Source organism: Elgaria multicarinata, chromosome 8 (genome assembly GCF_023053635.1).
Source record: "Elgaria multicarinata webbii isolate HBS135686 ecotype San Diego chromosome 8, rElgMul1.1.pri, whole genome shotgun sequence".
NCBI lineage: Eukaryota > Metazoa > Chordata > Lepidosauria > Squamata > Anguidae > Elgaria > Elgaria multicarinata.
Window position 1 is genome coordinate 101,630,103 of NC_086178.1, and position 259,162 is coordinate 101,889,264.

Below are 259,162 nucleotides of genomic sequence, written 5' to 3' on the forward strand. Positions count from 1 at the left end.
GGGACGTAGAAGGCTTATGGAGGAAAATCCCCATTGGATTGTGCAGAGTTCCAGAAAAGAGAGAGAGTGAGAAATTGGACAAGTCTTTTCAAGAAGTTTAAAATGGGAGAAACTGTGCTGATTATTTAAAGAGTTCACTGCAGAGGATTTTTATTTTGGTAGCATTTCCTGGGGATTTTTATTTTTTTATTTTACTCTTATCCATATGAATACACATTCCTTCCAAAGAGGCATCTCATGCCCACCCACGGACTTCAACTGCAGTAAAATTGTAGATGTCCTAAATGACTCAGACGCAAATGCCTACAAGCTGGTGGACCTGGCTCCCTTAGCCCCAAGAACAGTAAGTGTGGCAAAGAAATTGCTTGTCTGTGATTTGAGCTTCTAGCAAATGCTTTAACTGGCAAATTGAATGGACCTGTACAGGAGCAGTAAGATGAGTGTGTGGCATGTGTGTGAGCAACCTTTTACCCATGTAAAGCTAGCAATTCACAAATAAGCATCTTTCAGAGAGCCGGGGGGGGGGGGGAGGGGGATGTACTTTGTTTAAAGACAGCTGGAGGAAGAGTACAGAAATCTCTTTAATCAGAATGTGCGTGACTTGTGTGAAATTTCATAGCAACCCTCCACATAGATGAAGAATACAAATGGTCACTTTTCAGGTCTTGCAGGCAAAGAAAATGGGGAGGAGGTTAGAATATGGTCAAGGTCACATGGAGAGAAATAGAATAACAGACAGCAAAATTCAAATCTTCTTCAGAGGACTTTAATTAGCTTTCAGTTGAAAGAAAACATTTATGACCTTCCAAAAGAGCAACTACATTACTAACTTGCAGCAAAAGTGACAGCCTTGTGGCATCTTAAAGACTACCAGCTTGGTTGAGCTTTCATAGACAGTAAGTAATAATTTAGTAATAATTTATTAATGCTTAGGCCATAGGCCATTTGCATACAGAATAGACAGTAGCAATCTATAAAGAGTTTATTTCGGATTAACTTTCGTTGTTAAAAAAAAAGCCTACTTTAAACGAAAGTATTATAGGACTCATTTTTATGTTTAACTTTATTTTTACTGTTATCTTGTGGTGATTTCTCTTGAGTTTTAGAAAATGAATGGAATGAATTTGCCTCAGAAGTTCTGAAAAATAAAATGCCTGATCATTCTCTTCCTCTTCGTTCATCCTTGGACAGAGGATCAAAATAACATTTGTTCACAGTTTTAATAATGGAAACACACAATGAGTAAAGTATGTTGAGACTGATGGGGAAACAAAAAAATACTTTGTGTGGTGTTGGAGGGGGCAGGGACTTTGGGGAGAGTTGGGCCATTGACCTCACTATGGTTAGACATACCTTACCCTACAAAGGCTTGGCCTGTTATATGTTACACCACACAAGTGAAGGATGTACATCTTTTTCTTTTCTGCAAAGAATTTCATTCCATATTTGAAGCCACCTGTGGATTTGTTCAGATTTAAATTTTGTGAGTGGATTTTTGGCATGATCGTCTATTAAATTGGTGTCTATTTCAAATGTAGCTACTACCCAGGGGTAAGAAAGGATCTTCTATATCCTATCTTTCAGTCCTATATCCTATCTTTCAGTCCTTTCTACAGAGTCCCTCATAATCATTCTTCTTCAAGTACCAACAAACTAATCACTGTGCAGGTGGTCAGATTTTTGAACTTGGCCATTGTGGTGTTACACCCCACAAGTCAATTCCAAATGTATGTCTGCAGTTTGTAAGTCTGTGGTTTGTAGAATGTTGGCCTGAGTGGGCGGAGTTAGAATGTCTTGGGATGGGGAGGAGTGATATATATAAGGGAATGACTGAGGGGATTGGGAGTTCTTGTTCTTGTTCTTTTCAGGAAAAGCTTTTCAGGGAGACTTGTTAGATACTCTTAGAGTCTAGTGCTCTCTGTATTTATGGTACTTAAATTCTGGGAAATTTGAGGGTCAGTGTAGTGCGTGGTGTCTTTAGAGTGTGGTGTGCACGTAGTGGAAGTATATTAATCAATACTGATAATAAAGAAAGTTCAAGAGTGATTGTGTGAGAAAAAGGAAAGCGCGAATGTGAGAGTGACAGGATTGTATGGAAGGTTTCAAAAAGGTTTTTAAATGTTGCTATTTGAAACAAAGCTTATGAACTTTTAAAAATAAATTTTGATTGTTTTGTTTTTAAACTACCACAAAAAGCCCACGTGTCTGTTTGGCATTTATCATCTTAAGTTTACACATATAACACCCATTCTGACAATCATTCACCTAAGCAGATATAACTCACAGCGCATTATTATATATATTAAAATCCATTCTCCATTTTAAACCCCTTTCTCCACATAGTTTGGAGGAAGGTGGGCTTTGTCCCTTGCCTCAGGCGTATCAAGTGGTGGTGCTTGGCTTGAGCAGGGAGTAGCCTCGGCCGGGTCTGGTGTTCAGAGCCTGTGTCGCCCCATAAGAAGTGGTGGCAGACGTGAGGTCTGGTGTTCAGAGCCTGTGTCATGGCAGCCATCTCTACCAGATCACGTATGATGGCCTGTTCAACTTAAAACGGTATTTTACAGACCTTGTCTTATCCCTCAGCTGTATCTATGTTTTCTCTCATACTTGTTTTTAAAATGATGTTTTAAAGGTCTGTTGACTGCAAATAAAGAATATGAAATTAGTGTTCAGAGATTAATTTCATAGGTTACCTCAGGCATCTCTGTTGCTCAGGCAGCTGGCCTGTTCACATGACCATCAGAGGTAGGAATGCAGAAAATTTCACATCAGCCTCTGTGCTTCAAGTTGTGATATTCTGCCAATTTTCTCCTCTTCTGATAGGCTGTTGTGCAATATGCCCATCTGCAGAAGTACAGCACCATGCAAGAGAGCCATAACTTGTGCATAGGACTGCAGCCTAATTTAGGCATGTATATGGGAGTAAGCCCACTTGAAAACAATGGGATTTACTTCTAAGTAGACACACATGGGATTAGTCTTCTATGTTTAAATAACTTGGACAGGTGCAAGGTGATGTCCTCCAGATGTTTTACCACAACTTCCATAATCCCTGGCCATTGACCATACTTATGGGGTGGGTGGGTTCTGGGAGTCATAATCTAAAACACTCGAAAGCACCAGGTTGCCTATCCCTGGATTTGTGAGATATATTTATTCAATGACTAAAAAAAAACCACCTGCCTGTTTAAGACCAGGCTATCTCATGTTGGCTCAAGCTTCACACAAAGTCAGGAAATTGGATGTGAAGGATGATGCTTTAACAGACCATGTCCCATGATCAGTAATGATTTAGTACAATGTCACAAGTGATGCTTGCGTGGGTCGACTCACAGCATTCCTTTAGCAATACAGTAAGGCTCAGATGTTTCATAAGGCAATGACCAGGACAGTGTGAGGCAACTTTGCTTGCGCCAGCTATTCCATCCCCCCAATCTGGATTTGGGCCTGAAAGACTCATGAAAAGTGTGGGTATATGGTGAGTTATTTATTAATAGCAGAAGTTCTCTAAGTTTGTATGTAAACTAGGGTGACCATATGAAATGGAGGCCAGGGCTCTTGTATCTTTAACAGTTGTGTAGAAAGGGCGATTTCAGCACGTGTCATTTGTACGCATGAAGCACCTGGTGAAATTCTCTCTTCATCACCACAGTTAAAGCTGCAGGAACCCTGCCCTATTGACCAGATACAAAAGAGGGCAGGACTCCTGTTGCTTTAACTGTTGTGATGAAGAGGGGATTTCACCAGGTGCTGCCTGCATACAAATGACACCTGCTTAAATTCCCTTTTCTGTGTAACTGTTAAAGATACAAGAGCCCTGTCCTCTTTTTCATATGGTCACCCTAATGTAAACACAATTTGTGGCATTGCACAACATCTTTATTAGGGCATGTCTATTAGCCTTCGCTCCCAATTTCCTTGCTTTGTGGACCTTGAGCCAATATGAGATAGCCTCAAGTCTAGCTTTAAACCACCAAAGTTTTGGGATTTTTTAATCATTGAATTTCCTTGATTTTTAAAAAGGAAATTTATTATTACAATGTTCTGGTTAAAACCTAAAACTAAAAAACAAACCACACACAAGCCATTAACTGAGTAGATGTGTACAAATGAATAGTTATATCCTGAATGTTTAGAAGAGTTTGCTTCTGAGTAAGCAAAGGATCCCTGCATAGCTTCTTTTCCCCCCATCCCTCTCTTGACCAGTGATTTGTCAGGCAGAATGACTCCCTCAGTCCTCAAAATTACCTCATTCTTATCTCTTTTGACTGTTTCCTGCAAGCCCACCCCCACTGTCAGAATCCTGACAGGAGCAATGGAATTCCTCTCAAAATACTGGAGTGTTGGCAACATTTTAGCTTCAGAATGAAACTTGAGCATGCCTGACTTAACTTTGCCAGCATTTGCTGCCCAGGCTTTCATGCGACAGAAAAACTTTAATAACTTCCACCAGACCAATGAAAGTCACATCTCCTTGACAAACTTGATTAAAGTACATCAGTAGAGTTTTCATCAAAATGTGAAAGGAAGATATGATATGCCAAGCTGTAGGTTTTAGTAAAAAGTACAGATGTGTCACTTTTCAGCACTTCTAAACTTGTACCTGTGGCAATTTTTATTGGAACACTTTGAAAATTTGTACAGATGTAGACTTCATCAGGTAGATCATGGATGGCAGATTTCATATTATTAGCTCAACAAGTGTCATTTTTATAAGCAGTAGAATTTTGAGGCGTCTAATGTTTATTTGTTCAGTCGCTTCCGACTCTTTGTGACTTCATGGACCAGCCCACGCCAGAGCTTTCTGTTGGCCATTGCCACCCTTAGCTCCCCCAAGGTCAAGCCTGTCACCTCCAGAATATCATCCATCCATCTTGCCCTTGGTCAGCCCCTCTTCCTTTTGCCTTCCACTTTCCCTAGCATCAGCCTCTTCTCCAGGGTGTCCTGTCTTCTCATTATGTGGCCAAACTACTTCAGTTTTGCCTTTAATACCATTCCCTCAAGTGAGCAGTCTGGCTTTATTTCCTGGAGTATGGACTGGTTTGATCTTCTTGCAGTCCAAGGCACTCTCAGAATTTTCCTCCAACACCACAGTTCAAAAGCATCTATCTTCCTTCGCTCAGCTTTCCTTCTGGTCCAGCTCTCGCAGCCATAGGTTACTACGGGGAATACCATTGCTTTAACTATGCAGACCTTTGTTGTTTAATAATAGAATATATGTGTGTGTTTGGCGACACACTATAAAGTAAAAATGATGCCAAGGGTGGGATTGGACTCTGAAGATTTATTAATACAGAAGCATAGATGCACACAGTACTTTCAGTAATGCAAGCCAAAAAAACCAGATTAAATTCCAATCTAAATTTCAAGAGAGTGGAAGACAACAAAGGAAGTGGAAGGGAGGCAAAGGAGAAGGAAAGGAAACAGGGAAATAACAAGTAAAATGCATTTACACATACTTCGGCTTTGTTTCAGTAGATAACTTACTTTTAAAATATACAATAATTTACAGCCTGCCCCCAGGATTGTGCAACCTAACTAGATGGATACAATTATGAAAATGGATAGCAGACTTGTGCGAGAAGAGGGGGGGGGCACATGCAGAGATTAAGGATAAGTGAAAGTGGTCCAATGAGAACGTCATTCACAATTGGACAAAAGGTCAAAGCTTTGGGAGTACATCTGTCGCTGTTGACATCTTTTCTACGTTAACTGCTTGTATATCACATATTTTAACTTTACATTTCCTAGCAAGGCTTTTTTGTATTGCAAAAGGATTGCATTGAATGGTGGCTGACCACACGTGGTTAATGTAGAGTTTAGAGTAAAATCCGAGAAAAGGCGGTGATGCTATTGCTGTTGCTCAGCTGGGCACCCTTTGTGGGGCAGAAAGCCTCCCACAGCTACGAAAAACAGGGGCTTATCATTGGCGTCATCACGCTGAAACCATAAGTGCAATAGCTGCTGGGATTAGTCTTTTCATTCCTGTCTCTAGACACAGGAAGAATGTCTACCAATGTGACGTGAGTCAGAAGATTGTGAAGCAAGAGGAATAGTGTAAGAGTTTTACAGTGCAATCTACTCAATGCATATCTACTCAAAAGAAGCAAGCCCTATTGAATTCAATGTGGCTTACTCCCAAGTAATTGGGTATAGGTAGGCCCAACTTTAACTGTTGTATTGAAAAGGGAATCTCAGCAGGTGTCATGTGTATATATGGAGAACCTGGTGAAATTTCCTCCTCATCACAACAGTTAAAGCTGCAGGTGCCCTGCCCTCTTTTAAATCTGGCCACTCTGGTATAGCTCCTGCAGCTTTAATTGTTGTGATGAAGAGGAAATTTCACCAGGTTCCCCATATATACAAATGACACCTGCTGAAATTCCCTTTTCTATGCAACTGTTAAAGATACAGGAGCCCTGTCCTCCTTTTCATATAGTCACCCTAGGTATAGGGCTGCAGCCTTTTTACATGAGGCTTTATTATGCACTTGTGACTCTTCAATTACTGTAGTTTGTGGGTCCTTTACATGATGTTGTCAACCTCCAGGGCCTCTCCTGTGCTTTACAATCATTTTAGCACTTTTTTAAATGAGAAAAATCTGGTAATAGTGCTTGTGTAATAGAACAGAAGGAAAGGAAGAGAAAGAAAACCCCGGGGGAAACAAATGTATAGAGTCGATCTTAATCCTACAAAGAATCCAGAAACAGAAGACTTGGTAAAGTGGCGGGTTAAGTCTGTAGTATAGATATGCCCATCATCTATCCTCTGTGGTCAGCTAGTTAGGTGGCCTTAGGCAGGCCTGCTTCTCTCTCTCTTTGTCTGTCCGTCTGTCTCTCTCTCTCCCCCTCTCTTTCCACCCTCATACTAATACAACTTACAGGATTGTTGAGAGGCAGGAGTGGGTAAATGTTGGCTCTCCAGACCTTGTTGTACTACAACTCCCATCATCCCTAACCATTGACTATGCTAGCTAAGACTGATGGGAGTTGCAGTCCAACAACAGCTGGAGTTGCCCACCCCTGTTGCAAGGCTAGATAATGCTTGTGAAGTGCTTTGAATACTTGGAATGATGAAAGCTGTAGCTGAACACATCCAGAGGGCACCAGGTCAGGGAAGGCTGGCTTAATATGTATGTTGCTTTTCCACAGTGGACTGTGCCCAAAGTGGCTCCCAATAAACGTCCTTGTCTTCCCAAAATATAGTGTATTTTGTGGGGTGAGGGAGACCCAATTGGTTCCAAACCATTAACTGTCTTCAGACGTTCTTTGGCTTGTGTTGAATGAACACCTGAAGAGTGGAGCAGTCCAGCCTCTCATGTGTATCCATTGCCCTGTACATGTGGAGGGTGACAGTCTGAACAGGAGAGCCTCCTGTATCGTGTGTAGGGCCTCCAGGGATATGGGAGTCTCTCCTATTCAGACTGTCAGGTGACAGAAACATGCAAGGAGGGGGCGAGGCTGGAGCACTCCTCTTCTCAAACATTCGTTCAAGATGGGATGAAGAGCGCCTGAAGAGAGCTGCTATTAATGGGCAAAAACAAAATCAACAATGTAATAAAATATCTCCCCAGATACACGCACCATCCATCACAATGGCAAATATTTTGTTAGTTAGTTGTATGGGGTGCATTCCTAAACACTGTTCATAGGGAGCAAGTCCCAATGAACACAGTGCAATTTAGTTTTGAGTAAGCATGTATAGGATTGTTGTGCTGTCAGTACCAGGTGAAACTAGAAATAAAGTCTGCAAGATAAGGTTCTTGGCGGTAAAAGTTCTCCTTCATACACCTCAGAAACTGTGGGCATTTGTTGTGGCCACAGCATCCCAGCAAAGGCCGTCACTGATACATGCCTCCCACTCTTTAAAAGTCTTTGCATCTGGGTGCCACCATTTTAATTTCTAGAATGCCCCAGAGAGATCCTACACTGGAGCATTGTGGGAACTTAAAATGGTGGCTCCTAGCTCATTCAGTGCTGTTTTGGGCTGCTGCTCCTGCCTACTGCCAGTTAAACCCACTAGGTCCCAGCAAAGAAGGAGGGGCACCCTGAGGTAGGAGGGGGGCACCAGAGGGCCCTTATCTTAGGCCCCCTCAAACTTGGAACTAGCCCTGCTCTTTCCTCATGATTTTGCAGATCCTGCAATATTCGTAAGTGTGGATAATTCTGTGTCTCTTGTATTAAGAAACATTAGAGCAAGGCCAGATCTACACCAAGCAAGATATGACACTTTGAAAACGTTTTGAAAACTGTATATGCAGTGTGTCCTGGGCCCCAACAGTTGTCACTACTGTTATAAACCGTTTTAAAGCAGTAGTGTAGATCCTGCCTAGGTCTACTTCTTACAATTTCACATGAATGATTGACAAGGCACTATATTTGTTTTTATAGAGAAATGTTGAATCTTTGGGAAACAATCTCTCCCCGTCCCAGTTTAATTGATTTTGCGCAAATGGTGTATTATTTTTAGAACCTGGTAAACCTTTAACAACAGAATGATGGTTTGTGAAAAATGACCTTGTTTGCTCCATAATATTTTGAGTGGATTATAAAGAGATATTGGAAAACTGGAGAATGTTCAGTGATGTAAACATAGAAGGGTCAGGATATTTTGGCAAGCATTTCCCTTCTAGGCAATGGATGAATCTGACATTTCATTTTGTGTGCGTCAAAAAGAAATGGAGAAAAAAGGAAATATATGCCCAGAAGAGATAAAGATTTCCTTACCCATCTGATTTAAGCTGCTTTAAAGTGTGGAGTTCATTAGTTCAGCAAAGAGGTTCTAAAAAAACATTGTTGGGGGTGGTCAGCCGGCTCTACTGTTAGGTAGGTTGAGGAGGCCACCTCAGGCAGTGAATACTGCCAGAGGAAAGGGCGGTGGCAGCAGTGAGGTGTTGAAGCCTAGAGCTATTGTCTACCATGCAGCCAGCCTTGCACCTCCTACTGCCAGTTTGAGCAGCTTCCGGATTTATTCAAATACTTCTAACTGCTTAATATTAAACAAACAAAAAATCTCTAAGTAATTCACATTAAATTATATAGCTACAACAAGATAAAAACAATATAGAACAATTAAAGTTTACCGCAAGAATGACAATATGCAGTGACCCAACCCAATACATTTTGGGGAAAGCCTGTGTGAACAAGTACATTTTCAAGAGGTGTTGGAAACTTACCATGCTTTCTGTCTCCTGAATACTTTATCAATCAATTTATTGAAGGCAACCAAATATGGGTTTTAGCCATTTACATAGACAAAAGTTATACACAGAGTATAAATGTGTGTCATTTAAAAAATAACAGAGAAAATGTTATAAAATGTTAAAACATACATGCACATACAACTAAATGGATTGAATACCACTACTGAGAAGGTTGTTACGGATCCAGGTTTTGGGCGGCATTGAGAAAGATACCCTTACTGGGTCCCTTGCTTGAATGAGTCTTTTTTCCCCACCTCTGTTTTAACCAACTTACTTGCTGTGACATTTTGGTCCTCCAATCTCCTCAAGGGTTGGATGGGTGTGTATATATGGCAAGACAGTCTGCCAGGTACCTTGCTTTGAATTGTGGGTAGGGGGTGTAAAGACTGATTTAACTATTGTTTATGAAAATGGCCTCAGATTTTAGAAATCCTCAGTGATGATGGGAAGGTCAAAAACTCCTTGTTAAGTGTGTGTGTGTGTGTGTTGGAGGTGTTAATTAATGTTTTGCTGCTGTGTGATGTTTGTAGTTTTACAGAACCATTCTAATCATGTGGACTCTAAAAGTAAGTCCCATTGAAAACAGTGGCTCTTACTTCCAGGTATGGGATTGCAGCTTCAATGTTTTGCCCGGAGCTCATTTTAACAGGTACTCTTTACACCAAGCTCCAGATGTGTTGGGCCAGATATACACCAAGCAGGATGTGACACTTTGAAAATGTTTTGAAAACTGTACATGCAGTGTGTCTTGGACCCCAACAGTAGTCACTACTGTTATAAACAGTTTTAAAGCAGTAGTGTAGATTCTGCCCTGGACTAAGACCCCTATCTTCCCCATGGCTGGGGAGAATGGGGGTTATAGTTCAAACACATCTGGAGAGCCCCAGGTTGGGGAAGGCTGTTCTAGGCCGTAGCTTTGTGGTGGCTTTTAGACTTCTGGAAGTACTGGGCTCAAGGCAGGCTGCCGCCCGCCCGCCTCCCTGCCTGCCTGCCTGTTTGTGACTTGGGCAAACAGCCTTTTCTCTTACAATGAAAAAACTGTTCACACCAAAGGACCCCAGGAACCTGCTTGGATAAAGCCTATTTAAGGAAAAGAAAGGAAGAACTGTTCCCTGCTTTTTCATTCTTCGTTGTCCTGAGACCGATTTGAAATGTCGATGTTTAAGAACAGGAATCTATCCCCGTTTGTTTTCCATAATACTGTAAGGTAAGTTTGGATTCTTAGACCGATGGGGCTGTAGCTCGAATGCTGCCTTAACCTCCTATCAATACAGTGAAGGTATACTGGCACCAAGTGGCCTGAAGCCTCAGATGCAGGAATTTCTCTCCCCCAACCCCACACCTCTCTCTTTTTTCTTGGCTTGAGGAACAAGGTGGCCTAATGACCTTGATCCAGAAGTGCAACCAACTCTTCCAGCTGACCTTTGTTTTATTTCGTATAGCCTCTCTGGACTAGATGCATTTGATGGTGTTCAAATGAGAGGTGAGGCATAAAAAAAATGGAATGGCTGGGCTTTGCCCGCCACAACCTGCCGCCATCCAGATGTGTTGGACTACAACTCCCATCTCTACCATGGGGTGGTGGGGAGGGTATCAGGTTGGGGAAGGGTGTAGAACATCGTAATGTACATTGGGATGGATCAAGGTTGTGCCTTCTACAAAGGCAAAGTCTTTCCACCTGATTGATGGGTCTTCCTCCCCCACCTCCCCACAGCTCACCCCATTCAGCAGGAGTGGCAGGAAGTGCAGCATTATCAGAGGGCTGCAGTGGGAAGGAGAGGGCAGAGAAGTCGATCCAGCTTAAACCTGCATCCAACCCTTAAAAAAGAAGAAGTCTACTGTGAGAGAGGATGCTTTGAAGAAGTGTGACAGGTGCAGCATAATAGCATCGCCAATATAGCAAACTGCCTACTTCTTCAGCTTTAATATGCTATTGCTGTAAAAAAAAAATATCATCAGGTGTTGAGCAAAGGGCTTCCAATCAGCCAAATGGCAGGCAAAGGAAGGGCACAGTTGGGAACTGGCCGAGAAGTGAATTAGCTCTGTTGGGGCAAAGCTAGATGTATGTGGGGCAACCATGTATGCACTGAATGTGTTTTCTCTTTCTGGCTGCTAATCAATGGTTTCCCATTCTGTTCCTATTACTCCCTCCAGTTTATTAGCATGTCATCTGGACTCAGTCCCATCTGCATAGAAAACTGGAGTGGGGGGGAGGTTTGGGGGATCTCTTCATCTCTTTAATAAAGTGAATGGTTGTGAAGAGGTGCTTGAAAAACATGAACGTCTGATGTTGATATGTGTATATATGGAAGGGGGGTCGGGGTCCTTTTAGCTTTTCTCTTACATAAATCCCAGACTCTCATCAAATGAAAATGCAGACACAAATAACTCTTTGACTCAAGCGTTTCAACCATAGCTACAGTGTTGGTGTTCAAAAGCTGAGCTAAAAAGAAATATCATTTTTGAAAGGAATTAGTTTCTCTGAAAGATTTGTTCGGTCCAGATTTTGACACTATTCTCTCTTTCTCTCTTTGAGAAATGTTGGAGTACCTGCCCTCCAGTAATAGACATTCAGTGTGCCTATGTGAATTTCTGTCATTGTCTTTTTCCCTGTAGGAGCTGACAATGCTGAACCTCCCACACCCTTTCCCAACTGTGGACGTACCGGCCCACGCTCACTATGCCATTGGGGCTGTCATTCTTGCAGTCGGGATCACAGGAACACTTGGTAACCTCCTGGTCATCTATGCTTTCTGCAGGTATCCAGCTCAGTTACTTTCTGCTGTCTGTTATTCCTAGGGTGGTCATGTGTCCTCCTTTACAGAGGACAGCCCTCTATTTGAAAGGCTGTCTGGTCCGTGTCCATTTTAAAGAAAAAGAACATGAGGAAAGGAGAGCAGGGGCCTTGAAACTGCCCATCAGGGCCCTTGAAGTTATTCAAGTAAACATCTGGACAGCAGACTGAACAGTCACAGAGGTGGCCATGTCTTGACGACAACGCCTTTGCTGCTTGTTCCTTTGAAACCCAGTGGCTTTGCAGCTGCAAGGTGGGAACTTTAATTTGCATTGCAGGAGGGGAGCATGGGCTTTCCTGGCTAAAAAAACACAGCGCTGGCAGACGTTTGACTCATCGAGCCTACCCTCTGACCTGCCTTCCTGGCTTACTGTGTCCTATCCTGGGCCTCCATCCACCTCTGGGAATGCCCCCAGCTTTTAGGCCACCACCGATAGATGGCAGAAAGAAGGTGGTGACCTTGCAGCAAAGGGAAAAGCCACGGTAAGTTGGCTACTTTTAAAGCACGCTCTTGCATCCAAAAAGCCTGTGGTGGCTGCAAGTTGGTGGCAGCATTGTATAAACAATGCACCACCAGTGCGCAGCCACCATGGGGTATGCAGGGCATATAGACAGTCCCCTGGTCAAAGTCTTCTCTGCTATGGGGAGACGGACTATATTTCTATTTAAATTATAGTCATTTTCCCTCCATTTCTTTATTATTTGCTTATTGAATGTATAGCCTGCCTTTCCACTAAAATAGTGGTAAATTTGCATCTATACTTATAAATTAGCATATGCAAGTGTTATGCACATACATGCCTCCCACTCTTTTGACCTCTTTTGGGGGGGGGTATTGCATTTCCTCTTTGGCGATGTGTAAGTGGCCGCCTTAGATAATCCTCAAGGTAGATTTTCATGCCAGCAGTACCAGAGATCATCAGACCGTTTCTGGAGCCATTGTCTGTAAGGCATTCCTATTTGGGAGGAATCCAAGTGAAGTTGACATTGGCTTATTCCTTATTTCAGTTGGGCGCTTTGCTTGTATTGTGTTTTGTAAAAGGGTAATACATCCTGAGTTCTTCGGAAGCCCTTGAAATAGCTAACTATATAAACAGTGTGCATTTGTTTAAAGGAAAGCAGTTAAGAAAGCAATGGAAGAATCAGTGTTTCCATTCCAGAAGAATCTTGCAGCCTTTGAAATGAAATACTCGCAACAGAAAATGGGCCATCTGATTATAACTGAAGAATGTTATGTTATACTCAAAAAGTTTGGATTGTGTGATAAATATCCTGCAACTTCCATCATCCCCAGCCACCCTGTATCTGGCTGTATCCTTTCAGACTACAGATAGGGACTTATGTGACTGAATACTCCTCCATATGAAAAAAACAAAAACAAAAACCCACTAGTGCTGAGAAAATTGCTTTTTGGGGTAAGTGTTTGAAAGCCTTTTTCTGGACATGCTAGTTTTCTATAAGTATGGAGAAACATTCTATCATGTGAGGCTCCACCTGCAGTTTGGAGTCGTACAGCCCAGCCTAAGGTTGACCACCTCTGGGACAGAACTAGGCAGGAGGAGTCATGGGTTGTAGGGGATATTAGGCAATGGAGCCAGGAGCAGCCGAGAAGGCGCACTCTACATGCAATAGATCTGGAGTCAAGACTAGTGATGCTGCTGAATTTCTTAATTAGCCATCTCACTGGTTGAACTTCACTCATTCGTAATGCTCACCTTTTGAATGAGCCTGGGCCAGCATTTTTACAAATTCGCTATTAAGTTCAGAATTGATCACGAGCTTCTGAACATGTGCAGTTTCCATCTAAACAATGCCATTTCTGTGCATGCATCAAGTTGATTGGTTTAACCCTTGAATGATCCTGTCTGCCCATCTCTACTTCCTTCATCGTGGTTGTCATTACAGCTCTAGCTCCGTATATCACCATCAGTGAAGATGAGTAGATATCACATCACATCGGCAGGCCACATGAACACCCATTCAGGAAAGGGGGTACATAACCTGGTGAAACATGATGCTATGATGCACTATGCGTTTCCAAGCTACAGCTCCCAAGATGCACTTTAATATTGCACTTTTGCAAAAGCTCAGTTACATGGAACAAGAGTTTGAAGCCCATCAGATTAAAGGGAAATTGCATTTCCTTACCGTCGCTCTGCTTTCTGCTACTCTTCCACATTTGAAACGAGCTGAATTACATAGGAGGAGAGCAGTGGCCATGTGGCTTGTAATTTAAAACCTCCCAGCTCACATAGTTCAATGGGACAGCACCATCAAGTGGGTGTTTTGTAGCGCAACTTCGACTGCACACGACAGGAAATCCAGACATATTTCAGAAGTATCGGGTTTGCCAAGATTTATTTTTAAACAAAATAACCAAGGGAAGGAGCAGGAGACACACGTCATCATCAAAATGACCTGCTAACTTCCATGAATGGCCAGTCACAAGCATGCTATAAATCACTCATTTAAAGAAGCCCATAGTGTCAAGGGAAAATTTGTCATCCAAGCTTACGTGGCTGAGTTTGTTATTATCTGAGGAAGTAACGCATTCACCCAGGATAAATTGCTTTTCCCCAATAGTGTAGGTTGGCAGAGGAATAGCGTAAAGGATGAGACATTCTGTAGCTTGCTTCATGGCTTGGGCAACAAATGCAAACAAAAATGTTTCAGGCAATATAGAAATCATTCAGCTTAATCCCCTATATTTGGAAGCTGCTGCTATTCTCACCAGCAGTGGAAAATGCCCTCCCAGTTCGACATGACCCAGATGCAGAAAATCCATAGTCCATCTTCTTAATTTCCTGTTGATCGCCAGCATCAGGGAGTAGTAGAGCAGAGCAACAGCATAAAGAGGCACACATTCTATCTGTGTCACTGGGGTAGTGATCAAAGCTTGTCCATGTACTCCACTACGTTGCATGAGCATATTATTTATTTATTTAAAGCATTTTTGTACCACTGTTCAGTCAAAAAAAAAAGGGGGGGAAAGGCTCCGGGAATGACTTATAAAGATCAGTAATAAGACAGACCCTGCCCTCAGTGGGCCTGCGCAGACAACACACTAAGCCATGGTTATGTCACTAACTCTTTTGCAGCAAATGGTTAGTGAGTGTGTTCAAATCATGGTTATGTAGCCACCATGGCTAGGAATGGTTTACATGAAAATGTTTAACTCAAAACACTTAACCATCATGATTTATCATGTTGTCTGAATAGGGTCAGGAACTTTTGCAATCTAAAGGACATGACACAAAATGAAAAGGGATTGGGAGGGAGGAGAAAAAAAGAAACCCAGGCACTAGTTCTTAGTTACAAATTTTAGCGGATAGCAATTCTGCAGGTCATAGAACTGAATCTTAGATTGACCTAAGATTTCTCTCCCTCAGCTGGAGAAAGGGAGGCTCCTGGCTGTAGCTAGATCTAGGCATGGTTGAAGGTATGAGAACAGATGGTAATTTTATCCCTCCCCCAGTAGGCCTACCAAATTTTAATCAACATATTGTAAAATGTTTGCCCACCATTTCACTTGCAAGGAAAAGGAAAGAAAACATTTTCAAGTTGTAAGAAAGTGAAATTCTACACTTTAATGTTACAGCATTTTTGTTTGTTTTTTTATCTTATATGTAACCTGTCAATGTGCATATTTGTGGGCAATGCAACACCTGAATGCATTACTCCACAAGTGGGCAGCCTGTCCTGTTAGCTGGCAGCCTCTTTCTTGAGAAGTCTGATCGCTCATGATGCCCTCAGTTTGTAGGGTCAAACAATGTACTTCTGGCCCTCATATCATTGTTTTCGGAATAGAGAGGCTTCCCACAATACAGAAGTTGGTCATCTCTGCCGTAATGATGGGGCTGAAGTTCAACTTTGGGGAGCCCAAATCAGGAAACCAAAAACAAACATGAGGGACAGGTCTTCCTGACACAACACGGGCCTTTATCAAGGGAACTAGACATCAGAAAATCTCACCCCAATCTGTGGTGAGCCCAGACCCTTCAAAGCAGTATGCATTTCATACATATCCATGTATGTATATTTAAAAAGGGGGGAACTAAAAAAATGGATGCCCATGGGCACCATTTTGGGGGCCTATTCATGGCGCCATTGGTGGTGCTCACAGGTGCTACATTGGGGGGTCCTGCTCTAAGGCATCTCTCTGGACACATCAGCAGATCAGATTGGCAGGATCATGGTGTTAGGGCCCTGCTTAGGAGAAAACCAGAATCAATACAGCTTGTCAGTTCATGGCTTCATTTTGATCCAAGTGAAGCCACTGGGGCTTTGAGGCAAAGAAAAATAACAGCCACACTCCTTAAGCATCGCTAGCATTCCTTCTCTTCTCTTTGCTCACAGGAGCAGGGGCCTCCGCACTCCTGCCAACATGTTCATTATCAACCTGGCCGTTAGTGATTTCCTAATGTCCATCACCCAGTGTCCGGTTTTCTTCACCAACAGCCTCAACAAACGATGGATATTTGGGGAGAAAGGTGTGTATCAATAAACTCTACAAGATTGAACAGATGGGCTTGAAGTCTATCCCACCTGATGGGGGCTGGGATTTTTTAATCCTCTATTATAGAGGATTTTGCAACTTGTAAAAATTATTTATGGAGGATTTATTGGCAGTTTTTCAAAACAAATAAATACAAACTGTTTTCAGTCTGCTTCTCCCCTTACCTGTTCCCCATCTTTTCTGCCAGCCAAAGTCCTAAACATATATCCACTTTGCCCTGTAGCACCTACCCCAAATTGGCACTCTCCATATGTGTTGGACTACAACTCCCATTCTCCCCAACCAGCCTTGCCTTTGGAGAAAACTGCCCTGTAATATAGTGGAAACAGCAAGGCCCACTTCCCCCCCCCCCCACACACACACACTCCATCTACCTAGCCCAGAGTCAAGGAAGAACAAAAGAAGGGTGGAGAAGAAAAAGAGGGAATGAAAAGAACGGGTAGGAGATTGTAAAAGAAGAGGCCAAGCAGTAGACCTGTGCTCTCTGCACTGTGGCGATGCAATAGCGCCCCATTGGCTAATTTCTCGCTTAAATTGATTTCCAAATAGTTCCAAAGAGACATGTCCAATCTCTTCAAATTTCTCGGGGCTCCCTCTCCTGGTGTAGATCAGAAGAAGGCATGCAAAATCTCCTTTGTCAGGTCCTTTGTGGGGACTGTGTTGCTTTCCCATGCTTTGCTTCTCTCCTTGTGTCATAGCATCCAAACGAAATAAGCCTCTGAAGATGGAGCTTGCTTATTTTAGCTCCTTCACTGAATCTCTTATGTTTAAAATGTAGGGCCAGTTCACGCATGACCATAGTCCCCATGCACACTTTTCAATGTCTCCATGTGGGAGAGACAAATGTGGATTCTGTAGGTCCACTCCAAAGGGAGCTGTCATTGGCTTCAGCTCCTTTGTTGTGTGTCCCTGATGACAAACCAAGCTTTGTCTCTGCACAATGTGTGCAACAGCCATTACGAAGCTCACTAAAGACCATTTCACACATTTACGCAGAGACAAACCTTGGTTTGCCCATTTTATTTATTAAAATACCTCTACACTGCTTCATGTATTAAAATCCCTCAGTGGTTCACAAAATGGCTGCCACAGGAGACATGGCTGGTCCCCAAACAAAACCATTCCCAGAAGACAACTGGTGAGACTAAAAGAAATGTAACATGCCTGAGAACCTAAGTACAAGGCAGGGATGGAGTCTGAGCTCCAAAACATAAAACCACAGTTATAAACCCAAATAAAAATGGTGCTGGAGGATAGCGCTTTGCTTTGCAGCATGCCAGCCTCCCAGCTAAATAAAATAAATATTAAGGAATAAAATAAAATTCAGGAGAGGCAGGGAGCCTGGCGAGCACCAAGAGAGGCATCCATGGACACATTGGTGTCCGGGGCCCACGTACTGGAGGTCTGTCTGTCTGTCTTCCCTCCCTCCCTTTAGTCAGCTGCATAGAGCCTCAGAATGAGAGCCAACTACCACATTGGCTTCTCCTTCCTATCCAGCTCCACTCACTGACTAAACCCAAAGCAAACTTACATGATGGGTCAGCTCATCTTATGGATGAGACACATGAAGCTCCTGTAGGTCAGCTGACCACCTGACTATGTCACATGATACCCCCAGTCACCAACGCATGACTGTACCACAATTCCTTTTATGCTTCAGTATCATTGAGGTTTTGATTTCAGAGCTGTTAATGTTACATATCATTTAAGCTGACTGTGTTATATAACCTTCCTTGAGTGCCTATTGGTTGAAAGATGAAGGGCCGCCTTCTCCACCATGAGCTTTCCCACCCATTAAGGTCACTGGGGGATGCTTTTCATCTGTATCCCATTGCTGATGCAAGTTTAGTTAGTGGGTGTGCAGGAAAGGGCTTTTTTCATAGTGATGGCCAAACTTTGCCCAACCCAGAGAGATCCCTTTTGCCCTACTCTGATGGCATTCCATCAATGGGCTAAATCTGGTTTATTTCTGTGAGCCTTTGGCTCAGCTGAATTATGTGACTGAGATGTGATGATCACCCAAATCTATGTTTTTATGCTGTTCTCATGTTTGAACCATGTTAGCTGTTTGTTGTCTTGGGCTTCACTCTGTAGTGGGAAGAAGGGGAAGAAGTATTATTTATAAATGCAGTGACTAAATAAAAAGAAAATAAATTCAATGAAGTAAAATAACATTTGCTTCTTTTTTAATCTGTCTACTAACTCCGCTGTGCTCTTTCTAAAAAGCTTGTGAGCTGTACGCTTTCTCTGGCGCCCTCTTCGGCATTGCTTCCATGATCACACTAACGGTGATCGCCCTGGACAGGTATTTTGTGATTACGCGACCCCTGGCCTCCATTGGAGTGATGTCTAAGAAGAAGGCTTGGCTAATCCTATTAGGAGTCTGGCTGTATTCCTTAGCTTGGAGTCTCCCGCCCTTCTTTGGATGGAGTAAGTGAGATGGAATTAAAAAATCTGGTTACTTGATATTGGGGAGAGGAAATGCGAGACTTTATATAATGGCCTTTGAGAGTTGGGGGCAGATAAAAAGGATTTACATATTTAAGACAAGGAAGTTCTCTGCAAAGGAGACGGGCTCACAGCTAACGAATCTCTTAAGTCGCTTTAACCAAGGAGGAGAAAGCTCTGAAGCACTTATATCACATTAAATTGCCTTGCAGTGACGCTTTAACTGGAAAACTCATTAGTGCATTACACAGAAAAGAGGAGATAAAAATCAGGGATAAAAAAATAATGTGGAAAAACATCTTTCATAACATTTGCATAACCTTCTATAGTCAGGCTGAGCTGAATGATATAAATAACAAGCATGAATAAGCACAAGGATGCTCTGTGTGTGTGTGTGTGTGTGTGTGTGTGTGTGTGTGTGCGCGCGCGCATAATATATTGAGTGATTGTTTTGTGTTCACAAAAGGGCCATACTGAAAGCCTTGATCACATGGAATCATCTGTTCATACTTAACTAAATTTAACCAGTTCTTAATATTCTACCCCTTCCCTGTGCTCGAAGCCAGAGGTAAGCAGCCTGGTGCCATCCAGATGTTTTGGACTACAACCCCCAGAATCCCTGGACAGGCTAGCTGGGGTGTATGGGATTTGTAGTCCAAAACACCTGTAAAGTACCAGATTGCCTACCTCTGGCTCTAATCTGTTACAGTGTGTCAAAAAGATAGTGTTAGGATCAAGCCCATTCACCCTGGGGTGGGGGACTGGGTTTCAGGAGCTGAGTTGGACTTGGAAATTGAAGAAGTAGAAGTATACCAGCCAAGACAGGAAGTGAGGGAGGAGATTCTCCAAGACTCTTCAGGAGTCAAGAACGAATCTTTCCAAGAGCTTATCTGACAGTACGCCCAGGCTCAGAGATCATTCTCTGTGGGAACTCAGTCTCTGTCAGAGAGGGAGGGAACAGCGGAGTTGAAGGTCCTAGAGTCCTCCGCAGGGTCAAGTAGGCAGAGTTGAGAGGAGATGGGAGGGAGTCTGCTAGGGCAGCCACTTACCAGAGGCTTCAACTCAAAGAACCTTCCTGGAAGAGGGTTTCAGTAAAAGCCTGTTGGCACTGCAGGGAAACTGTCAATTTAGTTGATAGGCAACTGCCTTGCTTTGTTAGGCTAATTAAGCTTAGAGCCTAGCTCACAGCATTCACACTCCCTTCAGGTGTGAAGAGGCATCTATTTACTGAATAAAGCTTTGTGGATTGTACAGCTGACCTCTTTATTGCCTCACATCTCAGTGGGAGGGCCTAGATCCATAACGGATAGGACACTGGATCCCAGTTTATGGAAGGGGTGGTAATATGTTGAATATATACATTGCCTTCCCCATCTATGTCCTGACATTGGGAGTCCCCACCCTTCAGCCCAGATGCTGGCTCTGAAGCAATAAAACGGGCAGGATCAACAAACAGGATGCCTTAAATTAAGAGCACAGGAGCCCTTAACAGCCTCAGTAGCACTTGTATATCCATCCACACTGGTCAAGTTGGGGCTGCATTTGAATTTTATTCTATATCAAAAAAGACACAAAATGCCACATTTTCCACCTATGTCACTTTTGCATGGGTTCAAGCATAAATCCATTATGTCCCATTTCTGCATTTTTTTTAAAAAAAGCACAAAAATGGTATTTAAATATGCATTTTCTCCCAACATTTAAATATGTATTTTGATGTGGGGGAGGGGGATGAGCAGAAGGGCCAACCATTAAGCAGAGTGAGGCGGCCAGGAAGCAGTTGCTGGTGGATGGTGAGAAGCAGTGAAGTGTTGGAAGACTACCCCCAGAGAGAGCCTTGCTATGGCCCCTAGACAGTGTCGGAGCCAGTAAGCGGCACTCCCCCTCCCCCTCCTAGAAGGTGCAGAAAGAACTGTGCTGGTGGCTACATCTCCACACTGATAGCTTTATCACACCAGCATTATACCATGCAATCACTGCGAATTGCATGCAAAGGACTCTGGAGTTTTCCAGTTTATAATCTGCTTTGACTATGAAGGACTCCCATGTATCCTGCTTTAATTGTACTATAAAGCCAAAAGACCCGACCTATTTTGCTACTAGTTTTGGAGCGAATCATTTGTTGTTTTCCAAGTGGCCACTGGGGGCGCAGGAGCAGGATTTGATACTTTTAAGTTTCAAATTAAACAAATGCTTACATCTGCGTAAGTTTTAAAGATCAAGACATCAAAATTGGCACAGTAATAGATATTAAGGATTGCTTTAAGCATACCAAATTTGAATTGGATTTGGTCATCCGTTGATTTTTTAATGATTTTTTTTACATTTACCCCCTTAAACCCTTTTCCTGGTATGCAAAGGATCTTGGGAGCGCTGCCGCCTGGGGTGTGATTTAGCTAGCAACAAGAACGACAGCTTAGTGCTGTAGGGGATAATTCGAGGGAAACAGGTACGTGGGATGAAGCTAATAGAAACCTCAGTGTGGAGATGGAGAAAAGGGGCGGTCTTGGGGGTGGGGAAAACTTTTTTGTGGCCCAGGCAGAGATGCCAGGACTTGGTTCTGTTTGGAGACAAAGAGGTACTCAGCACCCAAATGTGCATTCAGCTAACTCTGTGCATCTCTCTCTCTTTCTCTCCTTACTGAGGAAGCTTTTGCTGTGCAATCGCCCTGCCTAAGGTGATCATATGAAAAGGAGGACAGGGCCCCTGTATCTTTAACAGTTGCATAGAAAAGGGAATTTCAGCAAGTGTCATTTGAATGCATGTAGCAGCTGGTGAAATTTTGTCTTCATCATAAGAGTTAAAGCTGCAGGAGTCCTGCCCTCTTGACCAGATACAAAAGAGAGGAGGGCACCTGCACCTTTAACTATTGCTATGAAAAGGGCATTTCACCAGATGCTGTCTGCATACAAATGACACCTGCTGAAAATCCTTTTTCTCTACAACTGTTAAAGCTACAGGAGCCCTGTCCACCTTTTCATATGGTCACCCTAGCCCTGCCTCCTTCATAGATTTCATTGCCATTTACTTATATCCCTGTGTTTTTCTACTGCTTCTCCACCTTTTCATCTTTCTACAAGCAAACAACAACAACAAAACTGGTTAAGGAAGAAAACACAGAATAACTGCACAACAGAACCCCGCACAACCAAACTGCTTCTATTGTCCTAAATAGGCAATACTCCTAAATAACCCTCTCCCCTCAGTTGGGGAGGGTGTGTGTGTCACCTTTTCAAAGCTGAAGGTTTTCACATGAGAGATCCCCAAATAATCTCCCCAACATTAGTTCCAAATGAGAAAACATTAAGCACCCATCCTGGGCCATTAGCCAGTAATCTGCTTAGCAAATGAAGATTGCTCAGTCACCATGACAATACACACAAACACATGGGGGACAGAGAAAAGAGCTTTGTAGATAGTAGTAGGGCCAAATGGCCATGAAAAGTGCAAAGAGTAGCTGCAGTAGTTCTGTGACATTTCTACTCAGATCCCAAATGAATAAAACAACAGATTCACCCCTTCACAAAGCCAGTTAAAGGCCATAATTAGGGTGACCATATGAAAAGGAGGACAGGGCTCCTGTATCTTTAACAGTAAAGTGGAAAAAGGAATTTCAGCAGATGTCAATTAGAGTGGAATTCCCTCTTCATCACAGCAGTTAAAGCTACACTAGCTATAGTATAGTGGCCAGATACAAAAGAGGGCAGGGCTTCTGCAGCTTTAACTGTTGTGATGAAGAGGGAATTTCACCCTCTTCAATTGACACCTGCTGAAATTCCCTTTTCTATATTACTGTTAAAGATACAGGAGCCCTGTCCTCCTTTTCATATGGTCACCCTAAATACTATCCTTCTTACTATTTTAACTGACCCTTGAAAGGGCAATAACTACATAAACTAAGCATTATTTTTACATGGGAATATAACTCTGGCCTTACATGGTGAGGCCTTTGTTTATTTATTTATTTATTAAATTTATATACCGCCCCATAGCTGAAGCTCTCTGGGCAGTTTACCAAAGTTTAAAACAATGAAAGCCAGCACATGTAAGACCTTTCATGGGTAGGACGAATAAGTTTTTTTTAAAAAAAGAGGGAATGTGTCACCAAAACAAAGGACAAAAAGAGGACAGTGATTTGCATAAAAATTGTTTATGCTAATTTATATGTAAAGAGGCAAATTTAGAAATAATTATTATAATTTAAATGGAAAGTCAGTATATCTCATCATAGTGTAGGAGACTGTGACCCCATGACCCATATGCGTACCTGTTCAGTCTGCTTAACTATCGATGAGCAGCAGTTCATAGGGTTTGTTATCTTTAAACTAGAATTGGAGAAGACAGCCCTTCAAATAGAGGACAGTCCTCTGTAAAAGAAAGAGGACACATGGCCACCCTAGCAAAAACTAGCTCGATGGAAAGGATATATGTTCTCCATGGATGTGTAGCAAGTAAATTTTAGATGCTTTAGCAAGAGACCTTTTTGTTTAATGAGGGGCTTAAGCAATATGAGAAAACACACATCAGAGAGAGAAGCATAATCTGATGAGACAGAATAATCACTTACAGAGTATTAAATCACTGGTTTATAATTAGATTCTCATTGTATCCATATTATGCATGTTACAGGGCCAATAGGAAAGGCTGGGCTCAGCATCTGTTGTAATATTTTTTGAGGCAGACGTTATCACTAGAAATGCTGGAAATTACTGAGGTTTAAAACAGTTTAATGTCCCCACATTTAGCTTCATTCTTACACCGCATCCATCAAGAGCATATTTCTTATTTTGTGTGTGCGGCGTTCTTTAAGGTAAATATATATTTAACCACAAAACTAATTATATGTCTCTAATTAACTTCTATTCTGTTGGTGGTTGTCCTGAGTGCTTTAATAATCTGTGTAATTTCAAGTTTGCTCACAAGAAGTATGCTTTTAGGGAACAAATGGAGATGAATTAGTTAGCCATCATCAAAGCACATCAAAACCATTAGCTCTCACCAGAATTAGGGAATAGTAAGGTGAAGAGATAAAAGAGATTAAAAGCTGTTTAGAGCAGGAGTTCAGGTAGTACATTAAACACATTCACACTCTGTGGTATAGTGGTAAATTTTGAGTTGTGGGTGCTCATCATGACAGTCCTCATAGCAGCACAACTAAAAAAATGTAGACAGGTGTGCTTATCCATATCAACAAACCAATGTTAGCAGTTTTCCTCTCCACAAGGATCAGGTCTTTTGAAAGCAAATGGGTCTTAGAGAAAGCTCACAAGTATATATTGGCCCAGTTCAGAAGAAACCTTAAACTATGGCTTTAACCGCAGTGTTTAAGCCAGAACGCCAGGTTGGGTTCAGAAAACACCTTAAACCCTGGCTTTAACCATAGTGACAAAGGCAAAAGGCGTTACTCACTGTGGTAAAAGCCATGGTTTAAGGTGTCTTCTGAACACAACCCGGCTTTCTGGCTTAACAACTGTGGTTAAAGCCATGGTTTAAGGTGTCTTCTGAATGGGGCCAGTGTTCAGAGGGAACAGGGAATCACGAGGGGGCTGGCAGATTACATGATTGTCCCTGTTAATCCAAAAATCCTGGCACTTTGACCCTGCAAGACCTGCCTCCACTACACCCAGGCCCGGTGCTGCCATAGAGGCAACTCAGGCGGCCGCCTAGAGGGCCAAGCAAATGAGGGCGCCGAACAGCGTAGTTGGAAGCTGCTCTCCTAGAGCGGCTTCCGGGTGTGCTGTTCCAAAGCCGCCGCCCCAGCCTCTGCCCAACCCCAGCGTCCTGGCTCCTTCGAAGCCAGGATGCTGGGGTTGGAGGTGGAGGGAGCAGCAGCAGCAGGGGCAGCCGAGCAGGGGGCGGCCTTGGCGGCCCCTCAGCAACGGCGGCGGCAGCTCCTCATGTCCCAGCGGCGGCGGCTGTGAGGGGGTCGGTGGGCCAGTCCGCGGCGGTCCCACCCTGCGGCGGTGACGTCCTCGCCTCGCCCCGGCTCTCGCCCGCGACGGGCTCCGGCTCCGTGACCCAGGCGCGCCTCTTCAAAGCCTCTGCCCCGCCCACCAATCCCAGCGTCCTGGCTTCAAAGCTGGGAGTGGGTGGGGGAGCGGGCAGGGGGGGAGCGAGCGGGGGGGCTTCAGAACGTGCCTGCCTAGTCTGGCGCCAGCCCTGACTACACCATTGTTCATACTGTAACACACATTCACCTTTCATGTCTTCATTCAATTATAGAAAAGTTATTAATATTGTGCGGTCGTTACTGTGGCTTGGATCCTAACTTGCTCTTCCAAACACAAAAATCACTTCCGCTTGTGTAGAGAGGGGTTTCACTGATCCCCTTTCCTGCTGCAGCCCCAACACCACATGCCATTGTGTTTCGGAGGATCCCCCAAAGATGAGGTGATGATTGTGTGGTGTAGTGGCTAAGGTGTTGGACTGGAAGTTGGGAGATCCGAGTTCTAGTTCCCACTCAGCCATGGAAACCGACTGGGTGACTTGGGCCAATCACAGCCCAACCCACTTCACAGGGCTGTTGTTGTGAGGATAACATGGAGAGGAGGAGGATTATGTTCGCCACCTTGGCTTCCTTGGAGGAAAAAAGGTGTGATATAAATGTAATAAATAAATAAATAAAATAATCAGATGCCTGCAGAGAGAGGGGGGCGTGGTGTGATGGAAATGCTCACTTCCAGTACAGAACTCCACTCTGTGAATGGAACAGAAGTTCAGATCAGAGCCAATGTCTCTCCAAGCACTCTTGAATTCATATGAAGATATTCTGCGGCAAAGAATTCTGTGAGTTGACAATGCACTTTGTGGCAGCAGGGAAAATACTTCCAGAGGCTGTCTTCCCTTGGGTTTGGGGCCTTAGCCTAACGCCAAGCAATTTCATTGGATGCCCCCATGTTTTTGAGAGAGAAGAGTATTTTCTCTCCGTTCATTCTCTCCACAAAGCTCAGAATTTTATCAATTTTTATCAACCTTTTTTTAAACAGCTTCCCAAGAACATATAACTTAATAACATCTAATTACTCAAAATCCCATGATGACTGTTACAGTGTTATTATGAGTTTGGCAAGCTTGACATCCGTTTTATAATATCATTTTAATTGTTAAGTGGAAAAAAACCTTTTTGTTTCTTTTTACAAAAGCAAACATTTTCTGCTTTTCCACGAAGGTGCTTATGTTCCGGAGGGCCTCCTGACTTCCTGTTCCTGGGATTATATTACCTTCACCCCATCGGTCCGTGCCTACACGATGCTCCTCTTCTGCTTTGTGTTCTTCATTCCCCTAATTGCCATCATATACAGTTACGTGTTCATTTTCAGAGCCATCAAGGATACAAACAGGTGAGTCACCCACAAGCCAGCTTCCTATTTACTTTTAGCTTCCTATTGTTTGCTTTTAGCGGAAGATTACATTAAAAAAATATATGTTGTGACCTCTAGCCACCAGGAAACAGAACAGGAATGTGTAGTAAAGGCAGAATGCCTGTAGATTCTGAGCTAAAGTCCACATCATTTTGTTGCACACCTGATTCATTTACAAAAGGGTAGATAGTTATTACAGTGGCTGATTAGAAAGTAACTCTACTATTTATCTTACTCAGGATTAGAAGAGACAGAGGAACTGGTGTTAACCAGACTAATTTTTTTAAGATGAATGAGAAGCACGGTTGAAACTAAGAACTGACATGATGCATTAGACCAATAGTCCATCTTTTTAAGGTGTTTTTTCCCCCCACCAAGAAAAGCAGAATTTTGTAACTGGTCTAAAGTATGTGACTTATTATTTCCCTCCTGACTGGGGTCAGACCTACATCAAGCAGGATAAAATACTTTGAAAATGGTTTGAAAACTGTATAGAGTGTTTTTCCTGGGCCCCAACAGTTGTCAATATCGTTATAAACCATTTTTTAAGCGGTAGTGTAGATCTGCTACTGCCAGTCAGAGCAAGCAATACCAGGCTCAATGAACAAATAGCCAGACCTGGTGTGAAACACCTCCTTATGTTCCTTACAGACCAGGTGTGCAGAACCTCATCCCCCACAAGCCAAATCTAGCCACCTGGGGTCCCCAGATGGCCACTCCCCCTTTCCTGAACCTTCTCCCAGTAAAGGCTGGTGGCTCCATTTTCAGTGGAGCTGTGAATCTGCTCTGGGTTTCAGCACCTTGGACAGCTCCTTCAGAGTTCTGGCTGGTTCTGATTGAAACCTAGAGTGGATTCACAGCCCTCCTGACATTGGAGCCACCAGCCTTTCCCCTGAGTACCTATTGTTTGGTGGTTTCTCAGCTATGGTGCAGTTTTTCCCCCATTCTAAAAGGCTGAAATGCCTCTCCTAAGGCCTGGTTACTTAGCTTTAAAATATGCTGGTATGATTGTCCTTGTTTTTGTTGGTTTCTTTGTTTTTCGGCCCTGACCCTTTTTGCCTTTGGTCCCATCCAGCACTGGAATATGGCACGTAAGAGCTTCTCTGAAATTGAATTCAGCCCTCAGAGTGAATGATGTTCAACATCCTTAGAGGGTCCTTGCCCCTCCAAGGTGGCTTTTGCGGGACACAAGAAGCTGCAGGAGGGAAACAGGAATTGGCAAACACATCCATGCGTCAGTGAAAGTGCTTCTTTTCATTAAAGTGGATCTTTGGATCCAAGCCATTACCTGTATTTAACGACATGCTGCGTTAGCTCATCCCACATTTTTTTCTACGAGGTCATTTCTTGATATGCTTGCTTTTTCCAGGGCTGTTCAAAAAATCACTCCGGACAGCAGTAAAGAATCCCAACGACTGTTCCAAAGAATGAAGAATGAGTGGAAAATGGCCAAACTGGCCTTGATGGTCATCCTGCTTTATGTAATCTCCTGGTCTCCATATTCCGTGATAGCTCTCATGGCTTTTGCAGGGTAATTATCAATATTATGTCTATAAGGGAACAGCTATGTGACAAAATGGCCAAGCAATGATGGATCCCAAGTTTCTGATTCAGGAAGAGCCCCATGTCCTGCAGCAATAACTGGAGTTGGGCAAATAATAAATGGTGTATGTGTTAGTCATTGCCTGCTTGAGACCACAATACCTGACAACATGAACCTACCCGTACACTGCACTCAACATCTAAGGTCCTCCTCTGAGTGCCTACTCTGAGGGAAGCTCGGAGGATGGCAACAAGGGAGAGGGCCTTTTCAGTGGTGGCCCCCCAATTATGGAATGATCTCCCCGATGAGGCTCGCCTGGCGCCAACATTGTTATCTTTTTGGCGCCAGGTCAAGACTTTTCTCTTCTCCCAGGCATGTAACAGCATTTAACAACATATGCTAAGTTTGTTTGTTTTTTAATAGACCCCAGAACTGTTGTTGCTTAAAATGTTTTATACTATTGTTTTAATATTTTTTGATGGTTTAAAATTTTTGTATACTTGTTTTAATGTTCACTGTTTTGTTTTGTTTTGTAAACCACCCAGAGAGCTTCAGCTATAGGGTGGTATATAAAGTAAATAAATAAATAAATAAATAAATGTGACCTCACAGATACAGGTTTTTAGCTTTATCTGGGATCAAGCCTATGCAGACATGCAAAGAACAAAACACCATGTGATGCAGCCCTAGGGATGCTTTGACATGGTGAGTGTTCACACATACCCACCCAACCACCCTGACGATTAAAAAAATAAATAAATGCTGATTTGCTGCTGCTATTTTGTGGCAAACCACTATGGAATGGTAGAATTGCCCAATTTAGATTGAATACAATCTAACTTTGGCAATTGTAGCATTCTGTAATGGTTTGCTGCTGATTTTCAGTGGCAAATTGTTGTTTGTTTGTTTTTGCCACACATTTTGACAGCACAGCGACAGGAGTCGGTGGAGGCTGCTGCTTCTCCCTATTCTTAGGGTACTTCTAGAAGGAAGACTCCTAGCCAGGGCTGGTGCCAGACTATTTTGCACCCTAGGCAAGGCAAGCTACTTGCACCCTGCCCCAAATTGCCAACTTCGATTCAGCTGTTCAAGAAGAGTTTCTGAACTATTATATTTTCCTTTTATTATGTTTTTTCTTAAAACAGCTAATTTGTATAAAACTGTGACCCTTAAAGGGCAGTACTGCGCCCCTCTGAGGTCTGCGCCCTAGGCAGCTGCCTAGTTGGCCTAATGGTAGCACTGGCCCTGCCTGTTAGCTCTAGCATTCAGAAGCCATTGAGCAGCTATTCTCCTAAATGGCTTTTCTGTGGTAAGGAAAAAGATGGAAGAAGCAGTGAGAAAACACTGCAGGGCTACAACTAGAAGGCAGTGGCTCAGTTCAGGCAACACGTGTCTCTATACAGTGGGAAAACTCCACTCAACGATTTAGTTTTTAGGAGGTACTCACCACACATGTTCTAACTCCACCATTGTGTGACTGTGGGCTCCCATGGAGTTGAGTAAAATCCATCGTGACATTTGATTGACGATTCCTCTGCTCTCTCTCCTACCCCAGTCCTCCCGATGGTATCCCATCAGCCATTGATGCAGAAAACAAACAATAGCAGGGGCTCTCCTAGAGTGGCATTCCCTCCTTTCACCACTCTTGCCCGAGAACTCTATAGCTAGTGGGAAAAGTCCACTCAATGCAATGGAAAACTCCATTGAGCCCTCCACACAGCAGACAACACAACAGTTGTGCAGGAACTCTCCTCTGCACAGCTTAGATATTCAGTGTGGAGTGTTTTCTAAAAAAAAAACTCCACCAAGGGGTGGAGTTTTCCCTCCAGACAACGCATTTCTCAATGGTGGCATAAAAACTCCACCGTGGAGTTCTAAAACCAATGTAGAGAAACGTGTTGTCTGAACTGAGCCAATGACATCTGGATCCCCTGTAAAATTCCATGAATGAGGCATGATGTTGGCATAATAAAAAGCCCCAAAGATGCTGCTAGGACTGCAGAAATTGCCTCCAGAAAGCTCAGTCATATCTGTAGAAAGCTCTTGAAGTAGTGATTCAATAAAAATTCAGAAATTCAGTAGTGCAGAGGTCTGCCCCCCATCTCCTGATTTTGGGGCAGAGGGGTGGAAGTCCAAAATATCTAGAGATCTACGTTCTGTCCATCCTTGCTCTAAACAGCCTGACTCTTCCCCTGAGATCAGAGCGAGAGTCTCTGCTCTGCATTCCATCACTTGCCCACTGTGGAGTTCCTGCCTATTCCCCCGTGAGAATACCTTTTCCATGAGGCCTTTCCCACAACAGGCAACACCTTCTACCACACACATTCAGTACCGCAGCCACCAGGACTTTTACCTCAGACCCAACACACTTAATTCTCGAGCTGTGAGGACACACTGGCCTTTTACTCTGACCTTTGTAATTCCCCTTAGTACAGTTATCCCTATGTAACCACAAGCCATAGGCATAGGATATTATAAAACAAGTATTTATTATTATTTACATATTTATGAAGTTGAACGGTAAATATCAGCTTTAATCTCATTCACACAAATCCTAATCACTCTCTGTCTCATCACAATCTCTTTCATCACAAATTCTCTCTCTCTTCACCCTCTCCACAGACTCTGTCCCTGTCTCTGACCCTCTCTTTTTACAAGCCCTATTTACATCCCTCTCTGCCCTACACAAGCAGAGCCCCCTGTTTATATACCACACCTCATTTCCCACACCCGTACTCGCTCACTCAGCCAATCATCTTACATATGCAAATATACCATTGCACATGTCACTCTAGAACTACTTACCATAAACACATGGAGTCCTAACATTAATACACATGTATAACTACAGGTTCATAATATACATACATGAGAGCCAGTGTGGTGTAGTGGCTAAAGTGTCAGACTGGGAGTCGGGAGATCCTGGTTCTAGTCCCCACATGGCCATGGAAACCCACTGGGTGACTTTGGGCCAGTCACAGACTCTCAGCCCAACCTACCTCACAGGGTTGTTGATGTGAGGATAAAATGGAGAGGAGATGGATTGGGTTCCTTGAAGGAAAAAGGCGGGATAAATAAATAATAAATGTATCATCACACCCACGTTGGCCAAATTTAGGACCAAAGTCTATCTCCACTGTGGCACTCACACTGCAGAACTCCTTCCCAATGGGAACTCCCCACCCCATGTGATTATTTCTCTGTCAGCATCTGGCCAGTGGGTGAAGCCATTCTTGTTTCTATAGGGCTTTATCAGAGGTTATCAATGCAGACATCCATTTTACTTTACCAGTAGTTACTAATGTAGATGTTGATGTTACTTGCCGCTGGGCATTTTTTCTGCTCTTACTCCTTTAATTACCAGCTCCTTTTTGTCTTGTTTTTATGGCTTTTTTTTAAAAAAAAATGCTGGTGCTGCAGTTTAGCGACTTAAAAGAAAAAGCGTATGTACATTGTTTTACCCAGTTCATTGTTTGTGCATCATTTTGCTTTGACAGACTGTTGCTTTTCATTAGAGGCTTTTGCTTTTAGTATTCGTCTTGTGCTGTTAACTCAGCTGTTACTTTTAGACTGAACATTTCCCATATATGGTGCCGTTGGGCAGAGAGATGACCGGTCAATTGGTTCTCCATGTAAATGCACCCCCAAATTCACTTGAGGTGTGTGGAAGAGATTTTGCATGTCTGAACTCGGCCTGTGCGACTAGCACTTGGGAAATGTTTGTGGAGGAGCATTCAGATGTGGCATATATTATGTAAGAAGGAAAAAATGCTTAAACATGCCTCTGGCAGAACTGAGTCTGAAAGTGTGTTTGCTTTTAGGTACTCCCATATCCTCACACCCTTCATGAACTCCATCCCTGCAGTGATTGCCAAGGCTTCTGCCATCCACAACCCAATCATTTATGCCATCGCCCATCCCAAATACAGGTAAGCTTCACCTTTGGTCAAGAAGTGGAGCTTGCCTTAAAAGACATGTCTCCTTTAGGATGACCAGAAATAATAGAGGAGGACACAACTTTTGTACTTTTCATACAGCCTTGTATTTAACAACTTGCCTGGTAGCCAGAGGCAATGAGAAATTCCACGCAGGAGGGATGGAACTCTCCTTCCTTCTTCCACCAGTCTGGATGGTTTCCATGCTGGCTAGACAGGAAGGGAAACCCATCCCTCAGATCCATCCTTTCTTTGCCAGCACACTTGGCAGAAGGCAGACGATGTTTTGTTTTTACTAGTCTGCTAGTTTCCATGAAGGATGCAAAATTTTGCTTGTCTCCTGCATCTCCCTGCTGAATGTGACGGAGGGGACTTCCTCACCTCCATGGCCAGCATGGAAACGTAGGCTGCTAGCAATAGGCTAGTAAAATAATTCCAGGATAGTAACATTTTTGGTCTTATTTACAAGGCCATTTGAATAGCTGTGCACAAACAGGGAGTTTCAGTAGGTACAGCTTCTCTCCTACCTCATGCCCCCTCATATGCCCAACTATTAAAGGTATGGTGTAGGTAGAAGGTATGTGGCTAGTCGAGTCTTCTCCAATTGAAATGCCAAGTCAGAAAACACTGCTGGCCTTAAGTGATAATTTACTGATTTGTTGAAATCTCTTTGCTTGCTTGTGGCTGGATTCTTATTAATTTACAGTGGGACACACCAGCCCTGGATTAACCTTTAAGCAATATAAGCACGTGCTTCGCGCACCAAGGGATGGGGGCACCACAGAGTACCGGTACCATATCTGTAGCCATCTAATTTTAAGGCATTCCAGATTAAAAATCATTTTCAATAATTTTTTGCATTTTTCCTCTTATAACAGTTTTATTAAAAAAAATGCATAAAACAGTGATGAAAATTTGTATTTTTTTCTGTTGTCCTAGTTATAAGTAAGTAATTGGCTTATATTGCTTGCTGCTATTTAGTGTTAAATAAATATAATAAAAACAGTCTATATTTAATATAGTTGTGTGTTCTGGCGTGGGGGAAAGTGGCCTTGAAGAAAACTGAGTTTTTAATGTCTTATTTCACCTTCAGCACTTACTGAGTCTTAATGTCTTGCCAGCTAAGCAATGGAAGGGCCAAGGGGGCACCATTGTTGCGCTGTGTTTAGGGCATCAACTGACCTTAATCCGGCCCTGGTACAGACCAATACACTGAGTAGCACAATAAGTCTGCAGGAGAGAGAGAGAGAGGGAGAGAGAGAGAGAGATTCCCCCTCCCCATTTAGAAGCCCTTCTTCTGGAAGCACCCTCCATTTCAGTGACGCTTTTATGTGCAAGTTTGTATGAAAGATCAGATTGTTTTATTGATAGCAAGGGGGGGGGGCAAGGCAACAGAAGCAGATGCACTGGTTGTCCAGATGCTGCACATGATCTGCTCATCACACGGAAATGCTGCCAAGCGAAATTTGTTTATTTTTATTTAAAACATTTCTTGGCCACCTTTCAGCGTAAAAGCCCTCCCAAGGCAGGGCACAACAATAAACCACATCATAAAAACAGCTGTGATCTTAAAAATGATTAAAACCAACAACAATGAAAACAGTAAGAACGGAATAAAAGCAGCAAGGAAATTAAGTTACAACCATTCTCCTCCATCATGGGATTGCTTTTCCAGGTAGCCCCTCTGGCCAGTAGGCCTGATAACTAGGCAGCTCCCTTCTCCTCCCCCCATCTGGGAAGAGAGGCTTAAGTTGATGCCAAGCTACGCAAGGGTGCTGCTGTTCTTTCAATAACAAAATCACAGTGTGGAAGGAGTCATTGCTTAGGGTGAAGCTCATGTGAAACAGAACTGGCCCTTTGCATCATTCTTTTCCGGATGTTCTGGATTCCAACTCCCATCATCCCCAGCCAGCATGGTCCATAGCCATGCTGACTGGGCATGATGGGCATTGTAGTCCAACCATCTGGGGTGTACCTGGTTGGGGAAGGCTGCTTTACACTATGCCGTGAAGGCTACCCACTTTTTGCAGTTGGGCTTATAGGGGTTTTTCTACTGTTGCATTTACCACACTCTAATCCAGCAAGGGAGATACCTACGTGGACCCAGTTTATTTGCATTGCTCAGGGATTGGGAACCACATGTGCGAAGGCTAGAAGTGTGCCCTTTCAGATGTAAGGTTTCTGTTGCAGCCTCCCAACATGACTCTCAGTGCAGATGGGAAAACATATCTCATTGTATTGTGTAATGATGAAAGTATACACTGTCAGCCATATGCCTCTGACTCTACAGATGTGTGTAGGTTTTACAGTGTGGCTTAGAGTGGTAAGCGGCTGTTACTGCAGCTGAAACTCTCCCCACGGCCTGAGTTCGATCCCAGCGGAGGCTGGTTCTCAGGCAGCTGGCTCAGGTTGACTCAGCCTTCCATCCTTCCGAGGTCAGTAAAATGAGTACCCAGCTAGCTGGGGGAAAGGTAACTGCGACTGGGGAAGGCAATGGCAAACCACCCCACTACAAAGTCTGCCAAGAAAACGTCAGCGAAAGCAGGCGTCCCTCTTGGAGTCAGCAATGACTCAAGTGCTTGCACGAGAGGTTCTTTTCCTTTCCTTTACAGTATAGTGGTATCTGCCTGCCATTTCCTTTTATAATGTTAGAAGTCTCTCTCCCTTAATGAATATACATTTTTAGCTAGTGCAGAATAGAATTAGGATATTTTTGTATGTGTAGGGCATGTTCGTGTATGTTTCGGTTCTATTTTGGTAGGGAAGAAAAATTGATTGATTGAATTTGTTATCTGTTAGAATGGCGATTGCAAAGTTCCTCCCATGCTTGGGACCTCTGCTAAGAGTTTCCCACAGAGACTCCAGATCTTCCAGCTACCCTTCCACCAGACGCCTCACTGTAACCAGCCAGTCCTCTGATATAAACGGGCTGCCAAGAGGAAAACGAAGGCTGTCCTCAGTCTCAGACAGTGAATCGGTAAGGAAATCCTTCATCTACCTTGTCTTAGTATATAACAACAAGGAAGGGGCATACAATAAGCCAGCATAGAGCTTAGTTGTGGCAATGCCTCCAGTGTTAGATACACAGGATCTTGAGCAAATGACCCTTGGTGATTTTAAAAGAAAGAAAGAAAGAAAGAAAGATTTGGCCATAGGAGCCATTTTCAATTAACCATAGTAAATCATTATATCTGAACCCAAAAGTGTGGTTAATCTTAATTATGGTTGGAAGTTGGCTTGTTTCAGTAAACCATAGTTAACCCTAATCATAGTTTGTCAGGGTCTGGGTGCATTGCTAAACTGTGGTTTGTTAAAAGGTGAATGTGTCTGACCGCCTCCTTGCAACCATGCTGGTGGAGGAAAGGGCACAAGAGCCCAAGGCTTGTTCACGTAATGATAAGCCATCATTTATTGTTATGTTCAAATGTAATTGATTGGTAAGTGTAGTCCGTTTTGGTGTTTTGGAGAACTTAGATTTAGAAGTTGATATGTGTTACATATCTGAATGTCAGCTGCTAGTGACAAACAGGGACTATGGCACTTTGGTGCTGCATGTGAGCTTCTGACAAGACTTGGGTGTCTGCTTTTTGAAACAGAATTCAATTATATTAATACTAGTAGCACTTTAAAATTCATTCTAAATTTTGTCAGACTCCAACTCCCGTCAGCACCACTCAGCATGGCCAATGGTCAGGGATGATGGAAGTTAGTGGGTGGGACCAGCAGCATATGCAATGACGGGGACAGAGCCAGCAGGTGCAATCTCCCTCCAGACATTTAATCTACATGTGTTACCAAATGTGGCCGAAGGGCGTGCATCTTGGTCAGTAGCCACCATGGTTAGAAACGGTTCACATGACATGCGAAGCCATAATGTTTAGCTCAAAATGCTTAACCACCGTGGCTTAACAGGTCGTCTGAGCAGGGTCACAGAGACACACATATATCTTAAACTATTTTAAACAATTAACAAAAAGAAAAACCCAGGACTTGATTAAAACCACATTGTATGAGTGAAGAGGAAGATCTTAACCTGGCACTGAAAAGATAGTGCCAGACAGCCTTCATTGGGGAGATAATTCTATAATTGGGGCGGGGGCACCACCGAGAAAGCCCTCTCCCTTATTGCCACCTTCCAAACTTCCTTCAGAGGAATCACCTGGAATAAGGCCTTAGATGATGAATGTAGTATATGGGGTAGGTTCATGCCAGGAGAGAGGTATTACTCAAGGAAGGCATCTCATCACTGCAACAATAACAAGACCTGCAGCCCTCACAAGGGTATAGGGTGTACTTTAATGAATTGAACGCTAATGCTTTTGTAGGTAAAGCAGACTGTATTTAGAAGATTTCCTGGCAGATTTAGACCAATTGACAAATCCATCAAATGACACCCCGCCCCACCTCTCACACAAGCTCTGGACAGCTTGCTGCTTCACTGCTAAGTACCACCACATGTTCTTCCTTGTGCAGAAGCCGGATGTAGTTCTGCACTGGGGAGTCAGAGACTCTTCTCCTGTGCTATTAAAGGCACATTATTGTGGTATTTTGTGTGTGTGTGTGTGTTTAAGACAAGACCTAAAAACACAAAAATGCTATTATGTCCTCTAAGCTGTTACATTTCTCAGCTAATGTGTTTTTTAGGGCAAGCTGGCATGCTCTGAATTCTTACAGGGGCTTTCCGCTGTGATGGTTCTGAACTCCATATATTTTATATCGCGATTTAAAAACCAACAAACCAGATCTTGTTAAAAGAAATCAACTTGGAGAGTCTATTTTCATTTTACATATACATGTATAAAGGACACCATAATGGGCCTTTTCTTTTCAGAAAGGTCAACATCTCTCAGTCCTCTCCTTATACCTAAGGATAAGTACTCTGATGGGATGGAAGCATGTAAATAAAAACCAATTCCTGAATTATGTTTCTTTGTCACATTTCAATGGGACCATGTAGATAGGAATGGGCTTCATGGGTCTCTTTGAATTCTATGGGACAAAGTAAGTGGGCTGCAATCAGCAAGGGTTATGGAAGAGAAGCAAAATTGGGAGTCTCTGAATATACTACCAATGTGCCATTAAACAGTATAGTCCCATATGGCTGCCATTCACTCCTATAGAAAAAGGCAAGAATGTTCATCATTTTGGGAATGTTGTTTACAAATGGAAAAGTCAGCTAAGAGATATTACAAACATAGAAAGAAAATGCTGTACTTAGGAAAACTATCCTGGTGACCTCCTTGGAAGAAGGGTCCTTTGACCCTTGGCTTTTCAGTATGAGTCTTTTAACCTGCACCTTTACTGAAGTTTCTACTCCGGATTCTTTGCAGGATTAAGATAGTCTCCTTTACACAGGGTTTTCCTAGCTCCCCCACTCCCCGCCTTTCTTTCTCTGCCTTTCTTTATGTTTCATTATACAGCCACTAGATGGCGCTGTGGTATAGCAGAATTAGGTAAATACACAAGAGTCTCATTCGGCCATTTCTAAATTATACCACTCTTTCCTCAGTCTAAAAAACCTGAGGAAATGTTGCAAAGAGTGGGAGAGGCCCTGGATGATGACAATGTTGTGTACAGGACCCTCAAACTACTGTGAGTTAGGAAACATGAGTGTATAATAAGAGCCTCATGTAGAACCATCTGTCAGGGATGCTTTAGGGTGGATTCCTGCATTGAGCAGGGGGTTGGACTCGATGGCCTTGTAGGCCCCTTCCAACTCTGCTATTCTATAATTCTATGAAAGTGCTTCAACACAAAGTCTGAGTCCCAAAATCAAGAAACTATTGAAACTGAGTCTCCCTAACCAGAATACCCCCTCCCCAAATCTTCAGCACCTGAGTCAGATTCCACCAAGCATCTTCACCCGCAAGGGCCTCATGCTTTAGAGAGCCTATTTGCCAATGCAGGTGACATACCAGGTGAGAACTATTGGGGTGGCAATGGACTGCTAGGTTCTAGGATGGAATACCACCCCTTTAAGTTTCTCCACTCACAACAAGGGGGAGGAGCCTGGACTAGGAAGTACAGAAGGGCTCGGTTGGGCTCCATATCTTAGTCCTCTTCAAACATGGGCTCACCTGTTATAAATCAGCAGGTGAGCTGGAAGGGCCAGGAACTGTGCCAGCTTGCTCTGTCACCACATGACTGGCCCCATCCCATGCCAGCAGCTGTGCACAGATATGGATGTCTTCAAAGAAGGAGCCTTTGTGTGCATTGCTGTAGATGTGAAGGTGCCACATGATCAGGAAGCCTACATAATCGGGGTTCCTGCTCATGTGAAGGTTTGCATGTACAGTAGTCAATGTGAAGTCTTCCCCTCTTTGCAGGTGTCTGTGTCAATGCAGGGATTTTGGGACTGGGGAAAGTTAGTGTGGCCCCTCCTGCAGCTTTCACATGTCAGCCCACACTTGAGGAAAGCTATTCCTGGAGCAAGATATCTGTCTGAGGTTCTGAACTATGCTGACTGAGTGTGGTAGGGTCAGCCCCCCACTCCACCCCAGAGCCTCCTTTTATTCCATGGACTCATTCTCATGGTCAGGATAGGACAAAATTATATGATGCCTAGTGATCAATGTCAAGGGTGGAAGCTTCACTAATACATAGAAAAGGACCATATCGGAGAGGAAGGTTTAGTCTATCCCAGGGTTGTCAAACTTGGTTTATCTGAGGGCTGGATTCCCCCACCAGCCCCAGACCAATGCTGCAGGCCAGATGATGTCATGTTGGGGCTCCACCTTCTGCCCCTGAAGCACTTCTCCCTCCCTGAAATCATCTGGTTTTTCCCCACCGCCCATACCCATTTAGCTATTCTCCACACGAAGACATGGAACTCTGTGCCTCTCTCTGCATGGGGAATAGGACTTGGGCAGCCATTGGAGGAGCAGCTCCTCCAGGAGCCAGCTGTGTCCCTGACCTCATGTCCACTTGTCATGAGATGATGAGCAGTGTGCAAAGCCTGTGGTGGAGAAAGTTCATTAGTGATCAGAGATAACAGCAGGGATTCCTTTCACCCAGGCGGTGGGGGCTTGGAGGCAGGCACCCTCTGTGGGCCAGATGGGGAACTTCTGCAGGTCAGATTAGGCCCACAAGCCTGAGGTTCCTCATCCCAAGTCTAACCTTTTCCCTGATTTTTTTGTACAGCACTTTTATTTCCAATGGAGGTACACTCAAAGATGCAAACTATACACACACACGTCCCATTTTCAGCTAGACGGGGTACTTGCCCTCCAGAACCAGCCTTACCACTTGATTCTGTCGCTATGGTAAACCCTCCCTGTGTGGCAGGATTTGTTGACGCTCCTTTCCTATTTCTAGCTCTTTTTATGTGTTAACATCTATTTGGCACCAAACTTTAGTGGTTAAGGGAAAGTCATTGAACCTACTGAGAATCTATAAAAGCCTTCATCTTGGTATTATCACTGCAGGATTGGACTGACACAGAGGCTGACCTCTCTAGTCTGAACTCCAGAGGCACTAGCGGGCAAGTTTCCTATGAAATGGGCCAAGACACTGCAGAAACGCATGACATCAAAGTCAAACCTAAAGTGAAAAGCCATGATTCGGGGATTTTTGAAAAGGTAACTAAACGCTGCATTGTCAAATTAGACAAGCTCACAGATGTCTGCCTCGTTCCATATAATATTCTACATCAGTATTTTTTCTCTCTCTCCATCATTTCCTCCCAAACACCTTTACTGACCTCTGTAGGAGGGGTGTCATTAGAAAACTCAACAGCCTATGCTTTGTCTGCCTGTGACCTTTCAGTTGTGAGAAATTCCCCCTCCAAAAAAACCCACCCATGTTCCCCTGGTGTAGGCATCTGGTGCCCTCCAGATGTTTTGTACTACAACTCACAAAAGCCCCAGCCAGTACGGACAATCATCACTAATTATGTGAGTTTTAGTCCAAAACATCAGGGGGGTGGGGTTTGCTCCTTCCCTATAGAAATCTCAGCAAGGCTGCATACAGATGCAGGTTTGAATGCCTTTGTGACATCACTCCAGTCTCCTCCCACTTCTATTACCTATTGGCCTAATTCCAATCTCCAGCACTAACTCACCGTCAGCTGCTTCACGTTTCATCTTGTTTGTTCAAAAGTATGAGCCCAGTCCTCTCTCATTCACACCTCTGGATTTTGCTTTTCACATCTGCTGCAGCAGCTTTGGGGCAGTTCTGCAGCACAGGAGACTGCATGTCCAAGACCACTAAGATTTGAAGGAGGGGGTTTACAGGAGCATAAAGTGACAAGCACTTTTTAATAGAAAAGCAACTGAATATGAAACCGGTCCGCATTCCCACTCACATTTCTATCATTCGATGGGCACTTGTCAGAAGTCTTGATAGGTCCTCAAATCTCAGAACTCGATGTTTGTCACAAGCCAGAGGAACGGCACCGAGTTTGAAGAACAATGACAGAATTCTTCTGCCCAGCATGTAGCATCAAGTATTTCTTATGCAGCTGAGATTTTCGGAGTGGAGTCAGGTGGGATGGGGAGGTGGTTTTGGACTACCTTGGGGAGGCTGTATGCACGTGGAAGCATTTGTTTGTGAGTACAAATTATGGCAGAAGAGGAGCTGTGGCTTACTGATGTGTCGTAGCCCTCCCAACCTCTATCCCATATGCTTAAGTTTAGATCTGCCTGGAGCTGGCTGTCAGTTATGGGTGCTTAGGGTGACCCTATGGAAAGGAGGACAGGGCTCCTATATCTTTAACAGTTGAATATAAAAGGAATTTCAGCAGGTATCATTTGTACGCATGCAGCTCCTGGTGAAATTCCCTCTTCATCACAACAGCTAAAGCTGCAGGAGCCCTGCCCTCTTTCGTATCTGGTCATGCTAGGCGGGGCTCCTGCAGCTTTAACTTTGGGATGATGAGAGAATTTCACCAGGTACTGCATGCCTACAAATGACACCTGCTGAAATCCCCTTTTCTATACAACTGTTAAAGATACAGGAGCCCTGTCCTCCTTTCCTTATGGTCACCCTATGGGTGCTGCCTTTTTATTGCCCCCCCCCGCCACTCCTGTGGCTTGCATAGCAGCCTGGCATGCACAAGTATACATGCATGCACAAGCATGCACTAGTGTATGGTGTAGTGGTTAGGAGTGTTGGGCTAGGATGCAGGGAATTCAAGGTCTAGTCCCCACTTGGCCATGAAGGACTCTGGGTAACTTTGGTCCAGTCACTGGCTTTCAGCCTAACCTACCTCACTGGGTTAACGTGAGGAGAAAGGGGAGAGGAGAAAGACCATGCAAGAGGGGGCAAAGGCAGGATATAGATGTAACCATGAATAAATAAAAAATAATAATAATCAATAAAAATAAAGTTTAACAGGTGAAGCTTTTCCTACCATTTATCTCTCCACTGGGGAAAATGCCATTCTGTGTCCTTCATGTCTGCATGTCAGGTTGATCTGAAAGCCAGGGGGAAATGTGATGGCCCTAGTGAGTATGGGGTGGGGTGGGGTATAACACCCAGCATTCTATTTCTAGCTCTCCCTCACTATGTGTGCCCATAAGGGCAGCTTTGGCAGAATATGCACCTGGTTTTATTTTTATTCTCCCATTGTTACTCTTGCATTTTGGCTTCTTTTTATATGGTGGCTTTTTGTTTTGGAAAATCCAAAAGACGGTTTCACTTCCCTGCCCCTGCTGTCGTGTGCCATAAGTAATGCATTCCTATAAATAGTGGCCAGAGGGGAACAAAGCAACATTGTGTGCAGCCAAGACTGTTGCTAGTGTGTTCCCTCTCCCTGGCCCCCACCCCAGCCCTGCACAAAACACACACTTCATTCAGCTTCTTTCTCGTGGGACTCTGTTGGGTGCCTTTGTTTGTGCAAGGGCTTCCTTTTGCACTTGGTGCATTGTGCCTTTTTACCACTGGCCCCTTATCATCCATTTCCCTGCTTTCTCCCTTGTATGCTCATAGTTCAAAGGTGTTCAAATTCAGCAATGCAGCCCCATTGTTACACACTTCTTGATGTTTGTTTGCCGGTTGTAGCTTATATGCACCTGCTGCTCTTCCATGATTGACTTCTGTCTACTGAAATAATCTCAGACAGCCCCTCCAACTTCATTGGCTGCTGCTGGGTGGGACAGGATGAAATAGGATGGGGCTGGCCTATGGAACGGGGAATAATCGTATATTTGGACATATATTTCACTGTGCAGTCCTGGTCCTACTCCTGGGATGGCATAAAGAATATCCAATAACTGGCCATTTTTCATCCCTCTCCTGTGAAGTCCCCTCGTTTTCATCCAATACTCAACTTCACTTGCAGCTGGCCTGTCATAGTTACACCGCGTGCAACACAAATTACCGTTAGTGAAGGAGTACATAACCATAACTTGTGTATGGAATTATCCTGGTCATATAGCAGGGTAGAACCATGCTGTGAAGGAGTGTAAAAAGATGCAACACTAAGAATTGTTTGTGCTGCTACTGTGTCTCTTTCTTCCCTTCTTTTATAGATTTCAGTGGATGCAGATGATGTTTCTGTGATGGAGGTGAATATCACTGTATACCATTTACCTCTGTGGGATGAATATTTCATGTGAATTTTCAAAGGGGCAGTGGGACAGACAAGGAAAGCAAGACAATGATACCATATACTGAACTCCTTCCATTTGAGATGCCTAATACATGCTAATTTTTCACATCCTGTTATAGAGGTTCTCCACATTGGTGGTGGGGGGATGGGACCCCTATCCTTACCAGGCCTTAGATCTTTTTGCATTCACAATGGGCTCGTTCAGACGGCAACCAAGGGCAACCATGTGATTTTGAATTGAAAAGGGAATGCTATTGAAAAGACTAGGCTGCAATGAAACAGCACCATCTACTGGCAGAATAAATCCCACCATAAATAGATACCCGGAGGGGATCTACATTAGTATATGAAACGTTGTTTTTACAGTCATTGAATGGTTTGTTTTTGAACAATTTAAAACGGAGCAATTTTTAAAATGTTTACTTACTTTTCTCTTTCCGTGGGAATGCATTCCTTCTGGCCACACTAAGAAAAGAAATCTGTTTGTTCTTTTCCCCCATCTGCCAATTTCCCCTCCCACTTCCTCTTCTCTCAGAGAATCCTCCACCAGCAAACAATCCAGCAATTAGCCTCCCAAAAGTGAAACTAAAAATGTTTTCAAAAAATAGACTTGAAAGAAAAAAACGGCTCCAACTTTGGGCACGGAAATTACATAAACATGCCCCCAGGAATGCGATTGGCTAATTAAGAACTACAGGAAACCCATTTAATACGATGAAATCGGCCACATCATACCAAATAGAATGACTTATTTCAGAGAAGTTCAAAATAAAAACCGGAGAACAGACAACAATAAAACATCACAAACTGAACGTCATGTGGCAAAATACTACCAAACACACACTTAAAAACGGTAAGACACTTTTTAACTTGACTAGTGTAGATCCCCTCCAGATTATCTTTGTATTATAAAAACACAGGATTACTGGGGGGAACTGCAGGAGACATCCTGGCTGTTGACAACATCATGAAACCAGCCCACAAACTTCCATGAGCAGCCACTATGCTATAAATTGATTATTTAGAGAAGCCCATAGTTGAAATAACTTACTGGTTCCTTCTGCACTATAATGTATCAGCAGTGCCAGTAGTAGTACATATTATTATACTTCATAGCTCAGTATCTGCTTCTTGGTGTAAATTTTAAAACCTGCTATATAGGGAACATAGTTTCCCATTCATGGAACTGACTTGTTTGCCATTGCATATTCCATGGCCTGGCTGTTCCTTAGAAAATGTTTGTTGTCCTTTCACTAGTGCAGCAATTTCCTTCCTTCCTTAGCTCCAACAGTCCTCTCTACTACCATCTAGCAGGGGATTAGTTTTCACTTTGCATAGCTGGAAGAGTTGCTTGTGGACAGGGGCATAAGCCTAGAGCAATCCATTATCTCACAGCCTCTGTTCTCCTGTTTAATAGGAATAATAATTATTCTAACTCATGGTCTCATTGCTGGAATCACACCCCACCCCCATCCTTAGTACATGTACACACAGTGGTGTAATGGTGAATTTAGAAGTGCAGGTGCTCATGATCACAGTCCTCATAGCCAGGCCCCCAAGGGAAGTCCAAAAATTGCAAACAGCTGTGTCAATCCATATCAACAAACCAGTTCTAGGTGTTTCCACCTGCCAAGAGTAGGTCTTTTGTAAAGCTAGTAGGTCTTAATGGTCCATTCAGGATCAAACCACCCCCAAAATAATTTGCATTACAAATGAGAACAATATATTGTTGCAGGGAAAATGTGTCTCCCCCACAAACTACTGTGAGGATTGAAGCTAATCTCTGAGGGAATAGGGCATTCAGAGAGGAGTGGCAGGTAACATCAGCGTCCCTGCTAATAAAAACATGCCAGCACTGCATTTCTGTGAGCTGTGACTCCACTACATCACTGTGTACATGCAATTAAGGCTGCAATCCTGCGGCCACTTTAAGTCAAACCTACATCTAAGTAAACAGGGTTAGACTGGAACTTTACTGGGATTTAGAAAACATACGTCAGAACAGCTAGTGATTTAATATAGATTATTCAAAAATTGCATGATTCAAAAATTACTATTCCAATGATCACGTTCAAAACAAATGCAGAGATTTGTCCACATAACTAGAACATTTTGCACAGTTCATTATTCATTCTGTTTCTATAGGACTTACCCTTTGGAACTTATATCTTTGAAGATAGCCTGGTAAGTTACGTTCCACGTTTTATTAATAGCTTGTGGCATGGACAATTTGTCTCTCAATAGCGTAGGGCTGAGCAGGCATATTTCCAGTGTGCACAAAAGGGTTGGAGCCTGCTAACATGTCTTGGCCAAAGAATCTGGTATGAGCATTTAGTAAAGCCACGAACCAAAAATGTCAGAGGAGGGGGGTAAGAAAGATGTGGTTAGCTGCCAAAAATGTCTCCATTTTTCAGATGCTCCACCAGCCTTCCATAACCTGGTATTCTTCAGATGTTTTGAGTATTCTCCATGTTGTCGGGCTGATGAGAGCTGAAGTCCAAAACATCTGGGAGGCACCAGCTTGGGGAGGGCTGTGCTACACACTGTCCCTGTTTCAGCTTGAGTTGTATGCTGCAACTGGTGGCCTCAGATAGGTATCTATGTTTGCATTAAAAGACACCTCCAGACTGTTCAATTTGGCTTGGATAAACATCATGATCCAGGTTCGGATTCAGATCAGCTACACGTATACAAGGAGTTCCATCACTACATTTAGTTGATTTGGTCTGCTGTAGATAACAATCCTACAAGAAATTAATAGTTGATTTGGTAACAATTTGATGTACTGGTGACTGTTAACTTAACAAAAAGTCTAATCTTCTTCACAAAACTTTAATATGAATCCTGGTTTGTGTGCTATGTAGTGGTAGAGATCCGAGGCAATAGAAAAGAACTGTATCACTTCAGACTGTAAAGGGGGCGGGGTGTCACATGATTTAATGCTCATCTACATAAAAATAACAAACCCCTTCCTTGCATTTAGAAAAGTAGCATAGCAGGGACGAGTTTAGGCTAGAACTTTTCTACCTGTTGCACTTGTATCTCCTCCTATCTGCAGCCTGAAGTAGTACAATGCTCTCTGCCATAATATTATGGTGTGTAGACCAGGCCTTGTTCTTAAGGGTAGAATCCAACTAAAGTTCTACTCAGAGTAGACCCATTGAAGAGAATGGGACTTGGGTTAGTCGGCCGCCTTTTGTGGGGCAGGTGTCTCGTAGAATGTCCCATGCCTTAAGAGCTGAATGACAGGCAGGGATTCAAGAAGCCTTTCCATCAGTGCATCTTCCTGCTGAAAAACCTTCAGCTGTTCTGCTTATCATCCTAGTGCTGGTGTGGAGAGCCCTGCCAGAAAAGAAGAGGTTAGAAACCCTCCTCAACATGTTGCAAATGGTAGTATCCCACTTTGTTCTTGGTATTTTATTCTGGGCTCCATCACACCAACTTTTTTTTCCTGGTTTGCCTCCACAATTTCCACCTCCGTTTCATTAGCAGGTCAAGCTAATGGTCCCTTTCACGTGTGTTTGTGGTATCACCACTGCACCAGTGAAATCTCCTTCGCTTGTTTGCTCTCCCATTCCACCCTGCCCCACCCCGCCCCTACTCCTTCCCCCTCCAGTTCATTGGTTCTTGTTGTTCAACTGAGTCAGAACAAGCCCGTTTGTTTGACATGGCATGCTGGAGGAGGAGAACCACCCCACCCTTCTCTTTCATCAGCTAGACCTCCCTTCAAAGCACACCCACCCAACAAAGGACATAGCGCAAGGACAGCAATACATGGGGGTGTAAGGGTGCTTTAGTCCCGCATGGAGGAAATAAACCGGACTTTCCCCACTCTAGGAAAACACAGAAAATGGAGGGGAAGAGGTGGGGTGACTGCAGGACAGGCACGCCGTGATGTGAGTATCACACTGCAAACCAGGCATGACGAGAGTGCAATAAAACGCTGGAGTGATGGAGCCCCTTTCTGCCCTTTACTGACTCCGCTTCTCACGTGTACATTGTTCTGAGGCCTGGTTTGACTTTGCAGGGTGGATTCTCAGAATGTGTTTTTAAAAAACATGTGTTGCTTTTTCTTTTCATGGGCTGTTGATGACTCAGCCATGTCACGTGTTTACATTTACTCTTTGATGCTTGCTTAAGACAGGTGAAGACCTGAACCCTTTTGGACTGAGAGGGGAAGACTCTTATTACAGACGGCCTACTGCAGCCCACATCCCTAGCATTATAGTGACCTTCAGCAACGTCCAGAGAACAGAACTGCCTTTGGAATCCAGCCCTGATGCCTCGTACTCCAGGAATAGTGGCTATAGCTGGGAGAAAAATTCCAGCAGCCGGCTAGAATGGCTGTGCCAAGGTAGTGCCTTCACTCCTACCTCAGAAACAAACATGTGTCAGCTTAGTGTAGAAAACCTTCCAAAACTTCTTTGAACTGGGGGATGAGGAGGAAGGGGGGGGGGGGGCAATACAAATCACCACCTTTCCTTTCCTGTCAGGATTCAAAATCAGTTCTGTAAAACTACAAAGGAAGGAAAAGGAGCAAACACTTCATCCTTTTATGACAGTTTGTTTTCTATGTTAGTGATTATTTCCACTCCTACCTTCAGGCCAAGAACAAGATTATTCTTTGGATCTGGAGAGATGGTTTGAGACTCCACTCAAGGGCTAGCACGGGCCGACTACTGGCAGCCCAGTGGCCAAGCCCGGCCTCCAGAGACTTTCTGTCTGGACCCATGGCCTCTGGTCCCAACAACAACCCCCTCATTTTCTTTCTCCTTTACCCAGACACGCCCTCCCTACAGTGTGATTTGCAACAGTAGTTCTATCAGAGCCATTCCCCTTTTCCCACATCAACTACACAAGCCTAGGCCAAGGCATTTTGCTGCCTGAGGAGAAAGACAAGACGGTCGAGCTGCCTTTTTCACAACCTCCCCCACACAGAAGCTGACTGCAATGGCAGTTGAATCATGTCTCTACGCTGGGGTCCGCATCCTAGTGTTGGTCAGCACCTAAAAGATTCGGCACCAAAAAGCCCATAGGCTATTAGGGTGACCATATGGAAAGGAGGACAGGGCTCCTGTATCTTTAACAGTTGCATAGAAAAGGGAATTTCAGCAGGTGTCCTTTGTATGCATGCAGCACCTGATGAAAGTTCCTCTTCATCACAACAGTTAAAGCTGCAGGAGCTATACTGCAGCTATACTGTGACCAGATTTAAAAGAGGGCAGGGCACCTGCAGCTTTACCTGTGGTGATGAAGAGGAAATTTCACCAGGTTCTCCATATATACAAATGACACCTGCTGAAATTCCCTTTTCAATACAACTGTTAAAGAAACAGCAGCCCTGTCCTCCTTTTCATATGGTCACCCTACCATAGGACACAAATCTGCTTATGCTACTTCATATCTACATATGCAAATATAGAAACAATTACAATAATGTGTTTAAATTTTACAGGTGTTAAAGGCAGCCAATTAATTTCTCATCTGAGTATTCTCAAATAAAATTGGTTGATTTGCACCCTGCCCAGATCATCTCAAACCAATGAAAAAAGTTTTTTCTCAGCATTATTATTATTATTATTATTATTATTATTATTATTATTATTGTTGTATTTATTTATATCCTGCCTTTTGCCCAATGCTGGGCCTCAAGGCGGCATTACAAAATTCAAAACATATACATTAAAAACCTATAGAAATATACAAAAGTTAAAAGTATATTAAACATATTCCAATATTTAAACATGTAAACATTTAAAATGACAATTTTAAAAGTTCTAGGCACAGACAGAGGTCCAGATCATTCACCAAAGGCCTGCTGGAACAAAAAAGTCTTTGCCTGCTTTGTAAAGCACATCAGGGAGGGAGCCAGTCTAGCTTTCCTGGGAAGAGAGTTCCAGAGTACTGGAGCAGCCACCGAGAAGGCCCTCTGTCACATTCCCACCAGGTGTGCCTGTGATATTGGTGGGACTGAGAAAAGGGAGGTAGGGAAAGATATTGGAGGGTGGGTGATGTGGCAGCATGTAGGGAGAGGAGAGTTAAGCTGCAGTCCCCCTTGAAAATTTCCCCCCAAAATGGTAATTAAGCTGGGGGGGGGGGCATTCTATTGGCTTCAGCGGACAGTCAGGGCTCTGGGACCCTTGGAAATGCAAAAGTCCCATGAGCCCAGGCCTAGCAACACCTCTGCTTCCTAGTCCACTGCACCTGAGAAAAGTTTTAGGGAGCACAGCAGGGCAGGCTGCATGGCACATGCACACATAGAGATCTGTTCTCCAACATCTCACTGCCATTTCCTGCCCTCCAATATCTGCTGCCTGAAGTGGCCACTTCATTCTGCCCAACCGTAGGGCCAGACCAGCCAGCTGCTAACTCCTGCATGTGAGCCAAGAGACAGGAAAACGGGGACAGAACAGCTGAGGTTTAAAAGAAGAGAGCTGTCGCAAAACTCCTGTTGCTTTTCACATTGGGAAAGAAGGGCAAGAGTTTATGTAGATATAGTTTAGTCACTAGGTGGCAGTGGACTTAGTTGTACCTGGGTGGAGTCAGGAGTTTCCTGTGGCTGTTCTGTTCTTGTTGGAAAGAGACCATGAAGTTCTTCTCCAGCTTCCTGACTACTGAGAGCCTTCCATGACAACGCCCATATCAATCTGCTTATGCAGTCAGTCCACCCCCTTTCCCATCAGAGATGGGACTCATTGGTAGGGCTTATAGGAATCTTCCAAGCATAGAGAAGACTGTCCACTGTAGACATTTGCCTTCCCAGTAGTTGGAAGGCAATGAAGTTGGAGACAGGAATGCAATGGACGAGGTGGGACCAACAGGCTTGGGACACACACACAGCCAGGGCTGAATAGGACTAATGTCGTGAATAGGTCTAATGTAGTGACAGATCTATATATTACAATAGTGGGAATTGATCCATCATGCAGAGGCCTTTTGAGAAGGTCTTTGCATGATAACTACAATGTGTATTCTAGGCTTCTGTCAAAAAGATGTCAGGGTTTGAGCCTGCATTCTGCCCTGAACTTGGCACGTGGGAGATGACAGATCTGCATTGTGTCATATCATTACAATCCCATCATAACGCTATATTCCTCGTGCACATTTATACTTTGTCAGACACACAGTGACATTTGTTGTGTTATTTTGGATAATGTGGAATAAAAAATAGGAAATAACACTATGAAAGCAATATATTGTATGTGTACTGTTCCCCAACTGTTACCAGAGTACTTCAATACCACTATAAAGCAGTAGCGTAGATCTCGCCAGGGAGAGGTTCACCCTTTGTCTCATCACCAACTAGCCTTCGGGCAAAGGGGGAACTAAAAAGAACTCAGCGAATCAAACCAAGAAGGAAACACCTTAACAATAATAGGCCAGAGCACGTCAGGTGGTACTTCCTGCCCCATAAAAAAGCTTCTAGGCCAAGCTTGCTCACTGGTCTGCTATTGTCATTGTCTGTGATGGAGCCTGTCCACATCCTCCTCTCCCCCTGAACTTGACAGAAGCTATATCTGATGCAAGACAGTATCATAGCAGCAAAAGGCAATATAGGTGTTTTTGGCAATAGGAACTGAGCTGTTGTCCTGGGGAACTGATAATATAACTAGAGTGTATTTTGTGATATTTTATTATTTTGAATATCTTGATGTACTTTTCTTTTTTCAACAATAAACATATATATTGTATATAAAAACCCACAAGCTATTTCTAGGTTTCCAAAGATCTGTGTTGCTTTCTTTCTGACATTATTACTCTCCATTATTACTTTGAGACTGAAAACATGATTACGAGGTCAATGAGGGAAGAAGGAGATATATTGTTCAGAAACCAAGATGCTTTCTTGTAAGCAAAATAAAAAGATGAAAGAGATCTATTATAACTCCTCCCTTCCTCTCAGCGCAGGATATTGGCCTCAGGCAGAGGGTATACAAGATATTAAATTGATTGAAGAGAGATTCTACTATAACATAGGGAGAAGGATGGAGAAAACTATACTAGAAGTTCAGATGTGGTTTGGCACAAGCTAGGCCATTAATCCAATTCCTCCTATTCACAAGGGAAATTCAGGAATTTGAATCCCCACTCTTACATAGCAATTCCAGACCTCCTGATCTACCCCCTCAGGGCCCCCATTATACCCCACCTCCATGGGCTCAGAGGTAGAGAGGCCATCAGTCCTCTTTTACAGAAGGCAATCCTCTAGTTGAAGGGCTGCCAGGGGACCACGCTCTGGTTGAAGGCATCCTCCATTTGAAAGACTGTCCTGTTCAATTCTGGTTTAAAGGTAAAGAACCATAAGAGCTATTGTCCATCAATAGTTTGCACCTGGCCAGCAGACTGACCAGGCAGGGACATTGGCGATCTGGTCACATAGGCCTCCACACTAGGGTGTATTTCTATTTTAATTCTAACAGTAATAATTTCTACATTTGCATCTATACATATAAATTAACACGCAGATTTTATGCAAGATGCCAATAAAGAGGGTCAAATGTATTTTCCTGAAGAGTTATTCCAGAGATATGGGGCTACCACAAAAAAGTCTCTCTCCATGGTACCCACCACCACAGCAGCTCTCATTGGTGGAGAAGAGAGCAGGGCCTCAGTTGCCAATCTTAAGGTTCAGGCAAGTACATATGAGTGCAGGTAGTATAGCAGTGGTGCAGAAGGTCACACCACCTTCCTCTGGCCTCACTTCCTTCCCCCTATGGCTGGTTTGGTGGTTTCTTTACCGTTATGCAGTTTTCCCCCATTCTCAAAGGTTGAAATGGGTCTCTTAAGTCTTAATCATTGGCAACAAAGGCTTTAAGCAAAAATACCAGCTAAAATATGCTGGTATTTTTGGTAGTTTGGCCTCACCCCTTTTGCCCCACCCTTTTTGCCTTCAGTCCGCCCACCACTGGAATGCGGCCCCCAAGAGCTTCCCCAAAATAGAATTCAGCCCTTGGACTAAAAGAAGTTCAATATCCCTGTTGTATAGAGTTGCCAATTTAGGGTACAATCCTATGCATGTTTAGGCGGGGGGGAAAGTCCTACAACTCCTGCAGGCTGGGAATGCTGGGAGTTGTGAGATATATATTTTTCTGTCTACAGATGCATAAGATTGTGCCCTTTAATAGATAAATATGTGCTGTGCACCACTTCAGTTGCTCTGGAAAGGCACTGAAAACGTCTCGTAAATAAATGAACACCTGATGGACCTGTAGGCTTTGAAAATTACTTCTAAGGAACCAGCTGTATAACAAAAGAGGTGGGTTTATCTAGTTTACAACCTGTACGAAAGGAGAGGCATTGTTACAGTGCAGCAAGGTACACATTAATTGCTTTCTTCTTCTCCCAGCTTTGATTTCTGCTTAACACAGTTTGGCTTGTTTAATATTCTTCACCACTCTGGTACAACTTTACTTACAGTGAGTACTGACTGAGGAAATACTTCCCTGCCTAGTAATGCCTTCCGAATCTAGACTGTAATGTTCAGCGTGTTCCAGAGACGATTCTGTGGCTATAAAAAGAACTACAGCTGTTAGAACGTGTCTGCTTTCAAGAGGATTGAAATGTGGGTATTAATTAGTGAATAACTTGCTCCTGAAGCATTTAAAGTCTCCTGTATCCGTGTGTGGGGTGTGGGTGTGGATGGTCCTCTGTCCCTTCCTCCTCCTCCTCCTCTTTCTGGAGGGTATTTTTAAAAATCCAGACTTCAACATGAGATAAACTGATTCAGACTACAGTTCAACATAGTAAATACTGAAGATTCATTCATACAAAACTCCACTATTGTGGCTCTCATCAGATATTATGAAGAACCCACAAAGGAAGCATGCATGATCATCTATGGCAGGGTGTTGAAACTCAAGCCCAAAGCTGGCCTTTTGGGATTCCCCAGATAGCCACACCTTCTTCCCCTGGTCCCACCCCCTTTCTTCCAATTAGCAATCATTTGATGGTTTTCTGGATTTTGTGTAAGTTTTTTCCCTCTATTCTAAAAGGTTGAAATGTCTCTCAGGAAGTTTAAGGGCTTTTCAGCTGAAATATGCCGGTACTGGCAGTAAGGGCTTTAAGCTAAACTATGTTGGTATTTTTGTATTTTGGCCCCGCCCATCAATGGAATGTCTCCCACCCACCCCCACCCCCACCCCGAGAGCTTTTCTGAGATGGAATTTGGTGATCAGAATGAGATAGGCCAGCACCAGGCCTCATTCAGTGAGGCCTGCAGCATCTCTCCTGTACTCTACAAAAATGTTTCTATACCAATTATTGAAGTATCTTCAGGACTAGGGAGCCAAAGCATAGGCAAAGGGGCTGGTCCATCAGTGGTGGCTACTGCATGTTGTAACATCAGCCAGCTCTCTCCACAATCCTATTCATTCTAAATTAGGGCCAAGCTAGATGGCACACTTATCACTGGAGGAATCCTCCTCAAAGGAGGAGCTAAAACTCCCAGAGACAAAATATACCCCAGAACAGCCCATGTCAGAAGACCAGGAGGAGCCTGTGCTCTGGGAGGAGATGGCCACATGTCCACCGCCACAAATGGCCGGGGGGGACATCTCTGAGGCTGAGTCACCCCTGGCCCCCAAGAGCATCGTTGCCTCAAGAGGCAAGCCGGTAGGGCTCCTTTGAGAAGGAATGCTTGATTTCAGAGGAGGACTCCTCAAGAGGAAAAGACTCCTCATGAGCAAGGCCCTCCTTATGAAAAGGACTATCTCCAAAGGGCCCTAACAAAGTGCAGGTAAGCCCTGAGTGGGACTCAGGGAACTCTGGCTAGCCAGTGCTGGTGCAACACCAGTCTACCAGTTTTCCCTGACCTTGGCTTGTGATTGAACTTCCATGCTACTGATCCAAGGATTTGTACTTGCTTCTTGGACTGCATAGATAGCCATGGGTTTGCATCTTGTTACTTTATCAACCGACTTTCAGAAGGAAAACTAATTAGTATGCCTGTCAACCAGTTAAATAGTTTTGAGTTGATCCATAAATTTTTAGTTGATTAATAAGACATTAAACCAATTAATTGTCTCTGACTGCTTATCTTTTGTTTGACTTCGGCCACACCTCAGACCTCTCTCCTGGAAACCACCTACTTGCCTGGTAACACAGTGCTTGACCATTTGCCTGAACTATCTCGCATATTGGATTTCTTCCTGTATTTGCCTTAGCCATACCAGGAGAACATTAATTAACATGCAGTTGTTGTTGTTGTTGCTGATGATGATGTTGTTGTAATGTAAGTCACAGTAAGGGGGAGGGGGAGCAGCACTGAGACTGTAGTGAGTGGAGAGTGTAATCCTTTCTCCTCTGATGGGGTTGCTCCCATCAAAACTCTGGCTACTATGTTCTGCTGCATCAACCCAAGCTTCCGAACCGTTTTCAAAGGCAGCCCCATGTACAACATTTTGCAGTAATCCAAACAGGACCTTACCAGAGGACATGGATAACCATGGCTGAACTATCTTTGTCCAGGAGAGGACACAGCTGGCACGCTAGCTAAGGCTGGTGAAAGGTACACCATGCAACAGAAATGACCTGGGCTTCTAAAGACAAGGCTGGATCAAAGAACACCTCCAGTTATGGGAGTCTGGAGTCCAGTGCAATGGACTGAAACAGTGATCGTGGTGAACTTACTTTTGAGGAGTGGAAGGGATATTTTTTATAAAAAATGTGGACTTCGATTCTGGGCATCTGTTGACCCAATGCAAGTTGATTTAACATCATCATCATCATTATTTTACACATGAATTGCAGCCTACTTTACACATTTCCATGTTGGAATGTGTCAACCCTGAAATGTTTTCTGCAATGTTACACAGAATAAGGCGGCTTTTTCAATAAAGCAATATAGATTCACATCCTGGGTCCAGTGATATAGTGGAGTCAGGGCTCACGGAGTCGAAGCACTGGGACTTTTTGATTAGCCGGGATAGTGATGTCACCTGCCATTTTCCTCAGGCTTCCCTGAGCTTAGGGAAATCCTTCCCTGAGCTTAGCTGCAATCCTCAAAGTAGCAGGAAATGGGTCATTTTCCCAACAATATATTGTTCCCTGCTGTAATGCAAAGTATTTTGGGGTGGCTTAGTCTCAAATAGGAAATTAAGATCCATTAGCTTTACAAAGCACCTACAAAAGACATATAATACACACAAACACAGATGGGTCAACACAGCTGCCTAGATTTTTGGATTCTCCTTGGGGGTGTTGCTAGGGGGACTGTCATGATGTGCACCTACTCTTCAAAATTTTACCACTGCCTCTGTCAGACTACAGAATGACTTGGAGCTCATCTACACCAAGCAGGATATTCCACTATGAAAGTGGTATATAAAAGGCAGGAGCCACACTACTGCTTTATAGTAGCAGTATTGTAGTGCACTGCAGGATTGACACTATTGCTTTATAGCGGTACTGAAGTGCATTGACAACTGTTGGAGCTCAGGATATACGTAGCACTATATCCAATAGGGATGTGCTCCGCTTCTAATCGGACCGGCGAATTAGAAGCGGAGCGGGGTGCTTCGCCTCCCCTTATAGCGGAGGCGAAGAGGATTGGGGGGCTGGCAGAGCTTTGCGAAGAGGATCGAGGTGAAGGCGGATCCTTCACCTCGATCCAGAGCTCCGCAAGAAAGGTAAGTGGGGTTTACCGGGCCCTGCCGCTGTCGCCCATGCGGTGACAGCGGCAGGGCCCAGTAAAACCCCCCTCCCTCCTCTCCCTTACCTGCGTCCATCCGCGGTCCCTCAGCTTCTTCAATTGAGCCCGCGGCTCAACCAGGAAGTCTAGGCCGCACTTGCGGCCCAGACTTCCTGGTTGAGCCATGGGCTCAATTGAAGAAGCCGAGGGACTGCGGACGGACGCAGGTAAGGCCCCCCTCCCCCTTGGTCCCTTACCGGGCTCTGCAGGTAAGGGAGAGGAGGGGGGCCTTACCTGGCGCCACTCCCCTCCACTGCGGAGCTCCGATTCAGAGCCGGAGCTCTGCGGTGAAGAGGAGCGGACTATGGGTGGAGCGGCACAGAGCAGGCCTGCGGGGCGGATCAGGGGGTCCGTGCACACCCCTAATATCCAAGCAGGATATAGTACTATGAAAGCAGTATATGGTATGTATTAATGGGCCCCATCAGTTGTAAGTGCACTTCAATACTGCTATAAAGCTCCTGCCTTTTATATACCACTTTCATAGTGCAATATCCTGCAATATTTCATGCTAAATCCTGAGAGTCCTTTAACCCCCTTTAATGCAAGAATAAAAGTCAACAATATCACGACAGCCACAGAATAACTGCAGTTTTGGAATGTGTGAGATGACTAGGCTGTTAAAGCATTCCCCACAAAACACACGTTTGAATCCCATCTTTGACCTCATCACAAAATATGCTGTGCATATTGAAAATTGGACATACTATTAAACTAAAAATATGCATTTAGGCTGCAAGAGGGAGTGAGCTACATTGTGCTTTGGGGGCTTTTTGCATTAGAAGAACTCTCCTTGGGAGATATTATCTAGGAGAGAAACTGTGTGTGGGGGTATGATAAGCAAAGATGTGAGCTCTTCACCTCTGGAGACACAGAGTTCAAATTTCAGCTCGGATTGCTCAAGTGAAAATGTGTTTGGTGGTCTTGTTTCCTCAAGTACAAGAAATCACTCAGCAGTCTATTACAATTCAGCAAATTGGCAGGTGCTCTCATAGACAGGCTGAAGACTAGAATGGCAGGAGGTTGTTGTAGGTCAGGACTGAAGCATGCAGAAAGAATTGCAAGTGAGAGACCTCAACTTGCTGCCAGCCCAGGTGGAATTCTAGATGGGTCTACATCTTGTTACTTTATCAACCGACTTTCAGAAGGAAAACTAAGTAGTATGCCTGTCAACCAGTTAAATAGTTTTGAGTTGATTCATAAAATTTTAGTTGATTAATAAGACATTAAACCAATTAATTAATTTAAATTTAGATAAATTTGCCTATTAACCCCTAAATATAAGTGGCCTGTGTGTGGTATGAGAGACAGGATATCCAACAGCCCCAGGAAGTAGAGAATGTGGAGGTACTGAGTGAAGCTGTATATGGGATGCAGGGATGGCATTTTCTTTTGTAACTGATTAATTTATCAATTTGGAAACAAAGTACCTGGGATTAACGCACAGGTATTACAACAGGGATTAACTATCTGCACCTAATAATAATAATAATAATAATGCAATAGTGTTAGTAGCATTAGTACTATGGCTACATATATATATATAAGGATTCAGCACCCTGTGTAACAGAACAATTATTCCCCCCAAACCCTGAAGCGTCACTGCTGCAAAGCAGCTTCAATAGGGTTATAGGGCAGGAGTGAGTGTGGGCGATACAGCCAGGAAAAATTGCAGTACTGTGATCAGATGGCAGTAATGGGCCGCAAATATCAAGTGATCAAAAACTGTGAAAACTTTTTTTTCTGCACAAGAGAGCTTTGGCTATGGGGCGGTATATAAATGTAACAAATAAATAAATAAGTAACTTTGAAAGCCTGCAGCAGTACATCTACAGTTCATTGAATTTATGTGAGATATTCATCATAACTGCCCTGACTTTCATTCGCCAGACTTTATTATCAACATGGCAGCTATTACTAGGCTTGTTGAGCCTGTCCCCTGTCCTGTATTCTCACGCCTACCTTGCACTAGGATCCGCCCCTAACTGTGCCCACTCTATTAATCCAAACCGAAGCCACCACGGACAGACAACTGTGGTGACATCGTAAAAAGTCGTAGTAAAATGTCACATTGAAAACGCGCCATTTCGTGGCGATTAGCACGATGTGGCTGTGAGTTGGCAGCTCCATCATATACACAACAGGGCGCAACTGTGCAGCCATGATGGGGTTTATTTATTTATTTATTGCATTTTTATACCGCCCAATAGCCGAAGCTCCCTGGGCGGTTCACAAAAAATTGGGTATATAGGACATATAGACAAGTGATTTTCTAATGTCAGAACGGGTTTCTGGTAGTATCTTTTTATTGTTTTTATATTGTGTTCATTTTTATGTATACTGAAATTCATTTTCAATGAATGTATAATTAAAAATAGTAATGTGTTATTAGTAGATTTTGCATTAAGTTTCTATTGTTTCATCTGCTGAGTTTACACAGAGGAATTGTAATGTTTGGTTACCATTTCTCCAACACTTAGAAGTTATATTCAAAATAAGAAAACATAGTTAGATTTCATACCTGTTTTAAGAAAATAAGTGTGTTAGGAAATGAAAAAAGACTTCTTATCTGGAATATATAGGATATTGCAGGAAGGATGTAGTGTGAATAACTGTAAATACAAATTACGCACAGGATATACAGCAACAGATCTGCATTAGATTTCTAGAGAAGACCTCTAAATTCCATTGTGCAGGTGTAGCATAATGGCTAAGCTACACATCAGGCAGTGTCTGGTTTAAATCTTGTCTCTGCCATGAACTAATGAAATCATAGGGCTCATCTACACCAAGGAGGATATTCCACTATGAGTGGTATATAAAAGGCAGGAGCCACACTCCTGCTTTATAGCAGTATTGAAGTGCACTGCAGGATCTTCACTACTGCTTTATAGTGGTTCTGAAGTGCACTGACAACTGTTGGGGCCCATGACACATCTACACCAAGCAGGATATAGCACTATGAAAACGGTATGAAAGCGGTATATGGTATGTGTCATGGGCCCCAACAGTTGTCAGTGAACTTCAATACCACGATAAAGCAGTAGTGTGGCTCCTGCCTCTTATAAACCACTTTCATAGTGGAATATCCTGCTTGGTGTAGATGAGTCCTCAGCCTCAGCTGTCCCCATTTGAAATATAGGTAATACTGGATTGCATTACAAGGTTGTAAGGATTTCAACTAGAGAATGCATGTGAAGCATCACTTTGAACACGGAATAGTGCTATACAAATTTTAAGTGTTCTTGTTATTGATCTCCAACCAACACACAGCTTTAATAGTCAGTGTCTGCTTCATCATCACTCCTTCACTAGAGTCTAGTCTACAGATCCAGCAACAAATTGTTTTCATCACGAAAATATGTTGTTTTGTTATTTGTTTAAACTACACTTATTTTATTTATGTATTTAAAACATTTATATCCTGCCCTATATCAATAAGATAGGGCGGCATACAGATAAAAGCATACAGTATAAAAACAGTAAATATATACAGCTAAAAACAAATTAAACCATAAACCAAGTTAAAAGGATATATAATTTAAAAGCAGTAAAACTACTTTTAAACCATCATATATTGTTTTTATGGTTTTATTGATCGATTTATCTTTTTAAATTGTTTTTTTTTAAAAAAAAAATTATGCTACCTATGGTAATTTATTGGTTTTTTTAATCTTGTTTAAATTGTTTTAACTTTGTATGCCACCTAGAATATTCTGTATATAAGCGGGGTATAAAATAAATAAGTAACTAAATAAATTACATTGCATTCTCTTTCTTGAGCTTTCTTTTCCTTTTTTAAATAAGAAACATTTGAGATAAGGTGCATTCTCCTGAAGAAACCCTCCAGGAATATCTGTTTCTTTGTGAGGTAGTACCTAGGAACAACTCCACAACGTTCCATGCATCTGATGAAGTGGTCTACAGTCCTCAAGCTTTGTCAGTCTTCAAGGTACCATAAGACTAACATGGCTATTTCTGCCGGAATTCATTATTCTTTATTCTTGTTGTTCCATCGCCTTCCATTCTTCAAAAGAGCCATCTTATATTCATCAAAGTTGTTCTTTTTTAACTAGCTGGTATGCTGTGGCAACAGCTACAGGGATGATCAAGGTACAGTGTGCAATGAGATGTACTGGGCCGGTGACACCCACCCACACCCACACACCCCACACACAGGGTATTGAACTTCACTAGCTATTAGTGTGTATTTAAGTGATGGGTCTTTTATTTGTCACAATGGTAAACACAAAAACAGTTCATTGTTATCAGACTCCCAAGTAACCAGAGACCAATGTTGAGGGTATTATATAAAGTAGTTTTAAGAAAATTGAAAGGAGTAAACTCATTCTCTACATTTTTCAGATGCTTTAGAAGCTTTTACTTGTTGTATAGAAGGAATCTACACACACACACACACACACACACACACACACACACACACACACCACTGCCCTTCATTTTAGAAGTTGTGCTTAGTGCATTCTGTTAAAGTAAACAGAATGCACAAAACACATTCCTGATATTACTTCCACGACTTCTGTTGCCGGAGCAGTCATCCCCAAGCTATGTGCCATAAGAAATAAATTAGTTAAATAATGGCAAGCGTCTATGAGCCCAGAGTAGCAAGATATTTTGCTGGCTGAGGCGGGACAGCAAAACCCCTCACTCCTGTCACTTTGCACAGTACCAAAGCCCAAGCAAGTTCTTTTGACACCTGGGGTAGAAAATCCCACATGCGTCTCTTCCCCTCCTGGTCAGTAAAAATACTAACAATAAATTAGACAGTGAACAATTTGCTGCCCTTTCATTACACCCCAAACCAGCTGCCTGAGGCAGCTGCCCCACTCTGTCTAATGGTACAGCTGACCATGTGAAGCTATCCTCAGAGAAGTCTGCCTGTGAGGCATGCCTAGAACAGTGACTCACACAAAAACACAAGGAGAAGGAGGATGGACTGGGCATGTCTACATGAAGGATTTGCCCCGGGGTGGCTTCGCAGTAGCGGCACGTCATCTACATGACACAGCCACCATTGTGAAGCCATCTGGGGGCAAACCCTGGAAACTCCGCTCCAAAAAAGTGGGACACTTACCCTGACTTTTGGGCAGCGGAGGCTTGTCACAGCCCATGGCGTCCCCTGATTGGACACCATGGGCTGGACAGGGAACGGGGCGGCCCCACACCTGTGTAAAAATAAAAATAAAATCTGTATCTGCGCAGCTGGGCAGATACAGATAATAAAAATTAAAAGGGGGGCAGAAACAGGCAGCCAGAGGGAGGTCAGAGAGAGGAGAGGTGTTTTGCCCAGTGTCCCTCATGTCACGTCCTCCTCTGGCTGCCTCACTCCTTCTCCCCTGTTTTTATATTTTTAAAAAATTATCTGTATCTGCACAGCTGCGCAGATACAGCTAATACAATTTTAAAAGGGGGGAGGAATGGCCCCATTCCTCTCCTCCTCCCCCCCCATTTTAATTTTATTTGTAGAGAGCAGGGAAAGTTCGCACTTCCGTGCAGATGTTGGGAAGGAACTCAAGTGCGGGAGTCAGGCGCTTCACAGCACCAAAGCGCCACTATCAAGATGGAGGCTCTGAGTGGGGAAAATTCTTCACTTTATACACTGGAAGGAGGCTTCTAGGCAGAGGAATGCACTGTGCAGCTATTCAGTCCTTTTTTCCTTACAGACTTGCTGCGATAAAAAAAAGATGAGTGGGGGAGTGGGGACATGGGAGGAGTGGCGGAGTGGGGACATGGGAGGGTTGGAAACCCACCCCAGGAACCAAATGTATTCCTTCAGACCTATGTACAAATCTGCACTCATTCATTAAGGAATCTTTAAACTTGAGCAATAGGGCATCTGGCAGGTGGGAATCCAATGGCAGACACACACACAGACACATACTGGCGTATGTTTGAGATTACAAGTCCCAGCATTCCTGACCATGGGACATACTGACTTGCAATGATGGGAGTTGTAGTCCAATACCCTTGGAAGGCACCAGGTTGGGGAAAGGCTGCTCTAAACAAAAACAAAAAAAGAGAGAAGTAGGTGGCTCTAAGTTGTTCATCATCAGTTTTCCACAACCCCACAGTCACCTCTGCATATCCTATTCTCCATCCTGTCCTCATGGTTTATCTGCTTTGGGAGAATGAGAATTTCACTGGCACTTTCTGCCTCCTTAGGGAGGATGTGGCGTTAAGGCTTGTGAGCCTTAACTCCCAATTTCTGTAGAAAACTGTAGAGCTTTAATGTTGTTTTGTAATCCGGAGATTTTTTGTTTAATGATATTGGCGAAATTAACTTGATAGTTTATCTATTAATTTGGTAGTGTGTTTAGAAATCAAAAGAGGGGTTGCAGCAGGCCTCTGCATGTGCTGAGGTAAGAACCTAAATTGTCAGGCTCTGTTGAGGCTGGACAAAAAGTGGTGAAAAAGTGACAGAACAGCAGTGTCCCATGGGAACAACGGTGTGCCACGAGAACCCTTTCCCTGGTTCTCTCTGGATTTGCTCATGGGACGTGGGAGTTTATCTCGCTCTGAAGTTTGAATGGAATGCCTGCTGATAATGGGTAGGCCAGGAGGCCAAGGTGGTTTTAGTAACATGGGACTGATCCAGTGAATCAGCAGGGATTTCAGCCAAAGGGGGCCTGCCTAGGGTGGCCAGGCTTTTTGTGATTTCAGTAGCATGCAACCAGTCTGGTGAATTGGCACGCTGAACATTTCGAACTTGGGGTCTTTATATAGTTTTAACAATTTTTTCAAATGCACAAAGGGGGCCAGGTCTGTCATAACAAAGTCACATAGGAGGTACAGGGTGATTCCCAGGTGGTAACAGTAGTTGTTCTAGGCTATAAATACTGGGGCTGAGATGACTATTATTTTATTAAAAGATAATAATAAAATAGTGAGGCTATGCTTCGACTATAAAATGTTATTTTTAAAAAATAAGGATGCTACAGCAGGCAGTATCAGCCCTGGTAGGCCTCAGCATGCCCACAGGTAGTGACACCATCAGCTGTAGTTCTGTGAGTGGTCATTTACCCCTCCCCCCAGGCTTCCGAATCCTAGACTTTGGCTCTGAGGTCCAACTCTAGCTGCACCACTGGTCAAGGATGATGGGTGGTATAGTCCAACAACAACTGGAGGGCCACAGGTTCCCCATCCCGGAGATAGAGGGGCCTTGAGCTGATCCAACAAGGCAATTCATGAATGGGGGATATGGTGAGAAGGCCACGGGAGTGCTCATAATATTTGTTGAAGGCATAGACATGCACAGCACATTTCATTAGGGTGTGCACCCAGGGAATTTTATTTATTTATTTATTTTTAAAGGCAAACATTTATTGAATTCTCAATCATAAAGGACATTATTTTTATTCATTTATTTATTAAACACTGTAGACACTGATGCCCTACTCTGTGTTCAGTTTGTCTGACCACAGGAGGGCCGTTGCAGGTGTGGGCGGGTGGGGGGGAGAATGAGGAGGCACTCCTCAAGCCCCAGCATTGGTGGAGCTTTGTGGTGACACTGGCTGGAGGAGGATCTTACAAGGTGATATTAGACTTTGGGGTCCCTCCTCCTGGCCTCTTTGAAATGCGGCTCCTGGCAGAGAGGTTTCCAGCAGAGCAATTCCTTTTTCCTCCTGCTACCAGGAGCAATGGCGCACTGTTGGGTGTGTGTGTGTGTGACAGAGCAGCCACAGGGCCATTTCTGCTGTGTCTAGAACCCCCTATGGATCCTCTTATGGACCCCTCAATTCGGTGCTTATTGCTTAAGACATTAGGGTGTGCCTGGACACACCTGGCACACCCCTTGCACACATCTATGGTTGAAGGACAAATTGAAGGGGTTCTGTGGTCAATGCTTATCCCCTCTTAACTATGGAACAGGTTCTGTTTTTTTCCAAGTCTCAGCCCCACTTCATCCTTCTGGCTACACATGCACAAGCGCACCCACACACACTGTGAAATACAGTCTGTGTATCAATTTCAGTGTGACAGTACTGCTCTCCTCCTCTCTGGCACCCTTTTGCACATCTTCTCAGTTAGAAAAACTTACTCTGAAGCCAAGTAATAAGTTGTCGATACTTTGTACCTCAAGTGCACTTGTGGCTGGAGAAAATAGTCAGGCATGTGGTATTTGATACGTGCCAGTGCAAATTACAGTACATAGGAAAGTACCACCTTAGTCCACAAGGTATTGTTTTATTACTAGGCATGTGCTCCGCTCCAATTAGAAGCGCAGAAGCAGAAGCGAATTGGCCTGCTCCGCCTTGCCCAGAGGCGGAGTAGAAGCGGACCGCGGACTCCTAGAAGCAAGGGGAAGAGAAGCGCCCATTTTTCGGAGCTCCTCTTTCAGGCTGACCGCTCCGATCGCCATCTTGAAACATTTCGCCCATAGGATTGCATTGCGGAAAAGAAAGGGGGATAACTGTGTTGTTTTTGAAGCTATCCTTCTGAAAATTCTTGTGCTCAGAGAGTCGTGGATGGGGGTCATTTTGAGACTACTCTCAGCTCTCTGCGTGGTGAGGGTCGTGCACTAGAATTTAAAAAAAACCCCGGCGGGAAATACCTTTTTCGAAGGGCTGAGGGGCAGAGTCAACTCCTGGTCATGATCACATGATCCCAAAGTTGGAGGAGGGGATAGGTAAAACGGATAACTTGGGATTCTGGGAAACTTCTCTTTCTTAGTCTGAACGGACTTTTCCCAGTGTTTTTTAAAACAGTAGCCCCACCAAATGCACAAACACAACCTGAAATCATATACTAAGCCAATAATAAGAGAGCACTGCTACCCACCCTAACTTTGGGGAACAACTGAAAAGATGTGGTGCAAGGGGATGAGCTCCCCTAGGGCATGCCATGTGGATGTGCCCCCACTCTCTCCTGTACTTGGGGGGCTATCACAGCCCTCCAAAGAGAGTAACCCGGTGGAGCAATGCCTATCATGAGTTGAAGTGAGCGTTTACTTCTTAGTGGTGGAGCAATGTCTTTCATGAGTTGAACTGACAGTGTTGCTTCTTAAAAGACTGGTCACTAGGACCAGTCAAATTGGCAGCTGCTTCCCCCTCCCCCGGGCACGTCCCCCTATTACTGGTAAAAGACAGATATAGCCTTTTTAAAAAAGTTCTTCTTGTTGTTTATTCAGCAACACTGCTGCTTTTAAATCCACCTGTCCTTTGTTTGTTTATTTATTTATTTATTCCATTTTATATGCATTACTGGCTTATCCTTGGCTCACTTCCTTATGCCCCCAGAAATGTCTGCTGCCTGCCCGCCTTCCCTCCCTCCTCCCCTGCCCGCCTCACAGGGATGTTGTGTGTGTCTGGCTTTGACTCAGGGGAGAAGTCCTTCCTGCACTCAAGTTAGACTTTTGGAAGTTCCAAATCCATTTTTCAAGTGTGGAAGAAGATTTCATAGGTTTATCTGTAATCCCCAGTTCGTGGCATGTTGGGATTTCCTTTGAAATGGCCACATTGAGATGTCTGCAGGTTTAAGCCCCACCAAAAATCAGGGGATGATGGGACTGCCTTGAGTCTTGGCGTGCGTATGTATCCCTGGACAAGCTATCATGGTGGCAAGTTTGAGATTTTTAACGTGCAAATTATTATTATTATTATTATTATTATTATTATTATTATTATTATTATTATTATTATTTTATTTATATAGCACCATCAATGTACATGGTGCTGTACAGAGCAAAACAGTAAATAGCAAGACTCTGCCGCATAGGCTTACAATCTAATAAAATCATAGTAAAACAATAAGGAGGGGAAGAGAATGCAAACAGGCACAGGGTAGGGTAAGCAGGCACAGGGTAGGGTAAAACTAACAGTAGGAAAGGGGTGTGAATGGGGTGCCCAATTTTCATAAATTCCCCAAAAATCAGGGGATGATGGGACTGCCTTGAGTCTGGGCATGCATATGTATCCCTGGACAAGCTATCATGTGGCGAGTTTGAGATTTTTAACGTGCAAATTGACGGAGCTATGGAAAGGGGTGTGAATGGGGTGCCCGATTTTCATAAATTCCCCAAAAATCAGGGGATGATGAGATTGCCTTGAGTCTTGGCGTGCGTGTGTATACCCCCATGAGGTGTCATGGTGCCAAACTTGAGGTTTCTAACTTTCACAGAAAAAAAGTTGTATACTTTTTTAGCTTAATGCAAGCCTATGGGGGGGGGGGGGAAATGGAGCTCCGATCCGGATCCGGACATAGGTGGGGTGGGGGCGGGGCGGAGCGGGCTGATCCACAAATCGCGGATCTGGAAGAGAAGTGGAGCGGGGGGTCCGTGCACACCCCTATTTATTACTTACTAGCCTAGCCTTCCCCAACCTAGCGTCTTCTGGTGTTAAACTGCAACTACCAATATTCTCAGCCAGCATGGCCATTGGAGGGCATCTGCTTGGGGACAGCTGATGTAGTCCAATTCCTCATCCCCAAAGAGAATATCTTATAGCTTCTCTGAGAGGTACCTGCCCAACCCTGGATTGAACAGATTCATAGCTATCAATAGATATTAGTGAGGATGAATGAACTCCACCCCATTCTAGGCTCCTGTAATTAAACCAGGTTGCTGTTGGATGTTCAGTAATTCATTGGATCTCCTGGTTTGGGTTTCATACTTGACCATTATGGTTTGTGGCTTCACAAGTGACTTTTTCCTTTATGAGTTTATGCACCTGCAGGGAAAAAACTTGACCACCTGCAAGCCCTGTCACGCATGGACATTTTTTGTGTCTATCTTGCCACATGGATTTGTTTGGAAGTTGTGTGCACCAAGTCCTCCATAGACATCCAGACAGTCACTGCCTTAATGGAAGATGTCAGCCCTAAAAGATTTTTTGCCATGGATTCAAGGCAGTTGTAAGTCACCATAGCCTCTGGGGTTGTTTTAAAAGGATAATTGTGGACTGGACAGAGTCACTTACCATCAGAACTACATTTTCGTTTTCAAGCTTTTCCTAACGTCCGTGAGGACTAGCATCTTACAGAAACTATAGCAGACGTTTGATACCCGAAGTTCTAAGGAAAATATTTCATACTGACAACGGTCGGGGGAGTTTGCAGGAACTCTATCGCACTGCAGTTTACACGTGTGCAGCCTCTGCCTGCAGTCCTAATTCCGTCCTGAGCCACACGAAAACAGCGGAGAGGCTGATCTGCACCGCTGCTTCAAATTTGTCGTTTGAAAGCAAGCAAAAGGGCCATGCATCAGCGCTCAGCGGCTGCTTCGATTCATGAAAACGGTTTCATTTTAGTCCACAGAGAGCCCTCTGCCGACTCTACCCATTCATCGCGATCAGCTCCTATTTATTTTATTTATTTACTTTTCAGTTTTGCTTAACTGCCCCCCCTCTCCCCCCACGGTCTATTTTGGTATTAAAAACAACTATCCCAATATATTTAGTGGAATTTTAGGATGCTTTTAGGATGTTTTAACAACGTATACTATGTTTTTAAACAGTATTGTATGTATTTTGTACTTACTGTTGTTCCCCGCCTCGATCAAAATGGAGAGGCGGGTAAGAAATATATTATATTATTATTATTATTATTATTATTATTATTATTATTATTATTATTATTATTATTATTATTATTATTATTGTCCTGTTAAAATGCCTAAGAGTTGCTTAGTTCTTTTTGCGATTGCTGCCTTGGGAAGAGAAAGGCGTGGTTGATTCCAATAGGGAAGAAACGGCCAGCCCAACAAGGTCACAAGGAATCAAGCTGGACCGTATATCTGGCAACCCGTGGGCGGCTGTCGCTTTAAGAGAGCCACCTTAAGGCAAGGCACGTCCGCCCCCGCCCTGGGTGGGCAACGTCACCGGGGTTGGGATGGCAGAGACCGAATCCATGTGCCGCCGGAGCTCCAGAAGAAGCCAAACGCGTCCCGCAGCGGATCTGCAGAGAGCTGCTCCCAGGTAGAGACGACCAAGCTGGGCTGTAGCTCTAGCTCTTTCATTGTCATCTGTCTAGCTCCACTAATCCTCTTTCTACTAGTCAAAGCCTTTCTCTCCCCACCCTTATATACTACTTTGCACTGCCTGCATGATAACCTGCTGCTGCTGTTCTTACTACCACCACTACTACCTCTCTCTTCTTGCCGATCACTTTCCTCTCCGGATTGAGCCCGGCACACGCTCGTTTTATTTACTGAGGCTGCTGTCATGTCGTCAGCATTTCATACTTGTGGCCTGCTGGGATATAAATCAGCCGAATGTGGCAGATGGGATTGACTGCAGGCCATTTGTTCACTAATCACACCGGATCAGCCTTTTTATCCTCTTCCCAACCACCCGCCTTTCTGGGTTGCAAGCCCAGTGGTCACCCTGTTTATCTTCCTTCCTCCCCAGCCTGTGCTGTTCACAGCCCACAATTCACTTGCTCCCTCTCACCCTGCTACTCCTGGACCTAAAGCTACATTCTATATTTATAACAGAGAGAGACTCTTTCTCCCTGATAAGAGACATGGACAAGAAAGACTCAACCAATCCTTTGGGTTATTTTTTCCTTTTAAACAAACAAAAACCTTTTGTATCCAAAACCAAGCTTCTGTCTAGTTTAAAATAAATGTTAAAATATTCAGTAGAGAAAGCGTTCTGCAACTATTGGTGACTTGGCATTATTAATCTTTTGTGACGCTGGACAACTGATGACACTGATGCTGCCTGATTCTATCCAAGTTTATTCAGAAGTCAGGCCCACTTACTCCCAAGTAAGAGTACTTTACTACCAAGTAAGAGTACTTTGGATTGCAGTTTTTAGCCAAAATGCTAAAGCACACGTATAGCATTTCCCTTCTTTTCACATGATTCTTTTGGCCAACACATGGCTACCTTTACAGTGCAAATTGCTACCCTATTAACACAATTGGTGTTGTTTCCATTTCTTTGAGTTCATCTAGACCCCCCCCCCGCCAAAAAAAACCCCAAACAGGAATCATGTTGTTGCCTCTTGATATCAGAGTGCTATATGCTTTAACTTGCACACTCCATATTTCAAAATGCAAACAATGTTCTTATGGATGTCATAACAGAAATGATACCCATTCCAAGAAGCAAGATCTACACTGATATTATCAGTAAGTGGTTCTTTAGATGTTCTCCTAATTTTTACTGCAAGGATCACCAAGGGACAGCTCTTGCCCTAACATGTTTTAATCAAAGGATGCTAAGAAGTTTGCTCACAGTTTTCATTCATAAGTGTTTTTTCCTTTAAAGTTTTCAAAATTGTAGGAAATAAATACATCTCTTTTCTGTATGTTTTTATAAATAGTTCCTTAGTTGCCTTTAGATGGGCGGTAAAAACTACTCTATTCCATCAGGCTTTTAATGCTGCATGTTTTCTCGTTCTTCAGTCTTAATGTCTCTCTCAAAATTTATTGTCTCTCTTCTTCTGTTTTGCTGCTTCTGTGTTTATGGTTTTATAAAAAAGTTTTAATAGTATTTTTATTGAACATTGTCCTGGATGCCTGGTAGGTGGAAGGTGTGATTTATAAATTAAATACATAATTATATAAGTCACACCTGAGATCAGAAGATCGATAAATATGAAGGCCATGCTGCTAGGTGCTGCCAACCTTTATTATAGAGTCTCATTATTTGTCAGAGGCTCAATTTGCTAGGAGTTGCAGCCCTAAAACATCTGGAGAGCCATTCACAACTTGGTGCTCTCCAGATGTTTTAGACCATTTCTAGCATTTCTGACCATTGGCTGGGATTAATCGGAGTTGAAACCCAAAACATCTGGAGGGCATCAGGTTGAGGAAGGCTGGCAGAGCAAAATATACTTCCTTGCAGCCCCTACAGGTTGGTCACCCCTGTTTTAAATGCTATTAAGCAGCAGGTCAAGGGGAAATTAGGAGCACTGATGAAGTCATACACTATTTTTATCTGGCTTTACAACTAAGAACTGTTCATACACCAAAGCTGAGGGATCAGGTCCAACAAAACCTTGTCTCTTTAGCAGCTTAGGTTAACTAAAGTTACATGCTGGCATCATGTAGAAATGCTTTCCAGCATTGTAACACTAACGAGTCTCAATTTAGCAGTCTCAAACTGCTGACCTCTTAAGCAGCTGCTGTTGGATTTTATTCTAAGTAAAGCCTTACATTTTCAAATGGTCAGCTTTCCTCCAAAACCCATAATTTAACAGGAAAGGGGAGGGAGAAAACAGCTTTTCAAAGGAGGGTGTCTATATTACTCCTTTACCCTAGAGAACCCTGGGAACTGTAGTCCTGTAGGGGGAAATCTCTTAACAGAATGACTTGTCAAATGCAATATGGGGTTGTGGTGGACAGCTCGATGAAAATGCCAACCTAGCATGCAGCTGCTGCAAAGAAGGCAAACTCCATGTTAGGCATTATTAGAAAAGTAATCATGAATAAAACTGCTAGTTCCATACTGCCTTTATACAAATCTATGGTGTGACCATACTTAGAATACTGTGTACAGTTCTGGTTACCACACCTAAAAAAAGACACTGAAGAGCTGGGGGGGGGGGGAAAGGTGCAAAAAAGGGCAACTAAAATGATCAAGTTGCTGGCTCTTCTCCCCCTCTCTCATAATACTAGAACCGGGGTCATCCTGTGAAGCTAATTGGTGGGAGATTCAGGACAGATAAAAGGAAGTACCTTCACAGAGCACATCGTTAAACTATGGAATTTGCTATCACAGGATGTAGTGATGGCCACTATTTTGGATGGCTTTAAAAGGGGGTTGGATAAATTCTTGGAGGAGAAGGCCATCAATGGCTACTAGTCCTGATGGCTATGTGCTACCTCCAGGATCAGAGGAAGTAAGCCAATACACATTGGTGGCTGGGGAACATGGGTGGGAGGGTGCTGTTGAACCCTGTTCTGCTTGTGGGTCCCTGGTCAACAGCTGGTTGGCAATTGTGAGAACAGAATGCTGGACTTGATGGACCCTTGGTTTGATCCAGCATGGCTCCTCTTATGTTCTTATTTTTATAAGTGTATAGCTGAGGAGGTACTTGAGTTCTGGACTCCCAGATTAAAGTCCATATTTTATACAATATACGTGGAGCCATTTGATTATAACATTTGAAGCCTTTTTCTTTACCCCCACATACCCTTCTACCCATGGGCTCAATGGTCTTAAAAATAAAAAACACACCATCCAAGTACATATCTATATTATTATTATTATTATTATTATTATTATTTAAATCAATACCTAATAAATACTTGCATTGTCGAACTACTAAAAACAGAAATCTTATCCTTGAAAACCAAGACGAAAACCTGTATCATTGTTTTTGACACATTTGTCTCCATCAGGGATACTCACCTTCCCCCATCTATTGATAAGCGTTGGTAGAAGGGATTGGGTTAGAGTTGTTCCTGAATGGGCAGCAGTGCTTCAGTCATATCTCTTAACCTAGTAGTCTTCAACATTTTCACATGCAGGAGCTACCACTAAACTCAACCTGCAGCACATAACCCAGTCTTCTTAATTTTGTAACATAGCCCTCTTTGTCTAGGCATATCTGCACTGTAGACCCGCCTTCACCATCCTGGGCCCCTCCAGATGTATTGGATCACAACTCCTATCATGATGGAAGTTGTAGTCCAACATATCTGGAAGGCACCAATTTAGGCATGCACTAATTTAAATTATTCCTTCTCTCTAGAAAACCCTTGGAATTGTAGTTTTGGAGGGCAGGCATAGCAATCTCTGTCAGAACATTCTTAATACCCGCATCACGTTAGAATTCCCAAGATGATTTGGAAGAAGCCATGACTATCAAAATAGTATAGGACCAGTATAAACCTATAGTGCAGATATACTCCCACTCTCCCCACATCTGTTTTCCATTCTCTTCTTTTAACCCCCCTCCCCCACTTACCTGGTTCCGAAGCTTCGGAACGTTCCGAATTGCTTTGGACTGGTCCGAACTGCTTCGGGCCGATCCAGACCTCCCCTGATCCAGATCAGCCCGCTCCGCTTCGGATCCGGGGATCCGTAACGGAGCGGAGCACACCCCTAATTTAGATGCCTACACAAAATAGTAGAACATTTTGGGGATTTGATAGCACTAATGCAGAAGTGTATTTTATTCAAGCTTCCCACAACAGACATCACTCCAAGGCTTTATTTGGAGTGAGATATATTAGAAGAAGAAGAAGAAACAGCTAAGAACAAGAAGAGGAAAACAGATACACAAACACAGTACAGCAGTTCTATGAATGTAATGGATATTTTCTGGCATCACCTCCACTATAATAATATTGACAACTTCACGTGACTTGTCAGGAAAAGTGTTCTCCATATTCTAGAATGATTTCCTTCACTTTGGAAGTATTGATGAACACTTGGAAGACTAGAGAATAGCCATGGATTCTGCAGGAAGTGTCTTTGGCAGGGGGAAGTAAAATGGGTGTGCTTCATCACGGTTTACGTTTCTAGAAGAGCCTGGACTGCTTACTCTACTTTTCACATTGATATCTGCTTTTTTTTTCATCAGCTCACATAATACAGCTTTTCCAGGTCATGAGTTCTGAACTGCAAATATGTTGTTTTGAAACTGCATATTGTGCCTGGGTGTGCTTAAAAACAAAAATACCCAAAGCCCTAATTGTGTCAGAGAGCAGGTCTACCATTTCTGGTAGATTTGTTAACTCAACAGCATCAAAGCATGGACACTAGACCTAACCTGAGAAATTTGAATTCAAGGTCTACTTCTTTGTTGTTTCTCAGTGGGGTAGACCTGGCTGTGTGGATAATGCCTGAAACCCTTGATCCTTTCCCTGGCTCTCTTCACACCTGAAATGGACCTTGGGCATGGATAATAAATTAATAGGGGTGAGGTTACAGGTTGCTGTCCACTTGTAGACTCTACTGTCCAGAGTACATACAAAACACAACACACCACAGCAGGTATCTCTATTACTACAATAGATGAGAAAATGCTTACTTTTGAGGAGTAGCATAGCACATTTCCTCAGCTCCAAGGCCTGGATTAAGAGAGGGAGAGGGAGGGTCCCCACCTAGGCCTCTAGAAGGAAAGACATTAAATCTTGCAACCCCCTCTGTCCCTTGATAAATTTCACTGTTGTTCAGGGCCAGCACTATCATTAGGTAGAGTGAAGCATCTGCCCTGGGCAGTAGATGTTGTGGGGTGTAGAGGGGCAGCACGTTATTGCGTGTGACACATGGCCAGGGGGGAATCCACACGTCGTTCCCAGGGCGCTTCTAAGCGACCCCAGTGCGGCCCCAAAGCGATAATGTAACTTACCTGGAGAAGAGCCGAGGAAGAGACATCCTTGCCGCCGCTGCCACCCAACTACCTCCACGCCGGCCGGTGAGGAGAGCTCGGGGGAAGAAGGCGGAGTGCTTTGGGGCTGCAGTGGGGTCGCTTAGAAGCGCTCTGGGAATGACGTGCGGATTCCCCCCTGCTTCTGAGTCCCCTCAGCTAGCCTGCTGTCCTCAGGTTCGGTAGGAAATGATGCCCTGTCGCCAGTGCTAAAGTAAGATTCACTTGCTAATCTGGTCAACTTCTGTGCATGAAATGGGGTGACACCTTATCCTTTACCTCAAGCAGGAAAATATCTTGAGTTGGCCGCAATCAAGCACACGCACAACTATCAGTCCCACACACAATCTTCTTCACACACACACACAATCAATCACACAAGCAAGCAATCATACAATCAACTACACACAAGCACGCACGCACACACATTGCATCCCCCCCTCCCCAAAATCACGCTAGGAGACTGGATGAGGTTATACTGCAGGAGTGTCCTACATCACTAACTCCCCCACTCGCCACCCAGCAAAATGGTTAGAATAACTCTGGGCTACTTTGCAGGGCTGGCATAATCCACAGTCTCTGAGCCCTGCCTCCTGCAATCTAGGCACGATATTGATGGACTTTATCTGCATGCACTGGCAAATTAATTATTGAAATATTTATGAACTCAGTAATATATATTTTAAAAGGCCTGGGTTAGAAACTGACTTTGCTGCTAGTTTTTTGTTTTGAAGTAGACACATTACTGCCCAACCAAAGCAACCTTCAAATCCTGTATTTCTTAACAGGTTTTTTTTTATGGGGCAGCAGACATTTCCAACCTGGGAAGACACCAAATATGGCTTAAAAATTAAAATGAAAGTTCCTTCTCCAGACAGTGAGATGGGAATGGGAATCTGGGGTTGATGGCTGATCTGGGGGGACGGGTGTCTGCAGACACCCATGGTCCAAACCCACAAGCTTAAGACCAATACTTTTATGTCCTCCAGAGGGGGAATGACAACCAGTGAAATATATATAACCAGTCATTTTTTTACTTGGCTGCTTTCAAATTATAGTGTATTGATCTAACTCATGTGCAGGATTGTGTGGATGGGTCGTAGCTCAATGGCAAAGTACATGCTTTCCATGCAAGTAGTCCCAGATTCAATCCCTGCCATTTCCAGATAGGGCTGGGAAAGACTCATATCTGAAATCCTGGAGAGCTGTAGCCACTCGGTGTACACAGTACTGAGCTTGTTGGAGCAATGGTCTGACCACATCATCATCATCGTCGTCGGTTTATTTGAATGCCACTGTTCCATGGTAAAACCATGCTCAAAGCAGTTTACAACTTTAAAAAACAACATGATAGAATAGAACATTTCCAAATAATTAACAGTTACAAATCGTAACTAGGTTTAAATAATCATACACATAAAAACACTCCTCAGATGTCTGTGCTCAACTGGTAGATTCCAGGTGGCAGGGCCTGCTTAGCTAAGCAGTACCAGGCATGGGTCTCGCAGCTCCTGGGTCAGTATATGCACCAGGGAGTCCGTACGTCCTCTTTACAGAGGACAGCCCTCTGTTTGAAGGGCTGCCAGAAGACTGTCCGCTGTTTGAGTGACTGCCCTGTCCAATTTCAGTGTGAACATAAAAAAAAACACTGTTGCCCATCAACAGCACCTGAAAAGCAGACTGAACAGCCAGGCGCTCAGCTCTCTTGATCACAGTGTTCCTCATTATGCATTTCGATTTAAATTTTAAATATTATTTCTAAATGTGCACCTATAAATATAAATTGGCATACACAAATTTTATGCAAAACACCATCTTTGTTTGCCCCCTTTTTTGATCATGCGATTTGTAAAAGGCCACCCTAGTGTGGACACATATCATTATGTGTGTAACATGTCAAGGGGGCTCAGTTCTGGCTTGATTGATGGTCTACGCAACTAGGATATCTAATACCGGTAGACTTTGCTTTCTTCATGCTCAATTGCTTAGTAGCTGGGTCTGACAGGAAGATATAAACCAAGTCAATGTGGTGTAGTGGTTAAGGTGTTGGACTGGGAGTCGGGAGATCCGGGTTCTAGTCCCCACTCGGCCATGGAAACCCACTGGGTGACTTTGGGCCAGTCACAAACTCTCAGCCCAACCTACCTCACAGGGTTGTTGTGAGGATAAAATGGAGAGGAGGAGGATTATGTACACCGCCTTGGAGGAAAAATGCAGCAATAATAATAATAATAATAATAATAATAATAATAATAATAATAATAATAGTAAGTCCCACCTTCCAGGATTCTGGCAAATAAGTGCATATGTTTTGAGAAGACTGGGCAATTGGCACTTTGGCTGTAAGTTTATTTTCTTTTTTAAAAAAAATAGAATAATTTACATGGAACTTCTTTGACTACTTGTATTTAGGTTTTGGTGGTTTTACATTTGCTTCCCCAATGTACCCTTAGACTGTAAGGGTTAGGGCCTCCCCACACCTGAACTGGCTCCATGCCTGGCATGGGAATTTGCATTTCCTCTTCTTTATATCAGGGTAAGCGCTAAGATGTGTACGTGCAGCCAAAGAGCAAGAGGAACAGAAGCCGGGACAAGTTGTTTAGATCTATGCTATCCACCTTCCACTTATGCCAGAGGAAATGTCATCAATTTGTGCATACATTCCCTTTCTGCCCTTCTGCCCACCACAGGACTGGATCCTGAATCACTTCTTGAGTTGCTTCTAGCCCCCATTTTGAAATCAAATTTAAACTGAAGCAGTATTACGATTTCATGCCAGTGACTTAATAGGACTGTGTCATTATTATTTAAGGACCCCAAACTGTTGCCATTGTCAAGTTTCATTAAATCTTTTCAGATGGGCTCTTGGCAGACGAGGCCCTACTTCTAAAGATACCTGGCAAAGCTTATGACGCCTCAGTAACAAGGTCGTATATTTGTATATGTCAAACTGAATTAAAAAGCACACAAATGACAAGGATGTCTTGTTCTTAGAATTGAATCTGCTTCCTTTGGCTTAGTTTGCAGTTGAAATCAATGGCTTTTATTTGTGACCAAACTATCTGTGGCAGTTATAGTGTTATTGCCCCTGTAAAAGAGTATGAATTCAGAAGACAGTGAACCTATAAACCTCCCAAGATAGAACTCTTGTTTCTTTTTAAAAATATCTCTAAGGTTAGAGAGACATGTTTATAATCAGACGGTGTGTAGAACTCTTCCTTTCTATGAAGAAAGCTTCCACATCTGACACTTCTTTCAAAGTGAAGCAATAAGAGGAAAGGTAGAAGATAAGGTCCACTGGCATCTTTCAAAATTGCCCATGTGCACTAGATTGTGGGCTATGAGCACTAGACTTCTGAAGATGGGGTCTATATGGACATGACCCCTCAGGGATATTCCAGGTTCCTTCTGTGAATTTTAAGGCTTTTTTTTTAAGGCAATGGCTTGGATCCTAACTCTTCCATGAATGGAACAGAGTTCACAGAAAGGTGATTTTCTGTCACCCACTTCATTCTGAAGCCACCTGGGCCCTCCAAGAATCTGCTCATGGGGGATCCTTGGAAATGGTGTGGAATATGGTGCGGGGCAACATAGGATACATGCTAAGGTCTAAATTGGTGCCCTCCAGATGTTTTGGACTTCAACTCCCATCAGTCCCAAAGCACTGTGCTGCACAGAGTGCGTACATTTCCATCACCACCACACTAAAGATTTCCAGCTATGGACCTGGATAGGAAGTGAGGCATGTTGACTGAGTTTAGCCAAAGCTGACACCTTCTCCCTGGCATGCACATGTTGTTGGTATGTAGTAATTTGCCTCAAGGCCCAGTCCTACCATTAGGCAGAGCAAGGCAGCTTCCTTAGGCAGCATATGCTGGAGGGAGAAGGGAATGGTGGTGAGGTGTTGGAAGATAGAGCTGTGTGTGCCATATGGCTTGCCCAGCACCCCCTAAATTAGCTTGCTTTGCTCAGCTGTGGTGGGGGATGCTGTCCTGTTGCCAGTGTTGAAATGATATTCAATTTCCAGTCCATTTGGCTGCTGTATGAAGAAATGTGGAGGGTGTCATCTTGTACTTTGCCTCAGGCAGCAAAATGTTTGGGGCCATCATTAGCGAGGGTTATATGCAGTGGCACATTCCTAGAAGTAAAGAGGAACTAGCCTCAGAGCCAGTCTGATTCCAGGCAGGCTCAAGGCCCTGCTTCATGAGGTGAATTTGGCTCCAATGTAAGTTTGGAATATTTTTGACAAATTTTGCCTAAAATGTGCCATTCATCTGCCTCGAGTTTCTCAGATTTGGGAGCAGTGGTAGCAAATGGAAGTGCCTTCAATATAGCGCCAGGCATGTGCATTATGTGTGGCCTTCCTAGGACCGCTGCTCTGGGGTGACACCCTATTGTATTGGTGTAAAACAGTTGCTCTAGGAATCCTACATGCAATGCTTATGCCAAGTGATGTTTTAGAACTACTATCACCCTCCTGTTATCCTCATTACCAGCAGTGGTGGCACTAGGTGAAACCACATGTGGGGGATTAAATATCAACACCCCATTCCAGGCTTTCAACCATGCAGAAAGCCATCTTCATGGCCTACTAGGCACAGAATGTGTGCGGACACCTGTTGGAACAACAGTGCCCCAGTTGTCATGACATCAGAAACAAAAAGAGCAAGATGGCTGAGAGGCACGGCTGTGTTGCCAAGATGACTTGGATATGCTGGGGTGTGGCCAAGGGTGGGGTTCCTGTCAAGCCTGTAGGTGGCAGTTCATAAGCCAGCCAGGCATTGGCCAAGGCCTTCTGTCGAGACAGAAGAGAGGAGGGGGACAATTGGCGCTTTAATTCCTCCCTCTCTTAGGCCTAAAGCAAGGCAGCAGTGATGCACAGTGGGCACCATAATCCCTCTTAGCCACGACATACTTGTGTAACCTTGCTGTGGGGCATGACACTATGTTGGGCACTATCAGTTGGGCCTTATCAGTTGAGACCTGATCCAGCAACCCCTCTGGCTTCTGAGATTCCATTAGAGCAGGGGTAGGCAACTTTGTGGAGGGGGCGCAAGGGGGGCATTTTCAACCCCTGCTGGCTGTATTCTTCGGGCATTGAGGGGTGTCCGGATTTTTTTTAAACAAAACAAAAACAAAAACAAATGTTAGCGCTATGGAACACTAAAGAGGCCAAATTTGTTTTGAAGCTAAATTTGACTTGTGTAGCTCTGGCTAGAAAGCATTATAAGAGTCAAATTTAGCTTCAAAGCAAGGCCAATTTGGCCCATTTAGTGCTCTCTAGTGCTAACATAGTCAGGTTTTTGTTTCGTTTTTTGTCGCAGGAGGAGGATGGGGGCAGCAGAGGCTGGGGTTTTTTTTTTGCCTGCTGCTGCATTAAATGTATGCTTACAACTATATCTTCCTAACCATAAGAACTAGAAACATGGTTCTTCTTGTAAAGAGAAGAAGGAAAGCTGCAGTTTTTAGCAAGTGGAGTTTTTCTCCTAATATTTCCTCATTCTGCACTTCCTTGCTCATAGCTGAGTGAGATTCACAGCCCTGCTACTAGTCTCTTACTCCTACGCCTCATAATTCCACTATAAATTTCTTAAGGAAGACATGACTAATGTAAGCAGAGGTACGACGACCATTCCATATCCTATCACGTTATGAATTGTTTCCAGTACGGCAGCAAATTTGACATTAGTTGTCAAAGCATGATGGTGTTCCTATTCTGAGCCACTACCTTGAGGTGTTCATTCCCTCCCTCACATGCCAGCAATATAATTGGTACAGTACTGTACTGCTGTTAACATTGTGGCAATATCTCCCTTCCTATGACTGTTTTTAGCAATCAACTAAAGGGCACTATTCACTGGGGCTTTGTGAACTTTGGTCATTTTGGTATCTATCTTTGAGAGAGAATCTCATCCTGTTCCCTGAAATGATTTCAACAAATACTGCTTCCAAAGCCTTTGACCTTTTTTCCTGGCTCTGTGTGCTTGCTATTTGAAGGAAGAGTGACTGTTCTTTTGTTTCAGTGAAATCTGAAACTGAAGTCTGTGGAGAAACCGGTCATCGTGGAAGGACTAGAACTCCATCTTGTGGGACAACATACTCTTCCACATTAAGGAGGCCACTTCACACATGCTGAAATATCTCTGATGTAAATGCAGTAGAGGTGGCTTTAGGCAAGCCGCTATCTGGTGGTCTAGATTTTGATGTGTACGTAAATTTGGAAGTGTAGGTGCTCATCATGACAGTCCATGTAGACACCCCCCCAAGGAGTGTCCAAAAATTCAGGCTGCTGTATTGATCCATATCAACAAACCAATTCTAGCAGTTTTCATCTCCACCAGGAGGTCTTTTGTAAAGCTAATGGATCACAATTGCCCTTTCAAGACCAAGCCATCCCAAAATCCTTTGCATTACAACAGAGAACAATATATTGCGGCTGGAAAAATGTATTTCTCTCCAGCTACTGTGAGGGTTGCAGTTTAGGTCAGAGGGAATAGGGAATGCTGAGCAGGAGGGGTGGTAGTTGGTGATAGTGTTCCTTCTAATAAAGAAGTGCTGGCATTGCCTTCCTGGGGGCCCTGGCCCCACTATACCACGGCTGCCATGTCTGAAATATCCTTATATTTATACAAGGATATACCATAATCACTACTGCATGTAGAACTTCATGGAACCATCATAACTCAAAAGAAAGAGGGGGGGAGAGACCATTTCCTACCCCTACGGTGTTATACTTAAAAATACATGGTGCTGAAAGTGGAGAGGGGAAAATATTGTCCAAAGGGAACAAAGGTATACAATGGACACTCAACTCCTGTAGTGGTGTAACAGGCTCTGTCTCCCGCGAAACATGTCTTTTTAGGGCAGATGGGGAGTCTGAAGCCCTCCAGATGTTGATGGACTACTGCTCTCATCGTCCCTGACCATTGCTATGCTGGGTGGGGCTGATGGAGGTTGAAGTCCAACTACATCTGGTGGGCCACAGATTCCCCATCTCTTGTTTTAGGATGTGATCCTATCCGGATAGTTGCCAGCCACCGAAATTGGAAGATGCTGACTATCCTATGCAGGGTGGCTGAAGCATGGAGGGGATCCTCTCCTCCATCCTTTGGCCACTCTACATTTTTGTCTAGATGGGTGAATTAGTGATGCTAAACCTAATTCAGCACAAAAGGATCCAGACCAGAATTTTAAGAGCTGAGTACTCAAAGCCCTGGGCCTGGATGGAACGAATCTGTCAGTTTTGGTTTCTTCTCCATCAGATGTTTCTTAAGTTCTTTTTCTTCCAAATATGAGAACTTTGAAAATGTTGGTAAATTATGATCGAACTTGAACTGAAACAAAATTTCCATCCATCCCTATTTCATCTCCTTGAGCGTTGTCATCTGAGATTCCTAGTACAACAGCACTCGACTTGGGGAGATGATCTTAAGACTTATCTTGGCCCGTTTCTCATCCTAGAGATGGTCTTGATTTGGTGTTCTGTTCTGGACAAGATGATGATATGGAGGAGTTGTGGTGACTTGGCCACGCTGGTTGGGAGTTGATCTGCAGCACATCTGGAAGGCACTCAGTTGGGAAAGGGTGCTTTAGTTTGTGCCATCTGAGAATGTGGACAGGATTTTTGGAGGTATGAGATCATGCACTTGTGTGCCCAACCCTTGTCCATCACGGCTGATTAAGGCAGCTGGAGATGAGCTGCCTGAGTAAGTGGTGAGGCTGGCCTTCCTGAGAGAGGAGATTCCAGCTAGTATAACAGAAGAACAGGTGAGCCTTCTACTGAAATAACCTCAGTTGGGGTGCTTTGAGATGCAGGGGTCCTAGCGCTAACAGTCAGAGGACATTGTGCAGCTATTCCAGTTTTGCTTACTTCATGGATTTTCTGCTGTAAAAAGAAAGACAGAAGAATCAGTGGGAAAACATGGGAGGATTTTGGCATTGTCAAAGAGGATGATGTCTTGAACCCCCATAAATTTCAGGGCAATGGCGTGATAACAACTTCATCTAGAGGTACCCTTGATTCACCATGTAAGATAATTTCTGGCTTTGTTCAGGTGCTTCAGCATGTGGTGGCATCTTAATTTCAGGTTTTTCTAGATGCAGCAGTTTTATCTGGACCCATTTCAGTCTGGGTTTTTCCATTGCTTTGGGACTGAGATGTCCTTGATTGCCCTGCTAGACAATTTATACCAGGGTTAGGCAACCTGGTGCCCTTCAGATATTTTGGAGAACAATTCCCCTAATCCCTGCCCATTGGCCATGTTGGCTTAAAACATCTGGAGGGCATCAGGTTTCTTACCACGGATCTACACTGCAAGGGAAATGCATCCTGTGAGTTCTGCTGGATCTCTAAACAATTTTTCATACCATCAACTATGGTATTTTTCTGTATTGTCTAGCTGTTTTATGGTGGTCCTGGATCATCCTGGAGGGTAAATCTCAGAAGATGGTGCTGGATGGTGTGTGTGTGTGTGTGTGTGTGTGTGTGTGTGTGTGTGTATGTGTGTGTGTGCTCCAGCTCAATTCTTTGATCTTTGATAGGAATGGGGAAAGTGTGGCCCTCCAACTGTTGTTGGACTGCAACACCCATAATTCTTTACCATTGGCCTTGCTGGCAAGGACTGATGGGAGTTGCAGTCCAACAACAACTGGAGGGCCACATCTTCCCACCCCTGGCCTATGTGCCCTCCCTTATGCTTTTGAATATCTTCATGAAACTACCGGGGATGATTTGGAGTCTGTTGTCATCTGTATACAGATGTGTCACAAACCTTTCAAGTCCGTCTCAATCCAGGGAGGCTGTAGAGGTTCTAAACCAGTGTCTGGAATTGATAATAGGTGAATGTGGGCAAACTTACTGAAACATAATTCAGAGAAGACCTGGTTAGGAAGAAGACAGATCCAGACATAGTTATACATGTCTTTCTGGGACTGCCTTCAAAGAGCGTTTTGAAATTTCAGCAGGTTCAAAATGCAACTGAGAGGCTTTTAACTGGAACCAGTTTGGTAAAGAATATTTATCTGCTTTTACATTAATGCCACTGGCTATTGGTTGATTTTCAGTCATAATTCAGAGTGCTTTTTATCACATTTAATACCCCAAACAGTTTAGGACCAGAATAACTTGAGGACCACCATTTCCCCTATGGTCCTGCCTTTGTGATCAACTGGAGAAGCACAAGCAGGTGTTCCACCATTGGCTGAAGAACGTTTAATGGGAACGAGGAAAGGGGCCTTTTCTGTAGCACCACCCCAAATGTAGATTCCTTTGCCTTGAGAGATGATGATGATGATTTATTACATTTATATACCACCCCATAGCCGAAGCTCTATGAGAGATCCATCTTGCCCCTTCATTGATAAATGTCCAATACCAGTTAAAGAGTTTTCTGTTTAGCCAAGCATTTGGTTCACCTTCTGCTTGATTTTTAAAAGAAAGCTTCCTTTCTGTTATTTATTATTTTAGTATGGCTCTATTGTTGTTGTTGTTGCTTTCCTTGTAATTTTGTCTTTTTAAACATTGTAAGTCATCTTGAGTACTCCTTATGGTATGGAAAGGCAGGGTATAGATCTCAGAATGAATGAATAAATACACATCTTGTACGCACCCAGGACCTCATCCTTCAGATCTTGCACACACTCTTTCTACTTCCTGAGTTGTCTCTCTAGTTATGCCAAGCAATTATTATTATTTTTTTGACAGATTGTCCATCACTAGTTGTCTCAAGCTTGCCAGTTCCTCCCTTGGGGATGTCTTCGTACAAAGTACTCCACCCTGTGGCTATCCTCGGAGATTGATAAAGCGCACATGAACACACTTTATAGGGTTACAAATGTAAAGAACACAGGTCAGGAAAACTGTGGATGATACATGCCATTTATGGTTGCCACTACACATTTATTGCAACTACACATTTAACTCCCCAGGAACACTGGAATTGTTTTAAGATGGCCGGGGGGGGGGGGTTCAAGGAAGTAGCAGGGCCAGCCCAAGTTCTTTTTTATTATTATTATTATTATTATTATTATTATTATTATTATTATTATTATATATTTATTTATTTATATCCTGCCTTTCCCCCCAGTACTGGGACTCAAGGTGGTTTACAAGATAAAAATATGTACTCTCTGAATCAGAGCAACAAATTATTCCCCTCCCCTCAAACCAAACTATTTTGGCAAATGAGGCAGAAAATCCCACAAGCACCTCTTCCCTTCTCTGGAAGTAAAAAGACAATATTTTTTTTAATCAGTTTTTTTTATTATTATTATAGGTTTCAACAAAACAAGCAAAAAAAATTGCAAGTGTACTTTAAAGGCCTCAGTTTCAAATATGAATTGTGGGTTGATATACCTGGTCAAGTTCAATAAGTATTTCCTATAGCGAAAGAGACTCTCAGGCAGTGAAAGCCCAGGGACCAAATTTAAATTCTAACAAATGTTGCATTTGGCTGTAGCAGGCAAATTAAATTTGTCTTGCAAATCTGAAAATAGCAAAAACTCATCACCAACTCCCAATAATTGATCCAGGGTAAAAATCATTCTAACATATTCTTTCAAATTTTTAAATCTGGAGTTACCAATAAAGTCAATTTGGCATGGGAAAATGAGTCAAACTGTAATTGGCATGATATTATATGTCACACATCTCTGACCGCTGAGCTTGTGGGAGGAGTTCTGTCCTCCTTCATATGCCAAGAAGCTAATGCCATCCATTTGGAGAGAGGCTCATCACAGGAAGATTCCAAAACTGACCAAGGGGGAAAATCAAATCCAAAAAATTTGTACAGGTCATCAGATAAGACCGATGATATGCAGAAATATCCAGAAAGCTGAACCTACCTTCTTTAATTGGAAGTTGCATCCTTTCCAGAGATATTCTTTGGTGGAGAGGACCCCCCCATCCCATTTTTGAAATTAAGAAAAAGACAATAATAAATTAATGGCTCACAATTTGCTGCCATTTCGTGACACCATGCTGTTTGAGACAGCCAGCTCCTTTTGTGTAATGATAGGGCCCACTTTGGGAAATGATGATGAAGATGGCTTGCCACATATTTTTTTTAGATTTGCTTATTTCATAGGCAAATAAGGATGTTTACATGCTGTTTTTGATGTTGCCCTGAAAGTAATCAAAGCATCCAGATTTTTTTCTTAGCTCTGCTTGTGGCTCAATATAGGATTCTTGCTGAAATTGTGTTAACCTGATATGGCTGTTATTGATGGGTGTTTTGAACTGTGATTTCAATATGCTTTAATCTGTGCATCACCCAGAGAAATTTGCCTTTTGGGGTGACTGATAAACGGAGTCAAAGAAATTGCTGCAAGGACCTTCCTGTTGTTCTAACAGAACCCTCTTTGACATTGAAGAAAATTGTTCATATAGACCTAGGTGTACATACCAGAGGCCTTGCAGGCAAACTGGGTTAGAACATATTAATAAACCAGAGGGCAAATGTCTGCAATTGCGTTGTCAACCAAGTCAAGGTAGGTATGTTTAAAAATACACACACACACATTCCCTTTCCCTCTTCTTTTATTCTTTTCCCTGCTGCCCCCTCACTTTTTCAAGGTTAGGCATTAATATAAGGGGGAAAATATTTGCATGGAACAAAATTGCATGAGATTGTATTGGATGGATACACATAAACACATATGCACACAGGTTTGACATACGTAAGGACTGCAATCTTATGCAAGCCCTACTTAGAGCAGACCCATTGAAATGAATGGTTCTTAATTTGGTCATGGCTAACTTACATCCCATTCATTTCAATGAATCTACTCTAAGCAGGACGTATGTTGGATTTTACCCTGAATTGACAAATGAGAATATTAAAATGAAAGACAAGTGATAGCTTTTACACACAGAGACTTAAATGGCTAGCTTGTGCTTCAAATAACATCTCTTTTATCTTAGAAAAGTGGCTTTGAGTCTGCAGAGGGGACCTGAGGAGCTTAGAAAGGTCTGCTAACCTCCCAGGGGGGCTATATTAGACCTCTGAGTCACAAGAGGTTTTGCATAGCTGGTGTTTGGTTACAAGCCTTTTATGGACTCTCTCGTCAGGGATATCAGTATCTGCGTTATAACTCCTATCTATTCTTAGGTGACACTTCGACAGGACTGACCAGGCAAGAGACAAAAAAGATCATTAATTCGTGCTTTAATCTGAAAGACAGAAAGACAGAAAAAAACCCTCTCCTTTTTTAAAACAAAAATACCCACCTGTATCCCCCCTCTCCCTCTGTTTCACAGAGCCTTTGGGGTTCCTGGCGTAAAAGAGAGATAAAATGTCTTACAGCGTGACTCTCAACGGACCTGGACCATGGGGCTTCCGACTGCAAGGGGGGAAGGACTTCAATATGCCTCTGACCATCTCCAGAGTAAGTGCTAGCAACTCAAAATTCTTCTCAAGCTTTACTGAGGTCAGGAAACAACAGCAAGCCGTGCTCACGGCGGTGCGGTCTGACCCACGCAGGCAGTTTCTTAGAGAGTGTGAGCACGTATTTGTAATTTTTTAAGCAAATAAAAGTTAAAAATGGGGAGGGAAGAGGGCTGCAGGAAGGAAACAATATGGTGATGCAAGAAACCTTGAAGTAAAACTGTTACGTGCTGCTCCTATGTCTGATTCACAGAAAACATGAACAGCCTGTGTAAGCCTGCTTTGGCAGTGGGCTCATCTTCTCTTAGCAGCAGGTCTTGACGTTTCTGCCTGCAGAACTGGATGAGAAATGGTGATAGAGGAACTCGAATTCGGATAACACTGCCCTTATTCTGCAAACTAAAATCCACATTGACACAGGGTTTGATTGAAACGGGAAGGGAAGGAGCTGAACGTTACAGATCAGAGGACGTCTTTGGGGGTGGCGGCTGGAGGGATATGCCATGTTGTCTGTAATTTTGTTCCCCCACATTTGATCTACAGCAGCCTACTTGAACCTGGTGCCCTCCAGATGTGTTAAAACTACAACTCTCATCATGGTCAGGGATGATGGGAGTTGTGGTTCAACACATCTGGACCACACTGGGTTGGGGAAGGCTGTTCTATAGGCTTTTCTTTTTTCCTTTCCTGGGGTCAGCCAAACTGGCCATTTACCAGTGTGGCCATTTACCAGTGTGGTTTCCAATTATCCTTGCTAAAGATGCCCCAGGTATTTCCAGCATCTGAGAACAATGTTAGTTTGCCTTTCCAGCCAAGTGTTGTTTTTAATGGAGTAAACTTTAGAATAAGCTTAATCTTAGTTGAGTAAAGTAGGGGACGCTACATTGTTGGAAAGAACACCTTCCATTATCTAGCTGCCTGCCATTTTCAGCTCCAACTAATGCATTACTTAATAATTAATTAATCAGTATCATTAGCATCAACCCAGTCAATTTATTCCATTTCCAATCTTCCAGTTTCCCTAAGAGCTATTATTCCCTAAGAGCTAGCTAAGGGAGGGCTGCTTTTGGTGTGCCACCTATTCTGAGAACTAAAAAGACTGAGGTTTTGCAGAAATCTTTTGAGTTCTAACTGTAGTTGCATTCAGCGATGTTCATGAAGTTCCTTTTACCTAGATAATTGGAAACAAAGGAATTATACAGATTGTAGAGTTTGGTATTTTCTGAATGCTGCCTCAAATTGTGCTTCAGATTATTAAGAAATATATCAATTGAAATATATATCTCCAGGGTATTTTAATGGTCAGAGTTTTCCATAAATTCTAGAAATTATTGTGTCTAGGGCTATAGCCCATGTACCTAGAAACAAGTGCCATTGAACTCAATGGGGCTTAGTTTTGAGGAAACGTATAGAAGTCTGCACTGTAGGTCTCAATCCATAAAGTCCTTTGGCTGTGGACGGGGACACTGCTCTATCCATAGTCCACCCTTCCCTCTCGTCTGTTGTGGAAGTACTGTTGGGTGTATCAGGTTGGAGGGTGAGCAACCAGGTGAAGCAGGGTGAAAGAATCCATACATTGAATCGTCCTCTGTAGCCGTTCAGTTACCAGCCACTTCTCCAGACTGAGACCTGAGGTGCTTCCAGACGAGGCCTTTATTTTTGCAGCTAACATGCCTCCAACCTGGAATTGTCATCTTCCCTTTGTAACCCTCCTGTGTTTCCCCACCAGTTCTTCCACCTTTTTTGCTTTCCACAAAAACAAACAAACTAAACCCTTAAGGAGGGAACGATGGAATAGAAGCACAAAAGCCTTTGGATTGGTAGCGCTAGGAGCTGTCCATCTGGAAGCACCCTTAGAAATCCCACTAGAGACTAAGGGCCTGCTCAGTTATTACTTGTCTGCCTCACTTCTCTGTGTGGTGAAAGCAGGGACGGCCTTTGGCCAGGGATCCTTAATTTATTTGAATACAGGAAGATTGGTACTGTGGATGATGATCTTCCTTCCGACACAAGTTCACGATCCAGAAAAAGCCTGATGGAATCATTTCTATGCTGGAGAAGCAGACAGAAAGTGTGCAAACTCAGGGCTCACTCACAGTCTTACTGTAAGATAAACGTAATTATGAAAGTGCTTACTCTCAAAGCTTTAGCAGCAGAATAGATAATTGGATGACAAAGGGGGCCTCCAAGAAAAAGTTGCAGTGTGGAATGCTGCTGTTTAGAATCCTACCGATTCCATTCCACACACACACAGTTTTCCATTGTGTCCCTTCCAACAGTCCGATCAGATCCCAGGGCCACTGAGCACGCTTCTATGGAAGGTTTTAAGGGTTTTGTTCCTAAAGGTGTTTTGTACTTTTGAAAACCTTGAAGTTCCCCCAAGCCTTCTGACAGCTTCCTCCTATATGTGAATGATTCCATTTTGCTTACTTAATCAACAGTATTCACGGTCTGTACATCAGAAATTGAAGGAACCAACGGCCCCAGCAAAAATAGTTGCAGTGTTGAGTGCTTCTGTTTAGGATTCCAGTCATTCCATTCCATTTCCCCTTCCCCCCTCTTCTCCTTTCCCCCTCTCCAGCAGTCAGTCAGCATTCTGTGCCCACTGAGTATGGCCAGTTTTCATTGGCCTAGTTGTGACACATGTCAAACTCCAGATAAATTCAATTAGTTGATTTCTCCATTTATTTGTCTGGGCAGCTTTCACTTCTATCCCCAGGGGCATTTTTAAACAACTTCTCAGTGTGAACCAGGAAGTGATCTATCCAGACAATGAAATGGTTCTTTCTATACTTTTTGCATATCTCTGTGTCTCCTCCATTGTCCTTCTTTTCCAGCTGCTCCATTTCCATTCCCCTCCTATTGATTGTCAGTTTCCCCCCCTCACAGAGGGGGCAACACTTTTCTACATGAGGCATTTATCGTGTACTCATCATTCCCTACTCAAAGTTGTTTACAGGTTCTTTAGACAATATTGTGACCTTGAAGTTTCATTTCTCTGTCTAACCGGCACTTTTGGTGAGTTTTTTTGGGCAGGGAAAATGTGGCACTTAATTGTGAAAGTGGAAGAAAGTGCAATTTCCTCTTGTGAATTTGCACTATTCTGCTATACCACAGTGCCACCTAGCCATTATGTAGTGGAAAAGCAGGAAAAAGAATGCTTCTCATGTAGCATTTGGATCTCAATTCTGCAAGAAAACTGAAAGAAGAAACAGCAGATTAACGGGTGATTAACAGCCCAGTGTAGAAAAATTCCCAGTCTCTCTGCTGAATTTACCATGCAGGGATTTTGTGAATATAAATGAGAGAAAAGAGGTAACCAAGCTCTTGGAAGAGGGAAGGAAAAGCATATTGTAATATAATTAGCTAAATTAGAGGGGCAGTGTGGTATAGTGGTTAGAGTGCTGGAGATTTGGATTTTAGGCCCCACTAGGCAATGGAAGCTCACTGGGTGACTTTGGGCTAGTCACAGACTCTCAGCCCAACCTACCTCACAGGGTTGTTGTTGTGAGGATAAAATAGAGAGGAGCAGGATTATGTACACCACCTTGGGTTCCTTGGAAGGAAAAAAGGTGGTATATAAAGGCAGTAACAAACAAACAAACAAATAAATCTCCCTATAGTTTTCTTAGATATTTATCCCTCATTGACTGTAATATCAAATGAACAGGTGTGGATGGGTGCACCTAATGTAACAGCTAGAATTTTCATATCACCTGATGTCAACTAAAACCAAATACCTTTTAGACAGTTTTGGCTAAAAGTCATCAAGTGATGAAAATGCTTAATATGTCCACGAGTCTAGAGGATTGCCCGCTATGGTTAAACGGTGAAAATGAAAGGTCTGTTTTCTTTTTTTCTTGCCAAAAGTATTCTCTGGGGTGGGTCTTTGGAATGGGCCCCTTTTCTTTTTAATATATTTTCCCAAGTTACACATTACAGCAAAGTAAAAAGAACTTGCAACATTGGGGCAAAGGCAGTTATGATATAAGAAGGCTAATTTAAGAGTTGTTTCTTCACTCATGGCTTCCTGCTAGCTTTGGAATTTGCATGACAGATGCACATATTAGCAAATCAAATGCTGGTTTTAGCTGACAGCCTTATCTCCCTCCAACCCTCCAATGCATGTTCCAAGCAAGCCACCTTCTTAAAAATATGGAGTGCCACATGTGAGTTTATTAATTTATAGATTCATCCTCCAACTTATTTCTTTTTTTAAAAAAAGCAAACATTTAGAAAAGAGTCCAGGAATTGAGGTGGAGGAGTGAAAGTGAGTTTGTGATGTCACAGGGCCACTTAATGGACCTCTCTACTGGCGGGGTCTCTCCCATTTAGCAATCTACCACATTAAAAACCCTTTTCAACCAGTTTTGAAAGCGCTCACCTTGGGACAGAAGTACATCTGATTATGCATTCACAGCAGCAAAAACTGCCTCTGCCATTCTCTCCATGATACATTTGTCCACAGACCTGATATTGAAAATGATGGATCCATGATGGATACTGCATATACTCATGCAAGAGATTTCATATAAAACACAGCATATAAAAACAACAGTATTTATTGCAAGATAAGCAAACACATAAACAATATCTGTAATAGCTGAATCCTAGCAACTAAATGAAATGAATTAAAGATGTAAGTTTTTTTTTAATTTAACAGTTGGAGGCATTCTCAGTTATTCCCTTCTGGGAGGTCCAGGTGATCAGATCTCTAATACGTCTTCAAAGCATGCAGAACAGGAGTTCAAGTCAATCAGAAGGGTGACAGGTGAAGGCATATCTTTGTGTTCCTGTGAAATGGAGCATTGTGCTTAACGCCTTGTCATTTATCTAAAAATAAGTGGCCGAGTGATAGTTGCAAGGAAAGAGAAGCAGGCGTGTGAGATTTTAAGGTCACCCAGCAGCTTCCTCCGTCTGGAATTCTGGATTTTCTTCTAGCAGGCAGGTGTGAAAAATAGTTGCGATGCTTTCTGTAACCCAGTGTTGTTGACATGTGGCTGCAAAGTCAGAACCGATTCCATTTTTTTAAAGTAGCAGGGGGCTCATCAAATGTGGCTCACAGAGCTTGCCACCAAATCAGAAAGGAAAGAAGGAAGCCAAATGAAAGGAGGGTGTATAGCCTTGTAACATTCACAAATAGTTCAGCGCTCAACACAAGTTGCTTTTCCATGGAGCCCTGAACGCACAGGAGATCTTGCTCATGTCAGAGAACTTTTGTCATGCCTTAGAAAAGGTGGACCTTCCTTGGGGGGTGCCTGATTAGGTGGGGTCAGCAATTGGAGGTCTCTGACTAAATTGTAAGAATGCTGCCTGTCCCTTCCCAGTTTCCAAGGGTGCGAAAAGTGTGGCAACTATGGTGATGGGACATATTGTCAGGCTGCTTTGGGGAAGTAGTGAGTGAAGTAGGATGGAGCTTTGGCAAGCCACCCCCGCCCCCATGAGGCCCCCAGAGATGCTAGTTGCTTATTCATCCCTCACTGTGGGTTTTGCATAGGCCAGGAAATGACTGCCAAATAAGACCTTTGAATCAATCAGCTGCATTTCCGATCCCTTGGATTGGATTGGGTTGGGTATCAGAGCTAGCACTTAATGGAGGAACATTCTGATTCTGTTTTTTTTTTTTTTTTTTGTCTTTTGTGGACCATTGGTTTCTTTACTATGGTTTCCTAGGAGTTTTTTTTTTTTTTAATAATTTTTATTCATTTTCAACACTATATAGACATAGATAAACATTACCAAAATATAACTGAAACAAAACACAATAAGAAAAAAAAAATCAAATATCTGCTGCATACATATTGAGTAATTGTTGAGTACAAATATCAAAAACTATTACATATACCTTATCATACTACAACATCTTCGTTCTTAACATAAAAGTGCACCCCCCACCTTGGGATCATTCTTGAGTCCAAAATCTAATCGTTTCTTCTGCTGGTGGTTTCCCACTTCCCTTAGTAAACACAAACACTAGGAACTGTTTCCAGATTCCTTCGAACTCATTTATTTTAGTTACGCCTTTTCTCCACTTAATATTACATGTCAGTTTATCATTAATGGCTATGTCCCATACTTCTTTATACCATTCCTCAATAGAATATTCCCCTTGGATCTTCCAGTTCCTAGCTACCATCAGTCGTGCTGCAACCAACAAACTCGATATCAGCTCTATAGTTCCTTTTCCACACTTTATATCTTCAAATAGTGACAGCAATGCTATTTTTGGTGTTTGTTCTATTTTCATTCCCACTATTTCTTCAATTTCTGAGAACACCATCTTCCATAATCTTTGTACATATTTGCATTGCCACCACATATGTAAATACGTTCCTTTTTCACCTAGGAGTTTTTAAAGCATAGCGTCTTCTAAGATTGCACTGTTCCTGTTGTTTCCTTTGCAAGGCCGGGCAGGGTGACTGAGCACTGCCAAGCAAACTAGGAAGGCACAAAGAATTGTTGGGTATGTGGGGGGTTAGATAAAGAGTTTCAATAGGACTAGAATGTAGAAAACTATCAGTGGCAGGTACCTTGATTAGCATTGTGTATTAGCTTGCTCTCACATCACTATGATGTTTTTCCCTAGCCCTCACCCCCACCCCCACCCCCACCCCCACCAGCCATATCATGTCAGGGGCCTACATACGTTTACATTTGGGGCAGGGGAGAACTTGACACAGAGCTCCCATTTTGGTATCCGCCACACATTCTTTGTAATCTACTGCCTCTTTAGAGTTTGTGGTGGGACAACATTACTTGTTGTGTTGCCCTATTAAGGATGTTTCGACTGAAATGGATGCCTTTGGCATTTGTTTTGGCTTTAAAATTTAGTCCCTCCCTGTGAATATTGATGGCCCAGACCAACTTCACTACAAGAAGTATTTCAATGAAAGGGCAATGCATAGAAACAAATGGGCATGAAGTGTTCTAAATTGGAATTGGTAACTGCAAGAAAGTTTCTAACGATCAACGAGGGGAATGCATCTAGACAGATTTAGAAGTAATGTCTGATAAAGCTGCAATCTGATGCTTCAATAGTTGCATAACTCAAATTCGGATGGAATTATGTGCTGTGTGCATTATAGTAATTCCTTTGCAACTGCGAAAAATGGCACGCAGCAGACAAAGGACATTGCAGGGTTTGTTGATGCGCTGTAAAAAATGTATCTCATAGTTAGGATCTCTTTCTGAGTAATGATACCGGCAATGGGGATGAACAGAAATGGCTTGATTCCCCTCTTAGGCCTTAGCTAGACCTAAGGTTTATCCTGGGATCGTCCCTGCCTGCTCCCGGGATCTCCTGTGTGTCATTTACATGAACAGGGACGACCCCGGGACAATCCCGGGATAAACCTTCGGTCTAGCTGAGGCCTTAGTCTCCCCCCTGAGCACCATTGCACTGGCTTGCAGCTGGAACGATTCTGGATTCCACCACAACCACCCCAAACTCATAGCTCAGTGGCCAAGCACACACTTTGCATGCAGAAGATCCCTGATTCAGTCTCCAGCATTTTCCATCAGGATCTCTGAGGAAAGCATCTTTGCCTCAGAATTTATAGAGCTGCTGACAGTCATGGTAAAAGGTGCACATTTTGACTCAGAATAAGGCAATTTCATATGAGGTAAAAGCAACAGAAGAACCTAATTTCTTCTCTCCCTCTTTCTTGTAGGCCTTGCTTTTCTTGAAAGAGTCTAACTGGTTGCCATTAAATTTGCCTACTTTTGAATTTTAAAAATGCCAGTCTCTGGGTGGGGCAGCGCCTGAGCCTGAATGAGCAGAACTTGGCAGGAACGGGACAGAATATAGACCAGCCTTCCCCAACCTTGTGCCCTCCAGATGTTTTAGACTACATGTCCCAGAACTCCTGACTATTGGCCATGCTGACTAGAGATGATGGGAGTAAAATAATAATAATCCAAAACATCTGGAGGGCACCATGTTGGGGAAGGCTGACCCAGAGGGTCATCTCCTGCCTTTTTGGGATTTCAGTGTGGTATAACATGATGTGCTTTGATTGTAAGCTGCTTGGATAGTCCCACACTGTGTTGGATGGAGAAGACGATTTTGAGATTTGTTTTCTCCTTAGAAGTACATGACTACAATGGCCAACTGGTTAAACTCAACTTGTAAGCAGGGAATGATTTCTGAATATATCTTTCTAAATTTCTGATGAGTTTGAGTTTGCCGTTATGTTTGTGAGGCTTGCTGCTTACCTGGAAGGTAGCTGCTTGACCCCCTTAATTAGCACATACCTTGGGACCATGTCCAGTGGAAAAGCAGCAAGCCCAATGAGGGGATAAGGATGGTCCTTCTTGCTCATGCTGCCATACTGCAGGCAATTAAGGATTCCCTTTTTCCTTGCTGATGTCAGATGGGAGGCAGGGAGCCTCCACTTACCCAGTGGATACTGTGAGATGTTCTCCAGGCAGACCTGGATTCCATTTCTTGTTGCCAAAAGGAAAGGAAATGTTGAGATAAATACTATATTGTATTTAGCTTTTATATACTGTAATTCTTTAAAGTGCTCCAGTTCTTTACATGCATTAGTTCAATAACCCTTACAACAGCCCTGTAAGGTATGCAATATTATCCCTCTCTTGGAGATGGGAATGGTGGTGCCTAAGGCTGAGAGAATAATAACTTGTCTAAATGTACCAAATGAGTTCATGGTAGAGATGAGATTTGAAGCAAGGATGTCCCAGCTCACTGTCTTATCCACTCCAGCACTCTAGTCTAAAGTTTTTGTCAATCATGTGAATTTGATAGTATGGTGTGTGTGTGTGTGTGTGTCAGGTTCATGTAGTCTGTGTGTTCAGGCTCTGAAAGCGATTCACTGGACAATATCCTCCCCCACCCATCCCGCCCATCAAAAGGGTACGGTCATATGAAAAACAGATTCTTTTCCACTTTTCTTCTGTGCTTGCATCGTGCAGTAGAATATCCTTTCAAAGGAAGAGTAAAACTGTGACCTTTTTTGGTACATTTTCAGAACATGTTCCTCCTCTTCCAGCAATTCCTGTGCTACTTCCAAGATGTTAGATTAAATCAAATCTATTTCTCCCCCAGTCTCTTTGATCAAAATGAGGCAGTCATGAAAGACCTCTTTTGTGTTCTGCAACTTCCATGTTCTGTCAGCGGCCAGAAACTGTCATTTAATAATAATAATAATAATGCAAATTGTGAAAGTATTGCTCTTTTATGACAGACATCGCCAGTAATCATTTTTTCTCTCATTGGCTGGCTGCTTTTATAAGCACAGATATTTCATTTTGCTATCAGAAACCTGGGCCCTTAGAACTACGTTGTAAGAACTGCCATTAGAACACAACAGAGGATCAGCCTGCAGGGTCTTTAAACTAGTGGGAGGTTTAATACTTCCAACTTCATTTTTTTCAGCCCAGTGGGGGAGTTCATCAGCATCACATAGGGCATATCTACATTGGGGAGGGAAGGGGGGATATGCTGATCCCAACATCCTTCCCTTTGTCCACACATGCAATGCAATGTCCTGGAAGGAAGGAGGATGTCGCACCCACCATTTGTTTTATTGAAGATGAGTGCACAAGCACTCGAATGATAAGATTAGTTTTGTTTTGTTTTTTAAAAAATCCTCTTCCGCCCACCCCACCCCTGACGGGCATGTAGCACCTGAACAGCTCCATGCCCCATGCCTGGTTCCCGGCTCCTCACATTTACTCACGAGGAGCCTGGATGAAACCAGAATGCCCGTCCGCACCTCCCACGGTCTCGGGATGATTCCGAGACCGCGGGAAAAATCGGGCTAAAAGCCATCCCGGTTATCCCAGGGAAATGGAGGGATCATCCCTCCCTGCTCCCGGGATCCCCTGTGCATCATGTGGATGCACAGGGATGATCCCGGGGCAATCCCCAGGATAAGGCATGGTGTAGACATGTCCATAGACTGGTACAGCATATGCAAACTCATATAAGAGTAGGGGGTAGCAACAAGTTTTACGTGGCAAAATCTGTATCCCCTGCTGGTTAGAGGATATGGCTGTAGCTGTAATGGCACATGCTCTGCTTGCCTAACGCTCCAGCTCAAATTCCCAGTATCTCTACTTAGCTTGTAGACCAAAACATCTGGAAGGCCACAACTTCCCTAATCACTCACCATTGGCTATTCTGGCTATGGCTGATGGGAGTTGTAGGCTAAAACATCTGCAGGGTCACAAGTTGCCCACCGCTGAGTTAGAAGATTTCAAGTGGCAAGACTGGAAAGACCATTGCCTGAGACCTTAGAGAACTACTGCCAAAATAGACAGTACTGGACTAGATGGATCATTCTTTTGGGTCTGTGGCTTCATCTACACCTTGAGCCCTTCCAGGATGGTGGTGGTGGTGGCGATCCTGAGTTTACCTGCTTCTGGGATCATCCCCCTGCATCTAAATGCCAGCATGTCATCAAGAGGGATGTTCCTGATGTAGCGTTTGTTTTTGTTTTTCCACATTGTAGAAGTGCGAGGCTGCGAGCTGGGGGGAAAGTAAGTTTTTTTAAAACTTAAAACCCAGCACCTCAACAAACTGTGAGCCATCCCAGGGATGGCAAAAATCTGCCCACCCCCACCCCTGATGGGCATGGAATCCCCCTGCACACCTTGGTGGCCGTTTGAAGAACCCCGCTACTCATGGGGAGGAGGGAAGACCCGGGAGCCCATGCCACACTGCCCGCAGTCCTTGCGGTTGTCCCAGTAATGTGGGAAAAATCGGGAAAACCACATTACCAATTATCCCAGGACAACTGAGAGGTCATCGCCGGTTGACCCCGGGATCCCATGTGCATCATTTGGACACGCGGGGATGACCTCATGACAACCCTGGGATAAATGGCAGGTGTAAATTAGGCCTATGTTAGGCCATTTTCTATCGTTGGTGTGTTCAACTGGAAAGTGCCATTGCAGAAGAGGGTAAGTGGCCATAATGTGATAATGGCAATACATCAGCTTTTATCCTAACAGCAACTTTCCACCCAAATGAAACCTTGGCCCAATTTTACCCTCATAGCCTAATGTACCTCTTGGTATGGGTATGAGTATAAAATAGGAGGTAGGCATAGGAATGAGTATTCATTCCCGAGCCCTTTAGAGAAAGCATGGGATAAATATAGTAAATAAATGTGCTTCCTTAAGCTATTACATTTCCTGTATTGTTTAGAAGACTAGAGTTTGCAGATTTTTAGAACAATTACACAGTACCCCAAAACTGGCACCAACGTTCAATAAATACCTCCCCCCCCCTACACAGGACTTTGCTGGGATCAGCTTGTAACAGTGGATTCTGTAACCTACTATCAATACCCAATATATAGCATTCTTCATACATGATCCAGTTAATATTGGCATATAGCTTTGTTTTCTTTGTTCTTCTGTTAATGCTTCTGAAGCTGTAACATCTTGTGGAAACAGCTGTTTGGGATTGTAAAAAGGCTTCCAAGTACATTGTCAGTGAAGAGAACCCATTAAATGACTCTGCAAGTCCACCAGTAGCCTATAATTAGAAGCTCAATAGCCGATAGCATACATTCTATATTTAAATGAATTCCTTTTAGTTGTAAGAACTGCCATAGAACACTGTCAACTATGTAGCTTTTCTGTTAAATGAGATCTTGTGATACTTTTGTTATCCTACTTCTGGGAAAGGAGAAGAAGAACCTTTCCATTGCCCTGTTGAAGTGTCAAAGTCTATGCAACAGATGGGAATGGACAAATGATAAATAGGGTTTATCCTAATTAAATTAATCCTAGTTGATTAAATCATATGATTTTTAGGCTGAAATCCTGTAGAAACTCACCTGGGAACAGGTTCCTATTCATTCATTCATTCATTCATTTATTACATTGTTATATCACTCAATATCCAAAGCTGTCTGGGTGGTTTCCAAAGATTAAAACCTTAAAAATACAATATAGTAACATAATATAAAAACCATTTACATACTGTACAATCATCATTTTAATAATCAACAGTGAGAAATTCTAGGACCAGTTCAAAACCTCATCATGTGCTGTCAGATGCTGGAAATAGAGGAATGTCTTAACTTAGTGCCAAAAAGCATGGCCAGCAGTTGGGAATTTATGGAAGTTATTATTATTAATATTAACATTTATTTAAATAGCACCATCAATTTTCATGGTGCTGTAAAGAACAAAACTTGCAATCCTTATCCATTTTAGGTGGATGCTAAAAAACAAATCTTAAGAGTTTAACTATTTGTCTGCAAAACAGTTCTAAGGGGGCATTAAAGAAGGAACATTCCCAAAGTGCCAAGGAGACCAGACTTTTCATCTCCTAAAACCCAAATGCACCAAATTTAATGCTGCTGTAAATAGTTGCCAAGCATACTGTGGAAACATTATTTATCAACCTACAGCCTCCACTCTTCCTTTGGAATGCTCAGATTGGGGATTCCAGGCAGGTAATCTCCCATCTAGGTCCTGGTCAGGCTTGGATGGAATCTCCTTCTGATTTGCTCATGACTGTTATAACCTAGACCTAAGGATTATCCCAGACAAATGGAGGATTATCCCAGACAAATTATCCCTGCCTGCTCCTGGGATCCCCTGTGTGTTATTTGGATGCACAGGGATGATCCCAGGACGATCCCGGGATATACGCCTGGTCTTAGCGTGACCATGTGGAAAGGAGGACAGGGCTCCTGTCTCTTTAACAGTTGTATTGAAAAGGGAATTTCAGCAGCTGTCATTTGTATGCATGTCTCACCTGGTGAAATTTCCTCTTCATCACCACAGTTAAAGCTGCAGGAGCTATACTGCAGCTATACTGTGTCCAGATTTCAAAGAGGGCAGGGCACCTGCAGCTTTAACTGTGGTGATGAAGAGGAAATTTCACCAGGTTCTCCATATATACAAATGACACCTGCTGAAATCCCCTTTTCAATACAACTTTTAAAGATGCAGGAGCCCTGTCCTCCTTTTCATAGGGTCACCCTACCTGGTCTAGCCATTGCCTTAGTGACACCTGAACCAACAATAGTGTTTGACCAAACTGGGGGGAGGGAGAGAGGCAAGCATCTTGAGTGATTCTTGTGCTTTGTTCGGGATCATTCCACAAATCCTGATGTGCAACAAGGGGCAGCTGATGGATTTGGAAATAATTCTGTCTTTCATGCTCTTGCCTCCTGTGCTTGGAGGACAAATACCAATTGTTAGCTATTTTGGCTTCACTTCTTCACTGCTGCTGATTGGCCATTGTTGCTGACCTAATACTGACCTAAACCCTTTTCTCTTAAAAGGCCAATGGCTCAAGGCTCCTAATGTATTTTAATCGCCTATAGCCCTTTGATGTACAGCCAGCATGGGCTTCAATTACTCTGTGTCTGCATGCCACATAAAATGATAATGGGGAAACACTATATAATCTTTACCTGCCCTGAATCACACGTACGCTGCACTAAAGTCTATCCGTGGACTGACGTTCTATATTTAAAGTCCCTTGTAATGTAGGAAGGTATTTTGATCGGCAACTAATGCAGTGCTTGCTTCACACCCCTGGAATCCATATGTAAGGCAAGTAATCCAGAATGTCCCATATATCTTTGTCATAACCCCTGAGCCTGAAATGGGCTGCCAATTCCAGAATAGCCTAGTAGTTCGTAGAGGAAACTTTTACGCTCTGTTCTGGGGAACCACTGGCATTTCTCAGGAGCTGATGGGGAATGCCTCGATGAGAAGATGGGGCAATGGTATCCCTCAAAACCACGTTCTCTATCCACCACCCACCTTCTCCTGCAGTGTGCACCTACAGAAAGCTATCGGGTGTGCTCTTGGTCTGGTCGCTAAGATGGCCACTCTTGAATCACCCAAAAAGAAGACAAAAGAAGAAACCAATTTGCATAAAATGTGCATATGCTTACATATGTGCAAATTTATAATTGTGCTAATTTAAATAGAAACACAGTACATCTCACCATTGTGTAGAAGACTGGGAGCAGGACTAGTTCTACACCTACTGCTTTATAGTGGAATTGAAGAATTGATAACTGTTATCTCACAATCCACATTCCATAGACTGCTTTCAGGGTGTTAGATCCTGCTTTTTATTCTACATTCATAATGATTTGACACAAGGTGTAGATCTGACAGAGGTGACCTGTGTGCCCTACTCAGTCTGCTATGTAAGTCAGTCAGCTCTTCCTCCTGGTGATTTGTTATCTTTAAACTGGACTTGGACTGGACAGCCCTTCAAATAGGGGATGCTTTTAAAGGAGAGGACTGTCCTCTGTAAAACAGGATAGATGGCCATCCTGCCCTATTGGCTTGGTAAATACCACAAGTGAATGGAAGGTGTGTCATAAAATGTTATTATGGCTCTCTCAGCCATTTTCAATTAATGGGCTTATCATTAGGGGGTTTGCCTGACAACCTTAATGGAGGATGAGGGTCCTATCAGAAGGGCTTTCATGGTGCTTAACAGCCTGGAATGTAACACTGGTCACAGTCAGTGGCTAGGGCAGAAAAACTCAGTCTGGAAGCTCATTGTGACCTTGAGGCAGTCACTATTTTTCTGTCTCACAGTATTGTTGTGAGGATAAAACAGGGTCAGGGTCAGCCACGTATATCTTCTTGAGATCATCGAAGAAAAGGTGGGATACAAATATAATAATGTAACATAATAAATGAATGCATATTTTTGTAAACCAGCCAGAGAGCTTTGGCTATTGGGCAGTATAAAAATGCAATAAATAAAATAAATATTTGAATTTAGAGTTGGTTAGAACCATTATGGGGGCCTGCTGGTGATTCACATTCTTACTTTCAGGGAATCTGATGGAGGAGCAATGTTTTTGCTCCTTTTTTATTGCTAGGAGTTTGCTCATCCAAAGGGTGCAATCCTTTGCCTGTCTAGATGGGAAAAGTCCTGCAAGTCCCAGCCATTCTCCAGTAACCTTTGTGGAATGGAGGGGTTCTATGGCAGACGCAGAATGGTTCTTCAACAGATAGGTTCATATAGATCAGCCTTTCCCAATCTGTGCCTTCCAGATGCATTGGACTACAGCTGGCTAAGGATGATGGGACTTGTAATCCAATACATCCAGAGGGCGCCAGGTTGGGAAAACGGCTGTAGGCTGCTGTAGAAAATGTTTGCTAAAGGCAGGTCGTTTGAAAGCATTTGGTTCACAATAATGGACTATACATGAGCACCCCAAGTGTGCATAAAGGCCACTGCTGGCCTCAAAGCCAGGCAGTGGTGATGTGGACTTTTGTGAAAGATTCTGCTTCTATGGAGACTATATTTTCAGTTGCTGTAATTTGCACAATTGTAGCAACTCCCCACCAAAAAGGGCTGCCACAATTCCATAAATCTTGGTGGCCCTGCTTAACTTGGTGGCTCTGCTTATCATCAATGGTACTTCTGTGTGAAAGCTTCTGGGCTGTGATTGCCAAGACAGCTCCTACGTGCTCCTACGTACCACTGGTTGAACTGGACCCCTAACCTAAGCTTTGCTTCCTGCATTGATAAACTAAAAAAGAAATGATGCAGGATCCAGTGCAACTCCCCACCCCACACTGTCCAAGCCCCTGTGTTAGGTTCATGCAGGGAGACTTGCATGCACTCCTCTTGTGAGCTTCAAGTTTAGGATTACATTTCCCCTATCTCCGTCAGCCCAACTGCATCATTATTGTCTGAGCTTCTGGCCTCCTTCTGTTACACTCTACTGAAGACTCAGTGAAGGAAATTTCTGGTTTGGGGGTCAAAAGGGAAGACCTGGTAGGGGAGAGGCTTCCAGAGAGAGCCAGGAAGAGTTGGGAAATCATTCATAAAAAGTTGTTCACCTTCCTAAGTTGTGGAATCTCTTTATAAGGGACAGAAAGGATCAGCGTAAGGCATTTTGCTGCCTGAAGTGGAGCAGCAAAAGTCATGTGTGCTCCCCACCAAGTCAAGGTGCATAATATCCAAGACCAGTCAAGTGGCTTTGGCTCATGAAATAACTAACAATATTTTGCCCTTCCATGACACCCAAAATTAGCTTCCTGAGGCGACCTAATGGTCAAGATTCTCCAGCTGCTGTTTATTTGCTCTGTACTAGCTTCTTCTGCACATGTTACTGAAGAAAGGCCAGATCTACACCAAGCAGGATATAACACTTTGAAAACACTTTGAAAATGGTATATGGTGCGTGTCCTGGGGCCCAACAGTTGTCGATACCTTTATAAACTGTTATAAAGCAGTCGTGTAGATCCTGCCCTTGTAAAACAACTGCAAGAGGTGGGTTTTTGGGTGTGTGTGTGTCTTTCCAGACACTATCGTTGTGCAGTTATTCTGTCTTGTCTTTTCTTTCTGGTAAGAAAGATGGAAGAAGCTGTGGGGAAACATGGGAGGGTTACAAATGGAAGACGGTGGCCTAATCTACACCAAGCAGGATATTCCACTATGAAAGCGGTATATAAAAGGCAGGAGCCACACTACTGCTTTACAGCTGTATTGAAGTGCACTGACAACATTTGGGGTCCATTGACACATACCATATACCACTTTCATACTGCTTCCATAGTGTTATATCCTGCTTGGTGTAGATGTGTCATGGGCCCCAACAGTTGTCAGTGCACTTCAGTACCACTATAAAGCAGTAGTGTGGCGCCTGCCTTTTATATACCACTTTCATACTGCTTCCATAGTGTTATCCATGGTCCCCAACAGTTGTCGGTGCACTTCAGTACCTCTATAAAGCAGTAGTGTAGATCCAGGAGTGCACTTCAATACTGCTATAAAGCAGTAGTGTGGCTCCTGCCTTTTATAGACGCTTTCATGCTGCTTTCATAGTACAAAATCCTGCTTGGTGTAGATTAGGCCTGGGCCCCTCCACCCCTGTAAAATAGGCAGTAAAGTCAAGGTGCCTCCACCACAACCACTCCCACCCCCCACTCAGAAATGTAGGATGCAACACTATACATGCTTAGACAGAAACTATTCCCACGACTCTCAGCATGCACCAGCTATGGATGGCTGGAGAATGCTGGAAGTTGTAGGACTTTTTTTCTGTCTAATCACACATAGCATTGAGTCTTTAACTTCTAGAGATTTCTAAGCTAGTGGAAGAGCTATAATTCAAGACGTTACAAGCTCTAGGAATGCACATTAGTCCTTTTTATTTTTTTAAGGAATTCTCTAAAAGACAAAGCAGGTATAGTGAATTACCCAGCCTCTAGGTCAGTTAGAATCTACATAACCAGTAGGGATGTGCTCTGCTTCTAATCGGACCGGCGAATTAGAAGCGGAGCGGGGTGCTTCGCCTCCCCTTAAGGCGGAGGCGAAGAGGATTGGGGGGCTGGTGGAGCATGGCGAAGAGGATCGAGGTGAAGGCGGATCCTTCGCCTCGATCCGGAGCTCCGCCGGAAAGGTAAGTGAGGTTTACCGGGCCCTGCCGCTGTCGCTGTCGCCCATGCGGCGACGGCGGCAGGGCCCGGTAACCCCCTCCCCGCCCTCCTCTCCCTTACCTGCCTCCGTCCGCGGTCCCTCGGCTTCTTCAATTGAGCCCACGGTTCAACCAGGAAGTCTAGGCCGCACTTGCGGCCCAGACTTCCTGGCTGAACCATGGGCTCAATTGAAGAAGCCGACAGACCGCGGACGGAGGCAGGTAAGGCCCTCTTCCCCCTTGGTCCCTTACCGGGCCCTGCCACTGTCGCTGTCGCCCATGCAGCGACAGTGGCAGGGCCCGGTAACCCCCCCTCCTCTCCTTTACCTGCCTCCATCCGCGGTCCGTCGGCTTCTTCAATTGAGCCTGCGGTTCAACCAGGAAGTCTGGGCCGCACTTGCAGCCCAGACTTCCTGGTTGAACCGCGGGCTCAATTGAAGAAGCCGACGGACTGCGGATGGAGGCAGGTAAGGCCCCCCTCCTCCTTGGTCTCTTACCTGGTTCTGCTGCTGTCGCCGCACGGGCAGCGACGGTGGCAGGGCTCGGTAACCCCCCCCCCCACCCTCCTCTCCCGGCCTTACCTGGCACCACTCCCTTCCACTGCGGAGCTCCGATTCGGAGCTGGAGCTCCGCGGCGAAGAGGAGCGGAGCGGCATGGAGCGGAGTGGGCCGATCCAAAATTTTCGGATCGGCCCACGGGGTGGGGGGTCCGTGCACACCCCTAATAACCAGCTATCTTTGGGCCAGGAAAACCTTCCCTTGCTAAATTTGTGTGTGCCCATCTTCTGCTGGAAGTACAGGAGCACCACCCACCCGAAAGTGGCAACCCAGACTGGGCTACAACATTGGATCGTGCTGTCCATGGTTGACAAAGGAAAATGAGACTAGTAGTGAAGTCTGTCACTTCACAATATCTGAACAGAACAGCGTGTGAGCCGTGTCCGTTGCTTCTATAATACTTGAGGCATGTTTCTACTTTGATGGGCTGAGGAGGAGAGGCAGTATCCATTCCCTTGTATCTCAAGGGGCTGGCAGTGAATGAAACCAAAACTAGAAGAGGGTTGCTTTATTTATCCTCTCAACAGGTGCAAGTCAGCCAGCTGTAATGGGAACATTCCTCTCACCCACAGTTCCTTTGGGTTGCTGTGTCCTAACCTGGAGAAGGGAGGCCAGACACTCCCTTGGACAAGGTTAAATTTCAAATCTGCTCTCTGAGGCAGTGGCACTTGTCACAAAATAATATGTTTTGACTGTTAATTGTAAGCTGAAAGTTGTGAAACCAAAGGCTGGGGTGTCTGATGTCTTAAATAAATAAATACCATGGGGCATTTATGTTAGTTGTTTCATCAGCTCCCAGTATCTTATTGTTGCTGTTTTTTAGCTGTTTTAATTTGTTTTTAAATTTTGTATGTTAAAGATTTTACATTTGTTTTTTATGACTTTGTATTTCTGGGTTGTAATTTTTTTGTGGACTGCCCACTGAACTTTGGCTATTGAGTGATGCAGAAGTAACATACATGAAATGAAATAGTTGGACCTGAAATTATGCAGCAGCATAGAGACTGGATTTAATCTGGTGGATTTCCTGACTTTTCTGCCTATTAATAATTAAATGAGTGCTTACCGTATTTCTTCGATTGTAAGACGCCATCGATTGTAAGACGCACACTAATTTCAGTACCACCAACAGAAAAAAACACACCTAAGACACACCTGCGATTCTAAGACGCACCCCATTTTTAGAGATGTTTATATCGGGGGGAAAGTGTGTCTTAGAATCGAAGAAATAGGGTAATTTGGGATATGTGGAAATGGAATGAGAGGTGTCCCCCCCCCCCCAAATAAAAATAAAACTGTACTTTAATGCAAAGGCCTCTTGCATTTGTATTTTGAAAATGTGTTTAAAATATACAAAATCAGACCAAGTCAGCCCATTTCATCCATTATTAAAATGGGATAGGTGGAGTAACCAACATTCAAGTACTCATTTAGCATCTATATCAAATTAAGTCACTCTTAAGCTAGGTTTTTAATGTCATTTTAAAGTGATGAATATATCAGCTAAGTGCTCCACCGAAGGTATTTTCAAATTAGAGAAACCCACTGAAAATTTTGAGTTTGCCACAATGCAGTATGAGCCAATATTCCTGATGGGCTGGTGCTCGTGTAACACATGTACCCTATTTCTTGGATTCTAAGACACACTTTTTTCCCCATATAAACATCTCTAAAAATGGGGTGCATCTTAGAATCGCGGGGTTGTCTTAGGGGTTTATTTTTTCTGTTGGTGGTACTGAAATTAGTGTGCGTCTTACAATCGATGGCGTCTTACAATCAAAGAAATATGGTAAATAGGATTAAGCGATCTGCTCATGGTACCTTGTGCTGCCTGATCCCAGACCCTCCATTCTGTGGTAAAGAATTCCTCATTGGCCCTACTCAAGGTGAAGGCTTATGTCAGAACTGACCCTAATCATGATAACCACATTCATTATCAACATGTTTTGACCTTGGTCACACAAGCAGGATATAACATTTTGAAAATGGTTTGAAAATGGTATATGGAATGTGACCTGGGCTCAAACAGTTGTCAATACCTTTATAAATTGTTAAAAAGCAGTAGTGTAGATCCTGCCTTAACAGCAAATCCTGATTCATATTTACTCTGATTAGAGGATCAAGAACATTACATATGCATAAGGGGGGCACTTTCACATCAAATATAAACCTCAATGAAATAGCACAATAAATTCCCTTCTTTATTTTTCTAAAATGCAGTGTGCCAGAAGTTCCAGTTCCAGTGCATTTTGAGTCTAAAGAGAAAAGAAAGGTCTGATACCACAAAAGTATGGCAGCTGTGGGAGTTTTGTTTTGTTTTGTTACTCTCAATGCACCAGAACTGGAACTTACAGTGCATTGCATTTCAGGTACATAAAAGTGATGGCCACAAGTGGAGTGGCTCAAGCAATGTTGGGCCCCCTGTAGGTGTCACCAGCAGGATGGGCCTTGGCATTTGCTCACCCATCCATATGGTGTTGCCAGGCCTGCCTTAGGAGTATGTCATACAAACTATTGCACTATAATAGGGTGACCCTATGGAAAGGAGGACCGGGCTCCTGTATCTTTAACAGCTGCATAGAAAAGGGAGTTTCAGCAGGTGTCATTTGTATATATGGAGAACCTGGTGAAATTCCCTCTTCATCACAACAGTTAAAGCTGCAAGGTGCCCTGCCCTCTTTTAAATCTGGTCACTCTAGTATAGCTCCTGTGCCTTTAACTGTTGTGATGAAGAGGGAATTTCACCAGATTCTCCATATATACAAATGACACCTGCTGAAATTCCCTTTTCTATGCAACTGTTAGACACAGGAGCCCTGTCCTCCTTTTCATATGGTCACCCTAACTATAATGAACAGCAAAACAAACAACAGTGTTGAGGAATCAGGGGCATCCACTGTCACTCTCTATTACAGTGGAGGTTGTGAGATTCTTCAGGAAGGGATATTGACTTAAAATTATTGTATCAGGCGTGGTCTACCCATGTAACAGAATGAAGTAGGAGGACCATCAAGTAATAGGGTGGAGTAATAGAGTGGCGGGAATAACATTTTTGTAAACTTCCTCCTTAAAAAGTTCTTTGCAAAAAGAAAACAAGCACATCAGAATCAAAGGTTCTTCCAGCCCAGGCTTCTCTCTGCTGGGCCATTTGTAGAATGGGCCTTTATTTTTTCATGTGGCCCCAGCATTAAAGGTGCTCCTTTTGCTGCTGCCCTCCCTTCTCCCAGTCTAAATGAATCATAGAATAGTAGAGTTGGAAGGGGCCTATAAGGCTATCAAGTCCAACCCCCTACTCAATGCAGGAATCCACCTTAAAGCATACCTGACAGATGGTTGTCCAGCTGCCTCTTGCATGTTGCTGCCTCTGTTTCTGACCCACCCCACCCCACCATCTGTTGCAGAACTGCATATGATAGCTCTTTGTGGGTGGTCAGACCTAAGCCCTTTGGATAGATTGATTAACATGCATAAACTCAGTGTGCTGTGGGGAAGCAGGACCCACCATTGGGCTCCGCTCTGTTCCTTAGATTCAACTTGTTTGTCCACATGCATTAGATGTCATTTGTTGGAGGTGTAGCAGCACCTTCACACATGGAGTTTACATAGGCCCAGCAGCCTAATTTTTCTGGATAAGGGTCATGGCAACCCAACATGCATTGGACTATTCATACATAGACATGCAATGGTGAGGAGGAGCAGGGCTGGTCGGCGTGATCCTGCTCTTCCATCACCTGTTCAGTATGCAGGATTTATTTATTTATTTATTTTATTACATTTATATACTGCCCCATAGCCGAAGCTCTCTGGGCGGTTCATCCAATTGTGTGGAAACTCTTTCAGACCTATAGCTGTTTTTGAATCTTACCTACTCACACATTGAATTCTTTCGATAATGTTCATGTGAAGAGCCACAAAGCACTTACTATTTGCATTTTGGAAATTGAAACGAATGTCAAATCATCCCAGAGGATGCAGCTAGAGCTGTCCTGTCAATTAATTATGTTAAGCGTAGCAAGAGATCAACAGGACTCTATTCAAATCAGACCTCAAAAAACGGAAAGAACAAAAACAGGATTGAAATTATAATACTTGTCATTTAGATAAATAAATGGCAATCAGAATGAAATTTGCATGAATTAAACTTTAAAGTTATCCTTCCTAGCGTTATTTTCTGCTTGGGTTGCACGGTGGGAACTTGGAGTCAGATAAGGTTACAGAACTTCTTGGCCCATTCCAGAGAAACCTAAATATACCCGCGTCGGTTTCAAATGTTGCAGGTATGTCTCTGGGGAGGGGAGTGCACAGCCTTTGGACTCCGTGTACGAAATGTAGCCATGCAAAGGGATGCCTGCAATTAAATCTTGACTTGAAGCTTACTTTTGTGGTAGACTGTGATCAACTTATTTATTTATTGCATAGTGCCATTACTGCACCAAGCACTTTACTGCCTCATGAAGCTTACAAACTAAAATTAAATAATAGGAGGTGAAAGGGAGAAGTAAGAGAGTAAGAAAGGATATGTGAGCAGACTTTATTTATTTATTTATTTATTACAAATGTTCTCTGGGCAAATTACAACTAGTAATACTTAAGTTTACTTACGCATACCTAAACAGAGGCCGGATCTACACTATTACTTTAAAGCGCTTTATAACAGTTTTATAGCGCTAAAGCGCTTTATAACTGTTATAAAGCGCTTTAAAGCAGTAGTGTAGATCCGGCGTTAGTTTCAGTTGGGGATGAGGGTTAAGGGTAAAATCCAACATAAATCCTACTTAGACTAGACCCATTGATATAAATGGGACATAAGTTAGTCATATAAAACTCCTATTTCTATCAACTGGGGGGAATCTACACTACTGCTTTTAAAGCACTTTGAAAACGTTTTGAAAGCTGTATATGCAATGTGTCCTGGGCCCCAACAGTTGTCAAAACTGTTATAAAGCGCTTTAAAGTGCTTTAAAGCTGTAGTGTAGATCCCCCCCAGGTCTACTCGAAATAGTAATGACAACAACAACAACATTTATTTCTTCCCGCCTCTCTATTCCAGGCATAAGGGGCTGTAATGGTGGAGAATGCGAGATAGTTGGGTGGTATAGTCTGGAGGAATAAAGATCGCACACTGGGATGTAATAGGAACGTTTGTCTGTTTAATACATTTCTGTCTCGCCTTTCCTCCAAGGACAGAGCTGGGCAGCATTTTTCCTATCAAGGGCTGCAATCCTTCAAGGGTAATCTTTCTGTGTGCTGGAGTGGGGGACACACATGTCAGCAGTGAGCAGGGCCTAGGGTGACCATATGAAAAGGAGGACAGGGCTCCTGTATCTTTAACAGTTGCATAGGAAAGGCAATTTCAGCAGCTGTCATTTGTATATATGGAGAACCTGGTGAAATTCCCTCTTCATCACAACAGTTAAAGGTACAGGAGCTATACTAGAGTGACCAGATTTAAAAGAAGGCAGGGCACTGCAGCTTTAACTGCTGTGATGAAGAGGAAATTCCCCCAGGTTCTCCATATATACAAATGATACCTGCTGAAATTCCCTTTTCAATGCAATGGTTAAAGATACAGGAGCCCTGTCCTCCTTTTCATATGGTCACCCTAGCAGGGCCAAAGTCAGCAGTGGGTGTGGCCATCCCTTTTTTCTTCCTTTTTCTGCCACTTCCTTTTCTCTCTCTCTCTCTCTCTCTCTCTCTCTCTCTCTCTCTCTCTCTCTTCCTCCCCATATAGAGGGCTGTCAGGGAAGGGGAAGATCACTGTTGACAGAGCTCTGAACTGACAGCATGCAGAGGGTTTTTGAGGGTTGAATGTGGCCTTAGTGCACCCCTGTCTAAGGAGCTCAAGGCAGCGTAATTGTTCTTCTCCTGTCCAGTTTATCTTCACAAGAGCCCTGTGTGGTAGGTGAGGCTGAGAGATAATGCCTGGTGCAAGGTAAGCCAAGTAACTTTGCAAGGTCATGGTGCACCTGGACCTGCCCAGCCCTGGTCTGAGATATTAAACAAGAAAGTCTCTGAGAATTAGGGCCTGTTCAGTTGACACGCTAAGCCACTGTGGATTGTTCAAAAACACAATCCACAGTGGGTTAACGTGTTGTGTGGCAGGAGAATTCCTTCCCGATCGTGGGCCTGCCACCCATCTTCTGCAAGATGGTGAATGGGCTTCCACAGTGGTTCATAGAGTCCACCCACAGGTATGACCACCACTTCCAGCGATGCTCTTGCTGCTGAAGACATTCTCCATGGTCAGCGGCCATTTTTCTCCATTTTCGCAATGGGGAGGCTGCCACCTACCCATTCGTTATGCAGAGGATGGCCGGATGAGCAGTTAAAACGTCTGTAGGTAAGCGATCTAACTGTGGAGGTGGTGGGTATCAGAACCACGGGGTATGGCACGGTTCCACAATTGTGTGTTGGGCCTGCTTGTCATGGTTCCATTACCTCTCACCTCTCCTTGGTTCCCTACCACCCACTCTGTGTGCATCTGAACAGTCCCTTGGTCTGTGCTGGAGAGGGAAGGAACCATGTCCCCAGCTTCTCCTATGCAATCTCAAAGTTATCAAAACAGTGGGAGAGGGAGCCATGAGGATGTAGCAACTATGCCACTATCATAACTTTATCTTAGAAACACAAGGCTAATTTTAGACATAGCGGTAAACAGGGCCATTTATAACATTTACTAATAGATGAAAACCGTAATTAAAACAATCCCTGTTAAATATAGAATAATGACTACTGAAGCTAATAATTAAATCGGGCATGCATTTTGAAACTTTAATATCCAACAGCAGCAGAATTAAAGCCTCAGTAAAATGCCTGCCAAATCAATAGTCAAGGAATAGCTTCCTAATTAAAATTGTGTTCAAACAAGTTCAATTAAAGAGCAGGTGGATTTCACTGGGAAGCACATTGCAGCTGAGGGAACCACCACAGTACAGTCCCTGACCCGTGTTCTTACATTTGCAATTGTTTAATTACGGGAATATAGGAGCGAAGGTATTCCATGAAATAGGGTAGTCAGCTGGGCAGCTTTTCAGAATAAAAAAAAACCAAGAGATTGGAGCAGCCATGGTGCCTGGAAGAGGGCACTGTCAAGTTAAAAAAATAGGGAGAGGTCTTTCAATAATGCTACTGTGGTATTTCGGTCCAAATTATCATGCAAAAACAAAGCTTTAATAACCAGATTGAATTCTCATGGTGTTAGGGTTCCATCCTGTCTGGCACATTATTATTATTTTCTGATTGGAACCCACAAAGGGCTTACTTGAAGATGACAAGGACAAGAAGTCTAAACATATTTTCCCATAACAAGTTGCAATAAAATACCTTCTGAAAGCTCATTGATTTATTATTGCAGAACCACAGGGAAGGAATTTGAGATGAAGGAAAAGCAGCTCTGTCTGGAAAGATAGCAAACCTTGCAAATAAGCAGAGGATGCAAAGGGCATTGTGTTGACATTAAATTTGCTTGGTATATTTTCAGTTTGGGTTTTGTTTCATATTGTTGGTTGTTCTTCAAAAGAAAAGAAAAATAGCAAATACCCAACCTGAATCATACTGACCACAGTGAGCCTGTATATTTATCTTGTGTCTTATGAGCCTAAGTAGAAAATGCTTCACTTAATTAAAATATATGCCATCTTCAGAGTTTGATAGAGGGGATGAAGGGACATCAGGGACCCTGTACCTTTCTGAATTATACAAATGGGAGGCGGGGGTTATGGGGAAATGTTCACATTTGTATGCCTTCACACACACACACACACACACACACACACACACACCACTCCCACTCCTGTGAGGACTGAAGTTGTACAGTCTGAGGGAAAACATTATTTCTGCTGGATTTGTAAACTGGGCTCAGAGTGGCCTATTTTTCCAGCATAGGTACTTCACTGCTTTGGGGAGAAGAGTAAAAGAGGTTTGAGGGGCATTTTGAGGCAATAAAGAGAGTTTTGGCCAGCTCTGTCCCAGCTGCTTTGCATAAGAAGTCTCTTTAACAGCTGCAGCAGTTCAAGGAATTAGAATTTGGTTGGTGATCCAAAGTTTTCAACTGGAGCTCTTCTCATCACCCAAGTTGGTAAGGAAAGGCGTAACTGCACATTTCATTAGTAGTCCTAGGTTGTGTGCGTGTGCATGTGTGTGTGTGTATATAAATGTTGTGGGGGACTTTCCTCCCTGCTCTCTTGCACATCTAGGATTAAATAAGAACCCCATCTTCCATTGTGGCTTAAAGCCATGCTGTTGAAGACATGTTAAAATTAGTCCAAAGGAGCAGGAGAAGACTGAGCTTCTGATACCTCCAACATTGACTGAATTCAATTATGGCTCCTGAGACAAAGGCTGATGAGAATTCCATTGATGGGTGAAGTCAGCCCAGATATAGCGGGCCGTTCCCAACCCAGAACAGCATCACTGGATGAAACTTTGCAAATGTAATGGTAGGTGACTACAAAGGGCTTCTTTGTAATTGCCACTGTCACAGTGAAGCCTTTTGCAAATTATCCAGGCCGTAGCCAATCTGTTTTGGTGTAGACGTGGCATGAGTGCAGGGTTGGTGCTTCATTGGAGATCTTTCCTCTTGTCCAGTTTTGTTTTTATGGCTGCCTCAGTTGCTAAGCCATGGACAATTAAATTTGCATGCATTTAAATGAATTAACAAGTGCATTTTTCCCTCTGGGAGAGGTGGCAACCCCACAGAGAGAGAGAGAACAAGGAAGAAACTAGCTGGGAATTCCCGAGAGGCAGAAGGAAAATGCTCCCCAAAATCCATAGAAGGGCCACAATAAATAGGAAGAGACTCTTTCCAGAATTTCTTATGGTTCCAAGCCCAATTCAGAGTGTTGGTAGGTACTGATTTCTAAAAGCTTCTTATTGCACACTCATGATTGGCCACTCATGGACATTTGGGGGCCTTTTACATGATGCTGTCAATTTCCAGGACAGCTTTTCCCTGGTAATCTTGCTTTCAAACCCCCCCCCCAAAAAAACCCAAAAAACCAATAACCTGAGATCATGCAGTATTTAAAATAATCACGGGATTAATTCCACCACCAGATGGTGGTGTTTCAGTTAACATTTTAGAGCATTGCTCAGAGGGGAAGTTTCTCAATTACAAATCACGTGGTTGCCATTGGTCTCCATCTAAAGAGGCCCATAGTGAATATGGAAAGACCTGAGGAGGGGGAAAGCCTGGTAAGGTTGTGGATTTTTTCCTTAATATAGAGATGCCCTAAATCCCTAAATAGCTCTTGATTCAGGAACCTAAAAGAGGGTATTGTCCTGTATCAGACTGCCTGTGCTCTTAGATCATTTGCTGATTCCCCTCCACTGAATGCCACCCCTTATTGAGATGAAGTGGGTGGCAATGAAATTAATGACTTTCTCAGTTGTAGCACCCCAAGTTAAAGAATGCTTTTCCCAACAAGACCTGCCTGGCACTGATGCAGCTTTTGTTTAGATACTGGTCAAAAATCTTTTAAGCCTTGCTGAACGCTTATTTATTTGTTATTTTATATTTATTGTAGTTGTTTTGATGTGTTGCCTTTTGGACTTGGGATGTAAAATAAATGTCTGAAATGGTACTTTGAATGGATTTTTATATAAAGAAATGGGGGATGTAACTGTGGAATTAAGCAAATAATTAAGTGTTCCCACTGTATATTCTGAAGACGTGAGTGTTTAAAGTTGCCGTTATGATTGCTGCTGTTTATTTCCTTATGTAGGCGGCACTATCAGTGTCAGTGAAGCTTACAGCAAAAGGAAAAGAGGTAGGCCCCTGTCCCAAGGCGACTGCATTCTGAAGCTTGATAGTGAGGAGAGAGCAGAGGAATGGGGGGTGGGGGGAAGCAAGCATAACAAGGCATGACTGAGCAAACACAATTGCACAAATTTCATTGCAGCCAAAGATGAAGACTGAAAATACTTTTTTTTTAAAAAAAGAAAGAAAAGAAAATAGCAACTCTGTAACACCAGATGGATAACATGGCTTTATCTCTAAGGGAGGCCATGCCAACTCTGGGCCCACCTCTGATGATTTACCCTTTAAGGGTCTTTTCTCAAAAATAGGTGTGGGAATTGCATTGCACCTTTCATGCACTTGCAGACTTCCTTGTGTCCATTGATGCGGCAGAATATGGGGTGGAAATAATATCAGCTCTGCACAGCCAGCTGGAAGAGATTTTTTTTTCCAATTGAAAATGGCAAGAAGAGAGAGGGGGGGGGGAGAGAGAAGAAACTAGCAGAGAATTGGAAAGAGGATTTGTGGTGGGACCCAGACCTTAGCTAGACCAGGCTATATCCCGGGGTGAACCCCGGGATCATCTCTGTGCGTCCACATGACGCACAGGGGATCCCGGGATCAGGGAGGGATCATCCCTCTCTTGCCCTGGGATACAGCCCTACACTTTGGCCCCACTTTTTCTGCGGTCTCAGGCTGAGCCCGAGACCGCGGAGCGTGTGGCCCGTTTCTGCGGGTTTACCCTGCTCCGCTCGATTACTCGTGTGGAGCTGGGAGCCGTGCACAAGGCGCAGCACTCCTCAGGAGTGCTGCACCCATCGGGGGTTGGGGGGGGAGTGGGAAAGTAGTGAAAAATTTAAAAAACCTTACCTTTGCGCATGAGCATTCATGCGCTCCGTCTCCTTTAAAAATTAAAAAATGGCGGGCGCGACTCCTCTCTTCCTGTGGTCGTCACACCTTGAGGGAGAGATCTCGCGTTAATCCCAACACAAGGTCTCCCCTCCTCTCTCCTGGAACAAAAGGTAGGTCTAACTAAGGCCGCATTTTGTAGTAGCTTTGTTATAAACATGTGGCTCGCACCTAGATAAAAGTTGGATGCAACAGTGTGTGCTGACAGGAATTGAGGATGGTTGAGCACCATCCACACTGCAATGCAAATGCAAAAGCACACTCTCATTCACATCCTATAGGCCCAATAGCAGCTCCACTCAGTGCTTCTGGTCTGAATGTGTACCTTGTTGCAGATAGAGCTGTGTAGGTTTCTCAATCCTGATGGAGAATCTGTACTAGACTACTCTCTTGTGATGGCCTAAGTAGAGATCTGAAGGCTTCACTGGGAAAACTGGGTGTGGGTGGGAAGAAAACCTAGAAAAATTCAGGGGGGGGGATTTCTCTCCCCAGTTTCCTAAAATTCTGCTCCCTGCAGATGCCTGTCCACAGTAATTGCACTATCCTCCTTTTCTGAGATAGAAGAATCATGCAACGCGTATGGGTGCCCATATAGAACACCCTGTTTCACATTATGACCACAGCAGAGAGGGTCTACCTACTTCTCCACTGTGGGAATGGGATCTCTGGCCCAGGTAAGCCTGTGTGCCGCTAAGCCTATGTGACTCACACCTGGGGCTGTCTAAATGCTCAAAAACACCCAGCATAGGTAGGCGGTGGTGCGGTGTTGATTATCTGACGCCGCTGCAATCGTGCACCCACCCTGGGGCTTTCCGATGAATCTGCGGTGAAATAAAGTAGGGGACTTCCTGGAATGATGTGAGGATGCGCAAGACTACATCAACACAGCCCCTCGCCTCGCTCTGTAGTCTCACTGGAGGTGTGGCTGGGGGGTGCCTGGTAGAAGGCGACCTGCGATTGGTCACCTTCCACCAGGAAGAGGGCAGGGTTGGCGCAGATGGCCACCCAGAAACCCTGTGCTCCCACCTTGGCATCGGGAATCTGCTGGTTTGCAGTGAAAAGGATCGCATTCAGGAAAGGGGAGGTGATACAGCTACTTCTGTCTCTGACGTTAGATCTGTGATGATGCATTCACACATGCAAGACACCCCTTGGTGCTGCAGTGATTAAGGGATCAGCATGCATGTGTGAATCATCCCATCAAAATGAAGCAGTCTGTGAAGTTGCAGTGGATAGTCTAGTTCATATTTTGTTTTTCAGTGAGCCTTGGGCACAGCCTGGCTGCTTTAAATGGCTGGCCATGCCTGCACTTAACACAGCCATTTAAACTGCATCCATTTGTAGAACTGGACTGCTTGGTGCCATAGACAGCCTGCGCACACCACAGGAGTTGAATTCTGTGTCTATATACAGCTGGTGTGCAGGGATCTGGTGTGCACAGAGATTCGGAGGACCTGAATGAGCAATGTGTGAAATGGCTGTTCATCTACTTCTTCTTAGAACAAGTCTATTTTGTTCTCACCAGATACTCACCTCTGTTCCCTATACCTCCTTACCTGGGAATAAGCCCCCATTGAATTAAAAAAAACATACCTCTGTGTAAACATACATAGGATTGTGCTGAAAGTTGGCAAATGTTATTCAGGTAAAATTACCTTTTTGCCTACTACATGTCATAGAAAACAATGTTCTTTCATTGGCCCCATTCAGAAGACACCTTAAACCATGGCTTTAACCACAGTGAATAAGGCTTTTTGCCTTTTTCACTGTGGTTAAAGCCATGGTTTAAGGTGTCTTCTGAACACAGCCTGGCTTTCTGGCTTAACCGCCATAGTTAAAGCTGTGGTTTAAGGTGTCTTCTGAATGGGGTCAGCGTATTTGTATGAGTGATACTACTTCTCTTGGGATATGGCTTGTCATGGCCTCCAAGAGGAGAAAGAACCTGAATGTTTTTATGGGGCTCAGGAAGGGAATTCTTCAATATGGCACAGGGGAGAGACTTGTGACACCTCAAGTCACATGTCAGAGGCACCATCCAATAGGTTGCTCATAAAGCTAACACAACAACCTCCCCCTCTGGGAAGGAGATGGAATAGTCCTGGTTGCTGTGCTCAAGACTGCATATTGGGATGCTGGCATGATCTCCTTGCAATGGAAGTGTTCGCTGGGACTAAATCATACCGTTAGCTCAGCGTAGCTTCACAGTCCTCCCTATGTTTCCAAGTGCCTGTACAGTGGGGGGTGGAGACAGCCTGCACCTCTAGGTCCACAAGTGCACAATGTCTACTTTCATAACTCTCTGCAACAGATCAGGCCTCTGGAAAGAGCAATCTGTTTCTCCAATGTCAGTCAGCTGGGCAGAGAGAGAGAGAGAGAGAAGAGAGTGTCAGGGGGAAAGTGGGATAAAAGGAGTGCAGAGAAAGAAAAGGGGGGTGGCCCTGTCTGCCCCTGGCATGTGGCCCCCGACATATAACGCCCAAGGGAATATGGCCACAGAGAGAAAAAAGGTTCCCCACCCGTACAGTAGAGAAACCCTTGGGCTTGAAAACAAAAGTTTAGCAACCTTGTCCAAAGCTTCCTGAGCCCCTGAATCATAAATGTCTTATCCATGTACAGCACCTGATGTACTCCTTTCTCTATCTCTTATCAAAGACATGGGCTACAGGAGTTACAGGGTGCTGCTATTGTTGGCAATCCTTCAGCGGACTCTCCTGGAATTTCTATGCAGGGCCATCGACTTCTGTATTATGTGAGATCTCGCTGGCTGGTGCTGACAGACAAGGTCTGTTTATAGCTGTACAGAAAAGGTCAGGCAAGTATTTTCCAAATAGAGCAGGGTGTAAAAAATAGGGAGACTAGAACCATCCCTAGAATAACTATTCTGGCTTTGATGGAGTTAGACTGGAAGTAAATTTGGCCCATAAAATCTTAGGAATGGGAAGACAGTTTTACTCTTTGGCAGGGGTATTACTCTTTCGGTAAAGCAGGACAGTGCTCCTGCCTTACACTCTCCCTTTCAGACTACATGTGGTTAATCTTGAAGAACATCTCTTATTATTATGGGGTATTAAATACAACAAACACTCCTAAAATATACCACTTTGGGGCAATTAACATCCCGGTCCTATTCATGTATACTTGTATGTATCTCCCCTAATGTTTCATGGAGCTTACTCCTAAGTAAGCACGCCTAAGCTTGCATCTTTAAGCTGTAGTCAGCACACTTTCCTGGGAGCAAGCTGACCTAAACACAGTGGGACTCTCTTTCTAGGGAGTGCTCTAACTATCTTGAATATATCCAAGAGCTGGGCTTTGTACCTTACTAAGAGTCTTATTCCCCCACCCACTGGAATCCCTTTGCTCACCTCCATCACCTGAAATGGCACCTTTGCTTTTGAGAGCATGTAAAGGAAACTCAGAGAAAGAAGAGCATATAATGTCAACGTTAAAGGACATTCTGAAGAGGACCTTCGCCATGTACTGAAATCAAGATCTGGAACCTTTCCACTGTAGGTGGAATGGAGAAGGCAGAGACCCTGTGCGTGTATGCTGATGGAGCCACATGAATAAATGAGTGATGATGAAATGTTAGAAGAAGGCAAGTTTATGCCAGATGTGACACCAGTAATAGTAGTGTGTGTGTGTGTGTGTGTGTGTGTGTGTGTAATCTGTAGGGAGCACATCCTGGCCTCTGGTTTCTCTCATTGGGCTGATTGCCAAGTAGGACTAGGGGATATTAGCCTTCACAAATCTTTCATAGTTACTCTCTCACACAGACACACTTCCCACCCTTCAACATGCATTGGCATGTTTATAAACTGGCCCATGTACAGCCAGTTTCCTTTATAGAGAGGGCTCATGTCTAGGATTCACTCCTTGCAGCCCTCAGTAGTGAAAATGACCTACCGCTGATCAACTGGTAGAGTGTGGCAAGGTGAGATCTACCCAAAGTCCATCCTTGTTTATGTAGTTAGTCAAAAGGGCCAGGTGGGTGAAGCCTGAAGGTCAGATACTCAGAAGGTTCTGCCAAACCTGAAGAGCAAAGCCAAGGGGCACACAGCTCAGGATTGTTTGGTTTGGTTTGTTTGGAGATGATGTGACACACCGGCAAAAGGTGTTTCTCTTTTCTGACTATGCATTGAGCCTTGGGGTGATGTGGCTGTCTCGACTGTATTTCAGCCTCCCCTAACTTGGTGCTCTCCAAATGTGTTGGACTACGGGTCCCATCACCCTCATATTACATTGGTCATGCTGGCTGATGGGAATTTTAGTTCGACCCATCTGGAGTGTGCCAGGTTGAGGAAGGCTAATCTATTAGCTGTTGGACAACCCCCAGTAACACTGATGTAACATTATCTCAGCAGTTCCCAGATTTTCTTAAGACAGCAGCAAAACAGTTGCATTCTTCATGGCACATGATCAATTAATACTGTGTTCTAAAACCGAATATTGTGATCTAAAATCCGTGGAGGGTGGTGCTTATTGGAGCTGGTGTGGTACAGGGCAGGGCAGATACTTAATATTCCACTAAAATTGTTGGAGGAGGGCAGGAGAAGATAATATGTAGCATCCAGCACCTGTATGCCGTGTGTTGGAACAAATGCACATGGTTGTGGAGAATTTCTCTGCCACAAATGGAAAAGCAGAGGGTCTCCACCCCATATGCCCCAAATATAGAGCCACTCCTGTCTAAAATACTCAGTTTTCTCTTTAATATCACATATTAGAATGATTACTGGGGGGGACTAATGCCAGTTCACAGCTAGGGAATATTTCATTATTTTTAATGCAATTCTTACCCTCTGGGATTAGTACTGGTGCTGATCATGTGACTCCTAATGGGATGTTATATGTAGAGTGGGCTTACTGTTAGTGGGGCCAGGGAAATGAGTGCTGCTGCTGTTAGGCGTTGCTTGTTTTCGTTCTGCTTTTTTGTTCTTTATTGCTCCAGAGGTCAGGACTGGAACTAGTCCTGGAAATGGCAAGGAAGCTGATTCCAGCTGAACAGTAGTAGAAATTTCCTAGCAGCAAGAGCTGCTAGACAGTGGAACCGATTTCTTCAGGAGAAGATGGGCTCCCCTTGACTGAAGGTACTTCAGCCGAGGCTAGAGAGTTGCCTTTCAAGGATGCTGTGCTGGCATGCTGTATTGTAGAACTTGCACTGAACAGGGGGTTGGACCAAATGACTTCCCAGGTCCCCTCCCACTGAAAAATTCCATGGGTACGATCCAGATTTAGGCACATGCACCTGTGCTGCTGGAAGCAGACTTCCTCACCCCTCCTCTCCATACCAGCACCTCTAATCCCCCAAAAGTAAAACACAGAGGGCAGGGGAAATTTGTTGAGTGGGGTAGACTCTGGTGTGCAGGAAGAAGAGATCCCTCCAAATGTAGCTTAAGGTATCTCTCCTCAATTTGCAGGGTTGAGGAGGGCAGAAGGGTTTTGGCTGATACGTTGGTTAAAAATAATCCAAGGAAACAAATATAAGATGATTTCCACTGATCACACAGAAGAGTCAACATGGCCTTTCCCCCCTTCTCATGCATAGCAAAAACAGAATGGTGGCGCTGGTGGTGGTGGTGGTGGTGAGAATAAAATATGCAAATCCACTTGATTTGCATAATTTATACAGGCTACGGAATCTAGCTTTCCTTGGCACAGAATTTTGATAAAAGTATTTTTTTTCGAGGAGTAAACACGTCTATAAGCGAGATAACATGGATTAATTCATCGAGTGTGGATGTAGGTTAATACAAGGAGGATTTTGGTTTAGTGGTACAGCTCTTCAATCCCAACCCCACTCATCTCTTTATGTATTTATATAACCAGATGTCACCATGAGATCTTTATAACTAGGCTAGGCAGACTCATTCTGCTTTTACAGTCCTCCGAGTATAATCACATCTGAAAGTTGGCATCCGTGAGTGAAAAGCTAATGTACGACACTCCCTGCACATTCTCCCTGTTCCCTAATATGCTCACAATATCATATAAATAAGTGCATTTATTTCTTTTATTTCCTTAGTTGACAGTGGGTCTCAGATCGTGCACCAAATCAGATAAAGAAGACCAGTATTGTTAAATGTCACACATCAGAGATTATGTTGATAATTTACTCATTTCTATCAGTAGTTAAAGTACCACAAGCACGTTAGTTTATAAGGAAAGGAAGAGCCTCTTATTCTAATGGCAGCAGGGTGTCTCTACATTAAGGGTTGGGAAAAACCACATTCTTACTGGTTTATTCTTCTGGAGTCTTCCCACATTCACTATGGCAACCACATGATTTTGAATTGAAAACGTCCCATCTCAGCAATGCTATTATGTTCCTAGACAGCACCATCTAGTGTTGGAATTATAGTGCTATGCTAGCATTACACACTGGGGACATGCCACCATTAATTGTGATTATTGAAATACTGCACTATCTCCATTAAAAAGGGGGGATTACTAGGGAAACATGTGAGAGACATCCTGGGGGTTGATGGCATCATGCAAAGGACCTACAAACTACTCTCAGTGGCCAATCGCAAGCATGCAATAAATTGCTCTTGTGGAGACGCTCATGATGATTTATTGACTGGGGCTTTGAATCCTGATCTGCCTGGTACAAGTCCAACATTCTATCCTTGATTGATCTTGAGCAGCCAAGCACACCAACTCTGGGTAAATATGGCCACTTAGCAAGTGGTAGGATAGAGCTACATAGCGCCTTCTTTTAAAAATACCTAGCTAAATAAAAGTGAGGTACAGAACTCCGCTGGGAGATGCCTAATCTTAGGCTTTGGGAAATGTCCAGGGCAAGAGAATAGAGCTAGGCAGCGGCCAATGACAAAGCCTCTCTGTGTGACCTTGATGTTTGCAACTGGCAGAATATCCAAGCACTTTGCTTCTGGCTGATTATGGAGATTAATTAGAGGCCGAAGAGGTGTCAATGTTAAAATTTGGAGGGATATTTTTGTAAGTCAAGAAGAAGAAGAATTTGTAGGAAACTTGCCACTGACCCTTATTTTATGGGTGACCCTTGTTTTAAGAAGGCACTGGAAAGACTCACCGTATGATCAGTGTTATCCATGAGGGAAATAGATTCCAAACATCAGAGCTTCTGCATAGAACGTCACCATGTAAAAATAATTTCCCATGGCTTCAATGTGGGAGGTGAACGTCCCTTTTCTCCAGCGAATCCAAACAACTGTAGTTTGGGAGTAGAGTGAGGGATCTCGAACAGAAATTTCTCAGCACCTCACCAAACTACAGTTCCCAGAATTCTTTGATAGCCATGGCAGTTAAAGTGATTTAAAACTAATATTTGTCGGAAGCATAGACCGGGCATTTGCATTGATACTGAACCTTTTCCTCGCTGGCTTTTTGAATGAGGGGGTTGGGAAGGTGGAGAGTTTGGTTATCTGCATATCTGCTTCTTGCAAGCACATGTCCTTTTCGTCACTTGGAGCTTTAGTACAAGTAGCACTCTGCCTTTTTATCAGCCTTTACATAAGGCGAGCATGACTCCCTATCATTGCTGAATGCCAGCCAAAAGAAGCCAGCTTGATAGCCTGTTGCTTTTTTCTTCTTCCCAGGCTATCGTGTTGCACATTCTTACAGAGTCATGCTTGATGGAAAAAGAAAATGGGGATAAGGGCTCTGCTCAGGGATATGATTGATATCTTATTGTCTACAAGGCTCTGACCATTAACTTTCCCCAGCTGATTGCAATTTAAGCCCAGGGCCTCTGTGCAACAGTGATAGCTTTCGCTACAACAGAGGGAAAGTAGAGGTCTCTTGAATGGATTGTTTTGGTAACTGAAATTGTGTTTACCTTATTTGTTTTATGACACTTATTTCCCACCATTCCTTTGAGGAGCATCAGGTGGTAGAAACTGACTGTTTCTTTTTAATCCTCACAATAACCCTGTAAAGTAGTTTAAGGTAAGAGAAAGGCCGTTTCTACACCTGCCTTTCCCCCCCTGGATTATCCTGGGATCATCCCTGTGCATCCAAATGACACACAGGGGATCCCGGGAGCCTGTAGGGATGATCCCTCCATTTTCCTGGGATAATCCTTAGGTGTAAGAAGGGCCAAAGAGGGAGAGAAATGGGGGCCTTAGCTAGACCTAAGGTTTATCCCGGGATCGTCCCAGGGTCGTCCCTAACTGCTCCCGGGATATCCTGTGTGTCAGTTACATGAACAGGGATGACCCCGGGACGATCCCGGGATAAACCTTAGGTCTAGCTAAGGCCCGGGTTAAAGTCACTTAGGCTCAGGGAAGATATGAACCCAGGTTTCTTTTGTCCAAATATAATATTTTATCTTCTGATTGGTCTGGAGTATGCAGATGACAATACAGATGACAATGTTATTTAACAAATGAGAATATGCAGCAGTACAAAGGAAGGAAGGAAGGAAGGAAGGATCCTTCTTGCAAGTGGTTTATTTATTTATTTGTTTAGTTATTTATTATTACATTTCTATACCTCCCAATAGCTAAAGCTCTCTGGGCTGTTCACAGCAATTACAATTAAAACGATAAAGTTTTACATAACATACATTATAAAAGTTTACAAGTTTAAAACTACAGTATAAAAGAAAAGTGGGTAAATGGTCTTCATTTAAAATAGAGTGAACAACTTTGAACATATCACCACATAGGGAAGTAGTTGATCCACTGTGGCATCTGCTCACCTTGTGCAAGGAATTCTGTCATGCCCTCGCTTTCTCATATTTCTGACTGGGTACATATGTATGATAAAATTCTGCTTCGCCAATGGGAAGAATCTATTGGTGACTAGCAGTTTGCCAAGCAGCTGTATGGCTATTGTGATAGTGGTTGACAGGGTTGTTTACCCAGTTGTGAGAAGTGAGATCTCTTCTGGTGCGAAAGCCAGTTAGATCAATTGAACATACCAAAGAGTTTCATAGAATTTATGCAGACATTCATAAGCAGCTAGAGATTGTTTAGTTCCCTGTACCTGTTTGCATTCTCTTTCCCTCCTTATTGTTTACTACAATTTTATTAGATTGTAAGCCTATGCGGCAGGGTCTTGCTATTTACTGTGTAATCTGTACAGCACCATGTACATTGATGGTGCTATATAAATAAATAATAATAATAATAATAATACAACTTGTGCTTACGGTTCCTCCCTATCCAAACAGTCATAGCTGATTAATTTGTCCATGTTGCTTTAGATCTTGCCACACACAAAAAGAGCAAGAGATAAATAGACTGATTATTATTATTATTATTATTATTATTATTATTATTATTATTATTATTATTTTATATAGCACCATCAATGTACATGGTGCTGTACAGAGTAAAACAGTAAATAGCAAGACCCTGCTGCATATGAATTGGGGTCTCAAATCTGATCCTCCACACATCTACTTAAACAAAAATGGATTGTGAGTGTTTTAGCTACTGTTAGCTGCTGCCTGTTGCCACTTCTTCAGTGCCTCTTAGACTTAATGAAACACTGGCATCCTTGTTCTTCACTGTCATTCCAAATATATTCAAATGCATATGCAGCACATTTCAAAGAGTGAGTACCCAGGAAGTACCCACTGGTGCTTACAAAATTAGTTTCCAGGAGCATGGTAGAGAGAGCAAGGGATATAGATATATATATATATATATATATATATATATATATATATATATATATATATATATGGTCCTAACTCTGAACCCAAATCTTGGTTTTTCTTCAAATACGTTCTGCAGGACAAAGAAAACGTTGACTAAAATCAAAGTGCAAGCAAGCCTTACCTTACAAAGATAATCGAAAACAGTTATATAAAAATCCTGAGCTGTCCTTGGCAGGTTTCTTACAAGCAGAACCTAACCCATCTCCTTCTTCAACATGGAAGGGGTGTGTCAGCTTACAGTCCTTTGGGGAGCCTGTAACTCTAGAAATACATGCGACTGAGTCATCATGAGACTGTAAGCAAGTTATTAATACACCTCCATTTGATATGTGTGTCTCCCAGGAGTCTCCCCCGCCACTCCCTTTCGAAGACGCCATTCTAAATTCACATTGGTCCCGTTCAGACAACACGCTAAACCATGCTGCTTAACCACAAAACGTTTATGCATTCCATTAACCATTTTGTGGTTAAGCAGCATGGTTTAGCATGTTGTCTGAATGGGGCCATTGTCAATTCCTTCATATATATTTTTTGCTTTTGATGAATGCTGAGCTCACCATCGCATTCTTAGGAGGGTTAACCAATATACAAATGACAACAAATGAGGGTTGTCTCATTACCAAAAAATGGTGGAAAGCATCTGCTGACAACCTGAAACAGTCAGAGCTCTTTTACTGTATGTGTGGAGGGGGAGAGAGAGAAAGTGACATTCAACCCTGGACACGGTTAGTTTTTAAGCTGCTACAAGATTATTGTGTCTGCTGCAGCAGATGAACCTAGGCTCCAGTTTCAGAATTTTCTATTCAGGCAATTAAAAAGAGGGCCCTGTCATCCCGCAGGACTGTATCACACAAAGGTTGGCAGCTCTAGGTACCACCTGTCCTAGAATATTATACCTGCCTGATACCACTAGCTGACACCTCTTGTAAGGAATGGAACTCGCCAGAGTTTGTTGGGATCTGTAAGGAGTTGTGGCTTCCTTGATGCTTTCTTTTAAAAAAAACCCAACTGGCTGGCTCTCTCATTCTTCCCTAAGGAAAGGTAGTCATTTAGTTTGCTTGTTTCATTATTGATATGCCTTTATCCCCATTAGGCTCAGGACAGGTAACAATGTTTTAAAAAATTAATAAAGACTACTAAATTATGAACATTATTGAAAGGACTGTAAAATGTATTGTGCCATTAAAAGCACCGGTCTGATGTAAACCTTTGTGGTTTCCATCCCATGGAAAATGAGAGCTTGGGCGAGTTCATTTGCTTGTCCAACAGGCGCCTGTACTCCCCCTTGTACCACAGACACAATGTACTGTGAGATGTGAATGTCTCCTTCAGAAGCCTGTGTGCGAAGACTAAATTCATGCAATCATCATTTGCCTCTCCATTTTTAAGGGAAAGAATTGCAGAAACTGGGCCTATATATAAAAGATGATGATGTCACCAAGTGCTACATGCATGTATGTTCAGTTTGTTGAGTTCTTGGGCTGCTCCAGCTGGGATGGGGGAGACCTGTGTCTGACCTTTAAGTCATATTACAGGTCTATGTAGACAGTACTAGTCTAGGTGGACCATTGGGCTGACTGATGCTCATGTGTTCATAACGGGTGGTAGGACATGGTCCAACCTCATTATTATTATTATTATTATTATTATTATTATTATTATTATTATTATTATTATTTTAAAATCCGGTTGTTTTTAACTAGAACTCAGGAGGGATTTGTGAGATAGGAAGGGGCTCCTGGTCAGAGGAGGGCAACCAGGATGATCAGGGGTCTGGAAACAAAGCCCTATGAAGAGAGACTGAAAGAACTGGGCATGTTTAGCCTGGAGAAGAGAAGACTGAGAGGAGACATGAGAGCACTCTTCAAATACTTAAAAGGTTGTCACACAGAGGAGGGCCAGGATCTCTTCTCGATCCTCCCGGAGTGCATGACACGGAATAACAGGCTGAAGTTACAGGAAGTCAGATTCCGGCTGGACATCAGGAAAAACTTCCTGACTGTTAGAGCAGTACGACAATGGACCCAAGTTACCGAGGGAGGTTGTGGGCTCTCCCATACTAGAGGCCTTCAAGAGGCAGCTGGACAACCGTCTGTCAGGGATGCTTTAGGGTGGATTCCTGCATTGATCAGGGGGTTAGACTCGATGGCCTTATAGGCCCCTTCCAACTCTACTATTCTATGATTCTATTTCTGAGCCCAATTCACAGTGCTGGCTTTGACTTTTAAAGCCCATAGTTTCAGACTACCTGAAGACTGCTTACTCCCATCTGATACCACCCACCCGTTGAGATCTTCATGTCCTGCTGTTGTCTTTGGTTTGACTGTTGGGTATGTGGGAGTGGGTCTTCTTTTTGGTGGTGTCTAGGCTTTATTTATTTATTTCATTTATTTCATTTATATATTGCTCCATAGCTGGAGCTCTCTGGGCAGTTTACAAAAATTAAAAACAATGAACATTAAAAACAAATATACAAAAATTTAAAAGCATAAAAACAGCAATATCCATTTAAAACAGCTATTCTGGGGTCAGTTAAAAATTCTGCATATGTTGTTAAATGCCTGGGAGAAGAGAAAAGTCTTAACCTGGTGGTGTCTAGGCTTTGGAACTCTCTCCCATGAGAGTAGAGATGTATGGATTTTTTAAAATCCATTCTGTCTGCATTTCGGGGATTGTCGGGTGCCTTTCTTTCTGTCGTTCGTTCAATGACAGAATCAGAGTTTTTCCAATTTCTCAAATTTGTGCAAATTTGCATTTGCACGAATTTGCACATGTGAAAATGAGCAAATCCCTCTCCCAGATGTGCATCCCCCCACAAAAAAAATGCAAATCCCCCTCCCAAATGTGCAATTTCATACTTTAGCCTATGGGGGAAATGTGCATTTTCAGCCAGTTTTTTTTAAAATTTTATGTATTTTTCTATGACTAAATTTGCTTAAAATTCTAGAAAGTAAAATAAATAAATAAATGGTCCAGAAGTCCATTGAATCCATGTGACTCGGGAAAACCCAGTCCACTGTGGAATCTGCAGGTCAGATTCATAGAAAACTGAACTCATTTGATTCCATTGTGGCTTTCTCTGACATCTCTACCTGAGACACATATTTCACTCTCCTCTTCTCTCCTCCCCATGGATATTGAAGACCATGCTCTTCCATAATTATTTTTTATTTTAATTAATTTGTTGTTCCAGCCCCCAAGTATATGTCCTGCTAATTTAAGTTATGTTTTTGTCCATTGCTGATTTTTTATATATATAATGGTATTTAATAGTTTTATGCTGTATTTTGTATTTGGACCTCCATGAATTGCCTTGGAGAGGTGGTGGGGCAGGTGTTTGGCCAAAAAGCAGCATAAAAACAAAATTTAGTCTAACTTTAAACCTACCTTTACCTTAACAGGGTTAGGACAAATCTTGTATCAAGGGTAGCCACTAAATAATTGCCAAAAGAAGAGGAAATGTATCATCAAAAAAGATGATTCTGAGCTGCGCAAAATGTGCATATGTGAATTTATAGGTATAGATGTAGATATAATTATCCTAATTTAAATAGAAATATGGTACATCTCCCCGTAGTGTGGAAGACTGTGACCAGGTGACCCATGGGCCTTGCCCAGTCTGCTCTCCGGGTGCTGTCGATGGGCAACTTCAAGGCCCAGCTTATCTTCTGACGGTTCTTTATCTTTAAATTGGGCTTGGACTGGACTGCCCTTCAAACAGGGAATGCCTTCAAAACAGAGGACTGTCCTGTATAAAAGAGGACACACAGCCACCCCTTCCTTAGCTCTTGAGCTTGATTCTGATAAATGTCCTCCCTTGTGCAAGGCACGAACTGCTCCATCTATGGGGCCTCCCACAAAGACAGGCTTGTTTAAAGAGATCTTCGGTCTGAGCCACATAAAAAGCATTTGAAACCTAGAAAGCTTTTTTGAGTGGGGTGGATGCGGAAGGAAAACCTTAAATGATAATTGTTGGTGACAGGCCAGCTATTAATGGGAAATCCCATGAATTACAGTTTGGATAAAAATAGACCTGGCCATGTATAAAATTTGGCTGATGCATTTCAGCCCCCAAGTCACTGACAAGCTAAGGTTGCTTCCGGATGCCATTTCCCCCCCAGGTATTGCAACATTAGGGTGGGTGAGTGGCCTGCTAATTCAGAGTGCTGATCACGCCATCCTAGTGAATGAAGAGAGGCAATCCTCATGGATTAGCAGGATTGGCACAGAGGGCTGGAGCTTGTCGTCACATCTAACCATCAATGGTACTCCTTATGCTCTACAGAGCCTACTGTTGCTGATTTATGTAGCAGCATGTAGAATAGAAGGGCAGATACTAATGGTTCAGTGAAATCAATATGGAATGTCTGCTACTCTGACATATGCCTTCCCAGCATGCCCTGGAACATGTACATTGATGGTGCTATATAAATAAATAATAATAATAATAATAATGGGCGTGCAGAGGCCGTTGCGGATGGGGGCGGGGAGACGCTGCGGGGGGCAAGCCTATTGGCTCATCCCACATGGTGCCACTGCTTGGGAGAGGAGACAGCACGGGTATAAAACCCGCATTGCCGCTCAGGGCGCCCTCTTCGGTGCGAGTCTCCCACCCTCCCTCTCTGTAGGCAGTGTGGGTCATCTGGTTGCCCAGTTGGGAGCCAAGTAGGAATTTTTTGCTCATATCCTAAATTGGCTATGAGTTTTTTTGCCTACTTCACACTGTGAGACAACGGGGGAGTATTAAATAGGTTAATTGGCATTTTTGGTCACAATTTTGATTTGGCAGTTATTGGCGGGCATCAGGGGCAAGTATAGGAATGGTGACCATTCATTGGCACTATTAGTGGTGAGGGGTATTGCCTGAATCTCACAGCTGGGAGCCTTGTGACAACAGCTGGTGAGATAGGGCTTACCCCTGAGGCCAACCTTTCTCACTCACCCAGAGTTTTGTAACATGGGGCGTGTGACACCGGAAGACCTACCAACCCCATGACGGGGAAGCCTGAGGGGTGGTGGAATACAGGCCATACCTGTTGGGCTAAGAATGTCTCGCCCGATCCCTTCAAGGCCAGATTGATGGCCAAGATATGATCCCTCTTAGGCCTCCACCTCTTGCAGAATCACAAATAAAAGTGGCCCATATTTTAAATCCATTATCTGTTTGTCGTCTCTTTATTTGCACACTCCACTTACCCAAAATAAAACAGTGAAACCCACTACAGGGTCTTGCACCATTTGAAGAGCTTTTCAGAGTCTTAGAGCGCAATGCTATACATGTTGAGACAGAAAAATGCCCTGCAATTTCCAGTATTCTCTAGCCAGCTGGCTGGGGAATGCTGGGAGTTTTAGGACTTTTTCTGTCTAAATATGCATAGCATTGCACCCTTAAAATTGAGAACTGAGAGTATTTCATACAGGCCCTTTCTACACCTAAGGATTATCCCAGGAAATTGGAGGGATCGTCCCTGCTTGCTCCTGGGATCCCCTGTGTGTCATTTGCATGCACAGGGATGATCCCGGGACGATCCCAGGATAAATGGCTGGTGTAGACATGCCCATAGTCTGAGCAGAGATGCAGTCTAATTTCCAATGAATGAAGGCTGGCTAATTACAGTCGTTGATACCGAATTCAGCATTAAAATCTCATGCATAAGAGCACATTAAGAAAAACCACCCTGTTCTTCAGTTAATGCTAACAAAAATTCTGACTCTTCCACTAGTGAAGGATCTAAGTACCCAATAACAGTATTTTTATTTTTATTTTAATATTTTTTGTAATCAAGAAGTCATTTTCTGGTGCTCTGCTTTTGACCCAATATAAAATCGGTTCCATTAATCCTCTCTCCCTTCTGCACAATGCTGTGGTTATCATTCTTTAACGAGGTCGTCTTTATTTAATGAAACACAAAATGTCATCATAATTTAATAGATCTGTGACTTGGCTACAGAAAAGAAAGGAAAGGAAACCTACTGTCCCATAAAAAAATGGAAGGAAACAGAATGGCTTTTTATTAAATAAATAAATACATAAATAATCTCCCTGACTATGAAAAATACATTCCCCACTACCTGACACACAAGCACACTATTGTACGTGATTTCCATTTTGCAGGCACAAAGGACCCCAAATTAACACAACTTGTGCTCAGTCTTCTGATTTGTCTGTCATTCTTGAATAATTCATTTCACACCAGATGATAGAGCGGTGTAGAGAGCAGTCAGACAGCTCGTTCTCTTCCTTTCAAAACCTGTTCTGTCCGTTGAACAATATTCTTTCTTGCTGGCTGTTTTTGACTTGCCGTCTCTGGCTGTTGTTATAACAAGTAAGGCTAATATGGGCAGGCAAACTTCATTTTATTTTTTTAAAAAATCTATGGTTCAAAACATTGAGACCAAACACTGCCTCAAAGGTTCTTTTGGTTTTAATTAAGTAAATCATGCCCAATGAAATGTCCAACTGCAAAATACTCTGTTCTTTAGGTTTGTTATACCTTATTATGTAGAAGCCGTGCTATATTGTATCTTTGTTTACACTGGGGCCATTGGGCTCGGTAATTAGCTATCACATGCTTGTACTTTATTATTATTCATCACAGCTCTATCCCACCCTTCCCCCAAGATGCTCAGAGCAAGGAAGGGATTAGAAACAAAATAAAAAACTTGGACTGGGAAGTCTCTTTGCAGCCACGAAGCCCACTGGGTGTCGTAACAATGTTGTGTCGCAGGGCAGACTAAATTGCTGGAAGCTTTTGGTGAACTCAGCAAATAGGCTGGCACTTGAATGGGCAAGAATTGGGTCTCGCAGCCAACCAGGCAAGGTCAGGACACACTGTTGCTTAGGCCATGTCCAAGCTTGTGGAACGTTCTTACTAGGTCAAGAGAGGACACTCCCTGAGATGTCCTCCTTCATCACCTCCCAATCCTTCAATCATCTGACAACTACACACCCATTCCCTCTCCCGGTCAATGAACTTGTAATGTGCAGAGTTACTCTCTTCTTAAAAATACCTGCCATTACAATGAGCAGGGGAGAGGTGGGGCCCGTGCACTACAAGCAACCCACAATCCCTGCCAGGTGTGTGTGTGTGTGTGTGTGTGTGTGTGTGTGTGTGTGTGTGTTGGAAGTGGGGGAGAATTATGCATGACTGACGCATTGCCCCATCACTCCTCCAAACGACCTGCCTGCACGGTAGCAAAAGGATAGATTGCTGAGAACCAGCTATTAAAGATATAGATAGAAATACGATTGCGTCAGTTGGACAAATGTGGGTATTCGCATATGCCATACTGTCTCCTTGCGATATGCTACACTGCAGCGCAAAATGTGAGACAACATTCCTTACTTGCTTGGGAGGGGATATATGAGGTTGTATCCAGTGTGGGTATATCCAATGTTATTCTAACAAGTCCCATTAATTTCAATGGGCTTGCTCTGGGTAGGATTAACATTGGATACAACCTATAATTTGTTGAACGAGACTGACTGTCAGCATTTTACTGCTTGTCGAAAGTGTTACTTTTTAAAAAATAAGGTAGCCATAGAAATGCTAGTTTAGACCTCTACCAAATAACAATAAAAATGAAGCATACCTCCAGTTACAGTGCTTCTTCCATATTTTGTGTTACGTGTACATTCAGCGCTGCGAGAGTTAAACCTTTAAACTGATATTTGTAAACTAAATAAAAACAAACTTGCAGGCTGCATGCATATGTATGGAAAATGAAGTAAACACTCTAATTGTCCAAATGATAAAGACAATAAAAGCGGCAAAACAGTGCCTGGAACATCAGGTCACATTCAAAGTCAAAGCTATTTTAAGTAGCTGAATATGAAAAGTGACTTCAGGTCGATGAGTATCAGATTAAAACCCTTCTTATTGTCTCGAATGTCTTTATAGGATGTGACTTTACAGCTTGGATGTTCTGAATAAGTTAAAAATAAAAACCTTTGCAGCTACATGGAAATTTGGAGACCTTAGTTCCACCCCCAGTGTTTTTCTTTTTAGTCAGAACAGGCAGAGGAAAGTCAGTATATTAACATTATCCTGGCACAATTGCCAGGGGGGAAAGACCGAAACCCCCCCAATTTAACCTACCAGCGGTGTGCAATTAGTAATAAGCATGATTAATTTTTGCCAAGATTAGGAGGTAAGGACAGAGTTTTTAACAAAAGTCAAGAAACAGGACAATAATTCAATAACAATCTTGAACAACATGCCATTTTGGAACCTACAAGCAAGATTGAAGCGCCTCCTTGAAAATAGCGCAGCTCTTTAAAAGTGGATTTAAAGGCATTTCTAATGGAACCGGTAGGAAATGGAAGACAAAGGTACCTTGGAGAAATCTACACACTTTGTGGATACAGAGGGCCATTTTACCATACATTCTACAGTATCTTCTCCATCAGATGTGGGGCAAAATCCTCCCTATCATGATACGGATGACCAAGCTCACCCTGGGACCATCTGGTGGTCTGGAGTGGCTCTTGGATTAGTGCTGAAATGAATTTGGTCACCAAAGCTCTGCTCATTTAAAGGTTGATACTTAATTTTAATATTCTTCTGAATGTTTGCTGCATATCCAATGAATCTATTGGCATTTGACCTCCAATATAACTTGATTTCAATGTTTGATATTTGCAGTGGTTTAGTGGATCCAGGGCTTGCTGGGAGACAACACTGGTTTATTAGCTGGGACGTTGCCATCATCTCTTACCTCTTCAGGATTTCTGGTTCCCTCTGAGCTTAGCTGCAATCCTCACAGGAGCTGGGAGAAAATAATTTCCCCAGCATCAGTATATTTTTCTCAGTTGTAAGAGCCAGTGTGAGAGCCAGTGTGGTGTAGTGGCTAAGGTGTTGGACTGGGAGTTGGGAGATCTGGGTTCTAGTCCCTACTCAGCCGTGGAAACCCACTGGGTGACTTTGGGCCAGTCACAGACTCTCAGCCCAACCTACCTCACAGGGTTGTTGTTGTGAGGATAACATGGATAGGAGGAGGATTATGTATGGTGCCACCTTAGGTTCCTTGGAGGAAAAAAGGAGGTATATAAATGTAATAAATAAATAAAGCAAAGTATTTTGGGGTGACCTGGTCTTGAATGGGCTATTAAGAGCCATTTGCTTGACAAATGATGTGCTCCTGGTGGAGATGAAAACTTCTAGCACTGGTTTGTTGATACGGACCAATACAGCTGCCAAAATATTTGGTCTCCCCATGGGGGTGTGGGTATGGGAACTGTCATAATGAGTACCTGAACTTCAAAAGTTTGCCACTGTACCACTGGATATTTGACAATGTTATTATTCTTATTAATACACTCAAAGTGCCTAAAATTTTCTAAGCTGTGTACAGAGTTTAAAAGACATTAGACACCCTGCCTGCAAACTTAAAATCTATTAGACCTAATACAAAAAGAAAAAGGAATGGATTTGAAAGAGAAAACAAACTGGACCATTGGGTAGGGGCCAGGTTGGTCTCCCCTTCTGATGATTTTGTAGTGGTGCTTAATACTTGCCAGTGATAGATAACATGCAGTAGTATTTTTTAATTATTTATTTTATTTATTTATTTATTTATTTATTTATTACATTTCTATACCGCCCAATAGCCGGAGCTTCTCAGTATGGAAATGCTGTTGCATGCTTCTCAGCAGCATCAGCATGCAACAGCATTTAATATTTGACTGATGTGACATGCAATGGTATGCAGTACTTGATAGTATCTGACCATTTAGGATCATTCACATTTCAGGCCTGCCCGTTTTTACATGGGTGAGCACTCAAACACACAGGCCCTCACCTTCAGTCTGAAGTGGGGGACAGCCAAGCAAAAGTTGTGCCGTGTGACTTGTTGTTTTGCCCATCTAAGGGAATTTGGCAGCGTTTAGCAGAACACACTCCGATACAGAGAAGGTGGCCCATCCCAAGAACCAGCACTGTGCACCTTTGACCTACAGTGTAGACAATCTCCCAGTGTCAGCAGACGGAGGCTCTTCGTTGCATTCTGCGCTTCTGGATAGGAACAAGATAGTCTCCAATGTTCCCTGATGCTTCAGCGCTGGCTGGACCTTATCTGTCACGGTGTACTGGAACATCGCTCACTTTTGATTCCTGAGTGTTCCCCGTGCTGGTCCCAATTGCATGCTTTTGGCGTTCTTGGAAGTAGGCGGTGGAAGCCAATTAACATCTAATTTTAGTAACTATATGCTTCAGCCTTTGAGATGAGGCGGCCTTGGAGAGTTGTAAAGTTTGGTTAAAGATTTTCACATCCCTTTGGGTTTGCTTCCCTATCCATGTTTTATCTCGTCAGCTCTTATCACTTCTGTCAAAATGCTGAGAAGTCATCATAACTAATGTAACATAACATAAATAAATACTTTTTTAAAAAAAATATTCTAGACTGACTGTTATGCACAGTGTATCCAGGCAGTTTACAATAATAAAACTTCAGTGCAAATATAAATTAAGTGAAAATGACCACAAATGAACAGTACACCACAAAACCAGCAGCCATGAATTAAAAATCACAAGACAGCTGTTATAAATCAATTAATGCTGTGGTGAATTCTGTTGAATCTCAGAAAAGTTTGCTGGGGTGGGAGCTCCCCCCCCCCCATTTACTAACCAGACTGAAATACACCTAATTAGGCTGACCCTATGGAAAGGAGGACAGGGTTCCTGTATCTTTAACAGTTGTATTGAAAAGGGAATTTCAGCAAGTGTATATATGGGGAACCTGGTGAAATTCCCTCTTCATCAGAACAGTTAAAGCTGCAGGTGCCCTGCCCTCTTTTAAATCTGGTCACTCTAGTATAACTCCTGCACTTTAACTGTTGTGAGGAAGAGGGAATTTCATCAGGTTCTCCATATATACAAATGATGCCTGCTGAGATTCCCTTTTCTATGCAACAGTTAAAGATACAGGAGCCCTGTCCTCCTTTTCATAGGGTCACCCTAGGTTTAATGCTGTCTCAGCAGCATCAGACCATTCGCTGGCTCCACAATTGCTCTGCAGGATCAAGGCCTTGATTCTTCTCCCTCACTCCCCACTAATTCTTCACAATGCAGAGAGGGCAATGCTTGCCTAACCATAATGCAGCATAAAAAAAACAGAGAGTGCCTGGCTTTTGCCATTCTGGCCTTCATCTGTCATGTTCCCTGCCCTGTGCTCCTGTATTATTACAGACCATAATATGCTGCAGGAGCCCTGCCCTCTTTTGTATCTGGTCAGGAGGGCGGGGCTCCTACAGCTTTAACTGTTGCGATGAAGAGGGAATGCCATCAGGTGCTGCATGCATAACAAGGACACCTGCTGAAATTCCCTTTCTACGCAACTGTTAAAGATACAGGAGCCCTGCCCTCCTTTCCATAGGGTCACCAGGTGGCATTTGTATGGAATCACTCAGTGAACATCACAGAACGTAGGAAAACAGAAAGGAGGCTAGTTCGCGATGTACATTTTTATAGGATGGATGGATTAGTTTTCAGTGCATGAGGTGGTGTTAGGAGAGAAAGAGGCAAATACTGATGTGTTGAGCAGGAATTCCTAATTTAGGCTGTCTTTTGGCTTTTTCCAGCAACAGAGTCAGTGCCCAGCAATGAAACTTTGCTCTTGATAAGTACAAGCAGGTGGGAAGCACCAGGAGTCAGCTTTCCTGAATTTCAGATATGTCAGCAGCTCAGAGTAGTTTACATTTTTATGACAAGATGGACATCTATATTTCAAGATGGCAGAAATGTAGTCCCCATATATACTACAGACGGTAGTCGTAGAGGAGGTAGCTGAATACTTCTCTCTCTCTCTCTCTCTCTTCTCCCTTTTAAACACCCTGTATTATAGGGTGACCATATGAAAAGGAGGACAGGGCTCCTGTATCTTTAACAGTTGTATTGAAAAGGGAATTTCAGCAGGTGTCCTTTGTATATATAGAGAAACTGGTGAAATTTCCTCTTCATCACACCAGTTAAAGCTGCAGGTGCCTTGCCCTCTTTTAAATCAGGCCACTCTAGTAAAGCTCCTGCAACTTTAAATGTTGTGATGAAGAGGGAATTTCACCAGGTTCTCCATATATACAAATGACACCTGCTGAATTTCCCTTTTCTATGCAACTGTTAAAGATACAGGAGCCCTGTCCTCCTTTTCATATGGTCACCCTACTGTATTATCCAAGGCCACAACTTGCTTTCTGCTTGACAGGTCCTATCACAGTTAAGAGGCTAGCCCATGTTGTTGTTTAGGATGAGCTACGTTAGATAAGCCCCAGTCTGACCACTGCAGGTATTTGTCTTTTAAAGTGACAGTCAGTTTAAAGTGATGTGTGCTTCGGGTCTCAGTCTTACAAAGCATGACCCTTCCCTTTGTGAAGAGCAACAGAGGCTTTTGCAGAGGCTTCCTTTTAGGCCCTTCAGCCACTCATCACCACTCGCTAGTCCCTGGCCTTACACGCAGCCAAGGTGCATAAGGGGAGAAGTCCTACTGAGCCTTGGAAATGGGGATAAAAGAGCCCTTTGCCTGAATCTCAGCTTCAGAGAAATTGGATAAGGAACATAACAAAGGTTTCCTAGAGTTCAGGTGATGCTGCTGGTGCCCATGTAGGAAGCCCTTGTGGGCTGAATTTGGCTCCCATGCCTTCAGTCACCTCCCCCTTCCTTATTAGAGTGACCCTATGAAAAGGAGGACAGGGCTCCTGTATCTTTAACAGTTGCATAGAGAAGGGAATTTCAGCAGGTGTCATTCATATGCATGCAGCACCTGGTGAAATTCCCTCTTCATCACCACAGTTAAAGCTGCAGGAGCTATACTAGAGTGACCAGATTTAAAGGAGGGCAGGGCACCTGCAGCTTTAACTGTTGTGATGAAGAACAGGTTCCTCATATATACAAATGACACCTGCTGAAATTCCCTTTTCTATGCAACTGTTAAAGATACAGTAGCCCTGTCCTCCTTTTCATATGGTCACCCTATACCTTATATACTTCCCCAGTGTGAGAGCAACTCCATGAGGGCAGTCAGCCATGGGGATGTAAGCATACTTAGCTGCATAAAATCAAGGGCCTCAACATATTTATTTATTTATTTATTCATTCATTCATTCATTATCATGCTCCCTGTGGACCTAAAGTAGCCTCTGGTTAGTAGAAGAGTAGTAGTATATTTGCATGAAAATGACTTCTTCCTAAAATGTCCCACATTGGGCATAATCTTCCTGGAATTTCCTCTTCACAAATGCCAGTGGAAGAATGGAAACTAATCAGGATGGGCAAAGATCTAAATCACAGACAGTGGCCTAAATACTCCTCTAAGTACCTTCTGCATAAGAGAGAGGGGTGGGTGGGTTGAAGCAGGTTCCGATAAGTAGCTCCAATCCCTTTCTTGCTATTCCCAATTGGAAGGCAAAAGGAAGAGGGGCCGACCAAGGGCAAGATGTATGGATGATATTCTGGAGGTGACGGACTCGACCTTGGGGGAGCTAGGGATGGCGACAGCCGACAGAAAGCTCTGGTGTGGGCTGGTTCGTGAAGTTATGAAGAGTCGGAAGCGACTGAACGAATAAACAACAGTACATTTTGAGCTCTAACCACCTGTAGAATCCAATGACAATGTCTATGCTGTTGTTTATGATCACTTATCTCAAGTTGCAATGGAGGTGACCCAACAGCCCCTAAATACCTTGGCTGGGGCTCTTTTTAACAATCAGTGTACTCTAAATTCTGATGAATCAGTAGGTGGATGCAGACTTGGTGTAGATCAGCTCTGCTGGTTTGGGGGTGATGGGACCTGTAGTCCAACATGCATGGAGGGCACCAGATTAAGCAAGACTAGAGGAATTGTACTCTTATCTTGACAGTCTTTCTTTCTCTCTCTCTCCTTTTCTTTTTCCTTCTACAGATCACACCCGGCAGCAAGGCAGCTCAGTCCCAGATGAACCAAGGGGACATGGTGGTAGCTATTGATGGAGCCAACACAGATAGCATGACCCACCTAGAAGCCCAGAATAAGATAAAATCAGCCAGCTACAACCTGTCCCTTACTCTTCAAAAGTACGAGGAGATAAGTTATACTATCCATGCAAGATTTCAGTGTTGTTGATTTTTTCCCCATGGGAAGATGGCAGAAAGGCACCAACATAGGGACATTGCAGACATTATCTTGCAATCTGAAAGAGTGGGTGGAGGCACTCCTTCCCAGAAATGGTACCTCCATATGGGCACAGTCAGTGCATGGACCGGATGGTAGCCTTCAGACTCTCCCTACTTACTAAGACAGAGAGCCGGGTTTGCTTGAACTGGGCCATTCTTTTACCTGCCCTTCCAAAATCCTGTACATTTTAAAAGTATAATCAGGGAAATCAGGAATGGACCTTGGAATTCAGAGTATAAGGAAGCAGCCTTATATCAGATCAGTCTATTTGCCCCAGGGGTGGGCAACTTGTGGCCTTCCAGTTATTACTCCCATGATCCCTCACCATTGCCTATGCTGGCTAGGGCTGCTGGGAGTTGTAGGCCAAAACATTGGAGGGCCTCCCTCACTGAATTTCCTGTGCTCCTCATTCTATGTCTTGCCTTGCTTTAGGAATCTGTGATGGTAAGGATATTAAACAGGAGTAAGAATTCCGTTCTAAGCAGATGTAGATGGGAAGCAGATGGAGATTGGAAAATTACTGAGGCCCCTCTTATGCTGGCCAGAAAAATAATTCAACTAGATTAAACTTGATTCATGCATTCCGTTCGTACTCCCAGGACGTGATTTGAAGGCAACACGATACAGCAATCTTGCTGAAGTCTGTTAAGTGCCTGGATGGGAACTTTCCCAAGAACATTATGTATGGATCCTTGACTTACGTCATAGACTAAAGGTGTGATAAAAATATATATATGAAGAAATGCAACCACACGGAGGCTGCCTCTATATGGCAAGCTGTTAGATCTGAATATGTATTTTTAGCATTTCCACCACCAACTCCGTACCACCACAAGTCACCATGCAAAGGACCTGCAGTGGCATTGTAGAAGGCCCTTTTTACACCTAAGGATTATCCCAGGAAAATGGAGGGATCATCCCTGCCTGCACCCAGGATCCCCTGTGTGTCATTTGAATCCACAGGGATGATCCCGGGACGATCCTGGGGGAAAAGGCAGATATAGAAACGGCCGAAATCACTGGAACTGCATAGGGAGCTACCTTATGTGTATGACCTGTTTGCATGGAGCATGCACCATGCCGTTGCATTTTTAACAGCCACTCCACCACTGCTTGTGTGTGTGTGTGTGTGTGTGTGTGTGTGCGTGTGTGAATTAAATTCTAGCCACTTTCTAATCCAGATTAAAATCCCATATGGGGGTTTGATGTAATTTTATTGTATGGGCTGTGTCACTGAAGTAACATCAAATACATACATACAAAACACAAATAATGTTTAGAATTAACAGTCGTAGACCAGGGCCGTTTCTACACCTGCTTTTTTCCCCAGGATCATCCTGGGATCATTCCTGTGCATCCAAATGACACACAGGGGATTCTGGGAGCAGGCAAAGGACGATCCCTCCATTTTCCTGGGATAAGCCTTAGGTGTAGAAAGGGCCCAGGGCAGCCTTCCTCAACCTGGGGCGCTCCAGATGTGTTGGACTGCACCTCCCAGAATGCCCCAGCCAGCTGTCCATTTCAAAACTGAAAGTGTCTCTCCCCCCCCCCAATTCCCTGTGTTCTGAACTTCTTATTGCTTCCTGGTCCAAAGAAAATTGCTGCACCCCCACCTGCCAGCTTCCATCCTTGTCCTGCAAGGTTCTCGCAAGCCCACCCCCACTCTGCCTCAGCCCCTTACCCAGTTTGGCTCTGCCCAGAGATCAAGTACTTTTGAAAAAAATATTGGCGATCCTAGCCTGAGCTAATTGATTCTCTCAAGTTGGGTGAAGTTCCATACCATGGACCGTTTCAAAGCATTTTTATTCATTGACAAACTCATATTAACATGCATAAAATAGCATTTTAAATAATGGGATAAAGTGAGATTCAAATCGAGTAAGAGATGTTCCTTAAGCATGTTTTAGGACAGTCACAATTGGTCTATAAGCCACAGATCCATCAAGGCTCTAGCTCAGCCTTCCCCAAACTGGTGCCCTTCAGATGTGTTGGCACAACTCCCATCTTCCCCTGCCAGCTGCATTTGCTTTTCCCTTTGGCCTTCTTTCTCTGCTGCAAACGTGGCTCCATTTCTCACTGGCTGGGAAAAGACAACCATTTTGAAGAGCTCTGGATCTGAAAGTGGTTTGAGAGAGGCTTCACTTTCCACGAGCTACATCAGCCCTCCCCGCCAGGCACCCTCCAGATGCTTTGGACCATATGTCCCCTCAACCCCAGCCAGTATGGCCAATGGTCAGGGAAGATGGGAATTATAGTCCAAAATATCTGCAAGACGCCAGTTGGGGAAGGGTGGTTTATAAAAATGTTGGTCTGGTTTGGGCATCATGTCACACCACAGTTTAGCATATCAAGAATGAGATACAGTGAGCCTCAGGCTAAAACAAAACAACCCCCTGCAAACCTGTTGACCAGAGGCAAAAGTGAGACGTGCCTGCACACCATGGACCTTTCGAACTGCCTTCAACTCTCTGACAAAACTACTAACTGCTTCCGGCCTAAGGGTAAATGAGAAGCACAACCGAATAATAATATCCTCATCAACAACATGCACACCTTACTAGTCTGTTTTTATTGAGAACATGTTTTTTCAGTCCTAAGCCGGTGATGCAGAGAAGGGGGTTTTTTTAGTGGGGAGGAGGGGAAATGCCCTGATTTTCTATTCCTCTTTCCTCTGATTCTCCTTTCGTACAAGGAGAACTGTTCTGTATGGAGCTGAGCGCTAGTGAAAGCAAATGCTGAAAAGCTGGGATTTATCGGACTGATCCAGCATAATCTTTTCCTAGCAGCAGAAGCAGAGGTGACTGCATGCCATTATCGGCCTTTTTTCTTCTTCTTCAGGACACAAAAGCCCCTTGCAATTTCAAGGAGTCACGGAGTTTCAAAGGGGAAAAAATCCTCCTCCTCTCATCCTTAATGGCAACTTTCAAACAGGCTGTACAAATCACAGCCTGATCCTGAAGCTTATGGCCAGAACATTCTAGCACTGCCTTGTCACCAACCTTGATATTACGCCACCTTTACAGGATTTTCATGGGTCCTGTTGCAAACAACTGCACCAGTATAAAAACCCATAGGGTGAAGAGGGCCGAAATAGCCAGTGCACAACAAACTGTGATTATTTTCAAGGCACTGCAGAACTTTGCAATGTGATTTCAGCAGCAGCATGCAAACATGGGATTTGCCCTGGTCCCCAGTAACAATCCCTTAGTCTGTGTACTGCAGCAGGAGCTGGGAAACCATTTTCCCATTGAAGTCTGCATTATCCCAGTCAAAAACATGTCAGGGCCTGCATTCCAGCAGTGGGGGTGGCCAGTGCTAAAAACAGATGGGGTAAGAGCCAAAAGTGGGAGGAGTTACAGATGGGACACTTATCTTTGCTCAGTGCACAATGCGGGGGGCGGGGAGACATGTGCACCCAGGCATTCTCCTTCCTTAACTCGGACAATGTTCCCTGCATCAGCTTTGTGTTCGCAGGACAGATCAAGATTGAGTAAATAATATTAATTAACTTGGAGTGGGGCTGATGAAGGGCATGGCCTGGGAAGAGGGGGTATGGCCTGTGGAGAGTCCAGAGGTCCAGATCGGGAGGCATGGAGGTCTGCATTTGTCCTGTGGGTTGGAGGTTCCTCATTCTTGGTGTATCAATCATGAGATCTCAAGATAATGTGATGCACTGCTACTTTCTCCCATGTAAGTGACCTCCTGTCAGAATCTCTTAAGGGGGAAAAGCAAAGCTCTGCACTTGGGGACATTGTCCCAATCCTCAATATGACTTAGCATAAAGGAGTCAGGCTTTCTTAAATGTAGAAGTACAGGGGATCAACTGGAGATCACACACAACTACAGTAGTGGCCAAAATTGTGGACACTTTTTGAAATTTTCATGTTTTGCAACTTTGCATGCTTATAGAAAAGTTCTGTTTCATGAAATTCAAATGTTTATATTTGAGAATTTAATGCTGAATTCAATACAAAAAATAGAATGCAAATATCTGAAGTACAAAAAAAGTTATGCTTACTTTAGTCTAGAAACAAACACAGGTGTGATTGAGTGAAGAAGCGGATTGGAATTGCAAACCCTACTGGCCAATCACAGTCCTTGTTCTGGGGACCAATCATATGGCAGTAGCTGCGATACATCATGATTCAAGTTGGGGAAAGTCAGTTTTGCTGTTTGTTCCGTAACTAAAGCGCAATTGGAGATGGTGTGAATATTTGAAGTATTTCTCAAATTAAAAGTGTACGTACATACTTCATAAATAGAGCAATGGTACCAAAGAAAAGAGTTGGTTGGACACCCAGGAAAAGAAGCAGGATTGTTGTATTACGTGAATCAGGTCTTTCAATTGATATATAAACATTTGAATTTCATGAAACATAACATTTTCTATAAGCATGCAAAGTTGCAAAACATGAGAATTTCAAAAAGTGTCCACCATTTTGGCCACCACTGTATGTACTTGCTCCTTTTCCAATTAGTGTGATTCAGTTAGGGTTGAAGCCTGAGCACTTAACAAGACACCTGTTTGCATGGAGGAACAGTGTGCAACAAGTCCCTCTTAACCCTGCATGAAAGTGTCTGCAGAGGATTTTGCATAATCCTGGTCTTTGCATCTTGTGACTCATTACGCCAAACAGAGCCTGCCTGCCCAAATGTGTGGCCAGCCAGACTCTTGACACTGCAGTCCCAGGCAGGCAGCAAAAGCAGGAGTTTTCATTCAGCTGCTGGTTGCCAAACATCCCCGCTGTTGGGTTCGTTGGGTCTCAAAATATGCAGGCTTGGATCCATTCAGCCGGTGTAGATCTATCGGTGCCATGGCTTCGTTTCAGCACTGTAGATCTAATACTGAATGGCATCTCGTTTCTCTGTCACATATTGTCGCCTCGAACGATGGGAAAGATGAGGTTCACCTTTATGAGATCTATAATCTAGGCATCTGCACTCCCAGTGAGAAATGCTTTTCCTGAGTTGCGCCTGGGTCCCGACAGTGATGACATTTCCTTTTATTGATTCTGACTCTGCCAGTTTCATGAGCGTTATTTATCATGCTTATTGAGTTTGGTGCTTCTCCCTTTAATTACTCCTCTTACGGCCTGCTCCCGCGAGCTGCTGTGCTGACAGCTAAGCAGATTCACAATTCTTGCTTCACAGGGGCTGCTGTTGCAGCTAGACTGGTTGAAGTTATTCTTTGTGCCATTGCAGTGGTGTATCTCTTTAAGACGGAAATGTTATACACTTTTTTTGATGATGATGTTGATGATAATTTACTTGATCAAGAAAAGTTGTTCAGAATAGCTATCTGAAATATTTATTTATTTCATTTATATCCCACCTTTTTTCCTCCAAGGAACCCAAGGTGGGGTACATAATCCTCCCCCTCTCCATTTTATCCTCACTAAAACAACCCTGTGAGGTAGGTTGGGCTGAGAGTCTGTGACTGGCCCAAAGTCACCCACTTGGTTTCCAGGGCTGAGTGGGGACTAGAACCCAGGATCTCTCGACTCCCAGTCCAACACCTTAGCCACTACACCACACATAGCAATCAAACATGATATCTTTGCAGTGATATTGACATGGCCCACAACTAGTAAGAAGGCGGCAACAGGGCAGCCTCATGGGGCAGAGGGGGACCATAGCTCAGTGAAGGAGAGCACATACTTCGCATTCAGAAGGTCCCAGGTTCAACCCCGGGCATTTTCAGTGAAAAGGACGAGGTAGCAGGTTATATGGAAAGCCTCTATCTGAGACCCTAGAGAGCACCTACTAGCCATTAAGGGACCAGAGAGCAGCCTCCCTCAAAGTGGCGCCTTTAAGATGTTTTGGACTATAACTCCCATCACTCCTTGCCCATGCTGGCTGGGGCTGATGGGTAATGCAGTCCAAAGCATCTAGAGGGCACCATGTTGGGGGAAAGCTTTGCTAAATGGACAAATAGTTTGACTTGGTATAAGACAGGGATGGGGAATGTGTGGCCTTCCAGATGTTGTTGGACCCCAACTCCCATCATGCTTCAGCATTGGCTATGCAGGTTGAACTTATGGGAGTTACAGACCATCGACATCTGGAGGGCCACAGTTGCCCAGCCCTGATATAAGGTTGCTTTCTTTGTTCCTAACATCCTAAAATCCAAAATCATCTTCCTCGTAGTTGCAGTTCATTATTACGTGTGGGGAAAAAACAAAATAAAACATTCCAATCCACACAAAAAATCAGTATGCATTGATTTTTGCTAGGTTTTTATGCCCTTAAGATGGTGGCCAGGAGGACCTTAGAAAGAGGCTCCAGTGCACGAGCACTGGAGTACAAATAAGCTTCACTCCTTGCTTGCCTCTAGACGTGGTACTTGAGTTCCCACTATGGCCTGGTTCAGACAACACACTAAGCCATGTTGCTTAACCATGGAATGCATGAAGGTCAATGCATTCTGTTAACCATTTTGTGGTTAAGCAGCATGGTTTACCGTGTTGTCTGAACCAGGCCAATGATATTGCCTAGGCAGAGGTTGTCTGATACAATAGAGCCAAGGTGAAAACTTGGCATTGCCCCTGGTGGGTGATGAACATGTAAGCATCTTCTCTCTTCCAGATTTGGGGTGATTCCTGGGGGAGAGGGAAGCCAATTTACTGAGGGTTATAAAAACAGCTTTTGGGACATTGAGAGGGAACTCCAAATGAAGAAGGCTGAGGTTGAGTTGAACATGGGGGACCAGGCGAGCACCCAGACAGTGGTAATTGGTAACATAGCATAAGTCCCCCCACAAGCCAACAGCATGCCTATAGAGCCCCCCTTCCTCCTAATGACTGTTTGAAAGCAACTGAAAAAAAATCTTCTTCACTGGTTACATTCCAACTGCCAAACTGTTTGCCTCAAGCCCCAATCCAAGAAGGTTGGTGTGCCCAGCAGATAGTGGCCACCAGCCATCAAAAGCCCATTTAAGCAAACATCTTCTAGCTATGAGTGCCCTCTGAGGAAGTACGTAGAGAAAAGGTCATGTCCTTACTAAAGAGACATACCATGATTATTGGTTACCAGCTGAGCTCCGCTGTTAATGAGCTTTTGTCTAGTTTTGAACACCTCTCTGTGGGCCCTCCACAGTTAGCTTCTGAAGATAATATCCAGCAGAAGTGATTTGATGGGCTTTTAAAGCTTAAACTCCTGCTCATCAGTGTTGCTGCGTGGAACACAGGAAGCTGCCTTATATTGAGTCAGACTATTGGTCCATCTTGGCCAGGACTGTTGACATTGACTGGCAGTAATGGCTCTCTAGGGTTTAGGCAGGATTTTTTCCCTAGGCCTACCTAGAGAAGGTGAAGATTGAACCTGAGACCTTCTGCATGCAAAGCATGTGCACTACTGTTGAGCCATGGCCCCTCCCCTTCTTCAGTGATGTCACAGAAGCTAGCCTACAGGTACTCATCACAGTCAGAAAACAATCAGGGTCAAAGAAGGAAACTGAACTAATGTACCCCCCCTCCCCAAGAGATAGACGCCATACTAAAGTGTGTTGATTTTGAAGCTCGCATAGTGCTTCCATCACTCTTAAAATACGAAATCTGGTTGTCAACATGAGACTATTTTTCACAAGGATTTGGAGGCATATGTGGTTCCATTGCCCATCTCACCAAAGAGATTCTTGTTTCTAAAAAGTCTTTCTAAAATGATGGCAGAGTAGTAAATCCCACCCACTTGTGCCCAGCGATCGTAAAATGATTTTGTATTTAACCTACCCTCCGGACTTCGGTATAAATGAAACCAAACATTAGCATAGCTGGCCTAGTCTTATTAGCATAATCCAAGGACATGAAATGCAAAAGAAAATGGGCATCCATTTCCTGGAGGAGGAGATAACCCAAGAGAACAACCAAATGATGTGAACCAAACCCATGTCGAAATGTGAAGCAAGAGATCTGACGACATACCCAGCTGGCCAGACAACTGCCAGCATAAAACTGAATCTGTGGGGCAGTCTGGAGCAATATTTCAGCTTATCTCTCCTGTGGCAATAGCATAGGGCAATGATCGAGCCAAAGTTATGCACTTGTAAGTCCTATTGATTTCAGAGGGAGAGTCAAATAGATGCTTAAATCTCTTCTCTTGAAATCAATGTGTTTTAGAAGTGTTTCGCTGTGCCTAGACTGTGTCCATATCTTCCCCCATTTTTAGTAAGTGCTTTCCCCCATAGAGATATAAACAGGGAAAAATGCTGAGATGGATGTCTTTATTTGCCTGAGATGAATACTAGAATCCCAGCAGCAACCCTTATACCCACTTACCTCTGAGTAAGCCCCATTGAATTCAGTGGGACTTGCTTCTGAGTAGACATATTGAGCATTGTGCTGTCAGTTCTTACATGTGGAAGGCTCAATTTGAAGTGCACAGCACAAACCTTATTAGCTTCACTGAGGGGCCCGCTGACCATCAATCAATGCCATGTCTTTAAAGGGCAATGGAGTATTTATTACACAGCAGAGCCTACTTGGTTATTAGAAATGTTTGCAGAATGCACATCACTCTCACTCCCCAAATATCAACCTAGAAGGGAATGTAAAAAACCAACCTTCCCATTTGCCTGGGGAGTATAACCCCCTGGGTGGGTGGTTGAAGACAATCACCTTCCGCAACAATACTTTGTGCTCACTGTGAAAAGGTCACGATGGGCATTAAAAACGTTTCTGAGTTGATGGCTTGAATAAAGATGGCAGTTTTACGCTTTTGGGAAATGATCAAGGGTTCTTACTGGTTGTGTCTGCCACAAGCAGCCCTTTTACTCTTGATTAGTGCTGATTAGCTTAGAGAACTGGCCAAAATAATAGCAAATTGGGCATACATTACATAGGTCTAAGTGGATATATATGGGGCATGGAGGGGGCAGATTCAGATATATACAGAGAAATGAAGACCTTGAAAATGCAGTGGCTAGCAGAGCTATTTTCCATCTCTGCGCCTGCAGAGCATTTTACGTATAATTGTTTATTTATCTGTTAATTTGGTAAGAGCCATCTCGTTTTGTAACCTCTTTTTTAAAGACAGTGGTTTGATTCCCTTGTCTTACGATACAACTTGCTTGACCCAAGTGGTCTTATTGACTGTTTTCATAAGCTTGAGAGGTGAGAATTGTTCTCTTCAATAGTTGGAACACAAGTCAGTGCATTTGGGTGAGTATACTTTATCTGCTCTCTTTTGTAACTACCATTGAGACTCTGTGACTCTTGCTTTTGTTTGTTTTCAGGAACAATTAATCAACCAACCAGGTGGCATCACAGGGCATTACATGCTATTTGGCAAGCAAGATAGATTACTTTCAGCAGTTGGAGAAACTCACTCCTACATTGACTCGGGTTCCACGTTAGTATTTAGAGAACCTGGGTTGGAAAAGGATGCACCGAATCTGTAGACTTAAAACCCATGCTAGCCCCAACAAGTTGTACTGACCATCACTGGAAAAATTCTTCCTTATTCTGTAGGAAGAGTGTTTCTCTGTGTGAGATGAAATCTTGAGAATTGTAAATTGATTGATTACAGGTAGATACGTGCCTGTGGGTTTGCTCCGTCTTTAAGATCTAATGCCTTTGCTAAGTTTATCTTCTGGGAAATTGTTGCTTTTATATTATTTTGAGTAATAAGCAAAGGAATTGAGCTTTTGATCTAGCAACTCAGCTCTTGCAAGGTTATGTTACATTATATAATTTGATTTATAAGCAAAGGAATTGAGTTTTTCATCTAGCACAGTGGTTCTCAACCTTCCTAATGCCGCGACCCTTTAATATAGTTCCTCATGTTGTGGTGACCCCCAACCATAAAATTATTTTCGTTCTTCTCTACACGATCCATTGTCATGGGATGGTTTGCTAATGAAAATAATACATAACAATAGCTTTAATAATACAAAAGATGATACATGACATAGTTCAGTCAATACAGTTTCCTAAGACCATCGGAAATATGTGTTTTCCGATGGTCTTAGGCGACCCCTGTGAAAGGGTCATTCGACCCCCAAAGGGGTCCCGACCCACAGGTTGAGAACCACTGATCTAGCAGCTCAGCTCTTGTAAGGTTGTGTTACATAAAATATCATTTGTTAAATTGTTTAACTTAATAAGAAAAGGAACTGAGCTTTTGGTTTAGCAGCTCAGCTCTTTCAAGATTATTTTGCTTGCCCTGATTACCAATATCACTAAGAAGAATACATCAATGAACAAATGCTTTGTAACATTTTAAAGGGAACTGATCAGAACAAAAGGAAACTTCAAGATGGCTGATAAGTAATTGGGAAGTAGTTCAGCTCCTGTACTTGTAGTCTATGGCCTTAGCTGGACCTACCTTTTGTTCCAGGAGAGAGGAGGGGAGATCTCACATTGGGATTAATGCGAGATCTCTCCCCCGTTTACACATAAGGCGCGACGACCTCAGGAAGAGAGGCATCGCGCCCGCCATTTTTAAAATTATTTTTAAAGCGATGGCAGCGCATGAATGCTTGTGCACTGAAGGTAAGTTTTTTTTTAAAAAAAAATCATTTGTTTTCCCCTCACCCTAACCCTGATGGGTGCGGCACTCCTGAGGAGTTCTGTGCCCCATGAGCAGCTCCTGGCTCCACGCGAGTAATAGTGTGGAGCCAGGTCAACGGGCCACACATTCTGTGGTCTCAGGCTCAGTCCGGGACCGTGGAAAAAGCAGGCCCAAAGTGTAGGGCTGTATCCCGGGGCAAGGGAGGGATGATGCCTCCCTGATCCCGGGATCCTCTGTGCGCCATGTGGACGCACAGGGACTATCCCGGGGTTCGGCCCGGGATGTAGCCTGGTCTAGCTAAGGCTTATCACTCGGATTCAGCTGGTCTGTGTGATAATTCTATCTCAATGGTGGCCAAACTTTTCAGCAAGTCTGAAGTAGGAAGTAGTGCCACTCCTGGGAGTACTTATCAGCCAATGAAGGGCAGGGTATAAATGACACAAATAGTTCAATCAATAATAGCGTACACTACAATTCATGAGCAGTCCCTCCCTGCATAGCTATATTTTGCATCCATATAGAGCTGAGCTGTATACTTTACAGTATATGAGAATGTGGAAAAATAAAACAAAAACACACACACACACCCAAACGCCCTCAGCTAATATTGATCATGGCTCTTTTAAAGAAAAATAAATAGAAAACAAGAAAAGAAACTGTGCATCGGAAACTGAGGAAGGAAAGGAGAGCATCAGAAGGAACTCCCGTCTAGCCAGGTCATTAATGATAGACAATTTGACCTGGCCTAGAGATAATATGATGGCCTCGTGATTAGGAATTAATACTGCATTAGTTAAATGAAAATGGGACTTTGTGCGCACAACAGGATGGAAGATTGTATTAAATTATATAGGGTTTTTTTTCTTTTAAAAAGAGCAGCAGAGGAGAATAATTCAGGCAGAGCATCTGATCTTTCTATTTTTTTTAAAAGCAAAACCTTTGAGTCACCACCAACTGCTTGAGCAAATGTGTATGAACATTATTCAGACTTACTGGAAAGATATTTTACAGATATGTCAGAATGTGATATTATATTCTGCTTGATCCTAGTCTGGTGTCATGTGGTTACCCGGGTGGCGTGGGTGAAAGAGGAGAAATAGAGTTCATCTTAATTTTTTAAACTGTCATCCAGATATTTTCTGTGATGGGTGGCTATATAAGTAGGGACTAATAAATAAATAACAAATATGACTAGATATTCCTCAGATGTATCGTTGGTATTCTGCTAGCACTCCCTGGGTGCTAGCTGAACCGTCCAGCAGCTAGAGCGGTGGCAAGGGTTTGTGGAATCCAGGTCAAGCAGGAGTGGAAGTCAACCGGACTCTACCCCTCTATTGGATGCCCACGACATCTCTAGTGGGGAACACAGATGTTTTAAATTCCAGGCACAAACATCCATGGCTGCTGAATAAAGCAAAAACCACCCTGTCCACTCAGTCGATGGCCAAGAGGCACAAAAACCTCTTCCCATGACCATTACACAAGAGCGGCAGTGCAAGGGAGAAGCTACACACACTCAAGAAAGGTGGTTAGGGTGGAGGGTGATTAGGCAGGGCGGTTAGTGCACGTGTGGTGGAGCACGCGGTGTGGTTAGTGCTAAACATCATGCACTGTGGTTACCCTAACCGCCTTTCCCAAGGTTACGTCTGAACGGGGCCAGTGAATTTTACTTCTGTGTATAAACATATAGGATTGCATGGTTAATATATGCCTGTTATTTAGGTAAGTGAAAATGTTCGCATCTGTGCTAATGTTATCTAGCAGAGAGAGATCACAACGGCTTGTGTGGCTCTGTGCTGAATCATCTTTTGAGACTGACATATCTCCAAATTAGAGTGCAACGAGGCATTAGGGATGACACAAGGATGCTGCTGAAAATGGCATCCCTGGGCCTAGTTTTCCCCCATACTGTCTAATGAATGTCACCACATGACAAGATGTCACCTTGCTGTGAGTTTTCCTACCCCACCTTTGCCTTTGGCCCTGCTGGCAATGTCCATCCATCCATCCATCCATCCATCCCCTCAATGCATTTTTTCCTTGCTGGTATCTGAATCAGGATTGCTGGGGAAGGGGAGTTGGCAGTGGCAGCAGGAAGGTCAGAGCACAATTAAGGCCTTGGGGAACTGCAGTTTGTGCATCCTATCCTACAGTAAGCTCTGCTAGGCATTACAGGGAAGAACCAGACATGGGCTAGTCATTTCCGGTATCAGCCCCATATCTGCTACGATTTCTCATTCTCCCCTTATAAACCATACTCTGCAGTTTCAGCACTTATACACAAAGTCAGGGCCCCATCTGTAGGTTCTGTGGGCTTCATGGTAAACCCACTTGGGAGCCATATTCTGGACTTTTGTGGCCTCATCCAGAACTTCATTGTGCTCCACAAGGCCCTGTGCAAATCCCCCCCCCCCCAGGAACACTCAACCCATGGCAGTGCCCAAGTCCCCACCCTGCCTCCTCATAGCTTAGGCAGACATAAAATAAACCTGATCATGAAGAAAAGTGCTATGAAAGAGTTAAGTAATTCTGTAGAATTGTTCGTTCAGAGGCAGGAATCTCTCACTTTGAACACATAGAGAAGATGAACGATAAGAGGAAAGGATGAGAATTTCATTCTGAAGAGCGGCTTTTTTATTTCATTTCATTTTTTAAGTGGAGAGAAAAATTCACAAATCCTTGAATCAGATGAAGTGCAGCTATCATATGATTATCCAAGCACGTGATCATTTTTCTTCCCATTCTCTGCATCTGGGAACTGCACTAATAGCCTTCAAAATGTATTGTAGTGCCAGAATTCAAAAAGAAAAGAAAAGAGAATGGAGGGGGTAGTGCCGTGCCTTGCCTTGAAATGGTAGATGTATTTTATTTTCAGGCTGCTCTGAATCTTAGGTGATACTTTTAATATTAAAAAGGCAAGTGTGGGGGGTGAGTGAGAGATGAGCATATCCTAGCCATCAATACTCAAATGGGGCAAGGGATTAGCCAGGGGTTAGAACCGCAGGTCCGGTGATCAAATCTGACCCTTGGGGTCCCAAACAGCCCTACGGGATTCCCCAAAATGCTACGCACCCCCCTTTCCCCACATTGCTGCTCATTTGGTGGTTTCCTGGCTTTTGTGCACTCCCCCTTCCCCACATTCTAAAAGGCTGGGATGCTTCTCCAAAAGCTGAGTTACTGGCAGTAAGAGCTTTTGGATAAAATAGTATTTGGGCCTTCTTCACCTTGCCTTCAGCCCTGTTCACCACTGGAATGTGCCTCCCCCCAAGAACTCCTCCAAAATGGAATCTGGCCCAGAAGATGTTTGTTTCACAGCTGCCTGAAGACATTTTGCTGCCCTGGACAAAGGTCAAGGTCCCCCACCTCCACCCCATCCTGCATCCCAAATACAGAAGCCAAGCAGACCGGCTGTGGAATCCTATTTCAGCACTGGTGATGGAACAGTGTCCTGCACCTTACTTGAGGGCATTTGGATAGCTTGTGGAAGTTGCAAGGAAGACTGCAAGGCACAAACAGTTCTGTCTTCCCATCCCTCGCCATCGGTCCCAGCTCTCCAGCATCTGCCACCTCACTCTGCCTAATGATAGGGCCGGCCCTGGCTGGTTTCATCATTGTAATTGGACTTTTTCGTGGTTTTCAGATAGTGTTGCATAAATATTTCTTTGGGCTTTGAGATCTTCAGTTCTCACATCCTGGAGAGCTTGAACACACACAATGGTAGGATCATGAGCTCTCAGGAAAAAAGGATTATCACTGGGCCTTTTCCAAATAGGTAATCTGGCTGATGTATCTGAGTATCTGGGTAAGATGAAATTCTAGGAAGGAGAGGCACGTTGGGTTCAATTTAAGAGAGGCAGTGCTGGCAAGGGAAGAAAGAACAGAAAGAGAAACAGGTGGGAATAAAGAATTAGGGGAAGGCGTGCTGGATCATCGAACTCGTGGTACATGCTTCATTGCATGGGCCAAAGCCTAGTTCTTTCTGAGTTGATGAATGACTGCCAGGACTGTACCACTTCTGGCCATAGGTGTTGCTAGGCCTGGGCCCACATCTATTTCTCAGGGCCCTGGATCTATTCTCCAGAGCTCTGAATGTCCATTGGTGCCAATGGAAGGGTTATTTTTTTCGGCTTAAGAGTTGGGAACTTGGAAATTAATTGGGTGACCCATGATTTGCCAATGACTTGGGTTTGGATTAGCACTTGGAAATGATACAGCACAGACACATGATTAATGTACTCCCTTGGTAAGAACTTGGCCATCGTCTGTTAATAGGAAGGGGAAGTTTATATGGAGGATGAGTAATGACAGTGACCAGTCACTGTGGGGAAAAGTAGAGAGAGCCAAGCCAGATTTTTGACAAACATTGACAAGCTAGAATGTGCCCAAAGGTGACCAGGATGGCAAGGGGTCTGGAAACGAAGTCCTAAGAGGAATGTTGAAAGAACTGGGTTTGTGTATCCTGGAAAAGAGAAGATTAAGGGGAGACATGATAGCTGTCTTCAACAGCCAAAGGGCTGTCATGCAGAAGATGGAGCAGACTTGTTTTCTGTTGCACCAGAGAGCAGTATTAGAAGCAATGGGTGGAAATTGCAAGGAAGCGAGTTTCAGCTAAACGTTAGGAGCTGTTCACTACTGGAACAGGCTGCTTCGGGAGGTGGTGGGCCCTCTGCTGGAGGGAGCAGGGCTTGGACAACCAGCAGTCAAGGATGCTGCAGTTCCAAAATTCCTGCAAAGAGCAGAGGATTAGACTGGGTGACCTCCAAGGTCCCTTCCTGCTCTAAACGTCTATGATTCTAAGGATGGATCATGATTCTCCCCTTTGATCCTTCTTTATTTCTCTTACTAAATCAAAGGATCCCAACTATGGGTGGGTCCCCAGAATGCTGCACCCTGACTGTGACTCACTGACCCTTTTTGGCTTCACAGCAGCCAGCCCAACACTCTCTATTTTCCCTATTCCTTCACTGCTGCCACCATTGACCACTGTACCGTACCTCAGGCACTCCAATAATCCCCTGCAGTTTGTGAAACAGAAGGAACTTTGAACTGCAACCAGATTGTTGACCGGGGCTGGTTACAGGGAGCATGCAACTCCCCTGTTAAAACAGCTCCACTGGCTTCCAGACTGTTTCTAGGCTCAATTCAAAGTGCTGGTTATGACCTATAAAGCCCTATATGGCTTGGGTCCAGGTTATCTGAAAGAACGTATTCTCCCTTATGAGCCTGCCTGTGCTTTGAGATCTTCTGGAGAAGCCCTTCTTTCAGTCCTGCCATCTTCACAGGCGCGCTTGCTGGGAACATGGGCCTTCTTGGTGGCTGCTCCAGTGCTCTGGAACTCTCTTCCCAGGGAGCTAGGCTGGCTCCCTCCTTGATGGGCTTTCGGAAGCAGGCAAAAACTTCTTTGTTCTGGCAGGCCTTTGGAGAATAATCTGGCCCTCCATCTATGTTAATGTCTTATAATTTTGTTGTGTATTTTAAACGTTTATGTTCCCCCCACCCCATGTATGTTTTAAACTTTGTAAGGCTGCCTTGAGGCCCAGCATTGGGCAAAAGGCGGGATACAAATAATAATAATAACAACAACAACAACAACAACAACCACTTTAATTAACAATAAGTAAGGTTATGCAGTTACAAAACTTATGGTTTCATCAAGTTCGAATGCTTGTTTCTTTCATAGAATTTCATCAGGTTCAAATGCTTGTTTGTTTCATAGAATTTCACTTACAATACGCTATCCCTCTAACTACACTCTCTTCTCCCAGTGAATCTGTTCCCAAAATAATAAAAGCCAAACTCCTCCCCCTCACTACTATCAACCAATCCAGACCTTTGAACCACCAGCCAATCAGCATTCACCTCTCATTCTCTCCCCCCTCTCCCCCTCCCACTAGATTTAAATACTTAACAATGTTGTATTTGAAATATACACAGCACATACATTTTAAAGGTAAACATCATTAAAACCACACAATACTTACCTCACATATAAATAATTGGCAATGAACAGTAAAACATCACTGGGGGGGAGCATGTGAGAAAGAGCAGCTGATGGGGTGTGGTCAGCAACAGGTTCTAGTGCTAGCAAGGACAAAGAATTTTGTGAAACGGTACCATACAAATTGGCTGTGAAAGAAGGTGGAGCTGGAAGGAAATGGAGGGGGAGAAACAGGAAGGCAGGGAGGAAGATGTTATCAACACATGTTAAATGAAGAAGTACTTGGATATATAGTAGGGATTAAAGCAATGGGGTGTTGCCCCCAAGTTACTGTAAATATTGGCCTTGGTCTGAGCAATGAAGGAGGTCACACCTTTTGACTAAGCTTGGCTTTCAAGGATTTTTTCTAGTAGTCAGTGAGGCTTGAATTTCTCACTTTCTGCCTCCATGGGTTGCTGGCAGGTTTTTAAAAATACTTCCATTCTTGTGTTGGAAAAGATGCATTGCTTTTCCAGCTGGTCTCCTAAACCAAATTTGTGGTCACCACTGGTGACTTAGCAACCGTCTTTGTAGATCTTCACGCACAAATTGACATAGGTGCCATTCTCAAGCCTGATAGTTAAGAGTACTATAGCACAGGTGGAAGCAGCGGGATAACTCTGCAGTGGAATTTGACACGATGCAAATCATCAAAAGGCAAATGGCAACCCAGCTTCAGCACCACTAATAAGCAAATGTAAGGTGACAGATACAATCTTTGCATTGTAAAACAGCTTGTGGTGACACGGCAGGGAAGCTAGATCTTACAGCTGGTGTCTTCTTAAATAGCTTGCCACCTGCCTTAATGCATTTAAAGTAATGCACACCCCCAACTACATTTTCCCCATAGCATGATACCCACACAAGTAGCTAATGATTCAATATTCAGTCCATATCTTATCCAGATTGCAGGAGGAGGCTGTAGGTGGTGGTGGCAAGTTACGTGGATAGGGAGACATTTTTCTCCCTCTCTCATAATATTAGAACCCTGATTGGTGGGAGGTTCAGGACAGAGTCTTCACACAGCGCATATTGAATAAGTCTTCTGACCATTTCAAAAAATCACATAATCATTAAAAACAAACAGCCATTACTTAAAATTTATGATTTAAAATTTTAAAACAATATACAGTTCATAAATGATACATTATATATGACTAACAGTTAATTAAGACCCCACATATATTACAACATTTGATAAAAACTTATTAATTAATCCATTTTTTCTAATTCTTTTTTCCTTATACTGGCTGCTTTAAGAGCGAAGAGAGCAACACTCTGGGTCACAAAATAGTTAGAACCACGTAAGAGAAAGGACAATTTATCCTTGGCTGTCCAGTCTCTCATGCGTATTAAAAACATAGATAGATAATGTTCTCCACATTTTGAATATAAACAACATTCAAGTAAATAGTGGGCTAAATCTTCTATTTCAGGGTTGCCATAGTCTATCTTTAGATGGAATACCTTGGAATCTACCCTGTAACATCATTGTGTCCATAAGGCTCGAATCGAAGCCGGGTAAAGGCTACTCAATGGACCCGTTTCATATCAAAGAACAAATATTTTTCTTCTTTAAAGTGGAATTTTGTTCTGACTAGCCATTTCATGGCCCTTGATTTTGACACTGCAGCTATATCAGTCTGACTTCTAATGTCTGAAATCCTAAGTTTAACGGCATTTCTTATGTTGGTATTCGAAATGCTAATTGCCTGCAGACTGAAGCCATAACTTGGTAACATCTTTGTAAATTTATAAAGCCAGGAAGTTTTTAAAGGTTTGGCCATCTGCTCGAGAAGACACATCTTTGGAAGCCTGGCCTCATTCATCAAAACTAGCTTAAACCAATAATTAAATAGCCTGCAATGTATTTGATCTAAAACTGCCAAGATACCAAATTCCAATCTAAGCACGTATGCTGGACAGGCAAATGCAACCCCTAAAATCATATGAAAGAAACGATTTTGGACCCTTTCTATTTCCCTACTATTAGAAAAGCCCCAGATTTCAGCCCCATAAATTTGTATCGGCAACACTTTAGCCTTGTACACATTAATAACTGGCAAAAGAGAACCAGGATGTCTATAATTCAAGAGCCTGTTCAAGGATTTTGCACACACTGTTGCCTTTAGTTCGTTTCTTTTTAACTGCAGTGCCCATGATCCTGTGGAAGTAAAATCTAAGCCAAGATAGATAAATGAATCCACCTGGTCAATTTCATTTGAATCCAAAACCCACTTATATCGCTTCTTTTTCTTGCCAAAGACTAGCACTTTTGATTTCTTACTATTAATCGTTAAATCATTTTCCCTGCAATATGAACTAAATTTTCTCAGAAGCCTCTGCAAACCAACCTGTGTGGTGGAAACCAAAATCATGTCATCCGCATAAAGGAGGATATTCAATGATTTATCCAGTATCCTTGGCATATGAAGCTCTTGTTATGCCCTTATGTTCTTATACCCCTTCAGATGTTTTGGTCTACAATTCCCATCAGCACTTGTCAGCTTAGCTCCCAGAGTTCCTACAGTTCTGATGAAGGATCATGGGAGTTGTTCGCTAAAACTTCTGGAGGGCTATGAGTTACTCACCTCTGCTGTAGAGGAATCAAAGAGGTAGCGTTGCTCTGAGGGCATTTTGGGTAATGGCAATAGTGGCTGCCCGGTACTCACTGAAGGAGAACAGGTAAAGGGGACTCCCTAGGGCAAAGTTATCAGCAACAATAGGCCCCGTGGTACCTGCCTGATAGTGCCATCTCTGGACCTGTCCTCCAGGATGAGAAGGAGGGCATGTGAGAGGCTAAGATCCTTATCAGGTTGAGATTTTTCTCCACTAAGTACGTTCGAACAGGCCCACATGATGGGTTCAGAAATTTTCCAGATAGAGGTTATTAAAATTATTCTTTTCATCTTTCCTGTGTAACATGCGAACGGAGGAAGCTAACACTCCTTTCTCACATTGAGGCACGTGAGCTCCAGCTGACACAGTGCACCATGGCAAAGATGCACGATTTTCTGCTTCCAGTGTTACACAGAAAACATATCAAGCACATGCAAGAGCAACTCCTATATCATGTGAAGTCTAAAGACCACAAAAAGCGAAATTAGTTGTATCTTGAAATCTTAATTTCCTTAATGTAAACTTCCCCCACTGTTTGTGCAATAAACAGTTCACAACCTTACATATTTTTGCTATTTCTGTCGCAATTCCTTTACTTGAAGGGTGGGTGGGTGAGAAGCCATGAACCTATTTGTTTGGATTTGTCCCTGTAGGGAGAGACGAGCCCTTAAGAGACTACGGCCATTTCATAAATTATCCCTTTGTGTTTTTATTCTGCCCTGAGGAATTTCACCTCTACTGCCCTGCCCTCCAATGTTTGTTGAATGAGCTAAATTTTTATGTTCAGATGCAAATGTCATTGGTGATGATGTTCAAGAAGACGAGAATGACCAGTAAAGCCTATATGTTTAGTGTGGTGGCTTGAAATTTCCACAGAGTGCTTCCATTGGAGTAGTGGTGTTAGTGACAATGGCACATATCAGCAAAAAGTGGAGCACATCATAGACACAGATTTTAAGACCTTAAAATCCATAGGTTGTTATGCCACTTTTGACTGTGCTTCACCATTGCAAGGAACTTGGCACGTGGCAACTTGTTGGGGGTCAAAGATGGATCAATTATGTATCGTGGTGGTTCCTGTGCATGTTCTGCCAAAAATTCACAGCCAGGAGTGTTAACAATGCAATGGCAGTGCCCCCAGATCTAGGAGCTATATTTTATTTACCATATTTCTTCGATTCTAAGACACACTCCCCCCCCCCATATAAACATCTCAAAAAACGGGGTGCGTCTTAGAATCGCGGGTGCGTTTATTTTTTCTCAGAATCAAAGCTTTTTTTCTGTTGGTAGTACTGAAATTAGTGTGCGTCTTACAATCGATGGCATCTTAGAATCGAAGAAATACGTAATACTTGCAAATGGACCTGGCTTTGCGTAGATTAGGATAGCCCTTAGTTTGATACAGCAAATCCTCCAAGCAAGGTTATACAGGTGTCAGAGTTGGCCACATTGTGCCCACTCCGTGAAGCCAAGCCCTCTGACATGGCCCATTATACAACCTTGTAGTCCTCTAAGAGAGGGATCTGTCCAGTTCATTCCCCTGGGCATGGGGATGGGCTGGCCCAGATCAGGGGGAGGGTACAGGCCTATAACTCTGCCCTACAACCTACTAATCTCCCCTGGCTTCAAACTATAGGGATGGCAAAACTGAGCTAATATATGACGTCTACCCCTAGTGGCTGGAGACATTACTGCAAGCTCTAACCACACAGATGCATGAAAACGAATTAGAATTAATTAATGCATTTTAAAATCAAAATAGCCCTAGGGTTCCCTTAGTATGCATGCCAAATTTCAGATGTCTAGGTTTTTCAGTTTTGGTGCTATGGTGCTGAAAAACCGACAGACGGACTTGCACACCCACTTTTATTATTACAGATCCATAATGCCCATCCTTTGTGACAGATGAGGGATGAAGCCTTACATAGTATAGGGGCCTGTTACATGGGGCTGCACATCTGTGTGTGCTGTGCGGACAGAGATACCTTTCCGCATCCCCCTGCAGGACCAGGAGCGTTCAGGCCATCCAATGTCAGAGAGGCGAGGGCAGCAGGCAACCGTGACTCCAAGTGCAGTGCTGACCATTCCTTGATCAGGATAGTCCCATCCTGAGTTCTGTTCTGTTACTTAGTCACATTAGCATGTGACAGTATGTTGGGAACAAGTAGATAGACGGATGGGTGAATGCATGGATGGACAGACAGACAGAGAGATTAAAAGGAAAGAGGTAGATAATTTCAATGGCAAAACTGGGGGAAACAGTATTTTATTGACAATGCTTTTTCAAAGGTTTTTTTTTTTAAGTCTTTGAAAAAAATCTTAAGCTACTGAATAATACATTCTCTCTCTCTCTCTCTCTCTCTCTCTCTCTCTCTCTCTCTCTCTCATTCATTCCAGATCAAAACGCCCAATTCCAGTTCCCACAACCTCCCCAAGAATTGACTCTCCCATGCCCGTAATCCCACATCAAAAGGTATGTAGCTTACAACGTCTGCTGCTTGTCTTGAGTTTCGGATTGACGCCTCCATTGGGGCTCCTCTCGGTGGCCATCGGCATTAAAAGTGGGCAAGAAATGTGATTCAAAGTACTTTGAATGTCTTCAGAATGCAAATAACGCCTGGTGCTCCTATGGGAATGGAACTGCTGTTTGGGTAGAGCAATTGCTCCTTCCTTTTCTGTGTTATTTTAAACCTTGTGTGATCAGGTTTCAAGAGAACTCCAACCTCTGGCATACACACTCATTCTACACAGAGGTTTTGCCTGTTGTTGTTCTGCTGTACGCATACCTTCTAGGATTTTGTGGAGGCGCCAATCATAAAGAGGAATCCATCCGTCCATCCGTGAACGGGACTCTTAGTTTGTGTATGTATGTGTTGTGGGCATGTTCTCAGCAGGCCTCCTGTGCTTGTATCAGTGACATCAGAGCCAGTGTGGTGTAGTGGCTAAAGTGTCCGACTGGGAGTCGGGAGATCCGGGTTCTAGTCCCCACTCAGCCATGAAAACTCACTGGGTGTCTTTGGGCCAGTCACAGACTCTCAGCCCAACCCACCTCACAGGGTTGTTATTGTGAGGATAAAGTGGCGAGGAGGAGGATTATGTATGCTGCTTTAGGTTCCTTGGAGGAAAAAAAGCGGGATATAAATGCAAAAATAAATAAATAAATAGAAAAGGCAACCATTCAGCTGTAAGTAAGGCTTTCCCCAGTCCTGCATTTCCATGGTGTAAAATAATTCAGCTGGTGAATACCTGCCTGTTAGGCTACTGTTAAAAGGCTCAGGAGGTTCAGCAGCAAACTCGAGTTAGCAACCCCAAATGTTTCTCATGCAGTACTTTAAGCACACTTTTGTGGTGTGCAGGGTCCAAATCCTGGAATTTGCTCAGCACATTCACATCTATTCAGCTGGCAGCCACTGTGCTCATATTGTCTGTAGGCTAGACAATGGCTTGTATTCAGTGGCTTGTATGTAATGATAGTCTAACTCAAGTATCATACTTTTCAATGGGTCTACTCTAAGAAACACTAACACTGGATGCAAGCCAGTGTTTATGCATGTGACAAAAAGTGAGACGGAAAGATATACTTCAGTTTTTTAAAGAATGTTCACATTATTTGTAGTGAATTAATAGTGAAAGAAAAAAATGGGAGAAGTTAAAAACAACAGTATGTTCCCTTGTTTTTAGGGGTGGAGTCCTTCAAAAGCATACTTTACCAACTGCCTTCCTCCAACATCTTTGGGAATGCTAGCAGGATTGCTATTACTTTAACCAGAACACTCCTTAAAGTGAATGGAAGAAAAAAAACCATAGAATGCATTTCAGTGCACTTCAGTGGTGTTCAATTAACTCTAATGCATTTTGAATGAAACCATTGAGAATGGCTGGTGAAGTGTTAATGAGATATTAGTGGCTCTAGAGGAGATGTAAATGGACAGTAAAACAGACCTAAAGAGCTACAGATATTGTAGTATAGATGGAAGCAAGAGGAGTCAAAATAATGCTACATTGAATGGACTGAGTGATAAGCTATGACTGGGTTCAGACAACATGATAACCAACGGTGGTTTAAATAGTCAAAGCTGGCAAAAATAAATTTCCATTCATCAAAAGAAGCCATTATGTGACCTGTTGCATCTCAGGGGCTCTTGGCAATATCTCCATCGATGCAACAGTCCCAGAGCAAAAGGAACTGTTAGTGTTCTTGAGAATTAAATTTTTGCAATTTCTTTCTTCATTCAAAACACTTTTTGAAGCAGGCCTGTATGTAAGAAAGGGGTTTTAAAAGCTCTTCTTACAGTAATGCACATTTTTTTAAAAAAAAGCTATGACAAGGGACATCCATTCAAAGCAGGGGTAGCTATCACATGGCCTGTGAGCTGTGTGCCTCCCCTCTTGTGCTGCACCGCCAAATGTAGCAGCAATTTTTTTAAAAAAAAATGGTGGTTTGCCACTGAGTTTTGCAACGAATCACTACAGAGCCTTAAAAAGGACAAACTTAGTTTGTTTTCCGGCTAAATTTGACCTTTCTAAGGCTCCATAGTCGTTTGCTATTGAAATTCTGTGCGGGTTTTTGTTTTTGCCTTTGCCACCACATCACTGAATTTGGTGGTCTGATGGTGGCAGTGGCAGGAGCGAAGCTGTCACGGGAGTCTGGGAGGGGCATGTAAAGAGGTTCCAGACCCCCTGAAGTTGCCCACCCTGATCCAAAGAGAAGGAATAAGTGGTCTAAAAATCCCAGTAAAGTTCATTTTCAAAGGGCTACTTCACACACTAAATTTAGAAGAACTAAAAAACACATTTTTCACCCAGAGGAGACACAGCGGATGGCTGCAGCCAATCCCATCTCCTTGGCATGAATACCAGTAGCACACACACATTTTTAAACCCCAGTTTGTCAGGCACAGGTTACATTTTTTTCATGTACATATTTGAAATATACATGAAACATACATGTGCACCTTAAGTTAAAACAAGGGAACTTTGGTGCTTGCTTCACCTGGGAGGTTAGTCCTGTCCTAATGCCAAGGATGGCTTTGATGAGTTCCAGCAAACTGCAACTGAGACAGATGAGGATTGCTCCTGTGTTGTACCACTCCAGGCAGCAGGCGCTTGAATGCGTGTCTCAATGCTTCTCCATATTAAAGAAGAAAGAAAGAACGAAAAACAACGCAAACTTTACCATGACAAAGGAAACTAGAAATCAGGGAAATGCATTCTAGCCCAGCCTGCTATCTGATATGTTACTTATCTAGTACAGAAATCCCCCCTCAAAACAAGGAAGCATTCAGCTGTGCAATTTGTCCAACTGCAGTCCAAAGTGATACAGTCCAGGAACAGTGTTGTCACCTTATCTGAGTGAGCTAGGCTTTAAGAGTGCAGGATGCATGCAGAGAGGTCAACCCTGAGATCATGATGCTAGAAATACTAACTCTCAAGAGAGATTTCTGAGCATTCTGCTGCTCTTTCAGACACACACACACACACACTATAGTTAGAGTGATTTTTCCCTCTCTGATGCTATGATTCTCCTCATGCACCTTCGCTCCCTACCCAGTTTCAATTCTACTGTCTTAGGCCTTAGTTAGACCAGGCTATATCCCGGCGTGAACCCCGGGAACATTCCTGTGCATCCACATGATGCACAGGGGATCCCGGGATCAGGGAGGGATCATCCCTCCCTTGCCTCGGGATACAGCCCTCTCCTTTGGGCCCAGTTTTTCCATGGTCTTGGGCTGAGCCTGAGACCGTGGAGCGTGTGGCCCGTTTCCATGGGTTTACCCGGCTCCGCTCGATTACTCGCACGGAGCCGGGAGCTGCGCCCATCGGGGGTGGGGGTGGGGAGTGGGGAAAGTAGTTTAATTTTTTTTAAAAAAAAACCTTACCTTTGCACACAAGCGTTCGTGCGCTCCATCCCCTTTAAAAAATAAAAACATGCCGTGCGCGATGCCTCTCTTCCTGAGGTCGTTGCGCCTTACATGTAAACGAGGGCAAGATCTCGCGTTAATCGCAACGCGAGGTCTCCCCTCCTCTCCCCCGGACTTTCAGGTAGGTCTAGCTAAGGTCATAGTGATAGAAAACCAGACAGCAGTAGTTTTTCCATAGTAATGAATGTAGAATAAAGAGAGTGATCTTGTTCACATGCCCTATAAGCATTGCCAAGACGTGGGTGCTGTCTGGTAATTTTATTGAGGGATGTAGGATTAGTTTTGTAAAAAGCAGCTACAGTGTTGATCCGCTTATGTATTGGAGAATTATTTATTTATTATTGATTTGATTTCATTTGATTTGTACCCTGCCTTTCTACCAAGCAAACAGCACTTGAACTGGCTTACAGTCATAGATGAATGATTTTAAAACTTGATTAATAGAACAAATACATTAAAACACAATTAGAAATACAACAATTAGCAGAATAAAAGCAACACCCATCCCAACAGACTCGTTTAGTCACCAAAGACCTGCTTGAAAAAATAATAATAATTACAGATTATATCATATAAAGAAACCAAAATAATGATGTATATGGCTAGGGAAGAAAGTTAGATTTAAGAGTCAGTCTGTAAATAGTTGAGCAGCAACATGTAATTTCCAAGAGAGTCACTGTGTTAGTGTCTTTCAGCCAGCAATAACAAAGAGACTTATCTTTTAAGATGAACAAATTCATTATGGCATGAGTTTTCATAGACAAGAGCCTACTTCAGCCTTGCTCTCCAGATGTTGTGGGCTTCAGCTCCCATCAGCCCCAGCCAGCATGGACAATGGTCAGGAATGCTGGGAGTTGTAGTCCAAAACATCTGGAGAGCACCTGGTTGGGGAAGGCTGGGCTACATCATTAGGTGCATGACAGTAGAGATGATGGAGACAGATCTACAAGAGACCAAAGGGGGCGAGTAGCTGTTTGGCAACATGGGATTAAACAATGAGCAAATGCATCTTGAAAGCAGAGATATCAGAGAGACATCAGTTAATTGAAGCTCATGAGTTTCAAGTCCCTTTCGCAAACTCAATGCACATGCATGAGGAGACCAGGATTATGCATGTTCCAGCCCCTGGGTTAAGAGCATTCATTTGAAGACCTTGCATAGAGCCTATGCATGTTCAGCTGTATGTACATGCAGCTCTCTCCATGGATTGGGAATTACATAGCCTAGTTGAGAGAAGGACTGCAGCCTTACTTGATTACTCTGCTGAATAAGTTAAGTAATTTTGCAGTTCGGGTTTTTGAGAAATAAGGTTATGAACATCCAGTTTAAGTAGCAGCTGTTACCTGCATAGCAGACCTCTCACTGCCAACTTGGCTGTTTTTAGATCCTTGCTAAAGAAATATAAAGTTTTCCTAATAAAAAAATAAAATAAAAAAAGATGGGGGAGAAATATAAACTGTTTCCAAGCGTAATGTTGCTGATGGCATCCCATAGTCTAGTAAGGTCAGAGATGTGTGTTAAAAACTTTCATCTCATTTAGAGAGCTTTTGGAATTTATTTATTTATTATATCCCGCCCTTCCTCCAAAAGGTACACAGAGCAACTTGCCACATTTATAAAACAAGTACAGCTAAAACAACAAAATCCTACTATCGCAATAAAATAATTGAAAATACAACAATAATAATCAAAGGGTGCAATCCGATGCAAGTTTAGACAGAAAAAAACACCTACATCTTTCAGCAGCAAGGCTAGCTGGGGCATGCTGGGAGATATAGGACTTTTTTTGTCTAAACATTCATAGCATTGCACTGTAGTCTAAAAATTTAGATGGTACTAGTAGTAGTTATAGCAGTAGTTACACAATTGAGGCAGTACTACTAGTAGTAATCAAAGTGCTGCTACAACTGCTAGTAGTAATGGTGACACTTGCAATAATTCAACTAGCAGTTCTCTAGCAAAAATGGTACGCTTTCCCTCATGTGGTCTTCTGTAAACCGCCCAGAGAGCTTTGGCTATGGGGCGGTATATAAATGTAATAAAATAAATAAATAAATGTGGTCCACCCTGACACGTGCAACCATTCCACATTGTTGTGGAAACAAATTATTTAAGATTCAGCCAGTGCTGATTGTTCTTGAAGCGTTGATTTATGTTACCTCTGCAGACTGATCTCCACTTCCTTGTGTCTGGATCCCATGCCACAGCCCTAACTTCCAAAGCATCTGAAACATGTGGCACAGGTAGTTCATGTAGGATGCAGTGCCACCTCTAGTTGTGGGGAGGGGAGGCGGAGGGGTGTGTGTGTTTGGCACTGATCTAGGAGGGCCCCAAACAGTCCAAGGGAGGGTAGCAAAGGCACAGATGTCAAGGATTAGACATACTGGGCTCTCTGCATAAGTGTATTCAGGGATGTCTGGGCCCAGTCCCATCAGTTTTGATGCTGGCCATGCCATTACCATGGAGATGCAGTTACCACCAGCTCTGCATCTCCATGGGGTCTAACCATGCTACAGGGCTATGTCTGGAAACGGCAGCAATAAGCATGTCCCCGTGGTAACATAGATCAGTTCAGGATTTAAATTCCATTCCAGCTAGTCATTATAAGAACTACTATATAACTTTAAGAATTGGTGTCTAAGGGCATGTCTAGATGAGGGTTTATCCCGGGGATGAAGCCGGGATCATCCAGGTTGACGCACAGGGGATCCTGGGGGCAGGGAGGGATGATCCCTCCCTTTCCCCGGAATAACCAGGACAGCTTTAATCCCAACTTTTCCCAAGGTCTTGGGATCGTCCCGAGACTGTGGGACGTGTGGGCAGCCGTCCCAGTTTCTTCTCGGCTCCTTGCGAGTAAACACGAGGAGCCAGGAACCGGGCATGGGGCACAGAGCTGGGAGTGGGAGTTTTTTTTAAAAAAAAAAAATGGGTAGGATCTCGCAATCAGAAATTGTGAGATCCTCCCTCCCGGAATGCCGGGAGGTCTAACCATGCCCTAACTATGATTCTTTATCTCTTCCCCCTTTTGTCCTTTTATACTGAGTTTTTCATTCGTAAGCCAGCAAGCAGGAACTTTCTTCATAGTTATCGATCTTACATAAACCACTCTGGGAGCCTTTTTGGCTAAAGAGTAGGATTTAAAAAATGCTTCAAATCAATAATAAAGATGAGTAAACAAAGAACTACTTTGTTACGAGTGGGTAGCACCTCATATTTGGCTCCTAACACCTCCAGTTAAAGGACTTCACAGAACAGGGTTGAGGAAGAGCTTTGTCGGAGACCTGCAGTCAAGGGCCTTTGCATTTTAGGGGGGGCTGCCTAGACGGTGCTGTGTTGCCACCATGTTAAAATAAATCCCGCGCTTTCTCTGCTGCAGGGTGGAGGTAGCTAATCCTGATGCAGAGGAAGTGCAGGGGTTCCGGCGGCCATTTGGACTGCCGGGTCCACCCCTTGACCTCTGTCTGGGCAGATGGCAACCAATCAAGGGTCTCCATCTGCCCGGGAACTACTCCACTGTGACACCATTAGACAGTATTTGCCTTACTCTGGAGAAAAAGTCAGGCTAAACCCCAACTTTTTAAACTTGCAGCTTCATGGAAACCCCCACGATGGCTGCAAGGCGGCTGCTGCGTTGTATAACCAACGCAGCGCCACCGCTCACCCACAGCGGGACTTTCAGAGCATCTAGGCAGCCTCAGCATTGATATTATTAGAGCACTTCTGACTTTCAAGATAAGTGGGAAGAGAGGAAGTAGAAGGGACTCTTGCTTCTTATCTTGGTGCTTCCAAATCTTGTCGTTATGTGTGGGGTTTGGTCAGGGGGAAGGTGTACATTTCTGCTTCAGGAAGCCAGTTCATACCATATCTAAGGGGGCAGATAATGGGCACTGAAGGGCACAATCCTATGCACAGTTTTCCAGTGGCAGAGTAGCCTGTGGTTTATGGAAGCTGATCTGTGAGTTTTTGTGAGTTCCCTCCTCCAAAATTATTCCACTTATTTATTTATTTATTTTATTTATTACATTTATATACCGCCCCACAGCCGAAGCTCTCTGGGTGGTTCACAAAAGCTAAAAACAGTAAACATTAAAAGTATACAAAATTTAAAAATCATCAGAGACATAAAAACAACAGTATAAAAACAGCAGCATCCATTTAAAACAACAGTCCTGGGGTCCATTAAAAAAACTCAGTGTTGTTCAATGCCGTTAAATGCCTGGGAGAAGAGAAAAGTCTTGACCTGGCGCCTGAAAGATAACAATGTTGGCGCCAGGCGAGCCTCATTGGGGAGATCATTTCACAGTCGGGGGGCCATCACCGAAAAGGCCCTCTCCCTTGTTGCCATCCTCTGAGCTTCCCTCGGAGTAGGGACTCGGAGGAGGACCTTAGATGTTGAGCACAGTGTACGGGTAGGTTCATGTCGGGAGAGGCGTTCCATCAGGTATTGCGGTCCCAAGCCATGTAGGGCTTTATAGGTTAAAACCAGCACCTTGAATTGGGCTTGGAAACGTATAGGCAGCCAATGGAAGCAGGCCAGGATCGGTGTTATATGCTCAGACCTCCCTGTTCCAGCTATCAATCTGGCCAGCCTCTCCCAACTTGGTGCCCTCCAGATGTGCCACACTGCAACTTCCATCATCCCCAGCCAGCCATTTGGAGGGTGCCATGTTGGGGGAAGATGAAGTAAACCTGCTCAGATATGTGTGCATACAAGGCATTGCGAGGTATCAGTTATTTCCTCATATATCACTCCTTCCTTGTCCCTGCTCAATATGGTACGTTTGAGAGGGGGAATGCAGGTTAGTGCTATAAAATGAATTTCAACCTTTGTTCAGAAAGTTTAACAAAAACCTAAAAGGCCAGGGGGGCAGGAGTGGGCAGATAGGATGTCTCCTGTGTCTTCCTCTCTCTTGCCGACGTTGTCCTGGCTACACGGCATCACAGGGAGAAATCAAAGTCCAGCTTTTTTAAAAATTCTCCATGTATCGAAATGTTGTTAGAGCCCCAGACTAACTAACTCCATCTCTGCCTTGAAATGAAGTGTTCTGACAAAGTGACAGCAATGTGCTCTCCTCCAGAGACAAAGCCCAATGCTCAGGATAACAGCCTCCTCTTCTGGCCAGTGGGAAAGTTGCATGAGGTTCTCAGTGAAAATAGATGCTCATTTTTGTAGTCCTTGGAATACAGTGGGACAAAATACAGTGGAGAAGAGGAAGCTGTGCTTGGCATGCAGAGGGTCCCACATTCAATCCCTGGCATCTCCAGGTCAAAGTATCAAGTAGCCATTGATGGGAAAAAGCCTTTGTCTGAGGGCGGACAGCCATTGCCACTCACAGCGGACTGTACTGGCTTATATGGGCAAAATGACTTGACTGAGTATAAGGCCGCTTCCTCGATTCCTGTCTTGACAATTACTTCTAGTTTATATTGACCGAAATGATATTGGCCTGGTTCAGACAACACGCATGCTGCTTAACCACAAAATGGTTAAGGGAATGCATTATGTATTCCCTGAACCATTTTGTGGTTAAGAAACATGGCTTAACATGTTGTCTGAAGCAGGCCAGAGTCAACCAAGAACTGATTCCCACGATTGGATGTCTGCTGGCATCAATGTGCCACAAATGCAAATAATTATTAGTTTATGACACGTGGGCCGTTTCTACACCTGCCTTTTTTCCCTGGGATTGTGCATCCCTGTGCATCCAAATGACACACAGGCAGGGGTGATATCTCCATTTGCCTGGGATAATCCTTAGGTGTAGGAAGGGCTGTGGTCTTTGTGGTTTTGTGTACTGGAAACTAAGCAAAAAAAATAAAAAATCATAGTGGTTGATACTTAGGGGTCTCTGAATTCCGTCATCAACACCCCACCCCCCAAGAATCCCTCCATTTTACAGAGGAGGATGAAAATTCACAGCTACATCCTAAAGTGGCCCTGCAGGGAAAGAGAGCACTCCCCTCCCCAGTTCAGTGGTCCTCTCACGTGCCAGAAGAGCCATGCCAAGAGCACGTGAGGGGCCTGGGCCACATCCAAGGCTTGGCTGAAAGGAGATTGTCAACAGGCAACATATCTCTTTTGTTAGGACCAGCCAGTTCGTAACCAGGTACCATAATGCTGTGTTCTGCTCAGTAACTTAGGGCTCCAGTTTGAAAAGCCAGTAAACTCCCTTAAAGCTGGCCTTCCCTTAAAGGCAGCTTAGACATCATTTTAAATCAATACTTTTTTTTAAAAAAAACCTCTCCAAGTCCTGCTGGGCTTTTCCCAGAAGCGCCAGGGTCCCACTGGCCTTGCTCCTGACCAGCCACCATGTTCTTCAAGCAGATTTTTGATTCCCTTCCCAAATTAAGCAGCTGCTCTGAGGCACTTGCCACACTTTTCTGGCTGCATCGTCTTGTGTAGCCGGATCTCCCATCCAAGTGCTTTTCTTCAGCATGGGCAAGTTAGCTGAGAAAGGGGGAAATGGTATTGCTGCAGGATCAAGGTCCAGATGGAGTCCTCCCAACATGGTTTATGGTGTTGACAGGCCTGTTGCATTTCCTCTTCAGGCAGGCCTCTTTCTACTGCAATCTCCTTTTCATAGATCACATGGCCCAGGCAAGTATCAGTCCATCCAAGCTCAAAATTTGACCTTTGACACTGACATTGGCCCAGGGGATTGGCGATGCACTTTCCCCCACTCCACTGACAAATTTTGTTTACCTTATTGAATTCTCCCTGGCTTCCCTTGAAAACCTTCAGATGTTTTGCCTGGGGAAGAGACACAGAGCTGAGCTGGGGGCTACCTTGCTTATTTCCTGCTGTGGGGTGGCGTCAGGTAATTGCTACACAGGAGGCATTGTGGCGTTTCTGGCAGCCATTCGGCTTGCTGGGCCTGCCCTTCACCCCTCACCTGGCTTCCTACAACCAATGGGAGGTCGCCTTCCACCCAGGAACACCCCCAGCGTGGCACCGGAGCGAGGACAGACGACAGAAGAGCTGTGCTGACCTCGCTCCAGCAAGAAAAGTCAGGGTAAGTCTCTGAGTTTTCAGCTGCAGGTCTTCATCTCTATGCCCCACGGTGGCAGTGAATCGGCGGATGTGTCATATAACCGACGCAGCACCGCATTGCAGCCACCCAGGGCGAAGACGTCATTTACACAGCCTCCAGAAATCCATCCCCTTCCTGCGTTTTGCTGGCCCATTGTCAGGCAGTGAAATTTGGGGAGGGTGTTAGCAATTTTTTGGGGGGGGGAATTCTGGCACTATGTGGCTGGGGTGGAGGGAGAGATTTACCAGAACCATTGGAAAAGAGAACTCTTTGTGGCTTTGGGGAGCGGGGTACATCTTTCCACTAGCTTCAGCTATTGGGCGGTATAGAAATCCAATAAATAAATAACTGTGAAGAAGGGGGAGCAATTTCACTCCTCTTCACCCTCCTACAAAATGGGGTGGGGTGGGGTGGGGTGGGGTGGGAGAAAGCATTTTGTGCCCAAGGTTCTCATCTGAGAACTTTGGGCTTAACACTACTTCAGACTCCCTTTCAATTGACACTTTAGGTGGCATTTCTGTGGCTCCTTCACACCCTTGAAAAGAAAGCTAGGGAAACTGCCAAAGAAGCTCTACGCAGAAAATATATATATATCGACAGACCTGTGTTTTGTGAACAGAATAAGCACTTTATTTTTTTTCTTTTAAAAAAGGGCTTTGTGCCATAAGATGTTATGTGTTGCCATCAAATGCTTCCAGATCAATAATAACCAGGGGCGAGGTTGGAGTGAAGAGGAACAGAATAGTTGGTATGGATTCTAGGATCCTCCATTAATATGCTTTTCCACCTCCCCCCCTTCCAGTTTATGCTTTGGTCCTGCCAGGGGAATGCTGGCTTTGTGCTGACTCTTGCAAACATTTCAATCTTTCTCGCTTATTCTGCATTTTGATCAAATTAGCAGGAAAATCAGTAATAAAAAGGATGTCTGAGACCAATCTAATTTCTACCTGTTTAGCCCAGGAGAATATGAATATATATATATATATTTGCAAGTGACAAGCATGGAATTACCTCCTTGGAGTGGAGATTCCTGTTCAAGTTATGTACAAAGTCTATTTATAGATCTTCCTTTGCAGCCAATTTTGCTAACCTCATTGCACGGCCTTTATTAGCATGAACTTCAGCCTCCGCTGACAGCGGCTCTTAATTTTGAAACTAATTGTAAATGGCGTGCTTGCAGAAACCTTAGCCCTTTCATTTCTAGGTAACAACGTTGATATATGTATGGCTATGCCATAGACCTCTTTAGCTGCCATCCAAATTTCTTTAAGAATCCACTATCCTTTCCATAAGAACAAATGGGCAAATGAGTCTGGTGACCAACTTATACATATAGTAACTAATGCAAGCAGCTGTTTGGACAAGAAGCTTTATTGATATGCATTTATGTTACCCGAATGTGCTGATTTGAGAAGCGATGAAGTTAATGACTAATTCAAGTCTATGAAGGTTGCTTATCTGTTTTGTTGCAAATGTCTGATATGTACGGTTGCCAACCAGATAGCATTGAACCGGTTTGATCGATAAAATATCATGTTGCTGTCAAATGACTGCTATTTGTTTCTGGAAATCCAGTGAACTCCAGATTTAATCAGGATCGGCCCTGGACTCACCAGATTTGCCCAGGTTTTACATCTGACCTGTCGGATTCTGGCCCCAGACACGTCAGATTCCAGAGGGCCAGCATTTAAAAGAAAAAGAAAAAAAGAATCAAGGGTTGGTGACCTTACAGATCTGCGTAGTATGCCAGAACTGGAGAGCTTTTTATTTTGCATGTGATCTATGATTGTTTCTCTTTCTTCTTTCTTTTCTTTTTTTCTTTCTTTCTCTGGCCTGCATGTTTGCTTCTACAGGATACAGTTCTGGAAGTCAATTGCAACCGAGTGAGCTTCAATCCTCTAAGTTGTACATCGGCTGGGCCCATGACTAGCATTTTAGCAAGCAATGGAGCATATTCAGGCTACCTCAGCAAACAAGAAACCAGCCTATCACATAGCTCTTCCTTCTTAAAGACTACTGCCATTAGATCTTCCATGTCCTCTGTGGCATCTGACCTCTCGCCGGCAAAAAGTGACCTAGGGTCCAAAACAAGCTCAGTGATTACCGATGGCAATAGCCCCAAACACCAGCTGAGCCCTGCAAGGCAGTATAACAACCCCATTGGCCTTTACTCAGCAGACACTCTAAGGGAAATGACTGAGATGCATAAATTAAGTCTCGCCCGAAGGGCTTCAGAAGGTGGACTTCTTAGAGGGTATGTAAATGCAATCCGCTTGTTTGGGGACAATGAGTAGTTTGGGGGAATGAGTAACTTCCATACGTGGTTAACTGAGAACATTCTGGGTATGAATGTGCATTTGTCATGAGTTCATTATTACATCTGGATCATAAGAACTTGCCTTGCTGGATCCATTCTAGATGATTAGTGGCCAGTTGGATGCCCTTGAGATGCTTACAAACAAGACACCATGGTTATAGCCATTCTCTTTCCTTTGTCCCAGGCATCTGGTAATCAGAGATCTACTACATTGACCAACATCAGACTAGAATCTATTTTTCAGGATTCTAGATCTCACTGCTGCTGAATTAGCCATTAGGCTTTTAAATTAAATCAAGCATTAAATTTAAATGTTTGGCACTCTGCTGAATGTCACTTCGGATATCCTAGTGTGCTCATATTCTAAAACAGAAAATAATTATAGATATTCTATAGGAGGTACATTTTCTAAAGATAAACAGTGTGGAGACATTACATTCACACTCTTTATTATTCACAGTAAACACCTTTTAATTACTTTAAATGGGGATTGTGAGAAATAATTAGTTGGATTTACAAGCCATCTGTTTTCAGTGACTGGACTTGGCTCAGACTTAGGGCCTGAGCCAGACTGTGAAGAGCTGCTGAGACTAGAACTAAGGATCTTTGGAGGTGTGCTCTCTTGTCTCAGGGTGGTGAGCCACTTAGAGCTGGAAATGAAAGTTTCCATGGCTATGACATCCTTCCAGACTCCAAAGTGATTCCTCCTATCCATTTAGCCGATTGGTTCCTGCGTGACAATCTTTGGTCTTGTCTATTAGAAACATTCTGGGTGGTCTTTGGAAGTTTGCCAGGGGTCCTTGGTAATTATCAGTAATTGTGGTTACCTTTCCCTAAAATATAGCTTACTCAGTACAACCAATCACCATCTGCAACCCAGAACTGGATGAGGTTGTTGTGTGTGGTCAAGTCATGTGGGGTGCTGGAAAGGCCCAACATGAATTGAGTGAGTCCTGGCCTAGTATATAATCTGGCATCTTCTGCAGGGTTCTGCAGCAGGTGCTCAGGGATTTCTCAGCAGAAATCATGTTTGCCCACGATCCAAGGGCATGTTTGCCCACAGATCACCAACATGACTTCAAAGTTGCTTAATAGAAAAAAAGAATAGTGGTGTCTGTCTACTGCAAATCTCATTACTTTGTGCAAATTTGGCGAAATTAAGGTTGCCCTTTTAAAATTACTTTCTGGCCCATCTATGGCATCTGTTTTATGGAATCCTAGGAAGCTGGGTTGCTCTAGAACTGGGATGTCCAGCATAAGCCCCAGATGTCTCAGGGCCAGCCCTACCATTAGGTAGAGAGAGGCAGCCACCTCAGGCAGTTGATTTGGGTGCCCTAAAAGAGCAGCAAATTGTTTTTTAATTTATTTAATCTTGTATTTTTACTTGCAGAGAGGTCTTTGTGGGAATATCTATCTATCTATCTATCTATCTATCTATCTATCTATCTATCTATCATCTATCTATCTATCTATCTATCTATCTATCTATCTATCTATCTATCTGGCTTGGGTTCCATGCTTTTTGACTTGTAATGGGGCATTTACTGCTCCACCTCAGGCAGCAAAATATCTTAGGGTTGGCCCAATTGCAGCACTCTCCACAAATTCAATTGCTTTCAGAGCCAAGAAACTAGAAATGGCAGGCTGACTGAATTTACAAGTAGCTCCATGTTTGAAATGGCTCCGCTTCACCATTTAAATGATCTCATATGCTGTGGGAAAGTTGATAGTGCCTGCCTTCCTCACATTAGGGAGGTGAGGAAACGCTAGGAAGGTTCCTTCAGCATGCCAATAGCATAGCCAAGAGATAAACCCTTCCTAAGACTCTTCCTATCGCCACCGTTTGCCCCCTAGAATGGAAATTTGAATTCTCAGTCTCAAATGTAGACTTCAAATTCTGAATATTCATTTCCACATTTGAAAGAACCCATTTCTAATTTAAACTTTATGCTCCAGATTGCTATTGGTGGGAGAACCAAGTTTGCAATTGCTAAGCAACACAATAAAAGATTTCTTTAAGGTTATCCCCTCCCATCAGGCACGATTCCCTTAAGCTGTGTTTTCAGATATTATGGTTTGGAAAATTGATAGGAAAACCAAGTAAGATTTATTTAGGAAGCACTAGCATTTTAAAGGGAGAAAAATGAAGAGTAATTAATGGTTTCCATCTGGACAGAGCATTTCTTCTCTTAATATTTAAATAGCTATAAATATTGAAGATAATCCTCTTTATATCTGGGTTTCCATTTAAGGGCACTCTTCCTCCTATATGACAATTAGCAAAAGAATTGCAGTGACCTCTGTAGAACCACTCTGGTTTGAAATTAATGTCACATCAGTGACTGTTTCACTTTTTTGCAGCTTTATTTAAACAAAAAGCTTTGATGCAAGCTAGTTTTATTTCCCAAATGTGAAGGATTTCCCCATCATCTAAACTCTACTTCCTTCATAACCCTTGTTCCTCTGTAGGTAGAAAATTGCTTTTGACTAAAACAAAACAAGCAAAAATAGTTTTTGGTCACCTGGGGTGCTTCTTAGATGAGGCGTTTAGCATGCATTCACCCTGCCTCATTTACGGAATTTTACAGTGGGGAGTGGGGATGTTTCCAGATATCATCATCTTCATCTTGTAACCCTTCCATGTTTTCCAACTGCTTCTTCTTGGCTTGGCTTTCCACAAATCTATCCATCACGGAGAAGGCTCCACAGCTGCACGATGTACTTTGATTGCTAATGCTAGGCACCCTTCGTCTCGAAGCACCCATGGTGTGTGAGAGTTTTTCCATTGACCTCTGCGAACAACACAGTTGGACACTCAGCATGAGCTAGAAAAATGAGGGAGAGAAAGAGAGAGATCAAGCCGTACTGTGCTGTCTCTTTCATGATGTTCATGTATATCAGGGTGACAAACCTTTTTCAGCTTGACAGCTACAGTTGCTCATGTGTAACCTTCCGGGAGGCACATGTCACCGATGAGCACGGTCAAAGCCAAAAGAGTGCAGGCCCAAATAATATTTCCTCTTCTCTCTATCCCTATCACTTTCTTTCCCCTCCTCTTCCTCTCTCTTCCCCATCTCTTGCTCCCCTTATCTCTCTCGCTCTCTCTCCCCTCCTCTTTCTTTCTCTCTGTCATGCCCCTATTTGAGAAGTCCTCTTCAGAGGAGGAGCTGGAAGCCCCAGAGGCCCAGGACGCCCCAGACCAGGGACCACCACCACCAGGAACCACAGGAGCCTGAGCCCTTGGGGGAGGTGATCGCAGGGCCAGGAGAGGCTGAGGCTGAGCAGCCCCCTGACCCCGGGGAGCACCGTCGCCTCAAACGACAGGCTAGTAGGGTTCCTGTGCAACAAAGTGCTCGCCTGCAGAAAAGGTGTCTTCAGGAGAAAGGGACTCCTCAGGAGTAGGGCTGTGAAAGGAGAGCTTTGATGACTGCAGGTGAGCTCTGGGTGGGGTCCAGCAGCCTTCAGGCTTAAGCCTGCATTAGAAATCAGCCAGCATTGGAACAATGTTGGTCCACCCACCTTGTGTCGTGTTTCCTGGGCAGTGCCTCTGCCTGATACCCAGTTTCTTGACCTTTGGACTGCCTAATGACTCTGCTCTTGGACTATGTAACATACTGACTGTTTACCCGTGTTTTGACCTCTTGCCTGTTCTTTGTCTGCCCTCCTTTTATCTGCCTGCCCTCCTGTGCTCTGACCTCAGCTTGGAAATTGACCATTGCTATTGTAATCTGAACTGCAGTGAGAGTCAGTTACTGCCAGAACAGGACACTCTCTATATTTCTTTTTCTCTTCCACCTCTTCTTTCTGTCTTTCTCTTGCACTATCTCTCCTTATTTTTGTCTCCCTCTCTCTATTTTTCTCTCTTCCCACCCTTTTCTCTCTTCCCCCATCCCCACCATGCTCAAGTGCAGCAATTAGCCTTTGGAAAAGGTGCCCTTCACACAAAGCTGGCCTTTTTTCAAACATGGATTACCATGCAGGGGGCTGGGATGAGGAGGGAGGCTGGGTCCAAGGGCTGCCTGGGCCACATCCAGTCCACAGGCCAGAGGTTTCCTAGCCCTGATGTATATGAGCATCAGGTCATCAGAGGACATGCTCCTGGTGGTTCCATCTGTGGCCTGATAGGAGCCCACCAGAAGAGTGTGGGGGCCCTCTTTCTTTGGCACTCCCTGCCCCTGGGGGGTCAGGCAGGTGCCAACACTGTGTTGTTTCTGACGTCTCCTGAAAACAGCCCTATTCCAGGAAGCATTCCTTAACCGACCAGCCATGGTATTTATTGGCATTTTGTTTTGTTTTTAAAAGTATAATTTTAATGGTGTTTTAATCTTTGCATCTTTTACTCTTTTACTTCTTTCAGATATGGAGCAGTATACAAATTTTGTAAATAAAGTACACCTCTTCATAACTACACAGATACTTGATGCTTGCTGAGAGTGAGACCATGTCTGGGAGAATTCCCCGCCCCCCCCCCCCCAAGAGAACTCCCATCATGTAATCAAATTCAACATATAATGGACGCTTCTCTTAGAAAAGCTGGTTTCATGGTGTCAAGTTCTGCTCTGGTCAGAGAATGGCCTGGTTCAGACATCAGGCTAAACCATGCTGCTTAACCACAAAATGGTTAATGGAATGCATTCCGTTAACGCTTTTGTGGTTAAGCAGCATGGTTTAGCGTGTTGTCTGAACGGGGCCATAGACTCTGGCATTCAGGCCATGTGTTCCTGTGCCAGTTTTCTGTGGCTGTGAAAATGTAGCATTGAACGGTCATTTCATTGGTCATCCTTCCTGAATGAGATTAATCAGATGAGGTGGGAAAGACTTGCTTAGTGGCAATTAAGATCCTGCATTAATCCAAGCTCTATAATGTAGTTTTTGTCTGATTTTTGGAATACGTACATAGTAGTAGTCAAATTTTGCATAAACAAAGTTGTTTCAAGTTCAATTATCAGTGTTTAAATCTACTGTGAATCAATGCATAGGCAGTCTGACTGACCCCACACGAATATGCACAGAACAGAAGGGTAGTTCCCCATGGGAGGGAGATCAGAGATTACAGTGGGGATTCCCTCCAGTGGAGATACCTGAAAGAATCCCAGAAAGCTGTTTGGTTCAGGTTGGGTAGCCCAGCAGGCTGGATGAAGCCTTTGGGCTATGGGTTCTGCATCCCTGCTGTAGATACTTTTAAGAGGGCAGAAGAGATGGGGAGAATTTCTGGAATGCAGTTCTCTGGGGAGGCCAGGGGTAACCATGGGAGCATTCCAGTTCCTCTTGTCCCATTGCAAATCTCAGCAGAAATTTTGTGGTTACAATGAGCACTGACAATACACAAATAAAATGCTATGAGTGAACCATAGCCAAGTGGAGTATAGGGGAGGGTAAACTAGGGGCTGACATGGGAGAACTGAACTTCAAAAAAATGAAGATTGGGAATCCATTGAAACAAGACCTCACATTGCTGTAAGGGTTGCCTAGATGGGAACATTGTCCCATGTGTCGTGGCTTCTACTGTCACTGATGCATCTGGCAAACATTTCCCAACTACACACCAGTCCACATTATAGGAGCCTTCTAAAGATCTGGAATCTCTTCTTCACAGGGGTTCCTGAAGGAAAACCCATAACCACTGAAACAATATAAGTTTGCGGTGGTAGACAGAGAGAGCTTTCTATTTGCTCCCTGTCAAGTCTTACTGGTATGTGAAGAGTTTACATTCAGTCTTTGATGTCTTTTGAAATCCCAGTGAGATACCGTGGAAGTGGTGGTTCCCCTCTTTATTCAAGGGGTATATTACCAAAGGCTTATGCTATGCTTTAAAATGGTGTTTTACGTGCATGGGCATAGCTTAGAGGATTAGAACAGCCAACAGCCACCACTTCAGAAAATGATACTATCACACCATGTTTCGCTGTAAGCAGATGCCCAGCTGTCCTGTGCATTCCTAAAATGGATATAGAATCACTGATCTGCTTACTGGCTACAACTTGTTCCCAATATATCTCTGTGAGTTTCTGTAACAGGCAGATATATTTGGATTAAAGCTGGGTTTACAAAGCTAGAAGGAAGATATTCCTGAGTGTGAGAAGCCGAAGCGGGAAGCTTTTAATTGTTTATCCCGATGAATTTGACATTGCAAGAAAACCTGGCTTGGCACATCCATGTTCCCCCCACCCACCCCCTTTCCTCTGTCGCCCATTAAAGCCTGGGAAGCGAGCTGCAGAGAAATCATTATATCTCTGTGTTTATTTGTCTTATTTATGCACCCTTCTAAAGCAGTGTATGGTTAAATTGCTCTCAAAGGTATAATTATAATAGGGATACGTATGGCAGAGTCTTCTGATCTCTAGCAGTTGATAAGATAGTTCAGGCTCCAGCCTGTTCCTTGCAGTAGGAGTTGCAGATGGACTCAAGGGCTGGATGATGGAAAAGCTCTTCCATGGATCAGCGTCAGTCCAAGTTCCACTTAAGGCCGCACCACTCCTACCTTTTTTTTAAGCGGGCAACTAAACATGTGACAAGTTCGAATGGGACAAGCATGTGTTTGCAAAAACACTTGTATCGCACAAATATGTACATCGGAGAGGTGGGTTGACTGCAGCTCCTTGTTGAGTGTAAACTCAGTGGAAAACCCCATTGGCTGCTACTTAAGGTATGAAATGGCCCAAAGAAATAAGTCACTGGAGGCGGTAATGCTGGAAGTTCTGATCCAAACTGTTAGGAAGGCACCAGGTTGGGGGAGGCTGAAGTAAACCAACCTATGGGTCCAGGACAAGGGCAAAATTACACGGTGAATTTCTTTTCAAGGGAATATAGATCTGCTGCTGCACGTTTCTAATGATATGCACATCAGGATATGTACGATATGAACGTCACAGAGATGAAAGTGAGATATTCTAACTAAGGGGCAAAGTGGGCTTGCATATTAATTGTGCCAATGGAATTAATGTGCAGGGGAGGTTCTGTTCTGCAAATAGCAGCCATGTCGAAATCCTGAGGACCATGAGAGTGGGGAGTGGACGTTGTCATGGGGCATGTCTACACCATGCCTTACCCCGGGGATCATCCCGGGACTATCCCTGTGGATCCACATGATACACAGGAATGATCCCAGGGGCAGGGAGGGATGATCCCTCCATTTCCCCAGGATAACTGGGACGGCTTTTAGCCTGATTTTTCTCACGGTCTCAGGATTGTCCTGAGACCACAGGAGGTGTGGGCAGCCATCCCAGCTTCATCCTGCCTCCTTGTGAGTAAACGCAAGGAGCCGGGAATCAGGCATGGGACACAGAGCTCTTCAGGAACCTCGTGCCCATCAGTGGGGCAGGGGTGGAGCAGGATTGGATGGTGTGTGGGTTTTTTTTTTAAAAAAAAAACTTACTTTTGCATTGGAGCACACGTGTGCTCATCTTCAGTAAAAACAAAAAACAAAATGGCGGCCGCAACATCCCTCGTTCCTCCCGGGATGTCATGTGTGCGTCTGTCCAAAGGGGAGGATCCCACGAGCAGAATATCATGAGATCCTCCCCCCTTCCTCCCCTGGTCTAGACATGCCCATGGACAGATCGTCACCTGATCATGTTGGATCTTAAGGCAGCCTACGTGTAACTCCCACAAGGGTGGGGAACAATTTTGTATGACCCTCCCCTGGAGATTGATAAATCCGAATGGTTTCCTGACCTCTTTGGGGGAGATTCATGCAGTTTTAGCCAACAGTCCTGCCAAGGCCTTGATCACCTCTTGGAATGAGGGGGTGACCCAAACCGTTGATATGATTGTTCCTGAACTTTCCCCATAGGAGTGAATGGCAGCCATTCATTTCTACATGGGTCCCTTGCAGTATATGAATTTGAGTGTTTGGGAGGGAGAGGGCAGATTTTGTCCCCTCTCAACTGTGTCCACTGAAGCCCATTTATTTTAACCTATGGAGCTCTGTGCGAGAATTGAATCTGCCCCTAACTTCATCATTTCTCTCTCTCTGGCTTCTCTCTGGCTTCCTGGCATCAGAGTGTGATGGAACCCTAGAAACTGACTTCATATTTGTTCCTTTTTGTTGATAGTTGCTTTGGTTGTTTTAGGGCAGCCATCTCCAACTGGTGCCCTCCATATGTGTTGGACTACAGCCCCCAGGGAGAATGCTGGGAGTTGCAGTCCAAAACACCCGGAAGGCACCAGGCTGGGGAGGGCAGTTGGGAAAGAATGGTGTGCAGCACCTTGGGTAAGGACCATCTCTTTGATTCATCTGCTGTTTTCAGATGGGCACACTGGTTGCAAATAGCCCAGCTTCCTTGCTCTCATATCGACGATGCCCAGCAATGCCCAGTAATAAAAAAATGTTGCCCAAGTTCAGGCAAAATGTCACAGTACTTCCATAAATCCCAGTGGATAAACTGTAATCCCTACATTTTCTCTCTCTTAATCACATGGTGGGGTTTTGGACATAACAGTTGCTCTCTGTTCCTATTTGCAGAGGAGTTTGTAAAAGCCTTATAAGCCGTGGTTAATACTTACTAGCCTCATGCTCTTTAAAAAAATTTAAAAAGCAAATCTATTGGTCTGATTTTTCTCTCTCCTTTCTTTCCCCCTAGGTCATAGCCAACACTGTTGCCAAGTTAGTATTAAACAGTGTGTCAGTGTTACATGCTTGGCCATTTCCCCCTTTCTTGGGGGTAGCATGATGACCTGCTTGATTCTGCTGTGTGTGCTTGTGTGGAATGCACTTTAAAAGAGCTCATTGGTATGGCAGGCTTAAAATGCTACTGGTGCATTCCAACAGTGGTTCTTCTGTTCAAAGAATATCCATAAACCTCCTCCTTACGTATCAGGCATTTCATTTGGATGTTTCTGTGAATGTATTACTTTGTGTGGAAAGGCTTTTTGTGTCGACACAAAACATTTGCCAGAAGACCTCCGTGCACCTGTAGTGGCTGCCAGAGAGCTTCCGTGTGCCTGTAGAGGCTGCAAGGTCTGATAGCTAGTCTAGGCATCTGGAGTATCTCCTTCCAGCCTATGGTGAGTGGGCGGCAATGGCTTTCGCCTTGCGGGGAGCATTGCTGTCTGGGTTGACAGGAGGTTTACCAACCATGGATGCTTGTAGTGGCTGTCAAAACCAGCGGCTTGTAGTGGCTGTCAAAACCAGCGGCCATTACAGGGGTGTGTGGAGGCTTCTATTCATGAAGTAGCTTGTTAAGAAGCTAACAAGTGAACTGGCTCAAAGTCAAGCGTTCCTGTAAATGTACATTTTTAGTTTGTGGTGCATGTTGATGTGCTCATGTCATGGTGGGTTTCTGCTCCTTCAGAGTATCTATGCATGCACTGTCTTGCTTGAATCGTGGTATCTACCTTTATAAGTGTCTTTCCCTATTGAATAAGCAGATATCTCTAAAGTTTCTCAGCCCTTTGACAGTTCTTAGGAAGGGAAAGATTCCACTGGTGCTGCTTCTCCTGTCACACTGCTGTGATATGAAGAAAAACAACGGTTGAGTGTTGCTCTAACTTCCTGTCTTTTGAAAGGATGGGGACCTTGTCCTTTTTGACATCTCTGCTTCCGCATACTGTGGCTGTTCGTGTTTTCAGTGTTTCTGCATGGCAGACTTTCAGCAAAGATATCTCACCAAATGCCATTGGAGGAAGTAAGAACTGGCTGCTTCTGAGATCATTTGTGACACAGAAAGTCTCAAGTCAAGTCAAGTCAAGTGAACGCCCTATGAAAGCTGCAAGCCCATGGAGCGTAAAGCCCATTGAACCTATGCCTAAGTAAATATGCTTGGGATTGGGCTTCAAGCACCATAACCAATTGAGGGAACAAGGTTCTTTGACCCCAATTCATGTTTCCTCCTTGGGGACAGGAGCACATTTTAGAAATTAATACACCAGAAGGACTGCCCACTGCAACTTCCTACTGACTTTCTGTGAGTGCTGCAAGCCCACTTAATGGCATAATTGCTCTGTAAATGGAAGGAGCTTCTGTGAATGGAAGGAGAGGGGCACTCTTGAAAGAGGTTCTTCCATACATGCAACTTTCTTTCCATTCATAGAGTGCCTATTTTCGGTCGCACTCACTGTTTGTTTATGGGAATAGCTCCAATAGATTCATGTGAGGCCAGCCCTTCCAATCAACAACCAGCTTTCTTCTAATTTTCTGTCTCTGGGTGCTTCCAGATGAGGCTTCCATTCTGCAATCCCCTGCCTCATTCACATAATTTTAATTGGGGGGGGGGGTGTTCCCACATGCCATTGTCTTTCATTTGTAACTCTTTCATGTCTTCCTATCACTGCTTCCATCTTTTTTGTTCACACACACACACACACACACACGGAGGAAAGACAGACTAGCTGCACCACAATGTCTTTCGATCAGTAGGGCAAGGAGCCATCCATTCCGGAAGCAACCTTTACTAGAGATATGAGCCAAAAGCTAGGATTTAATTCCTGTCTTCCATATCAAACTGTTGTGATGGGCAAAGGACTGCAGATTTATTTATTTATTTTATTTATTTATTTATTACATTTTTATACCGCCCAATAGCCGAAGCTCTCTGGGCGGTTCACAAAAATTAAAACCATCATAAAACAACCAACAAGTTAAAAATACAAATACAAAATACAATATAAAAAGCACAACCAGGATAAAACCACGCAGCAAAATTGATATAAGGTTAAAATACAGAGTTAAAACAGTATAATTTAAATTTAAGTTAAAATTAAGTGTTAAAATACTGAGTGAATAAAAAGGTCTTCAGCTGGCGACGAAAGGAGTACAGTGTAGGCGCCAGGCGGACCTCTCTGGGGAGCTCATTCCACAACCGGGGTGCCACAGCGGAGAAAGCCCTCCTCCTAGTAGCCACCTGCCTCACTTCCTTTGGCAGGGGCTCATGGAGAAGGGCCCCTGTAGATGATCTTAAGATCCGGGTAGGTACATATGGGAGGAGGCGTTCCTTCAAATAACCTGGCCCCAAACCGTTTAGGGCTTTAAATGTCAATACCAGCACTTTGAATCGGGCCCGGACCTGGACTGGCAGCCAATGAAGTTGTAAAAGGACTGGCGTAATGTGATCTCGCCAGCCAGTCCCTGTTAGTAAACGGGCTGCCCTGTTTTGTACCAGCTGAAGCTTCCGGACCGTTTTCAAAGGCAGCCCCACGTATAAGGCATTGCAGTAATCCAAACGAGAGGTTATCAGAGCATGGATAACTGTAGCTAGGCTATCACTGTCCAGATTTGGTTCACAGAATATTAACTGAGGGATTTCAGGTTATCCTAAAGTACTGTAAGAGCTTACAGCACCATGTACATTGATGGTACTATATAAATAAATAAATAAATAAATAAATAAATAAATAATAATGTGTGGAAAGGCACACTTCTGTGATTGTGCGCCTTTCCACACAGTCACAGAAACTGTACTTAAACCCCATTTCATCCTTTGCATGGTGACTCCCGCAAGCCCTCACCCAATACCAATAATGCAATAACCCACCCATATAAAATGGATGGGGAGACAGTCTTGCTGCAGGGGCAACACTGTCCTGCTATTCATCACATTGAAAACACACACACACAAATATCCATATGGATATGCAGTCCAACACAAGAGAGAAGGAGAGTGCAAAATCTTTACTCAAAAATTAAACATCCAGTTCACAAAATGGAAGGAGATTGTAGGAGGGAGAAGGGAGTCCTTGTTCTTCTTCACCATCTCAATATATTGCTAGGTGGGTGTAGCAGCCTGGAGTTGCACAGTGCACAGAACACAACCAATGGACAGTTTTGAAGTTAATGCAAGGATGCAATCATCCAGAGGCAGGAGTTGTGTTGTTTATCCCCAGTTGTACTATGGACACTATCCAATGGCTGTGCATGATGCATGCACCACTAAATTCCCAACAGCAATCACAACCGCCACGGATGTGAAATCTGAGAGAAGAAACTCAGGCCTTAGCTAGATGGGCCTTTATCCTGGGGCGATCCCTGGGATCATCCCTGTGCATCCACATGACGCACAGGGGATCCCGGGAATGGGGAGGGATGATGCCTCCCTTGCCCCAGGATCTCGCCCTCCACTTTAGGCCTGGTTTTTCCGCAGTCTCGGGCTGAGCCCAAGACCACGGAACATGTGGCCAGGCGTTGCGGTTTGTACCAGCTCCTCGCAGTTCCTCGCAAGGACCCGGGACCCACACACGGGGCGCAGACCTCCTCAGGAGCTCTGCGCCCATCGGGGATGGGGGGAGCGGGGAAATTTTATTTATTTTTTAAAAAAGGACTTACCTTTTGCACACGAGTGCTTGTGCTTTCCTGTCTCTTTAAAATAAATGGTGGGTACGACGCCTCTCCCTATGAGGTCATCGCGCACCGTGTGTGAACAGAGGCCTCAGTTTCTCAGATACAAAATATAGCACTTTTGTGTGTTGGGATATTGCAATCTCTCTTCCACAAAAGTGCAAGCTCAAGGGAAGAATCTCTACCGTGCGTGAATGATTCAAATGTATGCATTTATTTCACCAAAACCCGATTGCATGGAAAGTCCCTTATTGGGAGCATCAATGATTCATGATTTTCTTTTCCTAGTTACAAGGACCTCGACTGCATTCCTACTGTTTCTGCTGCTTCTGTAATGCTTGTTCTCATTGAAAGTTGTCCGCTCAAACATTACATCTCTGTGTGTGTGTGTCTCTGTGTGTGGTGTCTTTGGATGCTCCGCTGCCCTCACATCTCCCATTCCTTTTCACCATCACCTCTCTGTCCTTTTCTTCCTTCTTCCCTTCACTTTCTGAACCCTCACTTTCCTCATCCCAGCACGGAGTACGTGGAGCGTTTCAACCCCAACGTCCTGAAGGATTCTGCACTGTCGACGCACAAACCCATTGAGGTGAAAGGGCCTGGTGGGAAAGCCACCATCATCCATGCCCAGTATAACACCCCAATCAGTATGTATTCTCAAGATGCTATCATGGATGCCATTGCTGGCCAGGCTCAGGCCCAGGGCGGTGAACTCGCTGGGTAAGACGATTTCCTTAGTGTCTTATCATTTCCTCACTGCATGGTACACAGTCTCCTTCTCCTCCTTCTCCAATGGTTTTGAGCAATCCTTTTGAGTGCTGTACTGTGGAATGGGGTGATGGAATGAATCAGTCAAGGACACTGGATGGAAGGGGATTCTTGACATTATTGAACTAGAATTTTCTGTCTGAGTTCCAAAATGCAAAACCACTCTTTTCAACCCAAATAAAGGACTGAAGGACAACATCCTAGTTTTTAAAAAAATGTTTTTCATTTTAAAAACCTTAAGAAATAAAAATCTTAAGAATAAAAACCGGGAGGGCCAGGGTGTCTGGTGGATACCCAGGGAGGTACCATGTTGGAAGTGCAAGGTCATACTTTCACCTAATTCCATACCAATTATGATGGTCGATGTGTGGACAGGACTGGGTTTGCTACCAAATCCTTCTAACATAATGTACAGGGGCTGTGAGACCAGGGTTAACAACCAGTGCGACAAAAACTGCTAAAAAAATCCCAGGCAGCTGAGTAGAAAAATGTGAGCCTGGGGAAAACGATCCATTTCCTCCTCCCAGGTACCCATGCTGTACTTTAAATCACATAAACCTGTCTCACTTTTTAGGGCAGGACTGGGCAACCCAGTGGCCTCCAGATGTTTTGCATTACAACTCCCATAATCCCTGACCATTGGCCATGCTGACTGGGCCTGATGGGAGTAGGGTGACCATATGGAAAGGAGGACAGGGCTCCTGTATCTTTAACAGTTGAATATAAAAGAAATTTCAGCAGGTGTCATTTGTGCACATGAAATTCCTGGTGAAATTCCCTCTTCATCACAACAGTTAAAGTTGCAAGAGCCCTGCCCTCCTTTGGGTCTGGCCACGCTAGGCAGGGCTCCTGCAGCTTTAACTTCATGATGTAGAGGGAATTTCAGGTACTGCATGCCTACAAATGACACCTGCTGAAATTCCCTTTTCTATGTAACTATTAAAGATACAGGAGCCCTGTCCTCCTTTCGATATGGTCACCCTAGATGGAAGTCTTAGTCCAATACATCTGGATGGCATCAGGTTGCCTACCCCTGTTACAGTTGCACCTCTAGGCCTTTGATCGTATAACCGGCTGGTGAGCAGCAAAGGCTATTTCCACTTAAGTCCTATTACAAGCACTGGAATAGGACACCATCACAACAAAATGAAATTGTGCTAATTTTAATCAGAATTAGCCACACAACTAACTTGTGCTGGATTGTACCTCTAACTTTCAAAGTGACTCATACTGAGCCAAATGGTTTGTATCCAATGCCAGCATGAGTACAAGGAAAATCCTCCACCTCCTCCTTACTGCAGCCCTCTGTGCCATCCAAAAAGCTTCTCATGAGGTTCAGGAGACCTTCAGGAAGGCCCCGGAGTGTGTAACTTGGAGCTGTAGTTGGCTGTTGGGACAATCAGGCAAAGTCATCCTTACATCTGTGCTGGCATTGGGTACAACCCAGTGCCCCTGGGCACCCCGTCAAGACATTGCTCTTGCATGACTTCTGTTTTACTTCCATTAATTTCACATAGAAAACATTCTGCCATCATTTGTGCTCATTATGAGTACAGGGCTAAGCTGCAGTCATTAAAGGGAATCTGCCAATTTAATCTTTCCACTTGTTTTTGGATGCATATTTGCTTTGGGCCAAACTGTGTGAACTTTCTTGTGAGCTTTTAAATCACCCATTGATGTCAGTTGTTCGAACTAGTTATTGGTTAAATTTCTTTGCTATTGGTTACATCTTGGTTAAAGGTGTAGACATTTAAAACCATATCTACTGTAGACTGTTGTGAGAGTGAGCTAGTGGTTTTCTCCACTACAGCTCCCTGGACTGAGGCTCGGACTGTTAAACTGGTATAAAACAGTTATCTAAGTTTGTACTGTAAATATGTCCTGCCTGATATATTGCTTTCTCTTTAAGCAAAATTATTCTGGCCTCTTCATAAGATCATTATCTTCCATTTCTCTCTGATCACCTCTTTTTTGAAACCTCCAGTTATGCTACTGTTATCCATACTTCTTAACTGGCCTTCACTTTCCAATATCTCTCCTGCCCATCACGTAGCTCAGTTCAAAATATTCAAAATTCTGCAGGGGGGAATTATTCAGAATAACGCAGGACACATCATCCATTTTTATGGGTGAAAAAGAAGAAGAAAACTTCTACATACATTTGTTATTCCCATAAGGCAGACTTTGGGTCATCTTTGGATAGAGTATGAAGCCAAGGATGCCTTTTCAACAGTGAATCAAGTTTCATGGAGCATGTAAGATGGTGTCATTAAAAAAAAAGGATAATGCTTCTTAAAATTGGAAGCAAAGTTTTTCAGCTATTTATTCATTTTTAATCAGCCAAGTTTATTCCTGATAAGAAAAAAGAGAGATTACAGTCAATATCACAGAACACTGTAAAATATGATAAATAATGTGGTACATATCATTGCATAGCCTAGATTTTAGTTAGTACATTTAGTTAATACATTACTCATTATTTATTTATTTATTGTTCTGCTAGCAAAATCTGCTAGCGCAATCACCCCCTCCTTACTATAATAATAGTACAATACATATTACAATACACAATATGTACACCAATCAATAAGACTTCCTTGCTCTCAATCACTTAAATCAGTTGTTTATAATTGCTAGTAATAAAGATAGTTCTTTGCACAAATGAAAAGGCCCACTGCCTTCAGTTGAATTAATTTTGGTTGTCAAAAACTTCACAAAACCCCATGATCCCCCTTTTATTCTTGATATGGGAGAAGGAGGACTTACATGGGTCCAGAATGTGGGCCATGTAATGATATAACTTTAACTTGCCTTCTCTCTCTCTCTTTTTTTCATTTTCATTTTTTTTATTTTTTATTTTTTATTTTTTTGGACATTTGGGTACCATATAACCGGAATGGGAGAGGAAGCAGAGTTCTCACTGGTATTCTAAAGAGAATGGAGGTTGCTAAAGCTCACGTTCCATTTTTGCATAGACATTATGTCACCCTTGGATAATGATTTTAAAACTTAACACTAACGCTGCTTTCTGAAAACCATTTTTTTTCTCCCAAGGATAATCGAAAGCCTTGATATTTCTCAGAGAAGGGTTTGTTTTGTTCTTTAGTTATTAGCTGATTGCCACGATCCGAAGCGTGGCTTATGCGTATATTACGAGCCTTGTATTAACAGCACTGTTCTTATAAGTGGGTAAATTGGTTTCTACCAAAGTGAGTAAATCAAGGCCCTCCAAAGATCTGCCTTCCTATCTGTATAGATATAAGTGTTGATTGACATGGACAAGACGTTCATGCACACCCCAATGTACATTTAGTTGCATATTGTCCAATGCTTCCCCTGCATAGTCCAGATGGGAAGAGAACAACCCTGTTTTCTCTCGATGTGTAAGGGAATGAGCATCCTCATATACTTTCCAGAGTCACTGCACAGAACTTCCCCCCTTGCATTACTAGGACACAACATTTACCTGTGCATGACTATCATATATACCCTGAATACATTTTCATTCCTTGTTAATATGCAACATCTGTGTAGCTTTTACAGAGTGCTGGATAGCTGCCTGCACCGATCAGGGTATCAGTCTCAGTTGTACAACTCCAGTACCTCAACTGAAGTTGTATTCAATATATGGGTATGTCCTCTGCTATGTATATGAGCTCTTTTACTATGGCTTTGTGTGTGAATTAGGAAACTTTGAATGTACTCAAGGATGGACAGCAACAGTGCTACTATACCTTTAACAACCTGCCTAGGGGTGATAACCCGCAAGCTTATTCTGATGTGTTAATTTATTCCCTTGTGCTCCTTTTTATTGATAATCCTCTCTTCTCTCTTTCTCCCCCCCCTCCTTTGTACATTCCTTTTGGGTTTTCGTTAATTTCTCATACTAATGTTGCTCTGTTGTGCACATCCCAACTCTCCATAATGGTGGACCCCAAATACTCAATGCTCTTTCATGGGTTTTTCACCGTATGACAGTGAATCTCCATTGGCGTAAGTAGATTTATATTTCCAACTCTATAGATCAAAAGAAGTGCAAAGTATAAACTTACCTTCTTCTTTTACATTTGGGCCACTTCTTTCAAATTTTATAGATTTTTAGAGGCATTTAACAGGTATCAACACTAAACTAAGTGATGCAAAGCAATCTGGCAAGAGTTAAAACACTTTCACTGTTGAGCCATCCAACGTCTTCATGTGTTTGGGGAGTGTGCATGTTCTTTTCCTAGCTTCCGCCATTCTGAAAATGTCATGTATAATATGGGTGCGCCACAAGCAGATGCCTGATTTGCACAACCTCCACCTTTTTGTGTGGGAAGAATTGTGTGAACTGGGCATCTGGATGGTTGGGTGTGCATATGGAGCACCCACACGATACATTGACATCATCTGTGTAGTGAAGAGGAAGGGAGCATGCTCACTTTCCCCAGCAATTTAGTTAACCCAGTTAATGTCTGAACTGGGCTCACATTTTGGGGATGGCACTGCAGTGGTATCTGCCACAGAGCTGATCACACTAGATCAAACTGTTGGCTCACCATTCTCTTGTCCCACAGCACAATGGTTCTTCAGAAGGAGCTTGCGAAAAAAAGCTCCAAATAGAATTGCGGAGTTTTCTATTGGCAGTGGAAGAAGCATGTCTACACCAAATTAAGCTTCGTTGACTTTAAAGGGATTTACTTCTTTGTTCTTATGGCTGCAAACTTAGAGTAATGTACACAAGCAACAGAATCATGTGGTACGGCTCATTCTGGACAGTAGCACTTTAGGTTGCAGGTGTCGACTGCATGCTAGATGATCTGTCATTTTAAAACAACAACAACCACTGCCTAGAATGTCAAGGGGAAAGAACTGGGCTAGACTGATCTCTAGCATGGAAAGGGGGCTCCCCCCTGCCCCCTTAGGCAGCTTTCATCCATGCAATTTCCAAGCTGCTGTCTGAAGTGATACAGCTTCTGGGAAGATGGGTCGTGTGATTCTGTTATTCATCTGGTTCGACTCTCTTTGGAAAATAGATTAAAACAACAACACGGCTTCAATCCAGGCAAAAGTGGTGTTAATGTCACATTGTCAAATGTTGACTTTCCTCAAATCCAGGTGGTTCAAATGCAAATTCAGCATTTTTTGGTTAATATCAGCTGCATTTTTTTGTTATGAAGTAAGCCAAGTTATTTGCAGGTAAATTGATTTTCATGGATTTAGTTTTTTTTTAATGTATTTTTCTTGCATTTACATCACTCCTTTCTTCTATCACAAACCCCAAGATGGTGTGCATAGGATTCCCAGGCAATCTGACTTCAGCACCTGGCTGCAATATGTGCTGCCAGACCATGCTGTGTGGGGCCTAATTTTGCTACCTGTCTTTCCAAGTCTGTGTGGCTTTTTGTGTAGAAAAGTCCATTTTTGTATCAAATGGTGAGGACTGAGCCCAAGAAGTGATGATGAAGTCTTCAAATATGAAGCTCTAGGGTCGCACTCAGATGATCATACAGGAATACAAGCCCTGGTGCTGTAGTTTAAAGCTGGTCCCCCACCCCAGATATTTTAGACTACAATTCCCATTATCCCTAGCCAGCATAGTCATTGGGGATGATCAGAGTTGTAGTCTAGCTCAGCGGTCCCCAACCTTTTTGGCACCAGGGACCGATTTTGCGGAAGACAATTTTTCCACGGACCGGGGGGGGGGGAGTTGAGGGGATGGTTTGGGGAAGCCCCACCCACCCTCCCACTCCAGCGTCCTGGCTTCGCTTCGGCTGGGTGGGTGCCTAGCCGAAGCGAAGCCAGGACGCTGGGGCGGGCGGCTTCGGAATGGCGTGCCCGGAAGTCGCTCTCCCAGAGGGGCTTCCGGTCGGGCGCACCATTCCGAAGCCGCCCCACCCGCACCCCAGTGTCCTGGCTTCGCTTCAGCTGGGCAGGTGAGATGGCGGCCCATGCCCAGGTACGCTGGGGTGGGGGTGAAAGCAGCTCACCTGCGCAGCCCAGTTCCTAACAGGCCATGGACCCATACCAGTCCGTGGTCCGGGGGTTGGGGACCCGTGGTCTCATCTGGAAGGCACCAGCTTTCAGAAGGCTTCTCTAAGGCATGCCTAGATCCTTGAAGGGGCAGTATCACAGGGCAAGCAATGATTCTGAAACAGACGCTAGATAAGCAAAGCTCAGAGGGACATTACTATCAGTAACAATGTTAGCAATGGGAATTAATTGCCATCTTGGCATAAAGCAGGAGCAATTCCTTTTGAAGTCAACAGTGTTTGGCAAGCATAGAAGAAGATGGAACCAGGACCACACACCGGGATAATCTTGAGGTTACCGGGTTTCATTCAGTTCACTCTGAATTCTCTGCACCTAAACATGCGTACTTGGAAGAAAGCCCAAATGGAATATTGACTGGCTCTAGCTTCCAGGTAAAGCGTGTTTAGGACCACAGCCTAAACACCAGTGATTTCAGTGGGGCTTGGAACATTCCTATCTTTTTCTACATTGTGCTGGTGGTGGTGTTGCTGTTGCTGCTGTTTTTGAAAGTTAGAAAAACTATTGAAATATGCTGGATAACCAAGGAAAACGTGCATCTGAATTCATACAGGAGCTACTCATAACCTTGGGTGCGAGGGAGGAGACAGTTCCATCTCTACTGTTCATGTTTCTTTCTTTTTTCTTAAAAAAAATAATTTTAATAAAACAATTAAAAAATAATATATCAAGAACCAATAGTTAGTGACAATACAGTTTTTGTACTTTTTTTAAAAAAAAATGTGTCATGATATTTAAATGAAATCTCTTTGTAAAATCTTACCTTATGTTTCTGGCTTCTAAGTTTGAAAGAGATCCTCACTGCTGAATTATATGTGACACAAATGACAATTTATAACCATTGTGTAAGGGAAGTGAATTCCACAGATGAACTGAGGCAGTAAATCTGCAATCCTATAAACATTTATCTTGGAGCAAGTCCCATTGAATCCAATGTGGCTTACTTTGAAATAGACATGTATAGGATTGTACTCTAAAATATCCTCAAACATATTCAAATTCTCTTTGAATACATTTAATGGCAAGATAAATATTACAGCCCCTTGATTTCTGTCTCATGACGGATGATGGTTTCGGTGATTAGATCTCTAGTTTAAAAGTTAATGATATGATTATCCTGTGGGGCCTTATTCTGAAAACCTTTCTTGGGTTTTATTTGGGCCAATTTGGGTTGGGATGGATAAAAGAAGGCACTTCTTCACAGAGCACACCATTACAATATTCAGTAGTGCAAGGTCATGGCCGTTAGCTTGGACAGCTTTAAAGGAGGATTCGATACATTCATGGAGTAGAAGTCTATCAGCAGCTATTAGCTATGCAAGCTAAAACAGTACCCTCAATGTTCAGAGCTACTATACTGCAAGACTGTGAGATGGCGGGGATAAATGGTGGAGGGAAGGCTATCACATTTATGATCTGCTTATGAGTGTCCTGGGACATCTGTCTTGTCACTGTGGGAAATGGAATTCTAGACCAGAAGGGCTTTGGCCTGATCCAGCAAGGTTCCAGTAAAGGGGCTGGAGGGAACTTCAATCCACCAAATGTTGTTAGATTACAGTTCCCCTCTTCCCTGCCAATTGGCTGTGCTGTCTAGGGCTGATGGGTGTTTGAATCCAACAACATTTGGAGGGTCAAAGTTCCCCACCCACCCTGCTCTACTACACGGAGCACTGAATACTTTGAGTGGGAGGTTGGGAGCAATATGGATTCTTGTTCCAAGATGTTTGTTTGATAACATTTTCCATTCTGATATCTGTTGGGTTATATGTGACCCAATTTATGATAATATGAATAGTAGAGTGCCCATCCCTGTTAATTCAAGCTATCCACTTCAGACCACAATATCCATGTTGATGACCACTTATATGCCCAACATGATAAAGGACGTATTTTTTAAAAAAATCCCTTTAATTCCTTCAAGGTGCAGCAATCAGAGGTGTTACAGCATCAGGCATAACATAGTAAGAAATAATCATGGTTGGTGAACTGCCTCTAATAGGCATTTGCTATACTAGCAAATAATTACTCAAATGGAACATATAAATTGCTACATACAGCATGAGGCTGTGATGCCATTGTAGGCAGATAAACCAACACAAAAGTTGAGACTCTTTTGTTCAATCACATGAAATTGAGGGGGGGGGGGAAATACTTGTGTACACACAAGTGGATAAGATTGTAGGATGAAGGCCAAACAATGTTTGGATTCAGAATGCCCATATACCCAATTTCTTCGATTCTAAGATGCACTCCCCCCCCCCATATAAACATCTCTAAAAATGAGGTGCATCTTAGAATCGCGGGTGTGTCAGGTTTTTTTTTCCTGTTGGTGGTACTGAAATTAGTGTGCATCTTACAATCGATGGTGTCTTACAATCGAAGAAATACGGTATCTAGTCAATCAGAATATAGTAACAGATCTGTAGCAAAATGACAATGGTAGAAGGTGGATCATAGAGAATTGAGTAGACAATAGTATATAGGTCTGTTGACCACTTCAACCAAGCCTCTATAATTACTTAGCCAACTGTGTTTTAATGACCCCCTCTCTGCTTATCATTCAGTCTATCCCTTTGGGAATCCATCATGATATAAGAGCAAAACCACTCAAGTTAGAAGATTTGCCAAAATTTACTAGTAATCTAGATGTGGCCTTCAAGCTATTGCTGTCAGGTTTATTGTTCAATACCCACAGCAATGTTTATCGCTTCTCCGTGTAAAACTTACTAGGCAGTTGCTGATATAGCAACAACAACAAGAAAAGTGCTTCATAATCCATGGAGAATATAGCTCATGTGCAACATGGCATTAGGTCCAAAGGCTGCAGGGCCAATCTACATATGTAGAAAAAAAAATACATTGAATGGAGTTCCTGGGACTCTACCGTTGTGGTGGCTACATGAATAGGATCTACAGTGGTGGCCAAAATTGTGGACACTTCTAGAAATTTTCATGTTTTGCAACTTTGCATGCTTATAGAAAATGTTGTTTCACAAAATTCAAATGTTTATATATCAATTGAAAGAGAATTTAATGCTGAATTCAATACAAAAAATAGAATGCAAATATCTGCAGTATAAAAAAAGTTATGCTTACTTTAGTCTAGAAACAAACACAGGTGTGATTGAGTGAAGAAGCGGATTGGAATTGCAATCCCTACTGGCCAATCACAGTCCTTGTTCTGGGGACCAGTCACATGGCAGTAGCTGCGATACATCGTGATTCAAGTTGGGGAAAGTCAGTTTTGCTGTTTGTTCTGTAACTTAAGCGCAATTGGAGATTGTGTAACTATTTGAAGTATTTCTCAAATTAAAAGTGTACGTACGTACTTCATAAATAGAGCAGTGGCACCAAAGAGAAGGGTTGATTGGACACCCAGGAAAAGAAGCAGGATTGTTGTATTACGTGAATCAGGTCTTTCAATTGATATACGTATAAACATTTCAATTTCGTGAAACAGAATATTTTCTATAAGCATGCAAAGTTGCAAAACATGAAAATTTCAAAAAGTGTCCACAATTTCGGCCACCGCTGTACATGGAGATGCTGGTTCATGCAGGCAGTGCCTCCATGTGATTCCTCCTGGACTGCAAGCCTGCTGCCAGCAGACCCATAAACTATCACAAGTGATACACTGGAATCATGAGTGATCCCATGCTGAGTGATCCATAATTCTTTATAAATGGTTTATCTGATAATCCCAGTATTTTTGGATAATTGCAGGCCACTTGAATAAATGGCCTATTTTGAGTAGATTGCCTTGATGCTGTAATATGGATTAGTCCATGTGCCGGCCATTTCTAAAAAGTAGATGGCAATGCTGTTGAGAGGACGATGATGATCCATCCTCATCCTCATCCTGAAAACAGATGCAGGTTAGAATTCTTTCTCTTCTCCAATCAGTCATGCCAAACTTACCATTACCAAAAGAAAACCACCTTGTTCAATATAAACTAGGGATCTGCAGACAAATGGAAGGAAGGGTTTTGGGGGAGGGCGGGCAGAAGCAGCGTTAGCTATTTTACAGCGCACCTCTTTCTGCATTGCAGTAGCCTCCCCGTTAAAGATCCTCATGTAGACAGTGCCTCTCCCGTGTATCAGGCTGTACTTAAAACTCAGAGCAAGCCTGAAGATGAGCTCGATGATTGGAGCCGCCGTTCTTCCCACTTGCAGTCCAAGTCCTTCCGCATCCTGGCTCAGATGACAGGAACTGAGTACAGTAAGTCAGACTGGGAAGCCCCAGTTCACGTCTTTGATGGAATTCTTTCTCTCTCTCTTCCCTCTTTTATACACCAACCGTCAATGCTCGTATAGATCTTCTCTAGTGTACACTAATATCCTAGGTCTCCATCCATGAGAGGAACCCTTTAATCTCATTGGAATTGTGATCCTTACTCATTTATAATGAGCATTCAGCCAAGTAAAGCTCGTCCTGGAGCAGTTTTCTCTATTATTATTTCCCCCAAAGCGTATTTCACTAATTTAATTTAGAGTTGAAAGTTTGTCACATGAAGAAAGGAACTGGAATTGTGTTTTTATTCATTCAAAAGTGTTTTATAACAAAACTTAAACAACTATTAGATTAACTGAGTTAAGGAAATTGAATAAATAACCAGAAAATGTGTTAGGCAGCCAGAAAAGTCACTGTGAGGAAAGCACGCCAAGGCCCAGTGAAAAAAAGAGGCGTTTTTACCATCCTTAAAGAAGGAAAACAAAGATGAACAATTACTTCTGTCCGGAGGGTGTTTGTTTCATTGCCCTGGGGCCATAGCTATAAAGTCCCTGTTTCTAGCAGTAGACGCTCACAATTTGCAGAGGGATGCCACTCACTTTGAGAGGGTCTCTTGGGCAAGATGTCCTCCATCATTTCCTCAGCACAGGCCTGCAAGACCTCACCCTCAGGAGGCAAGCAAAGCCCTCCCGTAAACTTATGAGAGTGGAGGTAGGCACCAGCAAGAGGCAGCACTGAGAGGCGGAGTGCTAGACTGGCTGGACATCTGGAGCATTTACTCTCATAATGCCTCTGGATCCTGATGTAACATCGTAGAGTGGCACTATCTTGTGGGTGGGGCCCAGAGGCATTGTGGGAGAATTAAGATAGCAGCAGTGGCTCCAGTCACCTGGCCTGGCACTCTTCTCAGAGCTGGCCTCTTTTAAAACATTTTTACAATAAAGAATTAAAGGGATGTTAATGTCAGCTGTGGTGAGCTTCCCGGAGTGCTTGGCTTCTTGGTATTTGTTCGAGGGTGCCATGTGACAATGTGAGGGGTGAGTTTCCCTGAATCAGGCAGAGATCTGCTCAATTTTCCTCCCCCAGCAGTCCCCTGCACTCATCCCACATTGTTCAAAAGATTTTGGGTCATTGCAAATAGCTGCAGGACAGAAGAGAGGATGGGAAATGTTCCTCATGAACTTTCTTAAGTTAACTCATCTTAGGAACCAAGGGATAAAGTTGGATGTCATCACTCCAGAGCTCCAGAAAACTTCTCCCAATGGCTTCATCTAGATCAGTGGTGGGCAACTTGTGACCCTCCAGGTGTTTTGATTGGCAACTCCCATAATCTTTCATCATTGACTATGCTAAATAGAGAGTTGTGAGACAAAGCATCTGGAAGGCCACAAGTTATCCACCCCTGATCTAGGTATTAAATACAACTGAAGCCTATGCAAAACCACGTGCCAACTCCCAAGGGGCCTAAATAATCTTTCCAGTACCCCACCCCCCAGGTCAGACTGGACACAATGGAATAAAAACATTGCAGAGCAATCCCTAACATCATGGGCTGATGCTACAGATTGTCCAGGAGAACAGGGATGGGTGAACATGCAGTGTTCAAACTTGTTGAGGTCATCGAAATTCCTTCTCAAAGCTCAGTTTGCCTCATTCGCATTCCCGAATTCAAGCATCTTTTCAAAGTGTGCATTTTCCCAATTGAAAATGTGCATTTCCCCCATAGGATAAAAGTGTGAACATCCAGATGGGGGAATGTGCATTTGCACAAGTGAGCACTTGTGAACGTGAACACAAATTTGGGAAATTGTGAAAATTACCTGAGAATTGAATTCCTTTTTGCAATCAGGTTTGCAAACATGACATGTCTTCAAGTTTTGCAAACCAAAACAAAATTCTCCTATATCCCTACCAGGGGGGGAGGGGCTGCATAACAGCAGCTTTTGTTACCAACAAGATCAGTATGACTGTATTCTCACCTTTGATCTCTGGGTCTAGATCATCCAGTAAGACTGGAAGGATAATATGCAAAATCAAAAAAACACTTTCAACTGAACGTGCTGATTGAATGCACGTTCCAAAGCAAGAAAAAGTCCCCAAATTTCAGATTAAAGAGGAATACAATAAAGTTGCAGAGTATGTTTTTTCTTCTTTTTTTAAACATCTCCTTTTATCTCAAAGGTGTTTTTTTCTATCTGATTATTAGGACCAAGATAAAAAACCAACAAATTTATTAGCACTCTAATTATTAAAAGTGAGGATCAAAATGGCATATAAATGGGAAGTTCTAAACAGCCCTTTAACTTGAAGCTTGAGCTAAATGAATTTGGAATGCACTTTATGCATTAAAATTAACATTTTAACAGGATTTTAGAAAGGAAGAAAAATTAGAAATATATTTTCGATATTATATTTCAGTATAGTTGAAATCAACTATTAGAAATTATCATCACAACAATTTGTTTTCAGAAACTGCAGTGAAGAAACACAAAATCATATTTGCATTATTTCCACATCTAGAAACTTAGTTTATTGCCTATTATTTTTCTAATTATTAAACATTTTCCTGCACCATGATGTACCAATTAAAGGGTCAAACTACAGCTATTGTTGGAGATTCAGGACTGGAACTCCCAGCTTCTTTCATTAAAAGCAGGCATGTGGGGGGTAGCATTTAGATTGGAGACCCAGCACAGGGTAGGAGATTAAACTCCCCCCCCCCAGCACTGCTATTAGCCACAGATATGACAGAATACAGGTATAATATATACCTGTATGTTTTCTCCTCCATTTCTAAAAGCAGCCTTGGGAATATGTTTTCCACTGGCAAATTGATGCAAGGAGGAAGGAAAGAAGACATTGGGGAATCCAATTATGAATCTCTTACATCACACTTCTCCAACCTGGAGCTCTCCAGATGTATTGAACTACATTTCCCATCACCCCCAGCCAACATGGTCATGGCTAGGGATAATAGGAGTTGTAGTCCAACATATGGAAGGCACCGGGTTGGGGAAGGCTGTCCTGCGTAATATGTAGTTTGGTCCTGAGGAAACCTGAACTACCCCTCACCTCTCCTTGTAGTTACATTGTGAGCTCCACCCAGTCGTCTTGTTTTTCCGCCCCACCTCTAACAGAGTTAATTTCTCACCTGCAGTGCAAGATCCAGATGAAGATGCCCTGAGGAGATCAAGGTAGGCAACTAGCAGCAAACACTATGGCCTTCTCTTTAGCAATAACCAACACTTAGTGCTCTAAACTGGCATTAATTTGAACATGATAAACATTAGATTTTTTTTTCTTTATGAGCCTACTACATTTACTCAAACCACTAAAAACAAAAATAAAAAGTGCTGTTGCCTTAACAAGAAGCTCCAGGTTGAAAAGATGACAAAGCAGCATCATTTTAGCGGCCGTGCTCAGTCCTGGCCAAGTCGTTGCATGAGGAATTCCCTTCTTGTTTGCAACGGGATGACTATGTGCGACGGACTCAACATGGCCCAGTGTGCATGTGACTTGCCTCCATTTTATAAGTGGGTGGAAATGTGATAAGACGGTGTGGCAAGTGTTGGCATTTTAATGAGCAATTTATTTGGATGATCCTGTGATTGGCACTGGTTTCAATGGAGATACGCAGATGATAACGGTAATGGAGTTGTTCCCAATGATATGAATAAAACATTAAGTTTGTTTTACTGGAAACTAAATGCGGGGGGGAACCAACTCAACTGAACCCAACCAACTTTATTCGGATTGTTTCTTCTCGTAATAATGCAGTATAAGCACACAGGACTGCTTTTGCTACTAGAATTTGGCCGTTTTCAAGTAGTCTGTCATTCAGAAGCTCGGATATTCGTCCATTTCCACGCTGTTGTGATTGTCTAGTTTGAATAGGGCTACAAGGCTTCACTTTGTTCCTCCATCCAGTTTAGTAGAGGGTTGTCTGAAGTAGACAAACCTAGACCCTAACCTGCTGTCTTGTTTATATCTCTCTTTCTCCCTGAGAATATTCTTCAAAGCAAAGCTTCGGGTTTGTAGCCTGCCTTACAGTTGTGTCTCACCCAAGTTCCACTGTGCTAATGCGGACTGGCTTTTACTGATGTTTGATCCCTGTGACTCTTCCATGTATATTTGCATTTCTGACGCCCCCACCCGCCATGTCAGGAATTGTAGAAGTATATTTGCAGGTACATATGGCTGCCCTCCAACTTCCATTGGAAGTGACAGATGATTATAAAAGTATGGCTCTGCTTATCTATTTGACCTTACTAGACTATCTGTACTATGGATCCTATAGATTGACTACAGCACAACCCTTATGGATTGACCAGCTGCATCACATGTTACAAAATTCGTACATGGAAGGCACTTCCATGTAGGAATTAGTGTGCAGTCTTTCTGCATGTAGATTGTCATGTGTGGCATTTTCTGTTGCATCTGCACTTGCTGCATATACACTGGGTAGGGTCAGAAAATGCATATCCAGCCCTTAGAGCTTTCCAGAGTGGCATTCTGATTGCAGCTAAACCATACATAATATACCAATTCTGAGATCTGATTCACACATAAATAGAGCCTCTGTGGTACTGTAGCTGTCCTGCTGCAGCCACCCATGGAAAACCTCTTTACATCTCAACACCATCACCTGACCACTTGCTGGCTCACCTGGTTGCTTTGAACAGCAAGAAAGGAGAGCAAGGAAGTTGACAAAGACTTTCCTTTTGTTCTCTGGTGGTGCACAAAGAATCTGGAAGCCACCAGAAGGAGAGCAAGTTGGCCATGGTGTTGAGAGAATACTGGAATGGTGTTCTCTGCAGATGACTATAGCAGTTGTTAACAGCTGCTACAGTCCCCTCAAAGTCTTTATACCATCTCCTGTGTAATGATCTCTACACCAGCAATCAAGTATTTAGGATTTGGTACAATTCTTCAGGATTCCCCAAGTAACACAATCTGACCAATTGATATGAGATAGTTTGTTGTTCCTCTGCATGCATTTGAACACAAATATACTCCTTCAAGAGAGGGCCCTGGTCAGCAAAGGAAAGGTTCACTTTAAACTCATTAGGGTATTTTTTTTGTTTTCAAAAAGAAAATTTGTATGTAATAGCACCAATTTGCCCCGATGTATAGCTATTTGCATATTTTGTTAAATGTGGTTTGAAGTATGTAGCCATCTTCTATGCGTCATGTACTGTGTGTTGTCAGCATTGTGCATTTCACTTGCTTCTAAAATTATGAGTGCCAGGATGCTCAGCCACTGATAAACATCATGACTTTGTGCATGATGGGACAAAGGGTTAGGGGAGCTGGTTTTACATCCAGTCAGTACTGCCTCAAGCTTCCAAGCTCCATTTAAATAGAAGAAGGACCAGTGCTCATAGTAGCAGGTTTTTAAACCCATAGAGCTGCTGCAGTTGTTCATTATATCCTGCTATTCCTTTAGTTTTCCCAGTTAGCCCAGCAGACACATTCATCCATAGTTCCAAAAAGTTGGATGGACAACCCTGTCTCAGTAGTATGGTGATAGCAGAGTTATTAACATTGTACATGGCCTCCACAGAAGTGGGTTTATGGAAGAACCTTGTGCCAGAGGAATCTGTAGTTCCTCCAACATTCACTATGTGAGGTCTTCAGAGAGGAGGTTAGTTCTTAAGACCATTGTTGAGGTAAAAGACCTTTCCCCTAAATATCCAAGTAGTAAAATGGTCTTGCAAACATCTATGCAATGCTGAAAGTCCTGAAAAATGCTTGTTACATGGTGCTTTCAGGCTGTGATTAGTTATGCTGTCTTTTTCACGGAACAATTGAAAGGCAATGCCTCCTTGTGGTGGTTCTTTGGCCTTGAACACAATCCCGTAGATAGATGCAAAATTCAGTATGAGTGCTCTCAGAATGTCAATAAAGGAGAGAATTCGCTTGCTAATTAGCACATCAGTACTGTTCTCTGGTGCTCTGTCTGTGTTTCAACTTTGTTTGCTGTGCAAAATCCTAAGGGCTGGATGGGGCCTTGTGGAACTCCCTGTTTTCTTGCATCCTTTCAAACTGGCTGGGGTTCTAGAGTTAAAGAGAGAGAGAGAGAGAGAAGAAAACAACAATACTTTATCCAAGCAATACTTTAGCACTCTTGGGTCTGGGGGATGATTTTCTGTAACAATTGTCAACCACGGTTAATACATGGCCTTTTCCCTGTGTAACAGCATGTGGTGCTTCAGATTGAAAAGTTATCATTTACTGTAGTGTAGTTCCTCCATCATGGGATTTGTCATGAATTATTCCGTGAATTGTAGTGTACTGTGTCAGTTTCTAATGAGATCTCTTGAATTCTTTATCATGCTGAGATGTCTTGGACATAGCTGCCTGTGTTGTTCTATTTTAAACAGACAGAATCTTGTTTGGAGCTCCTGTTAATTCTGGTTGGAGCTGCTTAGCTAGAAAACAACTGCTAGATAGAAACCACACACCCACACCCGCTGTTGAAGCTTCTCGGTAGACGTTCCAGAGAACGCTAAAGAGACACCTTAGGGAAGAACTTGCATATTATAAGAATCCAGAGTTCCCCATTCCTTTCTGTAACAGCTTTCCCCAGTATGGGGGACTCAGATAAAGGTTGCATAGATGTTATGAAGAGGGAATATGGAGGCTGTTGTATTTCTTCCAATTGTGCAGTTGTGCCCTGAAAGGCAAACAATAAAAGGACCCCATGTGTCTATGTTTTTTGTATCCCCACCCAAAAAAATAATAATAATTTTTCAAAAAAGATTGATTTCCACTGTTTATGCTAGTTGTTGTTTGTGCTGTTTCAGCTTGGACGAGGCCCTGTTCACATCTTACTTTGAAACTTAAAAAACAAAAACAATTGGGCTTTTAAAAATTTGTTTAAAAACCCAGGAGCTCTAATGCATAAGATCACTTGAACCCGCTTTCTGACAGCTCTGCCCCCGCAGTTGTCATAACAATGTAAGAGTACTGGAGAATGGGATGTTGGCCAGCCTAGATGGGGCGTTAATTATGTGACGGAAATCAACATGAACTTTTTAAAGGGAAAATGTATATAGCAGTTGCGGGGGAAGCTGATCACCATTGGTACTACAGGGGCGGGGAAGGTTAAACCTTTATTATTATTATTTATTATTATTTATTTATATAGCACCATCAATGTACATGGTGCTGTACAGATTACACAGTAAATAGCAAGACCCTTCTCTCCTTGCCATGTTCCCAATGAAAATATCACTCTTGAAGGAATTTTCATCATGGCCATGACAAGGGGATGGGTAATGTGTGACTGTCCAGATTTTTGGCTTATAAACTCCCATCAGCCTTAGCAGCAAGCCAACGGTGAGGGATGACAGGAATTGTAGGCCAACAACATCCAGAAGGCCACAAAGGGCTCTCCCCTGGGTTAAACATTCCCTTCCCGCATTCATTTCATTCATACAATTCACATCCCATCTGGTGTGGCCATTGCCTCTTTCACCAGTCCTGCTAGAGCAACTGCTATTTACATTTAAAAAAAACACTATACATGTTAATTGCATTCATACAGTCAGCTGCATGTCTGGTTTGACCCTGAGTTATGGGGAAAGTTGGGCAGCACTTAGTCATATTTAATTAGAATAGCATACCAGATACCCGCTGAGGGCACCTCAGCCCAGTGTTGCTCATTTAGTATAAAGCCCCCTCAGAGGGACTGTATTTATAATTGGAATTTCTGGGAGAAACCTTCAAATATGACTTACAAATCTGGCTTCTATGGCAAAAAAAAGAATACCAGTTTCATCTATTCAGGTTCCATTCTACCATGTTTTACAGAACCCTGCCAGGGGGAAATGTAACATATGAACAGGGGCCCAGTGTGTGCTCTCATTTTTTCATCTAGCCTGTTTCACTCTCCAGAGCTACACAAAAACAAAAACGTGTTTGGGCTTAAATTTAAACCTCCAGAGACATATACTTCCAAAAAAAAAGTGGGCAGGAGATTTACTAACAGTAATCAAAACGAAAATTGAAATAGTCAAATTATTGATTTCTTTTGTACAAATCTTTCTCTTCTGTTTCCTTCTTGTCCACTCGCCTCTTTTAATTTTCCAATTGTATATTGCGCCTCCAAAGTACCAGCGCAGTCCAGAAAAAGACCAGATCACAGAGTTTTAGGATGCCTGGCAGATCCTGAGTGTTTTAATGACTGTGGAAAGAGAACTGAGAGTCTCAGAATCACAGAGGGGGTGGCAATTGACATCTTAAAGACTTATAACCCTGCAGGGTCGGCCCTCCTATGAAGCAGAGTGAAGCAGCTGCTACAGGCTTGCAATTTGGGGTGTCAAATTGCAAATTACTTTATTTATTGGAGTGTTGTTGTTAGGATTTTCTGCTTTAGATTCTGAAGTGTTTGGGGCTGGTCCTGTGCCTCTTAGCTTACCAGAAGGTTGGTGTACTGTCTCTAGGCAATGGATTTCATTCACACTCTCCCTGATAAAACAAACAGAAATGCTATGTAAAATAAGCTACTCAGATATGTGTTGGATGTACTTTTATCACAAAGGCTTGTAAGCTGATTCAGATACTAAAATACTGAAAACATTTGCTTTTGTTCTTGTGCACTGTAAACGTTTGCCGCCTGACCTGACGGAAAAACGATGAGGCTACATGAAGCGTTTCTAGCAAAAGCAGCCCTGTCAAGCCAATCCAAACTAAGACCAAGGGACAGGAATATGCGTTTAAATGAAGTCAATCTTAAATTCAGTCAAACTGCCCCAATCTTTCTCCAAAACATTCATTTTGTCCCTTTTTTTTTTTGGTATTGATTTTTGAGGCAACTTAAATCCAAATAAATTGCCATTGCCCTAGTTATTATCAGGGAGTGATGCCCATCGTCCCTAACCCCATTTCTTTCTTCCTCCTCTCTCTTTCTCTCTCTTTCTCTCTTTCTCCCTGTCTCTCTTTTTTTTTCCTCTGTCTCTTTCTTCATGCCACAGGGAAAGGTTTGAAACGGAACGTAACAGCCCACGCTTTGCCAAATTGCGCAACTGGCATCACGGCCTATCAGCGCAAATCCTTAATGTCAAAAGTTAAAAATCCTATGACTAGAAAACAAATGTGCAAGACACACGTACTCTAAAGAATAAAGTGCTCTTCTGAGGTAGCACCTAGGAGCATCCCATATATTGAGACGCTAAAGGCGTAACACTTGGTGTTGTTATTTCTTTCCTTGAAGTGCTTGTACTTGTTTGCTGCTGCTAGCCTGGTTTCCTTCCACCATCCTGTACGCCTTCTGAACTGTAAAATGGTTTTGATTTGATTTGATTTGATTTGATTTGGTTGGCCGTCACTACACCAAGAGTAGCTTTAAAATGTTGACTGGCTTTGCTGTTATAATTTCTAGCTTTTAAACGAATGTATATGAAATGCGGAGACTGACAGATTCCTGTGAGCAAAAACCATATATAGCGTGTTCTTGCTGATTAAATAAAATTGGAACTGGGAAGTTGGAAAGGAAAATGTATTGTGCCTAGGGCTTGGGTTTGCCAAATATGTAGACCTCCTAGGTGGCATAGTTCAATTACATCGTTTTAGATAAGGTACTTGATGTCCTGAGTTTAATTTATTTTTAACTTGTATGTGGCGTATCTTTAAGAGTCCAGGCTTTAACATGTTGCCTTTGAAAGTTGAACCTTGTTATGAGTGTAAAGTTTGAACAGTGGTAGCTCAGGAACTACAGAAGCAAAAGGCACAAGATAGAACCTTGGAGAGTTAGACTAGAAGAAATGAGAATATATGAGAAAATTTGTGCACTGATTATTATTTTTTTAAAGCATGGCATAAGTTTTAGACATACCTTTGCCTTTTCTGTATTGCTGTTGCTTTGAAACCCCACTTTTTCTGTACATAGCAGTGTGGTTTACCTGAAATAAAGAATCTAAAAACAGATGAATTTATGTGCCTTTTTACCTTAAGTACCTTGCTTCATAAAATCAAAGTTCACTTTTACTAGAAATGGAGGAACCTGTATTCTTATTGTTCATTATTAAATACAAAAGTCTTAATATATTTCCAAACAAAAGGAAAGAAAGCCAAACGAGATGAGTAATAAAATAGCAATAATCTGTGATTTTGAGCTAGTGGGGAGAGATATGTAGTTGACTGAATCTCTTTTTTTTTTGGTAGAGTGCATCCAGACAGAGACCACAATCCAACATAGGCTTATGAATACTCAAGTTCATTCACCCCAATCCAGATAGGGGGATATATTTGGGGGCAGAAACAGCTTTCCTGATTCTCATGCTGTGTGAGAAAACGTACACACAAACAAGACTGCATGCGTGTCAGAAAAAACAGGATTTGCACCACCAAACAGCTGGAGGAGCGTGTGGGTTGGATTTAGTCGTCACTACTGCCTCCTTCCTGTCAAACTGCTGGTGGGCACAATAGCTGATCCCTTGACCAAACTACATGCTCACAGACCTGGCTGCTGCATCTATGCACAACTGTAGTGCAGCCGTTGATTTCAGTGAACTTTAACATACCTAAATCTGCACAGGGGTTGTGGGTGGCATTTTTTTCTGCATAACAGACCACTGCTTTTTGCCCTTGGAGGTGGCACTGTTCACAACCCCCACCCCTTGATCTGTAGATATTTAGCATTCTGCTTCTTGCTCTTTTGCACAAAAACTTGGCCCAGCTGTTCCTCTCGTTGGTTTGGACAGAAGCGTCCCGCTGACACTTTTCTTGGACATTTTCCAGCTTTCCTTCCTTTGCTCTCCGGTGTCATTTTCCTCCCTTGAACTTTTATTCCCCCACCCCTGACTCTTCTTCTTAGCAAAAAGTAAATCTGGTTACTCCACAATTCCAACTCAAATCCCCCGCCCTCTTCTTCTTTTTTAAAATACATTACGTCAAAGGACACATATATGGACACATTTATTTGTACCAAAGGGAATATCCCCCCAGACTAACCCCAAAATAATTTCTTATTGCAGCTGCACTGCTGCATGTGTACAATTGAGCAAAGTAATCAATACGTGAGGGGCATTTCATTGCCTGAGAAAAAGGAAAAGTTGTTGCCCTCACCCCCACTCCATCCAACAGACAGAAGCTGACTGGACTGGCAGTTGGATCTTACTTCAACGTTGACAATGAGACAGCATCCCCTACTGTACCTGAGCAAAAGAACGCTAGGTGGACGCAGGGCAGGCCACATACAGTTCTGTCTTCTAACAACTTGCCACCACTTCCTGAGGTGACCACCACACTCTGCTTAATGGTAGGGTCAGCCCTACTGGGGTGGGGTGGGAGAAGCCTGCAGGTCTGGAAGGAAGACCCATGGAGTAATGGGAGAGATACACAACTGCTCTAGACATGCTCTAGAACATCCTTCCCCAACCAAGTGCCCCCCCCCCGATATTTGGACTGCAACTCCCATCAAACCCAACCACTGTGAATAATGGGAGTTGCTGTCCAACATATCTAGAGGGCACCTGGCTGGGGGAGGCTGCCGTAGAAGGAGGTGATAAGGAGGGCTGAGACGGTAGAATAGACTGCACCAATCCAGAATGCAGGTGGGGAATTCTGTTTCTGAAAGCTCCCCTACTTTAAAAACATCCTAGAAATTAAACCACAAAGAAAAAAAACGTGTTTGGGGCAAAGATCCTGAAATATAAGTTTGACGAGAGTGGGGGATGTCATTTTCTTTCCAGCAAGGTCTCAGCCAACCTCTGGTCTTTCTCTTAAAGTATCTGAAAAGCGGTTTTGTGAGTCCATTGTGGTTGCAGTTGCTGAGATGGGGGACATTTGGAGAGAGTTCCAGTGAGTGCATGGATGGTACGCTTGCATGTGCCTGGATGGCAGGCCAAATGACGAGCTGAGAGCAAAATTGGTAGTGGTTAGATGTGTGTGTGTGTGCGTGTGCGTGTGTGTGTGTGCGTGTGTGTGCGTGCGTGCTTTGTTTTCTGGTGCCCTCCAGATGCAGGCTGGGGGATGGCCATTCGGCTGGCTGGGGATGATGGGGGTTGTAATCCAACACATCTAGAGGACACCAGGTTGGGGAAGGATGTTGCAAAGGCTAGCTTGCAGATATTTCAAGGGAGAGATTTCTTTTCTGCCAGTAAGGTATCTAAGCTTGTGGCATGTGATCTAAAAGAATCCCGAAAAGCCAATCTGCTTCCGTGGAGTCAAGTAGTGCAGCCGTAACAGTTCTTACCAGGACAGTGATTAGAACTATCAGGATCAAGCCAGACATCTCTACAACTCTGTGACAAGTATTATCTTTCTTGGATTCTGGATCAAGGCTCCTTTGAGAGTTCAGGTACTTTCCTGTATTGTTAATTTTGCTTCTTGTTTGGGCCAACAGAAGAGGCTTCTCCTAGGGTCACTTCTGTGCCATATTGAAGCTTTCAACACTGAAAGCCAAACACCTATTTATTTACTGCATCCTGCTGGCCAAAACAAGGCATTCGGGGCATATCTACACTATAAACCTACATTGGTTTTTATACCAGTTTCACTGCCGTGGTTTCTTCCTCCCAAAGAATCTTGGGGATGGCGGTATAGTGAGGATGCTGAGAATTCTCTGTTGGAGATCCCTAGACCCTCCTCACAAAACTACAGTTCCCAGTGTTCCCTTGGAACATGGCAGGACTCCATTTTACATCTGTGGCATAGATATACCCCCATAGACGGCCTTCATATGACCAGTGCTTTCATTTGCCTTAACATTATATTCAGAGCTGTGTGCATTCCACATTTCATGCAAGAAATTCAGCGTCCTGAGGACTTAACTTTATTTTAAAAAAGGTACTTTCTAGAACATAGGGATGCATAGGTGTTGTTTTAATGTGGGAAATCTTTGATAACCCCTCTGAAATCAAAGAGTGAACAGGCTTAAGCAGTATATCCCATAGTTGGGGGTCACACCCTATGAAGCAATGACCCTTTCCATGAGTAATGGAAGCAGGAAAAAAATATTGAACTGCAAACTTCCATTTGTCTTGAAACAAAACTGGAGGGTAACCTTGGAGTAGAATTTTTTTTTTTTTTTTACAAATGAACACACAGCCCTGACTAAAAGAATGTATGTTGTGGAAATTAAGCTCTGGCGGTGTCTTGATTGGAGTGACTACTTACGACTGGCTGTTAGCACGTGGCTTTAGAGTTGCTTTCTGCCGTATTTTTGTCCTGTTTCTCAATTTTGTCCTTCCGCCTGCACTAACTAGGATGCTTTTCCGCTGGAAGACATTTCTCCTTTGTTATCAACTCAAGCACATTTAGTGCCATGTCATTCATTTTGGGAAGGGACACTAACTTTGCTATCTGAGGAAAAGAGGAAGAAAGAGGTAGTCTTTTGCCCCCGTCTTAACCTTTAAGAGCTGTACTTAACTTTATGCAAAATGAGGTGGTAAAATGAGTCAGCAGTATTCTGTATTCTACCATTACACAGTTGTACTGTCCAGTTTTCGCTCATTTCATACTGGATAATGTGTAAAATGACTCAATTTTGCACAGATAACAGCATGCTTAATGGTCGCTTTCTAACCGAAAAAAACTGTACTGCTCAAAACTCCCTCTCATGCCATATTCACAAAGTAATGTGTGACTAGGCCCAAAGCCTTTTCACTAACTTCACCAGGAATGGTTTACTAATTTAACATGAGATTGGATGCCATGAACCCCAAACCTTATATTATTCCAAGTTCGAAGTTGGTGAACAGCCAAGGAAAATGTGGTCCATAATAAAACAGAGAAAAGATGGCAGGCACTCTTACAGGTAGACTGACTAGTCAAAAATGGCTGGTTCACATATGCAAATACATTGCTTGATCGTTCAACGCTTGACAGCTCTCAGCTGAATATGTGAACTGACTCTATTGAAAAGCATGGTATTTGAGGTGATGGGAAGGTCTGCCTGTGGGGATTAATTTGTCATGGCTCATTTGCACATGAAAGGCATCATTTGACACTTTGGTCATCAAGTGATGGACATGCATGTGTGAACTGGCCCTGGGTGTCTACTTGAAAAGCTCTACTGGTGCTGGCTCAATAGCCAGCAACTTAGTTTCCTACCATCTGCTCAGATATTCAAACTAGACGATCTAATATGGCCCATTGGTAGGGAATCAGGAAGAATGATTGTAAGTCAGGACATCTGGCATCTAAAGTAGAAAATTATTAAGAATAAAGACTTGCTTGTTGAAATCTTCACTTGCGGTTTCCTTTTCTCGCAATTCGGTATCACTTCCTTTTCTCCTGTGTTGCTGTAAGAAACTACGTTTCCCTCCTCTCATTTTAACTTTCACAACTCCCCTGCCGTCATCATTCAGTAGCTCCCTTGATAGAGACACTTGAATTAAAGGTTTAGGTAGGATGATTCACATAGCTACTTTTCCCCCACTCCAAGATGGTCCGTGAATAATTACCACTGGGTGAATGTAGGCACTCAGAAAGATCGTCAGTTGTGTCATCCTGCCAATAGAATTGTACCAGTCTCTTGCTTCCCCAGGTTTAAGTATAGCAGTGTGATAACGTTCTCCTTACTACTTAGGATAACGTAGGGGCTGTCTTCACGGGGCCCAGTTGGTGGCGCTCCACTGCCAAACCCCGTGGTTTCGCTGGTGCAAAGGGGCAGCGAGTAATTTAGATGAAGGGAAGCAGCGTGGGCTTTTTGGTGGCCATTAAGCTCGCCAGTCCTGCCCCCTGTCTTTTGCCTAGGTGACCAATCAGGGATCATTATCTGCCTAGCCACACCTCCTCCATGACTCCAGAGCAAGGATAGAAGGCAGATTTTTCTCACCTCACTCCGGAGAAAAAAGTTGGGGTAAGTCCCCAACTTTTTTTCTCTGCAGTTTCGCCACAAAGCCCCAGGGTGTGTGTGTGGTGGGTGCTGCGTCGTATAATCGACACAGTGCCATAGTGCACCCACCCTGGGGCTTTCCGTTTAGACCCATTTAGACAGCCCCATAGTCAAGTAGCATATGGAGTAGTTACATCATCCCATGGTCATCTGTATTCACCCTTCATGAAACTGGTATGTAAGCAGAGAGCTAGTTGACTGAATAAATGGTTGTCTGCATGCACCTAGTTTTATGGACCTCTCCACCGTGAGAGGCACTAAGACAGGGAGGGTTGGGCAACTTGTGGCCTGCCAGATGTTTTGAACTGCAACCACCATTATGCTTCCCCATGATCTATGCTAGCTAGGGCTGATGGGAATTATAGGCCAAAACATCTGGCAGGCCACAATTTGCCCACTTCTGCATCAGCAACTAGTTACAGCAACGTATCTTTGTCAGTCCAGCAAATGCAAGGCTTTAGATCCAGAGCGTCCCTTCTATAAGCAGAAGCCTCCTTCCAGTTGAGTTGCATAAAGGACTGAGAATAGTGGAGGCTGCTGCTGGAGGAAGTAGGGAGGGGGAGATTTTTCCACCAATTCCTCCCCCACCCCGACACACACACACAGAAACACATCCCACAGCATTTCACACTCTTCTGGAGAAGTCCCCACCCTCTGTAGCAGCTTTTTAAGGGGCTGCAGAGGGAAGGTGGAATTAGCAAAAATAAAACCTCCCCCCAAAAATCACAGGAACTCTGAATTCGAGCAAAACTCATAAATCAGAGCCTCCCATATGCTGTGGAACTCGTCACCTTTCAGGCTAGCTCCATTTGAACTTTGCTGCAGGGCAACCCCAAAAATGTCCTCAGAATAGGAGAAATAGGTACATGACCCAAATAGCCTATGAGGCCTTTTCTTTTCCATAACTGCAGAGGCCGAATGCTGCTAGAAGCCTAATCTTTGGTCTTGTCTTTAGTCTGGATCATTTGCTTTCTCTTGCTGTAAATTTGGCTACATTGGAAATAAACCATGCTTCAGATATATATTTTTTCAAGCTTGATAGTTTATTTTGAAAGTTCGTGCATGCCCTTTGGTTCTTGATATATTATTTTAACACTTCTTTTTGTTCACAGACTACTCTTTCTAACACACATACTCACACCCCACTGAGCACCCATTTCAGTCTGACTGCTGTTTCCTCTATGTCCTTGCACACGTGGATTGATAATTTGTCTAGTCCGCAGACCTTTTGGGGGTGTGTGGTTTATTATAGCTCTACTGTAGGGGGTGGGCAAGTATGTTCTCTTCCCAACTTGAAGTCTTTGGGCTGGTAGAAATGCCTGCCTTGAACACAAATCCCAGCTGAGTTCACAGGGAAGTCATGATGAAGAGGTTGAAGAGTTTTAATGTTGATTATTCCCCTGCTTCTATGGAACACATATAATGTTAACAGGAGGTGCACCTAAGCGAGTCTGTAAACATGCTTCCTTCACGCTTCAAAATGTGCATATTCACAGATAGGCAACCTGGTGCCAGATCAACAGAGGTGAGCAGGTGGTAGATCTCCAGACATTTTGGACAACATAAGCCCCAGCCATCATTGGCTATAGTAGTGAGGGCTGATTTTATTTATTTCATTTTATTAAAAATTATGTTTAGGCCACCTTTAAAGATAAACAAAAACAGGTGGGTCTTCAGAGCCTTCCTGAAGAACTGCACAGAAGGAACCTGATGGTAGCTGAATCCAGTGGTGTGGGGCCACCACTGAAAAGGCCTTCTTCCTTGTACTCGCCAACCTAACTGACCTTGGTGGTGAGCAAGTAGGAATAGCCTCTGTTGATGTTCTCAGAGTGCAGGCAAGCTGGTATGGCTGCATGGGAGAAGACGGTCCTTCAACTAACTTGGGCCCAAACCACTTAACACTTTAAATGTTAAAACCGGCACTTTAAATTGGGTCCGAAAACACACTGGCAACCAATGCAGCTGGCATGGGTGTTGGTGTCATATGAGCAGACCGTCCAGGCCTCTCCAACATCTGGGGAGCTGCATTTTGCACCAACTGAAGTTTCCAAACCATCTTCAAAGGCAGCCTCAAGTAGAGAGCATTGCAGTAGTCAAACCTGGGTTGGGAGTTGCAGTCCAACAATATCTGGAGGGTCACACATCCCCCATCCTTGGCCTAATGGTTGGCCTACTTAACTTTGGTCGGAGTGTGCCAAAAATGGGAAGTGCTTGAAAGTGGGAGGAAGATTAAACAGTCACAGATTGCAGCTCCTCATATATATATATATATATATATATATGAGATATGCCACTCACCTGCATTTGTCCTCATGCATCCGATTAACCAAGGAGAAGCTTTAATCCTTAAGTGCCTGGTTTTGGAGAGACCACAAACGTAAAGTACTCCACATATGGAAAAGTTCTGAGAACTGGAAACCATAGCTATGATTTGTAATGGCGATTACGTGGAGAATTGGACACAACTCCCTCTGAATTCTGTGTGGAGCCTCTCACAGCCACTAAGTGCTTTGCATAAGATGGGCATTTTTGTTGAGTGTTGGCTGCTCCCTCAGTAGTTCAAGAATTGTTTTCAGTCCATGTGTTGGAACAACCTGAGGTTTACAGAAGGGTATTTCTTCCTCCTCCTCCTCTTTCTTCTTCTTTTTAAAAAGTGAGTTCTGTTTAAAAAAAGAATGACAATGGTTGGAACTAAACAGCAAAGAGAATTATGGCACCTTAAAGACTAAGAAATGTATTATAATTTCATTTTATTTATTTATTACATTTTTATACCGCCCAATAGCCGAAGCTCTCTGGGTGGTTCACAAAATGTAAGCTTTTGTGGATGCTGTGCAGGAAAACCTATGCCATACTACATTTGTCGGTCTTTAAGATGCCACAAGACCCTTTGCTGTTTTTGTTGCAACAGACTAACACGGCTACCTTTCTGGAAACGGTTGACACTAAAGATTTACATGTGAAAAAATTAAAGTGTTACATTTATACCTGGGAAGCACATGATTTATAGACACTTCTGTTTACTTGAGTGATCAGAGACAGAATAGTATCACAAAGAATAGTCCAAAGGCTTATTGTTTGGGCTGTAGCAGCTTTTCAACTCCTCGTTAAAGAGGTTTTAATCAGTAATCGATTAAAGCTCGTACAATTGATCAATTAAAACTATAAACATTTGCATATCAGTATAACAATAGTATTGAAGGGGAAAATGTTGCTTAGATTTACATGATGTACATCTGTTTTGCAGCAGGCATGATCTTAGAAGAGGCATTCCATTAGAAGAAGCATGATAGAATGCCTCTTCTAAGACAGTGCTTACCATCTGCAGTTTATATTTTTAAAAAAACAAAAACAGTTTTTTCTTCTAAAAAAAGTGCCTCCCTGTTTGGGGAATTGGGAGCACCTTTTTAATTGATGAAAAGGTTTTTCATTGATTAATTAATTATTGACTAGGACTGCAATCCTATGGACGCTTACCTGGGGGTAAACTCCACTAAACACAATGGCTCAGTTCAGACAACACATTAGTCAATGCAGTGTGAAAACTCCACTCAGTGGTTGAGTATTTAGGGGATACTTCCCACACAACGTCTTCTAACTCCACTGTTGTGTGACTGTGGGCTACCATGGAGTTGAGTGAAATTAGGGTGACCATATGAAAAGGAGGACAGGGCTTCTGTATCTTTAACAGTCACATAGAAAAGGGAATTTCAGCTGGTATCATTTGTATATATGGAGAACCTGGTGAAATTCCCTTTTCATCACAGCAGTTAAAGCTGCAGGAGCTAGACTAGAGTGACCAGATTTAAAAGAGGCCAGGGCACCTGCAGCTTTAACTGTTTTGATGAAGAGGGAATTTCACCAGGTTCTCCTTATGTACAAATGGCACCTGCTGAAATTCCCTTTTCTATGCAACTGTTAAAGATACAGGAGCCCTGTCCTCCTTTTCATATATGGTCAGCCTAGTGAAATCCATTGTGATGTTTGATTGGCAATTCCTTTGCCCTCTCTCTTCCCCAGTCCTTCCGATGGTATCCCTACAGCCATTGCTGCAAAAAACCAATCCTGGCTTCTCTCCTAGAGCAACACTCACTCCTTTTGCTGCTTTTGCCGGGGAACTCTGCAGTTAGTGGGAAAAGTCAACTCAATGGAAAACTCCATGGAGCCCACCACACAACACAATGGTTGTGCAGGAACTCTCCTCTGCACAGTGTGGATATTCAGTGTGGAGTGTTTTCAAAACAACAAAAACAACAAAAACCTCCACTGTGAGTCAACACATTTCTCAACAGTGGTGTAAAAACTCCGCAGTGGAGTTCTAAAAGCACCATTGAGAAATGTGTTGTCTGAACTGAGCCAATGAAACTTACTTCTGACTCACTACATGCATAGGTTTGCACTATAAATATTGCAACTCTGATTTTTACTCAAACAGTACAAGCTTCAGGTTTAGGAAGACTTCTGGCAAGAGACCTTGAATGTTTTTAAGCAACAAGAAGACAGGGTGCCTTCGGCCAAGTTTACATTTAAATGTACCTCAGACCAGAGCACAATCTTGTGGTCCTTGGGATGGTATCTTAGGGACATAGGGTTCTGTGGATCTCCTGTTCTGCAGGCTACGTGGGAGGTCCGCCCTTGGAAGTCTTCTCCCAGCAACCACGGAAAGGCCTGCTGTTGTTACTTCTTTGTGGTCAGAGAAAGCAAAAAGGGGGCATGCCAAGGGCAATCTGGAAACGTTTCCCCCCCAATATCCACCTCAAATATATGCCAGCCCTGAAGCTGGTGTAGTTTATTTGCCTTTCATTGGGAACAATGGGAGGGAAACACTTTAAAAAAGTCTGTGTGAAACCACCCCCCTCCTGGCAAATGGGACCCCCCCCTTTCCACCCTGCTGCTGTGAGTGCAGTAAGGCTTAGGAAATGTTGGTTCATCTACCACGTCCCTTTCTCCTTCCCCATTAGATTGCTCTAAATTTCAGTTGCTGTCCATTCAGACTGGGAGTCGGGAGATCCGGGTTCTAGTCCCCCACTCAGCCATGGAAACCCACTGGGTGACTTTGGGCCAGTCACAGACTCTCAGCCCGACCTACCTCACAGGGTTGTCGTTGTGAGGATAACATGGAGAGGTGGAGGATGATGTACACCGCCTTGGGTTCCTTGAAGGAAAAAAAGGCGGGATATAAATGCAATAATAAATAAAATAAATAAATAAAAACATGACTGAATGCTCCTTCATACAAAAAAGAAACCTGAACTCTCCCCATGGGGAACTAGATGTGAAGCAGGAGGGAGCTAGCTTACCCTAGCTTTCTCCCTGACACATTTGTTTTCTGACTGAATAAGATATATTTATTTGTTCGTTTGTATGGAGAAGCATTGAATCATGCGAGCTCTCTACTTCCCGCTGAAGTGGGACAGCCCAGGTACAGGTATGCCACCTCAGTAAGAACTAGGCCCGCGTTTGTGTGTGCACACATTAAGTGCTGTGTTTTAACTTGCTTCCCCTGACATTCACAGTGGGTCGGTCCTTCACCTGCGCCCGGACCCCAGCAAGTGCTCTGCTTTGTACCTTTGCCTTCTTTGCCTTCTTGCACTAATCAATACTTCCCTCACCATGGGAGCATTCACTGATATTATTCACACTGTATTCCCCTCCTTCCACAGTGGCAAGAAAAATGTTGCTGAAACACCCGAAAACAGGTAATGTGTGTCATATACTTGACCGCCTATCCGTTACAGATGATTCCTTCAGACATTTTCCAGCCTCAAACACAGAGTGACCACACCCAGTGAAGAGTTATGAGTATTCATGTTCCACTGATCAGTGGGGTTTAAACGCTCCTAACTTTGTCCTGGATTTCTGGCCACCGGGATAATGAACGGCTTGAATAGATGAAATACATGCTTACGGTTATTGTTGTTGGTTTAATTAACTTGACATTTTATCTTGCATGTACGTTTGGTTGTGTGTACAACTGTGTAGATAGATATAAAGGTGTCTGTTCCTCAGAAACCTTCCTCTAGATCAAAAGTGTTGACCCCTAAGCCTGGGAGCCACATCTGGCCCTCAGAGTTTCCCCAGAGGCCCATGCCCTCTTCTCCATCTTACCAGACGGCTCCTGCTTCTCCCCACTGCCCACCAATGATCAATGATTGTCCATTGGTTTCCTGGCATTTGTGTGTGTCCCCCCCCCCCATTCTAAGAGGTTGGAATGCCTCTCCCAAGTCATAGTTATTGGCAGTAAGAGCTTTCAGCTACAATATGCTGGTATTTTGACTCTGCCCTTTTGACCCTGCCCATCACTGCTTCTCCAAAATTAAATTTGACCCTTGGCCTAAAAGAGGTTCAACAGCCCTGCTCTATATCTACTTCTACATTTTTAATTTATATTTTTTCCAGGTAGAAGAATGGTTCTCCTCTAGCATTAAAGCTCTATATTTCTGTTCTAAAATTTCTCAACTAGACACACACACCTTAATAGCATTGTCTGCAAGCTGCACCCATTTCCCCATTTCACATTTTGTTAGACTGTAAGTATTGTTGCCGAAGTGAGATCGGTTTGGCTGCCACTGTGGATTTCGACCATATTCAACGTGCATCTCCTCCATTCCTGTCTCACTTTTTTTTCTGTAACATAACCTCTGCTTTTCAGTATGTGGACCTGCCATTTTAGCTGAAGAGTAAAGAAAGCTATAACAAGTTTTTAGATCTTTCACTTCTCCAAAGCCACTCCTAGGCAATGGGTTGGATCCAATGGTATGCTTCCACAAGCAGAGGGCATCTCCTCATGGAAGGGCTGCTTCCACAGAAAATGGAAACTTAAATCCAAAAATGTTCTTCTGTTTGCACAAGAGTTTGCTCAAGACCACAACTTCTTGAGCAAGTGGAAGCATAAGAACTGCTGTAGAACCTTCCTACTATAGCACTGTGTGGACTCTTGTAGGAGTGCTTTGGAATTGTGCTAGCTGATATTTTCTTTCTCCTTCCAGTCCTTTGGATCCAACCAGTAGAACTTATGTACCATTGAAGGATGGCATATTCTCAGGTGTTATGGCATGTGAATCCACAATGGTAACAAAATTGACTCTGTGATAGATTTACAGAGGAGACCATTGGAGATTTGCTTCTGTGATTTTTTTCTCTGGCAATGCAAGTCAGGGGCGGGGGATCACATTTCATTATGCAACACAGCAGCTTCACTTGGACACCGAATATTGTGACCTGGCATTTTTTATTTTCCATTTTAAGGAGTGATTCATTGCACTCTCTTTCTATACACACATTAAATTAACAGACATTATATGGAGATAGAGCTTGGTGGATTACATCCTCAAACACTGTTCTTAACACATGAAAAATAATGTGTTATTTTTGTGAGCCGCCCAGAGAGCTTCGGCTATTGGGCAGTATAAAAATGTAATAAATAAATAATGTTCCTGATACAGGTCTATTCACATCTAATGAATTATACTCAAGAACTAGTGGCCCGGGATGTGGATAGACATTCAAATCAAAAGATGCATCTAGCCATTTTAGTGGGACATGGATGAGCATTGTGATATTGACATACATTGAGATTCACGCCGCATCTGCATTGCCTGCACATGCTGAATCCTGCTTCTATGTGTGTCTTCCCCTAGCAGGATCAGGGCAAATGGAATGTGTACAATTACAATGGAATGCAAGCCAAGAACGTTGCAAAATCTTACGGCAGATTTACATGGTGCACATGTAGATCTATGTTCTTGAAATGCCAGCTACTTTCTTGGCTAGATTTTGTTACTTGACCAACACCACCAGGACCATGATAGTGTTTAAAGTTATAAGAGTATAAATCACTCCTGCACACACACCCTTGTAATCTCTATTGCTCAGGCCTGCAGGTACAGCTCGTGAACCACAGTATGTGACATCAAGTGTTTGGCATCATCCTAATACTGATGCCAACACTGACAAAGCTAAAGCAATGGCCTCCAAAGGTTCCGTGAGATTTGGAACAGGTACAAGTCAGAGGGAAGCCAGCTACATCAGTTCTAGCCAGACAGTCCCTCTGGCTTCATCAAGTAATCAAAGGTACATTGCTCCATATAACTCCATGACTGACCTTGTTTGGATCTTTGCTATGGGTTTCTAATAACATCTTCTAACTTCTAATGGAACGACCCAATGCGTATGCACACATTCACACACACATACATACCTACAGATGTACACATATAGTATATATTTAATCAACAAACCTTTACGTAAAGGGGCTTTACATATTCAGTATGATAGCCCTAAAGTAGCTGGGGGTATGGATGAGCTTATGCATGATTATCACACCTTACTTCCTTGTCAGTAATTGTGATGAATGATTAGAGCTGGAGAAGGTTTATCTTGGAGAAGAGAAGACTGAGGCACGATAGCACTCTTCGAATATCTAAAGTGCTATATCGCACAGAAGAGAGCAAAGACCTATTCTCTGCTTCCAGAATTAGATGTGATGGGCTTAAGTTACAGGAGCGCAGGTTTGGGTTATACATTAGGAGGATTTATTTGTCAGTAAAAGGAATTCGACAATAGAACTATCACTTGGGACCAGTGAAGGCTGGTGGCTCCGATGTCAGTGGGGCGGTGACTCCATGCTGGGTTTCACAACTTGGATAGTTGGATAGCTCCTCTGGTGTTCTGACTGAAGCCTGGAACAGATTCATTGCCCCACTGACATCGGAGCCACCAGCCTCCACGGCTTGAGATTCTCTCTCCTTGGAGGTCTTCAAGCAGAGGATAGTCAGCTGTCTGTTGGGGATTCTCTAGCTCTGGACTTCCTGCGTTGAGCAGGGGGTTGAACAAGGCCCCCCCTCCAATTCTATGATACACACATTCAGATTATTGAATGATAAGTTCAGTTGCCCTAAATATTTTTTCCTGGAAGTCTAGCCAGACACAGGCATTAGCTACAGAGACAATTCAGTCCCAGAATTCCACATCTGCTCTGATACATACATGCAGCTCCTGTGTAAGATTCCCCATTCACTTCAGTGGAGGGCACAGCTCCATGATGAACAGAAAGGGTTACATCCGTGATTGGAACACTTTCTTCCAGTAAAGTAATGGTTGGGGGAGAGCTCCATGTATGCATTGCAACTCCCACACCTGCAAGAAATGACTGAATCAGAGTGAAAAGCGCTAGCGAAATAGCAATTTATGTGAGATGAATGACTGCATATTGGATGTGCAACCAATTTGGCCCATCAAGTTGTGGATTTGTTCGAGTCCAGGTGCTGCTGGAAATCAGTGGGATTTACTTTTGAGTAAACATTAAGAGAATTAAGCTATAAAGATTAGGAACATTCCCATATTAGCGCCTAATCAATGTGATCCTAATCTCTATGTAGCCACCCATTATTGTGTGCCAGCTTTTACTAAGTTCAACATTTTTTTACATTTTTTACTTGAGGATCTGGTGCAAACTTAACTTTGTGCATTTTCTAAAGGAGAATAACCACCGCTTTTGATCATACGTTCTTTCTTTGGCAAAGAACCAGAGTCTGATCAGTTATTGTTCTCCATGTAAGCGCTGTGCTTTGTAATTATTGCTTACGTTTTTAGTGTGATTTTTGTGTGTTTTAATACAGTTTGAAAACCATGTTTGCCATCTTAACATTGCTGGACTGCCTAACACCTCAGGACAGCTTTCCTCAACCCGGTGCCCTCTAGATGTGTCAGATTGCAATTCTCAATATCCCCAGCCAGCCATGTTGACATTGAGAGGGGGGTGAGGTTGCTGGGAGCTGTAGTCCAACTCATCTGGGAGGTACCAGATTAAGGAAGGCTGTTTTAAGAGAAAATATCAAAGCTGCCAACCAATTGTGTGCATCTGTATTTCATCTGTATGGTGCTACCCTGTTGTGTACTGTATGTTTGAAAACGTAGATTTTCTTTTAATTTCCCCTTATAAATATGGAATTCAATCAAGACTGATTGAATGGAAAGGGTAATCCAAAGTGGTGTGCACATGCATTTCTCATTGCTCAGGTACTCAATACTTGATGGCTTGCAGCTGACTGTGTGAACGGATTCCACTGAAACGTCTTTATGAGGGATGGTTTGGTGAATAGTCTGTGGCATTAGATCTGTGATGCCTCATACATGCATGCAGGTTATCAACTAATGTTGCAGTGGTCAAGGACTGGGGTGTATCCACGGATGTCATTCCACTAGCACAAAGCTTCTACTGCTTCCGGAAACCCTAATTCTGCTTGCACAAGACATTGCACAACCCATTACGACTTCATTAAACTAAGTGTCACTTGCATTCATTGTGCTAGTTCTTTTATTTTAATATTGTATTAGTTTTATATATGTTTTAATCAGTTTTATGTATTTTATGTATTTGTATCTGATGTTGTTCCCTGCCTCGATCCAGAGAGAGAGGCAGATAAGATGATCATGATCATGATCATGATCATAATCATGATCATTACACTAGTGGGAAAATGACAAGGTTTAGCGTCGTTCTGCTAGCAGTTTCACAACCAATATCAGAACTAGCACAAGCAATACCTAGTTTAATGAAGTTGAAATGAATCATACAACACCTTGTGCAGTGACCTGCAGATAGCTGCGCAATGCCTTGTGCAACGATTTGTGGAATGGGTTGTGCAATGTGTAACAGCTTGCAAAATACAATGTCCATCAGTTTGTGCAATAGATTGTACAACGGCTTTTGCAAACAGAATCCAAGTTATGGATCTGAAACTTGTGCAAAGATAAAAACGGAGTTTCTGCAACTGAGAGAAGCTTCCATTAGAGGAATGACACCACTGGATGCAATCCAATGGATGTGCATGGATGATCCAACCTACGTATAGGTAGAAGCAAATCGAGGAATCGATAAATAAGCATCCAGTGGACTGAACCAAAGGTTTTGTTATGGAAGTAAGAGGCTGCTACTGAAAGACAGTACAAACGTTTAGCTCTGGCATGTACAATATGCAATTATTCCATAAAGTGTTGTGAAGAGTATCTAATGCCTCATACAAATTATGGTACATCAATTGCCTCATGAAGGGCTGCCAAAAGAGTAGTTTTGCATTGTTTATATTGCTACATGTTGGTAACCTCAGATAGCCTATTACTGATGAGCTCTGATGATACTGTTTTCTGATGCTCAGCCAGCTATAGAGTTCTGCCCTTGGCTGCATCTTCAAATTTAGAATTCTGTAGACTACCTGTGCCTTACATCTTGTTTGTAAACAATCGCCTGTTACTTTTAAGATGGAAATATTGGGTGGCTGATAATCATTGCCTTTTCTTTGAAATGTGGAGAGTTGTTAAATAACATCCTTATATTGTGCAGCTTTTTTATTGTTCACCTTTTCTGGAATATTCCTCTGGAGATAATACAATAGATGCTTCATACACAAAGTAATTATTCAGCACGACTAAGGAGAGCATAGAAATGAGGTCAATGAATCTGCTGAGGCTAAATTTATTCAGTATCTGTCCAGAGAGTGTTGTGATCTCCTGGAATAATATCTCAACACCTTTAGAACTATTGGAGCTACTTAAAAACAATTTCTGATCTTCCACTCTGATTTCCTCTCTGTTTTTTCCTCTCCTCCTCTTCCTTCCCTCTTTTTCTTTATTTCCTCTTTCTTCCAACTGCTCATTTTATCCTTTTTTCCCTATTAGCCCTTTGAGACTAATCTCATCAGTTAAGTATAACCAGGTGTTCTTATCTATTTGATATTCCATTATGGTTTTATCATTATTGTCTGCCTTCATGACCATTTTCACTGTTAGCACAACTTTACTATTATGCAAGGTCGATTCTCTCAGCTTCATAAAATGCATAAAATAAAGACATGCAGGAAAGGAATACACTTCTCAGCTGATGGCTGAGATGTTCCTCTGAAATTGAGGGAGACTCTCAAACCATCTAAGATTGGGGGGAGGGGTGTAGTCTGCCAGATGTTGTTGGACTCTGTCCCATCAAGATCGGCAAGAGCAGCTCTTCAGAGAGCCCAGGCAACAACCATGGCATGAGGAGTGAGGTTTCAGCTATACCCAGCCAAGGTCATGTTGGTTGTGTTCAGAAGACACCTTAAGCCATGGCTTTAACCAAGGTGAATAAAGCAAAAAACAACAACCTTATTCACTGTGGTTAAAGCTGTGGTTTAAGGTGTTTTCTGAATACAGCCGTTCACACAAATTAGATTTGCAGGTTCACAGCTATGTAGAGAAAGCTTACTATGAATTAAATGATACACAAATTAAACCAATACCCATCTCAGTGCAGGCCCAAGTGGGCGTGTTACCTCAGGAACTGAGTGGGCAGCCACAATTTGTGGCCCACTACTTCCACCTGGCTACTGTGGGGCAGCAGTAGCAGAGAGGAGGGAAGGGGCATGGGTTGGAAGCTCCTCAAGGCACAACAAGCACAAATTGAGGAGAGACGAGCAGTGAACTGATGTTCAGAAAGTCTTGGTGAGTTGAACATTACTCGTTCACCCACCCCTATTAATCTCATGGTTAGCTGTGGTGCACACACCCAGGCCATGGATCCATGGTGTGTTGATCCTGCACATGTCCAAACCATATTTACAAGAGAACACCGGTGTTCAGCATGGGTAAGGCCATAATCCCTACTCTCTTGGGAGGAGGTCCCATTGAATACAGGGAGACTTTCTTCTGAGTAAACATGCGTAGGATCAGGACCAGGCTGCAAGTGATTCTTCCATGTCCAGTGTCTCTTTTAGAGCCTGATTTAAATTTAACACTGGATGTGCAAAAAATGAAGTCCCTTACACAGAGTTCCACACGGCAAGCAGGCCCCTGTGTCTGTGAGTGGGTCTTTTTGGTGTGGGGTGGCTACAGGGATGCAGCAGCATCACAGAAGAGTGATGGAAGGAGGAAGTTTGAAAGCTGCTCAGGCTCTGATCTATTTGTCTATACAGCAGCAGCTGTTCATGCACGTTAATGCCTCCTCACCCCCAGCCCAATATCACTTCCACAACATGGTACCCTTTGTATTCTATCCTTCCTCCAAGACCTCAGAGTATCCATCCAGGGATACACAACTTGGTCCCTTCCAGATATTTTAAATTCTCACAATTCCTGGTCATTGGCCATGCTTATGGGAATTGCAGTCAAAAACATCTAACTGGCCTCAGGTTGTTTATCCCCAGATGGAGCCAGATCTGCAAAGAGGACAGGGAGAGGGGAGAACTTGGTAATATTTTGTTCTGGCCCCAGAAAATCCTTTTGGTGATTCTTTTCCCTAATATTATGTTTCCGAGGAAAGATGGCTACTGATTTGTCACATGTACCATCATAGTCACGCTAACCTTTCTTCGTGGAATTGTTTACGCACCCATACACAATTGTCTGCAGAAATTCAGCAATGGGACCCATTCCTGAGCTGCTCTAACTGTAGCCAACGCCTAACACCGTCAACGTTTGTCCCTCATCGTTGCACTTTAAGTGGTGCTTCAAAATTATGAAAGTAATTTTGCTTGCCTCTCCGTGTGTAGTTTTTTGGTGCCCAGACAAAACGGTCTTACCTGGTCAACACACCGCTTTTAAAGATGCACCCTTGTTTTATTCAATTTAACTTTAATCAGTACCCCTGTTGAGCATGCGCCAGTGTCTACCAGCTGCGCCCCTTCTGCTATGCCGCCTGCTTCAGCCCATCAGCCCGCTACTGCCGCTCACAGCGCTGTCCATCAGATGACCCTGCCGTCAGCCGCAGCCATTTCAGTGGTGCACGACTCCATCTCATCCTCTTGCCAAAGGTAATACTCTGTGCTTGTTTGCTTCATCCATTTGCTTTGATGTGTGCAGGAAAGTGAATGTAAAAGAAGGGGAGTGAGAAAAAGAAATAGCTCTCAGAGGACATCAGGGGGAAATGACCGCAAAGGGCTGCTCTTCTTGCACTTACTGTACTGTGGGTGTGCAATGGAACCAACCATCCAAGCCAACAAAATGAAACAGGATCTCTCCCTCCTCCCCACGTTCAGCAAATGGTCTGGGAGCACCTGATTCTGCAGAGCTGTTGAAGCAAAGTGGATACAGACTTGCCCAGTAACCTGGAGAGGGGACTCGTGGAAGAGTGAGATAGAAGTGTAATCAATCCATTTTCCTTTTGTTTCTTTCCCCCCCCCCAAATTCCTGTCATTTCAAGGTATGAGGGGCACATCTGGTGGTAGTTCCAGCAGTAAATTCTTAACGCAAAAGCAGCCAGTGGCTACAAGGAATGTGAGTACGTAGATTTCCTCTTGTCGCCCTGGTAACATGACGATGCTCGAGTGGATAAGCCAGTGCTTTCAAACTTTTGATACCTAGAGGCTAGGTATATTAGCCTTTAGGTATCAAAACACACACACAGTCATCTCTTAGAATAGAGGTGTTAAACCTTAAGCCCATGGGCCAAATCTGGCCTACCTGAGGTCTCAATCTGGCCCTCCAGGATTCCCCAGATAGCCAAACCCCTTTTCCATTTCCCTCAGCCATGGTTGTTTGGTAGTTTGCCAGGTTTTGCACAGGCTTCTCCTGCATTCTGAAAGGTTGCATTGCCTTTCCTTAGGCTTAGTTACTTGCAATCACCATAAAATATGCTGGTCATTTTGGCCCCGCCCACCACTGGTACGTGGCCCTCGGGAGCTTCTCTGAACAATGGACAAGTGTCTTCCCGGTAATTGTGGGATAGCATTCTTAATATGCTTCCTGGAGTCCTGTTGGTTTGGTCAGTCCAGGCCAGGGAATGTTTTCTGGGCAATTGTGACACTTCAGCCCAACTGTCTCCTCCAGGGTGGGCTGAGTCCAGGAATTCCAGTGCATCCTTACTCCCTGGGGGAGATGTCACTACCCATCTATTGGCAGTGGGCATCAGGGCTGCAATTCCAGGCTCATAGAGCAGTGGGCAGGGTAAATCCAACAGTGGCTTACTTCTTCCAAGGCACACTTCATCCCCTCTCAAGATGCAATTTGGTCATCATCATCATCGGGCTTTAAACTTCAGGCATATGTATCTTATTAAATGTCAATAGAATACATTTACTTAGAACACTTTAGAGAGCTGGTGGTGTAGTACCGCGGCTCTGAATGATAGCCGTGTGCTTTCAGATCTTACCTCAGCCACATACACACTAGGTCTAGCCTTAGGCAAAACCTGCCTGCCTGCTCATCTCACCCCCTATTTGCCTAAGGGTTGTTGCAAGATTTCCAGAAATGGTGTACATAAAGGACTAAGCTAAGCATCATTATTTATTTCACAAGTGACACTAAGGAAATCTTTTTTCTTTTCTTTTTTAAACCTATTCTCAAAAGCAGCATATAACATCAAAAAGAGTCAATGGATAGATCTGGGAATGTAGCTGTTCAATTCAGATGCACGTTATAGATTGCCTTCCTTTGCAGAGTGCAGTTTGATTCTTTTGCCAGAAGTCATCTGGAGCCATTGCTCTGAGAACAACTCCTGCGGTGCAGCTGATCTTCACTTCTGATATGTTTGTGGTCTGGATTGTAACAGCCTGATCTGTGGGGAGGGAAAGTGGGGAGGAGGAAAGGTGGTCTTGCTTGGGCAGGAAGTTGGAATGGGCAGCTATTTTTTTTTGGTCTTCAAACCCTATAAATCACTGGTCATGGAATTCAAAGGACATGGGAGGTTGACTGTGCTCAAGCAGCTTCAGATTTAGTGAGTTTCCCCCTCCTAAGGGAAATGCTACTTCTTTTTCTTCTTTTTCTTCATATGTGGATGTATCCCTTAATTATATTACAAAAAAACCACTTGACTTTAAAAACAACAACAAACAGCCACTGATTCAAACTCCTTATGGAATATGCTTGGAAAGGTGAACTGTGTTGCTTCTCTTGAACCTTTTCCAATATAGTCCCTGCAATACCAACACGCCCACCTTGTCTATTGGCAACTGGTCTTACATTCGGAGGTTGTTTGAGCCTTTCCAGGATACAGAACATAGGAAGAACCCTGCATTTTCCCTGCTGGCAAAAGGGCAGACACAAGCAGTTGCAGACTGTGTGCGGATGGTACTGACAACAAACCAATGTGGCATAAATCAGGGGTGGACAGAAGGTAAATCTCCAGATGTTTGTTGCCACTTCTAGATGGAGACTTGAGAACACTACTTGTATTCACCACTCATCACGAGAACATTTTTAGTCCAATTGAAGAGGTGGAAACATGAATTCTGCTTCCCTGTCGTAAGAGAACAGCCGTTATATTCTGAGTTGCTAAAAAATTTTTTATGAAGGCCCGATTTCATTTCTTATATATTTACAGAGATTACAAACTTTTAAAAAAACACAGCAGTTGTACATAATATAAAAACAGTTTATATACAAACGTATAAACAGACAGCAGACACACACAAACAATTTTAACAATCAACAATAAAAACCCCAAGACCTGATTGAAAATAGTATTGTAGCAGAAATCCTAATTTTGTCTGGGGCTTTCCTGTAGTCTAGAACATATCTAACATCTAGCATGATGGTTGCTATTGTTGTTTGTGCTGTCAGGTGTTCAGCCATGGTAACAAACCAATAACTCTGCCAAGATGTCACACTAAACCATGGTTTATCATGACAGGAACAAGTCTAGCCTCTTCCCAGGCTCATGTGCTCCCATCTCCTCTTCCACTGTGCCCACAAGGACTTCAGAAGGGTTTGCTTCTGTTTTTGAGTAACTGTCACTTTTTGTGTCATCCAAACCTGACAAAATGCGATTAAGATACGATTTTTTAAAAAATAAGCCAACTTCATATAATGGTTTATGAAGCTGGATTGTTTCAGCAAACCATAGTTACAATTGACTACACTTCAGGGTTTGGACAACCAACTAAAATTTGACTAATCTAAAATGGAAGTTAGAGCTTCCGGTCTCCTGATAACCGCACTGGAGAAGGAAAGTGGAAGGGGAACCAGGTGATAGTACTTTCATTCCTATCACAATAAACCATGGTTCATTGTGACATCTGAACATGCCAGTGTATACATTTGCTGGCATTTACCACCTGTCAATACTTGGACTCCTAAAACTAAAGAAATACAATGATCCATTGATTTTAAATGCAGTGCTTCATTGGACCTCCTAACTTACACATACTAGGTAATTTTTGATTCAGTGTCAAATAAATGCATACCTGTGGAAGAATGTAATGAATTTCAGATACATTGATGTGTTTTACCATATTGCTACACTTACCAAACTGTATTCTTATTTTTATTCCGAAGCTACGTGCAAGCAGTTGCCTCATGGCAGATTATGCTAAATTTCAATGTTTTTTTTGTTTTGTATTAAAAAACAAAACAAAACCACTCCATCAACTTTTGTCTCTTTTAGCCTCAACCGACATCCTTCTACTTCCATCACCTACCAGTCCAAAAAGAGGTATAAATTGCTCCTATGTTAGTTGCTAATGGTTAAGTGTGTTGCTTTCCCTTTGCCAGCTGATGGTTAGCAAAGCTTTAATCTAAACAGTTACAAGCAGTGGCTTTTCTTTTTCCGATAACTAATAGTTTTAAAACCTACTTGCCATTTGGATCCGCTGATATCTGTCACCGATGTAATCATGGCTGCTTTCGGTGTTTTTGAGCTCTTCTTTTAAATCATCTTCAGTTCCTAGGCTCTTTTCTTCCCAAGCCTCATCGACCGTTTCACTTTCTACTGCAGAAATTCTGACTGATATCTTTCCACAGCTGACCTAGCTTTGCTAAAACCTTTTATTAATGAAGTCGTGTGCTTTTTCTCTCTTTCAGGAGCCTTTCCTTCTATCCTCCCCCTATAAATTCTAATATGCATTTCTACTTTGGCTTTTTTGCCAGATGTTCTCATTTTATTATCTGAACTGTGATAATGGGTGTGTGTGTGCGTGTTAATATAGTATTGCTTTTCTCCCTTGAGATTTTCTTTAGTAGATTGATATTTCCTAGAAAAACGGTACATTACAAACTGATTTATTATTATGAAATTTTTTTTAAAGAAACCTTAAATTGTGTACTGTGATCTGATCATTTTTATGTACCTTAATGCATCTCATTTTATTGTGTACAATCCCTTGTAAGAGCTATGCTATGAAAAGTGGCCAAGAAATTCTTAAACAAATAAATGACACATATTAATTTATCTTTAGGGTAGTATCCACAGCTATGATTTTACTCCCAAGTTTTGCAATAACATTAGGTTGATTTAGGGAAGGTATTTGTGACTAGAACAGATTCAAGAAATTAACAGCATTTCAAATTCAGGCTGATTTTTTATACCAGGGATAGTCTTGGGGTCTGATGAGGACTGTGACGTCACCCCCTCACACACAAGGCTTTGACATGCACACCTCCCTCGGGCTAAGCACTACCACTTAAATAGCTGAGGAAGGGTAAAAAGAAAAGGTATAACCTTTCCCTTATAGCAGAGGGAAAAGGTAAGGAGATTTTGAAAAGGCTTTTCTGTGAATATAGCAGGCTGAAGGTTTAATGTAATGTGTTTATTTGTGAACTAATAGAGCAGGAGACAGAGCCAAACTGACACGTTGTTTTAAGGTAGCAAAATAAAGAAAATGTTTATTGTAGTTTACAGTTCTTAGTTCCTTTGAATTATATTCCAATCCTGCCTATTCTTAATAATACTGGTAGTAACCAATCTAATAATAACATTCCTTAGTCCCTATGATCTTATTTTCACTCACTCCTCACACAACTCCTGACAAGAAATCGCTCAGCTAAACACATCTACCCTCCAAACCCAATCACCAACTGAACCCCTCAGACCACTCAGCTCCCCTGTATATACACTCCTCCCCCTTTCTACAGCATCACTAGCCACACCCACTCAGTCCAACATTCCGCACTCTCTGGACATACTCACTCTGACATACCTAAGGGAATAGAAATGTGGGTAACGCCGCAAGGGCTCACACACACAAAAATCTGTCTACAGTTTTAATCGAAGGAATGCCTACAGTTTTAATCGAAGGAAAAGCCTATGACTTTCAAAAGTTGTCAAAGACAGTGCTCGGCCACACATAAATGTCACATCTCTTTTTAGATTCTGTAACGTGTAAGACCTTGATCATACTTAAGGTTGGAGGGGGCTTTCGCCAAAATGCCATCCAGTGGAACCACTTCTATGAGATCTAGATGTTTTCCTTTGCTCCGCGGATTCATTACTTCCAGCCCTGGGCCAAGGTCTCCCACCGCCTGAGGTGGGAGAGAATACCTGTCACCACGCATTGTGGCCCTCCACCCACCCACCCGACACGGCTGCATTGCTCCCCCACCCCCATTGCCCCCCATTCCCCTTACCTTAGCTGCCACTGCCACATCAGTTCATCTGATGGCAGGGCCCTCAAGAGACGCCAGTGAGCTCTCGCAAGAGCCCCGTGGCTGTTGCTTCTGACCACACGGCTTTTCATAGAGCCACGGAGGCAGCAAAGGTGAAGGCACATGACAAGAGAAACAGAGGGCAGGAGGCTGACCCAGATGCCACTGCAGGAGAGCAGCAAGCAAGGCTCCCCAGAGCACCTGCCAGAGGTGGAGGCGGCAGGGGACTTCTCGCCAGGGGAGCACTGCAATTCACCGCTCTGCCACCTGATGCAGGTGCCTCACCGTGTTCCGTGATAGAAACAGCCCTGATAGCTCCCACTAAAGACAGTTCAGTTGAAATGCATTTTAGAGGCCCCCTCTTATAGTGACTGTAAATCTCTATCTTCTACATCAGGGGTGTTGAACCTTTTTCAACTCGAGGGCTGGATTCCATTTTGGAGAAGCTCTGGGAGGGGTGGGGTGGGGGACACCAGTGGTGGACAAAGCCAATGGCAAAATGGGCAGGGCCATAACACACATATACCCACATATTTTAGCTTAAAGCTCTTGCTGCCATTAGCTAAACCTTAGGAGAGGGATTTCAGACTTTGAGAAGGGGGAAGAAAATGGCAGAAAAGTCAGGGAACCACCAAATGATCCGTGGTCAAGGGAAGGAGGTTTGGCCCTCAGGGAGCCCTGGATTGAGCCCCTGGGCCTGAGGTTCTGCATTCCTGTTCTGCGTGCCTCAGGTGTGGTTTTTCTCCTATTTACATCAGTGGACAGGTGAGAACAGTCTCCAGGCCAAATGCCACCCATTTTATGTATCTTCCCTGGAATCTGAAGCCATAAGCCTCTTCCCATTGGGCTCTCATCTTCTCTATGGGGTCGCTTTACAACCCCTGAGTGATTTGATATTATTAATGTTTTACAGATACGCTAACTGCAACCTAACTTATTTCTCCTTGATTAAATGTTTGTTTCTAACCCACTCTGTACAACGCAAGTCCTAGAAGTACGCATCAGTTGGGCCTGGTTTTTAGTTTATAATCTCTTCTTCTGGGGCTTCCAGGTAGTATCTCGCAACATGATACGGACGTCATCGTTCTCCAGTTGTTTGATCAATCCTCTGGTGAATTGCTCATTGCTTTGCTTTGGTTTTAGAGGTCCAGGCCAAACTTATACGTCAGCGCCGGCTTTCCACGGCCCAGCTCCTTACACAGGCTACAGCGAAGCCCCGGCTCCGCCCCCCAAACCCAGAGTTGTCACCACTGCCAGCATCAGGCCTTCAGTCTATCAGCCAGGTAAGGAGACTTCAATTGGCTAACGGGACGGTTCTTTACTACACCAACTAGGGCAGAGTAAAGCAAACAAACCAAAAAAACTCACTTTAAGAAAAAATCCACTGTGTGTCTATGACTGGAGACCAGTGGGCTGTTTATACAAGGGGAAAGCCCTATGGTGGGTGTGGATCTGTGCTGCATTAGTTATACAACGCAGAGGCAGTTTCGCAGCAACCGCAGGGCTTTGCCGCGAAGCTGTGCATTGAAAAAAACTGGAACATACCCTGACTTTTTCAATGGGAGCGACATTAGCATGGCTCTTCCGCTGCCTGACGTCACTCTGGGGCCAATCAGGGGCGATCTATGGTGGAAGGCGAACAGCGATTGGTTGTTTTCCACCAGGAAGAGGGGGGTGGCGGCTCCGGTACCCGGATGGCCACAGGAAAGCCCACGCTCCCTCCTCATCGTCAGGATTACCCAACACCACCCCGGGAGATGAAAACCACGGGGTTTGGAAGGGAGGCAGCATCAACTCAGCGCTGTGAAGAAAGCTCCTAGCTGCAAGAACTATACTAGAGTGAACAGATACAAAAGAGAGGAGGGCTCCTGCAGCTTTAACTGTTGTGATGAAGATGCAATTTCACCAGGTGCTGCATGCATACAAATGACACCTGCTGAAATTCCCTTTTCTATGCAACTGTTAAAGATGCAGGAGCCCTGTCCTCCTTTCCATAGGGTCACCCTAAATTATATGCCTCAGCATGTAATGTGTGAATGTGAGATACATTTTCTGGCTGCTTGAGGACAGTTTGGCATGGTTCAGAGTGGGAGTAGCGCATTTTTTGAAAACAACAACAAAAGGAGTTTCCTAATGCTTTAGGGGGTCCTGCCCATCTATACACTAATAGGGGGAAGCGGTCTCTCTACAAGCAACAGCTAAAGGACTACATTGAAATACAAAGACTGTTAATCAAATGCTTCGTTCCAAACCATTAAAATGGTCCCGTCCTTGGTTGTGTGAAATACCTGTCTTTAACTGCATAGTCGGTGTTTGATTTCCTTTTGTCTACGTTTAAAGCGTATTTGTACGCTCATGCTTTTGGAACCATCTTTTCACTCCCAGAACTCAGATTTCCCATCCAGTCACTAGGTGGCAGGATGCCCTAGGTATTTTGTAGTGTTCTCAGAGTCCTGAGGACAATGTACAGGCAGCTATTTGAGCTCCCAGCGAGCAGGATAAGGAGCACACAGGCCCTCAAGTGGCACAGCCCTCTCAGGTTACCATGCCAACTTAGAAATGGGCAGGGCTCCTTCGACTTGATGCATAATCCTAGTCTGTACTTGCTTGCATCAGGATAAGAGGGCAATGAGAGGCAGAAGAATCCTGGAATAGACTTCACTTAAAACTGTAAGTAGGAATCAATTCGTTTAATGTTCTCACATATTAGAATTTGAGTTTAAGAAGCAAATAAGTCCCTGAAAGTAGAAAAGGAACAAAGTACAGAACAAGTTTGGCATAGGGTGATCATAGGGAATGGAGGACAGGGCTCTTGTATCTTTAACAGTTGTATAGAAAAGGGAATTTCAGCAGGTGTCACCTGGTGAAATTCCCTCTTCATCACAACAGTTAAAGCTGCAGGAGCTATACTAGAGTGACCAGATTTAAAAGAGGGCAGGGCTCCTGCAGCTTTAACTGTTGTAATGAAGAGGAAATTTCACCACGTTCTCGATATATACAAATGACACCTGCTGAAATTCCCTTTTCAGTACAGATACAGTTAAAGATACAGGAGCCCTGTCCTCCTTTTCATAGGGTCACCCTATCATACAGGAATGTTCCTCTTGCAGATTCATGTGTAGCCACGTTTAGGCTGCTGGCCCCTGGAACACTCGGAGAACAAAAGTCATTTGTCACAGACAAGAGCAAACACTATTCTCCATGTTAAAACATTAACCAGAAACCAGGAACTTCTGTCACGGAATCTGGTGTCCTGGTTCACAGTGTGAAAACCTGTCAAGGCTCGGCCATATTGGCAGTTGTTGGAGGTGAGCTGGGGAATACAGAAACACACCAGAGCCAGGAAGACCGTAGCTTCCTTTCAGAGGTTTGCCTCCACACGTTCAAAGCAAGGCATGGAGAGGGAGCAGGGCCACATTCTTTAGGTCCATCCCAGTTCTCCCCGTCTGCTTCACTCCTGGCCTTCACACGGAGAATCCTCCTTGAGATCTTTGGCCTCATCCTAGGATGGTCAGGGGTGGGGCCAATGGGAAGTAGGGTTGGGCGAGTGCACATGACACTCCTCGCACATCTGTTTGCATGTTTCGAGGAAAACATCTGAGGGCAGCTCTTGCTGCTCAGTCAGCGCCCCAAACCAAACAGGGAACCCTTTAGAGCTCTTCCTAGGGAGGCCATATGAAAAGTGGGAATATTCACTGGGTGCTGCATGCATACAAATGACACCTGATGAAATTCCCTTTTCTATACAGCTGTTAAGGATACAGGAGCTCCTGTATCCTTAACAGCTGTATAGAAAAGGGAATTTCATCAGGTGTCATTTGTATGCATGCAGCACCCAGTGAATATTCCCACTTCATCACAACAGTTAAAGCTGCAGGAGCCCTGCCCTCTTTTGTATCTGGACACTCTAGTAGAGCTCCTACTGCTTTAACTGTTGTGATGAAGAGGGAATTTCACCCGGTGCTGCATGCATACAAATGACACCAGCTGAAATTCCCTTTTGTATTCAACTGTTTAAGATTCAGGAGCCCTGTCCTCCTTTCCATAGGGTCACCCCTAGCTCTTCCTGTGCAGGAGGGCTCAAGGCCCAGCTGGGCACCTGAGAGTATTTCACTGCCAGGAAGATGTCCCAAGCTCTAGTTTGTTTCAATGGGGCAGCACACCAGGAAGAATTAGGGACTCTGAGGTTTGTGGGCATCTGCCTCAATGCAATGAGCTGCTCACTCACTATGGTGAGCACTGCAGGCAGCTCCTCACATGGCTTCTTGAAGAATATCGTTTCCCATGTTTTAAAGAAATGTTGTCTTCACCCCAACCACTGGAACAGGGGCATGGCAACAATGCAAGCTAGGTTAAAGGTAGCAGATGACACAACTCTTAACTTCCATAGGGCTGGACTCCAGTACTGATCTCCAGTACTGACCTCAGCAACCTTCTTGTAACAGCAGAACATCCCCAGAATGGCTTCTCTCCTTATTCTGACTTTGAACCACCCATATTGCCTCTTTATTTCTGGGTGTCTTTCTTTCTTGCATTTGTAGCCCAGTGTTATGTAAGTCTCAAGGCAGCTAACAAAAAAAATCACATCATGATAAAAACATTTTTAAAACAAACAAACACTTCCAAGTAATAAATAAAACAACAGATGAAAATGCAAGAGTGAGACAGCAGCTAAAAATCCATAAAGCAGCACTAGTCAATCCATTAGAGTAGGAACAGTTCTGAAATGCCATTAAAATTCCAAGTGATCAGGGCTGGCTTCACCTGGCACCTAAGAATATTTTTAAAAGTGCTGAGAAATCATGGCCAGGGGTGTGTGTTTGTCTATCATTTGGGGGCCACCAGCAAGAGGGCCCTCTCTCAGGTAGATATCTGAGGACTTTCAGAGAAGATCTTCAGGCACATCCTGTATAATATTGCCAGGATTCGATCATTTTTGTCTGTCTCTTCTGCCAAGACTCTTGTTCATGCATTGGTTATTTCTCGGTTGGACTACTGCAACCTTCTTCTCACTGGCCTTCCTTCTTCTCACATCAGTCCGTTGGTTTCTGTTCACCACTCTGCTGCTAAGATCATCTTCTTGGCTCGCCGCTCTGACCATGTAACTCCACTTCTGAAATCTCTTCATTGGCTTCCAATTCACTTCAGAATCCAATATAAACTTCTCCTGTTGACCTACAAAGCTTTTCACTGTCTAGCTCCTTCCTATCTCTCCTCTCTCATCTCACACTATTGCCCCGCTCGTGCTCTTCGCTCCTCTGATGCCATGTTTCTCACCTGCCCAAGGGTCTCTACTTCCCTTGCTCGGCTTCGTCCATTTTCTTCTGCTGCCCCTTATGCCTGGAACGCTCTTCCAGAACATTTGAGAACTACAAGTTCAACCGCAGCTTTTAAAGCTCAGCTAAAAACTTTTCTTTTTCCTATAGCTTTTAAAACTTGATTTTGTTCTGACTTTATACTGTTAGTTTTACCCTACCCTGTGCCTGTTTACCCTACCCTGTGCCTGTTTGCATTCTCTTCCCCTCCTTATTGTTTTATTATGATTTTATTAGAATGTAAGCCTATGCGGCAGGGTCTTGCTATTTACTGTTTTACTCTGTACAGCACCATGTACATTGATGGTGCTATATAAATAAATAAATAATAAATAATAATATACATGATTAGACAGAAAGAAGGCCTACAACTCCCAGCATTCCCCAGGCAGTGCCTTTTTTCTGTCTATACATGCATAGGATTGCGGCCTAAATTGACACACAGGTTTGTGTGGGAGAAGACACTCTTTCAGATACATCAGCTTTCAAGGCCAAAACCAGTAATGTGAATTGAGCCTGGAAACTGACAGGCAGCCCCTAAAGACATGCCATACTGGCATAAGGTGTTCACAGTGGTCAGTCCCGGTTTACAGTTTGGCCACTTCACATTTTGTACCAGCTGTAGTTTTCTAGACACGCTTCAGGGACAGCTAGATCCATAAACAATCCATTACTGTAATCTAACCAGGATGTTACTAAGGCCTGGATGACTGTGGTGAGGCTACGAAGTAGCTGCGTTTGTCATGGGCAGGCCGGGCAGCTGGGTTCCCCAGCAACATTTAGAGCGCCGTTTACATAGCTCCCCGTCCCTACCATCCAGTCTTTCAGGCCCCATGGGATTGTTCCTTCGGAGCACATATATCTGTATGTCCTTATGTGGTAAACCACGGTAAGCTCAGGGTGTTTTAGGTCCATGCCTAGCCACCTAGTCAATCAGAGATATTTATTATTATTTATTTATTTAAAACATTTGTATCCCGTCCTAACATTAAGATCTCAGAGCAGCGTACAGACACGAGGGTAAGGCTTCAACCCGGGTTTATTTTCCATGCATGTGAAGGCTGTCTGTCCCCAAACAGAAACACAGCCCCGATAGATTGCTGATCGGGTCTTTTAATAGATCATTCCAAACGTGATGCATAAGCAGGGTACAGGGTACAAATGCGAGTAAATTTCCACAACCTCCAATACATTGCTATAAGGACCATAAGTCTTTGGCACTGTGCCAGGTACTTTCCGAGTTGCATGAGACTTGGAAACATAGCACTTAAAGGTCATTGCTGTTTGTGGTTTGGCCTTTCGTATTTCTGCAACTTGTGGTTAAGCTATATTATTTAGGGTGACCCTATGAAAAGGAGGACAGGGCTCTTGTATCTTTAAGAGCTGTATTGAAAAGGAAATTTCAGCAGGTGTCATTTGTATCTATGGAGAACCTGGTGAAATTCCCTCTTCAGCACAACAGTTAAAGCTGCAGGAGCTATACTGTGACCAGATTTGAAAGAGGGCAGGACACCTGCAGCTTTAACTATTGTGATGAAGAGGAAATTTCACCAGGTTCTCCATATACACAAATGACCCCTGCTGAAACTTCCTTTTCAATACAACTGTTAAAGATACAGGAGCCCTGTCCTCCTTTTCATATGGTCACCCTAATATTATTCCCTGTGTAAAAAGCTAATGAAGCAAAGTTGTTACAAGCTGCTGCTAGACTCTTCACTGAGCTACTGAATGCATAGCCCTGTAAATTACCGTATCAGGTTAAGTAGACAGACAATCATGGCTGTATTCTTGCTATTTTCTTCACTTATGAAGAGGCATAAAAATTAACCACAACAAATGCAGGTAAAGTAGTTTTAAAATCCTAATTTATTTATTTTTTGGATATATCCAAGAACTTTACACAAACTCGTGGGGGTGGTAAGGTTATCAATAGCTGCTAGTCATGATGGCTACATATTATCTCCTGTGTCGGAAGTGGTAGTATGCCTCTGAATACCACTTGCTGGGGGGCATGAGCAGGAGAGAGCTATTGCACCCATGTCCTGCTTGTGGGCATTCCATAGGCAGCTGATTGATCACGGTGAAAAACAGAATGCTAGACTAGATAGGCCTTGGATCTGATTCAGCAGGGCTCTTTCTACATTCACTTTGCCCTCCCTCCAACTTTGAATCTTGCCCCACCACTGAAATCTTCATCATTCCCTCCGCCCATCAGTGAGATTGGCAGTGACACCCCTCTCTATCAATAGGTTCCTATTTACTTTGTGAACCGCCCAGAGAGCTCCGGCTATTGGGCGGTATAGAAATGTAATAAATAAATAAATAAATACCAGGGATCCACGTGACATCACCACCCATTTGCAATCCTCCCGTGTTTTCCCAGTACTGGTTCCGTCTTTTTTTCTTTCTGCAGATAGCCAGCTTTTTTTAAAAAAAAGAAAGATGGAAGGTGTAAATGCTCTGAACACGATTCTTCTGTCTTTTTAAAGAGGCATGCTTTTAATGTGGGCAAGTGACCTATCAAGCAGGTGAGCCTCACAGCTCAGCTTACCTCTCTCCCTCTCTCTCTCAGTTCCCTCTGCCCATCAGCAATATGAGGTGCAATAATACTGACTTACCTAACAAGGTTGTTGTAAGGATTACAACTAGACAATACACACCCTTTGAACACTTGGAAATGCTATATGAATGACAATGGTCCAACTCATTCATAGAATCATAGAATAGCAGAGTTGGAAGGGGCCTATAAGGCCATCGAGTCCAACCCCCTGCTCAATGCAGGAATCCACCCTAAAGCATCCCTGAGAGATGGTTGTCCAGCTTCTTCTTGAATGCCTCTAGTGTGGGAGAGCCCACAACCTCCCTAGGTAACTGATTCCATTGTCATACTGCTCTAATAGTTAGGAAGTTTTTCCTGATGTCCAGCTGGAATCTGGCTTCCTTTAACTTGAGCCCGTTATTCCTTGTCCTGCACTCTGGGAGGATCGAGAAGAGATCCTGGCCCTCCTCTGTGTGACAGCCTTTTAAGTATTTGAAGAGTGCTATCATGTCTCCCCTCAATCTTCTCTTCTCCAGGCTAAACATGCCCAGCTCTTTTAGTCTCTCTTCATAGGGCTTTGTTTCCAGACCCCTTATCATCCTGGTTGCCCTCCTCTGAACACACTCCAGCTTGTCTGCGTCCTTCTTGAATTGTGGAGACGTCGTGAGCTCCTTCTCCTTTCAAAAACCAAATCCAAAATGGCAGCTGTGATGTCGCGCGCCACTTGTAAACGAGGTCAACGATCTCGTGACCATAGAATTGCGAGTTCATCGCCCTCCGACCCCCTCGTCTGGCCATGGCCTCAGTGAACATTTGTCATGGGGGTGGGGTGGGGTGCAGAATCACAGTGCAATCCCCACCTCTGCTGTATATGTGTTCACTTCAAAGATATGAATAGAGCCCCCACACCTAAACTGTATGCGTGTAGGGCTCTCTTCACACGATCAGGAGCCCTGCTTTTTCAGGTTTTGTGATTGTTCAGAGAGAATCCTACACACACAGCATAGGAATTGTATTCATGGCTTTGAAATGCACATGTATAGGTTGGGCATGATCCTGCTCCCCACTCCAATATGTGCATTCATAGAATGTGTGGAAGGGGCTCCAGGCCCTAGCACGTGTAAAGAATAATTTCGTGAGATAGGGTGATAATTTCTTGTTTAAATAAGCAAGTGTTGGTTCTTGGGTAGGTTAAAAAGAAAGACAGAAAAGAAGGAACTCAACGAACTCAAGAAATCACCTTGTTTAATTACAGAGTGTCAGAGGTGGGAGGCTTTTGAACTTGACAATTAGAGATGAAATATTGCCCTCTAATTTTGACTGACAATAAATACCATAAGACAGAAATAGCAGCACCCTGAGGCTTAAAGTGATTGCAAGGGGTGGGGGGAACTTGGTTCTGAAATCTTTAAACTCTGTTTACCATTTCTGTATGAAAAAAGAAGCCCGGAGCTAAGGTGGAAGATGTCTGTTTATGATGCAATGATGCTGTAGGAGCTGCTGTGTACAAAGGACAACAAAACAAAACACACACGAAAAGGTTTTGTTTTTAATACAGAATACAGGGAAGAACATTTTTTTAAAGCATGTGGTTGTTGCTGTATCTGTTGTATTTTATAAATATTGCAAGCTACTTTGAGGAATTAGTTGAAAAGCGGGATATAAATATTCTGAAATAAATTGTTGAAGAATTTTTCACATTTTAATTTGGTGCCTATCAGGCACCTTTCATCAACAAGAATGGGTGTCTAAAAGAAGGCTGTTATTGGTAGAGGAAAGTCAAATTAAATAATCTGCAGTCTCAAATTTAGAAATCTGGTCTGTGCTGTTGCTAGCCTAAGTATCATGCAACCATAGAATTCCAGAGTTGGAAGGGACCTTGGAAGTCATCTAGTCTAACCCCTTGCTCAATGTAGGATGCCACTACAATATCCCTGAGAGATGGCTGTCCAATCTCTGCCTAAAAACCTCCAGCAAAGAAGATCCACAACCTCATGTGTTTGGAGGCATAGGTCCATCTTATTTGTTTATTTACTATTAATTTATTACATTTATATCCCACCTTCTTTCCTCCAAGGAACTCAAGGCTGCGTACATAATCCTCCTCCTCTCCATGTTATCCTCACAACAACAACCCTGTGAGATAGGTTGGGCTGAGAGTATGTGACTGGTCCAAAGTCACCCAGTGGGTTTCCATGGCCGAGTGGGGGCTAGAACCCGGATCTCCTGACTCCCAGTCCAACACCTTAGCCACTACACCACACTGGCTCTCATCTTAACATTGATTAGCCACAATGGCTAAAATGGAACCTCCACATTCAGAGGCAACATATCTTTGAATAACAAGCACTGGGGACAGCCAGTGGTGGAGAGTTGCTGCTGTCATGCTCATTTTATGAGACAATTCCTCCAACCACCACTTGCTTGCTGAAGTGGTACAGTCCAGTGAGGAACAGCCCAAGACATTTTTCTGCCTGAAACAAAGGATACAGAAGTCAGTGGGATTGGCAGTTGGATCTTACATCAACAGTGACTGTATAGAACAGTGTCCAACACCGCACCGGAGGGCACCAGACTAGCTTAGGAAGCACAAAGGGAAATGGCTAGAGGACTCAAAAGGAATGGCTGGGGGGAGCCAAAATGCAGCTGCCTCACTCTGCCTAATGGTAGGGCTGGTTCTGTGTCCAGTAACAAATGGCATCACATCTGTCTGCTGATCATATAGCATGGCTCTAAGTTACATAGCCAGCAGTATGGGGAACTTGTCTGAACACAATTTAATTTCTCTGACTGTAGTTGAAATGCTCCTTTTCAAACACAAGCCTATCTGACTAGAATGCAAGGAGAACGAAAGGACTGCTGATCAGGAGAGAAAGAGATGGAGTGGAAAGAAGGAAGGAAGGAAGGGGTCCCTGATTATTTGGTGTCTGCAAAGGGTTAATTGCTAGTGGCTATTTCACCCTGGGCATAACAGCTGTTTGTGAATGGAGGTATTATAAGGATGGTGGTGCATAATATTAGAGCCCAGGACAATGGTGGCATTCTCAGAAAGCAGCTGAATTTCAGGAGGGACCGTATAGCTACCCTATGGATCAGTAAAAAATGGGAGGAGAGGTCAGTAAGCCATCAAACAATACCACAGCTGTTCTGTCAAGCAGTACTAGGGAATTTAATTGCTGCCACAAGATCAGATCAAACTAACTCTGTGGGGAGAAACAAGCCATCTTGGAAGGGAACCAGGAGCAAGTCGGTGGGGTTGGGGTGGAGGCACTGGCATTTCAGGAAGCAAATCCCAAAGTTTTTAATAGAAGAAAGGGGACATTACAGGGGAGTCAGGAAGCAGCGTAATAGCGGAGATGAAATATTTTCCATTCCATCATTTCGAAAGAACTATGCAGTGAGATGCACGTGAGCCGCAGGCCTGGCTGGCTTGGGAATTTGCCTTGACATGTTCCTTTCTGGAAAAATTCACGGTTTTGTTGCAGTTGAACACAAATCCTAAGCCCTGTTAAGAGAGGAAGGGGAAATCAAACTGAAATGAAGCCATGTACAGTTTGTTTTTTTTCAATTACTAATTGTCAAATAATACGCAGACATAATATGCACACCCAGAGAGACATTTTAATTTTTTTAGGACATTATGAGCCTTTCTGTGTGAAAGGCTCATAATGTATGCTTGTGATTGCTCACTCAGGATAGTTTGCAGGTCCTTCCATAATGTCGTCATCCTCCAGGGCCTCACCCATGCTTTGCAACCATTATTGCATATATTTATAGCGAGGATGGTACCATGAAACCCTCCATGTAATTGCACAATTCTGCTATACCACAGCACCATCTAGAGATTGAATAATGAAACATACAAAAAAGCAGAGAAAGAACCCCACCCACCCCCAGAAAAAAAAAGCACGTATAAAGGAGCTGATCTTAATCCCTCAAAAAATCCGGAAGCAGAAGTCCCAGTAAAGGTGTGGGATAAAAGCCTCAAGCAGAACTGCACTATGTCCCAAAGCCCTTCCATATCTTGCCACTACATTCTGAACATGAGGGGCAATTAATGGCAGTTCTTCAAAAGAGTGCACACATATCCATGTATGTGATAACATTCCATGTGCCGCATTTCTACAAATGCGTTTGTTTTTTCCTGAATGAAACTTAGTTGCTGCATTGTGATTGTAGGTGACCTTGAGAAACAGCAAAACAGAGGCTAGACGGTGGCTTTTATAGTTTGCTTGGCTCCAAAGGCAGGAGATTATCTGATATCCTTGGATCTGCTGTAGCATTTGATTTGTGATAATGGACTAGGCAGTAATTAGGGTCATCTGAGGCACTAGTGGCTTGAAGGAAATGATTCTGGTAAATGCTGTGGTTTGCTGCAGCAAAAATAAAGATTGCTAAATGAAAGGTGGTTTTCTTTCCTTGCAATAGCTCCGGCACCGGCACCAGTGTCTGCACATACTTACACTCCCAGCCAAGCTGAGCCATCAAGCCGTCCTCCCTGGGTAACAGATGACTCATTCTCCCAGAAATTTGCTCCTGGAAAAAGCACAACCACTGTCACGAAGCATATCCTGCCACGGGGTGCTCCGGTGCCACCACCGCCCACATCAGCGCCAGCGTTTGCCCCTCCTTCGATTCACGCCTCCCCTCAGGCTCCTGCTGTGGCCCGGGGAACCATTCAAAGGGCTGAGCGCTTCCCAGCCAGCAGCCGAACTCCACTCTGTGGACACTGTAATAGCATAATCAGGTAAGGCCATGGGACTTTTCCGAGGGAGGGGGCATGAGAAAGTATCCCATCGCAGAACCGGTAGACTGGTCATTTCCAAATGGTATTCTGAGGTCCCTCAGAAGCTAAGGAGGAGTTTGACCATAAAAAGATGAATGATGGACAAGCTTCCCTAGAGGATAATTGGCCAATCTCTGCCGTTAATGTTCAGGCACTGGAGAGTGCTAGCTGTGTTCTTGGGCACACTTTTGGTTCATGTTGGACAGCAATGAATGAAGTGTGTGGTTTAATATGTCCCAAAGTGTTCAGTAAAGTGGAAGCAGTGTGCTGTTGTGCCCATATCCTACATAACAAGAGCCGTGCTGTATCAGACTAAGATCCATCTAGTCCAGTATGCTGTTCACAGAGTTGCCAACCAGCTGTCCAAATGGAAACCGACAAGCAGGACATGAGGGCATCCTGCCCATGTTCCCCAGCAACTGGTGTGCATAGGTAGACTGCTTCAGATATTGGGGGTAGCATATAGCGATTAGGACTAATAACCATTGATAGCCTTATCCTCCGTGAGTTGTGGGTTTCCCAGAGAACTAGTTGGCTACTGTGGGAACAAAATGCTGGCAAGACAGATTCTTGCTCTGCTCTGGCAGGGCTCTTCTTATGTTGTTAGTGCCATTCACTGGCCAATGTGCAGACATTCCTCAACAGGTGAGCCAATATGCAAAAAGTTCCCAGAAGATTCCATGCGGGAAAATGTCTCCGTTTGGGCCCTGGACTGGACTGTTTCTCACAGCAATATTTCAGTTCTCCCCAAAGGCTCCCTTACTTTATTTTATTTTCAATCATAAGATTATTGTTTTTGCTTTAGGGATTCTGTGGCCTATTTTTCCTATCATAGTCCCTGCCTCTTATCATAAGGTATTTTAGGAAATAACATCAGGATTATATTGTCAGTGTAAAAAGAAAGAAAATGAGAAGGTCTTCGTCATAGAACTAGATGGATCACATTAGTGCCTTTGAGAGTGGGGAATAACAGCACACGTACACTGTCCACTCAGTAGGAATGTCTCACCTTTTACCACGGCCTTCTTAACCTAGTACCCTCCGGACGTGTTGGACTACAATTCCCATCATCCACAGCCAGTCTTCTGGCTGGGAGTTGTAGTCCAAACACATCTGGAGTGGCCAGGTTGTGAAGGCTGTACTACCCTATTCTATTTAACTCTTTGGAGCTGGAATACATGCAAGTAAATCTTAATTCAGTCCTTAATTACATGGGTTTAAGTCCCATTCAAAGCAGTAGAACTTAATGCACATGGAATTGGGCATTCAATTGCATCCCAAGGTGATATTCCTCTTTTTTTTAGTTAGGTTGATAGGGTGCTCTTTCCCAAAGACTTAATTTTAGAAGCAACGTATTAACTGAGTTTATTTCATTTTTTTTCTCAGTAGGTCGGCATTATTCCTATCTTACAGCTCAGTAGTCTTTGGGAATCTCTACACTATGGAGCTGAACTGATTTAAATGGCACTCCTTCTTTGTAAGAAACAATAATTGGGAATAGTAATTCAGGGGAATGGCTGTAAACAACTATTCTCAACAAAGACTAGCACATTTAGCATGGCATTAGGCTTTCATGCATTAGAATCCACAGTTGTAGTCCTCAGTTGGCAGATACTGTATATATACAGATGGGTATAGGGGGTGGAAGGCATTGTAAGCAGTGGGGTCAGTTGGTCTTACAATGTAAAAAGTAGTCTGATCATTCAAATAAAGCTTGAAATATATGCAGAAAAGGCACAGTGATGATTCTAAACAGCACGAATTGGTGATAACACAACCACGCCAGATTTGTTAGATTAACAATGCAATCCTATACACGTTTACTCAGAGATAAGTCCCATTATGTTCAATGGGACCTACTCCCAGGAAAGTGTGCATAGGATTGCAGCTTTAAGTGACTCCACTGTTTAATATATCCCTCCTTCATACCTTTGTATGTGCACATGCATGTCTATTCACATGAAGACTACACTTTATGCAGCTGATGAAGTGGGCTGTAGTCCATTAAAGTTCGTGCCATAATACATTCATTAGTCTTTAAAATGTCACAAGGCTCTTCTTTGTTTTTGCTGCAACAAATAAACATTGGCTACCCCTGTGGTAGACTATTCTCAGAATCTTTTTCAGACAATAACTATTTCCTGGATTCGTTGAGAGAACCTGCAAAAGTTCAATTGCTATAAAACCAATACAAGCTTGTAGCAGAGATCTGTCCTTTGTATTTGCAACCTTGGGGCAATCTGGTTCTGTAATTAAATGCTGGTACCATTTTCTAGGGGCCCTTTCCTGGTAGCCATGGGTCGCTCTTGGCATCCAGAGGAATTCTACTGTGCCTACTGCAAGGCATCCCTGGCTGATGTGGGCTTTGTTGAGGAACAGAACAGTGTATACTGTGAGCACTGCTACGAGCAGTTCTTTGCTCCGACATGTGCCAGATGTCATACCAAGATCATGGGGGTAAGTCCCACAAGCAAACACTGCAGAATGCCAGAAAAGGACAGTGACAGCGTTCAGGCAGAGATAGGCCTATGAGGGGGAGGGTCTAAGTCATGGGTGGAGAACCGGTGGCCCTCCAGAGCTTGTTAGACTACAACCTCCATCAGTCCCAGCCATTATCACCAATGGTCAAGCTTCATGGGAGTCCAACAACTCCTGGAAGAGATGTTTGAAAGTGCTTGAAAGATGGATTGTGACTCAGTCAGCACCAGAGAATGTGTTGTTTCTGGATCCTGGGAATCAGCCCTGCCAATCAGGTTGTAGGCAGGACACACTGTCCTTTTACTTTGATAGATATGTCTATAAAGCACTGAGGAACCTGCCTCAGTTTGCAGCCCTGAACATTGTTTCTCCGTGAACTCCATAACTCCATAAGCTTATCTACCAGGTTGTTTTGCAAACATTCATTTAACTTAATTCATTAAAGTTAATTAAACTTGCTGACGATGACTCACTAATGAGACAGGCTGCTACCATAACTGATGCAGAGCTGTTAACTGCAGGCAAAAAAGGGCAGAACGTCAGATTAAATTACATAATATCTGTAAGTATGAATTAAAAATCTGGAAAGAGGAAGCATTTCCCATAGCACCATCTGAGCTTTTAAACAGTTGCCTCATAGGTAATTAGCTGCGGCCAGACCTGCAACTGGTGCATTCATTACTCCAAATACACTCACTCTTTATTTTCTCTGATCATTTCAGTCCAAGGGCCAAAATGCACCACCACCCCTTAACCACGGTTTTTTTAAAGTATACTAAAGATGACCGCTTTTATTTTGAAGGAAAAGCAGCCATGCAGTGGCCTGATCCAGATCGGAACCCCATGCCCCTGGATCCCTGCCAAAAGCCCCTCCCATCTTGTTGCCGTTTGCTGCTGAAGTTGCTGTAAAGCATAGCTGGCTGGGGGATTTGTGGGAGAAAACCCCACGGCATGGGAAGGGTTAAACCACCTCCCTCCTCCCCAGCTGAGGCTGGGACATCCAGGTTTTTTCACCCTTCACTGCCTGGCTTGCAGCGAACATGTTCCGGCACTGCTGCACAATTCATCTGTTCTGTTTGCCTTTCAGGAAGTGATGCATGCCCTTAGGCAGACTTGGCACACAACTTGCTTTGTCTGTGCTGCCTGCAGGAAGCCATTTGGGAATAGCCTCTTTCACATGGAGGATGGAGAGCCCTACTGCGAGAAAGGTATTGCACACAGTTAACGCCCCTGAAGTCCGCCGAGCGTTAGGCCGGTCGCCTGTTACACGTTAGGCCGGTCGCCTGTTGCTCTTTCAAAAGTCTCTGCGCCCAAGAAAACAGTTGCCTAAGAGAATAGCACTGTTTGGCACGGTGCCCATTCTCTTCACTAACCCTCCCATTTTAATTTGTGCCCACTCTTTGCAAATGATAACAAATGCTAATTGGATCCCCTTCTCACTCAGTCACTTTTCTGTTGTTGCCTAACTTTAGAAAACAAACAGACTACAGTAGGTGATGGGAAAGACCTGTGCCCTGGGGCCCAAGAGAGCCCCTGCCAGTTGGGAGTGGACAATATCAGGCTGGATGGACAAATCGTATCAGCTGATATAGGGGCAGCTTCACGATGTTCCTAAAAGACAAGGGTTGGAGAGGGAAGAAAGCAATCATATAGGATTAAAAGGGAGAGGCGGGTAAGAAAATCATCATCATCATCAATATAAAGCTGGGTCCCATATTGCAAACTGGTTTCTCAAATATAATAATAATAATAATAATAATAATAATAATAATAATAATAATAATAATAATTTTCTTGCCCACCTCTCCAATCGATTGATATCTGTTTCTCTAAAAGATAAACTGTGATCAGTTTGTGGGAAGCTGAGGGGGACCCATATAAGCAGACAGCATTGGAGTGAACTTTTAAAATATAACAGACAATTCCTTGTCTTGTTGCATTTGCAGTCTTGGCCCTAATGTTACTTTAGAGTATGCCATGTTGCTTTTTTATCCTGTCCTTCCTCCAAGGAGCTCATGGTGGCATATATAGAATCATAGAATCATAGAATAGTAGAGTTGGAAAGAGCCTAAAAGGCCATCGAGTCCAACCCCCTGCTCAATGCAGGAATCCACCCTACAGCATACTTGACAGATGTTTGTCCAGCTGCCTCTTGAATGCCTCTAGCGTGGGAGAGCCCACGACCTCCCTAGTTCTTTCCACTCACCCACCCAATTTTATATTCAGAGCAACCCTGTGAGATAGATTAGGCAGAGAGATACCGGCTGGCCCAACTTCACCCAATAACCATAGTGGCTGAGCAGGGATTTGAAGGCAGTTTCTCCCTGATCCCACTCTAGCACTCTAACCACTATCCCATGCTAGCCCTGCATTCAAGTGTATTGATTGAAAAGGGAAATGAGCACATCTCATTGTTTTGTTTTGTTTTGATCAACTTCTAGATTACGTTGCCTTGTTCAGCACCAAATGTCACGGATGTGACTTCCCTGTTGAAGCAGGGGACAAGTTCATCGAAGCCCTTGGACACACTTGGCATGACACCTGCTTCATTTGTGCCGTAGGTTTCTTCACCAAAACGGACCAGGGCTTCCAAACCTCATAGCTGACCTACATGTGCAGCAGAGTTGTGCAGCTCAGTCTCTTCTGGGCTATGCCATTCTGACTGCAGGGTGGAGGTGGGGGTGCAGAGTTCACACCTTTGAATGCTTCTCCATGTGAAGACAGTCCCTGCGCTTCAAGAAGGGCTGTAGCTCCGTCTTCTTCCCAATGTGCTATATTTTCAATCCACAAGGGATTTTTCACTTGGTGTGGATGAGGTGGAAGGCAGGTGCCTGCACATTCAAAAAATGCACTGCTTATAGTGTGGGGGGTGGGTGGGAATGAGTGTGAGTGGCAGAAAAGCCTCACAGATTCTTTCAGGCACCGTCTTCCCACCACCGAACAAACGTGACCCTAAGTGCAGCACTTTAGATTCCCTTATAGGAGTAAATAGGATTTATTAACTTATATGGAACAATGGAAAGTCATGTACTGCGGCACATTGGTTTGTAGCTAATGTTAATCTAACTTTAGTCCCATTCATTTCAATGCATTTATTATAACATTGGATACAACCCACAGTGGTGGTTGCTAAGCCTGCTCACAGCCCTTGGTGCCCAGTTACTGAGAATCAAGCCTTGTTCCTTCATCTGTATATCCCCATCTGAGTTCTGTTTCTTTGTCACGCTAAAGTGTGATGATTGATTGATTGATATTTTTCCAGACATAAGACACACATAGCTGGTGATCTGTGGTCAGTTTAGTGGGTTACTGTAGAAACAAAGGGCAGAGAAAGACTCAAAAGGTGCAAAAAGCCAGTACTGTTTATGATGCATTTAATGCCAAATAAATTAAAGACTCTTCCTAAGGAATCTTCTTCTACCCCTAAAGAAGATGATTCAATGTGAAATGTATTGGGCCATTTGGTAAACAGTATTCAGTTCTGTATATCTTTGACTCTCTCCCTCTCTCTCTCTCTCTCTCATTTCCTGGATTCATTCCTTCTTTGTGTGAGTGTGTGAGTGTGAGTGAGAACCTAGACAAGCCTACTCTAATGGTAGCACTGGGCCATTTTGTTGAACTCGGGGAGCTTAATGCCACCTAGTGAATCAGACTCTTACCTTCTTTGATTACATCTAACATGCATGTATTCTTAATTTTCAGGTGTGCCATGTGAATTTGGAAGGGCAGCCATTTTATTCAAAGAAGGATAAGCCACTATGCAAGAAGCACGCGCATGCCATCAATGTTTAAAGGAAGAGCTGGCGCTAATGAGAAAGTGAGAAGATTAGGAGGAGTTGGTTTAACAAATGAAATGGCAGGGAGGAAGCAGAGGAGATAATGGATTATGATCACTTCTGAAGTTGAATGCAGTTGCTTTTCTATGTGCAGAGCTTAATCTTGCATACTTCATACAAAAAAGTGAATGAATACTCAAAACTTGACAATGAAATATTGCTGCAAAGGTTTGAGCAAAATGAACAAAAAGAATAAAATAATTTCTAAAACTAATATATAAAATTACAAATATTGTAACAGTGTGTTCACCAGAGCAAAATTTAGGCTAATACTACACAATCGTGCTTTTAAACATTAATAGAAACCATTCTTAGTATTATAATACAACTCAAAAGTGCCAAAATAGCATAACTTCAAGTCAGTCTATAAATGATAAGTTGATTAAGTGTTCCTCACAAAGAGACAGAATTATATTCCATTATTTATACCACGATTATTCATCTTTTGTATACCAGGCATTGTAAAGTTTTTACAATGACTTTTATACATAATATAGAATTAACTGAAAGCACCCCACTGGTTTACCCAATCAAGGCTTGAATACAAACATGACGAAAGGGCCACTCACATTTTCCCACAGTGACATGGGACCGGCTTCTTTGTGGCATGGACAGTTCCACAGCATCCTGGTAAGCTGTATATAGGGGAACAGGTGGGACTAATGGCATGCTTCTTTCCTACATGAATATTGCTGTCTCCCAGCAGGCAAATGTTCGTGGTGAAACGAATCACATCATTGGTTCGCCACACGTGACTTTTCATACTTGTATTATTGGAGCAATACAAGACCATCCTGGGGAAGCAGCTCAGCAGACACTGCTGTTGGTGTGAACTGGCTGTAGTATGGAAGAATTAGAGATAAGTGCAGCCATATTTGCACACACCCAGAGCTGATTCCCCATGAGGCTATCCCATGAGGCTACGATACGCATGTGATTATTGCAAGGCAAGGCCCATTCCATGCGTTTTCCTGCCAGAAAAGAGTGGCAATTGGATGGCGATAAGGAACACCCATACAAGCAGCTCTGCCTAAATACTTGTGGTATGTGAATATATTATAGGTCCTGCAGCCCTGTGGAATAAAGCCATGGGGCCGTGACCCCTGCAAGGCTCTGGGTGTATGCAAAGGGACCTGTTTGTTTGGTGGTTGTAAGAAAGGATGAGAAAAATACATAAGTTGGCTGACATTAATTATTGTGGGTAAAAACAAAGAAATAGGGTTGTAGTGAATTCATAGTGAACTCATAGAGTTGTAGTGAATTACCTCATTCAGAGGAACCAATTTTCCCCAGTTTGTTGCTACATGAGGCAAGAGGAAGGGCTGGAAAGGTTCCATGCTGTAGTTCCCTGTGTATCATAGAATCATAGAATAGTAGAGTTGGAAGGAGCCTATAAGGCCATCAACTCCAACCCCCTGCTCAAAGCATCCCTGACAGATGGTTGTCCAGCTGCCTCTTGAAAGCCTCTAGTGTGGGAGAGCCCACAACCTCCCTAGGTAACTGATTCCATTGTCGTACTGCTCTAACAGTCAGGAAGTTTTTCCTGATGTCCAGCCGGAATCTGGCTTCCTTTAACTTGAGCCCATTATTCCGTGTCCTGCACTCTGGGAGGATCGAGAAGAGATCCTGGCCCTCCTCTGTGTGACAACCCTTCAAGTATTTGAAGAGTGCTATCATGTCTCCTCTCAGTCTTCTCTTATCCAGGCTAAACATGCCCTGTTCTTGAGTCACTTTTCCTCTAAAGTTTCCTTTTTTTGTTCTCTCATCTCATAGTTTAGGGGAAATATCTAGTATGATCTTCCCCAACCTGGTGTCCTTCAGACACGTTAGACTACAACTCACATCAACCCCAGCCTGCATGTCCATTGAGTGGCTGGGAATGATGAAAATTTAGCTCCAACAGGTTGGGGAAAGCTGATCTGGTAGAAAATCAGCCCCCAAAGGACAATGGGATAGAGATCACCAGGGGAGAATTCCATCCTTATTTCCATACCTTTGGGACTGAGGAACTTTGATTTTGCTAAAATTGATACCATTCACAGGGCAGCCCTAAACAACAGGCGTACCGAGTTTTAACTGTGATTTGACCCTTTAAATATGGCATCTCTGACGTGTGATTGAGTTTGCAGCTACAAGGAAATAAAGCATTTGGAGCTTAGAGTAGTATTAGTGCAGCTTCCCCCAACTTAGTGCCCTCCAGAGGTCCTGGACTACAACCTCCTGGTGCTCTCCAGAGGTGCTGGACAACAATTAACCAGCATGCCCATGGTGGGATTTGTAGTGCAACTCCTCAGAAGGGCACCAGGTTGTGGGAGGCTATATTAGTGCCACATATTTTTTCCCATTTTTGAACAAATCTTATTTAATATCTCACCAAGTACTTCTTGAAGCTTTTGTATTGTTGTAACTGGCTGCATGTATTTATTCTAGCTATAGGTTTGGATAATTAAGCAGTTAGTATCGGGTAATTGTTTTATACAATAAGAGAGTGGTGTATGTCTACTCAGATGAACATTCTAATCTGTGATTTAGGCATGGAAAGATCCATCCTATGTCAGTATTCATTTGAGTGAACAAAATGGCCATGCTGAAGCTGTTTACTCTAATAATGGGAATATTTTATATTTTCCATTAATGTAGCTTCCACACTGAAGCCTCTGCCCTCTTATTTATACCAACATATATTTACCATTCATTACCCACCCCAAAAAGGAAAGAAACAAAAAAACAGAATTTGATTTTAAGAGTGTTTACTGTATGAACGCTATTAATTGATACACCTAGCTAAGTGGGTTTTATAATTAACAATACAGTGGCAAAAAAATCCTGCTGTATGGTAAATGTTGCCTCTCTCTCAAAACAATATGCCTTATTTTAAGAAATAAGCAATGGGAAGCTCTTTTAAGACCCTTCTGATTTCAGTGGGTTCAGAATATCCTTTACTACCTAGTAGAAATTAACTGGATTTAAAAGTGCTTAACTTTGGCTGGACCAGCCCTGTTGTTTTTTACTGAGATTGGAGAACATACCAAAACATTCAAGTTTCTAGTACACAACATTTTGCTCCTTCTACTCAAACCATATTTTGGATAAAGCATATCTGACCTCCACTATATATGTAAGTACAGCACTTTAATTCTTATTGATCTTGACGTTTTAACAAGGACAGCAGAACTGTGGGGATTATTATTCTTAAAAAGAACCTATAGTGCTTTAGTCAAACTTTTTGGTTTTTTTTAAGGGACTTGCTGGTTTTCTCTTTACATTTTTTGAGCTTGTAGCTTAGCTTGTGAAAATTAGAGTAGCTAGTGGGAGTGAAGCTGTCTATGAGCTGAAAAGTCAACAGTGCACAAACAAGTCTCAACTATCGGAGTGCTCTATGGCTGGAACCTTCCACCAATAATACAATAATGAGCCCCGTTTGTTGTTTTACATCAGAACAGCAATAAAACCATTCAATAGCTCATGGATTGACTGCACTGTGAAAGTGCTGTCATTACTCATTGGGCCGGTTTGCATGATCAAAATAAGCCACCGTTATTGAAAGCTTGCTTTCCCATCCAACAAGCCATGCTGCCTGGGTTCAACTGATACAACAAGCAGTGCCTGGGCAGTGATTATGGAAATTACGCCCAGCACATATTGCAATTTAAATAAGCCACCATGGCTTATTACATGCTATTGTAGCCAGCTTCCTTGCAGAAATAACTGCAAGGTGTGAGTGCTCTATTTGGATGAGTAGAATAATGCAGAAGGAAGGCTCTCATAGGAGATTGTGGTTAGTCTATGATTAGACAACCACAGAATTTCCGTGAGTCCCTTCCTTCCATGTCCACTGCTTATGCAAGTCAACCATTTGCATGAACTGTTTTATTTTTACACACAAGCCCCTCCGGAATGACATCTGCAGTGGTTCTTACTGTCCAATACTTGGATCAAGACCACTCCTTTAAGAAAAAGAATGATGTGCATGAATAGAGCCCTTTAGTTAAGTAGTGAAAAAACCCATGTAAGGGGAGGGAGGGGAAACACACTTGGCAGGTTTGGCTGTGTGCTGTCTTTGTGGTCCTTAACAATTACCTATGTAAATGCTAAAGTAATCTTATTACTGTTTTGCTTCACCAGAAAGAGTGGTGGTGATTTCTGCCTTTTTTTCTTCCTAAAAGTCAAATACTGTACCTGTGAATGACCAAATGATAAAAGTTATGTTAACACTTTTCAGTGAATTTGATATCAATTATAAATATACATAGCTAAACATTGCTACTATTCTTTCCTTTAAAGCTGAAACTTACAAATATCTGTTTAAAACATTCTGGGTGCAATCCACATTCTATTGAACTCTATGGCAAAACTCTGATTTATTTTAATGGCTCCAGATTGCACCCTCTTTGTAGTAGGCTTTTAATCTTTCTATTTGCCTCAAGGACAATAAGTTTTGCATAACTCACAATAATTGAGAAGAGTTTCATCAAAAACAATTTATAGACTCAAAATAGTCGAGTTTACAAAAATAAAAACAGTACACACAAGCACAATTGCATGCGTTTGGTCCTTCAGCGGTCAGTAGCTTCAATGAAACATTTAATTCAAAGCTCTCTCAGTAGTCAATAATGTCAATGCTACAGCACTAACTACAAATTAGCACCTGCTGCTGAGCCATGTAATGTCAGTTAGGAAAACCAGGTAGTAGATGCTAATACTTTGTAAAAAATAATAATACAAAAAATGAAGTTATTAATATTTGCAACGGAGTGATTTGTTCTCTGCAACAATCACGCTAGGCATCTTGCTTTTTAAAATGTATGGAAATATTGATTTGAAACCACAAGTGACCTTAATTTTACATAGGGTTGGAATTTGATCACCTAGGTTTTTATTTCAGATGCTCAGTGTAATGTGTGATTCGTGAGTGAATATACCTTGCATGGATTATCTGTGTCAACACAAATAAAATATTCTACCAAAAAAACCCACCAGAAACCTGTGAAAATTCTTTCTGATCTTTGTGGGGAAGGAAAGACGATGGATCAGGTATGCTTCAAGAGCTGGGAATACATATCTCAAACAAATACTGTCTTCTATTAGCTGAACTATCAGAAGGAGAGAAAAAATCATTATTTGCTGTCTTTGTGGTCAGGATTTGCACCTGCAGTGGGGTCTTGAACCTGGCTCTGTCACATAGAGATTTACAGTGCAATCCTTTATACATCTACTCCAGTGTAAGCCCCAGTTAGTTGAATAGGACTTGTTGCCAGGTGTATGTATAGGATTGCAGTCTGTGTGCCATCACTGAGCGTGGGCTAAAGAAGGAAACTACAGGTTAGCAAGGCCTGTAAGAAACCTCTTGAATATCAGTAGACCAGGACAAGATGAGATTTAGGCCGTGTCTATACCAGCCGTTTATTCCTCAATAATATTGAAGTTGTCCCTAACAGGCCACATGACGCACAGCTCATCCCGCTGTGTTCTCAAGTCCACCACTCCATTATTCAGGAATATTGCTAACTGGATTTGTCACGGTTTTTCTGCCAATCTTGGTACAATCCTGAAGCCCATGGCTTTTGTTCCCTCCACCCCACCCTGGGTGAAGCTGTTGCTGTTCGGTGCGAGCTCCCAGCTCGGGCGAACAGCCAACCTGCTGTCAGGGCTGTGTCCAGCAGTTTCAGAGGTGTGTGGGAGTGGACCTGTCCGCCATTTTCAGCACATTTTTTGATTGGTTATAGGCGTGTTGTGGCACCAACTGTGTGTATTTTTTTTAACATACATATCTCTGCACAGCATCGCATAATTGCTAGACCGCCTATGCACCCCACACATAGCTGTGATTTTGTGTTCTTGTGCATCCCTCCCAATTCATTCATATATGTCATCTGCCTGCCCACTTCTCCCGATCCACATGCGGAAACGCCGTCAGGGGACACACGTTCTCCTGCAATGGCTGTCCTTGTGGGAAACTTCCCCCTCGTGTGCCCCGTGAGCGACGACCACGGAAGTGGGAAAACTTGCAACCACCCCTTCTCCCTTGCACATTTATAGAAGGTAGGTCTGTCAACTAAATGTTGTTGTTTATTCGTTCAGTCGCTTCCGACTCTTCGTGACTTCATGGACCAGCCCACGCCAGAGCTTTCTGTCGGCCGTTACTACCCCCAGCTCCCCCAAGGTCAAGTCTGTCACCTCCAGGATATCATCCATCCATCTTGCCCGTGGTCGGCCCCTCTTCCTTTTGCCTTCCACTTTCTAGCCATGATATTAGATCCACCTTCAGAGGCACTATATCTAGAGGTTTTTAACCAAAGGCTGGATTGCTACCTATCGGGTGCTGTAGTAAATTTCCTATACTGGGATCCCTTTGAACCCTGCAATTCTATGAGGGGTTACATGGCATGGAGACCTCCCTTCAACCCATTTGCACTGAGGATGCCAAAATCAGGTTAACGGACAAACTACTGATCACGCCCTTTTGGTAAAGAAAAATAGCTTTGTGGGACCATTTTGAGCAGAGGGCCCTGGATTCCATACTTGTGTGTATGTGTGAGGGCAATTATTGAGGATTGAATATAGTAAAACCTTTCTCTAAAAATAAAACCTAAACATCTTCACCAGAAATGCATTATGTAAACATAATCCAAACATAAACGAGAATGAAGATGCAAAACTTTCCTGAGAATAGTTGGGCTTCTGCTTTCAGCGTCTCTTTTGTCATCATGATATAATTGATTATAAATGAATTAATGGTGAAAGGTTCAGTAATAGCCTTTGGTAAGGAAATAGGAGCAGTGTATGAGGATATCCTTTTTCCGCACCAGAGTACCCAATACTTTCAATTTTATATACAGCGGAAGCAATTAATTGTAAGAGAAGCACAGCTGAGCTTCCTGTGGCTGCGGCATGCAACAGGAACTATTGTTTAAGGCTTTAAATCATGTGTTAACTTTATTTAACTGCTTTGCTGTGATTTTTAAGGTGAACATTTAATTTGTGATACTTTATCATCACTATTTCTGGGTGTGTGAAAAGAAAAGTGAAGGAAAGCAAGCATGTATTCATGTGAAGGAGTGAAAGGAGCTAGATTGTTATTAATATGGCAAATCCACACTACTAAATCTTCTCTAAAACTTAACTGAAATATAAAAACTGTTTTGTGACCTTTGTTCCTACTATTTATAATAATCAATTATATCATCATGTGCCTACAATTTGTCATACTTGATCAAATGTGCATGCTGTAGAATGCACAAACTGTGGCAACTAAAAAAACCAAGAACATCGACGCCAGAGAGGCTGAAAAGTAAGTCTCTGAATCCTAGAAATAGTTCAAGTTTCAGGCTATTGTATTTGGAATTATGAACAAAATTAGAGGCAGTTAAGCACACAGCCCTATACTTGTCTACTCAGAGGTAAGATCCATTAAGTTCAACAGGGCCTACTCCTAGGTAAGTGGGTGGAGAATTACAACCTTACAGTGCAATCCTATACATGTCTACTCAGATGTAACCCAAATGAGCTCAGGTACGTATATAGAACTGCAGCTGTAGTAACTTAGATGCAGTTGTGAATCTAATTGTAGCTTAACTTTTGAGTGAAAGCAAAATATTTAAGGTAATAAAAGATTAGGTGAGCTTTTATATATTTCAGAGACTTGTTCTCATCTACTTTCAATGTCTTTCACAAATCTTTTTGAGAAAGGCTCTTTTGAACAAAACTGACTCTTCCCACATGAGTTAATTTGCTGTTAACCATGAACAACTCAGAAAGAGAAACCATGGTTTGTTGTTGTATTGTGAACGCTGGGTTGTTTAAACCATGAGTTATGTATAAACACAGAAGAGTGGGTTGTTCATGGGTTGTTTTGCCAGGCTACAGAGGCGGCAGATAATAGCAATCAAAGTCTCTTTACTTGCCAGTACTACAATGTCTTAAAGGTGTTTCAGATACAGGGAAGGAAGAGGGAAACAAACAACCCAATGATCGAGACATTAAACTGTAGTTTGTTGAATCATCTGCCAGGCAAACCCTAGGTAGGGCAACAAACCATAGGTTAACTATGGGTTGGCATTATGTGGATGCTGCAAAGATCTCTTGCTGCAAATACTAGAGGAGGCAAAACTAGGGGAAGATTTCAAAAAATGAAATACTATCTTCTAATTTTGATTCAGTTATCCAGGTGCCATTGCTTATGTAGCCAAAATGGCAATGGAATCAGCAGAATCAGGGTAACAAAAAATCTTTGGAACCCCACAAGGGACCCCCCCCCAAAGCCCAATGAGGTCTGTGCACGCTCAGTGGCCACAGAATGCTAGCTGTTGGAGGAAAACTTGGGGGAGAAGAGATAGAATAGAATGGAGTGGCTGGAAAAGGAGGGTGAGGAAAGAGACACATTGATATAAAAACACCGTTTGCTCTCTCTTGCGCAAAGGCATCAACCTGTTCACTTGCTCTGGGCCGCCTCCTGCCTGTGAAGGAAGAGTTTTAAAGAGTCCCCCCACCCCCACCCCCATTCTGTTTTAGACAGGGACCACCTGTATATACACAATGTCGATTCTCTGAAAATGTCAGTTTTCTGAATTTCAGTCCTTATGTTGCTGAAACACCATTCACACTCACGAGGAAGTTATCAGGAGGCTTGAGGTAACTCCAGGGTTTGCAGGAGTACAAAACAACTTTAGAATAAAGAAACATGGAGGCAGTGGAGTCCAAAACAGCTCAATGAGAACTGAGCATGATCAGTAGTCATAGAATGCTGACTGACTTGGAGTAAAAAACAGAAGATCAAGGAGGTGGTCATGGAATGGAGTGTCTGGAATTTGTGGGTCATTTCTTCCTAATAATTTAGGGAGTTACTTCAGTGGGAAATGCCCAGGTTGTCATAAAGTCTATGCTAACAACCAGTGGAGTGGGGAAGATCAATTTGGGCTTTTTATTTGCTAGTATATTTTCAAAAGTAAGATTCAAGGAACAGTACAACCACTTACATGTTTATTGAATAGCTCCCTCCCTCACCCTGCTGCATGGCAAGGCACTTTTGAAACAGAACTTTCAAAAACAGTTTGGGATATGGCAGTGGGGGCAGAGGCGTGGGGGTTGAGTCTAGTGCTAAGAGAGAAGTAAAACAAAAAACAAAGCTACTTTTCTCTCAACTGTCATCTCCAGCACCCATTCCAGTAGGCTATGCTGAGAGAGATGAGTGTGGAAAGCAGTATAATTCCACCAGCCCTGCTGAAAGAATTAATCCCACCCACTTCCTTCCCTATTCCTTTTAGACTGTAAGGCTGTGGGCAGGGAGTTTCTTCTTTATTATTTGTAAGCCACTGTACAGGACTTTTTGGATGATGAGTGGGATAAAAATATTCTGAATAAATAAATAAAAAACAAACAAACCTGGGCCCCATGCCTCAAGTGTGCCTAAAGCTACTTTTTAGATCCCATCCAAAGTATATAGTTCTATTATTTCAAACAAATAAAATGACAGAAAGGCATACACTGTTTTTTTTTTTAAATGGTGAATACAATAATTAAGGCAATCAGGAATTTGCACAGCAGTGAATGTACAACATTTTCTGTAAAATAAAACTATTCAGGCTTATTTCCTTATTAGCTAAAATTCTCAGGATTTCCCCCTGCCCCCCAAAGTGAGATGTAGCTTCTATACAGAAACCTGCCTGATACATTTAATAATAAACACCATGTTTCTCTTGGTAGGCAAGAGCTTATTTCAGTGTTAAAAATAGCACGTTTTACAGCACATTGTCAAACAGAAAAGATTTCTATGTTAAACAAAAGCATTTAATAATGTAAAAATATGAGGCCTGTGGGATCAGGCAAATTTAGACATCTGTGGCAACCATTAGTAAAAATACACATACCAAAACCCGCAGCACAGTTTATAATTCAAGTTGCCTGAACTTACTTATTTTCTTATCCTTTCTTATGCCAGTTGCATATGGCTTTTCACATTACCAGCTGAGAGTTAACATAGGCTTCTCATTCTATTATTTTAATCTGCCTTGTAGACTAAAATGGAATATTAAAGATGCAAAGTCCTTCATTTTAAAGCTGACATTCTCATGAGAACATAAAGAGCAATGCTGGACCAGACCAAGGATCCATCTCATCTAGCATTCTGTTCACAGTGGCCAACCAGCTGACTGTGGGAAACCCACAAGTAGAACATGAATACAGTAACACCCTCCCACTCATGTTTCCTAGCAACTGGTGTATACAGGCATACTGATTCTGATACCGGAGGTAGCATATAGCCATCAGGACTAGTAGCCATTGATATTCTTATTTGACTAATCACATTTTAAAATCATCACTACATTTTGTGGTATTCCCCCTGTAGTAAGTACAGAATTTGAAACAGGAACCTCTGGATTCAAATTTAACCTCCACTATGCTTTACTAGGGGACCTTGGACAAGACTTTCTCAGTCCCCCCAATCCTGTACAAAACTGAAATAACCATTCTGTTCACCCTACTTTGTTTACTTTTACTGTCCTGTACTTGGATGTCAATGCTGTTTCTCGCATTACACGTTTCATGCATAAAGACCACCTCTGTTTAGGAAAACAAGGCAGAAGGTGAACGGTCTTTTTTGTCAAGAATTCATACATGCAACTGCTGCTTGATAATGGCAGTGCTAAAAAGAAAATAAGAAAATGAAAAAGACTTACGCCACACTTTGTATACTATGGCAAACTTTCTTTTTGTTCCATTTCTTCCTCCAGGTAAGAAATCTGTAAAGTGTAATGACATCACTAAGGGAGGGGGAAATGGCCAGACACATGCTGTCATCATTCCCTTAGAAAAAGCTTGGTGCAATGTTGGTAATGAAATATTCTGCTTTTAGTACTAGATCATACATAGAATGGATATACATATAATCAATATCAGAGAGGGAACGAGTATGAGCAGAGCCAGAAAGACTTCTGCCATTAACTCACAGCACCATACCCACCCCAATCTGAAATATATGGGTTCATATGGACTTACAGTGTTTATTTAAAATATTTCTATCCTGCCTTTTAATCTTTGATTCTCAAGGCAACTTACATTATTTAAAATAACAAAATATTAGTAAATGCAATAAAACCAGTAGAAGTGGGTTTACTGAGATAATGTATTATTATTATTATTATTATTATTTATTTATTTATTTATTTATTTATATAGCACCATCAATGTACATGGTGCTGTACAGAGTAAAACAGTAAATAGCGAGACTCTGCCGCATAGGCTTACATTCTAATAAAACCATAATAAAACAATAAGGAG

General features: G+C 43.3%; 2 protein-coding genes across 10 annotated transcripts; both read left to right on the forward strand.

Annotated features, from left to right (window-relative positions):
* The first annotated feature begins 205 nt into the window (after positions 1-205).
* On the forward strand, positions 206-46,776 carry OPN4 (opsin 4). The gene is made up of 12 exons (XM_063133109.1): positions 206-343; positions 11,819-11,961; positions 16,353-16,486; positions 18,739-18,942; positions 26,129-26,300; positions 27,691-27,852; positions 31,686-31,793; positions 34,599-34,776; positions 39,224-39,376; positions 42,269-42,304; positions 44,494-44,532; positions 46,489-46,776. Exons 1-12 carry the CDS (start codon positions 206-208, stop codon positions 46,774-46,776), a joined length of 1,755 nt encoding a protein of 584 aa, XP_062989179.1.
* A 37,634-nt stretch (positions 46,777-84,410) lies between these two features.
* Positions 84,411-230,275, forward strand: LDB3 (LIM domain binding 3). Of its 9 annotated transcripts, XM_063133120.1 has the most exons (10): positions 84,411-84,703; positions 136,838-136,989; positions 158,589-158,664; positions 180,043-180,065; positions 184,248-184,451; positions 215,269-215,304; positions 217,481-217,678; positions 223,216-223,386; positions 226,956-227,003; positions 230,075-230,275. In XM_063133120.1, exons 1-10 carry the CDS (start codon positions 84,611-84,613, stop codon positions 230,235-230,237), a joined length of 1,164 nt encoding a protein of 387 aa, XP_062989190.1. In that variant the 5' UTR covers positions 84,411-84,610; the 3' UTR covers positions 230,238-230,275. The 9 variants fall into 9 exon arrangements, with proteins under 9 accessions (XP_062989190.1, XP_062989191.1, XP_062989192.1 ...); XM_063133121.1 differs by lacking the exon at positions 226,956-227,003; XM_063133122.1 differs by lacking the exon at positions 223,216-223,386.
* Positions 230,276-259,162: the final 28,887 nt, after the last annotated feature.

What these genes read in the sequence shown, in the direction of transcription:
- OPN4 (XM_063133109.1), top strand. Translation starts at nt 206, where the DNA reads ATGAATACACATTCCTTCCAAAGAGGCATCTCATGCCCACCCACGGAC. An exon ending in CAGTCTCAGACAGTGAATCG is followed by an intron (nt 34,777 to 39,223) that starts GTAAGGAAATCC and finishes TTATCACTGCAG; the next exon opens with GATTGGACTGACACAGAGGC. An exon ending in ATATCTTTGAAGATAGCCTG is followed by an intron (nt 44,533 to 46,488) that starts GTAAGTTACGTT and finishes TGCTTGCTTAAG; the next exon opens with ACAGGTGAAGACCTGAACCC.
- LDB3 (XM_063133120.1), top strand. Translation starts at nt 84,611, where the DNA reads ATGTCTTACAGCGTGACTCTCAACGGACCTGGACCATGGGGCTTCCGA. An exon ending in ATAGCCAACACTGTTGCCAA is followed by an intron (nt 180,066 to 184,247) that starts GTTAGTATTAAA and finishes TCCTCATCCCAG; the next exon opens with CACGGAGTACGTGGAGCGTT. An exon ending in GCTTCATCAAGTAATCAAAG is followed by an intron (nt 217,679 to 223,215) that starts GTACATTGCTCC and finishes AACTTTAATCAG; the next exon opens with TACCCCTGTTGAGCATGCGC.